The following is a 288,358-nucleotide window of genomic DNA, read 5'->3' on the forward strand; positions in this document are numbered from 1 at the left end:
CAGAATGGCGGAACAGAGTCGTTGGGCGGAATGGCCTCATTCTGCTCCTATGTCTTATGGTCTTATGTCACTTCATCTCAGGAACTTGGCTCTTTGATTGCACCAATGAGATCCAGGAACAAGTAGGAAATAAAACTGCAGTTGCTGGTTTAAATCGAAGGTAGACACAAAATGCTGGAGTTACTCAGCGGGCCAGGCAGCATCTCTGGAGAGAAGGAATGGGTGACGTTTCGGGTCGAGACCCTTCTTCAGTCTGAAACATCACCCATTCCTTCTCTCCAGAGATGCTGCCTAGCCCGCTGATTTACTCCAGCATTTTGTGTCTAACTTCAAGGGACAAGTAAGCTCGGCTGGAAATCCAAATTGTGCATTGCTGAACATGTTATTATTGAGTGTTAGATATATTTGCACCTTCTGACAAAAATCTTGTACAAATTGAATATTGTTACAATGGTGTACACTTCTCCTGATGGCTCCTTGCATTTATCTTACAAATTGCTGAGCCACAAAGACCAGGACGTTCCCAGGTTAATCCATTGGCTTGTGATGGGCTTGGGCACAGTTGGAAAAAATCTGATGTCTACAGCACTAGGGAACAGAATGAATCACTGGGCAGATTCTTGTTCATGACAACCCGTCTCATGATCCATATCATGTTGTGATAACAGCACTCTCCCCTCCCCCTGCTTCACTCATCTCCCCAATTATCCTTCCACCCCACCCCAACACACTTGACCACTCTGCTGACCAAACGACAAGGCTCACATCAAATGAGTAAACACAACCCTATCATAACTGAAAACTAGCAGTAATAATGAATGTGCTGTAGGACAAGGTGTATCTTCAACTAATGATTAGTGCAAAATAAAATATGTTAATTTAACGAAGGTAGTTTTGAGCCATGGCCAATATAGAAATTTATGAGGAGGATCCAAGCCCTGAAAGTGAGATATTTACTGTGGGGATGTCCTCTAACCTCAGTCTGAAGAAGGATCTCGACTCGAAACGTCACCCATTCCTTCTCTCCTGAGATGCTGCCTGACCCATTGAGTTACTCCAGCTTTTTGTGATGCCTCCTTTAACCCAGGAACATGTTTATTTTTGACATAATTTTTTTTGACATTTCCACCATTTTTATCCAATTATTATTTCTGCTTTACACGGCAAGTCATCCTGGAATGGTTCCAGGCTGCAAAATAAACATCTGAATTCATTTCTACAGGGTCTAGATTTGATTCTCGGTTCAGCATATTGATTTACGCTTTATAATTTTTTTTAACGCTATTGACTAAATTATTTCCAGATACGTTGCCCACCACAATCTGGTGAAAGCACGGATGAAGCAATCTGCAACCATCGAAAATAACTTGGTTATTGAACATATCCTTTACATAATAATAAGCCTGAGATAGTTCCCACTGAAACACTATCAAACCCTTCATATGACAGAGAACCTGGAAAGTCTGAAGAAGGGCCTCAACCCGAAATGTCACCTGTTCCTTTTCTCCAGAGATGCTGCCTGACCTGCTGAGTTACTCCAGCTTTTTGTGTCGATCTTCAGTTTAAACCAACATCTGCAGTTCCTTCCTACACAAGTAGAGACCCCTGTGGAGTTGTTCAACACCCATTATGTTTCCGTCTGTAACTTACACATTTGTGTTTTCCTCATCCAAAAATGAACCAGCCTAGGTTCAATAGTGAGTGTTTCTAACAAATCAATGAACTGCAGTACTCAACGTTTCACAAGAAATCATTTCAAATGAGAGCATCTTTTAATGCCGGGATGTGCTGAAAAAGAAAGCACAAGGCCTTCTCTCGCTGCAAGCCTTTGAAATGCTAATTCTTCGTGGTGTGTTTTGTGTTGCACTTTTGTACATTCCCTTGTACATGCGATTGGGCACAAAGGCCTTTGCTCCGTGCTCTCCCACCCTTACCGAAATTGGGGACTGCACAGAGAATGCTGGGCGGCTGCTTGTTGGTGGGTTGGGAGACAACCAGTGCAATGGGAGAGGGGGTGGGGTGGTTGGGGGCTCTTGATTTTGACTATATGAGCTCTTAAAAATCTGAAAATTGAGCATTGTTCGCCGATTCGCAATGCTGCACATTCCTTGCACTCCCCCGCTCTTATTCACCCCAACCATGTGAGAAAACATCCTACACATAGAACATAGGACATAGATTAGTACAGCACAAGAACAGGCCCTTCAGCTGACAATGTCTGTGCCGAGCATGATGCCAAAGTCTCCTGTTATCTGCCAGCACTTAATCCATATCCTTCCATTCCCTGCACATCCATATGCCTATCCGAAAGACTCTTAAATGCACTATCATAACCATCACTTCTGCACCCTTTCCAAAGACCAGAATTGCACGCAGTACCAAAAATGTGGCCTAACTAAAGTCCTATAAATCTGCATCTTGACTTCATAGACACTCAGGGCCCAGCCTGAATTTCCAAAAGTGCGTTATATCTACAAGATGTAACAAGTCATGTTTAGTCACAAATTTAACCTGTATCCATTAAATCAGTGTTAAGTGAAAGAATTTTTGTTAAAAATAACCTTATAAATATTGTCTAATTACTATCTGCTTACTATTGCTGAGAATTACTGGAAAGTTGACAAGGAGTTGGTTTTATGAAATATGTTTCTTTATCTGCCACACTGTCAAATTCGAATAATTCCATTCTCTCCGTCACAGTTTTTATGGCTTTTCAAGGTGGTTAGTTGCTTGTTCTGGGTTGTTGGAGTAATTGAAAGTCTATTGGAACTCTTTTGTTGTGCTGCAACAAGTAAGAATTTCATTGTTCTATCTGGGACATATGACAATAAAACACTCTGGACTCTTGATGACTGTTTTGGGCTGGGATCCTAATTCAGGCTGATGGAGTGGGGGTAGCTGGCAGATCGGAGAAAGAGATCAGGGGAAGGAGTGAGGCAAGAGCTGGCAAGTGTTACATGGATCCAGGTGAGGGATTGCGGAACAGTACAGCACAAGGACAGGCCTTTGGCCCACAATATCTGTGCTGAACATGATGGCAGGACCAACTCTTATCTGTCTGTACGTAAATTATATCCCTCCATTCCCTGCATATCCATATGCCTATCCAAACGTTTAAATACCACTATCATATCTGCATCAACCACCACCTCCGGCAACATGTTTCAGGCAATTGCCACCCTGTGTTTTAAAAGCAAAATGGCCGTGCACATCTCCTTTGAACTTTAGCCCTCTGTCCTTAAGCCTGTGCTTATTTCTGTACCTATTTTTTTCTATCCTGTGAAAAGGTTCATAATTTTTTTACTTCTACTAGGTCTCTCCCACAATCTCCGGCATTCCAGTGAAAACAATCCAAGTCTGTCCAGCCTCTCCCTGAAGCAAATGCCCTCTAATCTAGGTATAATTCTCCTCTGCACCCTTTCTAACCCTCTTGCACCCTTTCCAAAGCCTTCCCATCCTTCATGTGATGAGGTGACCAGAATTGGACTCTGAACTGTCTTGGTTGCACCAGGGACTTTGAGTTTTTGTGTTTGTATTGAACTAAAATAGTGGTGTTTTAAATTTATTGAACTTTTTTTTGTTTGTTTATTATGTTATCTAATGAGTACTGTGTTTGTAGATCTGTTATGCTACTGCAAGTAAAAATTGCATTGTTCTGTTTCAGTACATATGACAATGAAACACTCTTGATTACCAGATCAGGAGCATCAGCAGTTAGATGACAATGGAGGAGGATGTGGTGTCAACCATGTCAAAGACAGCAGATGGAATAGGATAGTATTTTCCATGGTCACAGTCACATAGGAACTTATTTATGAGTTTTGAGAAGGCCCATCTGAGAGCTACAATGAGGCAGAGACTTGTAGATAATCATAGGATTGCAGGACAGATCGGGTAAAGTGGGGAGAGCGTTTTGTGAAGCGAGATCCAATATTTGAACTACAAGAAGGTTATGGGGTATGAGAAGAAGTGGGAGGAGATGTTGAGGCCATTATTGACTGTCAGACCAGTCTCTCTGTTCTTAATTCTTATGTTCTAATAACCCTGTTGTCTTTATTTCACTATGAATTTTGGGGATGAAGGAATTTGGAGATTGGGCACTCGTTTAGGGCCACAAGTGAAACCTCGTAAAAGGTTTTTGAGGATGGGGTTAGTGAAGGGATGGTACCTGGGTAGTGCCAGTGCATGCCACACAGCCTGGTGGGATTTGCACTAGACTGGACTGCCATCAAGTTGTATACATGTAAGAGCATTATACTTATTGTCAATGCATGAATTCTTAAATGTATCTTCATACTGTTGCGGAAATCTGATCAAACCTGGCTGTGATATATTGCACTGAATACATTTTTCAATCTGTACTCAACTCAACCAACCTCATCCAAGCAAGTTCTGTACACTGGTATGATTCAGTTTAATGATTGGTAGCATTGATTTCTATCCAGTACAAAGGATGGTGCATCCCCAGAATATATCCATAATTTTAAAGAGTTTCTTATCAATACCATCCTACAGAACAGTCTGCAGTCGTGATCTTTACATATGTCTTGATGGTTGGTCCTTAATTTTGAAATCACTGTTTTGTTTTTTGTTATTCCTGCTGGGGGCTTATGTATTCAAACAGTTTTCTTTGTATTGCACAGTCATTTAAATGTTATATTAATCACCTTTCTGTGGATTTTGATTGTATTTTGTTTTCTCCCGTTTGCTCAACTGCTTCTATCCTGCCATGTTTTGTTCTGTTTGGCCTTGCATACAAAGGTTTTGTGCCCTTGCTTTTGGGAATTAAATTATTTTGCTGCTCTAATCTGACAGGCGTGAGTGGAGTGTTTTTTGTGGTTGTGTTCCCCTACATACCTGTTTCTCAAATTACAGTACATTTTCTATTTTTCTTATGACATAAAAGGAGGCTGGCAATATCTCTTCCACCACCGCCATCCCCAGAATTCCTGCACTTCCCAAAAATCTCAAACAGGACTTTCCTGGCAAGCCCACTGTTTCTACCTGCTTCTGCCTACCCAAACTCACCTTCAAATACCTCAATTCTATCTTGCTCCTTTTAAAACACTCCACTTGTCAGATGTCATTTTACCCACAAACATCTGCTCTCACTCTACCTTTGCCAGGGCTTCTCTACTAACCTTAGAGTAATTGAGTGATACAGCATGGAATCAGGCTCTTCTGCCCTACTTGCCCACACTGGCCAACATGTCCCAGCTACACTAGTCCCACCTGCCAGCATTTGGTCCATATCCCTTCAAACCTGTCCTATCCATGTACCTGCCTAACTGCTTCTTAAATGTTGGGATCGTCCCAGCCTCAACTACCTCCTCTGGCAGCTTGTTCCATACATCCACCACCACCATGCATTCATACTAACCTAATGCCATTGAAATCAACCTTCCCCCAATCTAGGACCTTAACATGAAACTCCTCACTGTTCCTCCCTTCCAACATCTCAATCTCAATCAATATTAGGAAAATTAAATCCCACAACAACAATACTCCTATTGCTCCTTACACCTTTCTGCTAATTACATACACATCTGTTGCTCTAATTCACATTGAGAGACCTATAGGATAATTCCAGCAAAGTGATTGCTCCTCTGTCATTCCTAAGTTCTATTCATGTGGCCTCATTGCATGATCCGTGTCAGGATATTCTCTTTAATACTGCCTGATCAAAAGTGCAGCTCCCCCTTTTTTTTGCATTTGCCTGGGGTATGCAGTGTAAATGCAGGAATGGTGTTTTCTTTGGCTTAAGTTCACAAGTGATAGGAGCGGAATTAGGCCATTTGGCCCATCATCTACTCCACCATTCTTTCATGGCAGATCTATCTCTCCCTCCTAACCCCACCTTCTCCATTTAACCTCTGACACCCGTACGAATCAAGTGCCCAGAACTGGGGCCACCAGTGAGGAATTGTTTTTTTTAAGTTGTTAAAGTTGTGAGGACAAATTCTGCCAGGTGGTAGAGAGTATTAGTTGAGAGGAACCGATTGGGTCTCTAATCAAAGAAAAAACATCAAGCCATGAATTAGCTACTTGGAGAAGCAAGGAACTGCAGAGGCTGGTTTACACAAAAGAACACAAAAGAAAGTACTGGAGTAACAGTGGGTCAAGCAGCATCTCTGGAGGAGATGGATAGGTGACGTGTCGGGTCAGACTTTTATTAGCGAGTTGGGACTGAAATGAAAAAGAAATTTCATCATCCAAAGATTACTGAATCTTTTGAACTTTCTGTGGAGCTTCAAGTCACAGAGTATATCCCAGGTAGAGATCAATCGATTTTGGATATGAAGGAGATCCTGGGATGTACGGTTAGTGCAGAAAAATGACGCTGAGGTAAAAGATCTTCCAAGACCCTATTGAATGCGGGTGAAGGGCTGAATGGACAACTCTTATTTCTATTTCTCATGAACTCTCAGCTGAGCAACAATGTACCAACATTGTTCTACATGGTACATTCAGTTCTGGAAGATACTCTTACACTCATGCACACTACACTAACCAAACATTCCCATTCCCCTACCCTTTCCTCTTAATTTTGTACATTATGTTCCGGCAAATATTTGTCCAAATCTCTTTCGAAAGTTATTAACTGTGTCCTTCCATCATCACATCAAGAACGTGCTGAGGGTCCCTGCTTCCTCCTCGAGATGAAGCCAAAGCAATGCACATATCCAGCACCATTCTCCCCTGCTTTGCTAAACTTGCTTTTATAAGGAACAACCTGGCCTTTAATTCCCTTCACTTGTTCCAAATAAAAAGAGTTGCTATGGGAACTCTTATGGGTTCCAGATATGCCTAGCATTCCATAGCTTGCGTGCAGCATCCTTTGCTTCAATTCTACTTTCACCCGGCACCCAGGCTGTTCTCCATAATGACTGCGTTATTGTGCTTGCTGTTCTCACTCTTCCCTGGAAATTCAACGTTGTTTTTAATCTCCACCGTTGCTTCAACTTCATAGGGTCTACGTTTGATCTGTTCGTCCCCTTGGACATCTGTCTCCATTTCTAATAGTTATGTGCCTTCATTCCTAGTAGTCATAGAGTTTTTGCAGAACGCAGAAATGGGCCCTTCGGCCCGTCACGTCCAGGCGGATGTTTTGCCCACCTGCACTCATCCCATTTGCTTGCATTAGGTCTCTCTCCTTCTGTGCTTTGCCTCTTAAACACAGCGATCTACTCTGATTCCACCATCTTTTCTGGAAGTGCATTCCAGATATCAACCATTCCGTGGAAAACAAAGTTCCCCTTGGATACTCATTAAAACCCCTTCCTCTCTTCTTCACTCTATGCCCACTTATTCTTTATACCCTACCAAGAGAAATGAATTCTGACTATCTATGCCACTCAGAACCTCATACCCTTCTATATGACCACCCCAATACATGACGCCCATTTTTCTCTCCCCACATTCCCAGTAACTCCTTCTCAGACTTCTTCGATCCAAGGAAAAGAAGTTCACCCTATCCATTCAGACAGCATCCTGGTGAATCTCTTTTGCATGCTCTGCTGTGCAATTATATTAGTTCTGAACTCTGATCCCCTTCAACAGCACCATCACCATCTCCTTCTTGATCTCAAACCACCCTAACATATTAGTATTCCCACATTGATCTCTCTATCCTCCTTGGGCTTCTCCTTGGTCAATACAGATGCAAAGTCCTTATTTAATACCTCAGCTATATCCTCTGCCGCCATGCATAAATTCCCTCCTTTATTGTCTCCCTGATTATCCTCTTGTTTTTAATATATGCATAAAAATCTTTGGGAATATCTTTAATAAAACTTGCTGATAACATTTCATGGTCCCTTTTGGCCCTTCTAATTGCCCTTTGAGATCTTTCCTGCTGGCTTTATATTCTGCAAAGGCCCAACTGATTTTGAAACAAGGAACTGCAGATAGATGCTTATTTTTTTACAAAAGAAGACACAAAGTGCTGGAATAACTCAGTGGGTGAGGCAGCCTTTCTGGAGAACATAGCTATGTGACTTTTTGGGTCGGGACCCTACTTCAGACCCCATCTGATTTCATCTTTCTAAATCCTACATGTCCTTCCTTTTACTTTCTGAGCAAATTTACATCCCATTTGGTCATCCAAGGTTCCATTATCTTGCCATCCTTATCCTTTCTCCTTACTGGAACATGCCAGTCCTGAACTCTAATCAGTTGGTCTTTTAAATTACTCTCATATATCAATGTGGACTTGCCCAATAACAACTGCTCCCATTTTACTCTCCATAGCTCCTGCATAATAATGCTGCAATCGGATTTAACCCAATTTAATACCTTTGCCCAAGGTCCATACTTATCCTAATGCATAACTATCTTAAAGCTTATGGAGTTGTGATCACTGTTCCCAAAACACATGTCCACTGAAACACTGGTCACCTAGCCAGGCTTGTTTCACAGTACAAGGACCAGTATGGTCCCTCCTCGAGTTGGACTATCAACATACTGGTTGAGGAAACCCTCTTGGATACACATAACAAATTCTGCCCTATCCATGTTTCAGCACCTCTTAAGCCTCAGTTCATATTAGGGAAGTTAAACTTGTCCACTATGACAACCCTGTTGTCTTTGCATCTTTCCGTGATCTGTCTACATATCTGTTCCTCTAACTTCCGCTGACTAGTGAGAGGCCTATAGTGCAATCCCATTAGAATGGGATTAATTTTGAGCTGTATCCAGATAGCTTCAGTGGACAGCAAGGCCGTGGAGGCCAGGTCAATGGATATTTTTTAAGACAGAGATAGATAGATCCTTGATTAATGCGCGTGTTAGGGCTTATGGGGAGAAGGCTTATGGGGAGAAGGAAAATAGGTTTAAGAGGGAAAGATAGATCAGCCATGATTGAAAGCCAGATTAGACCTGATGGGCCGAATGGCCAAATTCTATTCCTATCAGTTATGAACTTATGCATCGTTGAGACCGGTCGGGAGCTCCAAAAGCTGCACGAGGTTCGACTGGTCCCGACCCGAGGTAGATCGCCGGCGCGGGGGAGCTGAGATCCCCCCCGATGAAGGAGCTTGATTGCCCCGACAAGGAAGGCTCACCACCGGCTACGGGATTAAGATCATCCCGTCAACGGAAGGTTAGAGCCCCCGACCGCTGGAGGACAATGAAGGGAGGGATTGAACTTTTTTTTCACCTTCTATCACAGTGAGGAATGTTATGACTGTATGGCAAATGAAGTTCCTCGTATGTTGCAAAACATACTTGGCTAATAAAGTTTCATTGTGATCGTGTGATTGCGTGATTGTGAATCCATCCAGAAAGTCCTCTTCGTACTGCCGTGACTTTCTCATATAGATAGATATTTAACAATAGCATGGACGTGGTTGGCTGAAGGGCCTGTTTCTGTGACTCAATGAGGGATGTGGATGTGGGGGAGAGAAATAGGGTGTACACAATAATTGAATGGTTTGTCATAGAGCTGCTCTACACAGATGTTACCCAATTTACCAAGTACTTCCAGCATTCTCACATTTCAAATTTCCAGCAGCTGCTGTGTTCTACGTCTCACGATGTTTTTGTTTTTGTGCCCTCATTCTTCTTTGTTGGCGTTCTGCAGACAGATCCATCTCCGATGACTCCAAAATCAATTGCGTCACCTGGACAACCTTGGTCTTTAACCTATTCACTCACTGCACCTCTCCGATCTCTGCCACTTAAAATATCTTCTCACTTTTCCAGTTCTGATGAAGAATCATTGACCTGGATCTTCAATTGCTGGTATTGATATTGGTTTATTATTGTCATGTGTACCGAGAAACAGTGAAAAACTTTGTTTTGCTTGCTATCCGGGTAAATCATACCATACAGGAGTTCATTCGTACCATACATGAGTTGTGCAAATAGAGCAAGGAAACAGATTGTAGAATACAGTATGTCACAGCTACTGGGATTTTGCTTGAGCTGCTGAGTATCCATAGCATTTTCTATTTTCATTACTACTTCATGTCGGTTAATTAAGTGGATGTGTAAAATGGTGGTTGTCGGAATAATAGTCTTTAGATTCTATTGTTATATGGTCCAGTGGTGGTGATAACTGAATTTGTTTCGTTTTATAGTTTATAGATACAGCGCGGAAACAGGCCCTTCGCCCCACTGAGTCCCCACCGACCAGCGATCCCCACGCACTAACACTAGTCTTACACACACTAGGGACAATTTACATTCATACCAAGCCAAATAACCTATAAACCTGTACGTCTTTGTAGTGTGGAAGGAAACCGAAGATCTCAGAGAAAAACGATCACAGATCACAGGGAGAATGTACAAACTCTGTACAGACAGCAACCCTAGTCAGGATGGAACCTGGGTCTCTGGCATGGTAAGGCAGTAGCTCTACCACTATGCCAGCGTGGTGCCCTCATTGTTGAATGGAAATGAAACTCTGAACATCCTATGCATCAATGCAAATGCACAGCTAACTTTCTTCCCCATTTTCTCTGCATTTGTGGAGCCCCTGTGCTTTGTCTGCAGTGGTTAACTTGACTCTTTGGTTGCATATCACTTTAACCCTCATTCCCACTCCCATACCGACCTGCCTGTCTTTGACCTTCTCCATTGTTATGGTGAGGTCAAAGGCAAATTGGAGAATAACATCTCAAATTCCTCTGGGATATCGAAAAAGCAGACATCTTGAAATGCATTTAAGGCAACTTTTAATACCTACACCAAGCAATCTGAACAAATGGAAAAAGAACAGGAAGGCAAAGGAACAACAGGAAATAAATGTGGAGGCAGCAATTATAATTCCATGAGATTTACCATTATTATCGAGAGGTACAAAGTTGGATAAGGACTAAGAAAATTGGGGTAAGAATGATTTTGCAAAAGTAGACTAGAAACAGTTACTTGATAGTAAAATAATGTCACAATTGGGAAGCATTTAGGCAGTGGATGGTAGAAATCCTATTTGGATATATTCACAATACAAAAAAGAGGGAGAACTAAATATAATTTCCCCATGGATGTCAAGGAATATTCAGAGAATGATGAGGGACAAAAGGGAAACTTATGACAAATACGCATTGCTCAACGTTAAAGAAAGCTCAGTAGATAGAGGCACAGCAGCAAAATTAAAAGAAATCTTAGGAAGGCAAAGGGGTATATGCAAAAATATTGGCCAGGAAAATCATGAAAAACTTCAAGCTTTTTAAAATATAAATACATGAAAGTAAGGAGATAATAGAAGAAAGATTACATCCAATCATAAACTGAAACAGTAGCCTATGTGAAGAGGCAGAAGATAACGCCGAACGAATACTTTGCATTTGTCCATGTTAAAGAAGCAGTGATACAGATGTCAGTATTGGCAAAGAATGTGAATTATTGAAAAATGGAAACCTATAGAACAAGAATATGAAAAATTGTTGATAGACACAGAATGCTGGAGTAACTCAGCGGGAGAGACAGCATCTCTGAAGAGATGGGTAAAGTTTTGGGTCGAGACCCTTCTTCAGACTGTCTATTGTTACAAGTGAGTAAATCACCAGAGCTTTGTAGAATGTATGCCAGGCTCCCACAACAAGCATATAGTGCAAGGTCTATCATTCTCCATTGGTTTTCAGCAGCAGGGGTAGTGCCAAGAGAACTGATGCTCCTTCAACTGAGTCACACTGTTTTAAGAAAAGGAAAAATAGACAGAACAGACAACTCATTGAAGTCAACAGAACATTAGTGGAGGGCAAACAATGGAGACATTTCTGAAATGATGTGAAAACCCAATATATACCGAGACATAGGTTAATCAATGGAAGTTAGTGTGGACTTGTTAAGGGCACAACATGGGCGATTAACTTGAAATAATTTTTTGAGGCAGTAACAAGAATGATTGATGAGAGTAGTGCATTTGATTTACTCCACATGGATCTTAGTAAGATGTTTGACAGCCCCAAGTGGCTGATTGATCAGGATAGTCAAACCCAAGGGATCCAAGGAAAAATGACTATTTGGAATTGGTATGGAATATGAGGAGTGAACTCATGCTGGACTGTGTAAAACACTAGATTCGACCACAGCTAAAGTAACGTGCAGTTCTGATCACCATGCTCTCGGAAGAATGTGATAATGTTGGAGAAAATACAAAGCTTTTTAAGTAAAATCAAAAGATTTGCAGATGCTGGTTTATTAGGATGATGCCACGAAAAAGAGAATTATAATAGTAAGCAGAGATTTATTCATCTGGAGTTATTTTCTTTGGAGATTTACTGGAAGAGTACAAATCTATTTGTGGTCAAGCCAGGGTAAAAAGGATGTATCCATTTTCCTTAGCAGAGAGTTTGGCAGCTTGAGGACAACAATTTAAATTAATTGGTGGAACCATCATAGGGGAATTGAAAGATTTTCTTTTCACCCACTGGAAGGACTTGGGACTCACGGCTTTAAAGTATGTTCGAGGCAGTAACCCTCATCATAGTGGAGAAATTATTGAATAGTTGTAAGTTACAAATGGACTGAGAGGTCCATTTCTGTGCTGCATGAACATCATGGACGCAATGATCTCTTTCTTCCAATTCTACAATTTACTTGTAGCCAACTAGGACATCCTGGGGGATTTCATTGGCTGTGCTTTGAACGAGAGTGGAAACCTAAAAGTTGATGTTTTGTGGTTACGTTCATAGCCACAAGCACATGTACTCGCTAGCTCCAGCTGGTTTGCTTCCAAGATGTCACTCTCATCTGATAAACGCATCCTTTGACAGCACTGCCCTAATCCAGTTGCCTGTACATGCGGCCATTAAATGAGTGGTGCCATCTGCAACTTTGCTTACTATGTGGCATCTCTGCTCAACATTTGCAGGAGATGGGCTCTTCCAAAGTTCACTTCATTTCTTCTTTACGATTGATTCTAAATAGCCATAAGGCCTCCTCTTCTAAGACTGAATTGTCCCAATACATGAAATAAGTCTTGCACTTATGGTCTCCTCCCTTTCTTTAAACAAAAGAAAATACCTATAAGTGAGGATTCATTAATTATTGAGTCATACAGCACGGAAACAAGCACTTCAATTACAGTAGTCCAAATTAATCCCATTTTTTATTGTCCCCACATACTCATGCTCCTACAGATTCTACCACCTACTTACCAGAAATTAACAGTGGCCAATTAACCTACCGACTTCATGTTTTAGGGATGTGGGAGAAAAATGGAGTGCCTGGACGAAGCCCATTTTGTCACAGGGAGACCCGACAACACCCAAGGTCAGTATTGAACTCAGGTCCCTGGTGCTGTGAGAAAGCAGTTCTATGATCAGTGTTATTCTTCTGAATTTTAATGAATCATATGAGCTATATTTTACTTTGGTGTTCATCATGATTGTTTCAAATGTTGACATCACTGTCATTGTCTGTCCTGCTGAGTTACTCCAGCATTTTGTGTCTACCTTAGAAATGTAGAAAATAGGTGCAGGTGTAGGCCATTTGGCCCTTCAAACCAGCACTGCCATTCATATGATCATGGCTGATCATCCAAAATCAGTACTCTTTCCCTGCTTTTCCCCCATATCCCTTGATTCCGTTAGCCCTAAGAGCTAACTCTAACTCTGTTACTGTTTTTGGGGAGGGGGGTCATGCAATGATCAATTAGATTAAGAAAACTCCATTAATTTCAAGTTAAGTTGCATCTTATTTTTGTTTAGAAATACAGCCTTTACGTGTGACAATAAAGTATCATTCATAAAATGTTAGACGGATATCATAAAATGTTACTGATATCATTTGGGACATTCTAAGCATGTAGAGGGCAGGTTCTCCTGACAAAATAATGAAAGTGGGCTTGAAATTTATGCTACTCCTGTCATACATAATTATTTCCCCTTGCAGGTGAATAACCTTGAAATCGAATGGAAGTCACATTCCCAATCTCGTTGTACCCCTGTACAGTGACAATAAAGATGTATTATATTGTATTGTATTGTAATAAGAGGAAAACAGGCGGTGTTCTGCTGTGAGGGGGGGAGAGGGGGGAGGGGGGGAGGGGGAGGGGGTGGAGAGGGGGGAGGGGGGAGAGGGGGAGAGGGGGAGAGGGGGGGCGCAGTGAGTTTCCGGAAATAGCCGAAGATGGTTTTCCGGAAGTTGCCGATGTGCCGGCACCGAACCTTTCCGGAAGTTGCCGATGCGCCGGCACCGAAGTTTTCCGGAAGTTGCCGACGGCTGCCGGGCGTCCGTCTTCTCGGACTGAGAGCGGCTTGGTTCGCCATGTTGGTTTGGGTGTAAAAAATCGCTTGCATCCGTCCTAAAGCCTGACTCTTTCACTCTAAGGACGAGCCCTGCTGCTAGTTCACACTCTGGGCCAGCTACCAATGCTATTATTTTTGTGATTTGCAGGTAAACTCACGTGGGAAACGTCCTTCTGAGGGAGGACACCCTGAGGTACATCTCTCTGTCTCTCTATACAACAAAATCCGCCTGGTTTTTCTTTTTTTTTGTCTTCTTCAGCCTGAAATGAGCTTACCACAGAAAGCCAAACCACAGCCTGTAATAAGAGGACTACAACAGCCTGCTTCGTATCCTTCACTTTTTGGGAAACATTCAATTTATCGCTATATAATCCAAAAAAAAAAAAACTTAACTGAGAGGATTTCTACCTTTTTTAAACTAATGCTGGTATTTTTTTTTTAGGGGCCGGGTAGCGTTGACACAATAGGCTTCAAACTAAAAACCTTAAGGTCTGTTTGGTTTCTGGGCACTTGTTGCAAGTGTCGATGCATTCAAGCTTTTAGATTTTTGTTTAGAAAAAGGAAAAAAAGGTTTGTTGTTAAATGGTTTGGAAAGGGATTGCTTTGTGTTTGGGATGGTTTAAAGGTTGTTGATTGAAGAGAAGGAGTGTGAGAGCAAGGCAAGGGGAAAGAAGCTCTCAACGTCGAACCGGGAGGAATCTTGTTTCGATTTTTCTTTTGGAGCCCCCCTCCCCCATTCACATAAAAACGTAGCCGCACATCTAGAGACATTTTTTTTCAATGTTTGAGATAAAAGTCACAGTCGCTTACATTTTTTGTTGGAAACAGAACTCTGTACGGGAGCCGGTGAAGGCAAGGGTGTCTGGTGAAGATTTTGTATTTCTGGGTGGGCATGTAAGAATTTTCCTCGCTATTTTTTCGCGTTTGATATGTTTGTGTGTGGCATGAAAACAAAATATTTCCTTGTAAATTATTTTTTTGTTGGGAAATTGTTTCTTATAAAAAACCAGTGGTGGGGTTAAGGATCGTGTGTGCATGACACGTCTTCAGAAAATGCCGGTTACAGACAAACCAACTCCACTGCAGTCAGCCTGCAGCTCCGATTTGCAGCTCACTATTAAAACCTGCAGCCGTGTAGCTCATAGTCTAATTTACATTTACAACGTGGTTTATGCAGGTTTTTATATAACAAAAAAATGACAGATGGAGAATTATGGACACAATTACTTGTTCTGTGCAGCGACATTCAGTGAGTTTACCGTGTGGATCATTTTTCATTTTAAGCATTCCTCTCACTGAATTTGGGTTCCGGAGCCTGGCCATATTCATTTATTTTGGGAGAAATTTTCACAATGTAAACGTGTGCCTTTCATATTATTGGACTGGTAACAAAGCCCCGATCAAAAGGGAGATTGTTAAATTACCTGGGTTATTGTAGTGTAGTGATGACTCCAGTTTAATTTGTTTAGGTTTAATTTGTTTTAAAACAAAATGGTATTTGTGGTTTTTATTTTGGTAATTATTATTTGTCGAAGCCGAGGTTTATGTATATAACAGTTGTGTATATGTTTTGACAATCCCTTCCGGAAGGAGAGGGAAACAATGCTATTTTGTAAATTTTCTTAGTAGGAATATATTTGAAATAAAATGATGTATTTTAGTCCAATCACTTTTGAAATTATAGAAATAGAACCATGAAAGAGCTTGATGCGCAGCCAAGTTCGTGGCTATTAGGAAATGATTCAATGATTTGCTGTGATATTCAATAAATTGTTGCACTAATGGGGATAATGAATGGATATGTGACTGTAGTTTGGATTTAGATGCTAGATTCTTGACAGGATGCACGAGACCACAATTATTGTATAGTATAGTGTTTTGAATTAACTTTTCAATATTAAATTGCCATTTCACGTTATTTAATTTTAAATGCTGGATATGTGCAGTACCTCAATTTTCATTTTGGATTGAATTACTGTTCATTGTTGGATAATTTCATACAATTTGCAGGTTTCAAGCTAATCAATTTTAATGGTGGATGTCTTTTTATTTATTAAGTGACATTTTATGAAAAGTTTTGTTGTGTCAGGTTCAAGGCTGTAGTTTTAGGCCTAGGTTAAGGCTGTGCTTTCTCTGCCAGTCAAACTGCTCACCCAGTCTCCACAGCAGAAACTGGGCATGCTCAGACCTCCAGCATTGGTTTCCTACTATATAGCATTTCTCTGAACTGCATAAAGGACTTTTAACTGCTGGATTGTGTGTCACCTTTTAAGTCATATGACACACAGTCACATGGGACATTTGCACACTTCCTGATAAATAATTTACTTGGTGTTGACCATATAGTTATAATTTGATTTGTTAAAATCTTATTAGATATAAAATAATTTGACAAAGGAACATTTGGGTTAACTCAGTAAATAGTCAACTACACTTGTGCATGGTATTGCGGCTGTGGCATGTCTTCTGCTACGAAATCTTGGTTGGCGCTGATGACAAAATAATTTCTCAGTTCTGCAGTGTCATTCAATTGCTGAGCTGTAGATTTTTTTGTGGGCGCAAGTTAACTGTACAGTGCAATATTTTCATTTTTGCTTTGCAACCTAAATTTAAATCCATTTGATTCGTATGAAGGTGAAACCAAATGTTATTATCCACTTTTAGCAGTTTCAAAGGTTAGGGGCAAGGCAGCAAAAGTAAATGAAATTCTGTGAGTGGCAGTGTTCCGTGCTGGTGCACTGTTTAATCATGATGTCACAAGCTGCTTTGTGATTGCAAATAAAATTTGATGAATATGTAGAAGTGGTGACAAGTGGTTTACATCTATTTGAGGGAGCAATGGATCTTGGTTTAATGTCTCACTGAAAAGGTAGTAACTTGAGTGGTAAATTAACCACTCATTGCTGCCTTGGTATGTCAGCCTATATTTTTCTGTTCAAGCGGTCTGGAAAGGGACTTGCACCATAATATGATTTTCTGGCAAGAACCTAACAAAGCAAGTCATAGCTGACTTCAAATATGTCAATTTTATAATAATGAAAGATCTCAGCTAAGTTACTGAAATACCTTTGCCTGAGATACCGTTTGAATAGTTTTAGTTAAACCTTTTTTTAATACAATGAAAGGACATTGTGGATTTAAATGCAAATAAAAAAACGAGATGCTGGAAATATTCAGCAGGTAAAGCTGCATCTATACGAAGAGAAACTATAACTCTTAAATGTTAAATCTGCTACAGATGAAGCCTAAAATGTTGAGTTTTCCCAACATTTTCTGTTTTTCATCTTAGTACTTAAGCTTCCTAATCAAATCACTTGTGGATATCTTAATTTGGTATGGGCATGAGTTGATATTTCCCTAAATACTTGGATTCAGCCTTTTTTTTCCAACACATGTTGTTTAACTTTGACTCTGTCGGCTCTTTAGTAATGGATACAGATACCAAATGATAAGCTTTGACAGTGACCTGTCCTAGTCTATTGAGACATCGCCTGGTGACCTGAGTTTTTGACTTGCTCTAGTTTCTTCAAGGAGGTTCTCTTGTCTTGAAGGCTGAATCTCAGTGTACCAGGCTGAGATTGGAAATGAGCTGTTTGTATAGAAGAACGTTTGAGGCTGAAAACTTTAAAAAAACATCTTTCAATCTTTTAAATTCCTTGCAGGACTTGACTAGGGTATCTACGACTGAACGTCAGTGTCTCAAAGTCGAGGGTTTAATTCAAGGCAAATAATTCAGGAGAAAGCTGTGAAATTATTCAGAGAGTGGTAATCTGGAATTTTCTACCCAAAAGTACTATAGCATTTCAGTCATTGAATGTGTTCTGGATTGAGAGAAATAGAGATTGTAAGCTATTAAGTGAATCAAGAAATATGATGTGGCGATTTAATTTAAAAAAGCCACGATCTTGTTCAATAGTGGAACTGCAAGTCTTATTCCTATTTCTTATGTTTTATCTAAATTAACCTTTTATAAAAAATTAAAATAGATTATTCATAGGGTTTTAAGTGTAAAGTGCATTGCTACTAGCATGTGAAGTTCATGATTTGCATCTGTTAGTCTTTGGTTTTGAACCATTTTTGATAGGTAATGATCAGTGCAATGAAATGCAAACATCTATAGGATGCAGTGAAAGGTTTGCATTTTTGTCCATTTAATTAGCTCAACAGAAATTAAATACCTTATTTGTGACTGAAATAAGCATTGGGGTATATAGCTGAATGTTTCTTTGATAATCGAGAAGGTTGGTAAATGGAAAACAGATCTAAGATGATTGGTATAGAAATTAGAAGATGAGTGAGTATTTTTTATTGTTTCAATGAGTTGTGATCTGAAGTAGTGATAGATGAGGATTCAGTCAGTGCGGATTTGATTTGTATTTTAATATTGACGTGCGGTTCCATTCTTGTTCTATATCTGTGTACAAGCTTAAATTTGGTCATAACATCTAATTTATTTTAAACTGACAGCATGAGAATTGAAAGTATAGTTTATCTTTGCATATGTTGCAAAAATAATTAAAACACCTGAAAAACCAAAGCTAACAGCCAGTGTTTCTTTTTAAAATGTTATATTTATAATAATGGACACAGTATTCCTGTTTGTGTTATTGGCATTGTATTGCTGAAAAGTTAGGAAAGAGATCATGTGACTCATCCTGTCCTTTCTCATTAAAAAAAAAAGAAGCCCCATATCGCAGAACAAAATGTATCCTTGTATTTCATGGGTAGATGTGTGTGCATAGGTATTTTTTTTAAAACAATGAAAGATTCTACCTATGCCATTGTTTTACCACCTGTGTGTTGCAGACACTATGCCGTACTCTGGGGGAAATTATTTTTCTCTTTTCCCCTCAACCTCTTTACCAATTAATTTACATTTGTGAACTTCTCCCTAATGCAAATGGGTCATTTCTGTTTATACTATCTGGGGTTCTCAGGATTTTGTATATCTCAGTTAAGTTACCTTTGAACCTCCTCTTGTTCAGAGATCCTTCCTCATCGCTAAAATGTTCTAGTGTTGACAACATGCTCGTAAATCTCATCACCCTTTCCTTTGCAGTCACTTCTTGTGAACTATGTGCAGGACTATACAACTAACATGTTGTATAGGATAGGACTGCAGATGCTAGTTTAAATCGAAGGTAGATACAAAAAGCTGGAGTAACTCAGCAGGACAGGCAGCATCTCTGGAGAGAAGGAATGGGTGATGTTTCGGGTCGAGACCCTTCTTCAGACCTAACTAATGTATAAGAATCTAGTGTTCCTTCCTACATTCACATTCTATGTCATGGCTGGTGCATTTGGTCTGTGGGACTTAACAGTGAGTTTAGATGTGGAGTTTGGTTGTCCTGGTCCCTTGGCTTTACTCCAGCCACAGCAAATGCTGCCCAGCCCATTTGTTTCAATTGGGTGGGGGAATGATAAAATAAGTATGTTTTTAATTTCTCGATTACATGTGATTTCATCATTTATAAATACATTTCTATTATTTCAATAAATCTACTTGAATTGTTTGTCTCTAATCATGGACATTTAAAAACAGTTGAAAAGGCCTTAACAACATGAGCTGCAGGAAGATCATTGGGGTGAGGGTCCTCTGGTTCAGTGGAAATGTTTGTAAATTAAAGTACTTTCTGATCGTGTATTGTGGAGCTATAGGCATGAAGTTGAGCATCAGACAAGGCTTTTAATGAAGTTATTTTCTTAGCGTAGCCCATTTATTCAGCTAGGCTTTTTAACTATGTAGAATTCCTTTTAATGTAAATAACTATCCTCTCCAGCTGCTTCTGAGCACTGGTGTTACATGTTTTAGCTCTGAGTGAAATGGCATGTCCCAGAGTTAATCAACAGAATCATGTAATGTCTTTGTATATGTTTACTCACAATGTAAATGTTCATTTGAAGTGTTTTATAATATGCAAAATACAGTGCCCTCCATAATGTTTGGGCCAAAGACCCATCATTTATTTATTTGCCTCTGTACTCCACAATTTGAGATTTGTAATTAAAAAATCACATGTGGTTAAAGTGCACATTATCAGATTTTATTAAAGGCCATTTTTATACATTTTAGTTTCACCATGTAGAAATTACAGCTCTGTTTATACATAGTTCCCCCATTTCAGGGCACCATAATATTTGTGACACATGACTTCACAGGTCTTTGTAATTGCTCCTGTGTTTAATTGTCTCCTTAATGCAGGTATAAGAGAGCTCTCAGCACTTAGTCTTTCCTCTAGTCTTTCCATCACCTTTGGAAACTTTTATTGCTGTTTATCAACATGAGGCACAGAGTTGTGCCAATGAAAGTCAAAGAAGCCATTATGAAATTGAGAAACAAGAATAAAACTGTTAGAGACATCAGCCAAACCTTAGGCTTGCCAAAATCAACTGTTTGGAACATCATTAAGAAGAAAGAGAGCACTGGTGAGCTTACTAATTGCAAAGGGTGTGGCAGGCCAAGAAAGACCTCCACAGCTGATGACAGAAGAATTCTCTATAATAAAGAAAAATCCCCAAACACCTGTCTGACAGATCAGAAACATTCTTCAGGAGTCAGGTGTTGATTTGTCAATGACCACTGTCCACAGAAGACTTCATGAACAGAAATACAGAGGCTACATTGCAAGATGCAAACCACTGGTTAGCTGCAAAAATAGGATGGCCAGGTTACAGTTTGCCAAGAAGTACTTAAAAGAGCAACAACAGTTCTGGAAAAAAGCTTGTGGACATTTGAGACAAAGATTAACTTGTATCAGAGTGAAGCCAAGAGCAAAGTATAGAGGAGAGAAGGAACTGCCCAAGATCCAAAGCATCCCACCTCATCTGTGAAACATGGTGGTGGGGGTGTTATGGCCTGCATGGCTGCTGAAGGTACTGGCTCATCTTCATTGATGATACAACTGATGATGGGAGTAGCATAATGAATTCTGAAGTGTATGGACACATCCTATCTGCTCAAGTTCAAACAAATGCCTCAAAACTCATTGGCCGGCGGTTCATTCTACAGCAAGACAATGATCCCAAACATACTGACAAAGCAACAAAGGAGTTTTTCAAAGCTAAAAAATGGTCAATTCTTGAGTGGCCAAGTCAATCACCTGATCTGAACCCAATTGAGCATGACTTTTATATGCTGAATAGAAAACTGAAGGGGACTAGCCTCCGAAACAAGCATAAGCTAAAGATGGCTGCCATACAGGCCTGGCAGAGTGTCACCAGCGAAGACAGCCAGCAACTGGTAATGTCCATGAATCGCAGACTTCAAGCAGTCATTGCATGCAAAGGAATGCAACTAAATATGACTACTTTCATTTACATTACATTGCTGTGTCCCAAACATTATGGTGCCCTGAAATGGGGGAACTATGTATAAACACTGCTGTAATTTCTACATGGTGAACCCAAAATGTATAAAAATGGCCTTTAATAAAATCTGACAATGTGCACTTTAACCATATGTGGGTTTTTTTCTATTACAAATCTCAAATTGTGGAGTACAGAGGCAGATTAAAAAATGATGGGTCTTTGTCCCAAGCATTATGAAGAGCACTGTATCTTTGGTACTGTGGTAGCTTTGAAGGCTGGTGGCATAACACAAATGTGTAATGTTTGAGAAGTTGGCAGTAGTAATTCATTAACCCTACAATCAGTGGTTCAGCTTCAGGTTATTGCCAAGAGATGATGTTACATTACATAAAGCTATTGAGGTGATTTAATTGTATTTTTAAAATCAGTTTCTTCTCACTGTACAAAACGTTTAATTTATACCATAAGGTTTTTTTTTGTTCTATGATACCAGTGCCATTTTCCAGCATGTTAGGAGATTGATGTGCTGTGGTATGCCTTGTGTTATGGACACCATTTATCCTGCAATAACACTAAACATAATTGGCCATGTATTATACGATGTTTATTGGGCCACAGTGTGCAAATTTGCTACTAAGGCTAAAGAGAAAGGTATATCAAGAGAAATAACAAAAGGACAAATATAATCTGAATGCACATAGCATTTGGGCAGAAGAACATATAAAAGGAGCAAGTGATTATAAATAACTGATTGTCACTGCAGAGAAATGGCTGTAGAGTAACATGGAATGAGAGCTGAGTATTGCATATGGGACATTTTGAAAGGATAGGAAGCTAGGCAAAAGGGAAGGAGTGCCCTGCTAATTAATTAATCATAGATTTGAGTCATTCCTCCTGCATTGTTAATACAAATAGTGATATGTAGGCCCTCTAACAATGATCTCTCTAAGTGTAAAGGAAAAAAGTGGTGCTTCTCAGAAAGGACAGTGATGGTTAATTGGGGTCCTGAATCTATGTATAAACTAAAGATCACATGGACATGCTGGCCTAGCTGAGAAATTCATAGATTATTTCAGGACAGTTGCTCTGAATAGCATACCCAGAGAGCAGGTTATACCAGACATGGCATTAAGCAATGAAATGGGATAAATTAATGATTGTATGGTGATCAAAATATGATTGAAATAGGCTAGGAGTTTAGTTTATTGTCACGTGTTACCGAGGGTACAGTGAAAAACTTTTGTATTCCTTAGTGCATAGGAGAATGAGAGGTGAGGGGAAAAGATAGAGTAGATGCAGAGAGTCGTTTACCTAGAGTGGGGGAAATTAAGAACCAGGGGGCATAGGTTTAGGATAAGTGAAAGATTTGATAGGAATATGAAGGGCAATTCTTTCACACAGAGTGGTGGGTATGGGGAATGATCTGCTGGAGGAGGTAGTAGAGGCAGAAACATTTAAAAGACATTTGGACAGGTACATGGAAAGGAAAGGTTTAAAGGGATATGGGGCAAATGCAGGTAGGTGGGACTAGTGTAGATGGGGGAATCTTGGTTGGCATGGGCCTGTTTCCATGTTGTATGACTGACATTTTAGCAGACACCCTCCAAGGTGAGAAGATGATAACATTATTTACACTCTGGTGAACAGGCGAGAGTATTGGTTGACCAGCATGTTGAGCCGTGTGTTTTGTAATGAAACCGTATCAGTCTGATTAACTCCTGAAAAAAAACTAGGAAAATTAGCATGGTTTTGTGAGAAAAAAAAAATGTTGACTAGTTTATAGGGGTTCATTGGGGAAGCTAATGTCCTGTGGATAACAGTGAACGGTTAGATGAGCAAACTTCGATGTGGCGCAGTGGTAAAGTTGCTGCCTTACAGCTAATGCAGTGACAAGACCCTGGTTCGATCCCAGCTATGGCTGCCGTCTGTATGGAGTTTGTACGTTCTCCTCGTGACCTGTGCGTGTTTTCTCCGAGATCTTCGTTTCCTTCCACACTCCAAAGACGTACAGGTTTGTAGGTTAATTGGCTTGGTAAGTGTGAAAATTGTCCCTAGGGTGTGTAGGATAGTGTTAATATGCGGGGATCGCTGGTCGGCGCGGGCCCGGTGGGCCGAAGGGCCTGTTTCCGTGCTGTATCTGTTGTAGTTCGTGATCGATTAACAGAATAGTCAGACAACCAAAATCGTTTAACCTCTTTATTCTACTCACCCAGGTGGGAGAGTGCCTAGATATCGGAGCGTTCAGAAACGCTCAGGCAGCCAGTGTAGCCTCTCTCCCCGAAAGCTTACATTTACACACCTTTTATACCCTAAATACATATGCCAGAATTTTTCCATCGCTGCCTAAAAAGGCAAGTTTACAATGCCCTATAAATCTTTATGTGTCTTTCGGGACCTCCGTGTCCATTGTGACCTCTTCTTTCTTGGGAACAAAGGGCAGTCCATATGGCAAGATGTTCTTCTTAACACTTCAAAGCTTTGAACGCTGGTTGCTGATATCAGAGGATACGATCAGCCATAAACTTCCATGCTGACAACAGGATGCCCCAGGAATAATCCGAGCTGGAGCTTTTACACTCCTGCAATAAAACCCACATAGCTGCATTCGTAATGTTAGTCCGTACATATCTTTAAACAAAACTAAAACCAGATTTTATCTGTTCCGGTGCCACATCAAAGAATATTGTGGAAAATAGAAGCTTATGGTGTAGTAGGTAACATATTGGTGCAGACACAAGGAACTGCAGCTGGAATCTTGAGTAAAAAACAAATCGCAGAAAGAACTCAGGAGGTCAGGCAGCATCTGTAGAGGGAATGGATGGGCGACATTTTGAATCGGGACCATCAAGGGTGGGAGTTGCTGGACGGATATGTGGTGGAAATAACAGTTGGATCAGTTGTGATTTTGTTTGAATCTCAGCAAGCTGGAGGTGCTGAGTATCAGTCTTTTAATTTTTATGTTCATACATTTGGCTATATTACAATGGTGATAACATTTCAATAATGTATTTTTGCTTGGTGGCATCTCAGAATGTGCTTAATATTAAAATTGACTTGTTTGCCAGCGACTCTTCGATGATTAATATGAAAATATAGCCATCTTTCCAAGAATGGGGAAAACAATGCTCACCGGCTAGGTTAATCCAAAAGTTCATGTTTACACTTGAAGTTTGGGAAGTGTATGTAAACTGAAGCAATTATCAAAGGCACAATTAAAGTGCAGACATTTTTGAAACAGTTCTTTGCTCTCGCACTGAATGATTTTGTTGGAAAAAAAAGGGTGCATTGCAGTAGCATGAAGTTTTGGATAAAGGCACATGGTGCTAATGTAACTAAGTGGGTCACTCCAGTACTTACTGCCTTTTTGTTAGTAAACAAGCATCTGCAGTTCCTTGTTCCTTCATGAAATTTCACATGTTATTTCATGTTTAGATTACATGAATGATGTAACTTTTGAAATTTTGGCTAATATAACTAAGCCATTTGTTACCCATGGCCAGCTCCTTTGGCCAGGGAAGCTATGTTGAAATTGCCATTCTTTTGACACAATGTAATTCTGTGTACATGGCTGAATCAATTTTTAAGAAAATTGAGTCAATCGGGGCTACCCTTTTCTCCTTGCATCACTCATAAATAAGTTCGGTCTTCTCGTGTCCTCAAGTGACAATTTTTGTGTAATTTTCTGGTTTATTTGACCTTGGTTTATCCATAGCCTATGCCATAATTTTTGTGTTTCAAGTGGTTCATTTTTTTAATGCATTTTTCATTTGTGCTTAAACCTGTGACTGATCACCTTGATCGATACCAATAATGCATCACAATTTTCAGGAAAAACTAAAGCACCTCATTGAGCAAGTAAAAAAGGACGAAATTAACTTCAAATATTTTTCATTAGCTCAAATCTTAAATCATTCAGTGAATTTTCCCCATACAATATTTATGTAACAGAAAAGGAAATTATTACTTTGCTGTTGCTGTTCTTTTATCATCTACTTAAAAGCAAACATCTTGTGCGAGGAAACTGGACCAAACAAAGTTTATGTACAGGACGTAAAACAAATTGTTTAGAGTGCTATGCTTTGTCAACTGGTTATGACAAGTGAAATCAGCTCTGATTGAATGACTGAATTTCTCAACAGTTATATCTCCTAAGAGCTATAATTACATTGAAGAATATTGTAGAAGTCCATTGAACATTTGATAGTTAGAAGCTTGTTTCCTAACTGGGACACAATGCAGGAACAGTTGAGGTCAAGCTGAGATTGGAAAGGAAGGATGGGGAATTTAAAATACAAACCTGTATATGCCAGTGAGCACAGACTTGGTAGTGAACAAGACTTGGTGCAAGTTTGGACAGACGGACTTTTGGATGAACTTAGTTAGTGAATTACAGATTAAAAGTACGATTGAGGGTGCAATAAAATAGTCAAGTAGTACCAAGAATGATGAGTACATTAGCGGCAGATGAATTGCCAGTTGTGTGTCTAAACGGCCTCAAGATAGTTATCAAGGAGCTAGATTGAATCAGGATCTGTAAAATAGGATAGTGGTGAAGATGGAAGATAGTGGCTTCAGTCTAATATTTAAATGGGGAATGTCTCAACTGATAATGCTCATTGAGTAGCTGATGGCTTTGGTAATGTGTAATAAGTTTTTAATTTATGTGCCAAGTGAAGAAAACTGGAAGCTGTACAATTTCAGCCTGGGCATAAGGTTAAGTCGAGGGTATGCAATGTTAAACTGGTAATCACTTTAGACTTTCTGTATGGTAGCAATGTTTCAGAGTTATCTTTCATTTTATTTATAGGATCTGGGGAAGACAGTTTAGTCCTTCAAGCCTATTCATCCTTTGTTAGCTTATAGCTACTCTACATAACTCATCTACCTATCTGATTCTTTTTTTCAATTTCCTAACTTAATCTATCGATGTGCATTTAACTTTTCAGTAAATCCCTCGGTTTAACAGTTTTTGGTTTTGGGTGTTTAAAAAAATACAATCCTCGTCTTTGCAACCTCTCATTTAATCTTTTTTAACCCTAGTAACGATCTTCTGAGTCTGTACTATCTCCAAAGATGAGATATCCTCTTGCAATTACTGAATGCAATAGTCTGGTTTAGTTGGGCAGCAGAACGTGCTTACATCCCTTTATATTTTCGCCCTCTTTAAATGAAGGCCAATCCATGAGTGAATAAGGGGCCCAAACCTGTCACTCTGCCTATCCATTCCCTCCACTGATGCTGCCTGACCTGAGTTCCACCAGCACTTTGTGTTTTAGTTAAGCATCTGATCACCAATGTTTTATTGCTCTTTTTAAAAATCTACCTGGTTTGCTAACTTTTAGTAGTTCCATACTTGGACCTCTTAATCTCTCTGGTCATCGGTGCTCTTCTGGTTTCCAAGGTGGATGATGATCTTGCACTTAACATTTAGAATGCCACCTGTCAAAGATCTCCCCATTTAATTTATTGCAACCACTTTCAGCCAAATGAGTGAACATGATGCTAAGTCTAGGTTATGTAATGAGTGATCATTTTATTCACTTTGGACATTCAGCATTATCTTTAATTTTATTTATAGGAATTGAGGAAGGCTGTTTAGTCCTTCAAGCCTATTCAACCGTTGTTACATTATGGCAAAAGTAAATAATTCATCAATCTATCTTACTTCTCTTTCAATTCCCTAACTTATCTTTCAATGTGCATTTAACTTTTCACATTTAACATTTGAATTTTCTACCTCATTTACATTATTTAAAACTTCACCAACCTGAGCACAACCAATTAACTGAGATGCCTGACTTTATTCCTCCATCTAGTCATTTGTGAATACAAGTCCACCACTGGTTTTCTGGCACCCTGGTTCCAGAGCCTTGCCGTATTATTCGTTTTGCCAGACAAACAGAGGTCACTGCCTTGGGGAACCGAGATACTGGCTCGCAAAGTCGGCTATGGGAACGGATCTGCCGGCTTGGGCCGGGCCGGAGTTCCAGAGCCCTGCCTGCAGCCAGCAAATTCGATCTGCCAATCTGCAGCGATTGTCCATTATGGGAACGGATCTGCCGGCTCTGGCCGGGCTGGAGTTCAAGAGCCTCGGCCGCAGAAGACAAATTCAACCTGCGGGTCGGTGCAGAAGTCTGGATGCGGTTGAGATCAGCCGGCTCACCCGGCCTAGGTGCCACATTTTCAGGGGGACCTCTGGGGGGGGGGGGGGGGGGGGGGAGGATTTCAAGTGCGCTCTTGTAATTTTGTTCGGATTAAAGGAGGTGCCAGACCACAGGTTGCCGGAAAATCAGTGGTGGACTTGTATTGTGAAAGTCTTGGATCAGATGTGGGAAGAGTAAGTGGAATTAGATTGAGGGCATGATGATCATGGACTAAATCAAAGTGGCAGTTAGAGAAACTGGAGGTGAGGAGGGAAGGAGGGAATTTTCATCATGATTCTTATCCAAGATGAAAATTCCATCCAATTCTCCAGTTTCAGTTCTTGGGCAGAGCATTGTCAAATGCTTTCTGGAAGTTTTAACCTGTGAATATGCATAGAAACATGTTAGTTGCTTGCACCTTCACACCCAATTCTTGATAATTCTTTCAGGTTAACTTGTATTTGTTCATATGATCACCCGTGAAGCTGAAAACAACATTTGTTGAAGTTCTCGCGTGCCTAATTTGACTAGTTGTGCAGGATAGCCAGAGGTTGAGGTTGCTAAAGTGCCATCATCCATATTTATGCATATGTTACAGTTAGGTTGCTATGATATAACGTCAAGAATGTTTTGCTGTCCTCTTCGGTGCATTCTCATGTTCGAAGCGCCTGAGCTATGTTTGTTCTAATTTAGCAAAATTGGCGATTGAATGATTAACCGACCATATGTTGCAAGAAATATTGAGTTATAGATTTATCTGCTGATTTAATATAATTGTCGGTATATTTCCATATCATAAACTATTTGCCTGAGGACTACGGTCCATTAATAGATTTATTTTTGCTTATTGTACAAATTAGTAGTGCATAGTGAAAATGAATGTTCTATCTGGTTCGTATTGCAGGAGTAAAGGTGGAATATTAAACTGGAGGCATGTTATTGCTGATTGTAAGTTGAGTTCTGCCCTTTGCGTTCTCATAAACTAGGAGAAAACCTGGTGACTTGTCAGATTGGAATGAAGAATTTGTTAATTTGTACTGGAATTCCTTTGGAACCAACATGTTTGAATTCCATAGGAGGTACTGTTCAGTACATGTCTGTGGTATCCAGCGAGGCTCTCAAGTTGTTGGATACTTTAGTCTGAATGATCCAGATATTGATGTTGGTCCTGGTGTACCTATTTATTACCAGGTTTTGTTTTGGTTTGGCTTATTGTCAGCTCTTGTGAATTTTTAAAAATCTCTCATTTCCATCTTTCATCAAGTTTTATGTTTAGAGATACAGTGTTGAAACAGGCTCATTGGCCCACCAAGTCCATGGTAACCATTGATCGCCCATACACTAGTTCTATGTACAACACACTCGGGACAATTTACAGAGGTCAATTAATCTATGAACCTGCACGTCTTTGGAAAGTTGAGAAAAATAGAGCACCCAGAGAAAAATCACAGGGAGAACGTACATACCCCGAACTATCTTCAATAGTTCCTCAGAGTTGGAGATGGCTTGCTTCCACTCTGGTTCGCTGGATTCTAAGTTGGAGTCCACTGTGAGATACGTAGACTGCTGCAGGTGTGCCATGTGGTACAAAAATTAATTCTGAATGAACTCAGCCAGTCAAACCACATCTGTAGAGAAACCAGTACACATTTTGGATTTTGTAGGAAGGAACTACAGATGCTGATTTATTCCGAAGATATACACAGAATGGTCGGGTAACTCAGTGTGTCAGGCAGCATCTCTGGAGACAAAAGATTAGGTGATGTTTCGAGTTGGATCCTTTGTTCAGACCTTTTGGGTTATTGGCTCTTCCTCAGAATTACGTGGTGCTCAATGTGATAGGCAAGGAGAGGTTCTTTGTGGGGCACAGTATGGCATCCTCTACTGCTTGACCTTTACCTCTGCATGTGACTATCATAGAACTCTAGATACTCAGTACCTTCCTTGGTACATCTCCATTTTGAATGGACATGGCGCAAGGATTCCCATGATTTGCAAATTGTATTTAAACTTTTCTGGAAAATTTGATGTCCATGAGTCATTTATGGGTCCAGAATTGATTGTAGCCTGCTTGTTTTGGGAATCTGATATCAGGATGGACATGATGTGGCCAGCCCTTCGGCCCCTAATTAGTTAAGTGTGATTAGAACCTTGAAGCTGGAGATGTTGACCTGCGTGAGAATGCTGGCATTGGATTGTCTTTGGATTTTAGAATATTGCAGATACAATGTTGGTGGTGCTTTCTGTCTGTTCCCCAAATCTCTGAAGTATACAAGAGAGTTGGAAATCATTGCTGCTCAGTGGACTGTGAGGATGGTTTGGGGTTATGGTTTTTGTGCACACTTTTTCTCAGTGAGATAAAGGGTGGACAGGAGGTGGCGATGAATTTCATTGATATATTGTGACAGTGAAGATTGAGAGAAGGGTCGGTGAGATGTCATAGCCTTCCTTGAGCTTGATCTATATTGGGATTGGGTTTCTTGTGGATCTTTTGGACAGCACGGTGGCGCAGTGGTAGAGATGCTGCCTTGCAGAGGCGGAGACCCAGGTTCGATTCTGACTATAGGTATTATCTTTACGAGGTTTATACGTTCTCCCCATGACTCTTAATGGATGTGATATTTGTCTTGGAAACAGTTCTTTGGTTTGATGAAAGAGCCAATTCAGGATGAATGTAATGAATTCTCCTGCCATAAGATCATAAGAGATAGGAGCAGAATTAGGCCTTTCGGTCCATCGAGTCTACTCCGCCATTCAATCATGGCTGATCTATGTCTCCCTCCTAACCCCATTCCCCTTCCTTCTCCCCATAACCTCTGACACTCGTACTAATTAATCCTTTTTGTAACGCTTGACACCCTTACTAATCAAGAACCTGTCAATCTCCATTTAAAAAATACCCAATGTACTTGGCCTCCACATCGATCCTTTGCAATGAATTCCACAGATTCGCCACCGTCTGGCTAAAGAAATCCCTCCTCATCTCCTTTCTAAAGGTACATCCTTTTAAAATGAGGCCATGCCCTCTGGGGACCTAGACTCTCCCACTAGTGGAAATATCCTCTCCACATCCACTCTATCCAGGCCTTTCATTATCAATTAAGTTTCATTGAGGTCCCCCCTTCATCCATCTGAACTCCAGCAAGTGCACACCCAGGCCTTCAAATGTTCATAATACATTAACCCAATCATCTCCAGGATCATTCTCATAAATCACCTCTGAACCCTCTCCAAAGCCAGCACATCCCTCCTCAGATATGTGGCCCAAAAGTACTTTCAATACTCTAAATGCCATCTGAGTTGTGCCTTGTAAACCCTCAGCATTACATCCCTGCTTTTATATGCTAGTCCTCTCAAAATGAATGTCAACATTGCATTTGCCTTCCTTACTACCGATTCAACTTGCAAATTAAAAATGGGAATCATGTGTCGGCACACCCAAGTCCATTTACACCTCTGATTTCTGAATCCTCTCCCCATTTAGAAAATAGTCTACACCTTTATTCCTACTACCAAGTGCATGACCGCACACTTTGCTACCCTATATTCCATCTGCCACTTCTTTGTCCACTCTCCGAACCTGTCCAAGTCCTACATAAGTCATAGGAGAAGAAGTCGGCCATTCAGCCATCAATCAATCTATCATGGCTAATCTATCTTTTCCTCTCAAACCCCTTCTCCTGCCTTGAGCTGTATCCTGCAGAGTCCCTTCTTCCTCTACACTACCTGCCCATCCACCTATCTTCATATCATCTGCAAACGTGGCCACAAAGCCATCAATTCCATCATCCAAATCCAATAATATGCAATGTGAAAGGTAGCGGACCCAACACTGACCCGACAGCCGACCAGAAAGGGCCCCCTTTATTCCTACTCTTTACCTTCTGCCATTCAGCCAATTTTCTACCCATACTAGTATCTTCCCTCTAATACTATGCGCTCTCATCTCACTTAGCAGCCTCAGGTTTGACACTTAATCAAAAGCCTCCTGAGAATCCAAGCAAACAACATCCACTGACTCTCCTTTCTCTATCCTGCTATTTACTTCCTCAAAGAATGCCAACAGATTTGTCAGGCAAGATCTCCCCTTCAGAAAACCATGCTGAGTTTGGTCTTTTTTATCATGTTCTTCTAAGTACTCGGAATTCTCATCCTTAATAATGGACTCAAATCTTACCGAAGTAAGGCCAACTGTCCTACACTTCCCCCTCTTTTAGCTCGCTCACTTCTTGCACAGTGGGGTAACATTGGGACCATCCTCCTCTAGTGATTCTTGAAAGATCACTTATAATGCTTCCACAATCTCAAAAGCTACCTCTTTCGGAACCCTGGGCTGTAGTCCATCTGGTCCAAATCTCGTATTCACCTTCAGATCTTTCAGCTTCCCAAGCACCTTCTCCTTAGGAGTAGCAACTCCACTAACTTCTACACCCTAACCCTCGTGAATTTCTGGCACGTTGCTGAAGTCTTCCACTGTGAAAACACAAAAAAAAACATATTCAATTTATCTGCTATTTCTTTATTTCTCATTACTACTTCTCCAGCTTCATTTTCCAGTGGTTCAATGTCCACTCTCACCTCTCTTCTGTATATATCTGAAAAGTTTTTGTATTCTCTTTTGTAATATTGGCTAACTTATCTTCATATTTAATGTTTTTTCCCCATATTGCCTTTTTAGTAGCCTTCTGTTGGTTTTTAAAAGCTTCCCAATCCTCTAGTTTCTCGCTAATCTTTGCAATATTATACACCTACTCTTACTTTTATTCTGTCTGGCTTCCTTTGTCAACCATGGTGGCTTATTCTACACTTAGAATTTTTCTGTCTTTGGGATGAAAAAATCTGTCTTCCGAATTACTCCCTGAAACTCCTGCCACTACTGCTCCACCGTCTTTCCTACCGGGGTCCCTTTTCAATCAACTTTAGCCAACTCCTCCCTCTTGCCCCTGTAATTACCTTTACTCAACCGTCATTTGATTTCATCTTCTCCGTCTCAAATTGCAGGCAGAATTTTATTACTTTATGGTCACTAACTCGCAGGGGTTCCTTTAACTTAAGCCCCTTTGTCAAATCGGTTTGTTGCACATTACCAAATCTAGAATTGCCCTTTCCCTGGTCGGCTCAACCACAAGCTGCTCTAAAACGCCATCTTCAGGGACTCAACAAATTCCTTCTCTTGGGATCCAGTACCAACCTGATTTCCCCAGTCTACCTCATTGTTGAGGTCACACTTAGAGTAAGGTGCTCAGTTTTGATCACCCTGTTGCAGGAAAGATGTTAAGCTGGAAAGGGTGCAGAAAGGATTTGAGGGTTTTGCCACGACTTGAGGGCCTGAGCTATTGGGAGAGGAAGTGCTGGCTAGGATATTATTCCTTGGAGCGCAAGATGATGACTGGTGTTCTTATACAGGTGTACACCACCATGAGAGGAATAGATGGGGTAAATGCCCAGAGACTATTACCCAGAGTAGCAGAATTGAGAACCAAAGGACATGGGTTTCAGGTCAGTGGGGAGGAAAGATTTAAGAGGAACCTGAGGGCCAACCTTTTTACACAAAGGGTGGTAGGTGCATGGGACGAGCTGCCGGAGGAGGTACTTGAGGCAGGCACAATCACAATGTTTAAGAAACATTTAGACAGGTACATAAATAAGATATGTTTAGAGGGATGTGGGCCAATCACAGGCAGGTGGGACATGTGTAGAAGGAGTATTTTAATCGGTGTGGGAAAGTTGGGCTGAAGGGTTTACTTTTGCACTGTATGACTCTGGCTCTACCTGCACATTGAAATTCCCTGTGACCACTGTAGCATTGCCTTTTTTATCTCCTGAAGTAAATTGTACCCTACATTCTGGCTACTGTTTGGAGGCCTGTATATAACACCCTTTGGGGTATTTTTACCCTTGGAGTTTTGTTAATTCTGCCCACAAGGATTCTACATCTTCTGGTCCCATGTCATCCCTTTCTAAGGATTGAATTTCATTCCTTACCAGTAGAGCCCCCCCCCCCCCACCTCCTCTGCCCACATGCCTGTCTTTTTGATAGGATGTGTATCCTTGATGTTCACCTCCCAGCTCTGATCCTCTTTCAACCATGTCCCACTGCTGACCACAACATTGTGCCTACCGATTTCTCACAGCTATAAGCTCATCTACTTTGTTCCGTTCACTGCATGCATTCAAATATAATACCTTTAGTTCAGTATTCACCACCCATCTTCTCAAATTGATCCCCATTTTGTCTGACCTTAGACTCTTATCCTTTCTTAAACTTTTTATCCTATGACTTCTGGAGACTTCAGTAACCTCTACTGTGCTCTCCTTCCCTTTAGCTTCATCCATGCACTTCTAATTTATTGAATCCACCCCCCTCAGAAGCTGCACAAAGTTGTGAATTCCATTTTAAGTGCTTTTGCCCCGTCTTTTAGTACATAGACATAGAAACATAGAAAATAGGTGCAGGAGTAGGCCATTCAGCCCTTCGAGCCTGCACCGCCATTCAATATGATCATGGCTGATCATCCAGCTCAGTAGCCTGTACCTGCCTTCTCTCCATACCCCCTGATCCCTTTAGCAAAAAGGACCACATCTAACTCCCTCTTAAATATAGCCAATGAACTGGCCTCAACTACCTTCTGTGGCAGAGAATTCCACAGACTCACCACTCTCTGTGTGAAGAAATGTTTTCTCATCTCGGTCCTAAAAGTCTTCCCCCTTATCCTTAAGCTGTGACCCCTGGTTCTGGACTCCCCCAACATCGGGAACAATCTTCCCGCATCTAGCCTCTCCAACCCCGTAAGAATTTTATATGTTTCTATAAGATCCCCCCTCAGTCTTCTAAATTCCAGCGAGTACAAGCCCAGTGTATCCAGTCTTTCCTCATATCAAAGTCCCGCCATCCCAGGGATCAATCTGGTGAACCTTCTCTGTACTCCCTCTAAGGCAAGAACGTCTTTCCTCAGGTTAGGAGACGAAAACTGCACACAATACTCCAGGTGCGGTCTCACCAAGGCCCTGTACAACTGCAGCAGAACCTCCCTGCTCCTAAACTCAAATCCTCTTGCTATGAATGCCAACATACCATTCGCTTTCTTCACTGCCTGCTGCACCTGCATGCTTGCTTTCAATGACTGGTGCACCTTGACACCCAGGTCACGTTGCATCTCCCCTTCTCCCAATCGGTCACCATTCAGGTAATACTCTGCTTTCCTGTTCTTGCCGCCAAAGTGGATAACCTCACATTTATCCACATTATGTTGCATCTGCCATGCATTTGCCCACTCGCCTAATCTATCCAAGTCACTCTGCAGCCTCCTAGCATCCTCCTCGCAGCTAACACTGCCACCCAGCTTCGTGTCATCCGCAAACTTAGAGATGTTGCATTCAATTCCCTTGTCCAAATCATTAATATACACTGTAAATAACTGGGGTCCCAGCACTGAGCCTTGCGGTACCCCACTAGTCACTGCCTGCCATTCCGAAAAGGACCCGTTTATTCCTACTCTTTGCTTCCTGTCTGCCAACCAATTTTCTATTCACTACAACACTGAACCCTCAATACCGTGTGCTTTAAGTTTGTACACCAATCTCCTATGTGGGACCTTGTCGAAGGCCTTCTGAAAGTCCAGATATAACACATCGACTGGTTCTCCCTTATCCACTCTACTAGTTACATCCTCGAAAAATTCTATAAGATTCGTCAGACATGATTTGCCTTTGGTAAATCCATGCTGACTTTGTCTGATGATTTCACCACTTTCCAAATGTGATGCTATCACATCTTTAATAACTGAGTAGAGATTTTGTTTTTTTCTGTGGGCCACTTATTTTTCGGCATTTGGATGGCCTTTCGCCAAGCTGTACTAACAGTAAGATTGCAGCAGTTGATTTGTGGCATGGAACCAAAGATACAGCCTTTCTGTCCTTGAGAAGCTCTATGCTTTTGGCTTTCAGCAGGTGTAAGCCTTTGGTGTTTGGACCATAGCTATCTTTCACAATGCTGAAGAATGGATATCGGTGGTGTTCTTTAGGGGTAGATTTTATTGGGCTTCGGTCTTCAGATGTCTGTAGATGTTGTTATTTACTTCCCCTTGAGACATGGTGACCCTTTGAAAGGTACAAAATTCTTACTGCAAGCAGACCCTTGCTTCGATGAACATACAGTCTAGCAGATGCCATTATTTGGATTGAGGATATTGCCATGAGATGTTTAATAAGCTACAAAATGTAAGTTACAAAATACTGGTTGTCCATTTGGTAATTGGTTTGGAGTGTATTGGGATATGGACACACAAATTGGGCACTTAGCTCTTTGGGCCTGTTTCATCATTAATACAATTATGGTTGAACTCTGAACAACTGATATAAAAAAATTATATCAGTGAGTAATGAAACATTGGCATTGCATGTTAATTTGCACATTGCATGTCATAAGAAGATATGTCCTTGTTTATAATCTCTGGTGTAGCAAAGTTGGAACAATAATAGATTTGTAAAAAGCATGTTAAGGCTACAGATATACAGGAATGGTCAAGATGAGAGGTGTGTAATGTGGGAATTTCAAGGAATCCACTTCAGACAGAATTTTTAAAAAATATATTTAAAAGTTGGTGCATGAACGGGCCTGGACATGATGTTGCCCAAAACTGAGAGTTGACATCCAGGTATTGAAAGCAGCAATAATTGCAGCATGTTGACTTGCAAAAGGGTTGGAGTACAAAAGTTTTATTTTCTGGATTAATTCCAGGGTTGCCTCTGAGGGGGAAGTGAGTAGGATGTGTCAAACTCACTGGAGTTGAGAAAAATGAGAGCAGAATGCAGGTATGATGTAAAATCTGGGGGATGTTGATAGACTTGTAACATTAGTATGTGCGCAGAAGAGATTTGCCAGGATATTGTCTGGAAAGGAAGGCTTTACTTCTAATCAGAGCTTGGATAGATTGGGTTTATTCTTGGATAAAATGGAAGAGGTTAAGGGAGGATGTCGTAGAGATTTATAAAATGTGAGGGGTTTCGATAGGAACGAGAGTGTCTTTTCCCTTTTTGTGGGAGAGTTTAAAACTCGAGGCACAGGTGAGAGGGGAGATATGTATGACTCCTATTTGTTTTCTGAGAAATTATAGTACTCTGACCAATAACAAGATCAGAACATTAAAAATCCAATTTCAATTTTAGTCAGTGAGTAGTAGAGTTGTCGGAAGATTTAATACGACCAAGGTTGAAGGATTTTAGGGTAAATAAGGAGGTTCAAGGTGAAGGGGAAAAGATTTAATAGGAATCCGAGGGGTAACTTTTTCACACAAAGGGTGGTGGGTGTATAGAACAAGCTGTCAGAGGAGTTGAGGCTGGGACTATCCCATCGTTTAAGAAACAGTTAGACAGGTACATGGATAGGACAGGTTTGGAGGGATATGGACCAAGTGCAGGCAAGTGGGACTCGTGTAGGGGGGCATTGTTGGCCAGTGAGGGCAAGTTGGACCGAAGGGCCTGTTTCCAAACTGTATCACTCTATGACTCTAAGGTAGTGTAGGAAAATAACTGCAGATGCTGGTACAAATTGAAGGTATTTATTCACAAAATGAATAAACTTCAGTCTGAAGAAGGGTCTCGACCCAAAATGTCACCCATTCCTTCTCTCCTGAGATGCTGCCTGACCTGCTGAGTTACTCCAGCATTTGGTGAATAAATACCTATGACTCTAAGGAGTCACTATTTCCATTGACTGAAGATGCAGTCACCAGAGGATACAGATTTGAGTTAATTGACAAAATAATGTAGAGTTCTGATCTGGAATGTGCTGTCGGAAGTGGTAAACAGATTCAGTAATAACTTTCAGATGGGAATTAAATTAATCCTTAAAGAAGGAAAGCTTTGTAGCACTGATTGGAGTTGAGAATTGGAAAAAACCTTTAGATAGTCAACACAGACATGAGCCTAGTCGCGGCATCTTTCTATTATATTGGACACATTTAAATGTAAGAATAACATTAATTCATTAATCTAAGATTTTTTTTTACCTTCAAGACTGGATTATAAGACTTCACTCTAAACATTTAGAGGTTATTTTCACTAAATAACTAAAATAATACTTGCATTTGTGCTCCACCATTTTTTTTAATGCCTTTTAACCTTTGTAGAATTGCATGAATTGCATTTTAAAAAGGAATGCTAATCTGTGCATGGGAAATCCTGGAAGTTTAAATCCTTTTTTGTCAGTGCTTCATTCTTCTGGTTTGTTCTCCATTATTTGTGTCTCCTACAAAAGCTGATTTGGCGGACGGAGATGCTGAGTTGGAAGATGGGGACGCATGGGGGTGGGGAGGATGGTAGAAAACTGAACATTTTATATAAAGCGTATCTTAGGCAGAGTGTTTTTTTCCTTATTGTAGTAATTGGTCTTTTTCAAACCTCAACATGTGTGACATGCTTTTGCACATACCAGAGCATATTGTATCCTTGTTTTCTATTATGCAAACAGCTGTTACCTGACAATATTTGAGTTGTAAATTTGAAAATGTAAAAAAACTAAACCTATGGGATAGCGTGTTGTAGTGATTGACAATGTTACATTTAATGAGCTACTAGAATGATTTTCTTGAATAGTAACTTTGGGTATACCGAGAGTTAGATTCCTTAACAAATTTATATTGATATGAAGCATTCTACTTAGAAGCTGAAAATGGTTTAGTGTCATTATAATCCAGCTATCCTTCACAACATTAAAAGTAAAAAATGCTACACGCACTTAGCAAGTCAGGCAAAAGTTAACTTTTCAGATAGATGACGTCCCATCAAAAGTAGCAAAGTTAGAAATCGCATATGTTATACATTGCAGCGAAACAGGATTGGAGAGAATGGATGATCTGCGATATGGTGGAGTCCGTGGAAAAAGGATAATGGAAGTGTTGGTGTGTAGGAAGGAACTGCAGATGTTGGTTTAAACCAAAGATAGACACAAAAAGCTGGAGTAACAGCGGGTCAGATAGCATCTCTGAAGAAAAGGAATAGGTGATGTTTCGGGTTGAGACCCTTCAGACCAGGGTCTGATCTGCTGAGTCACTGCAGCTTTTTGTGACTAATGACGTATTGGCGCTGGTTTAGAGAGGATAGTGAAGGTATGTTAATTGCGATTAATCTGACAGGAAAAGTGTAACCGGAAGATGAATGAGAATGGAGAATAAAATAATACTAGAGGCAAGATAGAGGACCTAGCAGTTGTGAGAAATCTACAGTAATAAAGAGTACTAGAGATACCCAGCAGGCCGGGCACCATCTATCAAGAGAGAACATACTGAGGTAATCTCATTGATAATTTTGCATTGTTGCATATGTTGCAAATTGTGGACATTTTGGCAGATGTTCCATTAGTTGTAGAGGATGATGTGGGCGTGAGGAAGTCTTTAATTTCAGTTGTGGAAAGAATTATAGGGAATGGAAAAGGTGCAGTTGGGAGCCATGTCAGCTAATGGTGGTGGTCATACTATTGTGGGAAGAAATCTTGAAAGCAAAGGGTGAAACAGTGTTATCAGAATAGTTGCATTGAAGCCAGTGAAACCTAGAGATTGGAATTTAGAGGATTAGAAGGCCATGTTGTCAAGATAGCTGTGGAAGTCTAGCCTCTTGTGTTGCAGATATCCAACATCTGCAGTATTTTTTTGCTTTTTGATTACTTCATTGCAACATTAGTTTTGTTGCTATAGTCGGGTTTACAGATTATTTGACTCTTTTGTTTGTCGTTATGACTAAAGACATGGGTGAAGTGCCGGAAGACTCCAGTAAATGTGTCTCTATTTAAAAGAACTGCAAAGAAAAACCTAGGAACCATAAGTCAGTGAGCCAAACATCTATGTCTCTGAGGGATGAGATGTACATCCATTTGGAAAGATTGGTTGATGGGGATAGTCAGTAAGTTTTTGTGTGTTGGAGATTGTGTCTCAATTTGAGTAGGTTTTTGGAGAAGTAACCAAAATAGTTGACGAAAGAAGGGCCATAGTCGGCATCTATATGGACCTCAGCAAGACTTTTGATAAGTGTGAAGTGTTGGATTTTGGTTAGTCAAACCAGGGCAGGGACTTCACACTGAATACTCTGGCCCTGGTGAGAGATGGAAAGACTGTTCAAAGGGACTTTGATGTCCACGTACCTGAATTACTGAAATTTGATGTGCCAGCACAGCAAATGATTTGGGAGACAAATTGTATGCTTGTCCTTATTGCTCAATGATTTGAGTACAAAAGTGAATGTCTTACTGCAAATTAAAATTAGATCTGATGAGAATGCAACTAGCATATCTGGCATCCCTACTTAAGGAAAGATTTACTCATGAAGTTGGGAGTGCATTCAAGGTTCACATGATCAGTTGTAGGAATTAGGTTTGTTCAATGAAAGAAATCTTTCAACCAATGGAATGGAGCAAAGCTGAATCTAGTCATGAATGTTTGTAATCAAATAAGCAATTTCAGAGTGCTAATGATGAGGCTTTTCCTGTACTGCACTGGCATTTGCATCTGTCCAGAAACATGTAGATTTATCTTATGTCCTACTCCAAAGATCAGGACAAATTCAGTCTGACTATTTACAGCTCTATTAGCCTATTCCTACAGCAGCAAATTGCTAGAAGGTACCATCACTAGTGCTGTCGTGTGTTACTTGATTCAGTAATGATCAGCAAAGCTCACTGATACTCATTTGAACCATCAAGCAGCTTTTAACGAAGTGTGACAACAAAAGACCTGATAAAACAACTGAGGCTATTTTGAATCAAGGGGTCAGGAAATGGACTCCACTGTTTAGAGGAATATATTGCATAGAGGGATATGGTTGTCTCTTTTGAGTTTTGAGATCATTCATTTCAGACATTGCTGCAGGAATTTTTCAGGGCAGTATTTTGAGCTCAACCATCTTTCGCTGCTTCATAGACATTCCATTCAGTGTGAGATCAGAAATGGGGATGTTTACAGAATATTCTAATGTTCAATTCCATCCACAGCTCATTACAAAATGGAGTAGTTCATTCTTGCATGCAGCATGACTTAAATAACATTCAGGCATGAGTGCAAATAATATTTTATGAAGGGCAGATTGTGTTTGACAAATCTGAAAGTTTGATTGGATGTAACTTGCAGGATAGAAAAGGAGGAGCAAGCAGTATAATTAGATTTTCAAAATGCATTTAAGGTCTCGCCCAAAAGGTCTTCGATTTATAGTGTTATACAGCAAGGAAATGTGCCCCTTGGCCCAACTCGATCATGCGGACCAATATGCCAATCTACACTCTTCCATTTGCCTTCCTGTGGTCCATATTCTTTTGAGGGTTTTCTTAATTCTTGTGCTGGTCCAAATGCCCTTTAAACATTGTCTCTATCGTCTTGTCTGGCAGCTCATTCCATACTGTGTGAAAAAGGTTGCTCCTTGTATTCCATTAAATCTTCCCTCGGCCTCTTTTGGTCAAGAGAAAACATTCCCAGTCTATCCGACATCTCCTTATAAGTTAGCACTCCAGCCTAAACAACATTCATACGAATCTTTTCCCCACCCTCTCAAGATTAATCACATCTTTCTTGGAGCATGGCAACCAGAGCTGCAAATAGTACTCTAAAGGACACAGTGCTGGGGTAACTCAGCTGGTCAGGCAGCATTCCTGTGAAGATGGATAGGTGAACTTTTGGGTTGAGACCCTTCTTCAGACTTATTGTAGGGGGGGGGGGGGGGAAGAAGTAAGCTGGGAAGGGGGAGAGGAAGGACCAAGTGTAGGCAGGTAATAGGTCGACGGGGTGGGGGCTGATGGTGGTTGACAGGCAGATGGCTGGAATAAAGGATGGAGATGAGGAAGGAAGGATGGTACGACACAGTTCTGAAGTGTTTCGGTTTGTGGAACCAAGGGGAGGACATTGGTGAGCCAGTGGGATGGCGAGTGGTGGGGAGAAATAAGTGGGGGCGAAGGTGGGGTGATGGTGATTGACAGGCAGATGGTTTGGGGGGGGGGGGGGGGAGGGGTGTGAGAGGTTACCTAAGATTGGAGAATACAATTGGATTGTAAGCTACCCAAGCAGAATATGAGGTGCTGTTTCTCCAGTTTGCATGTGGCCTCACTCTGGCAATGGAGGAGGCCCAGGACAGACAGATCAGTAAGGGCATGGGAAGGGGAGTTAAAATGGTTCATGGTCCAGTTGACCTTTGTCGACCGAGCGCACCTGTTCAGCGAAGCGGCTGCTGAGTCTACGTTTGGTCTTGCCAATGTATATAATTTTGTTTGGCCTAACCAACGATTTGTTCAACTGTAACATGACATCCCATGTCTTGTTCTCAATATCACAATTGATGATGGCAAGTATACTACATGCCATTTTCACCACTCTGTTTCGACAGAAAACGAAGACCAGAGTAAATGAGTTAATTTCAGTTTGGCAAACCAACATCAGATACCACTGATTTTTCCTAGGGCCAATCACAAATTGTGTGAAAGGCTGGTGTTATTAAATCGTCTTTTCCTCTCAGCTTGCTGATAATACCAAGTTTAGGAAAGTAAGCCGTAGGAGAATGCAGCAAATTTGAAAAAGGGGGAAACACTATATCAGTGGGCATGAAAATGATAACTGAAGCGTAATATGAGAAAATGTGAAGTTACACACTATGGTAGGAGAATATAAAAAGTAATATTTTGTAGAGTGAGAAACTAGATGGTGTCAGTTAAAAGAGAGGGCTTCTGGCTGTGAGGAAATAAGTAGACAGGGTCAGCTTGTGGTTAGGAATTCAAGTTGTCCTTTATTGCTGGGATGATGGCGTTAAATCTAAGAAAGTCTTGCTCTGTGTACATTAGTGAGACCTTGTTTGGAGGACTGCATGTTTTCAGAATGCGAAAGTTGTGCTGTTTTGGCTTTTGTGCCAAAGCGAGGATCAGCTAAAACAAGTTGTAAATTTGGGACATATTTATTTTACAAAGTTGTACAGTGCCCTCCATAATGTTTGGGACAAAGAAGCACATGTGATTAAAGTGGACATTGTCAGATAAAGGCTTTTTTTATGCATTTTGGTTTCACCATGTAGAAATTGCAGCAGTATTTATACATAGTCCCCCATTTCAGGTTACCATAATGTTTGGGACACAGCAATGTCATGTAAATGAAAGTAGTCATGTTTAGTATTTTGTTGCATATCCTTTGCATGCAATGACTGCTTGAAGTCTGCGATTCATGGACATCACCAGTTGTTGGCTGTCTTCTCTGGTGATACTCTGCCAGGCCTGTATTGCAGCCATCTTTAGCTTATGCTTGTTTGGGGGGCTAGTCCCCTTCAGTTTTCTCTTCAGCACATAAAAGTCATGCTCCCTACACTTCAGAATTCATTATGCTTCTACCATCTGCAGTTGTATCATCAATGACAATAAGTAAGCCAGTACCTTCAGCAGCCATACATGCCCAGGCCATAACACCCCCACCACCGTCTTTCACAGATGAGGTGGTATGCTTTGGATCTTGGGCAGTTCCTGCTCTCCTCCATACTTTGCTCTTGTCATCACTCTGATATAAGTTAATCTTCGTCTCATCTGTCCACAAGACCTTTTTCCAGAACTGTGGTTGTTCTTTTAAGTACTTCTTGGCAAACTATCCTGGCCATCTTATTATTGTGACCCATTTCTCAGTCTCATAATGGCTTTTTTGACTTTCATTGGCACAACTTTGGTCCTCATGTTGATAAACAGCAATAAAAGTTTCCAAAGGTGATGGAAAGACTGGAGGAAAGATTAGGTGCTGAGAGCTCTCTTATACCAGCATTAAACAGGCAATTAAACACACTTGAGCAATTACAAAGACCTGTGAAGCCATGTGTCCCAAACATTATGATGCCCTGAAGTGGGGGGACTATATATAAACACAGCTGTAATTTCTACATGGTGAAACCAAAATGTATAAAAATACCCTTTAATAAAATCTGACAATGTGCACTTTAACCACATGTGTTTGTTTCTATTACAAATCTCAAATTGTGGAGTACAGAGGCAAATAAATGAATGATGGGTCTTTGTCCAAAACATTATGGAGGGCACTGTGTATGCCAGTTAGCAGCTTCGGGATGTTGTAAACTCATTTCGGGCATGACTTCTAGTCGACAGCAAAGAACCAATTTATTTGTATGAGTTATTATTTTCTGGACACTTAATGTCACTTTCTTTGTAGAATTTATTTTCTAGTTTATAAGATTTTGGATCGCCAACCTATTGAGATCCAAATTTGTAATTGTTTTTCATAACTTCATTTTCAGTGAGAGTTGGAGCTGTGAAAAACTGACAGTTTCTACAACTGAGAAAGCAGTAGTTTAATTATGAAAATAATTAGATCGAGAAGATGGCTCTCAGTAATTCAGTTTTTAATTTACTTCTCTCCCTTCCCTACCTCAGTCCCAACTCTATCCATGAACTGTTAGACAAATTTAGCCACACTGTAAACTTAGAGACATAACTAAATTGAAAGTTTATTTTCTAATGTTTTCAGATAACGTTGTTTTGCATCCAGCTATTTTGACAAGGAATTCGAGTATCAAAGCTTTTTGTTCACCAAGGTGACATTTTGACTTCCTACTAGCCTGCTGATTAAACTGAAAATATTTCCTGACAAAATGTTTGAGTAATCCTATACACTCAAGTGAAATACTGTTGTATATAAGAACTGAACGTCAATTTAAATAAACCCCTGGGATCACGTTTAATATGAGGTCAGCACAATGGCACTGCAGATTGTGCAGCTGTCTCGCAGCTCCAGTGACCCCAGGTTTGAATATGTTTTTTGGTGCCATCTGTGTGAAGTTTGGACATTCTCCTTCTCTGCATGGGATTCCCCTGGTGCCGTAATATCCTAAAGGCTTACTCGTGACCCACTGAGTTCCTCCACCACTTTGATTTATATTCATGTTAGATTAGTTAGCTGCTTTAGATGGCTGAAGAGAGTAGGGCAGGGAATCAAGATTCTTAATGGGCATGTGTGACGGAATAGGTTTCAGTTAAATAAGTAGGAGAATGGGAATGATGGGATCGCTTAGTGAACCAGCAAAGTCGATGATGCAGCTGGACTCCTTTGTCATATTGAAATATGAGAAGTAATATAAAATGTGAGCAGAAATTGATCTATAAAAGAGTACCAATTTCAAAACTACCTCTCTTTGTAGTACTGCACAACCATTGCAATTGGAGTTAAGAGACCAGAGATTGAAATGGTCCCTCAAGATTGAGCATGGCATCTGTCAGGAGCCCAATTCTAGATGAACATATTCCTAGGCATTTGGGGCACATTGTTGGTCAGGGGAACGGATGCACACATTTGTCCCTTTCACCTGCTGCTATCCGTCTCCGTTGACTTGTTAGGCCTTAAACTGGCATGCGCCTTAATGGATTAGAAGGCACAAAATCAATTTAAATAAACCATTCCTGGGTTCTGGTTTAATGAGGTCAGCACAATGTAGTGCTGACTACATTGTTAGCTTGTCCCTCTGAACCATTGTTGTTGATGGTTTTCTGCTTGTGTTCCTTTTGGCCATGTTCTGACCAGTGTGGAGCTAGTGAGTGAGAAGGTTTTCAGTAATGTGGATAAGGTTACTGAATCCTTAGTATTGCAGTATATTCAGGAAAATAACCTTGTTATTTAAAGAATCAGGAAGATATCATGGTCAGAGTGAAACCTTTACCCGATCCCTTCATCATAGTCTAGAATTGGAGCCTGGGCTGTGATTATGACATATTTATGTTGGATGAGGTGTAGGTGGAATGTGATCCGATAAGGGTACTTCAGGGAGTGCAATAGTGCTCTTGTTCCTGATGTCTGCGGTCACATTTTCTTACTATTGTTTTCAAAGTTTACTTTGAACCCATCTGGGTTTGAGAAAACTAGTTATGGCTCACAGAGAAGCGGAGCTGGGAACTCATAAAGTTGATTAAAATCTGACCAAACTCGATAAATAAAATTATATAAATATTGCAAGTAATATGACAAATGCTGTTGCACAATATTTCTAAATGAATTGGATAAAATATAAATGTTTATACTTGGACAGAATACAGGAAATTCTGCCTGAACCCCTAACTATAATTCCTTCCTTTATATACCTATTCCACACAGCCTCTCCATTGCTCGCTCTTGCTGTCAAATGGTGTGCAATTACCTTGCAAGCTATCTGTTAACTCAAAATATTTCTTAACTCGATGATTTTTAGCTAGAGCTCACCATTGCAATCACTCAGGATGTTTTGTATAATCCAAAATTAGCACCTGTGACAATTTGGTTGAATCAACCTTCCCTTCTGTTTGTGCTATCTCCATCCTGTTTGGCTGATTATAAGGATATATGATGTCCAACTATTAGCACAACAAAAATGCTTTGGAGATAAATTTTAACTTCATCAGCAGACTGAATGAGTACTTTCCCCTGATGATCACATTCGCTAATGTCTGCTGAGGACAGAGTTACATACATCAGTGTTATTTATGCAATGATTTGTTACTTTGTTGACATTCATGTCGCAGGGCTCCAGAAGAAAAACTTGTGTTTGCATGCACAAATACTTCAGGATTTCCTTTGCAGCTTACAGTCTGTTTGAAATTTTCACTGTTTATCCAATTGCTATTGAGGGCGTGCAGCGTAGGTTCACTAGGTTAATTCCCGGAATGGCGGGACTGTCGTATGTTGAAAGGCTGGAGCAATTAGGCTTGTATACACTGGAATTTAGAAGGATGAGGGGGGATCTTATTGAAACATATAAGATAATTAGGGGATTGGACACAGTAGAGGCAGGAAACATGTTCCCAATGTTGGGGGAGTCCAGAACAAGGGGCCACAGTTTAAGAATAAGGGGTAGGCCATTTAGAACGGAGATGAGGAAGAATCTTTTCAGTCAGAGAGTGGTGAAGGTGTGGAATTCTCTGCCTCAGAAGGCAGTGGAGGCCAGTTCGTTGGATGCTTTCAAGAGAGAGCTGGATAGAGCTCTTAAGGATAGCGGAGTGAGGGGGTATGGGGAGAAGGCAGGAACGGGGTACTGATTGAGAGTGATCAGCCATGATCGCATTGAATGGCGGTGCTGGCTCGAAGGGCTGAATGGCCTACTCCTGCACCTATTGTCTATTGTCTAATACATGGGAATAGGAATTGCACACAATTTTATTGAGCAGTTTTTTAGCTCACTGAGTTGCATTCTTGCTGAATGCACCTGACTGTACAGTTTAGCAAACTTGTTGTGTGAAAAATTCTCTGTTTGATTTCCCTTTCTCGAAGAAAGTGTGTGTCTCTGCTGACCTCCCTTCAGTGACCCTCCTTAGCGAGATCATCATTTGTGGCAAAGATCTGCAACCGTTTTGAAGTATTTATGTTGTGACAACCCTGCATCAAATGACTGCAGAAAAGAGAATAATTAGAAAAGAGAGTTTCAGCAATTTATTTTTGTGTTCAACAATGATAGCTTTAATTTAATTTTGTGTGTTTTCTTGGATTTCTCTCTTTTGTGTTACGAGTTGAATTGGTTTAAACAAGGAATGCACAACATACAGCCTGTGGACTACAATCGGTTGGATGGATATTTTCCTATGTCTAACCCAAACGTCTGACAGGGCAAATATAGCAGTGTGTGCATTGATTCAAAGCTGCAATTTTACGTTATCTATCTGGTAATTGGGATTAAAAAGTGGACTTGACCTTATTTTGGTTTGGACTGTTGCATGCTGTTCTGGTCTCCCAAATACAGGAAAGATGTGAAGGCTTTGGAAAGGTTGTAGAGGAGGTTTACCAGAATGATGCCTGGATTAGGGGACATTAGCTACAAGGTGAGGTTGGACAGACTTGGAATGTTTTCTCAGTTCTCCCTGTGACTACACATGTTCTCCCTGTGACTGCCTGGGTTTCCTCCAGGTGCTCTGGTGTCCTTCCACATTCCAAAGATTTGTAGGTAAATTGATCTCTATAAATTGCCCCTAGTGTGTGGAGAATGGATGTGAAAAGTGCAATAGGATAGAACTAGTGTGAACAGATGATTTTGGGTTGGCGTGGACTCAGTGGGCTGAAGGGTCGATTTCCATGCTGTATTCCAAAAATTAAAACAAACTAACCTATTGTCCCGCACTTGGGTTTGATTCTCCAACCACCCACTTACATTAGGAGTAATTTACTGTAGCCATGAACAAGCGCAATTGAAGGAAATCCCAGCAGTCACAGGGTGAATGAGCAGTCTGCACAGAGACAGCACTATAGGTCAAGATTGAACTTGAGTCACTGGAGATGTGAGCCAATGGGTCAAATAATTATTTCAAAAATGAAGCCCATTTTGAAACTCCATAAGATGGCCATCAAAATGAATGAATTTGAATTGTGTTCATTTAATTTTGCAAACCAGTGAATATCTACAAAATCATTTGTGGTTCTAGTTCGGTCAATCATATCGGCTTTTTAATAATATCTCCAAGAATGATGGGGGATGTTAAGATGATTTTAAAGAAATTATGCGGCATCTTAAATAACGAGACCATTATTGACCTGTTTTACAGAAATCTTTTCAGGGACTAAATTATTAACAAACTTTGATTTTGTCTTGACTTACTAAAAATATTAATTATTTGGTTGCATTTGTCCCTGAGAAGTTAGTTGGATTATAAATCTGGCTTAGTTTTGGAAATGTGTTGGTTTAAAAAACATTAACCCAAAAGTGATACATTGTTTGCACCACCAAATAAGTATGAGTATCTGCTGGAAAACATAGCATGATTATATTCTATAACTACTTAACCAGATGGCCAGATATCTGACTTTTTGGCACTAATCCAGTAAGACTGCATTCAGTTGCACTGTGGTCAGGTTACCAGAGTGAGTGCAATATTTACACAAAGTTGAACGTTCAACTTCTATGACCATGGAGACTTGGTTTACCGTCATCAGAGAGCAGGACCGATTTAGCAGAGTCATATGATTACAGCTGGAATGAGCAGCGCTGTAATGAGCAGTCCTAGAACTGAAAAAGATCTCCTTGAACAAACAATTTTCCTTAACACCCCATTTTACTACAGAATTGCCAGAGGACCTGTACAGCAGACAATTGAAGAACGTATCTACCCTCCTCAAGCAGCAGTAGCCACGGTCCAGTATACAGTGAGTATGCTTTTAAACAGGATTTTGTTTGTGAAAGTGTCCTGATAACCTCGGGCTAGATATGTGTTCTGTATGCCAAGACCATGCTGGGTGCAAATACAAACTTATTTTAAAAACAAAGTTGATGCAGTATGTAATGTATTAATAGTACTTTCTGTTTGATGTTGATCTGTTGATTAATTGTTTTGAATCAATATTCAGTCTTGACATGGCTTTGGTGTATTCTTGGACATTAAATTTTGTTTTTTTTTGTGCACGCAACTTGATATTATCCACAGTAATGGATTATTACAACCACTATATGTTTTATTTAGAAATGACATTTGCATTGTACTGAATGTTCTTTGGAAAAGGTAGCATTTAGTAAAGTTCAATTGAGGAATCACAGAATTAGAAACATAGAAACATAGAAAATAGGTGCAGGAGTAGGCCATTCAGCCCTTCGAGCCTGCACCGCCATTCAATATGATCATGGCTGATCATTCAGCTCAGTAGCCTGTACCTGCCTTCTCTCCATACCCCCTGATCCCTTTAGCAAAAAGGGCCACATCTAACTCCCTCTTAAATATAGCCAATGAACTGGCCTCAACTACCTTCTGTGGCAGAGAATTCCACAGACTCACCACTCTCTGTGTGAAGAAATGTTTTCTCATCTCGGCCCTAAAAGACTTCCCCCTTATCCTTAAGCTGTGACCCCTGGTTCTGGACTCCCCCAACATCGGGAACAATCTTCCCGCATCTAGCCTCTCCAACCCCTTAAGAATTTTATATGTTTCTATAAGATCCCCCCTCAGTCTTCTAAATTCCAGCGAGTACAAGCCCAGTCTATCCAGTCTTTCCTCATATGTAAGTCCCGCCATCCCAGGGATCAATCTGGTGAACCTTCTCTGTACTCCCTCTAAGGCAAGAACGTCTTTCCTCAGGTTAGGAGACCAAAACTGCACACAATACTCCAGGTGCGGTCTCACCAAGGCCCTGTACAACTGCAGCAGAACCTCCCTGCTCCTAAACTCAAATCCTCTTGCTATGAATGCCAACATACCATTCGCTTTCTTCACTGCCTGCTGCACCTGCATGCTTGCTTTCAATGACTGGTGCACCATGACACCCAGGTCCCGTTGCATCTCCCCTTCTCCCAATCGGTCACCATTCAGGTAATACTCTGCTTTCCTGTTCTTGCCGCCAAAGTGGATAACCTCACATTTATCCACATTATATTGCATCTGCCATGCATTTGCCCACTCGCCTAATCTATCCAAGTCACTGCAGCCTCCTAGCATCCTCCTCGCAGCTAACACTGCCACCCAGCTTCGTGTCATCCGCAAACTTAGAAATGTTGCATTCAATTCCCCTGTCCAAATCATTAATATACACTGTAAATAACTGGGGTCCCAGCACTGAGCCTTGCGGTACCCCACTAGTCACTGCCTGCCATTCCGAAAAGGACCCGTTTATTCCTACTCTTTGCTTCCTGTCCGCCAACCAATTTTCTATCCACCTCAACACTGAACCCTCAATACCGTGTGCTTTAAGTTTGTACACCAATCTCCTATGTGGGACCTTGTCGAAGGCCTTCTGAAAGTCCAGATATAACACATCGACTGGTTCTCCCTTATCCACTCTACTAGTTACATCCTCGAAAAATTCTATAAGATTCGTCAGACATGATTTGCCTTTGGTAAATCCATGCTGACTTTGTCCGATGATATCACCACTTTCCAAATGTAATGCTATCACATCTTTAATAACTGACTCTAGCATTTTCCCCACTACCGATGTTAGGCTAACTGGTCTATAATTCCCCGTTTTCTCTCTCCCTCCCTTTTTAAAAAGTGGGGTTACATTAGCTACCCTCCAGTCCTCAGGAACTACTCCAGAATCTAAAGAGTTTTGAAAAATTATCACTAATGCATCCACTATTTCTGAGGCTACTTCCTTAAGCACTCTGGGATGCAGCCTATCTGGCCCTGGGGATTTATCTGCCTTTAATCCATTTAATTTACCTAACACCACTTCCCGACTAACCTGGATTTCCCTCAGTTCCTCCATCTCATTAGACCCCCGGTCCCCAGCTATTTCCGGCAGACGGTTTATGTCTTCCTTAATGAAGACAGAACCAAAGTATTTGTTCAATTGGTCTGCCATCTCCTTGTTCCCTATGATCAATTCACCTGTTTCTGACTGCAAGGGACCTACATTTGCCTTAACTAATCTTTTCCTCTTGACATATCTATAAAAACTTTTGCAGTCTGTTTTTATGTTCCTTGCCAGTTTTCCCTCATAATCTATTTTCCCTTTCCTAATTAAGCCCTTTGTCCTCCTCTGCTGGACTCTGAATTTCTCCCAGTCCTCTGGTATTCTACTTTTTCTGGCTAATCTGTATGCTTCATCTTTTGTTTTAATACTATCCTTTGGTAGACTGTGTATTGTTGCCATTGTTTTAAGGCACTCAACAAGATTTTTTTTAATGGTCTTTTGCAAATTTTCTTCCCCCACACAGTTAATTGTCAAGTGAGGCTTTCGGTATTTGAGCAGTATTTTCCCACCCACACCAAAACTGATCATGGATGATAAAATTAAGGAATTGTATCGTATATCAGAATTCTTGCTGCAACAGAGTTTTACGTGATATTGTGTTTAATATTAATCCAGAGAATGTTGTGTTTTTCCCTGGATCACATGCTATCATCATGTGAGCGTTGTTTGGGTGCTGCCTTCAGTCTCATTCATTATTTTCAGAAATTTGTATTTAACTTGGCAGTCATTTCAAAAACGATTCGAGTAGGACTAAGCTCATGTAACCTATTTAATTGGTATTGGACCTTGTCCTACAATCTGAAAAATAGCAATTAACCATTGATCTCATCTCATCTTGTTCCTTATCCAGTTTACATTCTTGCTCTCCCTATATCTTTAACCCCATTGGTTTTAATTTTGATAACATTTATTATGTAAATTTCTTATCAAATATATTACCATCAAAAATCCTCTTCTTTGATCATAATTTGCTCAAGTTGTCAGACGCGATTCGTCATTGACTTCCATTTATAACCTCATAGTTCTGATTTTGCCTCATTCATGTGGGTTATTGGCCCTACACCCATATTCAGGAAAGATTGAATGTTTTGGCCAGAACCTATGCAGGTTCCATTCTTCTCTGATGTATTCCAACTTGATTACTGAAAAACAAGTGAAATCCTCACTTAGTACCTTTTTGTTTGTACCCTATCTTTGTCTACCCTTTTACCACTTGTCTATAGAAAAAAAACACGCTTTACCTTGTTTTATTTAACTGATCCTTTTTTTAACATTACAAAATTAACTGACTCCTTTCTATTTAAATACTTTCACACAAGTTTTCTGAGCCTGGTGATATTGCCCACTGTGGCTAAATCCTTTGAACTGAAACATGGTCCACATGTCTCAATTTCCTTCTCCAGAACCAAATCAAGATCTGATTCCTTCTTCTTTGGGTTGGAAAGAAGATTCTTATGCACATTTCATATTCCATTCCTCTTTTCCCTTTACACTGTTACCATCCTTGTTTGCACTGGGATAATTTAAGCCTGCCATGATCATTCTCTTGATTCCTACATCTTTGTTTAATATGCTCCCTTAAATTGGCTCCCTTATATAAGTGGAATAGTTGATGAACATAAAACTTATTTTACAAATGTTTTACTCAATTACATCACCACTTTCCATTTTTGAATAATGTTAACAGTTCTGCTAGCCTCCTGCATCTATTTCCCCCTTTTCTTGTTTTTCTTGAGTCCCTTGTGGTAAAAAAATCCCAATCCTCCTTTGATTCGAGCTTCTGTTATTGTAACTGAACCACAGTCCCTTGTGACATTTTATGCTAGCAGCTCACTATCTTATTTTCCATGCTTTTGTAATTTGATTACTTTGTGCCTGCTCATTGTCCACTTCTGAACTTTTCCTTTCGCATTCTTTTACGTAGAAGGTCTCTACTCTTTCTCTTTTCTGTAATGTTCCAAACTGTCAAATTTATTTAAATTCTTCCTCAAAGCACTTGTTACCCTTCCCACAAAACATAAATCCCACACTTCAGGTATACACTGTCTAATGAACAGGCCTCCTTGCCTTCAGAATTAAAACCATTGTCTTTATTCTTCTGACCCAATCTTCCAAATGTATTAATTGACACCATAATTTTTTTATGCTAAATTGGTCATTGGTAAATTGCTACCATAGCTGGATTTTTTAAACTATTATCACTTAACATCTCCATCAGAAACGTGATCTTTTTTTCCTATATCATTAAATATACCATGTGAACCATAAAAGCTGGTTATTCTTTGATACTTCCGTCTCATGGGTAAAACCAATCAATGACAAATTTTGCTCATTCAGTCTTGCTTTGGATAATTTTCAAATTATGTCTGCGTGTTGATTTTTAAAAATCTGACAATGGCAGATTTCCTATGTGATCTTAAAACCTAGGCTTCTGTGGAATATCTTATTAAAACAATTTTAAAATTAAAACAGCTATTTTATAAAGTTTGATCAATGTTATCAACTTAGGCACATAGCTAATTGGGAATTGTGACTTATTGTTGTGATAAGATGCGTGTGAAAGTATTTTCAAATGATCTTTTTGAATGATTTGTTGACATAATCTGTACATTGTTTCCTGTGTAATTTCCTTTTTTAATGAATATGCAATTTAATACTACTGTGTCCATGTACCAAGATCTTTTTTGAGTGTAGAAAGGTATGACAACTTGCCAGGTTTATCACTTTCTTGTGATAAGCCTTGCTCGCGGATCTGAGGGTAACTTGCATTCTGTACTGTTTTGCAAAAACTGGAGATGTTTAACATGGATTACACAATGTCATTTTTGAAGAAGTCAAGGTCTCCCTTTTTGGCCACAACATTTAGTTGTTGAGCACTGTTATAAAGATTTGTGACCTGGCTAGCTTAAAATGAAATTGATAAAATTGACAGTAGGAGTAGTCTAGTCTTGTTTTGTGATTTCTTGGCGGAACATTAAATGTTCAAACTGATTGTTTTTTATAAATTGAAATGTGAAATTAAGTTTGATAGATGAAGTGCATGTGGCTTTACTACTGTTTTTATTCCGAATCGTTTGTTCTAATGTTTAAAGTTGGCTGATGTGGACTCTCATAGAGTTCAAAAATATATATATAGCGGTGTTATGTTTTGTGAAGAATTGTCAGTAATCTCTTTGTGAAAAATTAGATGGTATTTTTTTGTCTCCAAGTCCATAATGCCAAACATAACATAATCTGTAACAATTTTAAAGAAAAATCATTACATTTGAATTGGTGCAAGAAATCTTTGGAAATTTGCTGTCCATCTTCACTGATCTGTTTCCAGTCCAACTCGTTGAGGTTGTAGTAGGACCTTAGTGTAGTTTAACTGAGATCAAGAAATGTAACCAATGACTAAATTTCTAATGGAACGGACTAATATATATTTGAAAAGACAGGGATGGTCAGTATTTCTGTGTTGAGGCAATCCAGTCTCAATGATTTTTTTTTGTCGAGGTAACTAAGAAGATTGAAGGTAGGGTAGTGAACGTAGTTTACATTGAGGCAATTGACAAGAATTGACAAGGCAATTAAAAAAAGTTAATGAATTTAAAACAAAGTTAGATAGAGCTCTAGGGGCTAGTGAAATCAAGGGATATGGAGAGAAAGCAGGCACAGGTTACTGATTGTAGACGATCAGCCATGATCACAATGAATGGCGGTGCTGGCTCGAAGGGCCAAATGGCCTTCTCCTGCACCTATATTCTATGTTTCTATAAGATTCCACATCGTGGGTTGGTCCGAAGGATTAAAGCCAAATGGAATCTAAGGCGAGATGGTGGGTGGTGGATTGGAAGTCTGTCACCAGTTATGTACTTCAAGGATTGTTGCTGGGACCGTTGAAATACACCAACAACTTGGATGTGAATGTAGGAGGAGGTAGAATTAGGAAATTTGTGAATTATACAAAAATTGACAGAGTTGTGGATTGTGAGGAAGATGGTCTTCGCAAAGCTCAGTCGGAAAGTTGCGCAGAGAATTGGCAGGTGGTATTTAATTCCAACAAATGAATGATCCAATTTGAGAAGTCACTTAGGAAAAGAACTAAGGAATGTTGTTGAAAGGAAATTCTTTGGATTTCAAGTCTATAGTTCTCTGAAAGTGGCTGTATGGGTAGAAACAAATAGCGAAGAAGGTATGATGACATTCATAGGTTGGAGCATAGAATATAAGAGGTAGTGCAAAGAGAAAAATACCAGAATGCAGAATATAGTTATGCTCTTGCAGCGTTAGAGCTGCAGAGAAAGACGGATGCGGAAACACTGGGCAGGATTTGGAATATTGTGTGCTGTTCTGGTTGGTTAGTTGGTTGCTCTATAGGCTTGATGTGAGTTCACAACAGGATGGATGTATTTTGCTGGAGACTACGGAGGGGGTCAACCATGAATTTGCTGGTTTGGAGGACTGTATTCGTGGTCGCGTTCTCAAAACCTGCAAGGACCAACTGGCTGGAGTTTTTGTGGACATCATGATCTTCCCATTATTGATGTAAGAAGTTCTTCTGCTTTAAAAATACGGCCACAGTAGATCAATGGGGAATGCAATCTCGCTGGTTCTCTACTCTGCACTAGACCACTTAACAGGCTCCTTGTACATCGACTGCAGCTCGGCGTTCAAAACCATCAAACTCTTCAAATTTGTTAGCAAGCTCAGGGAACTAGGTCTCTGCACATCACTTTGCAACTGGATCCTCAACCTCTTTCATCAATAGAATGCAATTGGTAGAAATTGACAACAGCACCTTCTCCTCTATATCCATCAGCCACAATGGCACCACAAGACCGTGCTCAAACCCCTGCTTTGCTCGCTTTATACCCATGACCATGTAAATTTGCCGACGACACCACCGTTGTTGGATGAATTATAGATAATGATAAGTCAGAGTATCGAAAGATCAATCATCTGATTGAATGGTTTTAGAACAGCAGCCATGCTCGCAACGTCAGTAAAACTAAGGAGCTGATTGTTGAAGAGGAAGACTGAGGATCCACAAACGTATCTTTGTTGGTGGGAGAGAGAGTCAAGATCTGTCCTGGACACAGCACATTGATGCAATCATAAAGAAAGCCCATCAACACTTCTACTTCCTTAGAAGATTAAGGAGATTCAGTCTGTTGAGGAATACTTTCTTGAACTTCTACAGGTGTATGGTAGAGAGCATATTGACTGGTTGCATTGAGGCCTAGTTCGGCCATTCAAATGCCCTGGAGCAAAAAGTGGACCTGCACGGTCGATGATGGATCTAACCTCCCCCCCCCCCCATCTATTGAGGTAGTGTCTCCATAGGAAACACTACCTCAAAAAGGTAGCCAGCATGACTGACCCACGCCATCCTGATTATGATTCTGCCATCGGAAAGAAGGTAGAGGAGTCTGAAAACCATTCAGTCAAGGTTCTTCCCAACAACCATCAGACTATTGAACATTACAAACACTGCAAAACTTCAAACTACGAACTGCCTTGGTTGCACTAGGGACTTTGGGCTTTTGTTTTGCATGATATTGTTTTTTTAATTTATTGAATGTTTTTGTTTATTATGTTATCTTTTGGGTATTATGTTTACAAACCTGTTGTGTTGCTGCAAGTAAGAATTTAATTATTCTGTTTTGCTACATATGACAATTAAACACTCTTGACTCTTTAATAATGGGATGAGATTGCATAGGCTGTGTTTATTTTCTGTGGAACAAAGATTGAGAGGTGACCCGAAAGATGTGTATAAATTTAGAACAGCATAGATGGGGGAGATAATCTGAATCTTGTTTTAATAATGGATTCAAGGAGAGAGTGTTTGTCCACACAGAGTGGTTGATAACCTGGAATGTGCTGTCAGCGGAAGTAGTGGAATTAGATCCAATCACTCCTATTTAAGTGCCTGTCTAAATGCCTCTTAAATGTAAAGGCTTAGAAGGATATGGACATAATGCAAGTGGATTGGATTACTATAAACGGGCAAAATGTTTGGCATTGGATATGGTGGGCTGAAAAGTCAATTTCTATTCTTTCACTTTGATTCTAAGCCTAGGTTTGGTAATCACTTGGGGATCTCCCAGCTATCTGCCACAGGGAAAGTTAATGATTGGGTGTTCATAAACCATTTCCCAGTAGCTGAAGGTAGATACAAAATGCTGGGGTAACTCAGAGGGTCAGGCAGCGTGTCTGGAGAGAAGGAATGGGTGATGATTCGTGTCGAGACCCTTCTTCAGACCCAGTAGCTGAAGATCTATTTCCTGAATGTGATGTGATCTTGATTATACAACAATTTTGAGAGATGCTGCAAGTTGCATTAACCACCACACTTGGTCTTATTTGACATGACTATTACTTTATTAACTTTGGAGATATTTTGGAGGACCCTACTCGTATTTGGTAACCAACAGAAATTTATTGCCACGTTGCATTTGCCTCATGGTGACATGCGTGCAAGCCACACTTGTAACAAATAGGTCCACAACAGCTAATGTTAATGAAAACCAGTGTCAAACTGGACTGCATCTTTATTCTGATACTTTTTTCAGTATTTTTCACTCTGCTGTGTCTTGCTTAAACAATTTTCTATAAGATTGGAGCTAATCTTCAGAACCAATAGAAAACTGTTCAGTGTACTGCAGCTGCTTTCCAGGATCATGATTACCCCAATCTCTGTTGTCGAACAGTATTGATGAATCTGAAGTCTTGCTTAACTCATTCAATAAAACATAATGAGATGATGGGCCTAACGCTCAGCATCTGAGTAAACTGTTGCCATGTTACAACACCATCCTCTGACAGGAAAGGATCCCGGTGGTACTTTGGAAAAAATGGACGACTTCGGTTTGAATGTCACCTCTCAGCAAAGGCCAATGAAAATGATGAAATTGACCATTTGCTTCAATATGGCCAAAGCAGGGGTTTTAAAGGTCAAGATTTTAGACCTGGCATAAAACTAATGGTCTATTGAGCAGCAGTGATGCCTCCGTTCCAATATGCCTCGTCACCTGAACTATCTACAGGAAGCACTTTACGGTAATGTAAAGACACAAATAGTACTGACGTCTCAAAATCTTCCAAATCCACTGCATGGATAATTGAACATAAGTCAACATTTTCTTCCGGCCAAACATCCAAGCATGGGGACCCTAATTGTACTCAATTGCCATTGTTGCGCATGACCAAGATCAAGCTATTGCAATAGACTCTTTTGAGTGCTGTTATGGGAGGAGATTACCAGGTGAACCGAGGAAGAGTTCAAAGGATGTTTTGAAAGTACCAATGAAAAACAGAACAACCTCAGAGACTCATTGAAATAGCTAATGTAGTGAAAAAACAATATTATTTAGAACAGAGTCGATGTATTGAAAGTTAATGAATCACAATGGAATGAACATACTATCCCAGAAACTACCCACTTGTCTGGCATCGCCTGACCCATCAGTGGCAGACTCTACAGTTTGAAGGCCTCTTTTGCCTATGGACCTGGAGTGGAAGCAAGTTACCTTCAATCCCAAGGGACAGCCTAAATAAAAGGAAACAATGTAAAATAGTATGTCCTCTAATTAGTTCCTTTATATACTGATTCAGCAATTCATCTTGAATTCACTTCATGAACTCGATGCAAATTACAATTTCATTCATCCAGACTGAAAATTAACCCCTCCATCCTCATGATTACTGTATTGCGTTTGAAACATGGACATCTATTTCAAAAAAGTTTTTATTATATGGGATAATGGTGGAGAGCCAGAACTACATTCTAAATACTCCCTACATGATTCTTGTGAACTGTAACAATCATAACCATCACCTCAAACTCCCAAGTTCATTTCATGATTGTCCATAACTATGCAACCAACCAAACAGTTCAATCTTTTGAACTTCCAGTCATAGCTGCAGAGAAAATTTATATTCCAACCATTTTGTCCTCTACTGCTACCTGATTCCTTTTCACTCCCTCCACTTGAATGTCATTTTGTGCAGTGCTGTAGTCTGGTTTCTTCATCTTTGCCTTGTAGACATTATCCACAACTAGCCAGATGGCTAGAGGCTTGATCCTGCTGAATATCAAGAAATGCCTCTAGGTCTGCTTGCCACATGAAATCCAATTTTAGCCTCTTATTCATGATGGTGAAATCAATTCCAAATAACTAGATTGGCTTGGTGTTGAAATGAGGCAAGGAGCAATGGTTGAGTAATTTGCTTCTGTTTGATTACATTGTATTAAGTTTGAAAGTTGACTTGTGTGCTTTTACTCATTGTTGCAACTTGTATTTTAAATGCTAGTTTTAATATATTTCAATTTTCTACATACTCATTGCAAAATAATGCTTGGAACATTGCAATTGCAATGCAGTTATAAGTACTTGGCAAAATATAGTAAGAGCTGCCAATGTCCATCCCTTCCCTCTAGAAAACAACTTCAAGTTGCTTTGTTAATATGCAGAACTGCTTGTGGAATTAGTTTTGCCTTTAGGTTGTCATGATAATGAAATTAATTACATTCTTGTGATTCCGATTCACATATTTAGAAAATGTCCACGTTATCTGGAGATAATGCTTGATTTAGTCTTTGTCTCTGGCGATGGGATTGTAATATTGATTCTCGGCTAAGCTTTTAACCCAAGCAAAGGAGCATGTAGAGGTATAACGACCAGTGTTTGATGGTGGCTAAACAACTGTCTGTTATTAGGTTCAACTGTAAATGATTTGAAGGAATGCACAGTAAAAATGTGTTTTTGACTGCAATGCATTCAGGTGTTTGTAAATGCTATTAGTATCATAATGTTTATACCAGATTCATTGGGCACATGAGAAGACAAAATGCTGTTCCATGCATCACGAGATTGTGCATGATGTTTTTCTAGGTTAGGCAAGACACGTTTCCAAGCAAATGTGTAAACAAGCAGCATGTTACATTTGGTGTTGCAACAGGGCGGCACGGTGGCGCAACGGTAGAGTTGCTGCCTTACAGCGAATGCAGCGCCGGAGACTCAGGTTCGATCCTGACTACGGGTGCTGTACTGTAAGGAATTTGTACGTTCTCCCCGTGACCTGCGTGGGTTTTCTCCGAGATCTTCGGTTTCCTCCCACACTCCAAAGACGTACAGGTATGTAGGTTAGTTGACTGGGTAAATGTAAAAATTGTCCCTAGTGTGTGTAGGATAGTGTTAATGTGCGGGGATCGCTGGGCGGCGCGGACTTGGTGGGCCGAAAAGGCCTGTTTCCGCGCTGTATCTGAAATAATAATAAAAATAACTTCAATAGCTGTTGATCTTCATGTCATCGCATTAACCTGATGGATTTCAATGATAAATATCTGACATTGGATTGTATTACTATCTTGAAACACACTATCATGTCATTGTATCATGTAATATTGTAAATTTCTTTAGATTTTTCTTTTCTATAACATAATAAGATGGAAACACAAAAATTCTGTATTTGGTAACATTTTAGGCTGGCGATTTGCCCATAAGTTCAATTTGTTATTTTAATATGTTTACTGAACAGAATTTGAGTACAGGCTGAGCTTGGAAGGATCTAGATTCGTTTCAAATTAAGCCTTTGAATTGATGCCAATAACTGGGTAACTCAGGTGATAGACGCAAAAGCATCTTCAGCGATTCCCTTTGTCCACGATGGGACACCTTATTACTAGTTGGTAATTGATAATCAATTATCAGAAGTTTATATTACAATCTTTTAACTGCAAATATATATATATACTGAAGAACTTATGTTTGTTTACTATCTGTAGTTCCTGAATGGCAAAACAGAACCAATTTATGTTCACAATTTTCATATGACCATAAACAGACTTGTTTTTTTCTTTTGTCAATTTATGATACTTCTGGAGTCAATAAAGTCTATGGGACCAGACAATACCCTAGATATAAGAGTCTCGACCTGAAACGTCACCCATTCCTTCTCTTCACAGATGCTGCCTGTCCAACTGACTCCAACATCTCAACCCTGGATATAATGCTGAAGTCCTCCACTTCATAACAAACTACACCTGTAGCCATTTTTTTTTCCAATACAGTTGCAGTAGTGGCATCTATCTGACAATATGGAAAAATAGACCATTGTCAGCATGGACGATTGAGCTGAATGAGTTGTTTCTGTGGTGTATGAGTCTGACATTCTTTGCATTGCTCAGAAGCTAGGTCTGCATTGACAACCAAAACCGAGAACAGGTGAAGAACAATGTCCAGGAAACAACCCTCATCTACCATGGCTCTTTGCTGCTCTCACCCAGCTTGTTTCTTTCCATGTCCCCTTCTACCCTCACGTTTACATCATATAGTGTCTTCTCCTGAAAACTGCTCTTGGTGTGTAAGCTTAGTCATAAATCTATAACCATGCTTTTTAATAAGAAAATCTAGAGGAGATTGCAGTTGGAGGAACAAGGAAATTTTGAGGGTTGTAGACTGGAGAAGGATTTGAAGATAAAGAAGAGCAATGTTTTAGAGGTATTTAAGAATTTCAGATTATGTCAGTAGATATAAAGGAAAGCATTTCCCATTGTCCTATTGAATTTTCCAACTTGTCTTGTTCAGGTATATTACTAATGTATTGTTTAACAATGTGATTTTTAAAAACTGCAATCAGTTCATTTTTTTAATTTCCCTGACAGCCGTATAATAAATGCTTGAAGGAGAAATAACTGCTTGGAATAATTGCTCTTAGACCCAGGACAGATGGCCAAATAACTGCCTCCAATGGCATTCTGTTATGTGCTGAATCTTTCTCGGCATTATCTGTGGCATAAGTAGTTGCAGTCCTTAACCCTTGCATACTTCTGTCCCTAGTTGTGTTGAGATTTTAACACCATTATATCATTAGAATAAATAATTTAACATGTTTAATGTATTAAATCAAGAGTAGGCTTACTTATCTGCTTTGCGTATCCATAGATTTAAAATAAAAGGCAGGCAAGTGGCAGCTGTAGAGTGCAAAATGAAATGCAGAAAGGGGAACACCATTAGCTCTGTTCTGGAACAAAGGAATCTGAGTGAATAACTACATAAATCCTTGAACAGGTGCTATGTGCATGGTGGTTATAGCGTACCGAATCCTTGGCATTATGAATAACCGCATGGTCCTCGTAATCAGAAAGGTATATTAAATCTGTTTAAAACATCTATTAGGCCATACAGGAATGCTGTGTCCAATTTTGGTCACCATTCTTTAGCTAGGATGTGGTGAAAGAGGACAGATTCAGATTTACCTGAATGGTTCTCTTGTTCAGAAATTTGATTTACAAGGTTAGACTGGAGAAGCTGTGATTGTTTTTCTTGGAGCAAAGAAGGTTGAGATGAGATCTGATAGAGATGTACAAGATCATTACTGGTTTAGAAAATCAAATAGAAGCCCCATTTGAAACAGCTGGTATAGATTTAATTATTTAGGCAAATGATATTCAGGAAATCAAAATAGAAAATCTAAGTTTTTGTCTATCACACAATTCCAATTTAGGTTGGAAGCACCCTTAGTTAAAAAATGTTGTAATGATGGCCATGAAGACTACTAGATTGTAATAAAACAAAATATGAAGTCAACCAGTGTCTTTCACGGGAAGATATTTACCATCCTTGACCAGTCCAGATTTACCCCACGTAGTTGACTTCAAAATGGCCAAGCAAGCCACTCCGTTGTACCAACACCACTGTTTAAATAATAAAATTGGACAGACAACCTAGCATTAACTCGCAGAAACATCAAGGAACGTGTCTGAATTGTGACAGCTGCCTCTCAGAAGTCAGACTGACCTAGTTGTAGGTACAGAACTGTCCCTTCTAGACAATGTGCCAGACATCTCCAACACAATGCTTGTGTATATCTTGACCTGAAAGACACAGCTGCCAGGCTGGGTCTGTGGCAGGTCATAAGTGAACGAATACAAGGGATAAACTTGCTTGACTGTCCTTGACACTCTATCTGTGGTTAATGCATTTGTTCAAGGTAGCAATAATGACAAATTTGATAAAAGGAATAGTCTTCGAATGTAACTGGCAGCTCTGAACTGGGCATTCATAAAACACCTTGGACCATCAACAGCAGCAGAAATGTACACTCCCATAATCTGTAACCTTGTGGCTTAATGTCTCCCTCATTTTACCATTACTGTCAAGTCAAGGCATTAACCCTGATTGAATGAGTGAGAAAAGGTTTGCCAAGAATAACAAGGCATACCTAAAAATACTGAGCAGCCATACTGTACAGGATACTGGCATAGACATAACATGCATAGACTCTGGGGCCCAATGGCCACCTGCCTTAGTGCAACCGTTCTATTATTTAGTTATTTTCTGTAAGGGAGTCCCTTCAAGTTTGCTTTGCTTGTGTTTCTGTCTGCATCATTCCTGTCATGAGAGAGATTAATTCAACTGAATTTTCATTATTATAAAAAAATAGTTACGTTTAAAATAAAAAATCATAACGTGGTGAAGAAATTCAGCATCATTTGGTTGTCACCCAGTGCTATCTCAATTCAAATTATTTTGGGTTCTTGTGCACAAGGAATATAGAAACATAGTAAAATAGGTATGGGGTAGGCCATTCGGCCCTTCGAGCCATTGAGCCAACACCGCCATTTAATATGATCATGGCTTATCTAAGATGGGTATCCCGTTCCTGCTTTTTCCCCATATCTCTTGATCCCTTTAGCTCTGAGCTAAATCTAACTCTTGAAAACATCCAGTGAATTGGCCTCCACTGCCTTCTGTGGCAGAGAATTCCACAAATTCACAACTCTCTGGGTGAAGAAATGTTTCATCATCTCAGTCCTAAATGGCCTACCCCTTATTCTTAAACTGTTACCCCTGATTCTGGACACCCCCAACATCAGGAACATTTTTCCTGTATCTAGACGTATCCAATCCTTTAAGAATTTTATGTTTCTATAAGATCCCCTCTCATCCTTCTAAATTCTAGTGAGTACAAGCCCAGTCGACCCATTCTTTCATCATATGTCAGTCGCGCCATCCCGAGAATTAACCTGGTGAACCTACGCTGCACTCCAATAGCAATAATGTTCTTCCTCAAATTAGGAGACCAAAATTGCTCACCAGGGCCTTGTACAACTGCAGTAGGATCTCCTTGCTCTAAAACTCAAATCCACTCGCAATGGTGGCCAACATGCCATTAGCTTTCTTCACTGCCTGCTGTACTTGCATGCTTACTTTCAGTGACTGATGTACAAGCACACCCAGGTCTCGTTGCACCTCCACTTTTCCTAATCTTGACACCACTCAGATAATGATCTGCCTTGTTCTTGCCACCAAAGTGGATAGCCTCACATTTATCCACATTATACTGCATCTGCCATGCATCTGCCCACTCACCCAATCTATCCAAGTCACCTTGCAGCCTCATAGTATCCTCATCACAGCTCACTTTGCCACCCAGCTTTGTGTCATCCGCAAACTTGGAGATGTTACTTTTAATTCCCTCATCTAAATCGTTCATATATATTTAAATAACGGGTCCCAGCACAGACCCTTGTGGCAGCACACTAGTCACTGCCTGCCATTCTGAAAAGGACAGATATGATGTTGGGATGTTCAGTGTGTGTGTGTGTATTTCACCCCCACCCCCTCCTCCCATTTTTAAATTGTTTTGCTTGATTTCAATGCATTTCTGTGCGATGGGCTTGAATGCAAGATATGTTCTAGTTTCCTGTACATGTTGAATAGAACATATTTTTGATGGTTGTGATACTATCAAAGTAATTACAGTGAAAAAAATAATCACTGGGCTAGAATTTTGACTTGGGCTTTAGTTTAATGACAAAGCATTTGGTGTTGGTGCAGCCATCTTGTTCTAAAAAATGATGGATTAGCAATTGATTCCTCTGTACTTGAAAATGGTTCTGGCTCATTTAGGGAAATGGATACAATAACAATGAAGAGTTTAGTCTCTTGGCAGGATAGACTTGCAGATTACTTGGTTCCATTCAGCCTTTTAAATGAATGATGCAATCTTAGTTTGATAGGTGGAAACAGATAAGGGAGGAATGTTGGGCAAATGGAACCAGATGAGAGAGGTGGTGGGGAAGGTGAAACAAGTGAGAAGAAGCAGGTAGTTGGGGATATGGTTGTGGGGCAGATGGAATCAGGTAGGCGAGGGTGATAAGTCGCGTTAATGAAGGATGGAAAGGGTGAAAGGGAGAGAGACCCTCGGTAGACCGGTAAGGGAGGAACAAGGGGGATTAAGTTATTATAAGAAAATAACTGCAGATGCTGGTACAAATTGATTTATTCACAAAATGCTGGAGTAACTCAGCAGGTCAGGCAGCATCTCGGGAGAGAAGGAATGGGTGACGTTTCGGGTCGAGACCCTTCTTCAGACTGATGTCGGGGGTGGGACAAAGGAAGGATATAGGTGGAGACAGGAAGAAGGAGGGAGATCTGGGAAGGAGGAGGGGAAGGGAGGGACAGAGGAGCTATCTGAAGTTGGAGAAGTCGACGTTCATACCACCGGGCCGCAAACTGCCCAGGCGAAATATGAGGTGCTGCTCCTCCAATTTCCGGCGGGCCTCACTATGGCACTGGAGGAGGCCCATGACAGAGAGGTCAGACTGGGAATGGGAGGGGGAGTTAAAGTGCTGGGCCACCGTGAGATCAGTTGCGTTAATGCGGACCGAGCGCAGGTGTTCAGCGAAGCGATCGCCGAGCCTGCGCTTGGTTTCGCCGATATAGATAAGTTGACATCTAGAGCAGCGGATGCAATAGATGAGGTTGGACCTCACCATCTCCATCACAGGAGAAAAACTAGTGACGGACATTTATTACAAGCCCACCGACTCGCACAGCTATCTGGACTACACTTCTTCCCACCCGGTCCCCTGCAAAAAGTCTATCCCCTACTCCCAATTCCTCCGTCTACGCCGCATCTGCGCCCGGGATGAGGTGTTTCACACTAGGGCTTCCGAGATGTCCTCGTTTTTCAGAAAACGGGGCTTCCCCTCCTCCATTATAGATGAGGCTCTCACTAGGGTCTCTTCTACATCCCGCAGCTCCGCTCTTGCTCCCCATCCCCACACTCGCAACAAGGACAGGATCCCTTCGTTCTCACCTTCCACCCCACCAGCCAGCGGATCCAACATATTATCCACCAACATTTCCGTCACCTACAACAGGACCCCACCACTGGCCATATCTTCCCATCCCCTCCCCTCTCTGCGTTCCGCAGAGACCGTTCCCTCCGCAACTCCCTGGTCCACTCGTCCCTTCCTACCCAAACCACCCTAACTCCGGGCACTTTCCCTTGCAACCGCACGAGATGCAACACCTGTCCCTTTACCTCCCCCCTCAACTCCATCAAAGGACCCAAACATTCTTTCCAGGTGAGACAGAGGTTCACCTGCACCTCCTCCAACCTCATCTATTGCATCCGCTGCTCTAGATGTCAACTTATCTATATCGGCGAAACCAAGCGCAGGCTCGGCGATCGCTTCGCTGAACACCTGCGCTCGGTCCGGATTAACGCAACTGATCTCCCGGTGGCCCAGCACTTTAACTCCCCCTCCCATTCCCAGTCTGACCTCTCTGTCATGGGCCTCCTCCAGTGCCATAGTGAGGCCTGCCGGAAATTGGAGGAGCAGCACCTCATATTTCGCCTGGGCAGTTTGCGGCCCGGTGGTATGAACGTCGACTTCTCCAACTTCAGATAGCTCCTCTGTCCCTCCCTTCCCCTCCTCCTTCCCAGATCTCCCTCCTTCTTCCTGTCTCCACCTATATCCTTCCTTTGTCCCACCCCCGACATCAGTCTGAAGAAGGGTCTCGACCCGAAACGTCACCCATTCCTTCTCTCCCGAGATGCTGCCTGACCTGCTGAGTTACTCCAGCATTTTGTGAATAAAGGGGGATTAAGTTACCTGAAATTGGAAAATTTGATGTTCATTCCATTGAGCTTTAGGCAGCTCCAGTGGAATATAAGTTGTTGTACTTGTGGTTTACGTTTGTCATCGTCATAGACTCTTACAGTGTGGAAACAGGCCCTTCAGCCCAACTTGCCCACACCAGCCAACATGTCCCATTACACTAGTCCCACCTGCCTGTATTTGTCCCATATCCCTTTAAACCTGTCCTATTCATGTACCTGTCTTAATATTTCTTAAACGTTGCGATAGTACTTGCCTCAACTACCTCCTCCGGCAACTCGTTCCATACACCTACCTCCCTTTAAGTGGAAAAAGATACCGCTCGGGTTCCTATTAAACCTTTACCCCCTCACCATAAACCTATGCCCTCTGGTTTTCAATTCCCCTACTCTGGGCAAGAGACTCTGTGCGTCTACCTGGTCTATTCCTCTCATGATTTTGTACACCTCTATAAGATCACCCTCATCTCTATGTCAGCTCTTGTCCCATCTCTTTATGTTAGTCTGTTCTGAGTTCTAGCTGCTCCTCAGAAGAAGATCATCTTGATTACCCTTGTAAGTTATTAGCTATCTTTTGTATGGTCATCATTTCACATTCATACTGGGTTACATCATATAGCTTTTCATCTTGGGGAAAAGTCCTGTGGCTATACAATCTTTCCTGATGGGTATAATGTCCTGATTGGTATGTCTGTTGCTTGCTTTTCCCATATGTTTCAGCAGTAATGCTTCACAGATGGGAACTGTTAACTTGTTTTGTTAAACAATCAAGCACATCCTCACATCGAAGCAGGCACAATAGTTTGCAATCAGATTTTTCAAGTTATATGAATATTGTGTGCTTACTGTATACTGATTGAAAGACTAAATTACAAATACAAGGTTTAACTGTTTGTTTGTTTCATTTTCTCTCAACCCCCCCCCCCCCCCAAATACCAATATTGTATTTTTGTATCCACTCCCGACCATATCTTTCCAATAAGTGGAGAACCAGTTATGGAAGATTATCCAAGACCATTACAAATCAGTAATTCTTGCATGTTACCAAGGGATAGATATTTTAGAATCATGATGTCATACAACACAGAATCAGGCTATTCAGCCCACTCTGTCCATGCTGACCATGATGTTCCATCTATGCTAGTCTCATGTGCCCGAGTTTGGCCCGTATCCCTCTAAATCTTTCCTATCCATGTACCTTCCCAAATGTCTTTTAAATGTTGTTATCGTATCTGCCTCAACTACCTCCTCTGGCAGTTCATTCCATATATTCACCACACTCTGCGAAAATGTTGATCCTTAGGGTCCTATTAAATCTTTCCCCTCTTACCTTAAACCGATGGTTCTTGATTCCCTTTCTCTGGACAAAAGACACTGTGCATTCACCCTCTCCCCCTCATGATCTTGTACACCTCCATTAGATCAACCTCCAGCGCTCAAGGAATAACGTTTTAGCCTGCCCAACCTCTTATAGCTCAGGCCTTCAGGTCCTGGCAACATTTTGAAAAGTTAATAATGAAACATGTATATTACAATTGTGACAGTTTCCATGTAAGACTGACTAGATTTTGCCATAATTGTTTGAGCATTTGTGGTGGCTTTGGTGCATTCTTTAACCATTCGGTTGTAATGTGGAACTTGTTGGCTCCATACCATCATATCACTAACATTATGCAAGACTTATTTGCTGCTCCTGATGAGGACATGAGCTTGTTTGTGGTGGAGCTTACTATGATTAATTGTACATTTTTACTCTGATTTATATATTTTTTCGTAATCTATTCACAATATCCTCAGCTCGCAACATTTTTTTCCCAATTGAGGGGTTGGGCATTTCCATAAGATTTATACCATTGTTGGAATGGCATCTTATCTCGTCATAGCATTATGCTGCACGAATTTAAAAAAATTATATTAATCTTGAAACGTATAATGTGCTATATCCTAGGTATTTATTCACAAAATGCTGGAGTAACTCAGCAGGTCAGGCAGCATCTCAGGAGAGAAGGAATGGGTGGCGTTTCGTGTCGAGACCCTTCTTCAGACTGATGTCAGGGGGGCGGGACAAAGGAAGGATATAGGTGGAGACAGGAAGACAGTGGGAGATCTGGGGAGGGGAAGAGAGGGACAGAGGAACTGTTATATCCTAGCTATGTAACGCATAAAAATGCAAATAATAAGTGATGCTTAAGTTCTTGTAAGTACATTTCCTGAACCACTACAAAAGGTGTAATGTGTGTGGTCTGGTGATAATCTTGGAAGGGAAAGAACATAATATCAATAAAATAAACTAAATGGGAAAAAAGGTTATTTTGTAGGGTTGCATCAATATTGTAATGAATTTTAAATTAATAAATGTTCATATTTAGAGTATTTTGGCATTGAAGGAAATTAAAACATATGTTTTCTACACTCTGGCTTTTTAATCACTGATTTGATCTATTTAAATTCGTTTTATTAATTGCAAATAAACATGGATGGTTAATTCTTTTATATTCATTTAATACTATTAAATGAAAATATAGCAAAGCATCAGGAACACAACCTTTCTCTGAAATTATGAATAGTTGAATTTCAAATTGCCATTTCTACTTTCCTGTATTTTAATACACAAGATTTCTTAGAAGCAGCACCACCTGTCATTTCTGATCCCCATCAAACATCATAGTCCAATGATCATGATCAAACTCAAATAATTTTCTTCTCTAACAAATAATGTATGTGACTATGTTTTGAGAGTACCACTTTGTCCTAACATTTAGTATCTCTGTCAGGTCCCACAGGTGCCCAGACAGGCAGGACCTGCTGTTTACACAACACACGAAATAAACAAAGGTCATCCAAATCTCTCTGCAACGCCGCCAGGCCATGTCTCTTCACCAGGCCTCTCACAGGTAACAGTGGAGAGATATTTATATTTTGGGAGGGATTGAGAGTCAGGATAGAGAACAATAAAACACCTCATTGCTCAGTGATGATCAGTCCTGTTATTTTCATCCTCGATTTTCAGTGCTCATGAAAAATGAGGATGGAACTTCAATGTAGGCAAAATCAGTGATAAAGCAAATTGTTGATTTGGAGGTAGTGCAGTGTATTATTTGACCATATTAAAGCAGCCTGGAAATACACGTGATTGAGATGAAGTTACTTTGAATCTGTAATTCATACTACAAAACGTAAATCCCAGTTCCAAAGCACATCGATCCTTAAGTCATCTTGACATGTCAAATTCCAGGATTATCCAGTGTAAATTGAGGCAAATATTCACACACCTGAATTGAAGCTGTTCTTTTGTAATGATATGAGTGAGCAAGGAACTGAGGCCTGCATCTTTGCCCTATTAAGCTTGTGCTATATTTGGAAAACCATACACTTGATATTTGCAATCTGCTTGGTGGGTTACACCCAGCTTCTGACTACTGGAATTAATTTGATTAATGTAGCTTCCATTATTTTGTACTTTATGACAAAACTGCCAAGCAATGGATGATTTGCTAACAATATTTTGCGTTGAGACAATATTTTGCTTTGAGACAATAGGCAGAAGGACATTGATTCAATCACTTTTTTATCTTCCCTCACTTAAGAAATTCAGTTTCCAAGTTTAGTATTTCCTCCTGATTATTAAGGTTCATAACATTGGGATGTCTCTGAACAGACACCTTTGCGAAAGAATTGTACATACTGAAAATACATACTGTATTTCACCTTGTATATAAAGAAACAGTGCTGGAGCAACTCAGCAGGTCAGGCAGCATCCCTGGAGAACATAGATAGGTGACATTTTGGGTCAGGGCAATGGGCATCAACGGGAAAGTACTCCAACGGTTGGGAATTATATCTTGCACAGGGGAAAATGATTGCTGGTTGCGGTGTTGGAAGTCACAAAAGAGAATGGAGGCAGCTCCATGGGAATACCAACATTTGCTGATGCACCCTCGAATTCTACACCATCTTCAGCAAGTTCAAAGTCTAAAGATGGGTCCCGACCCAAAATGTCACCTATCTATGTTCTCCGGGAATGCTTTCTGAGTCACTCAGTTATTCCACCACTTTGTCTTTTTTTGTAAACAGCATCTGCAGTTCCTTGTTTCTGTATTTTCTCCTTATCTCATTTATAATGATATTATGATCGAGGAATGCAGTAAACTATGCATCTGTTTTAGCAATGTTTTAGGGGGTAGAGAACATAACAGAGCATCAGATGAAAGGTAATTGAGAATAAATCAATATGTTTATTTTACTTAATTATATCTTTTTATCCGTGCTCATTTTCCCAACGTGAGCATCACTAGGAAACCATTCACTGTTGCATAGATTGTAGTGACCCATTGCTTTGACCAGTTACAGTTCTTCTGATGAAAGTGGAATATATATCTTTGTTGGTAGAGAGTTCCAGGATTTAATCCCAGCAAAGGATAGGTGGTACTTGTCTTGCTGAGGATGGTGTAGAACTCGAGGGTGAATCAGCAAATGTTGGTATTCCCATGTACCTGCCTCCATTCTCTTTTGTGACTTCCAATACCGTAACTAGCAATCATTTTCCTCTGCAAGATATAACTCCCAACCATTGGAGTAATTTCCTGTTGATGCCTATTGACTTTCCTGTTGAGGCCACCTCGATGCCACACTCGGTCAAATGCTACTTTAATATCAAGGGCTGTTACTCTCACCTTGCCTCTGGAATTCAACTCTTGGATTTGGTTGGATCAAAATTTGACATAGTCTGAAGCTGTGTGATCCTGGCAAAACAACTCTGGGCACCTGTGCGTAGGTTATTAGTGAGTAAGTGACTTGATTGCAATATGAATGACACTTGGCATCATTTTACTGATGATTAGATGGTAATTAGCTGGACTGGGTTTGTTCTGTTTTCTTGTGAACTGGAGCAATTTTCCATATTCCAGGTTCATAGAAGTGATGTAATTGTACTTGAACAGTCTGTTGACAAACGCATGTCTTTGTTATTGTAGATGGATGTTGTGCTTGAGTAGCCTTTAGGGTTTCTAGTATTCTCAGGGTCAGTGAACAATCCTGGAAATGGAATACCAGAGTGTTGGGAGGTTTTCTCTTGAGTTTCTGAAGAGGCACGCAAATGCAGTGAGGAGTCATAAAGAAGTGCTCATGGAAACTTTGGCCCACTTATATCCATGCTGATCATTATTGTGCACTCATTTATACTAATCTCATTTACCAGCAGTTTATCAGCAGCCTTCTGTTCCTTGGCAATTCAATTGACATTTGAATGCTAAAATGTTTTGAGGGTTTCTGTGCTCCCTCCTCCCCTCCTCCTTCCCCTGCCACCCTCCCTGCCATCTCTGCACCAAAGAAAACAAACTCAACCTATCCAGTCATAGCTAAAACATGTCATCACAGATAGCATACTGGGGTTTCTCACATGGGCCCTCCCAGTGTAATCACATCCTTCCTATTGGGTGGTGATTAGAACTGCACAGTTATAACCAAATTAAACTGCAATAACGATGTACGATACCAGGAAGAATATGGTTGCGATACATGGAAAGCAGAGGAGGTTCACCAGCACGTTAAAAGCTGCAGTTGAAAGGAGAAATTGTATAGACTGAGTTTATTTGCACTAGAACATATGATGCGAAAAGTGATCGTGCAGAGTCTTGTAAAATTGAGGGCCATAGAAAAGATAGTCGGGGCGTCTAGAGCCAGAGGCACTTACTCAAGGTGAGTGGAGAAATTTAAAGGAGTTCTGAGTAGTACATTTTCCTCCACCAATGCCCAATAGCAGCAACTTGTAACACCCATAGGATGCACTGCAGTGCATTACCGTCTCCTTGGACAGTATCTTCCAAACATAAAACTTCTACCAGCTAGAAGGAAAAGGACAATAAAAACATGGGCACATCAGGGCGGAACGGTGGCGCAGCAGTAGAGTTGCTGCCTTACAGCGCCAGAGACAGATTCGATCCTAACTACAGATGCTGTCTGCAAAGAGTTTGTACGTTCTCCCTGTGCCCTGCGTGGGTTTTCACAGTATCCTCCCATACTCCAAAGACGTAGAGTTTTGTAGGTTAATTAGCTTGGTATAAATTTAATTGTCCCTAGTGTGTGTAGGATAGTGTTAATGATTGGGAAGGTGCAAAGGCATACGGGCCTATTGCGGGGAAATGGAATTAGGATAGATGGACATCACAGTCAGCATAGGCAAGCTGGGCTGAATGGGCTTGTTTCTCTGGTGCATGTTTCGTTGAAGCAGCTCCTTGCTCTTATATTCATGGGTTAATGAAAGTAAATAATCCTGTATGCCCATATCAATTTATCTACCAGTCCGCTGCTTTCGGGGATCCATAGATGTTTACTCAAATTTTCTATGGTTTTACCATTATGTATCATACGGTGAAAACCTGTGATAATCTACACTGAAGTTGACATGTTTTAAATAAAGTTTAAAGCCATTTCTATTCCATTAGTGTTTACCACTCTTCGAAAATCTTTTTGTTTCACCATTTTTATCACTCCAAGGTATCGGGGAAATTACATGGAGTTTGGGGAGGATTGGAGCATGTCGTTTTGTGTTTAGGTAACTTATTGGTTAGCTCAGTGTAGGAAAATAACTGCAGATGCTGGTACAAATCGAAGGTATTTATTCACAAAATGCTGGAGTAACTCAGTAGGTCAGGCAGCATCTCAGGAGAGAAGGAATAGGTGACGTTTTGGGTCGAGACCCTTCTTCAGACTGATGTCAGGGGGCGGGACAAAGGAAGGATATAGGTGGAGACAGGAAGATAGAGGGAGAACTGGGAAGGGGGAGGGGACGAGGGACAGAGGAACTATCTAAAGTTAGAGAAGTCAATGTTTATACCGCTGGGCTGCAAATATGAGGTGCTGTTCCTCCAATTTCTGGTGGACCTTACTATGGAACTGGACAAGGCCCCTGACAGAAAGGTCAGAGTGGGAGGGGGAGTTGAAGTGCTCAGCCACCGGGAGATCAGGTTGGTTAAGGCGGACTGAGCGAAGGTGTTGAGCGAAACGATCGCCGAGTCGGCGTTTGGTTTCGCCGATGTAAAGAAGTTGACATCTAGAGCAGCGGGTACAATAGATGAGGTTGGAGGACGTGCAGGTGAACCTCTGTCTTACCTGGAAAGACTGTTTGGGTCCTTGGATGGAGTTGAGGGGGGAGGTAAAGGGACAGGTATTGCATCTCCTGCGGTTGCAGGGGAAAGTGCCCGGGGATGGGGTGGTTTGGGTAGGAAGGGCCAAGTGGACCAGGGAGTTACGAAGGGAACTGTCTCTGCGGAACGCAGAAAGGGGAGGGGATGGGAAGATGTGGCCAGTAGTGGGGTCCCGTTGGAGGTGACGGAAATGTCGGAGGATGATTTGTTGGATATGCTGGCTGATGGGGTGGAAGGTGAGAACGAGGGGGATTCTGTCCTTGTTACGACTGGGGGGAGGGGGAGCAAGAGCAGAGCTGTGGGATTATAGAAGAGGTCCTAGTGAGAGTCTCATCTATAATGGAAGAGGGGAAGCCCTGTTTCCTGAAGAATGAGGACATCTCTGATGCCCTAGTGTGAAACACCTCATCCCGGGCGCAGATGCGGCGTAGACGGAGGAATTGTGAGTAGTTTAGCTCTATCACAACTATATTGTGGGACATGGAATTGCTAGTTCTGTCTTCGATTTGCCATTCTAGCAGTTCTCAAGGGTTTCAAGCAGAAGCAAATTTGTAAAGCAGTATTCTTTTTACTCAGTATGAATGCTCATTGCCCTCTCATCACCCTAGCTCCACAGCAAGTGCAAGAAGCTGATGGATTTATTTAATAGGATTAAGGACACGCATTATACTGTTTCTGCTTCCCCAGCAAGGCAAACCTCCCACAAGCTCTTTATGTCTCAGTTGTGATCTTTGTACAGTTTCTCCTACATCATTCAGTGTGTCAATAAGATGCACCTCCAATTGACATTATCCTATTCCCATTAAATTTGCTAACTACACAACATCAAAATCTGATTTGTGTATCACCTGATGCTATTGCATTGCTCCCTACCTGCAAAGATTGTTTATGTTCCTTTTAAAAATAAAACTGTCATGAGCAACTTCACTTCAGTTCAGTCACACCCCTAAAAAAAATCTAATTGTGGCTGGATATTTTTCACCCAGAGGGAATCTGAACATTAATCTTGCACTCTGGAATCCCAATAACATGACTAACAAATGTGTACTACCATGTTATGCCATACAAGGTAGTTAGTGATCTTTGCTTGGGATTTGCCACATTCCTTGTCAAACAGCAGGAAAAGTTTGGGTCACACAAGAGGAACAAAGGATAAGATCTCATTATACATTCACATGTGCGAGAGTGATATTATCCAAGACTAGGGAGTAGATCAGTTGTCATAATTTCATGGTTTCTGTGACTAGATGTATAAGGGGATAAAATATATCTAACAAAAACAAAATGCTATCCCACAAGATTGGTTGAAGAAAAAGAGTTTCATTTTGAAATGTTCTCTTGTTTCCATTTTCTTTTCAGTTTTGATTTGTATGTTATCTATCAGTTTCAAACAGCTCGTAGTTTACGCCTCTTCTTCCATTCTCCCCACCTCCAACTCATAAATCTTTTTTCAACATATATTCCATCAGTATGTTTTATCCCACTCTGATTGCTTTTTGTCTTTAGGGTAGGGGCATTTAGTTGAAAGAGACCTGTTTGGGAAGAGCTTGGATGAACAATGGTAGTTGAATTAGAAGCTTGATTTTAGAGATGGAGCATGGCAACAACCCCTTTGGCCCACCGAACATGCCAAGCAGTGATCACCCGTACACCAATTCTATCCTAAACACTAGGAACAATTTACAGAAGCCGATTAACCTACAAACCTGCATATCTTTGGAATCTGGGAGGAAACTGGAGCACCCAGAGAAAAACCATGTGGTCATAGGCAACCCGGGACAGACATCACCCATAGTCGTGATCAAACCTGGGTCTCTGGCGCTGTAAGGCAGCAACTCTACTGCAAACCCTGTGTTTAGGTTAAAGTTATATTATTGTCATGTGTACTGGGGTGCAGTACAGTGAAAAGCTTTGTGTTGCCTACTATCCAAACAGATCAGATATAGCATACATAAATGTAATCAAGCCAAACTCAAATACAATAAGATACAGAGTGCAGAATATTGTTCTTAGCATTGAAGTTCAACAGTTGCATAGACAAAATCCAATGTCTTCAGTGGGAGAGGTGAATTGGACAGTACCGTAGCTTACGGAAGGATCATTCAGAAACCTGATAATAGATGGGATGAAGCTGTTCCTGAGTTTGGTAGTGCATACTTTCAAGCTTCTGTACCTTCTAATGGACGGGAGCAGGGAGACGAAGGAATGACTGGGGTGGAGCGTATCTTTGGTTATGTTGGCTGCTTTTCCAAGGCAGCGTGCAATGTAAATGTAGTCAATGGTGGGAAGTCTGGTCTGTGTGATGGTCTGGGCTACATCTACAACTCTGTAATTTCTTGCGGTCTTGGGTAGAGCTGTTCCCAAACCAAGTTGTAATGTAAGCTGACAGATGCTTTCTATGGTGCATCTGTAGAGGTTTATGAGAGTCCCTGGAAACATGACAGATTTCCTCCGTCTCCTCAGGAATTTGAGGTGATGGTATGCCTTGGCTGTCATATCAATGTAGTTGGTCCACAACAGATCATGGGTAATATTAACGCCAATGAACTTGAAGCTCTCAACTATTTCCACTTCTGCACCATTGATGCTTATTGGGCCATGTACTCTACATGCTTCCTGAAGTCAATAACCAGCAGCTTCATTTTGCTGACATTGAGGGAGAGGTTATTGTCTTGACACACAAGTTACTAAGTTCTCTGTCTCCTTTCTGTACTTCATCTTGTCATTGTTTGTGATTCAGCCCACCACAGTGGTGTCATCTACAAACTTGCAGATGTAATTAAAGCCAAATGTGGCAGCACAGTTGTGAGTGTATAGGGTGTATAGTCGGGGACTGAGAACGCATCCTTGCGGAGCACTTTATTGTGGAGGTGTTATTATCTATTCTCGCTGAGGTCTGTGGATTAGAACGTTCAGGATCCAATGGCATAGGGGGAACTTGATTCCTTGGTCCAGGAGTTTGGATGGTATTATGGTGTTGAAAGCAGAGCTATAGTTGATAAATAGGAGCCTACATATGCATCCTTGTTGTCTAGGTGTTCCAGAGATGATTTTAATGTTAGGGAGATGTTGCCAAGGTGAACAAAACTGGGATCAAAATGAGTGTTTTATCGGTAGATGAGTTAGAGATATATTAGGCCTGACATTAACAATCTATATCTGCCAATGATCAACTAAATTGTGTGACTAGATCCTTGACAAAGTCTAACTATTATCTGGATTAAGTGATATAAGAATTGGGTGATAAACCAATAAGTAGAGAGCATCTGTTAAGTATGGAATTGAGAGGATATGGATATGGATATGTAACTTATCAAATTGATGAATGGGTCTACTAGCTAGTTTTTCTTAATATTTTATCATTTGTATGAGCATTCTGGTTTAAAGAGAAGAAAAAATCAGCTTGGTTTCTTCCTCCTGGATATCTTGACAAGTGCTGTTGTGGACATTTTTGAGCTATCCAATTATACCACTTATCAGATGTCTGAGGCAGCATGTTTCACTGCTGAAGCAACTAACCAAGACCTTAAAGCAGCAGTCACCATTGAAAAGTGTGGAACATAGTAAAGAGCAAAAAAAATAATTTCAACATTGTGCCATGCATCATTTTGCTTCAAGATACTCTGAATCTATTGGTAATTAATCATAGCACTTAAGGATCATTAAGTAAATTAGATTATTAATTTGTAATAAAACTGAAATAATGCAATACACTGCATTATCAGCATGCCAGTAGGTGCTACATAGTAATCTTGTATTCTGTGATGTCTCATGGCACTGAATTTGTAATTGAAGTTGAAGTGTTCTGGAAAAAGCTACGTGAAGTACCTGAGCATTTCGTCACAGGGAAAGTAAGCGAGGAGACAATTAATGCTCCAATGTTTAACACTTTGTGGCTGCCTTCACAGTTTTAATGCTGCAGTCAGAAAACCTCTTATTTAATCTGCCCTTTTAAGCATGGATGTGCTGGGCAGGGAAGGAACCAATTATGTAAGTGCATCAGTTTGAGGCAATTTTATGTATTTGACCATCCCCTTTAAATCTCCGATCGTTTCGATTGGACAAAATATAGTCACCATACCATGAGATGGGTTTTTACTGGCTCAGTCAGATTTGTGCATAATACTGTAGCTGTGGCTCAACGAATTTCAATAGCAAGCCTCATTTTTAATTAAAAAGTGCTCATTGCCACCTTAAAAGAAACAAAGCTTTTCTATATATAGCCTGTGGTTAGCAAAGTTCCATAGCGTTAACATATTTAAAATCAGCGTGCATTCATCAGTATGAATTGGACGTGGATGACAAGTGCTTCTGAGCAACCTTATTTTAACACTGTTTTTTACTTGACATCCGATGCTTTATTTCAATTTATTTTCATGTAGTAAAGAAGTGAAAGAGGTAGGTGGTGACTGGGTGGGTTTGAGCTGTAATACTTGTTTGTCCTATTTAGTTACAGGGAGCAGAAACTTCCTGAATGACTCAGCTGTTTTCAGCATGTGGCGTATGATTAATGGGTGTTGGTCTTTGCATGCAGTGCCTTCCACATTAGAACATTAGTACGTTGATTTCCTGCCCATGTTGTACTCCAGTCATTGCTGAAAATTCCTAAAATAATGTTCCAAATCATCTGTGCCCTTGCTTTACACACCAGATAAATGTGATAGAACGACCAAAATAGCCTGTGTTGCAATTTTTAGTAACAATACTTTTAGCGTGTCTGCAGTTCAACTAACCATGTTGTTTGGTCCTTTTTGTAGCAGCATATCCTTTCCTAAGCTATGCGTTTATAGATAAAGGGGAACGGTTTTATCCGTTTTTTTAATCCTGAAGACACTCACTCCTCGCATGGGTGGAGGAGTTCCACATATCCTTGCTGCATTACTCTTCATGCTGGCGGTCATCTAACAAGGGCGCAGTAAAAATGAGGCTGACGCTAAAAAATCAACTGACCTTTGTGAATTACACTTCCAGAATGTTTCATTGGTTGGCAAGAACTTTAGTTTATCCCTATTTCTTCACCTGTCACCTCTCAGCGCTTTCTATTTCAATTACTATTGCAGTTGAGAATAGCTCACAAAACGCATATTGGGAATGAAGTCGAGACCTTCCTAATTTGTTGGTAGTAGTGAATTTGGGATAGAATACATAAGCTGTTTTCAGTCCTCTGACAGAACTGTAAATATCAGATTGTATGACCATTATGTTTGGCGCTGGTTTTGACATAAATCACATGTCTAATAAATTATGTGGTTGGATTGAATAGTTAGTTTTACATGCAGTACTTTTCAATTAATTAAATATCTTGATTTTCTCCACTTAAATATTGCTCGTAGCGTATTTAAGAGCCATAACCAAAATAGCCAAACACTGGCAATCTGCAATTAGAAAATACTGGAAAGGACATGTCAGGCAACATCCCAGGGAGAGAGATAAAAATCTGGATTTTTATGAGTCTGGACTGCTGCTGACATCCACCATTTGTGCTCGTCAAAGTCTTGAGCTTTACTTTTGTGATCTGAAAGATCAATCTTGCTGGTTCAGATGGTCCCAGAACCAAGCAAAGGGACCACAGTGATATAACATGGGGGTAGATAGAATGAACACTTTTGACAAACCACCTCTAGAAGTCTAACATCTGCTGAAGGCCTGTCCCAGCTTTACCATCGGTCACACCCTATTGTTCAATACATGACATTTGAAACATTCAGAAATATACTCGTTTTACTTTATTCATAAATATAGAAGCTAAAATATATTTTTAATTAAAAACAATAAAGATAAAAACTTAATCAAGATGCATTAATCAAAACATAACTGTGTAGTAGTCCTTTTAAAATCCTTATTAAAATCCTTGCTAGTGGAGCATGGCCAATAAATATAGGTCTTCCAATTTAGCATGGGGTACCTAAAACCTGGCAGTACATGTACAGTTGAATGTTCCATGCTGAACTGTAAAAATCTACACTTTATGCTTATTAGCTTTGATCATTGAACTTCCATTGGAACAAATCTTAATGGAGCTCTTGTCTAAGCTAAGCTTTCTTTAAAAAAGAAATTCTGGACTCAAAATGACTTGTATGATTGAACTATCTGAGGAACAAACATTGCAAATTTACGGGCGATATCTAGGGTTTGGTTTATTATTGTATTCAATTAAGCCACTCAAGTACAATAAATAGAACAAAGTGGAAGATACAGAATGCAGAATATAATTCTCAGTATTGTTGCACATCAATTCCACAGATAAAGTTCAATGTTCACAATTGAGAAGTAGTGAATTGGATGTTACCTTAACTAATGGAAGGACTGTTTAGAAGCCTGATAACAGGGGAAGACATCTGATATGACAGGCACAAGCACTGCTTATGCAATCTGTATTGCAGTTTCTTGTGCTCCATTTTGGTTTGTGATTCAGCCATATAAACTGGTAACGAAGAACTGGCTTTGTATTTCATGGAGTTGGTGGTGTTCATCGGCACCTGCTGTCTACATGTGGTACATGTGAATTTAGTAAAGTTGAAGGACTCTTGATTAGTGGCTGCAGTGCATTTTGTAGATCGTGAAAACAACTGCTACATTCTATGCTGGTGGTGACTTTGCCCTGAATACTGGTCTTGGGCAAGTAGCATGGGAGCTACAGTAAATGCTTTCCACCAACAGGTAGGAACTGCTAGTTGTGAATTGAGGCACTTGGCACAGAATGCCCTGTGTCAGGCCTGCTTTCACACGTTTATGTGACTTGTTCAGTTAACTTTCCTGCCGTCAGTAATCTTGGTATATTCGTTGAGAATTTGACAAAAGTATTATCATTGAATGTCCGAGATATGTGATTGGAATCTCTCTTGGTTATTCTTGTTATTTGCTGTTTAGTGCTCTAAACCTGAATTTTCTGCATGTAGCTATGCATGCTGAGTGAAACTGAACACTGATTATTACATATCATCCATCGACATTGATTGATGGTAAGAAGGGTCTCGACCCGAAACGTCACCCATTCCTTCTCTCCCGAGATGCTGCCTGACTCGCTGAGTTACTCCTGCATTTTCTGTCTACCTTTGATTGAGGGTAAGGTCAGTTATGAATCAGCAAATCGATTGAGCATCTAACATTGAGGAACTCCAGCATTATCTGGGGCCTGAAATGACTGGCTTCCAAAAACCACAATCACTTTATCTTCTGCTAGTTGCAATGAAGCCACTGATGTGTTTACCATTGATTCATATTAATTGCAATATTGCCAGGGCTTCTTTTGGATAAACTTTGTCAAATGCCTTCTTGGTGTCAAGGACAGCCACTCAGGCTTCATTTCTGTTCCATGTTTGTGTCAAGACTGTAATGAGGTCTGGAGGCTAGTGATTCTGGCAAATCCAAGCAGCGTTGGTGAGTTTGACTATGATAGAAAATTGACAATTGCAATTAATGGTTAGATTAAATTTGACCTGCAGTGCCTGCATCTTTCAGACCTTAGCCAGCAGTCTATGGTGATACTGCAAAGTTGTTCTTGGGGCATGAATATTGAATTTCCTATTCTGGTCATTCTGATCAATTCTTTCCAAACATATTAGTTCACCCAGGGAGACTAAAATACTTTAATGGTTAAAGGTGGCATTTCTGTATATAGCTCATTAAAATATAATTGAAACAGAACATAATTAGAGGATAATGGAAAATACCTTTGATATCTTGAATAGATCCCTAATAAACTGATCCCGGGGGACATGCATTGTATATGTGGCAGAATAATAATGCACCCTGTGAGTTTAATTGCAGGACATTTTTATGCCAACTTTTGTACTCCCTTGTATTTCTGAGGCAATTTGATTGAACTTTCTGAGATATTCAGAGGAATTGACAGGGAGATAAAATTATTTATGCTGGTTTGGTGTCTTTGAGGCACCAATTATTCAGCTGCTTGAAGATGATAAGAAATAGAAGCGTAGGAATTATAGCAAATTTACAACATAGGAGAAGGCAATCAGTCCAGTGTGTCTGTACTAGTGTTGGAACTACCCAACATAATCCCACCTTCCAGTGCTAGGTCCCTATTTCTGGAAGTAATGCACTTCTTGTACATATCCAAGTTCTTTCTAAATTAGATAGGAGTTTGGTCACCCATTCAAGTAACGAGTTGCAGATTACCAGCCTCTGGTTGAAGAAAAAATTCTCATCTGCCCTCTTGCCTCCACCAATTACTTTAAATGTATCCCTCCTGGTTTAGTCACCATGAATAAAGGGAATAGATCTTTCCACATTGTCTAGGCTCTTGAAGCTCCTCTTCCAAAACTGGAGTAGGAGCTGGGACAACCGTATTTGAATTGGGACAACTACACGAGCTGGGAAAACTTCACTTGAGCTGGCTATGCCATTTAAAAAAGGTTACAATTGTTCTGTACCTCTTAATTTTCCTGGTCACTCAGCTTTGAATGTACTCAGTGTCTGAGTATTTAGAACCACAGATGGTGCAGAATTCTAAATAATAGCTCATCTGTTCAAAAAAACATGTTTCCCTTCAGTTCTAAATGTTCCTGTTTCATCCTGAGATATCACCCCTAATTTTAGATTTTACTAGACCAAGTGGACCCATTGGGCCCAAACTTCTCCTGCATTGGTGCAGCACCCTGTCCTCCCCACCCCCCCTCTCTCCTCAACCCCCCTCCCCTCTCCCTTCTCCCCCACTCTTCCCTCCCCCCTCTCTCCCTCCTCCCCTCCCCCTCCCCTCATTTTAAACTTTAAAATGTGAATAACGTTAAAAATATAACACCGATTTCAATAAAACTACTTGCATTATCAGTAAAGTGACAATGGTGAGTAAGGTGGGCCTAAAATTGTCGCACTATCGTGTACCGTTTTGGCTGAAGTTCATTCACAAACAAGATAACAAACGAGAGTTTTAGTATATAGATAACATGAGGAAAGTATCTTTCACATCTCAGAATAATCCCTTCCAGATATTATACCCAGACTGCAAGAAATTGCAGAGAGTTGTGAATGCAGCTCAGTCCACCCCCCTCATTGACTTAATCTACACTTTATGCTGCCTCGGGAATGTAAACAACGTAATTAAAGGCCAAATATACCCCGGTCATTTCCTCTTCTCTCCTCTCCGGTTGGTCAGATGACACAAAAACCTGAAACACAAATCATCGGATTCAGGATAGACACAAAAAGCTGGAGTAACTCAGCGGGACAGGCAGCATCTCTGGAGAGAGGGAGTGGGTGACGTTTCGGGTCGAGACCCTTCCTCAACCCAACCTTAACTCATCAGATTCAGTAACAGCTTCTTGCCCGCAGTAATCAGACAGTTGAACGGACCTCCCATTAGCTAAAGATGTAGTCCCAATCATGCCACCAATCTGGTTGTGGACTTTGCTCTTTCTTTATCTGCACTTTCTCTGTAGCTGTAACAATATAATTCTGCACTCGGTTTCAAGACTCAAATGTTTTATTGTCATGTGTTCCGAAATGGAACAATGATTGATGCCCTTTTAGACCAGCCATGAACCTCAGACCTCAGTAATGCGAGATTGATGATGTCTGCAAAAACTCCAGTCATTTGGTCCATACGGGTTTTGTGAATGCGACCAGTAAACTATCAGGTCCAGATGCTTTCCGAGGGTTCACTCTCCTGAAGATCTTCTGATGTTGGCATCCTTGACTGAGATTGTAATACCATCGGGGGGGCTATGTGAGTGCAGGAAGGCACATCAGTGTTCTCCCTATCAAAGCGTGCATAGAATGCAATGAGCTCTTCTGGTAGTGATGCCTCCCTGTCACTTGCACTGTCCCTTGGTTTCACCTTGTAGGAAGTGATGGTGTGCAAGCTCTGGCACAGGTGCTGAACTTCTGCCTGATCCTCTAGTTTACAGGCGAAAGTCTCCGGTGCCCTGCCATTCATTGAAGGCCCTGCCTTGATTAGACTTCCCAAAATGCAACACCTCTCCTCATCCCAAGAAGTTTAGTTTCAAAAATTTGAGTCTGAGAGACTGTTTTTAATTATCCAGCTTATTAAGAATAATGGAAAATAAATAAAACAGAATGTGCTGGAAATACTCACCAAATTAAACAGCACCCATCGGAGAAAACATGGGTTAATATTTCAGATACCACTGAAGTATTAACTGTTTTTCTCTCTCACAGATGCTGCTTGACCTGCTGAGTATTTGCCGCATTTGTTTTTATTTCAGATTTCCAGCATCTGCAATACTTTGCCTTTCGATGAGAGAAAAAGACCGAGTTAGGTCTTGGATCAGTTAAGATCTCATTGAATAGTGAAATAGGCTTGAGGACTGAATGTCCTATTTGTGTTCCACTGCTCTCGTTTAATTTTGGATGAGAATGCTTCCTTGTCGATTTGAGGTTTTCCTCAATCATTAAGGTTGGTAAAAATGGTAAGTTAGATTACAATTTTCAATGTACAAAATTATCAAATAATGTTATGGACTATAGTTTTGCTGCGTCAGTCAAGGTGGTGGTGAGCAAGCTTGTAAATTTCGAGATGAGCAAGTATTGAATCTTCAATGAAATTACTAATAAACAAAATGTGTGAATTGATGCTGATTATTATACAGGGAATGGAAATTTATATTTAGGCCTTAATTTTGAAGTGAGAATAACAGGTTAAATGGTACTCGCTGTCATCATGAAGTAAATTGGCCACCCACTTCCAGTGTATGCATTTCTGCAGTTATTTTTTGAAATAAAAAATATGTATAGTCTGCAAAGAGAAGCCTTAACTGTACCTTCATGAAAGTCTGGGCCTTGAAATCAATTCTTGTCGAAAACATGCCTTGCAATTTCCACCATCCCCTCGCCTTTATCACAATCATACTTTATTAGCCAAATATGCTTTGCAACATACGAGGAATTTCATTTGCCATACAGTCATCATTACAATAAAAAGCAACAGGACATGCAAAATGAACATGAACATCCACCACAGTCACTCCTCCACATTCCTCACTGTGATGGAAGGCAAAAGTTCAATCTCTCCCTTCTTTGTCCTCCAGTAGTCGGGGGCCTCTAACCTTCCGTTGACGGGACGATCTTGACTCCCGTAGCCGGCGGTGGGCTTTCCTCGCTGGGGCGATCAAGCTCCTGCATTGGGGGGGGGGGGGGGGGGGAGGGAGGAATCTCAGCTCCCCCGCACCGGGCGATCTACCCCAGGTCGGGGCTTGTCGAACTTCATGCAGCTTGGAGTTCCCGACTTCGGTCTCAACCCGAGATTGCGAGCTCCTTAATGTTAAAGTCCGCAGGCCACGGTTGGAGCGTCGATCCACGCTCAGATGGTAAGTCCACGCCCTGCGGGGCTCAAAGTCATTCCCAGGCAAGGCCTCCAGCTCCATGATGTTAGGCCGCTGAGCGACCGGAGATACGATCCGGAAAACAATCACATCTCCGGCAAGGTAAGAGATTGAAAAAACGTTTCCCCCAACCCCTTCCCCCACCCCCTACATAAGACAAACCAGAGAACATTAACACAGACTTTTAAAACTCCCCAAAAATAACAAAAAAAGGACGAAAAGGAAAGACTGACTGTAAGCGAGGCTGCCATCGCAGTGCCACCCAGTGGAATTATGTGGTTTATTTCCAATTCTTTTATTTTTCCACCTCCTATTGTGGGGGATTGTTTTCACATAATATGTAATAAAACTTCTTGACTTCGAAAACAGTTTTTTTGAAGAAGGAACCAAAAAGGTTGATGAGGACAAAGTTGGAGATGTTTCTATATGGATTTCAGCAAGGCATTTGATAAGGTTCCACATGGTTGCCTGTAAGGTCAGATCACATGGGAACAAGGGAGAGCTAGCTGACTGGATGAAGAATTGGCTTCATGGAATAAAGCAGAGGGTAATGATGGAAGATTGTTTTTCGGACTGGAGGGCTGTGATTAGTGTTGTGCTTCAGGGATCGGTGCTGGGTCCATTGCTATTTTTTGATTATATCAGCAATTTGCATGAGAATGTTGAAGGTGTGATCAGTAAGTTTGCAGGTAACAAAGATGATCATCAAAAATTATAGTAGTAATTTGATCAGTTGGGCAAGTGGGCTGAGGAATGGTTCATGGAGTTTAATGCAGGTTAATGGTGTGTTGCATTATGGGATGTCAAATTTTTCAGTGAGTGGCAGGGTGCTGCGAAGTGTAGAGCAGAGGGATCTAGGAATGCAGGCACATAGTTCTTTGAAAGTGGCATCAAAGGTAGATAGGGTGGTCAAGAAGCCTTTTGGTACATTGGCCTTCATCGGTCAGGGTATTGAGTATAGAATTTGGGATGTTATGTTACAGCTGTAAAAGACGTTGGTGAGGAGGCATTTGGAGTATCATGTTCAGTTTTGGTCGCCCTGCTAGAGGAAGGATATTATTAAAGTGGACAAAGTGCAGAGAAGGTTTACAAGGACGTTACCAGGATTTGAGGGCCTGAGTTTTGGGAGAGATAGGACAGGCTAGGACAATGATCCCTAGAGTGCAGGAGGACGAGGGGTGATCTTGTAGAGGTGTATAAGATCATGAGGGAAATAGATAGGGTGATTGGACACTTTTTAACCCAGAGTAGGGGAATCAAGAATCAGAGAGCATAGGTATGTGAAAGGGGAACATTTCATAGGAACCTGAGGGGTAGCTTTATCACACAGAGGGTGGTAAGTATATGAAACGAGCTGCCAGATGATATATTTGAAGCAGATATCACAATATTTAAAAGACATTTGGACAGGTACATAAATAGGAAAGATTTAGAGGGATATGGGCCAAAATAGGATAGGTTTAGAGGAATATGGGCCAAACGCAGGCAGGTGGGACTAGTGCAGATGGGGCATCTTGGTCTGCATGGGCAACTTGAGCTAAGGGCCTGTTACCTTGGTCTATGACTGACTCTAGTTTTGTCAATTGTGCTTAGCATGGTGACAATGACTTCTCCCTGAGATTATTTGGGTTCCTCCCGGGTGCTTTAGTGCCTTCCCCAGACATCCCAATACAGCAAGTAGGTTAACTGGTTATTTTCAATTGCCCTAGAATCGGGGTAGAGTTAACAGTCATGAGTGAGAATAATTCTTGTGAGCTTTAATTGTTTCTTTTGATCAGCACAAATATAACGAACCAAATAGTCATGAGCTTTGTAAATGTTCTGATTCTTTCAATGTCTTAATTGCACAGGTTACTCTTGCTTGGGTGGTTCTTTATAACATTAATTTATGTGGAAACATATTAATATCTGGGTAGAGATTGGTAGCACAGTGGGGTCCAAGGGCACAGAAACCACCTCTGCATTCCATCATATTTGCTTTTTTGCTTTGATATAGGATTTTGGTATTTTTCATAGTAAGTATAAGAGGGGATTAGAGGGTTATGGTCTGAGTGCAGGTAGATGAGACTAGGTCAGGGAGAGTGGTCGGCATGGACTGGTAGGGCCGAACGGGCCTGTTTCCGTGCTGTAGTTGTTATATGGTTATATGGTAAGTACAGACCTAGTTTTTAAAAAACGCGTTTTTATCAAAGAATAGATCTGCTAATTGGCAACTGTATAGCCTCACTGGATTAAAAACAGTGTTCTATGCAGCAGGTTAGCTATTATTTATTCAAAAGTGGGTCCTTTTTGAATATGCTATGGATCAAGTTGAGCTTATCATTTTCATGCTTGTTCTAATGATAGACGCCGATTCTGTTGACTATGCAGTGTCGCTGCAAGGTTGCAATGCTAGCCAGCAGTGATTATCACATGTCAAAGAGAAGACCATACATGATTACAATCAAGCCGTCCACAAGTATACAGATGAAGTATACAACATTTACTGCAAGATGAAGTCCAATAAAGTCTAATTAAAGATAATTAAGTCTTTGTACCTTTAATTTGGTTTCACTTTTTTTGTCAATTTCCTGGTTCTCATTTGCTGAAATTTGAAATTTTTCCAGTCTTCATGTTTACAATAGACAATAGACAATAGGTGCAGGAGTAGGCCATTCAGCCCTTCGAGCCAGCACCGCCATTCAATGCGATCATGGCTGATCACTCTCAATCAGTACCCCGTTCCTGCCTTCTCCCCATACCCCCTCACTCCGCTATCCTTAAGAGCTCTATCCAGCTCTCTCTTGAAAGCATCCAACGAACTGGCCTCCACTGCCTTCTGAGGCAGAGAATTCCACACCTTCACCACTCTCTGACTGAAAAAGTTCTTCCTCATCTCCGTTCTAAATGGCCTACCCCTTATTCTTAAACTGTGGCCCCTTGTTCTGGACTCCCCCAACATTGGGAACATGTTTCCTGCCTCTAATGTGTCCAATCCCCTAATTATTAGCTTTTACTCTTTAATGTGATACTGTAACTTTCATGCATTTGCCTCTGCTATGGTGAAGCAACACCTTCAGTCTGCAAGGATGCCCCTCGGCCTCTATTTCTCCCTTCAAGCTCATAATTCCATTCTGATCTCTCTCTAGCATCCTTTGTTGCTCAAAGATCAGCTACAATTATTTTGATGAATTTTAACTTCTCTAATTAGCCAGAGATAGTTTTTCTGTTGACTTTGTGCTTAAAAGGAGTAGAAATTTTGTTATGAACCATGTATTTATCCTTCAAACATTATGAATTTGCTTGTCTACTGTTATTCCTTTTAATGTAACTACCCAAACTATCATTGTCAATTCAAACCTAGTATCCTTGAAGTGTGCTTTTAGGTTTGAGACCCGGTTTTTGACCAAGCAAAGTTAGTGTACATCTTGATATGTTGTTTCATGAATTACTCTCTAGGTCTGTTTGCAATTACATTTCATTGCACAATTCTAGATCTAAAATAGCCTGTTTCCTTCTCAGTTTTTCAAAATTTGGCATACCATTTTATATTTATTCTGAATTTGTCCTCCATACATTTAACTGCTAATTTGGGTATATATGTACATTCCCTGTAATAACTGTTTATCCTTTGTTCTGTATCCATTTTGCTGATTTGTACTGTGCTCTACATTACCAGGCCTGTGAACAGCTATTACCAATGTTTTATTTGATCCCACTTACTGGCTCCACAAAAGCTAATTCTACTTTTGATTTACCAAATTAGTATTTTCTCTCTCTACTGTCTTTATCCTATCCTTTTTCATCATGGCAATCCATCTCCTCTTACCTTTTAAAATTTCATTAGTTTGCAACCACGTATCTTTAGTGACCGTTAGATAATACCCAATTATTTATTTTATCTGAATGTTACAGATATTTCAAGTATTCAGATCAAATACTTCCTGTTTTGTATTTGGACCATCTTTGTCTACTCTATCTTTAATTAGAGTTGTTAAATAAACAAGGAGCTGCGTGTGCTGGTTTACAAAAAAGACACAATGCTAGAGTAACTCAATGGGTCACACAGCATCTCTGGGGAAAAGGGACATGACTTTTCAGGTCGGGACCCTTCAAACTGGTTGTGGGGGGGGTGGGGGTGGAGGAGAAAGTTGGGAAGGAGAAAAGCTGGCAAGCAATAGGTAGATACAGGTGAGTATTTTTTTAATGTATAAGAAATAGCTGTACAAAGTCAAGAGATAATAAGACAAAAGGTGTGAGGTAAGGATAGAAGTGCGAATTGTGAAGCCGGGGAAGGAGTGTGGGTGGAGGGCAGGGGAGAAATGCGTACATGTCCAAGTGGGGCACAGGGAAAGGGGGACATAGCGAGTTGGGGTTAGTTGCCTAAAGTTGAAGAATTTGACGTTCACATGGTTAGGTTGAAATCTACCCATGCGGAATGTGAGATATTGTTTTTCTAGTTTGCATGTGGTTCATGCTGTTAGGTTGTACACACACAAACTGCAGGAACAGCACCTCGTATTCCGATTGGGAAGCTTACTATCTAACCTCAAACTACCCCGCACCCCATCCCTTCCCCGAGTCCCAACAGGACACGCACCTATTTCTCCCCCACCCCTGTCCTTCCACCTACGTTCTAACCCTCTGGCTTCAAAATTAGCACTTCTATCCTCATCTCGCACCTTTTATATTTTCTACTCTGGACTTTGCCCAACCATCAGCCTATTTTAAAAACAAACCTTCACCAGTAACCACCATTAACTCACCAGGCATTGTCCTGCTTCCAGTTCACTTTAAACCCCCCAGCCCCCCACCCCCCCACCCCCCCCCCCCCCCCAAACATTCAGTCTGAAAAAAAAAGAACCCGAACTTAAACATTACCTATCCGTGTTCTGACATGCTGATCCGTCCGCTGAGTTATTCCAATATTTTGTGTCTTTTTCTAATTAGAGTTCTACGGTTAAATTTGTGTACTGCGTTCCTTCCTGGTCGGCTCTGGTTATTCTTTCCCTGCACTATTGCTCTTTGTCTCCTCTTTATCGTGGTTACTTTTAGTGGAAAGCCCTATGGCACAGCTCTTATTATTTGATTTGTTAGAATGCTGGTTCCAGTTCAATTCAAGTGAAGCCCATCTCAGCAGAACAGTTTCCTCTTTCCATAGGAAATGTGGCAATGTCCCTTGAATTGAAATCCATTTCCCTCAACATCTACCTTTGAACCAAATATTCAATTCTTATCCAGATTACTACCTTAATGCTTTTGATTTTGGACCCTGAGAGCTAATACTACCATAGGAAAATCTCCTATCTTTGTTGTTAATTCCAACATTTCTGAGGCATGGGTACAGGATGGTCAGAGGAAGGACCTAAATATACCAAGTTTTGAGGCCTACGGGAAGAGCAAGGAAAATGGTCGAGGTGAGAAGTGATAAATTATGTCAACAATATAATGAAAGAAGTGGGTAGAAATTTGACGAGTTAAATGAAGAAGTAAAGGCTTAATCTATTAAGAGTTGTAAGTTAGCTGCTTGGTTCCTCCTGTGAAGTGGTTAAATATATAAATACAGGTATCAAACAAGATGGTGCAAAGGTAGGATGCTTTTATTGTATTATTTTAACTTTCAAACAGATTAAGATGATCAGAACAGTTGTTTGCATCAGTGTGTCCTGTGCAAACAAGGTAGCTTGTCTTATTACTTTGAATAATGTATAATAAACTTGTTTGATACTCCATAAGGCAGAATAATAATCTTTGCCGGGGCTCGTTATTCAAACAATGATTCTGTCAATACTTGGGCCAAAAAGGGAAAGATATCTGTGAATGGAATGAGTAATGTACAAATAAGTCAGTAATTAATAATCACCGAGTATATATTCTAGTTTTATGATGGGAAGGTATTGAAGGGCAAGTGGTACAGGCCTAATCAAGGAATAACACATGCAATAGTGTAGACAAGAAGTGAGTAATGGAATGAGTAATGTTTGTTTTAATTTCAAGAAATTAGGTAGTTGATTATCAAGCAAGATGCATTGTGATGTATATTTCAAGATGGTTGAATTGTGGCTAAGCCATGCCGATTAATTGTAAACACTGGCTATGCAAATAGTGTTAAATGGAAAGTAAGCTGGATAAACTCAGCAAGGCTGTCAGCAAAAGAAAAGGATAAAATTAGAATTTTAAATGCAGGCCCTTAACAATATTCATCTAAATTCTTGACCTGTTTTAAGATGATAACACATTGTATATTTACAGTATTTCATCGGATTCATTGTATGTTTCTGGTTACAATTGATGTCTGTCTCTCTTTATAATGCAGGTGATGAAACCATAATAGTGATAGAACAACTAACTGCTTGGTGTAGTCATGATGCGTTTACTGCAAATACATATTCAATTTATTCATTAATTTGATCGTGATTTGTTTTTGTGTTTGGGATTATGTATCTCAAAAGTTATCGATGGTCAAGAGTAACATAATGGCCATTAATGTAGGTTATTATCGTTTATGAGCAACTGAGAATGTAATTGACTGATTAGATAGGATGCAGCTAAGTGAAATAGGTTGTCAATGTGGTTGTTTGGATAATGCACCGTAAAAACCAACAGTCCCTGGAGCATGCTAGTACTGACATGCAAACATGATGAATTTTCTTTCCCTGGATATTTTACCGAATCTCACTTATTTTAAGTAATGATACAGCTTTGTTTGGAAAATGATTTCAAAGTCGCTAAGGGTGCACGAATGATCAGAAAATCAGTGAGAAATGGGCTGTGGAAGTTGTGCTTCCTTAGAATAAACACCAGAGAATTGCCTTTCATCCCTTCTCATCTCCAAGTCACTAAATCCCTTCAATTGCTCTTCTCCCCTATTAAAATTAGTTTAATTTAAAATTGTTTCCTTGTACTCCTACTCTCCTTTTGTTCATCAGTTAGCTTACTTCAACAATCAGATGAACTATCCCTGTGAAAGTTTGCAGCAGGGGTAGTTAGAAGCTATTGTGTTTCCATTTAGCTTAAGGGATTTCACCACTGTAAGTACAAGTTTTGATATTGAAATAACAATTAAGATGGGAAGGTACTAACTTAATGTCCACGATATTGTTTTTACTGTTTCTGGATTCTCTGAAATTTAATAAGTTTTGGCTTGTCTCCATACCTTGATAATATTGAACCAAATAACGTTTGTACTTAAATTAGGATTAGATTAACAAGTAACTTCTTACAAGGAAAATGCTGGAAAAGGATTGATGCTGACTTTCCGCAGAAATCGAATTAATTTTTTTGTTGCATCTGTGACATAGAAACAATATCCATGTGCAGTTGGTGAAAAATTAATTTTTTTCTATATTCCATGTTCTCTCTGCTGAGCAAACAATCAGGCCCTGAAGGGCAGGGCAGGGTATGCCTGCAGTTGAATAATCACTTGAACAAACAGCACAGGTAAACTGATTGCTCAACCTATAGGTAACTAGAAAGGATGACATTGCTGCCCCGAGGAGCAATATGTAACGACCCATGTGAGGGATGCATGTGGATTTGTAGATATGTAAACGGCTTGAACAAGTTAGTCTGAAGTCTTTAGTCTGATGAAGGGTTCCAATCCGAAACGTCGCCTAATCTTTTTCTCTAGAGATGCTGCCTGACCCGCTGAGTTACTCCAGTGTTTTGTGTCTATCTTTGGTATAAACCAGCATCTGCAGTTCCTTCCTACACATGAATAAGTTACTTGACGTGAAGATAGTTATGACTTTTTAAAGCCATTGTGATGGAGAGTAAGATATTATGTTGTTCTGGTAGATTCTGTGGTGTTTAAAATATTTATTTCTGATTGCTGTGCTGTAGTTTCAATTTTCCAAGGAATGGAATGCTATTAAAACAGTGGTCATGTAGCATATCACTTTCAGAAGAAGCTTTTAGCAATGAGTTCTGCATTTGGATTATTTGCTAAAACTTTGGGCAATCATCCATACTCAATCCTTTCAAGTTGTGAACATTTTCTGAATGGAGGACTGAGATCCGATTGATCGGTTTAATGTGTGTAGAGGATTTGAATGTTTTATTAAATTGCAGGCCCTTTCACATTTTTAATGTAGCTATGGATTTCTTTTTATTCAGGCATCTTTCCAGTCTGGCCAGAATGCAGCTCCACTTCCTCTTGTGTACTCCCAAAACCCACAGACAATGACTACGCAACCACAGGCAAGACAGGTAAGCTATCTCTGGGAAATTGCCAATGCAGCATCTTGATTTCATTCACAATTATTATTCTAGTGTTAAAAGGCATGCTTTTGGTGTAATGCATTTTATTTTCAGTGCTTTCCACAACAGAATAATTGCTACCCAATCATTGATAACTACAACACAAAATAAAAGCAGAAAATGCTGCAGATACTGCGCAGATCAGGCTGCCTATGTGGGAAGAGAGTGTGTTATCGTCAGTGTTGCATTGCTATTTTTTTAGGTGCCAGAGCTGTCACTGGTGCCAGAGCAGCCGCTGTTAATTTCCCCGCTAGTTAAAATTCCCCGCTGTTTTGGCTTTTTTTTACAGAGGTGCCGGAGCGGCGCTCCGGTGAGGTGCTCCGGTGAGCTCCGGCAGCACTGCACCACTGGTTATCGTTTTAGGTCCAGTGTCTTTCATCAAAACTGGAAAGGAGAGAGAGAGAGAGAGAAGCTTGTTAAGCTGTACGGAGGGTCGGGATGTCGGTGGGAGGGGGAGACGCAGGGTTGTAGATGAGATGGGTGTCTTTGGTAAATATGATCACAGGGACAAACTGTATCCAAGATTATTTGTCAATGAGTGCATGGAAGAAGTTATAGAGTGAGAACATGGTTAAAACAACATCAATAAAATAATGTAGGTTGCAAAATGCAAAGCTGGAAGACATGCCCCCCAAGTCCAGAACAGAACAAGCAATGAGTTCTCAGGAGGAGCTCTCGTAGACATCAGTCTGAAGAAGGGTCTCGATTTGAAACGTCACCCATTCCTTCTCTCCTGAGATGCTGCCTGACCCGCTGAGTTACTCCAGCATTTTGTGTCTACCTTCAATTTGAACCAGCATCTGCAGTTATTTTCCTACACATCTTGCCGCTCCACTGCGAATTCTCCTCAAGGTACGTCTAAAAGCAGTTCGACAAGAGTTTAGTAACATGCTCTCTCACTGCGCCCCTTCTGTGATTCCTTCTGCCCTCACATCAGTCTGAAGAAGGGTCTTGACCCGAAACGTCACCCATTCCTTCTCTCCTGAGATGCTGCCTGACCCGCTGAGTTACTCCAACATTTTGTGTCTACCTACCCCTTGACCATGACCCCACAGATGAACACCAGGCTATATCAAGTCCCAGACCATTTCTGATTTCATTGTCTGACAATCTCCCCTCCATAACTTCCAATCATATCGTTCCCCAGCCCCGCATTGCGAGTTTCTATCTCCTCCCCAAAAGCCACAAACAAGACTGCCCTGGCAGACCCATCATCTCTGCAACCTCCTGATGCACTGAACATCTCCACATACCCTGATTCCATTTTATCCCCTCTGGTTCAGTCCTTCCCACCTACATCCAAGACACTCTCATGCCCATTCAATAACTTTAAATTTCTAGACTTCTAAACCCCCACCCTGCCCTCAAATTTACCTGGATTATCACTGACCGCTCTCCCCTTTGTTGATCTCTTTGTCTCCATCACAGGGGACAGACAATTGACTAATGTCTACTACAAAGACTGTGTTCCCTACTCTCAATTAATCCTTCTTCTCGGCATCTTCTCTCAATATGATTCTATGCGAGGACATTGGAGATGTCCTCTTTCTTCAGTAAATGTGGTTTCCCCCCATATGTCATAGATGGATCCCTCAACCGCATCTCCTTTTGTCCAGTGGTTCTGCTCTCACTCCCCCAACCCCCCTTGTATCTCCTTCCCAGTTCTAACAAAGAGCCTTTGACCTGAAAGGTTAATTCTTGTTTCTCTTCCTAAAAATACTGCTTGACTTGATCTGTGTTTCTAGCATTTTCTTTTTGGATTTAGATTTATAACATTACCAGATTTTTTCATTTCTATTTATATGTTAACACAGTTTTGTTTAATAGAACTAGCTATAGACTATTTGTATGGAATATCAGCCAAGATCTGTCAGTGTCGATGTATCATAACTTTCATTTTCATGAACGATATACCAATCTGTTACACAACTTAAGAATTGCCATCTTGGGAGTATTTTCTCCTGAATATTTATATTATTCACAAATGATTATAATTCAAAATATACTTTAAAAATTTAATTAATGCCGAAACTCTTTTTTATTTGAGTAAGCTCAAAACAACTATTGGGCATTTTAATGAGCAGAACTGCCTGCAAGATTGATTTATTGCGTGTCCACCTAATTTACAAAGACTATCATTATTCTTTTTAATATTTGTTGTAAACATGAGAATCATTAGTTTTCATAGATTCTTCATTACCTCTTCACCTTGCAGAATCCTGCAAAAAGTGTCTTGAAAAAAGCCTTTCCTTATTTTCCCCAAAGAAATCTGGCTTCTTGGTGGCAATCTCTTTCTGTATCAAAATGATCCAACAACACTTTTTGCCATGTTCCATGCGAAAGCTGCAGCAGGAATGATCAAGTTTGTCTCCCTCGGAATCTATTTTTGGTTAAGACCCTTCCTCTGGACTGAAAGAGTAGAGGAGAGATAGTACTCTTTTAGTCCTTTTGAAGGATCTCTACCTAAAACGTCTACTGTCCATTTCCCTGCTCAGAGGCTGCCCGGCCCTCTGAGTTCCTTCAGCACCTCTATTTTATTGGATTCCAACATCTGCAGTCTCTTGTGCTTCAATATCCCTTTTAACTGACTCCCTCTTGTGGAGCTATAATGATATTTATATCTGTGTATAACACCCACTTAAGTTTGATACATAGGGGAAAAAAACCCAAAAGATGCTGGTTTAAATCGAAGGTAGACACAAAATGCTGGAGTAACTCAGCGGGTCAGGCAGCATCTCGGGAGAGAAGGAATGGGTGATGTTTCGGGTTGAGACCCTTCTTCAGACTGATGCTGCCTGACCCGCTGAGTTACTCCAGCATTTTGTGTCCACCTTAAGTTTGACACTTATTTTGCTAAGTCTCTTGCGAACAGACTCTTGAGAGGCTTTGCTCACTTGTGAGAGATTTATTTTCTCTTTTTAATGAACTGTGCCAATTGTACTCGACAAAGTATTATTGGGATTCATTTGTCTGTAGTATTGAGATCATGTTTGTCGACTACCTCCATCGATTAATATTTTTTCCTGTCTCCCTGTCAACTCTTTGCTTACAGCTGATAACCCAGGTCCTGTACAGTATTTTTATGGCATAATCCTCATGGGCGGCAGGTGTTCTTTTTCTCCATCTGTTCCTTCCTCAACTGCCCCATCAAAAGTAATCATCCCTTTTGCTTAAATAATCTGTTTTTACTCCATCCACCATTACCTTTTTTCTTAAGCTTGAAAAACATGTAAACATCTCTCTTGAATTAAAAAATATATATTTGCAATAAGCTTCAAGCAGGGTGGACAGGGTCAGTAGAAAGTGAATTAAGTCACGGTATATTTTCCTTGTCATCCATGCCTTAATGTAATTGTTTGCTGATTCTTTTCCTTTGGTTCTTATTTTCAGACCTCATTCTTGATCACCCCTTTCATATCTTACCGAACTAAACTTACCACTTGCAATTGACCTTTTTTTCTATCTGGTCACCAAGACTCTCGGCTTTGATATGATCTCATGTGAGTGCTTTAGAGCATTCAAAATGTGCATACCTGAGTTAATTTGACATCTCTATCTCTATTTTGTAAAGTACAATTCTATTGAACTGACGACTTGTTAGCAAGTCAGAACTGCTGTTCTTATCCAATACGCACTACTGCTGCTATGGCTATCGTTCACTTGGCCATTCCTATGCAGTCATTTGGTATCGAGATGCTTGTTATTTTCTACTAATATCTCAGGCTATACATGCCATATTTTTGCAGTGTTTCACCAATGTATTAGCAAAAACCATCTTAGACCTGGACTGTTGTGTCTTGGGATTGTGCTAAGTAAGTGCAAGCAGTTGAAATGACATTATACTTTATTAAATTTAACAATGTTTCTGTTTAACCCATGTCTAGTGTATGTTTCTTAATTAACTAAGTAAATCAGTTTGTGCATTATCATCAGAACTAGCATTAATAAGGATGGGTCATTTATCCAAAGTTTTAGACTTTCAGCATTTCAATGTTAAGGTTGAGGTGACTCCTCTAAATTATTACCTTACAGATAGCTGGTTGACGAGATGTATGCCATTATTGCCATTTCAAAGTTTACTACAACGATGTGGGCAAGAATGTTTTTGCCTTGTGCTCTATTTGAGACATGCATTCAGAAACATTGTTAAAATAAGCCAGTGATTTATATTTAAGAATGACACTTTGATAGTGATAATGTATGTTTTAATCTCATGCCCCTCTACAATTGCTACATTTTTGATCCTGTCAATTCCCTCAATTGATATTGTCCAGCTGGGTTGGACATTCCTTGTCTGAATTCTGGCGTGCCCTATCTAATTGCAGCACAGTGCATCTTTGGTAGTGCTTCCTCCTCTGCAATTTGAAGAACCAATCTTTGTTATCCTTTTCCTCATGTACGTATCAATGTATATTACTCATCTCAAATGGATTCGTTATCATTTATCGCCTCAATGTTCAACAGTTTTTTCTCTTTAAATGTAGTTTGCATAAATTTGGATTTTTAATTGATATTCATTTTGATTCTTTGAAAATTGCAATTTGTACATGTTTATCACCAAGCATTGTCCTTAAGTACAAGGTAAATATTGCCTTTTTAAGGCATCAAGATAGTGATCTCATATAATTTCAGTTTAGCAGAAAAATTAATTTGTGTATGATGGAATGCTGCCTTGTAATTCTGATTTGTGGAAAGCTTTAATTTTCTTTTAAACCTAATGTGTGTTTAGTGACATCAAGTGCTGGTATATTAGAACTGTGGTTTAATGCTTGTGCTTTTGAGTTTTCTAGTCTGTCCTTGCGTTCTTGCTGACTCTGTGTGCCTTTCCCATGTGTATTTCTTACTTCTCTTCAGTTCGCAGCAGGGCCCCGGGCTGCCCACCACCAGGTATTTACCCCATTCACTTCATACATCTCAATTTTTGCCAAAAGAAATATTAGCCTTAATGAGTAGTTCTCACTTTACTGATCGAACAATGCACTTATTAAATGGGGAAAGGTCAGATTGCATTCAGTTTCCCAAAAAATGTTGACATTTGGTTTGAGCAACTGACCTTAAACATAAAAAAAGTAATATGTTCAAAATGGTCTTCAAGCAAAACTCCTTTTGGCCACCAAATAACTGTTTGGCCTGTTGGCTGCTAACAGTTGAAAATTTCTAACTTCGTAATTTTCACCATTTCTATTGCAATGAATTGCTGGGTGAGGAGCCGATCTGAATTTTTTAAGCCATGCTTGATTAAAAATTATGTAGTTGAGACATCAATAGTTTAAATGCTTGATAATATGAATACATCCTCTGGTTTTAGATTGTTAAGGGAAGTTAGTAAGAAAATTGTTGTGGCTTTATCTATAATCGTACAAACATCTGTAGATTCAGGATTGGTGCCTGAAAATTAGAAATAGTAAGCATTATACCATTGTACAGAAATGAATGAAGCCCGTAACTGGACAAGCCTTTTTGACTTCAGTAGTGGGGAAAATTTCTAGATGGAATTAGTGATAGAATTGGTGGACACTTGGACAAGTATAGATTGATTAGACAAAGCTTCTTTAGTTCTGCTAAATAAATCATGTCTAACTAATTTGACATTTTTTTGTGAAGTATTGGAGTAGAATTTCCATATAACCATATAACCATATAACAACTACAGCACGGAAACAGGCCCGTTCGGCCCTTCCAGTCCATGCCGACCACTCTCCCTGACCTAGTCTCATCTACCTGCACTCAGACCATAACCCTCTAATCCCCTCTTATCCATATACCTATCCAATTTACTTTTAAATAATAAAATCGAGCCAGCCTCCACCACTTCCACCGGAAGCCCATTCCATACAGCCACCACCCTCTGAGTAAAGAAGTTACCCCTCATGTTACCCCTAAACTTTTGTCCCTCAATTCTGAAGCTATGTCCCCTTGTTGGAATCTTCCCCACTCTCAAAGGGAAAAGCCTACCCACGTCAACTCTGTCCGTCCCTCTCAAAATTTTAAAAACCTCTATCAAGTCCCCCCTCAACCTTCTACGCTCCAAAGAATAAAGACCCAACCTGTTCAACCTCTCTCTGTAGCTTAAGTGCTGAAACCCAGGCAACATTCTAGTAAATCTCCTCTGCTATCTTATCAACTATCTTAAATTGGTTGCTCATAGTCACTTCTCTACTCAGTAAAATCCAATTCCTTCATTCATCCACATCTTTCAGTATTAGATCTCAATTAAATCTGTCATTGGCTTTTTTTGTAGATCTCATTTGTGCCTTTTTAGGTGCTACTTATTTCCAACAAGGTAGTAACCAGAACTGCTGTAACCAGTACTCCAGCTGTGGTATAACTAATTATCTGGCAGGTATAGCTTGCAGAACTCAAGTTTTTCTTGGACACTCTCCTTTCAATACTCGCTATCATAAGCCACCAATAGTAATCTTCCAGTTACTACCTTTGTTTGCCTGCAGTGACATCTCCTTCCTATCTTCCTGTATAGTAATTGCAGGACCACATCTCTCTTTACATCATCAACCTTGGTATGGATCACGATTGCTGATATTTCATCATCCCTAGCAGAATATTCTATAGCCATTGGTGATGATTTTCACTCTAGCACTCGAGTCTAACTGCAATCATCACACAAACGGATCTCCCTTCCATTAACACTTCAAGCTGCCTCGGCAAGGCCACCGGCATAATCAAGGACGTGTCTCGCCCTAGTACTCCCTCTTCTCCTCTCTCCTATCAGGCAAGAGGTACAGAAGTGTAAAAACCTATATTTCCAGATTCAGGGACTGTTTCATCTCAGCTGTTATCAGGCAACTGAACCGTCCTATCGACAACTAGAGAATGGTCCGAGCTACTATGTACCTCATTAGAGCCCCTCGGACTATCTTTAATCAGACTTTACTGGACTTTATCTTGTCACTGTGGTCGTCTCAATTGTAATCATGTTTTGTCCTTCCACTGACTGGTTAGCACGCTACAAAAAGATTTTTACTGTACCTTGGTACATGTGACGATAAACAAAACTAAACCAAAGTACTTTTGCCAAAATCAAAACAAAATGCTTATTTTTTTAGAATCCCTTCCAGATCTGCTGTTTAATTTCTTGCCGTTAGACTGAGCTTGTCCTCAAAACTTCCCAACCGTTCACTTAATCCCTTTTTGAACTGCTGACCATCCAAATTTCTCCCCTCATCCCAATGCTGACCGTGACTAACTTATCTCAATCCTTTAACGTTACTACTTCCTATCTGAAAAAATGTTCCGCTCTTTCAAGTGTCCACTCTGTAAATGGTCCGAGGACAAAAGTCTGAGAAAAAGTTAAAGCATGGTGGAAGATGAACATTTATCTCCATGTTATGACTGAAAAATATTGTGACTATGCAGAAGACACATCAGTGAGTCAACAGAGTACAGTTGTGAAGTAAATAAATGCTCCAGGTTTTTGAAAAGGCTAAACCTGAAGACAGTAGATTAGTTTTTTAAACATTTGATTCAACAAATATTTTGAAGAAGTAACTGGATTTAAGGATCTTCGCAAAAGCTGATACAGAAGGGAAATATAGAAGGAAGATCCAGAGCTTAGTGTCTTGGGAATTGAAAGCATAGCTGCTGATTATGAAGTTATTAAATTCAGTCATGATCAGAAGACTGGAATTATCTAATATGCCAAAAGATAAACACAAAAAGCTGGAGTAACTCAGCAGGTCAGACAGCATCTCTGGAGAAAAGGAATAGGTGACATTTCAGATCGAGAACCTTCTTCAGAAAAATAAATCTCTAGTAATAGGACTGGAGCAGATGAGAGAGAAAGAGAGGGACAAGATGGATGGATTGATCTGCAAATAAAGATGAACATTTTCAAATCAACATGTAATTTGAAGATGAACACATATAGAGCTGATGATGAACAATACTTAAAATTAGACGAGGTCTTCCAGATCACAACAACGCAAGTATACAGAGAGTAAATAAGGAAAACCTGAAATGAATGCATCAGAATAGTAAATGCTGGGTGTTACAAAGGCATAACTAAGGGTTTCAGAAGCAGAGGAAGCAACAGGTAATGCTATGAAGGTGGTAATAATGATGATTCTGAAAAGTGATATAGTGATGTGGCACACAACCCATCTCGGGCAGTCTGGTTCAGTTTCAGATAGGGAAACGGATAATGTTTGTGTCAAGACTTTGTTTTGGGAATTAAAGTTGACATCTATTCTTAATATGAAACGTATACCGTACTCAAAAGTTAATGGACAAATGTTTACACAGTTTAAAGATAATAAAAGAGGTAAATCCATGCCTGGACATGGTTGTTGAGGAAATTGACTCTTTTATCATATTTAAAGGTACCCACCATTAATACTTAAAAAATAAACTGAGGCTAATGAGGAGCCACAAAATATTACTGACAGACTAGAATAAGGAAAATCCCAAAGCGCATTGCGTATATTAAGGGCGTGGAATATTTCCTTTATGAGGAGAGACTGATGGACTGGTTATGTTTTACTGGTATGGAGGATGCTGAGCGTGAACCCGATCAGGTACATAATATTATGAGGGGCGCAGGTAGTAAGCAACTTCTTCCTCCATAGCAGAAGCATCTAAGACTAGTGGGCATAGATTTAGGGTGGGGCAGATACTCTTGCAAGATTTAATTATTGACACATACTTAATAAATGCATAGAATGTTATGGACCCGGAATGGCGGGACTGTCGTATGTTGAAAGATTGGAGCGACTAGGCTTGTATACACTGGAATTTAGAAGGATGAGAGGGGATCTTATTGAAACATATAAGATTATTAAGGGGTTGGACACGTTAGAGGCAGGAAACATGTTCCCAATGTTGTGGGAGTCCAGGACCAGGGGCCACAGTTTAAGAATAAGGGGTAGACCATTTAGAACGGAGATGAGGAAAAACTTTTTCAGTCAGAGTTGTAAATCTGTGGAATTCCTTGCCTCAGAAGGCAGTGGAGGCCAATTCTCTGAATGCATTCAAGAGAGAGCTAGATAGAGCTCTTAAGGATAGCGGAGTCAGTGGGTATGGGGAGGTGGCAGGAATGGGGTACTGATTGAGAATGATCAGCCATGATCACATTGAATGGTGGTGCTGGCTCAAAGGGCCGAATGGCCTACTCCTGCACCTATTGTCTATTGTTTATTGACTTTGTGCTGGTAAATGGGATTAATATGGTCAGCATGGATGTGCTATATGTCCCAATGGCAATAATATGCCTTTTTATATTCCTGCCAAAATGGGCAATTTCATTTTTTTTCACATTGTATTTTCTAGATTTTGACTCACTCATAAAGCCTTTGTCTCTTTGTAGGCTCTGTCCTCTTTACAACTTACTTCCTAAGTAGTCTTTGTATAATCTGCAGATCTCGCAATCATGCCTTCTGCCTTCATCCTTGAAGGTACCAAAGGTATTGATGTTAAATATATATAAATTGTGAAAAGGTAAAGCCCCAGCACTGATACTTGAGGTAGACCATTTGTTGCATTTTGTCAACCAGAAAAAATCCCATTTAATCTCGCTGTATTCCTGGGAGCCAGCCAATGTCTATCCATGCGAATATGTTGGTTCCTAAACTGTGAGCTACTTTTTGCCTATAGTAGCATTTGATGTGGGCCATTTGAAATGTTGTCCTGAAATCTAAGTATAGTGCATCCTTCTCTCCCTTTATTCACGGTACATTACCTTTCAGAGAATCTCAATAGGATTAATGCTCTTTCTTTTTCACAAAAGCTTGTTGGCTTTGCCTGGACAAAACCAAGCAAATGCAGCTTACCTAGTTGATCGATAGTGGAGAGCAGGTGAAAGATGATATAATTCAGTATGGAAAAATAGTACAATGTTTGTGAAAGGCAAGGAGGAAGGATTACCTTTGGCATATTTGCCTTGGATGTCATAAGAAACTTTGTGTACAATTTTGGGTTGAAAGCCTGTTTGGAGATGCTTGCATGAGGTCTGAGTAAGCCATCCATATGCTCAAGAAGTTTAGAGGAAAGGAAAATGGAAGATTGGGTAGTGATCTGGAAGAATGGAAAAATGTGGATTTTTCAGAAGATTGATGATCGCTAATTTGAAGGCGGGGGGGGGGGGGGGGGAGGAGGAGGGAAACAATGCCTGAAGAAGAAAAAAATGTTAACATAATCATCTAACCTTGTGGTGCCAGGGTACATGTTGGGTGGTCGAAGGAGGAGGAAGGCCTTGTTGAAAGAATAACTTAATAGAGTGAGGATACAAGTAATTGCATGGCAGGCAGCAGCTGGAAAGGTGGAAGAAAAGCTGAAATGTTATTTTGGGGATAAAGTTTGGAGGGAGGTGATGGGAAGAGAAAGTCGTTGCAGGCAATAAAAATTTGACACCACTCATTAGAAAGATTTTAGTGAAGGTTACAGTGTCCATCCAGTCAATGGTGAAAGACCTTTCCTTTCCAGCAAATGAGCATTTTGTCGGTGAATTGGGAGGCAGTCTTGACTGTGACATTGGCAATGTCCATGAAGTTGGCTCTAGATGATGTGAGGTAGACACAAGGGGGATTGTAGACAATCAATGAAACATTTGCCTGAAGAGTAGGGTGACTGTAGGGGGGAAAAAACAAGGCGCATGAGGAACTCAGTGCTTCAAACAGCATCTGTGGAGGGAGTAGACAGATGACGTTTCAGGTAGGATCCTTCTCAATCCAAACCGATCTAAAGATCACCTGTCTACTTCCTCCACAAATTCTGCTTGACCCAATAAGTTCTCATAGAACTTCGCTTTTTTGCTCAGTATTCCGGCACCTGCAGTTTCTTGTGTCTCCATAGCTCAGTCGGAGTTACTTCTTGTAACGAAACTCATCGATAGATGCCAAAGGAGGAATTGTGGATTGCTGCATTATGCCATTGAGCCATGTGCACGAGTGAAAAATTCCTCTGCTCATTAAGCCCATTTTCTGCATTTATTTCACCCATTTTGTAGTGTAGGAAAATAACTGCAGATGCTGGTACAAATCGAAGGTATCACAAAATGCTGGAGTAACTCAGCGGGTCAGGCAACATCTCAGGAGAGAAGCAATGGGTGACGTTTCGGTTTGAGGCCCTTCTTCAGATTGAATCTGGTTTGAAGAAGGGTCTCGACCCGAAACGTCACCCATTCTTCTCCTGAGATGCTGCCTGACCCGCATTTTGTGATCACCCATTTTGTATGCTTCTGAGATGGAAACTACCCACCACAGCATTGGAAAAATGCATCAAATTTGTCTCTGCAAAATCCTCCAGATCCAGTGGCAGGATAGGTCAGCATCATCTCCAAGGCTGGCATCTCTAAAACAGGTTCTCAGCACACGTAACTAGCACCAATGGAGGGGCCGAGTTATTCTCCACCCCAATGTTAGAATTCTGGTGCAGACACTCCACTCTGACCTCAATCGCAGCAGGAGTGTTTTCTTAAACCTTCCTTGGGAATAATGTAACATCCTTAACAATTGTGAACATTACTGTATTGGGGCTGCTTAAGTTAATGAATCAGACAGAAGGCTTTGAGAAACTCGTGTCTCTTCATTGGATGAACCATAGACAAGTTAAAACAGAAAGAATGTTCCACCTCCCTCACCCACTACTTTTACCTGTGGTAAAGTTTGTAGACCTTATTTTGATTGTATCAGCTATCTCAGCTTCCACAGAACTGCAACAGAAGCAAATCCTCCAATGCTTTCTCTTTGAATTTCTACTTTAAACTTTTAAAAAATGTACTTCTATTGGATGTGCAATATGTATATATTATTTTTGCTTCTTTTCAATTGTGATTATGGAAGTGGTGACATTTCCACTTTGACCATTTCTTTACTTAAAAAGCAACAAGATATTTGAGTTTGAGCTTCTGTTTTCCTGTTAAGTTGGTGTCAATTGTAATATTACAGTTGTACCTTTGTAATTTTCAACTTCAATCTTTGAATTTGAAGTTTAGTATCTCCTATTCAAACAGCATTACTGTAAACGAACTGGGAGAATATTGCAAAAAAAATTAATGTTCAGCCAAATGGGGTTTTTAGCAGAAAAAATGACCAGAAAATACTGGAAATACTCAGCAGGCCCGGCAGCATCCTTTCAGCACTTGAGAAACAGTTCACTTTACAGTACAATGGTCTTCAATGCAATTTTCAAGCAGTTTTGATAGTTGTCAAACATGACACCATAGAAAGTTGCCTCGCAAGGTTTTGGTTTGAGATACTGTTTAATGTTTAAATCTATCAGCAACAACAGGAAAACATTCTTGGCATAATGAAATCGGGCAGATTTAGTTTTAATTTGATTCACGATGGTGTCTACCATGTTTTCTGATTCCTTCAGTAAAATGGTCAGTAATATTTTTAGATTTCATGTCATTGTTTCAAGATTCCTGTGATAATTGCAAATTTCTCACAGTAGTACTTGGCTTAGTTAGATTGCTGCCATTCTCAAATGTAGAGTTACTATTTTGAGGCAAATAAGTTAATTTGTTTGATCAGTTTTTGGAACTACATTTTAAGGCTAATAAAAAGGCAATGGTGATCTTCTGTATTTTTACCTTTTTCAACTGTCAGCTTTTTTTGCCATTTTCAATTGTGTAATGTAAATCCTATTTTAAATTGTGTCGGACAATTGGGATTGGTTATGTGATCAAGGGATCCATCATTTTCTCTGAATCTTCACACGTATAAAAATAAATTTTAGAGGCGTTTTTAAAAGTTGTCAAGGATAAATGGACAAAGGATAAATATCTCCATTAATAAGATGCCTGTCATTGTGCCTTGATGCCAATCATGATCTGTTTTCTTGTGGTTTGGCTGAGTAGGCAGTATGTGTGCAGGGGTGTTAATAAATTGTAAAATAAGTGACCAACTAAGTAAACAAGCAAAACTTCAAACATGCTATGAAAACCATTAACAAGAAGTTTTATCAAAGGATTTGTTTTTTTGCAGAAGCAGAATAATTTATATCAATCTGAATGGGAGATACCTTGGTAATGTTGGAAATACCAGTGTTACTTTATGTCCTTTATCTCTCTTCTTAACTGAAAAATATTTTCACCAATGGCATTTAAAAAAATACTTGTTTTGGAATATAGTTTAACAGTTGCTTACTTGTACTTGATATGAAACAACATAACTAACCCACAGAAGCCAGGAGGTTCCATGATTACAGGAATGCTATATATTGGGTGTAGATTGTGCATGCTAGTTCACCTTCACTATATATATATAGTCCGGATCTTCACTCCCACCTTGACTATATTCGCTGCCTTCCAGGCAGACCGAGACCAGACTGCGAAGACGATAGCTATGAAGCCAATTCTGTATCCAGTTAGCAAGATTTCACTGGATCCCATGCAATCTACCTTTCCAGAGTACAGTACCTTGCAAAACTTTCTCATAGGCCTTGCTGAAGTCTACAGTTTATAGACTATGTATATGATCCTGCCCTCATCATATTAATGAGACTGACTCCCACATACAAAACCCTGTTAATTATCCATAATGAACCCCTGTCTTTTCCAAATGCATGTATCTTGTGTCCTTCAGAATTCTTTCCAGTAGCTTTCCTACCACTGATGTTATGCTTGCTGGTCTATAGTTCCCAGGTTTTTTATTTCCAGCCCTTAAATTAAGGCACATTCTTAACCAATCTTTTGGCACCATACCCGTGTCTAATGCTGATTCATATAGTTCAGCCAGGGCTCCTGCTGTTTCTTCTCGAGCTTCCCATTGACTCTGATATATTTGATCAGGCCCGGGAGATTTATCTACCTTCATATGCCCTAGTTATCCTTTTCTTAATATACATACTCATTGGATTGTCCATAATATTTTATACCACAGCTATCTGATGCTCCCTTCTTAGTTAAGAAGGAGATCGGGAGACTATGCTCCTCATTTCATTATACTCCCCCAGGTATACACTGGATTCCCGTTGCCTACATTTGACCTATGCCACTTCCTTTTGCCTCACTAGAACCTCACTTTTTTGCATCCTCCAGGGTTCTTTACTCTTGCCCTCTCCCTCGATATAATTCCACTCATCAAAGCCCTTGGCATTCTGGCTTGAGAAATGAATTAATATTTTGTCTATGGATTTTGCCAGATTTTATTTGAGGCTTCCAGCATTTGTTATAGCTTACCTTTAGCATTGGTGCTCAACTTTAGCCTTATTCAGAAACACAGATGTGGAATTGATAGATGAGGATAATATTTTATATTTATAGCATAGCTTTTAAATATACAAACAAAGTCTGCAAGTGTTGATTTATTACAAATGAATGCCTACTTGGGCAAGGTACAGAAGAGGATTCATGTACTGGGATTCCAGATATAGGAGGGGAAAAAGATTGTAATGAATTCTTTTGAAATATGGCATATTGATATACATATATTTGCCTAAATTTGATCATGGTTCCTCCACTCACTTGTTTCATTTTTTCATTGGGTTTTGATGATGATCAACACAGTTAATAGCAGACAGGTAGACACAAAATGCTGGAGTAACTCAGCGGGACAGGCAGTATCCCTGGAGAGAAGGAATGCGCGATGTTTCGGGTCGAGACCCTTCTTCAGTTAATAGCAGACACCCGGAGTTCACATTATTACCTAAGTTTGATATCAACTTTAAATAACCACGCATCATATTTGATGACATTACCATTGTGGCAGCCCAAAATCTTTCCACCATTTAAGAGTCACATTAGGAGTGTGCTTGAATCATTTCCACTGTCTGAATGAATGCAGCTCCAACACTTAGGTGACAGCATTCCTCCCCATCCATTCCAGACCCCTGCTTCCCACCCGTTTCGGCTAGCTGCCATTTTAATTCCGATTCCCAGACTGATCTGTTTGCCACTGGCCTCCTCCCCTGCAATTGATGCCAAATGCAAAGTAGAGGAACAGCCTCATATTCCACCTGGTTAGCTCCATCCCAGTGACATGAACATTGAAACTTCCAAATTTAAGTAACCCACACCCCTTTTGTGCTTTTCTTTCCTCCTAGCAATCCCAGGCCTCTCTTGCAACCCTTTCTTCCCACCTTAACCCCCAGATCCCTCTTACCACATTTCTTTTCACCCCTCCCACTGGATGCCCTAACTCACTACAGCATACCTCTCCCCTACTCCTGTTGTTCCCTGTTCTTCACCTTCCTTAATTGTCAGATTTCAGCAACTGTAGCCTTTCTTCTGTCCACCTTTCCCTCCCCCATCAGACTTTATTTGCCAATCAATCCCTCCTCACATGTATTCACCTATCATTTATCAGCTCTTGCTCCACTCCCCTCTCCAACTCTCTAAACTGGCCACTTCCCCAACTCTTTTAGTCCAACTGGGATCTTGACCCCAAATGTCAACTGTCCATTTCCCTTCACAGATGCTGCCTCACCTTTTGAGTTCCTCCAGTAGCTCTCTTTTGCTAGCATTCAAGGTAATGTAACCTTGTTGTTGGTGCCCCATCCACCATTCAATACATTCACTCCCTCCACATACTGCATGCTCTTATTTAGCAGTCTCTCAAGTTTTGATCTTAACTGCAATAAACCATAAGTTCATGATTTTGCCACCATTTCCAAGAACTCTTCCAAGTATCAGGCTTTGGAAATTGCTGAAATAACAAAACAGCAATATATGTCCTAGGTTTCTTGTCCAACAGGACTTTTGATGTACCATTATCAGGAGGAGAACAATAGCTTAAGGCAGCTCCTTATAATACCTTTGAGAGCAGGTGGAGAAGAGCAATAAATGCAGGCTTTGTCAGTGATACGGACATCCTGCAAATAAAAAAAAAGTTATATCCCACCTACAGAGTGGTGGGAAGGAGAGGAAAGTAAATATTTTAGCATATCGATAGCTGGAATATTATGCAGGCAAGTTCAAGATATCACTGTCTAAATGAGTGAAATAGGCTCAATGATTGCTGCTGTTAGGACATCACCCCAGTGTTGGGTGCGTAGACCAACTTCCAGATTAAATTTCAGATGTTAATGTTTTCATAGTACTGGTTCTGTAGCTATCCTAGTGTACTGACATTTTTCAACAGGTACATTCGGTTTTCAAAAATTGGCTAAGCCCAAAAGCTGCTCCACAGGAACTTAATAGACATTCATAGCACAGAACAGTTGAAAAATATATGGAAGGTCAGTATTGTCTTTTTCAAATGGAATGTTGCCTAAAGAATGGAAATAAGCATGCATATCATTATATTTTGTTTTGAATATAATTTCAATCCTGTTTCAGCTGTCATTCTCATCTGGTGTGAGAATTTTTCTAAATTTGTGTCACAAGATGAGGTGTTGTCATTATCTCCCAGTACATGTCGTCTTGCTGGATTTTACTGCAATGTTCGACTAGGCATTTATTAGAAGTAGGAAGCGACTATTGTCAGGCATTACAACTATGAAACAAGAAAAACTCAGCTGTCCCATAATTTGTTTACCTTTGCTCAAATGTGGTGACTGTTACGTTTTCAGATGTGATGCTTTCTTTCTGATTTACCGCCTCACATGGAATAATGTAATATGACGAGTAAGACCTGTAAAAATGTTAGCATCCAGTCTTCATCTTTCTCTTTAATATTAATCAAGTGAGGAGGAGTGAGCTTTGAAGCTATTGCAGTGTAGGTGTAGTGAGCTCTGAAGCTTTTGCAGTGGTAATGATCACTGGCTGTTCGTAAACCTGTTAATTCCTCACATTACTATCTGGCTCATCTGAAAATACAAAATGGATTTAACAGTTAATGTCCCCCTTGTATTCTTAAGACATTAATGGCAGCACATTATCTGAAACTAAATCTGCGCACTTTATCTTCCCTGTGAACCTCTTTTGCAATGGCTCAATTGATACCACACTTTGTCAAGTCATAAGGTTCAGCTTTCACTTTCTACTCCAGAGACTTGGGCACAAAGCCTCTGGCACTGCAGTGCTGTACTAAACGTTGAACAATCAAATCTGTTGTCTTTCAGTTGAGGTGTAGAGCTGGGTGGCTGTCAGCTTTCTCAGGTGCAAGTAAAAGGCAAGGCATTATTTTGAAAAAAAGCAGCATGGTTCTTAACTACTGTTCTAACCTGGTCCACATTTATGTCTCAAACCAATCTTTCTAAAACAGATTATCTAGTTATTAACACATTACTATTTGTAGAATACAAGTTGTTAACTCCAATGGAGCAGTGAATAATACAGCATAGGAACCAGCTCTTCGGCCCACGATGTCTATGCCGAACATGATGCCACGTTAAACTAATCTCCTCTGTCTGCACGTAATTCATATCCCCCCATTCCTTGCATATACTTGCACCTATTTAAAGCCTTTTAAATGCCACTATTATATCTGCCTCCACCACCACCTCTGATAACATGTACCAGGCATCCACCGTTCTCTATAAAAGTTCACCTATGCTTGCCCATGTTACAGGAGTGACTGCACTTCAAAGTACTTTATTGGCAGTAAGATGATTAAGGACGTTCTGAAGGAAACATGAGAGGTATATAAATGCAAAGAAGGGTCTCGACCCGAAATGTCACCCATTCCTTCTCTCCAGAGATGCTGAGTTACTCCAGCTTTTTGTGTCTATTATTGATTTCACTTTTGTTCAACAAGAGGTTGCAATTGAGACCTGTTCCAAATCCAAATTGACAGTTGTCAGTGTCATTATTATTAGGTAGATCTGCCAGTTTGTTCATTGTTCTATCATAACAAATTAACAGAAACAACAATGTATAGAAATAAACATCTTTTGCTGCTCACAAAAGCAAAACACAGTCTCGACGTGTTTATTGAAACTTGTGGGTGCCTAGTGGCGCAGCTTGTAGAGCTGATGTCTCACAGATCAAGGTGACAGGTGATCTCTGATGCTGTCTGTGTGGAGTTTCCACTTTCTCCACGTTACTGTGTTTCCTCCAGGTGCAGTAGTCTCCTCCCATCTCCCAAAGAGATGTAGGCCAGTTGGCCGTTTTAAATTGCCCCCTAGTGTGTAGTTACTGTTGAGTCAAAACATTGTGTGTGATGGGGTTGTGAGTTATCTTTAGTCAACCTATTTGATTTGTCTCATAGTGCTGTCAAACTATTATTCGTCGCAACTCTAAAATAATGAATGGAATAATAGATTTGGATTGATATTTACAAATTCCCAACAAAGTGAAAATTTCATTTAAATACAAGTTCAATATTTAAGAATGGGCTCAAGAAATTTCATGGCATGTATGCTGCCTCTGATCTTGTACCATGAAGTACCCACTAATAAAGTGTCATTTGGCTCAATAAGCTAGTTCAAGGTGGAAAGCATTACACTTCAGTGCTTTCTTTGGACTAGAATTAAAATATTATAATTCTGCTAATAATGGTGTCAAGCTATAATCAAGACCAATTCACTGAACTCTCTAAAAGCTCAACGTGCTGTTTCTAGTTACTGCTTATGAGAGGAGGTCAAAATCTATACTTGTTGACTGGGAAAATCCGGTTGGAAATGGACCCCAGGAAAGAGAGTTTGTAGAGTGCCTTCGAGATGGATTCTTAGAACAGCTTGTACTGCAGCCTACCAGGGAGAAGGCAATTCTGGATTTAGTGTTGTGTAATGATCCTGATCTGATAAGGGGACTAGAGGTAAAAGAGCCATTAGGAGGCAGTGATCACAACATGATAAGTTTTATTCTGCAAATGGAAAGGCAGAAGGGAAAATCGGAAGTGTCGGTATTACAGTATAGCAAAGGGGATTACAGAAGCATGAGGCAGGAGCTGGCCAAAATTGACTGGAAAGAGGCCCTAGCAGGAAAGACGGTAGAACAGCAATGGCAGGTATTCCTGGGAATAATGCAGAGGTTGCAGGATCAATTTATCCCAAAGAGGCGGAAAGACTCTAAGGGGAGTAAGAGACACCTGTGGCTGACGAGGGAAGTCAAGGACAGCATAAAAATTAAGGAGAGGAAGTATAACATAGCAAAGAAGAGTGGGAAGACAGAGGATTGGGACTCTTTTAAAGAGCAACAAAAGTTAACTAAAAAGGCAATACCGGGAGAAAAGATGAGGTACGAGGGTAAACTAGCCAATAATATAAAGGAGGATAGCAAAAGTTTTTTTAGGTACGTGAAGAGGAAAAAAATAGTCAAGGCAAATGTGGGTCCCTTGAAGACAGAAGCAGGGGAATTTATTATGGGGAGCAAAGAAATGGCAGACGAGTTAAACCGTTACTTTGGATCTGTCTTCACTGAGGAAGATACACACAATCTCCCAAATGTTCTAGGGGCCGGAGAACCTAGGGTGATGGAGGAACTGAAGGAAATCCACATTAGGCAGGAAATGGTTTTGGGTAGACTGATGGGACTGAAGGCTGATAAATCCCCAGGGCCTGATGGTCTGCATCCCAGGGTGCTTAAGGAGGTGGCTCTAGAAATAGTGGAAGCATTGGAGATCATTTTTCAATGTTCTATAGATTCAGGATCAGTTCCTGTGGAGGATAGCAAATGTTATCCCACTTTTTAAGAAAGGAGGGAGAGAGAAAACGGGTAATTATAGACCAGTTAGTCTGACATCAGTGGTGGGGAAGATGCTGGAGTCAATTATAAAAGACGAAATTGTTGAGCATTTGGATAGCAGTAACAGGATCATTCCGAGTCAGCATGGATTTACGAAGGGGAAATCATGCTTGACAAATCTACTGGATTTTTTTGAGGATGTAACTAGGAAAATTGACAGGGGAGAGTCGGTGGATGTGGTGTACCTCGACTTTCAGAAAGCCTTCGACAAGGTCCCACATAGGAGATTAGTGGGCAAAATTAGAGCACATGGTATTGGGGGTGGGGTACTGACATGGATAGAAAATTGGTTGACAGACAGAAAGCAAAGAGTGGGGATAAATAGGTCCCTTTCGGAATGGCAGGCAGTGACCAGTGGGGTACCGCAAGGTTCGGTGCTGGGACCCCAGCTATTTACGATATACATTAATGACTTAGATGAAGGGATTAAAAGTACCATTAGCAAATTTGCAGATGATACTAAGCTGGGGGGTAGTGTGAATTGTGAGGAAGATGCAATAAGGCTGCAAGGTGACTTGGACAGGTTGTGTGAGTGGGCGGATACATGGCAGATGCAGTTTAATGTAGATAAGTGTGAGGTTATTCACTTTGGAAGTAAGAATAGAAAGGCAGATTATTATCTGAATGGTGTCAAGTTAGGAAGAGGGGATGTTCAACGAGATCTGGGTGTCCTAGTGCATCAGTCACTGAAAGGAAGCATGCAGGTACAGCAGGCAGTGAAGAAAGCCAATGGAATGTTGGCCTTCGTAACAAGAGGAGTTGAGTATAGGAGCAAAGAGGTCCTTCTACAGTTGTACCGGGCCCTGGTGAGACCGCACCTGGAGTACTGTGTGCAGTTTTGGTCTCGAAATTTGAGGATGGATATTCTTGCTATTGAGGGCGTGCAGCGTAGGTTCACTAAGTTAATTCCCGGAATGGCGGGACTGTCGTATGTTGAAAGGCTGGAGCGATTGGGCTTGTATACACTGGAATTTAGAAGGATGAGGGGGGATCTTATTGAAACATATAAGATAATTAGGGGATTGGGCACATTAGAGGCAGGAAACATGTTCCCAATGTTGGGGGAGTCCAGAACAAGGGGCCACAGTTTAAGAATAAGGGGTAGGCCATTTAGAACGGAGATGAGGAAGAACTTTTTCAGTCAGAGAGTGGTGAAGGTGTGGAATTCTCTGCCTCAGAAGGCAGTGGAGGCCAGTTCGTTGGATGCTTTCAGGAGAGAGCTGGATAGAGCTCTTAAGGATAGCGGAGTGAGGGGGTATGGGGAGAAGGCAGGAACGGGGTACTGATTGAGAGTGATCAGCTATGATCGCATGATCGCATTGAATGGCGGTGCTGGCTCGAAGGGCTGAATGGCCTACTCCTGCACCTATTGTCTATTGTCTATTGAAAGAGGAAAAGAGTTATCTTTTCAACTTAAATTCTTCAACTTTCTCACTTGTTTTCTCATTTCTAGCAGAGCGTCCTTGACCTCAATGTTAACCCTTTGTCTCTCCACAGATGCTGCTTGACCTGAATGTTACGAGCATTTTGTGTTCAGATTTTCAGCACCTGTCATTTTTGAATTTCAAAATTTCCATATTTCTTTTGCTTTTGATTCTAAATCTATATTCAGAAAAATGTACTATATTTAATATGGTTGCTTGTATCAGATTTTTAAAAAAAACTTTAAAAGATTTAAAACCAATGTTTTAACCCAACTTAAACTAGATTCACTGAACACCAATTTAAATGCCAAATTGAATGTGGTGCCATTGAGAGCATTTTGCCTTTTGGGTTTCTCCACCTTATGAATTTGCATGATCCACACTATTCACTTCATAGCCTGACTAAGAAAGGTATCAGTCTACTGAAGGTGTCAACATACCTTTACAGTAAAAAGGCATTTCCTTTCAAACAGCATTTAAAATTGAAGTGCCGGTGAATGTTGGGAAACACACCTTCACTTTAAGGTGTGCGTTGCGCAGTTGGAGATGATTACAGAATAGTAGAGCAAAGTTGTTGGAACAAAGCAGGAAACCATGTCATATACTTCAGGTAAATAGAAATACTAAGGAAAGCCAGCGAGCATTGACAAACGGCAAGCTGCCATTTGCTTTATTATTCGGTTATTGTAACCAACTTACTGATTGGATCCCAGTCCGGAGTTGTGCAATTGCACAAGGTCATGTAGTATTTCTGCTGTTTAAAAAAAAAAAGGACAAGCTGATTTCAATGTAAACTCATTCATGAGCTGACATTGTACATTCTGGATCGAGAAGAAGGGATGACTGAAGTAGGAGATAAGTATTTAATGCAAAACAGCTCCAGCTATTTTCAGTATCCTATCCTTCTGTTGGAACATATTTTTCTACAAAGAGCGTCTGATTTATTTTGTCTCAACAAACGCTTATCTTAGAAATGTTTAAATCATTCCACAGTTAATATCTTGATCTATTATTAAATATTTTTACTGCCTAAAGGCACCTTGTGATTCATTTGTTCCAGTCAAACTGTAATACTGTTTTTTATCTCAATGTTCTGATACTTTCCTGGACATCTAGTTCATTTAATCTCCTCGTAAGGAATATGAATGTGGATTGTTAGAAGTAAACATCATCTTCAGAATAATAAAACTGTAATTCAAGCCGATGATTTTCAACCTACTATGGGAAATCAGTGCAAATCCTAGAATAACATTTTTGAAAAGTGCAGTAATATTTCATAATTTCTATTGGAAAATGTTGATTATTCCATAGCTATGAACTGATTATGCAACCAATTTGGAACAGCTACTTTGTCTGCTGAATGGTTAGCTGTTCCTTTCTAAGTATTCTGTATGGTTAAGAAATAAATCTGTCTAGTCGGTATTTGTACTGGAGGAGAAGAGAAATTTTAAGTTCTCTTAAATGTGGAAAATCATTGGCTGTTACAATGAATGCGTGCGTGTACATCATAACCTTAAGTTCTATAAGTTCGATAAGTTCTATTGGCTTTCTCTCTTTTCTGCTACTTTGATTGCTTCATTGTTGAAGGGAGGATTCAGACCTATCCAGGTAATATCAACTAATTAGTAACTTACCCTCTCAATCGGCTTTGCTAAATGCTGAAAATTGGACAAAGGGTTATAAGGCAGCATTATTAGAATTGTTTTCACATTTTATAAATATATATTTCAACCACCCAGCTTACAGATCGGTTTGAATTCAGTTTTCTTATGTATTTAAAATTGAAGTCTTTGACTTCACAGATCTGCAAACGTTGGAAAATTGAAAGTTGCTTATTATTAACTTGATGTGCTTAAAAATGTCCAGAGAAATTCATGAAAATAAAGTGAAAAGTCAAATGATAAACTACTTAGAATTATTGAGCAATTAATTAAATGGCAAGGATTGTCCCTTAGTTGGTTTATCTAGAGATCCTTCTAGAGGGCATGATGCACGTAGGCTAATGTTCATCTAATGTAACTGAGAAGATGTGTGCTTTTGTTGGCCATGGCAGTTGAAAGGCTGGAGTTCACCAGTGGTGAGCTTCTGCTACCAGATTACTGCTGTCCTTGAGGCGGAGACCTATTACTGGAGGAAGTGGCCAGCCCAAGTGCAGTGCCCCCGGCATATATTCATGAGTTGAATGCTTACTTTTTAAATTGGAGTGTAGTATTTGAATGAATCGTTTTCTGTAATTTTTTTAAGACCATTAAAAAGATGGTGATTGCAATGCTTTTTATGAATTATTTGTAAGTGTATTAATTTTGTTTTACATTTATCATTTTTTTCCCTGCAGTTTTTTCAAAGACCGCCAATGCAACCTACTAGACCTAACATACAGAATAATAATCCCTCCATGCGTCCAGGGACACAGACTGCAACAGCTGCAGTCTATCCGCCCAGCCAGGGGCCTATAATAATGATGAATCCACCTGTGCCATATCCCCAAGCCCCTCAGGCTCCATATTACATTGCGAACCCGGTAAGAGAAGCAACTACTACATTAAATATCAATCATTTGAACTAGTAGTGTTGTTTTTCTTTATAAATGAACCAACATACGTTTGTAGAGTGAGAGTGACAAATACTTGTAATCAGTTGTGTCTCTGCACACCTGGGGATATTGTATTTTACAATCTGCTCATAATTCAGTTATATTTTACTTTTTTTAAAACGTTTCAAAACTTTGGATAATTCAAATTGGAATTTAGATGATACTTTATCAATGAGCTAACGTTCATAAATGGAAGTGTATTAATGTTGGTTTCATGTATTTCTATATGTTTAGTTTATTATAACATGTAAACCTAGTTCAAAAGGTAATATGTGAGGATGTTGAGTGAAAAGCTTGCCATTTCTGCTAGAAATTTCCTATTTATGGAATTAGAACAGGTTGTTACACAAACATTCAACCTTGGATGAGACATTATCATTGGCCTAACTACACCACTATAGTATTTAAATCCATGTACCAATTAGGACGATTAAAGATGTGATAAGCAGAGGTGATAGTGATTTCATCACTATCTAATCAAGCGATTGAATGTAGGTACAATTGTGAAAGCTTTTCCTGCCAAATGATATGACTGATTCTTAAAGATGCCAGAGGGGTTAATAATGATTAATGCAGGCCTTGTGTGAACACAGCAAGCTCTTAATCCAAACTATTGACTACAATTTCAAGTGCTCTTCATTGGTCACAGTGGAATGGATACCCAACCAAATAAAATATTAGTATAATCTGTCCTATTAAATCTATTTCTGTGCTCTTCATTTTTCTCTTTCGGCATAGTGCAGATGACATGGTCATGCTATGCACGGATTTATTTTGTTTCCTGTCCCATGCCACAGCCAGTCCTTCTTTCAGTCAGAATGCTCACTCTGCAACCTATGCATGTTTTCATTTCTTTAGATTTTTTAAAATCTGTATTTTTCCAATGATTTAACTTGACTACAATCACTTGATGTTGGGTATCAACAATCAAGAGACTGCAGTTGATTAAAGTAAACTAAGACCAGGTTCCCTGTTGTTATACACACATCCATGTACTTTTAAGTTCAGCTATAGGCATGTGGCAAACATCACTTGTTCCCCTGCAGCCTTTATTTGTCGTGTTTGGTGAACCCTATTTGCCATGAGATGAATTGCAATTGATGATGTGCCAGCAAGTAATGAAATATCTATAGTCTGGGCATCTGGAGTCAGGTTGAAGAGCCTGGTCTGGGTGCTTTTCTTTATTTACCATGCTTATTCTCTGTAAATATGTAAAATTATATCTATCTTTCATGTTATATCTTTGTGACTTCCAAATCCTGTTATCACCAGTGATTAAGCAATAGGCAAGTTAAAGTAACAATTACATGTATATAGGGCTAGTTTTGTGTGTAATGCTGGGATCCAGTGTGTGCAACTAAGGTTGGGATGATCAGGAGGGTCAAGAATGTGTGTAGGTTTTTTGCAGTGCCGGAATGAGGACTGGGTGCACAGCCAGAGCGGGCATCAGGAAATGGGTAGTTGTGTTAACAGCTCTGGTGCTGCCAAAGAAAGACCGACTACCTGCCAACTGTCACGAGTGATGATAGTATGAAGTTGGTCGATGTCCTCCCTGTATGGCTGTACCTGATCAAAAGTAAATTTAACTAAGGAATCCATTGATTCACGACAGAAAGGGGAGGAGTTGTACAGTTTGATAGCCACAGGGAAAAAGGATCTCCTGTGGTGTTCTGTGCTGCAGCGTGGTCGAAACAGTCTGTTGCTGAAGGTGCTCCTCAGGTTGACCAGTGTGTCATGGAGGGGGTGAGCTGTGATCTTAGTGGCCTCATTGTTGGAGGCGGCCTTGAAAGGATCCGCATGTTTTATCTGCCGAAAGTCTGTGTCTCAATACCGTGCGTTTACCAAAGGTTTATTGTAACGTGAAATGTTGAGCCAAGTTTGAACCACTCATCATTGATATATTCCATTTTTGCACCATATGTATGTGAGTAAACCATTTAAAACCTCAGCTTAATTATGTAGGATGCATTTAATTTTATTGAACTTGATTTTTTTGTAAGTATTCTGCAATAAGCCAATGAATGTTGTCTCCAGATGATTTATGAGTGGTTCTTATTTTAATCCCCCAATCGTTACTGATCTTTAATGACTTGGATGAAGGGATTAAAAGTACCATTAGCAAATTTGCAGATGACACAAAGCTGGGTGGTAGTGTGAACTGTGAGGAAGATGCTATGAGGTTGCAGGGTGACTTGGACAGGTTGTGTGTGTGGGCGGATGCATGGCAGATGCAGTTTAATGTGGATAAGTGTGAGGTTATCTACTTTGGTGGTAAGAATAGGAAGGCAGAGTATTATCTGAATGGTGTCAAGTTAGGAACAGGGGACGTACAACGAGATCTGGGTGTCCTAGTGCTGGGTGTTCAGTCACTGAAAGGAAGCATGCAGGTACAGCAGGCAGTGAAGAAAGCCAATGGAATGTTGGCCTTCATAACAAGAGGAGTTGAGTATAGGAGCAAAGAGGTCCTTCTGCAGTTGTACAGGGCCCTAGTGAGACCGCACCTGGAGTACTGTGTGCAGTTTTGGTCTCCAAATTTGAGGAAGGATATTCTTGCTATTGAGGGCGTGCAGCGTAGGTTTACTAGGTTAATTCCCGGAATAGCGGGACTATCATATGTTGAAAGACTGGAGCGACTAGGCTTGTATAAACTGGAATTTAGAAGGATGAGAGGAGATCTTATCGAAACGTATAAGATTATTAAGGGGTTGGACACGTTAGAGGCAGGAAACATGTTCCCAATGTTGGGGAAATCCAGAACAAGGGGCCACAGTTTAAGAATAAGGGGTAGGCCATTTAGAACTGAGAAGAGGAAAAACTTTTTCAGTCAGAGAGTTGTGAATCTGTGGAATTCTCTTCCTCAGAAGGCAGTGGAGGCCAAGTCTCTGACCCATAGTTCCCCAATTGAGCACAGCCCACTTTCCTCTTCTAAATATCCGCAATCAGGAATATCCCAATTGACCCATTGTTTCAATCTTTTCCCATAGAACTTATTTCTTCCTAAACTAGTCATTCTTTTCCCATTGCATCTTTGACACCTCTAACCCTGTTTTCCACATTCATATTTTCCAATGTTCTGGTTCTAGCTGGTTCATTTTTACCATGGTTGTCCAGTTGTTCGATAACTCCATTGCATGAAGATGACTTGGAAGTCTTTTGTTTCTTCCTTGAATAGAATCCCAAATGAGTCTGCCTTCACCTCCATCCACCTCTATCTTGCTGAATTAATACATTGAACAACTTGACCTTTAGGTATCACAAAATGCTGGAGTAACTCAGCGGGTCAGGCAGCATCTCTGGAGAGAAAGAATGGGTGATGTTTCGGGTCGAGACCCTTCAGACTGATGTCAGGTGGGGATGGACAAATAAAGGATATAGGTGGAGACAGGAAGACAGTGGGAGAACTGGGGAGGGGCAGGTAGGGACAGAGGAGCTATCTAAAGTTAGAGAAGTCAATGTTCATACCGCTGGGCTGTAAGCTGCCCAAGCGAAATATGAGGTGCTGTTCCTCCAATTTGCGGTGGGCCTCACTATGACACTGGAGGATGCCCATGACAGAAAGGTCAGACTGGGAGTGGGAGGGGGAGTTGAAGTGCTCAGCCACCGGGAGATCAGGTTGGTTCAGGCAGACTGAGCGAAGGACCATCCAAGGACCCAAACAGTCTTTCCAGGTGAGGCAGAGGTTCACCTGCACCTCCTCCAACCTCATCTATTGTATCCGCTGTTCCAGATGTCAACTTCTCTACATCGGCGAGACCAAACGCAGGCTCGGTGATCATTTCGCTCAACACCTTCGCTCAGTCCGCCCTATGTCAACTCATAAGGTGACATTCCACAATGACTCCCAAGCAGTGTCACTAACGTCTGTGGTGAAGTACATTGGGTTAGATATAGCACCTATTGACTTCTACCTTCGCAAGAACCTGGATTCACTACAATTTGCCTTCGCCACAATAGATCAACGGGGGAGGTGGTCTTGCTGGCTCTCCACATTGCACTGGACCACATGGACATAAAAACACGCAGGTCAGGCTGTCGTTCATTGACTACATAGCGTTCAAGACCATCATCCCCTCCAAGCTTGTTATGAAGCTTACAAAACTAGTTCTTTGTGCTTCTGTATGAAACTTAATCCCTGACTTCTTCATCAACAGATCACAATTGGTACAAATTGACAACAAAACCTCCTCCTTTATAACCATTAGCACAGGAGCACCTCAAGGCTGAGTGCTCAGTCCACTGCTGAAATTCTTCTTTTACACACAGTTCAGTAACAATCTAAAGGGCCTGTCCTACTTGGGTGATTTTTTAGGCGACTACAGGCAACTAGGCTGTCGGCACACGGTCTGCGGGGTGTCACCTGTATGGTCGTGAGTAGTCTCCAAAGAGTCGTGGTGTTTTTCTGGTCACCACTGGATTTTGAGATGTTTAAAAAATTTTGGCGACTGTTAATTTGATGCCAATGATTATAGCTTGACGTCTGCTGACGTAGGTACTGCCGTAGGTTGTCACCAGGTGATGTTGGTTGTCGCCGGTGCTGACTTTGGTGAATTCCATTGGCGACTACCCATGTCAACTGGCAACAGATACCAGCGTCAAAACCGGAGGCCAAAATGACGTGAATTGTCTTCAGTTGTCACCGACAGGGTCGTAGCTTGTCGCGTGCAGACGTAGGTTGACTTCAGTTATCGTAGAGTGTTGCCTGTGTGGTCGTAAGTGGACATCCTAAGTCACGACGAATGGGTTGTCGGTAGCTTGCCGTAGCTTTACGTCGACTAGGTTGTTGTAGCTTGTCGTAGACATTGTCATGGAGGGGGGTCCAGTCGCCAGTTTTTCAGAGACCTGCTACGACTATGACAGTCGCCGGCAGTCGCCTAGAAAATCGCCTAAGTGGGTCAGGCCCTTTGCACTCTTGTACTTAAGTATGATTGTGTCAAATTATTGTAAGATAGTAGATCACACGTTGACAGTGTACAAGAGTTGCCACATTTTTAGCTCCATCTTGTACCCTTACTTCTGAGTTATTTAAAATGTTAGATTCTTAACTAGGCCATAAATGACTTTACCCTGATGGCGGCACAGGGTTGGAGTTGCAGGAATTGGCCTGGCCAGGCGATGTGTCTATGCCCTCTGCCACTGCAGACTGCAACTGAGTTCAGCCACTTGGAGCGGCACTTGATCTAATCAAGCCCTAGGTTGCTGCAGGACCTTTGTAGTCCACTTCACCGATACCTCATTGACCTGCGACCACGTCGTCCCTCGCCAAACACATTCTCCATTCACTGCCATCCAACTCCATCTGAAGACACCACCTTTGTTTGATGAATTAAGGGGAGTGAGGAGTCAGACTCTGAGGAAGATTGATTGTCTGATTAAATGGTATCAGAACAATAACCTTGCTCTCAATGTCAGAAAGACCAATGAGCAGATTGTTGACTATAAAAGAGGGAGACTGAGGATAGACAAAACTGTCTTTATCGATGGGTCGGTGGTGGAGAGTCAATAACTTCTTCCTGGGCATGCATATCTCTGAAGATTTGATGTGAACCATGCATATTGATACAATCATAAAGAAAGCCCATCTACTTTCTTAGACTGAGGAGCTTCAGTATGTCGACATATACTTTCTGGAATTTCTGCAGGTGTAGAGATGAGAGCATATTGATTGGTTGCATCATGGCCTGGTTAGCAAACGCCTTGGAACGAAGGCGATAACTAAAAATCATGGACAACACCCGATCCATCATGGGTACTGACCTCCGCAATATCTAAAGGATCAATAGGATCATTGTCTCAGAAAGGGAATCCGCATTATTAAGGACCTTGGCCACCCTCTCATTTCACTCCTGCCCTCAGGAAGACTGTATAGGTGTCTGAAAACGGTGACCTCCAGGTTCAAGAACAGGATCTTCCCAACAGCTGTCAGGCTCTCGAACACTACAAACACCAACTAAACTATGAACTACGAACGGTCTTGTTTGCACGAAGGACTTCGGCCAATTCTGCACGAATAGCGAGGCTTTTAATTTATTGAATTTGTTTACATCACCCATGAGTACTGTGTTTACAGACCTATTGTGCTGCTGCAAATAAGAATCTCATTGTTCTGTTTTCGGTGCATATGACAATTAAACACTCTTGACTTGACTCTTGTCTACAACTATGCACTTGTCAATTGTCTTGATCAGGTCTTCATAAAACCATAATTAAATTAATGAAATACGGTTTTCCATGCACTCAGCCAAGCCCATTATGCTGTCTGAAGAAGGGTCTTGACCCGAAACATCACCAATCCATGTTCTTCAGAGATGCAGCCTGATCTGTTGAGTTACTCCAGTACTTTGAGTCCTTTTGGCTATCCCCAATCGTTCCGTGGCTTTCAGAATGCAAATAAATCCTGCCTCTCAAAATCCCCGATAATAACTTGCCTGTCATTGATGTTAGTTAGGGTCAGTAGTTAGCCTATAGTTCCTTGACTTGTCCTTGCAGTGATTTTTAAATCTCTCCTCTAAGGTGGAAAGAGAAGAGATAAAAAGACAGGCTTTCATTTTCTGTGGTTGCATGTGAAGGTGCTGTAATAAGAGGAGTTTTACTCTATAAGTTGAGAGGGAGAAGGGAAAATCGGAAGTGTCGTTATTACAGTATAGCAAAGGGGATTACAGAGGCATGAGGCAGGAGTTGGCCAGATTTGACTGGAAGGAGGCCCTAGCAGGGAAGACGGTGGAACTGCCAAAGGCAGGTATTCCTGAGAACAATGCAGAAGTTGCAGGATCAATTTATCCCAAAGAGGAGGAAAGATTCTAAGGGGAGAAGGAGGCAACCGTGGCTAACAAGGGCAGTCAAGGACAGCATAAAAATAAAAGAGAAGAAGTATATCATAGCAAAGAAGAGTGGGAAGCCAGAGGATTGGGAATCTTTTAAAGAGCAACAGAAGATAACTAAAAAGGCAATACCAAATACGGAGCATTTGGATAGCAGTAACAGAATCGTTCCGAGCCAGCATGGATTTACGAAGGGGAAATCATGCTTGACTAATCTACTGGAATTTTTTGAGGATGTAACTAGGAAAATTGACAGGGAGAGTCGGTGGATGTGGTGTACCTCGACTTTCAGAAAGCCTTCGACAAGGTCCCACATAGGAGATTAGTGGGCAAAATTAGAGCACATGGTATTGGGGGTAGGGTACTGACATGGATAGAAAATTGGTTGACAGACAGAAAGCAAAGAGTGGGGATAAATAGGTCCCTTTCAGAATGGCAGGCAGTGACTAGTGGGGTACCGCAAGGCTCGGTGCTGGGACCGCAGCTATTTACAATATACATTAATGACTTGGATGAAGGGATTAAAAGTAACAATAGCAAATTTGCAGATGATACAAAGCTGGGTGGTAGTGTGAGCTGTGAGGAAGATGCTATGAGGTTGCAGGGTGACTTGGACAGGTTGTGTGAGTGGGCGGATGCATGGCCGATGCAGTTTAATGTGGATAAGTGTGAGGTTATCCACTATGGTGGTAAGAATAAGAAGGCAGATTATTATCTGAATGGTGTCAAGTTAGAAAAAGGGGACGTACAACGAGATCTTGGTGTCCTTGTGCATCAGTCACTGAAAGGAAGCATGCAGGTACAGCAGGCAGTGAAGAAAGCCATTGAAATGTTGGCCTTCATAACAAGAGGATTTGAGTATAGTAGCAAAGAGGTCCTTCTGCAATTGTACAGGGCCCTAGTGAGACCGCACCTGGAGTACTAAGTGCAGTTTTGGTCTCCAAATTTGAGGAAGGATATTCTTGCTATTGAGGGCGTGCAGAGTAGGTTTACTAGGTTAATTCCCGGAATGGCGGGAGTGTCGTATGTTGAAAGATTGGAACGGCTAGGCTTGTATACATTGGAATTTAGAAGGATGAGAGGGGATCTTATCGAAACATATAAGATTATTAAGGGGTTGGACACGTTAGAGGCAGGAAACATGTTCCCAATGTTGGGGGTCCAGTACCAGGGGCCACAGTTTAAGAATAAGGGGTAGGCCATTTAGAACGGAGATGAGGAAAACCTTTTTCAGTCAGAGTTGTAAATGTGTGGAATTCACTGCCTCAGAAGGCAGTGGAGGCCAAGTCTCTGAATGCATTCAAGAGAGAACTAGATAGAGCTCTTAAGGATAGCGAAGTCAGGGGGTCTGGGGAGAAGGCAGGAACGGGGTACTGATTGAGAATGATCAGCCATGATCACATTGAATGGTGGTGCTGGCTCGAAGGTCTGAATGGCCTACTCCTGCACCTATTGTTTATTGTCTATTGAGTGAATGTTGGGATTGAGTGTACCGTGGAACGCATATTCCCTGTAGTCCTTTTGGTCCCTTCAGCATTCTGAAGGAACCAGTCTCTTCAGGAATCCTTGGTTCAATTTTGTATCTCCAAATTAGTTCTCCTTAAAGCATCTTCCATTTTACCTTGGCCTAACATCCAAGGTCCCAACCAGGTGAAGCTACAGTTCAGAAGATAGACACAAATTGGTGGAGTAACTCAGTGGGATAGGCAGCAAAGAAGGAATGGGTGGCGTTTCAGGTAGAGACCCTTCTTCCGTTCAGTTGCATTTTTCCCAATTATCACTCACAGTGTGGTCTCTGCATCGGAGAAGCCAAATGCAGGTCAGGTAAACCTTTCACAAAGCATCCTGCTTTTCATATGCAAGAGTAACGTTGAAATGTCATTTCAATTCATTATTGCACTCACTGACTTTGGCTCTTACTTAGATCCAAGAATGCTCAATGTAAGCTTAAGGAATAGCATCTCATCTTTGAGCCAAACATGTTACTGCCCTCGGGTCTTGAAATTGAATTCAGACAATGAGCCTATCCCATTCCTTTCGGTAGATCAGCTGTGTTTAACCAAACTTCCCATCCCCACTGTCGGTGCCACTTCCACTTGTATCATTCAATAAATCTCCGTTTCCACCTAATCACAAATATTTGTCTGTTCTCACTGCCCCACCCCCTGCTATTTTAAAATGTGTTTAATTTCCAAGATTTTGTAGTTTTGTTGAAAAGTCATTCACCTGAAACATTTTCTCTCTACAAATGCTATCTGATCTGAGTGTTTCCACCGTCTGTATTTTGCTCTGTTGAATCTGGGATAAGACTGCAATCCAAAAGTTATATAATGTCACTTTATTATGATAATTATTTTCAACAAAAACAATTGAAGTTTTTTTTTAGAACTAGTGTGTTTGAAGTGTTGTTCGTAAGAAATGACATGTGCAGAAACTAATTTTGGGTTGTGCTTTTATAATAGTTCCGCCCCAGTGCGACTCCATATATGGGGCCTCCACAGCAGTATCCTGTTCAGCCACCTCCTGGTCCATTCTATTCTGGACCAGGTCCTGGTGATTTCACTACTTATGGTAAGTATTAAGTCACTAACAAAATTTGAGGATTTAAAATAAAGAATAGATTGAATGGCATTTATTCTGAGCTCATAAACTTGATTGCACTTAATCATCTTTTAGTTTCTCAGTTCATCTTAGCTGTTGTTTTAAACAGAAGTTTGCTGTGAGCTAAGTTGGTTGTTGTTGATACAATGTTGTGCAAGCCTTGAGCAAGGCTTTCTAATGGCAAAATGATGTACTCACTGCTTGCCTATTTATTTCTCTTCTGAAATTAGATATTTATGTGAGTATAATTGGACATTGGTGGTAAGGCTTTGTTTATGACTATTCCAATTTATGCTTATATGATGGTCTTCCTTCCACATTTGTTGTTCATGCTCTCTTAAAAGGACCTTGAGTGTCAACCATGTAACTCCAATCCTACAATCATCGGCAGCAGCAGTATTCACAGGGCATTTTCCTTATATTAGCCCACAAATTACCAGATGTATTGATTTCAGTTTCATTATGTTTTTAAGATGGAATTTGAGTTAATCTAGAGTGCTCATTTAGATAACCAGTGGCAAATATTTTTGCGTTGTATATCTGTGGTGAAGTACTTGTGCTTGCATGCCTGGCATCAATATTCCTAATAAGAGCAACAAAACCATTGCACAAGCAGCATATTGGTGTATCATCAAACCATTTTGGTTCAAATGCTGTTGCACAGCATTTTACCAATGGTGTACATCTTGTAGATTATTCTTGCAATCTAAACATAGTTTTTGGCACTAGAGTGCATGTTCAATTAAAATTTAGTATACAATTTATGGTATCCTGCAGATTTTTATCTATGGTGTTGCCACATTTAATAGCAAAAATACTGATGTAAAGGTATGTAATCAACAAACTAGATTTGAAATTGCATATTGCCCAGCCTTCTGAGGTAATTTATTTAGTCTCCAAATGTTTAAAGAATACGGTGCCACTTGTTATGGTTCAGTAAGTGTAATGATCAACTTGTATTTTGCTGTAAAATTCTGGTTGCCCCAAATCAAAAGGTACAAATGTGTGAGTGTCATTGCTGCAATTGACAAGTAAATTGTTGATTGATATTTAATTTTCAGTAGCTAATTGAGACTAATCTGGTAAGCCAAAAGTTCATTGTGTTAACATTTTAGAAAGTTATGAATACCTGTGAATGGTGACTAGGAACACAAGTCATTTAGAGTTCCTAGAAATATGTAAACATATATATGGTGAATATATTTATCCCAATTGTGTCCACATTGGTCAAAAAAATCAAGCTATTCAATTCACCAGCTCACCAAGGTACCTCCATTACTACTGCTGTAGATATATTTTGTCTCTGCCCGCACTATTTCCATCAGTGACTTTCACTCCTCTGCAACTGAATTACTCTGTGTCTATTTCCAGTCCACATTTACTAAACTATGTCACCCTGATAAGATTGACTTTACCTTAATTTATAGCTTTCACTCCTAGTTATGTCTATCTTTCTCTGTAAACAAAAAATTATGATTGTTGCTTTTATAATTCTTCTGCAGTGCCATCCTTCCTGTTGCCCTGAGCTCATTATCTAAAGTTGTCCAGTCCCCACCTCTCCTTGGATTTGTTGAGTATGATTTTATGACAACATCTCAAATGTCATTAATGTTGGCCTTTTCCCAGTTAATGTAGTGTGTAGTCAAATCCCCATTTTATAATTTTGTTGTTATTTGTGCGTTTCTCATAAACCTTTCTGCTAGGTTCCATCCTGTTTGGAGCCTTGGGCACGATCTTAGCAATGTGATTATAACTTTATTTTTCAGATTAACTTTGACTTTTCTAGTATATGATCTTTCCTCACCTGTGCAGTAATTTCTAAAGTGAATATTGCTATATACCTTCTCTTTCTTCTCTAGCCATGTGACCCAGGAATCTTGAGCTACTTTTTCTCCCCATCTTAAGCCATGTTTTGGTAAAAGTCATATGATCATACTCTCAGATGCATCTTTGCCTTTGGTTGACAATCCATTTTTCCGAGATTCCTTGCATTATACAATTACACACTGCCAAGTTACAAGTAGATCCTTTATTTTAAGCAATCGCAGTCTTTCAACTCACTTGAAGATGTTTATTTTCTTCAAGATATTTTTGCAGTCTAATATTCTTGAATCTCTTTACGTGCTCTACTGCCTGGTAGCCCAGTCTGTGATTTCAAAATTGGTTGTGGCTTAATTATCTCAAAGTATTGTGATGGTTTGGTGAGAATAATTTCAAAAAACTCTAGAGGTGCCTAGTAACTTAAAGAGCAGTAATACCAGAAAAATTTAGGTGACAGATGAAGGATTTGAACAGATTCTCAGCTGAAATCAAAATCCAGGTTTGTGTTCAGCTAATTTACTTTGTTTAATTAAGAGGTAAATGCAACAGGTAGTTCATTCTCTATTAATATCTATGTAAATTTAAGGTGAAATGTAGAATGTAAAATGCCTTGCTTTTAATCAGTTCTCAAAGTTTTAATGTAGCTTTAGTTTCTCTTCCTCTTCCCCCACCCTCCCCCCCCCAAAAATCCCCATATAGATGTGGTACTTGAAGCTAATTTAAGCCATATCCTAGTCAGTTCCAATTTTCATCAGTATTCAGAGGGAGACCCAACTTGCCCTTCAAAGCAGGTAAAGTCTCTGTCTCCCTTGGCTCACTGGTGGTTCATGTATTGTGATATCAGGAATTTAAAATTAATTCTCAAATCAAAATCCTAAATTGATGCATCTAATCTTATTGAGTCCTGTATATGCTCAACCATGTTGGGCAATTTCCTTTCCTTTGGTGACAATTCATCTGCGTGCACAAACGCTGACACACACAAATACGAGCATGCTCACATTGCAAGAGAGGGATTTTTTGACAATCAAAAGGCCATAACAGAAAACTAACATTGATGCATCTCCTGATGCAAGTTAAAATTCAAATAGACTCTGCTGACTGTGTGCAGGTGAGGTGGTAAAGAAAATTTAGTTGGAAATCTTGATATACCCTGCAAGACTTTCTGTTTGGTCCATTTTATCAGGATTATCTTATTCACAGTAATTATACAGGTTTCGTTGGGTATGTCTGCTCATTTAAGCCAAAGGTCAACGGGCAAGCTGGTCTTGTATTGTGCAACGGGTTAAACTATTTTGGTTAATAAAATCTCCATACCGGTTAGATTGTTGGCTCATTTGAGAGGGTTTTAATTTTTTATTCCCTGTTAAGCAGATTTCTACTGGAGATTTGGAATCTTTCTCTCACTGTCTTGTATTTGCTACATTAGGAAAATTGTTCAAATTAAGGGGCAATTGAAGACCAAGCTGCAGCTCGTGAAGACCAGAGAAATGGAGTGCTTTACTGCTGTTAGGTGTGCTGCCAGTGTTTTTGGCAAAAATGGCAGGTCTACATCCAACTGTGCCATAATTTCCTCTGTTCACTTTTTGCATATGATTCAAATCTGTAGGTGGTTGTTCAGGTGCAGTGAAATATATTCAGCCAGTGAACTTTCACTTAGGTGTTTGACAGCAATTCCTACAGTGAAGATGCCCCACCAGTAAAGTTTACCATAAGTTTGACAAGTTCCTGTCAAGTGGCATAGGTGCAAACAATAATAAAATCCTGTGGTCATTTTTTATCCGCATGTTATCATTAATCCCCAGAAAAGAGCACATTTTATCTCAAACTCAATTGATGACAATATCTGCCTGCATTTCCCATCAAGATAATCTTGATGTTTAAAAATTATTTAAAGGATGCGAATGACATTAATGTCTGAGTAAAATTTTAAGTAGTCTTATTTGGTCTCTTATGCAAAGCAATGCAATGACTATTAGGATAATTACAAGCCCATTTATGGCAAGATCTTTTAATGGATTTATATAATATTATTCATTTTAAAATCAAACTGGGTGTTTGATTTATTTGTTTGCTCCCCATTTTTACTATCTGTTTTTGTTAACCATCCATTCCCTGGATTCTATATTTCTGGAATGGACCCCAGAACAATGCCATTACTATGTGAAAAATCTAACGGAAGAAAGCAGGAAAATAATTCTGACCATTGTATAAATTTTTGAAAACGTAACACCTTTTTAAGAGATTGATTATTTTCAAAACAGTTTCACCCAATAGTTGCTAGAATTGTCACTTCACTCCTGCCACATTTCCAAGGCCTGGCACTGAAATGGGATCTTTCCATGCTTAGCCTTGGATAAGCAGTGAGCAACAGTGAATATTGGGATCTGAGGCTAAACAAATTTATGTTCTGTTTCATGCCTAGCCTCAGAAACAAGGCGCAGAGGGTGGCCCCAATCAGGAGTTCAGCCACTGTGTGGTGAGTTTTTTTTAATAGAAAAAGTTGTTTTTTTAAAACTATCTAGGCATGTATACCGTAAGAAGATTCACGAGGGAAAACATTAGAGGCTTTTATATAGATATATATATATATTAAACAGTTACAGTATTTTTTTTCTTTTCTAATTTCAATAGTAATGCACAGGCAGGTGACCTATTTCATGCTTCTGCCAACAGTCTTTATTGCCTGCAGGAAGTGAGAAAGGATGGGCTCTCTGGTAAGGTGTCCAGCCAAGTCCTGGCCCAATCTTGCAATATCCTAACTGGGTAGAAAGGTGGAGTTTAAGTCATAAGATTCTCAGGGCATGTCACTGTACGCCTGTTTTTTTAAAAATAAATGCTTCATCATGCAGCAAAATAGTCAGATCGCTGTAGATTCTTAGCACATCATTTAAGTAATTGTTGTGATTTCTTTATTGAAATGTTTTCCTTGCATGTTTGGATCAATTTTTGCTCAGTTTTAGTTTATTTTCATAAAATGAGCAAGTTGTGCTTTGCAAGATTTAAATAATTTCCAGGTATTTTAGTTTCTTTAGTAGATTCCTACATAAGAACATTTATGTAGATTTGATATTTTCAAGGCTAAAGGAAGATGTGCAGAAATATGTATCTGGAGGTGTGGATCTAAAAATGTTTTTTTTGTAAGCCTCAAATGTGATTGTTCCATCCTTTCAACAAATAATCACCTAGATAACTCATGGATACCAAAGAATACTTTCTCCACTTCCTGCTTCATGCTTCCTGTCTGTTTTCCCTGCTTCAGGTTTTTTGTCAACGTTCCTTTACTCCATTTTGATTTATTTTTGTGTTCCCATCATTGATTACTTTCCTTTTAACTATCTGGGGTCTCAGACTAACCAGTGGCAAATTTCCAGTTGTGCAGAGGGGACTGGTTTGATGCTGAAGTTATAGGCAAGCCGTTCAGCTCGTTTTAATCTTGGTCATCTTTGTAGTGACTTGATACAGCTGAGGCACTTGCTTGGCCACTCGGGATAGCAGTTAAGATTCAATCACTTTTGTGTGAGACTGAAAGTACTTATGGTTAGATACATAGAGACAGCATATTTCCCTCTCTGAAGCAAATGGGTCACCAAATTTGATTTTCACACGATCAGATAGGTTGAAATCACTTTTACTGATGCTACCTTTTTTTCATGCAATATATTTGGAAGCTAAATTTAAATTGTTTGCCATGGCACAATTTGAATTTAAACTTGCAATCTCTGGGTGACTATCCTGTAAAGTACTATCCTGGAACTATTACATTTTTACATAGGAGTGTGGCTTAAATTCTGTTTTGAAATATATCTTCAACGTGCACTGGTTTTTGAGAGAAGCTGTCATGGAAATGTAATGTAGTTGGCTGTTTTCATGGAATAAACCAATCTGCAAGTGAGAGGTCTCTGAACTTTAATTAGTTAAAATTAGACTTTTTCTAATATGGTGATTTAATTAGTTGACTTCAACGTGGCAGCTACACATGTACATATATACAAAGCACGCAGTTCAGACGCACAATTACTTACATTGTAGTCAGAGAGCTGAATACTGTTTATAATCTTTCAAGAATGGTAATTGCTGAGGTAGGAATCATGTAACATAATTATTCTTCCACTTCCCTTCCCAGTACTTATCAGCAAATTATCAACAAAACCTATGATGTAGCATTATTTTGTTCTTGCAGAACTGTGGAATCACATAGTTGTTGATCCATTAATGTTACCTGTTGGATGTCATGAGTAATTCCAGTTGATCTAATTTGATCATGAATAGAAATCAGTTGACGTTCAAATAAGCTCATTAAACAACCACATCTAATTAGCTTGAATAGTTCATGCTAGAGACGTTATGATTGTGATTATTGAGATATTGGCATCTAAATATAGAAAATATTTTAATATACAGCAGTTTGGTGATAGTCCTACATCTGTTTATAGTTCAGGTCCTTTTTATTGAGAATTACACATTGAAACAATTATCTTTCAGTCGGGAAGGGAATAGGGAAATTGCTGATTTTTTAGGTTACTGTTTGCCAAAATTATCGTGCTGAATCAGTCATCTTAGTATGAAATGGCGGTCGCTGAGAAAAATGCTAACTGATTTGAAAACTGTAGGTGGAATCTCATTTTCCCCACATGCTGCTATCCAAATTTGTGTTTTAATAAATCCACAAGTGCTGGCATCTCTTTTGTCCCAGATTAGCTATTTCTGATAAAGGAAGAAACTGTTGGTGGCGTAAAACTTAAAAACAGGATTATTTCCCTTCTCTGTCACTGCTACTTCACCGTTCTATTGTTGCTTTAATATTGAGATGAAAAGCCCAAAAGACCCATCAGTCTTCATTTGATCAGAAAAACAAAATGCTGGAGGATCTCAGCGAGTCAGGAAGCATTTGTGGAGTGAAATAGGGCAGTCGATATTTTGGGTGGGGGCTCCTCTTCAATCTGAAATTCCTGCAGCAGTCTGCTTTTCACTGAAGCTTCCAGCAGATGAAGTCTGTTATGTTTTAAATAAGGTTGGCCTGCTTAACAAATTGCACCAATCAAATCAAACATAGTTTTCCAGGCCCCCACTCCCTCATCTTTACTATGGATGTCCAGTCACTCTGCACCTCCTTCCCCCACAGGGAAGGTCTTAAAGCCCTCCGTTTTCCCTCGTCCGCAGAACCATCCAATTTCTACTAATACTCTCCTCTGCCGAGCAGAGCTGGTCCTTACCCTTAACAACTTCTCCTTTGACTCCTCGCACTTCCTCCAAATCCAAGAATCCTGGGGCACTCACATGGGCCCCAGGTAGGCCTGCCTCTTTGTAGGGTACGTCGAAGAATTACGTTTCCAGGTGTACACTGGCCCTTTCCCCGAACTCTAACTCTGTTACATTGACGACTGCATCCATGCAGAACTCACTGACTTCCATCAACTTCACGACTAATTTCCATCCTGCACTCCAATTCACTTGGATTCACCCCGACATCTCCCTACCGTTTATAGATCTCACCGTCTCCATCACAGGAGACAGAATATTAACTGACATCTATTATAAACCCACTAAATCCCATAGCTATCTGCACTACACTTCTTCCTGCACTGTTTACTGTAAAGACTGTCCCTATTCCCAGTTCCTCCATCTGCGCTCAGGATGAGGTTTTTCATATCAGGTCATCGGAGATGTCCTCGTTCTTTAGGGAACGGTAGTTCCGCTCTTCCATTACAGATGAGGCTCTCATAAGTCTCCTTGATATCCAGCAGCTCCGCTCTTGCTCCCCCTCCCCCCATTCGTAACAAGGGTAAAGTCCCCCATGTCCTCGCCTTCCACCCCATCAGCCGTGGCAGAGAGCATATATTCTTCCAACATTTTCGCCACCTCCAACGGGATCCCACTATTGGTCTCATCTTCCCATCACCACCCCTTTCTGCTTTCCGCAGAGACCGTTCCCTCTGCAACTCCCTGGTCAACTTGCCCCTTCCCTCCCAAAATACCCCCTTTCCCCTGCAACCACAGGAGATGCAACACCTGTCCCTTTATCCCCCCCCCCCTCCTCGACTCCATCCAAGGACCCCGACAGACCTTTCAGGTGAAACTGGTTCACTTGCACCTCCTCCAACCTCATCTGCTGTTCCAGGTGTCAACTCCTGTATATCGGTGAGACTAAGCGCAGGCTGAAAACCTCCGTTCAGTCTGCCTTAATCTACTTGATCTCCTGGTTGCTCAGCACTTCAAACCCCCCCCGCCCATTGCCAATCTGCCCTTTCTGTCCTGGGCCTCCTCCATTGTCAGAATGAGGCCCAGCACAAATTGGAGGAACAGCGCCTCATATTTCGCTTGGGTAGCTTACACCCCAGCAGTATGAACATTGACATTCTCTAGCCAATGTATGAACATTGACTTCAAATAGCCCTTGCTTTCCCTTTCTCTCCATCCCCTTCCCCTTCCCAGTTCTCCCACCAGTCTCACTGTCTCCAACTACATTCTATCTCTGTCCCACCCACTCCCCTGACATCAGTCTGAAGAAGGCTCTTGACTCGAAACGTCACCCATTCCTTCTCTCCAGACATACTGCCTGTCCCGCTGAGTTACTCCAGCATTTTGTGTCTACCTGCAATCAAATATAGTGTTTTACAATGGCATGAATCCAACAGCATGAGCATTAATTTCAGGGAACTCACCCCATGTCCCAAGTGCTTCCACGCTCTCCCATTACCGATTTATTTTTTATTCCCCCTCACCCTCCACTCCCTTCTGCGCTTCATCCATCCCTACCTCTGCAGTTTGTTTTTTGCCAAAGATTCCAGTGACTGCAGTCTCTTGTGTCTCCATGGTGTTTTCCTAGTTCATTTAGCAATTTGCAGAGCCCTTTAGATAATCTGAGAATTCTATTTTCACAAAGGTCATTTTTGAATATCAATAAAATTCCTACTATGAATTCAAAACATTACATAAGAATGAATCTTACTCGCTATAGGTTTTAGGTGCTGTACACTAAGCATGGATAAAGGTTCTATCTGGCAGAGAGAAAGTGCTGAATTAGCATAGAAAGGATTGTCCCAAGCTGTAGTGCTGTAATTTTAGAGCAGTGCCTGACTTTCGGCTGATAAATCTGAAAATACATTGCTGTGCATTAGTCGGTCCTGGAGTTTGAGAGATGAGACATGCAACAAAAAAAATGCTGATTATGGCTTGGTGCTAGTATTTAGAAAATTCTTTAAGTTAATCATGGCATAGTTGTGATCAGTTATTTAGCCACTGATGAAGCCATTCATCTTTTTGTGCAGGTGCTGTGGAAATCCCAGCATTGACTTGGCAGGCATACCAATAGTGTCATACACAGCAGCTTTTGGTTTTATGTGCAGTCATATCCTTGTAGGTATAGCACTCTTGTAAAAAATATAGTATTTGTAGTTTTATATAAAATTTAACAACTGATGAATTGTAAAGGCTGACTTTCTCACTGGAGGAGAAAAGATTGTGGAAAAATTGAGTGATGTGTTAAAAGATGCAAGTACTTGAAGTTAATGTGAGTAATTAAAAACCAATGGATTATCCAAGGGTGGACCCTCCTTGTTGTGATTAATGAATGCTTTTCCTGCAGTGTGGTTGTTGAGGATTTTTTCGTGGAATGTAATTATCGTGAAAATTTTGTTAAATCCACAGACTAAATAACTTATTTCAAAGGAATGTGCTGAGATAGGGTTCAGTATTTTCCTAGAAACTTTTGTATTAGTGTTTTTCTCCTAAAGCTGTCAAATCAAGTAGATTTATCCTGTACATTGCAGTAGATTTTTCTCAACATTGTTTTACTAAACCATCATAAACTATTAAGCCAATAGACCCTGAACTAGGGACTTTAAAGAATCATTACTTCATTCATTGTTATGACTTTTGTCACAAAAATAGTTTTGTAATCTTGCATTTTGTCATTACATTCATGGTTTCAAAAGCAATTTCTGTGATGGTCCCACTAAATTAAGCAAAGAGATATTCTACGATTCATGAGCAAGTGGTCTGCATCGTTTTCTTTCTCAACACAAATGTCACAATAACAATTTTTACTTAAAAAATAATACAATTTCAGTGCCATCCATGTGCAGATTTGCAGGGCTCACAATGGAGGGAACAAGAGCTGATACAGAGACCATCACAATGGCCAAACCATGTGCCTGCTTTCTAGGATAATTCAACATCGATAACCAGCCAATTTTTAGCCTTATAATCAGTCAACCAAATGGACGTATCTGTCAGCGGACAGATTTTTTTAAGCTTAAATGGGACAATTTTGCAATTTTATTATTTTCATTCGTTGGGGATACACTGTTCGAAGATTACTGCCCTTTATACGTGCATTCTTTTGTATACATCCCATACAGAATCCTCTGTTTTGAAACCACTCCATCTTTGTTTGCATCCCACCCCCCACCTACCCTGCTGCATGTACAACAAGCCTTGGGCTTGTGATTGAATACTTAAAGCAAAGACAACCATAAAGACCCCAAAACAGCAATACTTTCTTGCAAGAGTGAAAGGAACATTGCAGTGTGTCATTTGGGTGTTTGATTTCTAAGTTGTCTTGATAAGAACAGACTCCCAAGCTCTAGTGGGAATACTGACTTAAATTCAAGTGTTCATAACAACTAATAAGCCAAAATATACCATATTTTATCACCTGTGCTGTGCATGAAATTTAGAAAACTCCATAAAGTTACCTGTTATTGAATGTGCAGAGCTTGTTTGGATAAATTGTGATGTGCATTTTCTTTCACCAGCACCATCCTATTACAGTCAACCTGTGTATTCGCCGTCTGCACCTTTGATAGTGCCTACACAACAACAACCACCTCCAACAAAGAGGGAAAAGAAAACGGTATGGCATCCATGTGGCTGGTTTCTCTTTGCTTCTGTTTGAGTGTAATTGAGTTGATGTGATGTTTAACTTGCAAATAGCCCTGCAGTCCTGTTATTTGATTCTATACTAGAATGTTTTTTTTATGTGGCTTGTAGGTCATTGGTATTGCTGAGTCTGTTTCTCTAAGTTATGAATGTTAGAAAGAAGTATAATCGTCTCAAGAAGACACCCAATTTCATGTGGCTCATATCTGAAGAGCACTAACCTGGCTTAGTTTTCAAGGTGAGGTCTGGTATTCTACCGATCTACTAGGTATTTCCAGCCCAGTCAAGCATCTTCTAGAATTATCTTTTTTGAGTGACCCCACCATCTCTGTTTCGGTGCAGGTAATGCATAGCCTCAAAGTAGTGCCTTGTAGTAAATCAGCATTTAGTTTGATTTGTACCAGATTGCTTTCTTGATGCATTCTTAATTTAGTCATGGTTGCCTAAATGCTATGAAGAAGGGAGACTATTTTCCCTTAAAATAAAGATAGCACTGGAACAAAGGTGTGGTGCATCAGAGCGCCAGTAGCAGTAAGCCGAATGAGAGGAAAATGTACAACTATACAATTGTTCGTTGAAGATTGGGTGAATGTCAAAGTCGCTCAATGCCGCATCACTATTTCAGAGTAATTATGGAACTGCGCAGTTGGTGGCGTGATAGTATCATTCAAATTAAAACCATCATATAAAAAATGAAAAGTACTGTATGATGCAGTGTGTGAATCCCAAGGAATTACAAATTGCATGCTTACTACCTTAATGATGTAGTAATAGTTTGAGCCCATTCAGGTTGAGGATGTGTAGGATCAAAACAGAAGTTAAGTGGAAAATGGATTTTGATCATTTAGTATGCTTACATTTCGTATGTTTAGTACTTTGTTGCATAAGCACTTATCAGGACTGTAACAGGCTTGATTCTGAAATAATTTTGAACTGTGCTGTGCTACAAGTATGGAATTCAGCCTGTTCCGGATTATTTATAAATTCTGTGAATTTTTATCCCATTAGTTTATGTGGTTGCTGCTGAAATTGGGCTCGCTGAGGTTCACATTGGGATGACTGAGAAATGTTTCACTTCCCATGTACAATGCAGGAGAAATTAAGAACATATTAATTTTGCTGAATGTTTGATTTCAGTTTCAAAACATTTGAAAACAGGAATTCAAATTGGAAGAACTAATCCAGATGAATGAATGAATGAATAATGAATAAGTTTATTGGCCAAGTATGCATATACAAGGAATGCCCTGGTGCTCCGCTCACAAATGACAACACGAACATACAGTTAACAATTAAGAATAAAGCATAACCACATCAAAACAATAAAGATACAACATTACGGTCTAAACGTGCGGGTGAAAATAAACCAGAGCAAAAAAGAGACCACAGACTTTGGTTATTGAGTAAAACTATCACTCGTGGAAAAAAAAAGCTGTTTTTATGTCTGGCTGTGGCTGCTTTGACAGTCACCTTCCAGAGGGAAGTGCTTCGAAGAGTTTGTGGCCAGGGTGAGAGGGGTCAGAGATGATCTTGCCCGCTCACTTCCTGGCCCTTGCAGTGTACAGTTTGTCAATGGGGGGAAGGTTGCAGCCAACAACCTTCTCAGCTGTGCGAACGATCTATTGCAGCCTCCGGATGTCGTGCTTGGTGGCTGAGCCAAACCAGACCATGATGGAGAAGGTGAGGACAGACTCAATGATAGCAGTATAGAATTGGACCATCATTGCCTGTGGCAGATTGTGTTTCTTCAGTTGCCGCAGGAAGTACATCCTCTGTTGGGCCTTTTTGACTGTGAAGTCGATGGTGGCCCCCCATTTAAGGTCCCTGGAGATGATGGTTCCAAGGAACTTAAATGACTCCACAGATGTGACTATGGTGTTGTTGATGGTGAGTGGGGGGAGGGGAGGGGGATCTCTTCGAAAGTCCACAATTAGTTCCACTGTCTTGAGAGCATTGAGTTCCAGGTTGTTGCGATGGCACCAGGACACCAGCTGTGTCACTTCCCCTCTGTAGGCAGATTCCTCCCCATCCTGGATCAGTCTAATCAAGTTAGTGTCATCCGCAAACTTGAGGAGCTTGACAGAGCAGTCTGTGGAGGTGCAGTCGTTGGTGTAGAGAGAGTAAAGGAGAGGGGAGAGTCGGCAGCCTTGCGGAGCTCCTATGCTGAGGGTCTGCGGGTCCGAGATGTGCTTTCCCAGACTCACATGCTGCTTCCTGTCCGTCAGGAAGTTGATGATCCACTGACAGAGGGGTTCAGGCACAGTCAACTGGGAGAGTTTGTAGTGTAGTAGCTCTGGCACAATGGTGTTAAAAGCAGAGCTAAAGTCCACAAACAGAATCCTGGCATAGCTCCCCTTGCAGTCTAGGGGCTGGTGGATGAAGTGCAGGCCTAGATTGACTACGTCGTCCACCGATCTATTGGCCCTGTATGCAAACTGCAGTGGGTTTGTGATGTTTTTCAGCTGGTCCAGCACAAGTCTTACGGGCAGTTTGCAGCCCGGTGGTATGAACGTCGGGCAGTTTGCAGCCCGGTGGTATGAACGTCGGGCAGTTTGCAGCCCGGTGGTATGAACGTCAGGGCAGTTTGCAGCCCGGTGGTATGAACGTCGGGCAGTTTGCAGCCCGGTGGTATGAACGTCGACTTCTCCAACTTTAGATAGCTCCTCTGTCCCTCCCTTCCCCTCCTCCTTCCCAGATCTCCCTCTATCTTCCTGTCTCCACCTATATCCTTCCTTTGTCCCGCCCCCCTGACATCAGTCTGAAGAAGGGTCTCGACCCGAAACGTCACCCATTCCTTCTCTCCCGAGATGCTGCCCGACCTGCTGAGTTACTCCAGCATTTTGTGAACAAGTCTTTCAAAGGTCTTCATGACTACAGAGGTAAGTGCGACAGGCCTGTAGTCATTAAGACCAGTGATCCTTGTCTTTTTGGGTACAGGGACAATAGTGACGACCTTGAAGCAGGCAGGGACAGTACAGGTTTGCAGGGACTGGTTGAAAATGTCTGTGTAGATCGGTGCCAGTTGTTCGGCACAGAGCTTGAGGGTAGAGGGGGAAACATTGTTCGGTCCTGGAGATTTCCGGCTTTTCTGTTTTCTGAATAGCCTCTCCACCTCCGCAATTTCTATTGTTAAACTGGAGTCAATCTGTGAGGATGTGTAAATTGGTGATTGCAGAGGGGTGGGGGAAAGGGCCAGTCTTTGCAAACTCCAGCCAGCCTCTGAGTAAGTGTGAATTGCTGCTTGGGGAGGAGTGGATGGGGACGGATCCAGTCTTTGCAAACTGGAGTCAGTCTTTGAGTACGTGTAAAGTGGTGATTGGGGGTGGGGGGAGGGGGTCCCAGGGTTATGTTTCTGTTTCTCGAACCTGCAGTAAAACTCGTTCAGGTCGTTGGTCAGCTGATGATTGTCCAAGGAGCGTGGGGTTTTCGTCTTGTACCTGGTGATTTCTTGCAAGCCCTTCCAAACTGGAGGAGTCATTAGCTGAGAACTAGCTTCTCAGAGTGCCTTTCCTTGGCAGCTCTGATTCCTCTTCTCAGCTTGTACTTGGCTTGCCTGTAGAGGTCTGTATCCCCGCTCCTGCAGGCCTCATCTTTTGACTGGCGGAGCTGTCTGAGTTCTGCTGTGAACCAGGGCTTGTTGTTGTTGAACCAGATCCGGGTCTCCGTGGGAATGCAACTGCCCTCGCAAAAGCTGACATAGGATGTCACAGTGTCTGTGTACTCATCGAGGCTTGTGGTTGCTTCCCTGAACACATTCCAATCAGTGCAGTCAAAGCAGGACTGTAGTTTTTCAATGCCCTCGCTTGTCCACTTTTTCGTTGTTCTGACCACAGGTTGAGCAGATTTTAGTTTCTGCCTGTAGGTCGGAATAAGGTGAACTAATCAATGATCGGAGAGACCCAGAGCCGTCCGAGGAACAGAGCGATATGCGTTCTTGATTAAAGAGTTGCAGTGATCAAGTGTCCTCTCCCCTCTGGTGGGGCAGGTAACATGAAGTCTGTACTTTTGGAGCTCCCGACTGAGGTTGGCCTTGTTAAAGTCCCTCCAAACAATGACCATGGAGTCCGTCCGGGAAGTCACTATCTACCCTCAATACCTGGTCTGCGAGTTGCGTTTGCACTTCACGTACGCAGGCTTGGGGAGGGGGGATATAAACTCCAGCAAGAATAAAAGAGGTAAATTCTCTCGGAGCGTAAAAGGGTTTGCAGTTTATAAAGAACGATTCTAGATTGGGGGAACAGAAGTTACACAGATCAGATTGTAACTGATTTCACCAGGATACAAGGAACACAATTATGCAGCTCCCAAGACGTTAAAGAACGCACAGAATTGTTTTGGGCTGCTCTGGAAGCGATGGCTTCACCGTCCGGCACGGCCTAGAATAGGCCGCGGGACTTTCTCTGCCCGGCGGGGGCTTCAATGTCGGGAGCCACGACCCCCCCGACGTGGCAAGTTCAACAGCCTGACCGCGGGAGAAGACGGCAGGGGAAGAGAAAAGACATTCTGGCCTTCCATCACAGTGAGGAGGTGACTGGAGGAGACTCACTGTGATGGATGTTTCTTTTTGTTTGGTGTTGGTTTATGATTGTGTGTGTTATTGCTTATTTTTATTGGTCTTATTGTTGGACTGTGGGTAATCTTTCATTTCACTGCTCATTTATGTGTATGTGACAAATAAATTGACTATTGACTATTGATCTTCTTGAAGCCATTTCTTGTATTGTCCAGAGCACCAGCATAGCTTACTGTCACATCGTGGTCTTTACATCCTTAAAGACTTTCAATCCAAGATTTCTAGTTCTGGTTACATTTTATTTCCGTCGAGCAATTCTAATGTGAAGCATTTCTGGCAGATTGCAACAGGTCTAGGATTAGTTTCATAATTGCATTTATTCTAAAAAGAAAAACTAGTAAGATATATCAAAACAGCAATGTATAGTGTCATAAATCATTAGTCAGATATTTTAAACGTTATCTGCTGCACAATGCACACGTCTTTTATAGGTTTTTGACTGCTGTTTCACGTATATTTGTGGTTTCTTTTTTTGCATGCTGAGCATTTTCTCTTTATTTAGATATCTTGTTCCAGTTTGCTATTGCTTTGTCTTTTGCATGTGCGCAGTCTTAGTTTAGTTTAATTTAGTTTAGTTCAGAGTTACAGCATGGAAACAGGCCCACCGAGTCTGCATTGACAAGCAATCACCCATACACTGGTTTATCCTACACAATAGGAACAATTAACAGAAGCCAATTAACTTACAAACCTGCACGTCTTTGGGAGGAAACTGGAGCACACAGGGAAAACCAACTGGAGCACCACAGTGAAAAGGTACAAACTCCATACAGACAACAGGCAGAGTCAGGATCGAACCCAGGTCTATGGTACTGTAAGGCAGCAACTCTGCTGCTGCACCACTGTGCTACCCTTGTTACATTTTGCATACCTAGAATTGATTTGAAACTGCATTGGAAAGGGGTAATTTAATAATTCTGCAAGCACTAGCTAGCTATTCATGTTTCCATCAGTGCATTATGTTGATTATTTTACATTCTGAGCGATTAATCTAATACTTTTGCTGGTAAATGCAGCATATGGATTGAGGATTACTCCAAATGATAGCTTGATGGTTGACGCAGACTTGGTGGGCCAAATAACCTGTTTCCATGTTGTATCTCTGATGTTCTCATGTTTATCACACTATTTACATGGGAGGTATTTGCAGCATATATTTAAATAATAAAGTACTTTGGAAAACATGTCTCCCATAAAGCTTGAGAAACGATTTTATTTCTACTCCACCATTCGCATGACATCTGTACATATTCCATGGCACGGAAGGCTTAGTTTAAGAACCAAAGAGTTAAAAAAATTGTTGTACGTCAAAGTTTAATTATTCGATTCTTTTCTGCAGATTAGAATCCGTGATCCAAATCAAGGAGGCAAAGACATCACTGAAGAAATAATGTTGGGTGGAGGTGGAAGCAGAAACCCTACACCACCTGTTGGGAGGCCGAATACCACCCCCACTCCACCCCAGGTAGTTATCAAATAGCTGACACTTTGACATAGTGAAAAATAATTCAAAGTAAATTGTTAAAAGTTAGCAATTGTATTGAAATTTTAGTTTTATCTATTTTGGGTCCTTTTGTCGTACATAACAGGATCTTAACCAAACTGCATTTGAAAAGCCCGTCTTGGAGCTCTGCTTGGCACAATCTGAACAGGCGTAAAACTCCTCCTTTCATAGGATGATTAACGGTTGGGATCATTTGTCGTGGAAAGTGATTACAGCTAAAATATTGGCTTCCTTTAAATAATAGTTAGATGTGATAATGACAAGGTGAGACCTTGTCTTCCTGATATGATACAGGGTCAAAATGTGTAGGAAAGAACTGCAGGTGCCAGTTTAAATCAAAGATAGACACAAAATGCTGGAGGAACTCAGCGGGCAGGCAGCATCTCTGGAGAGAAGGAATGGATGACGTTTCGGGTAGCGACCCTTCAGACTGATTCTGAATACAGGGTCATATTCACATCAATTTATTTTATAATTTACAATCTTTCTAATTGGTAAGCACAACACTGCTATTGTAGAAGATTGATTGGCAGGCTGGAACCAGAACAGGCGTAAATGAGCCTGTTTTTTGTATCCATGATAATAAACAGGGATATGCCATCAGGATTAGTACCCAAGCCTCAATTTATTTTACAAAGTACATAAATAACATGGATAAAGATACTAAAGGTATGGTTGTTGTATTTTTTGATGGCATTAGATAGGAAGAAAAATAGGTTTTGCAGAGAAAAGACTACTACAAAGGAATATAGATATAGGTAAATTAGTGGACAAGGATGTAAGCAAGCAGATATGGGAAATTGTAAATTTTGGGAACAAATAATGAGGAAAACGAACTATCTTTTTGTTTAATTGCAAGGGGAAATGAATATAAAGGTAGGGAACCTATGTTTCCATTATGTCAGGCATTCGTGAAACTACCTCTGGAATATTGTGGCAGTATTGGACACCTTATTTAGAAAATGGAATGGTATAGAAGTAATAGAAAGGAATGCATAAGAGGAGGGAAGACACTACTGATTAGGGAGAACATAGAGTACTTAGGATTTCCCAGAGGGATTGTTCATTGAGGTAGAAGTTAAGGAGAGAGAGGCAATCACTTTGAAGGAGCTTCTTGGAACTGAAATTTTTAAAATATAGGTGCTGGAAACCTAAATTACAAAGAGAAAATGCTCAACAATTCAGCTTGTATCTCTCGGAAGAAAAACACAGTTAAAGTTTCAGATCAGAACCCTTTTCGAGAGTGAATGGTTACAGTAGGTACTTGGAATACAAAATTGAGATTATGTTTGTGTTGGTCGTGATCTTTAGAAATGCAGAACAAATTGTGGGTTGAGTGACCAGCTCTTAATTCATATATTCAGGAATCTCGGCCAGCTCTCATTATTCATCTATAGCTAAATCTAACTCTTCAAATGGCACAATCGTTTTCTGTTCACATTTAATTGAAATGATTCTCTACCAAATGGCAGTCACACTCCCTTCCAGCTCTGCATGCATTGCTTTTGGTGACCAGCCAAGTGTTGATATAATAATCAGACCATTAAATTAGCTGGTAGCTCCCTCATGCTCACAATGCCCATGAGTCGTCTAGTAAACCCAAGGCAGCCTGCCGAACACCCGGCCATAGCTACAGTCATGAACGTCCAGTGCAGCATGTATTATCTTGTAGTGCTTTGTTGTTGTATTAATAAATTTGATGAAGATGCCCAAATATGATTTGGCTGGTTTTCTATAGCCTGAGGTGTGTGGAGCAGCCACTGAGGTACCAGCTGTCCTAGCTGATAGAATGAGTATTCTTGCCAAGCCTTTAGCCCAAGCATTTTTAGGGGGGGAAATCATGCAGATAATCCAACATACAAAATGCAAAGCAGGTAGTTGAGCTACCACTTTATTTTAATACCATGAAAGAAATACTGAGAATTAACAAAGACCATTTGGTCTGTCAGGCCGGAATGGAAAAGTTGAAATAAGGAGATATTGTTCAAAGTGCAAAGAGTTCAGTATGGGAGAGAAAGGGCAAAACACTCCATTGACCACAAAGCTATTTTACCTATGAAGCTAATTGTTAAGCTCCTAGAACTGAATTACAACGGTTGCATTCTGTATAATTACGACACAATACAATCACTGAGATTTAAAGTGAAATATGAAGATTTGCTGAAACAAAGCTTATTGAAACGTATGCTTATACATCTTGTTGAAAGTGTTTTGTGTTTCACGTTGTATTGAACTTTAAATATTTGTTTGTCTTCAATGTTATGATGTATCGTGTTCCCACTAAATAAAATTATGGTTAGAAATCCTCTTTCAAAATAAGCATATCCTTAGCAGGTGAACTTTAGTGCCATTATTTTAACTTTTTTTAGTTTTTGGTTATGTACATGAAATGTACCCACCCAGATGGCAGTGAAGGTAATATATAAATGGGTAGATCTCCTTATCTAACCTGCTTTAAATCTCAGAAGCATGCCACCATTTTTTTTAAACTTCGCGTTAATTTGTCCATAATTGCCACCAAATTTAAGTACGTCATCCCAGTTATTTGCTGATTTATTTTGTAATGGATTGGGTATTTTGACTTCAGGGTGAGTCACATCTGTTTTTCTCTTTTGGAATGAAAATTTTTGATTTGACTTTTTGTTTTAAACTTCCAAGACACTCCAATAACTTTAAATTTCTAGTCCCTTGTTGCCTCATTGTTAGCCTGACTGCCCAGTCCCTTTACACCTCCAGCCTGCACCAGGAAGGTCTCAAGGCCTTTGGTTCTTCCTTTAACAGAGACCTAATCAATTTCCTTTCACTAACACTGCTCTGATTGGCGAACGTTGTCATCATTCTCAGCAACTTCTCGTATGACTTTTCTCACTTTCTTCAAGTTAAAGGTGTCTCCAAGGGTACTTGTATGGACCCCAGCTATGTCAACCTTTTTGTTGGTTATGTGGAACAGTCCTTGTTCCAAATGTACACTGGCACCTTCCCATAACCCTTTTTCCGCTATATTGTTGACTGCATTGGAGCTGCCTCCTGCACCTGTGCAGAACTCATTGATTTAATTAACTTTAACACTAACTTCCATCTTGCCCTCAAATTGACTTGCACTCTCTCTGACACCCCTCTTCCCTTTCCTGATCTCTCTGTCACTATCACGGGGGGGGATTATCAACTGACAACAACTACAAACCCTCCGACTCCCACAGTTATGAACTACACCTACCTCTTGTAAAGACGCTATCCCGTCTCAATTTCTCTGCGTCTGCTGCATCAGCTCCCAAGATGAAACTTTCATTCTGGGATATCCGAGATGTCCTCTTTCTTTAGTAAACGGGGGTTTCCTACCTGCACATAACCTATATCACTCCAGTCCCTGCATATCCACATGCCTATCCAAAAATATTTTAAATGTCACTAAAGTACCAGGCACTCACCACCCTCTGTTTAAAAAATACCTGCACATCTCCTTTAAACTTTGCCCCTCTTACCTTAAAGCTATGCCTTCTAGTATTTGATTTTTCCAGCTTGGGAAAAAGATTCTGACTGTCTACTCATAATTTTATGTACACCAACATCTGCAGTTCCTTGTGTCTCAGAAATAGCCAAATTTATTTTTTGGTACATTGCATTATTTATATTACATAATTTCTCACTAACCAATATATCCTGGAAAGATCAGCTACACATTAATGTTGTAATTAAGGGGTTAATGGAAGAGAAAATAAATACATTAGACTATTTTATTGCAAATAATTGGCCAGTCCTTAATCAAAAAGGACTCTTAGAGGGAACACTGAGAATGTATTAGCAGTGTACTGTCTGTTGTCTTTCCTTGCTGTTGTTAACAGTAATCCTGTTTTCTTTTTCTTCCCATTCCTGCTTACTCCATCTCTTTTTGATTTTCTTTCTTTTGATTTATTGTGGAATTTCATGGGAAACTGTTTCACATATTTTCCTCTCTGTTATGTGTTCCATGTGCTAGTTTTTGTGTCCGCACCCTCATTATCCTCACCTGTTGTACCTCAAATCCCAGCAGCTGCCCAGTCAGGTTGCAGATCACGCTCCAGTTTTTGGGACTGTGGAAAATGCTCACATGGCACCAAACGTGAACTTCAAGCAAGGTTTGTTCAATTCTACTCTGCTATATTTCTTGTGATATTTTATTTGGTAACTGTTGATAATCTGATGGGAAATGAATGGCAGGGGACTATATATTGTTTTCCGTATTATCTTCCAGTCAGGTAAATGCCAAAAGATATCTGGGCGAATCTTCATGTTTAGTGATTTGTTAAAAGTCTAATTTTCAGGTAGTTTAATGTTTTAATTTATTTTACCTCTGGCAGAAACTTTCTATCACTTTGAAGAATCTGCATTGACTATTTTTTGCAATGCCAAATCTATAAATATCTATTGCCCATATGTTTGTGTTATCAGTTAGTTTCTCTGCCTGGTAACAGTTATTCTTCTGAAAAATTATCAGTAGGCATCATGCAAGAGTATTTCAGAATAATAATAATTGTATTATTCAAGGTATAAACACTTCATTCATTCGTTTGGCAGCTCCTAGTGAACTAGCATCAACAATTAGTTTTCATTATTTTCAAATGCGCAGATTTAACATAGAAGGGATTGTGTCACCAATAAGTTATATCCTGTTGTCATGTTAGTTTATACGATCTTCAATGGCAGTTTTTTTCAGAATATGACAACCTGCACATTTTGGCCTATTAATGAAAGCGGCATTTGCAGTTCTTTAGAAAGAACTGTAGAGGTAATATGACAAAATTAATCACATATATTTTTATAAACTTTAACAAAAAGAACACTTGAACAGAGTGGAACCTCTGTTAACGCATTTAAGATCATTACTGTGGTGAAATAAGAGCTGATTTGTCACAGGACAAGGCTTTCGCACTAGAACGTCATGAAATTCTCCTGATCAAGAAATTAGCAGTGCAGGGTTATTATTTTGTTTGGAACATGATTATTATTCCTTTCCTATTGAAGTTTTGCATTTCTCTTATTTAACAAAGATTATTTTGAGGTGATTGGTACCTCAGTGCTCCAAATCTGCCCATATTTGAAAGTATTAGAGTGAAGTGTGGTGGCTTCAGCAGGGCTGCCAATTAAACACGAAACAAGAAGTGTATATCACCAGTGGCCACCAAAATTGAGCAAACCCTGAGACTGACCCCACCAAAAGTGCTTAAATTGACTTGAATGAAATGATTATAATTTGTGACCAATTCTTGTTTGATCTAGATGCTTGAATTTAGCTGATTATTTTACATATTTAAATGGTGTTATTAATTTAAAATTGTATTAGCCATTAATTTGAATTAACCAATAAAAATTATAGAACTCAAAGATAAAAAAATAAATCAATAATTTTAGTAGAGCATTATGATTTCAAAATAGTAAAGTGAATGATGCAAGGATTGTTCATAGAGTAAGGAAACATTACACTAGTGTTTTAAAAATAGCTGCTTACAACCAGTGAAAGGTAATCTTAGATTTCTGGGAAAAATAATGGACATTTTGATTTGCTTTCAACACACAAACATAACAAGTAGTTTTCTTTGAAAATTTGGTATAATTGAAGTACTTTTAATTTACTGTTTTAAATATCTGCACTTGTATATGCAATGTTTTCTCAGAAAGGACCAATAAACTTAAATACAAAGTAGAATCCCTATAATTACAAGTTCAGGCGTAGGTACATGCCATAAAATGTTTCTATTTATTTCAGTGGAGCGAACTGAAGCTGCTATTACAAAACTGAAACCAGGTATGGAACTAAATTAAGAATTTACTGCAAAATAAAACAAAATAATATGTTTAACCTCAATACTTCTGACTGCACTTATGAAGAAGGGATATTTCAGTGATTATGTGAAGAGAAGTAGCAGTTTCATCTGCCTATTGAATAATGAAATTAGAAATATATCATCATTCATAAAATTTAGTGTTGCATTACTGAAAGCACAGGTTTGGTTTCAGCCATTATATTGTGCTTCTTTTTGGAAATGTGTCCAGAAGTCCTTCATACTTTGGTTTAAATTTTGCTGCGTGATATATTCATGGAACATAGAACAGCCTAGGAACAGTCTATTGTGTTTGTGCCGTCCTTCTTTACTCTCTGAATGTTTGTGCCTCTGTCTAACAAGTATTGGTAGTATATCTGCTTCTACTACCTCCTCTGGCAGCTTGTTCCAGGCATGTACCATTCTACTCATTTAAAAAAAAAAAAAACATGCCTTGCATGTTTCTAGATCTTCCTTCATGACTTCTATGGCTTTTTCATCCTCCTATTTATTTTTTCCCTCTGGTTTTGGACTGCTCCATCTCCTCCTAGTATCTTTCTGTTCCTGCATGTGCTCGCCTTTGTTGTTATGAAGTTAGGTAAGGGAAGTGAATTTTGAAGGAATAGAATCTGCAAACAAACAAGATAGACACAAAAAGCTGGAGTAACTTAGCGGGTCAGGCAGCATCTCTGGAAAAAAGGAATGGCTGATGTTTCGGGTCGAGACCCTTCTTCAGACTTCAACCTTGATCTTGGCCTTCACCTAAGTAACACCAAAGCTTTCTGAACACATCTTGTCCTGTTTCACCTCTCTTTTTAGAGCCCTGCATAAAACCTATCTGTTTCTCTGAGCTTTTAATCACCCCACCTAATATGCCATATTTGGATTTTGAGTCAATTTAGTTTATTACACTGCAGTACAGCATCAAAAGATGATTTATTATGTGAAAAGCACCATTGACACCAATCAGTGGGTATAGTGGAACAAGTTGTGCCTGTTCGATCATTAACAAAATGTTGGATTTATCTAGTGTTCCGAGGAAATGTTTACACTACAACTTAAAAATCATTTGCTGTGTTCCCAATTTAATGATTTGCAGTGCCTGGTCATTTTTAAGTAACATCACATTTTATTTAAGTTGCATGACTTGTAACAGGCAAGATCACGGTGGCATATAGCAGGAGAATCGGGAACTATTAATAACATTTTCCAATCCAATAAAAATGAAAACCTCATGTTTAAAATTAGTAAATTGTGCTTTGGATACAACCTGTAGTATAAGATTGCAGTACTTTCTCACTTCTACATGAGGCTGTGCAATTAATAATCATTTTACTTGGCTTAAGCCAGAGCCATTTACCTAATGCCTCATTTTATAGAGTACCTTTGAAGATAAATCACGAGCCAGTTATGAAGAATTGATAATAATCTTTATTGCAACTCAAGTCATGACTTGTCCAGTTTGCTTTCAAAAAGGATTTTCATAGATGACCGAACAATTAATTTCCTTTTCAAACTTTTGTATCTTGAACACATATATATGCAGGCATGTGAATTTTCCGTTTTCCGTGGATTTCCGCATTTTTTAAATCCATTTTCCGCGCTTTTTGCATGATTTCCGTGTTTTTCACTTTGCTGGACAAACAGAGAAATCGGATCAAAGAAAAAAAAAAGAAAAGAAACGATGTATAGACTTGTAATGAACACTAGGGTCCGCGAGAAATCCCCCGCGCCCTGGAAGTCTCCCCGAAAATGTGGTACCTAGGCTGGGCAAGGCAGCCAATCTCGACCTCATCGGGACTTCCACAGCCGGTCAGTGGGTTGAATTTGCAACCTGTGGCCAGGGCCCTGGAACTCCAGCCCAGCTGGAGCCAACACATCTATCCCCATAGATTTCCTTGGCCGGCTAGATAAACCAGCAAAGCTCTGGAACCAAGAGTGCCAGAAAATCAGTGGTGGAACTGTGATGAGTAAATATTAAATTTAAGTGCAAGATTATATAACTAAATAAAAATAATAAAAATGTTATTAGTGTACAGTGACATATTCACATTATTCTGTAATGTCCGTTTTTACTTTGAAATGCACTAAAAGAGGCTTGAAACTGGTAATTTTGTGTGTAAATTTTCCAACATTTTCCAATTGTTTGACCCCTGCCGTACACCTCGTGCAAGCGCTCAGCTCTTTTCCTCTTTTTTTTTTTACCTCGCCCACATGCCTGTTATATGGATGTAAGTTGACATCATAATTAAAAATTCAGTTCAGGCTACATTAAGAATGGTGTTATTACATGACAAACCTTTTAAGAAAATTCAAACTATTTCCTCTTCCCAAATATGGTTTGATCCGGGTTAACAAATGACAATTAAGTTTTGACCATGCACAGCCATGGATAGTTAGGTTTTCGAAAGAATGCTAATAGGTGACTTGTAATTGTTCTGTTTTTATTCATTTTTTTATGATACGAACTCTGTGTAAAACAAAAATGGTATGTTCACTGAAATAGAATCCCTTTCTTTTGCTCACACAGAAGAAAAACCAATGCCGGAACCACCAGTGAAAAGTTCTACCACAGATGTTAGAACAGAAATAGTTGAAGAAAAGAAGGAGATTGATGGAGAACCACCTGATCCAGTTCCTTTACAGGCAGCGGAAGAGGAGGAGGAGGTAGAGGTGGAAGAGGAGGTGGAGGAGGAAGAAGAGGTGGAGGAGGAGGAGGAGGAAGAGGAAGAAGTGGCCGAAGGGGAGGAGCCGGAAGAAGAGGGAGCTTTGGTGGAAAATGTTTCCAGTAATGCTATTTTCCCAACGATGGATTGTGCTGACGAATCTGAAACATCCATTTCCAATGAGGAGAAGAATCTTGCATTGACTGTACATTTGCACACCGAAGTAGAAGATGATAAACAAAAAGAGCAGGATATCAAAGATCTCCCTGAAGAAACAATTGTTGCTCCATTTGATGAAACCACGGTACCTTGTGCTGTTATCACGACTACAGAAGTGAATGGCATTGCAGGACAGGAAATAACACCAAGCACCCTAGAAAGTGTTTCACCAGATTTTTCATTGCCAACTAATGTAGAGATTGAAGATAATCTTAGGACAGAAACGGAGGCAGAGATTACACTTTCTCCCGTTGTTTTATCAACCAATCTGGAGGCTGCAGCAGAGGAAGGGGACAGTGAGGAAGCTCCTATTAATGATGACAAAGATGGAGATGTGGAAAGCAAGGAATCTGTGGAAGTTGAGGAGAAAGAGGTAGAGGAAAATGAATCACAACAATTAAACTCCAAAAAAAGCCCCGAGATTGTGCAAGGTAGGTTTTCATTGAAAAAAACTGCATTATTTCAGTTCTTTATGTTAAAAATTGTTGTAGTGTAACATCGTGAAAAAATTAAGTTTCTCTTGGATATGAAAATGTTTTTTGTATTTTCTATTTGTGCATTCCAGTTAAGAATGTTTTTGAAGGCTTTACTGCTTGTAGACCATGTCACTGCTGTGGCAGATTTCAAATTGTTTTAGTTTTGCTTTCATTGCATTCAGACTCCCATTCCTTTATTGCCATGGTGATCCCGTTACAATGTTTGTATTATTCTGTTCATTATTCCAATAGTGGTTTTGTCTCCCATCCCAACAGAAAACCAAAACTGATACAAAGATGGCTATATACTGAGTGCCAATGAAAACTGATATTTTGAACACCAGGCAGGGAAGGAATTGCTTTCATCAACTTTCAACTGCAAAATCGGTTTGTCTAATAAGTAAAGGGGACATGTAGATCACAAAAGTTCCTGGTTCAGTCTTTGATCTGTTCTGATTTAGCTGAATGTTCCTAAGATGTTAGGAATCAAAGTTGGACTCAAACTGCCTGTCCTGTAGGGAAGGGAATTAGTAATGATTCTTTAATGATTGCACAGTACATTTTTCCAAAGATATGAGAGTAGAATCGGGCAGAGCTATGTTATTCCTTATCTGAAATAACAGCTGATGATTTAAATTCAATTGTAAATGTAAATAATGATTTTAATTACTAATGGCAATTGACGCTGAGGTGTCAGTATCTTGAGAGTTGGAAGGTGACAAGATCTTTGAAGAGGTGTGTTTTCATTTCATATCCAGTCTTTAATCTCAAGAAGGTTTTGGCTATTTTCTGAATTAACTTTGTTCATCTTGAATTTAGAACAAATTCACAATGTAATTGGTTACAGTGCTCAGACAAGATAAATATCACCATAGTGGTTTCTCAGCTCTCACTGTCGATCACAGTGATTTGAGTATACATGGTTATGTGATGGTATGTGAACCATGCTTGTCTTCTCAGTAGATTATAGTCCTGAGGTTTCACTTTAAAAAGTGTACCCTACGTGGAAGTAAAAAATTACAGTTGTTCATAAACCCGTACTTTTGTATGAGAAGATTTTCAGTTGGATCTAAAATAATGTATTACTGGTTATATCTGACATCACGGCCATACTTGATCAAATTGCAAAAACTAGGCTAATTCTCAAATGCTTAATTAATCAGCGTTTTAAAATGTATGAAAACTGATGCACGTTGGCAGGAAAAAAGATCAAAAGGATACTGCTGGAAGATATGGAGGAAGAGAGCTGGGATAAAAATAAGTGGTATCTTGTAATGGCAGGTGGCAAAATAGGAAAATGGTGTTTTGGATTTTATAAGAAACCAGAATGCAACAAATAGCAAAAATAAAGAGGTGACGTTCTGGAAGACTGGAGCATCATTAATGTTGTACCTTTATTTAAGAAGGGCTGTGAACATTGTCTACATGGACTTTAGCAAGGTCGGCTTGACCAGAATGTTAGATCGCATGGAATCCATGGTGAGCTAGCCAATTGGATTCAAAATTGGCATGGGGGAAGGAGTCAAAGGGTAGTTGTGGAGCGTTGCTTTTTTGAGTGGAAGCTTGTGACCAGTGACGTGACTCAATGATCATTGCTGAGTCCATTGCTGTTTATAATATACATTTGGATGACAAAGTAGTCATCATATCATATCATATCATATATCTACAGCCGGAAACAGGCCTTTTCGGCCCTCCAAGTCCGTGCCGCCCAGTGATCCCCGTACATTAACACTATCCTACACCCACTAGGGACAATTTTTACATTTACCCAGCCAATTAACCTACATACCTGCACGTCTTTGGAGTGTGGGAGGAAACCGAAGATCTCGGAGAAAACCCACGCAGGTCATTTGTAAATTTGCAGATGACAGCACGATGGGTAGTATTGTGGACAGTGACTAAGGATATCTAAGTTTATAAGAAGATCAAGATCAGTTGGGAAAGTGGGCCACGGAATGGCAAACGGAATTTAACTCTGACAAGTATAAGGGTTACATTTTCATATGTCAAACCAGGCGGGACTTAAAACAGTAAGTGAGATTGGACAGGGAGAAATTGGATAGGTTGGGATTTTTTTCTTTTTTTGTGTTGGAGGCTGAGGGGTGGCCTTATTTGGGTTTAGGTTTATTATTGTCCCATTTTACCAAGGGACAGTGAAAGAAACACTTTGTTTTTCATGCTATTCAATCCGATCAGATAATACATAATACAATCAAGTCAAACTCTAGTATAATCGGTAGAGCAAAAGGAAAGGTACAGAGTGCGGAATATCATTTTCAGCATTGTGGAGCATCAGTTCCATAGACAAAGTTCAATATCTGCAATGCAATTGAGGTGAATAGGACATTACCTGAGCTTATGCAAGGACTGTATAGAAGCCTGATAACAGAGGGGAAGAAGCTATTCCTGGGTCCGGAGATACATGGTTTCAAGCTTCTGTGTCTACTGCCTGATGGAAGCAGGGAGATGAAGGAATGAGTAGAGTGGGACAAGTCTTTGATTACAGCGACTGTTTTTTTGAGGCAGTGTGACGTGTAGTTGGAGTCGATGGTGGAGAGTCTGGTCTGTGTGAAGACTGGCCTTCATCCACAAGTCTGGTGGCATTAGGTAGAGCTGTTCCCAAACCAAGCTGTGATGCAACCTGACATTATGCTATCTATTGGACGTCTTTAGAAGCTTATTAAAGTTATTGGAGAATTTTGTAAATCTCCTAACGAAGCAAAGACATTGGTGTGCCGCCTTGGCTGTCGCCACAATGTGGTTGATCCAGAACAGATCAGTGATAGTATTAACGCCAAGGTACTTGAAGTTCTCGAACATTTCTACTTGGACACCATTGATGCTGATTGGGACAGGTACTCCACCACGCTTCCTGAAGTCAATAACTAGCTCTTTTGTATTGCTGACATTGCGAGAGAGGTTGTTATCCTGATGGCATGCTAGTAAATTCTCTTTCTCCTGTATGTATTCCATCTTGTCCTTGTTCGTGATCTGACCCACCACAGTGATGTCATCTGCAAACTTGTAGATGGAGTGAGCCACATGTCAAACCATTGGAATTTTTGAGAAGTCAGATGGTGGATTATCTGAGTTTTACTGCAGTAAATAATGAGAGTTATTAGAGATTACAGTAGATAGGAGTATATAGATCCAGCATTCAATTAACTGAAAATGAAAGATTTCATCATGGGGATGAAAAAATAGGCAGAATAGTACTTGTGTAAGTATGATTTGTCTGGATAGCACACAAAACAATTTTTTGTTGTATCTCTCTTGCCTGTGACAACAAGAAACCTATAATTGGGATGAGATTTTGTCCTTTTGCAAAATACTTGGAAGTAAAAGAATGGGTGTGGAAGGGAAGGAATCCATATTTCAGACAATGCTTTGCAGCCATACTCTTAATCATTCTTTGAAATGAGGTGTTTCAGGGCATTCCCCAACCTGGACTTGATTTCCCAGTTATAAGAAGATGATAACAAGTAAATTGGAGAAAAAATTATAGAACTGGCAACTGGCAGTGAAATAAAATCTGTGGGATATATCTGGATATATTTTAATTGGTTACAAATTTGTTTCACGGTGTGGTTTTCCAATTAATAGTTTTCTTGTTAGTTGCGGTGTCCCAAATAGCATAGCTGCAGAGGCAAAGTGCATGAATATTGAATTTATAACACACAAGGAGGTGTGATTCAAGCCTAAGAGTTAACCGATGTTGGTGGTCGAACTGCTTTGCATGGTTAATTGAAATAGTGATTTACAAATACACTCATTTGGAGAGTTATGACTACTGGAAGATATCCATTCAGACAAGCAAACTGCACCATAGATAAAATTTTATGCAAGAGGGTTGGCACAGTGGCACAGCGGTAGAGTTGTTGCCCCACAACGTCAGAGACCCAGGTTCGATCCTGACTGTGGGTGCTGTCTCTATGGAATTTGTACGTTCTCCCTGTGTCTGCAGGTTTGTAGGTTAATTGGCTTAAGTACAGATTATAAATTGTCCCTCATGTATAGTGCACAGGGTGATTGCTGGTCGGCGCAGGCTTGGTAGGCCGAAGGGCCTGTTTCTACGCTGTATCTTAAGTCTAAAATTCTAAATTTGGCTGAAGAGAAGCACTAAGTAGATTATCCCAGTTGTGTTGTATTCGTTTTTTGAAATTGTTTATTGTATTCTTTTCATTCCAGATGTAGCAACATGCAATTAGGATAAATGTTTTTCCCCTTCAGCAGGGTCTTAGTTGAATGGAATTATCACCAGCCCAACAAAATTTATGTTTTTCTTTGGCAAACATAATACCTTCATCTCCAAAGCTGCATGCCATTGTGCTAATGCACTTAGCTGTTTTGTTGAAGCAAGGGAGATCCTGTTATGTAGCACCTAGTTAAAAATTGATCGATACTTCGTAATTGTTTTCTATGACATAATGGAGCTTGCAGCCAGTTTCAGCAATTGTGTAATAAATAATTGTTTTATTTCATGTGTAAGAGATTTGTGATTGGGTGCAGCTTTTGAATCTGATTTTATACAGATATCATATTGTCAAAATTGCATTGCTTTTTTCAAATAGCTGAATGTACTTAATGGCCATCAGATATCTTGAGATTTAGTTTTATTTGATATGCATGTGCAGGTTAGTAGATTTACTGTATTGAATCAGTGTTAAATGTTTGATTCGAGATGCATCTGCAAGTATGATGTGGCTTGATATTATCTTATATAAATTTAAAACGTGGCAACATTGTATTGTAATATACTTAAGACACATTTGAAAAGAACTATTAATGGAGTTTTTTGTATGAATTCAATCTATTCTTTGCTCTCCAATTTCATACATTCTTGAGTATTAGTTGATGGCAAAATATGCTTCAAAACTGGTTGATTTAATTGCTCTTGTGGATGTTGAGGACTGCTTTTCAAATGTGAAAGTGATTTGATGCTCTCAAAGTAGCATCATTAAAAGATGAAGGTATCACAAAATGCTGGAGTAACTCAGGGGGTCAGGCAGCATCTCAGGAGAGAAGGAATGGGTGTCGTTTCGGGTCAAGACCCTTCTTCATTAAAAGATGAAATACCAATGGTGTTGAATTGGATGTTTAGTTCTGGGTGGTATTCATGTCAATGCACTGCTGTCATAGTGCCCAGTCATTTTAACCTCTTTCCCTCAATTTATAGTGGTTAGTTTATCAATGTTTAGAACTTTAGAAATGGTGACATTACTAGATTAGTATGTTGTGTCAGTTGTGGCATAGTTGGTTGCACTTTGGCCTCATCAGAGTTGTGGGTTCAGATTTCAGTCCAATGGCATTTTGAACCAAAGTTCCATTCTTTTTTTGGTTGCCAGAAATGATCCCATGACACTACAATATTTCAAAGCACTTAATGTGGTCATTCCCATAAGTTGATCAATATTTATTGTTTAACCAACATCACTGAAAGACACATTATGCTTATGCTATCACATTGCATGTGGTTAAAGCTTGCCTTGCATAAATTGGCTACCATTTCTTTTTATTACAGTGATTACATTTGAGAAGTATTACCACTTATAAAACACTGCCAGGTGTAAAAGCTGTGGAGGATTTTTAATAATTGAAATGTTTGAAACAAAATAAAGAGTTAAAGTAAATTTAACATAATTGAAAATGTTAAATTAAATCAAATAACGAAAAGTAAACAAATTTGCCTTTGCTTTATATCTAGTCTCCATTGAAATTAATGTAGTTTTGTATCTTGAATCAGACAATTTCTTGACACAAATGCCAGGGAGTTAGCAAGGTGCAGCTCCATTGCTGGATTCTACATGGAATCGCCAAGATTGCTGGGGTCGCAGACTAAGAAAGACTCTCATGGTGTACAATGGAATTAAGATCAGCTACAGAAATGGGCAAAGTAATGACCAATGGAGTTTAATCACAGCATGTACAAGGTGTTGCACATTGGGAGTGTAAATGTAAAGACAAAACATACTGTTATTGACATGACCCTCAACTGCATTGACGTACAGAGGAATCTTAGGGTCCAAGTCCATATCTCCCTGAAAGTGGCAACACAAGTAGATGAGTGGTAAAATAGGCATATGGTATGCTTGCCTTCATGGGTAGAGACATTGAGCATGAGAGTCAGGATGTCATGATGCAGCTTGAAAGGAGTTTGGTTAGTCTACATTTGTAGTATTGCGTGTAGTTCTGGTCACTTCATTACAGGAACGATGTGGAGGCTTCGGAAAGGTTTGCAGAGGAGTTTTACCAGAATGTTGCCTGGATTAGTGGGTATAAACTATAGGGAGAGGTTGGATAGATTTGGATTGTTTTCCCTGGAGGTTGCAGGGTGACCTGAGAGAAGTATGTAAAATTATGAGGGGCATAGATAGGGTAAACAGTCCGCACCTTTTTCACAGGAAGGAAACATCAAATACGATAGGGCATGGGTTTAAGGTGAGAGGGGCAAAGTTTAAAGGAGATGTGCGATGAAACCTTTTTATACCGAGGTAATGAGTGCTTGGAACATGCTGCCAGGGTTGGTGGTTGAGGCAGATATAGTAGTGGCATTTAAGAGGCTTTTGGATAGATGTCAAGATATGCAAGGAATGAAAGGATTATGGATTATGCTTGGGTAGATAAGAGATGGTCTTGGACTCAGTTTGGCGCAGACATTGTGGGCCAAAGGGCTTGTTCTTGTGCTGTACAATTCTATGTTCTACAAGTCCACTGGTGAAGTGAACTGACAAATTTGTCATTCTGAATATCACCAGAAATTTGATAGCACTGGCAGAAGTCTCAGACTTCTGAATCCACTAGAAGTTTTACCAGGCCAAGAAAATAGTTTCCCAATACCTTTTTTTCTTTTGTGCCTCATAAATAAGACAGAATATCAAACCAGTTAAGGAATATTGAACTAAAGGGTGATGTTTTACCGCTCACTTAACAGTTATAATATTTGATGAAGCTGTTACATGCTGCACTATCCGATATCAATGTGTTTGGATACATTATCTAAATTCTGCTGCTGGAATATTTAACGTCAATCTGCCTGAATAGATTTCCGCTTCACCTGGTGTGAAAGGAAGGAAATTCCAGCTGGGACTAATTGTGATTTGATTTCCATTTTGCCAAAAATATATTCTGAGATACCGATTCTTGTAACTCTCATTCCAACATACATAGCAGAAAGGATGTAAGAAATAGAAGCAGATATCTTCAGCCCTTTGAGCATGCTCTGCGCTTTGGTGAGATTATAGCTAATGGTTAACTTAAGGGCCACTTTTCTACACTAACCCCATAACCCACAATTCTATTAATAGCCAAAAATCTATCGGTTTCTGTTTTGAATATATTCAGTAATAAACCTCTGAAGATACCCTCCATAAATAATTGAACTCCTGTTGGGTGACAAATATTCTTAACTCCCTGATAATTGGGTGACCCCTGATTGTAAGACCAAAATCTAGGTTCTAGACACCCTGGGCAGGGAAACATCATCCCTGCAACCCAGCAAAATATTAATGGCAACCAGTGAAGCCTTTAATATTTTGCTATGAGATGGCTTTGAGTTACTAAAGAATGTATGGTTTAATATGCATATGAAAGTTAAGATATTTTGCTATAAAAACAGAAAATCATAGAAACACTCAGCTAAGGGGGTTCCAAACCTGAAATGTTGTTTCCTTCCACAGATGCTGATGGACATGCTGAGTTTCCAGCATTTTCTGTTTTTATTTCAGATTTCTAATATCCGCCGTGTTATTTTCACTTACAGTATTTTGCTACTTTATATGATTTTTATTTTCTGCTTTATATGATATTTTTTATAATGTACGAAGGTTAAAATTGGATATAAATTTAGATCCCCAATACCTTTGTGGCAGTTTTTTGTTTTAAATAAGTGTTTTTTCCAGAAGTGGTGCACTTGTTGACATGCATTCTTTAACTATTTTATAAGACCATAAGACATAGGACTAGAATTAGGCTATTCTGCCCATCGAATCTACTCAATTATGGCTCATATTATTTTTCCCACTCAACCCCATTATCCTCCCTTCTCCCTGTAACCTTTGACATCCTTACTAATCAAGAACCTATCAATCCCTGCTTTAAAAATACTCAGTGACTTAGCCTCCACAGCCATCTGTGGCAAAGAATTCCACAGATTCACCACCATCTGGTTAAAGAAATTCCTCCTCATCTCCATTCTGAAATAACATTTTATTCTGAGGCTGTGCACTCTGGTTTTAGACTCTCCAATTATTGGAAACGACCTTTCCATGTCCACTCTATCTAGGCGTTTCATTATCCGGTAGGTTTCAATGAGATTCTCCCTCATCAATCTAAACTCCAACTAGTACAAGCCCAGAGCCATCAAATGGTCATCATACATTAATACAATTATCCCTGGGATCATTCTCGTAAACTGCTCACAATACTCCAAATGTGGTGTGACCAGAGCCTTACAAAACGTCAACATTTCATCCTTGCTTTTTTTTTTCTAGTCCCCTTGAAATGATAGCTAGCATTGCATTTGACTTCCTTACTGCCGACTCAACCTCAAATTAACCTTTTGGGAATCTTGCACCAGCATTTCCAAATCCCTTTGCGCCTCCAATTTCTGAATCCTCTCCCCATGTATAAAGTAGTGTACGCCTTTATTCATTCGAACAAAATGCATGACCGTATACTTCACTGTGCTGTATTCCATTTGCCCACCTCTTTGCCCACTTTTCCAACCTGTCCAAGTCCTTCTGAAGCTTCCCTGCTTCCCCAGCACCACTTGCCCCATCATCTATCTTTGTATCATCTACAAACTTGGCCACAGAGCCATCAATTCCCTCATCCTGATCATTAATATATAAAGTGAAAAGAAGTGGACCCATACATCACCGGTTTGTAAGTGAAGCATCCACATAATGTGGCTCAGATTCAAAGAGGCGTTTTATACCATACAGTCTAAGAATCTCTAGCTAGTGGTGTTCCACACCATAACAATGAACTTAATCTAGAAAATGAACTATTATCTGCTTTTTTTCTGTACGGGGTGTTGCAATTTTTCTAACTACATTTAATCAGATTGTATTCTTTTAAAGAGATCGTCAGTTAAATTAAATATATATTCAACTATTTTATTGCTTGTGCTCAAACCGTTGGTTTAATTGTTGTAAATGTGACCACCTAATCCATTGAAAAAATCCAGATAATTTTGATTATAACAGGGAGACGATGTAGTAGATCATGCAATAAGCCTCTCAACCCAAGGTTAGTTTTTAGTATTTTTTAGAATCTATATATAGCAATATTAATTTGTTATTTTTTCACATTTTAGCTTCTGTGTGTTTTAACATAATTTAATTTACTGGCTGGAACAGGAGGATCTGTTCGTTTTTGTTTAAACAAATAAGGTGATGTGGTCTAAGTCCAGAAAGTTTGGGACTGTTGGAGGATATGTTGTCTGTCGCTTTGAAAACAAAGCAGAGGCATTGCTACTGCACTTTGTTAATGATTTCATCAAATAGTTTTTGCTTTTTTGTCTGTTACGTATAAATATCTTGATTAATCTTAATTGTATAATTACCCATCACAGGTAACATGGTTGCCACTTTCAATATAGGATTGCAGTGACTATTTTTTTTTTAATGCTAATGGCTTCAATTTCCTTTGCTTTAGTTTCACATTTTTTGTACATTTTGCCAATCATTCTTCAGATGCCCTGCAAAGTTGTGTTCAATTGTGCAAAATTTTGATTTTCCTCTTAACAGTGGATAATACGCATGCTTCACTCATAATTTACTTTCCTTGGTACATTGGGATCAGGAAACTATCATGTAGACGCATCCTATCATTCTGTTCAGACATTTCAAGCTATCCTTAGTACAATTTCAATAATGTTTTCATTTATCTAAACAAATTTGATGTCATTTAGCTTGGTTCACAAATTTGATATTAAGCATTTGTCATGTGCTTTATTGAAAAATATGAATTGTATATGATACACATCTAGCTGCTGATGGAAATCAAACCCTCAAAACTGCACCATCACTCAACAAGATCTATGACTCTGAGATCATGGTTGATATGATCTTAAATCTTAATTTTGCACTTTTGCTTAATTCCGGTGCTTTTTTTTCATTTCATTGCAAATTAGAATTCTAAGGAAGCCTTCAAAATATTCAAATATTCTGTTACTGAACAAGTTCCAGTCAGCCAGATTAATAACATTTCACAGACTTTACAACAGAGACAAACTAGGTTAACTGCCTTTAATGCACATATTATTTCACTCTATCAAACAAATTCTCTCTGTCCATCCATTGCTTCTATTATTATTGCTGCTGATAACATGCATTGAACTTAGTAGATCAGATTCTATCAGAAAATCCTTTTGTGTAAACATACATACAAATTACCTCCTTCCTTTTGCACTCTTATTCAATAAGATCGTGTTTGATTTGATTGTAAGCATAACTTCATATTTTTGTTTAACTCCTGTGATCTTTCACCACCGTTGCATATCATAACTCCATCTAACTGTGTCGTATAATATTTAAGACTCTGCTTCCACTGTCCTTCAATGGAAAGTTCAAACGCTTACACCTTTGAGGAAAAATATTGCCTCGCCTATCTTAAATATTAATTTGCACCAAGAGTCCTCTTCCAGATTCTCCATCAAGGGAAACGTCTTAGTTTAGTTTAGAGAAATAGCATGGAAACAGGCCTTTTTGCCTGCTGAGTCCACACTGACCACCTATCACTCGTTCACGCTAGTTCTATGTTATCGCACGTCTTTGGGATGTGGGAGAAAACCGGAGCACCAGGAGGAAATACACAGAGTCTCAGGAAGAGCATGCAAACTCCATACAAGATAGCACACAAAGTCAGCATCGATCGCTGGTCTCTGGCGCTGGTGGGCAGAGGTTCTACCAGCTATGCAACTGTGTATTTTCCACATCCAACATGCCATGACCCCTCAAGAGCTTGTGTGCTTAAATCAGTTTCTGTTTCATTCTTCTAAGCTCTACCAGATTCAAGCATAGTCTGTCCAATCTTTTCTCATGACAATCCATGCTTTCAGCTTGTCATTCCTAATTTCCTTTTACCGAAGTTCAACTACCGTATTCAATTGAATGGGCCACTGTAGATGTATCATCTATGGCTCCAATAGAGTTGAAGGACCATCTGTTCATTAAGTAACTGAATAACCCTGGAACCCATGCTAAATCCCAGAGGGGAGCTGGAGCAAGAGATCAGATTCCCTACATCTGATCTGCAGAACATTCTGTATGTAGTTACGGAAACCTGGAATATGTGGAAACATGGAGCTAAACAGTTGTTATCCTGGGAAACATTGGTTTCTAATCATCCCATTATTTGTCAAGGAACTTGGCAAGCATATTTTTACAATTTCCAATACAGAATCTTTCTTTTCTGTCCACTTGAAAGGGCTAGGATTTGGAAGTATAAAATTATTTTTACTCGGAGGGTCAAAAAACTTTCTGGTACATTTGTTGACTAAGTAGCTTTTTATTCATATTTAACATGCATTTAAAGACATAAATACTCTCCAGTCAAATCAACGTAAAGAAACATTGAAAAAAATATTGGTGTTAGATGCATTAAAATTTAGACATCCAATTTTATACAATGATACCATCTTTTTGGTCTTGGGAGCATTTTGTTTAATATTCTAATGTATGTTAATTAATAATTAGGTTTTTCTCAAATGCAATTAGCTGAACATTTAAAACCTTAGACATCCAGGGATTTTGAATAATCCTACATTTGAATACAGATTTATGTAGATTTTTGCTTTGAATACAAAATAACAGTAGAGTAATTAATTCCAATGATTTAAGCTGTTGAAGCTGAACCAAGCAAGTAATGGACCTCAACCTGTATTACAGTCCAGATGCCTATTACTGCACCAAAGATGCAGAAGAATCCAAAAGAGTGGAACAAACCTGATGAGGATTTGTTAGAGATCAGTGAAGAGGTAAGGGTTACTTTATCCACTTAATCATTTGTTGTATTGCGATGGTTTACTTTGCTATGCATTTTTGTGTTGGGATCAACTCTTACGAATGAAAAATGCATTCACCCATTTTGTTAACTAATAATGTGAACTATTTCCTAAGCAAAGGTTGACATGAAATCTGTTCCTATTTATTTTCCACTGATGTCAGTGGGTACTGGAAGTGTAGGAAAAGAGTATTAATACCCACGGTGCTGGAATCGTAGATATTCCCTTCTAGGTAGCCTTGATGATTGAACAGCCACAGTGCTTGGTGATCTCAAAAAGCCTTATGCCATCTTTCATTGTACTCCAGTGTCAATGTATTTTACCACGACATTACCAAAACTGCATCAGGTACATATTAAGACAATGTTTAAAATTGTGTTTTCGTATTTTGAAATTTAGCAACCAAAATAGACCTCTCATTCTTCAAGCCAATCTACCCTCTTTTAGATACTGACCGATTATTTCATCTCCATTAACCCACCTTTATTGGTACTCCTTTAATTACTCTGACCAAAATAACCTCAGCCTTGAAAATTTAAATCGACATTACTTCCATAATCTTTGGAAGAATGAGTTTGGGATTTCCTCCACTTTATAATGGAAAAATCGAAATGATTTATACTAATCTAAGAGATTGCGTTCTCATGTTCGACATTTCTTCACCGGACATAAATATCTATCCAAACTCATTTGGTTAACATTTCAATTACCTTAATTGTGTTACCCTTCTAGAAACATAGAAAATAGGTGCAGGAGGAGGCCATTCGGCCCTTCGAGCCAGCACCGGCATTCATTGTGATCATGACTGATCGTCCCCAATCAATACCCCGTGCCTGCCTTCTCCCCATATCCCTTGATTCCACTAGCCCCTAGAGCTCTATCTAACTCTCTCTTAAATCCATCCAGTGATTTGGCTTCCACCGCCCTCTGTGGCAGAGAATTCCACAAATTCACAACTCTCTGGGTGAAAAAGTTTTTTCTCACCTCAGTTTTAAATGGCCTCCCCTTTATTCTAAGACTGTGGCCCCTGGTTCTGGACTCGCCCAACATTGGGAACATTTTTCCTGCATCTAGCTTGTCCAGTCCTTTTATAATTTTATATGTTTCTATAAGATCCCTTCTCATCCTTCTAAACTCCAGTGAATACAAGCCTTCTGCTATCTTAAATGAAGAGACAAACATAAGACCACAAGTGATCGGAGCAAGATAAGATCAACTGCTCTCTTCAGCCCCACTGTTAAGTAAGTTTATAGCTAATTTGATTATAACCTAAATCCCAATATTACTGTCAGTTTTCCACATAACACTTGATTCACCTGTTATCCAGAAATTTGTGTTGCCCTAACTGTAGCCTCCACAGCTTTTGGAGAATTCTGAAGTTTCATAATCTTCTCGGAAGTAATCCCTCATCTCTCTCAGGTTAGTTACCCCTTCTGCAACACTGTCTCCTAATTTTAGATTTCTTCCATCGCAGAAAACATTCTGTCTGCATCTATCCTGTAATGTCAGAATCTTAGAATAATGTAATGTCAGAATCTTAGAATAAAATCACATGGCATTCTTCCAAACGCTTATGCATATAGGCCCAACTTACTTGACCATTTCAGAGGAATTAACTTGGTAAAGCTTCTCCAAATAGCTCCCTCAAATAAGAGGATCAATCTTTTGGTGTGGTCTTACCTTCTTTTGTGCTTCAACCCTTTTGCAATCGGGATCAATAACCACTCTATTGTTTGCTGTATCTATATTAAAGCAATATCATTCAATCCCTCACTACAGCATTCTGCAGCCTCTCACCATTTTAACAATATTCTGCCTTCTGTTGTTAACAAAGCAAATAACCTCACACATCCCCATTCTGTCAAATTTTTGCTCACTCATTTAATCTATCCATATCACTTTGAAGGCAGTTTGGGTCCTCGCAGCTTGCTTTTGCATTAATCTTTGTACTGTCAGCAAATGTGACTACAGAATATTCTGCCTCTTAAAGTTATTAATAATATAATGCGCCATCATTATCCCTGTGCCACATCTCTGAGTTTGCAGAGTTAAAAATGTGTCCAACTCAGTTTTCTGCCAGTTACCTAATCCACTCTTAATGCCAAGTTGTTACTGTCAAAGCCATTATTTTTCTGCAGTAATGTCTAATATGGGTCTCCCTGGTTAGTGACCATTCACTTTAATAAACCTTTGTTTCAGAAAATAATTTTATTTAATCTGATTTGTGGCTTAACAATCATTTTTCTCACTAAAATAATGTACGGGGAATACATTTCATTTGCTAGAATTTCAGTTCAAGTGACACTGGTTACCAGCACCATTAAGGCATCTTTACTCGTTTCACTAATTGACTGACTGAATCCGAGAGAGCATACTGCACTGCCATCCGGGACAAATTGCCATCTTGTGAATAATATCCGATATGAAGTGCCCACTTGTCGAATTGCCGCTTGGGCAAAGTCTTTAGAGCATGGAGAGCACCCCCAGCTAAGAGGACAATGAGTTTTTACCATAACAAACGTGCTCTGAAAGTGATTGGCACCTGTGGGTCAGTGAAATGCCTTGAGCTTCTTCTGATATGTTACCACCTCGAACATAAATCGTCTGTCCACATTTTGCATCACCATCTTCTTCGCGCTATGTAGCAAACTGAAAAATTTCCATAGAGAATATTGGGAAGCTATCACCTACTTAATTTTTTTTTCATTATGAAGGTCCTTTATTAACTGAGGGAGATCTGTATGATTATAGACTAATGTGCACAAATGTCTTGTCTTTTATTTGGAGACATATGGCCAAGAATAATGCTCTTAATGATTTACATAATATATTGAGACCACTGGTTTTGTTCAGCAGATTTTTGTGTATGATTTCATGTGGTGACTTTTGTGCTGATTGAATTTTCTTTGTCCAGTGGAATATAATCTGTAGAGATTGTTCAATATTTCTGAAAAAATCCAAAATTCAGCAGACATTATTAGATCAGATATTTTCTAATTTAGAAAAAAGCCATTTAAGTTTACCATTGGTGCCATTAGCTGCCAAGCATCTGTGGAATCTTAAAATGTAAAATGCTATTTTTTATTTAGTTGCCGTGATTTGAGTGTCACGTTTAGTGCAGAGAAAATCTTTTAAAGGAAATAAAGCAAAGCTGGTTAATGCTTAGAAAGGATGTTTAATATGTGTGCAGAAAATAACTGAAAAAGATCTATTCACCGGCTGGTTGACTGAAGCAGAAATTTCATTTGTACAAGACAGTCCTAATTATCAATCACAATCACAATAATACTTTATTAGCCAAGTATGTTTTGCAACATATGAGGAACTTCATTTATTAAAAATAATTTTTAAAAAAACAATGTCATCTTTCTGTCAATATGATTAGTTAGTTGGAAATAGTTCAATCGGTCCCAGTGAACTAGATTATAAAGTGGCAAACCACGCAATAAAGAACATTGCCTTCTGATATTTATAAAGGAACCTCTGCTGAAAATAAGGGCTTGGCTCTTGAAATGCGAATCCGTCGCTGCTGTGAATATCCTAAAACATGTTTTGCATAAACATAAAAGGTTGATAGGTTGCAAAGAGGGCTCAATGAAGGTGAATGATTTCCTCCAAAAGTGTTAGTTGTGTTTAAGAAGAGGTGATCGTTGTATATTTGTTCAATATTCTGCAGTTTTAGTGTGAGGTTTTGATTCATTTACCTTTTAGAACGTGTACAGGTTTTGAAGTCCGTACAGTCAGCTTCCAGCTTGTGGCTAAACCACAATTACTTCCAAGTATTATTTGCATATAGACAAATTTGAAATCCATTTTAAAACGTGCTGAAAATGTTCTTAAATGTAACGTGGGGCTGCAATGCCATTTTATTTGTTTCCTTAGTTTTCACCCATATTCACAAACGGATTGAAATTAACTTTGTTATCATATTTGAGTGTCCAATGTACTTCATTGTAACACTGATGTTAGCGGAAAGTAGAAATGCAGTTATATATTTTTCTTTATTGATTAGTGGAATATAGTTGCTCCTCAACTTACATTGGGGGTTACGATCTGATAAACCCATCGTAAATCAAAAATATCGTACGTCAAAAATGCATGTAATACACCTAACGTACCAAACATTATAGCCTTGGCAGCTCCCAATCGTGGTTGACTGGGAGCTGCGGCTCGCTGCCATTGCCCAACATCATGAGAGAGTGTTGTACCGCATAAGACACTGTCAGTCTGAGCAGCGGACAAGTCTGTGAGCCCGGGAAAAGATCAAAATTCAAAATTCGAATTACGGTTTCCACTGAATGTGTATCGCTTTTGCACCATTGTAAAGTCAAAATATCGTAAGTCGAAGCATCTGTATTAATTTATAGTTCACATTTCATCATGTTCGTTGGATTTTTTTGTGGGGTAGTAACTATTTGAGGTAACGTGTCCATTTATACTTCAGCCTAAACTTGAAGAACTTACAGTTGAAACTTTGCCAGAAGCTGAACAAGATAAGACAGTTCCAGATGCAAATCTAGACAAAGACTTGAACGTTAAAAGTCATGCAGATGTGGAAGAAAATGGGAACCAGGAGATAGAACCTGAACAGAATGGTTCAGAGACTGTTTCTGAAAGTGAGAGCACAGAGACCAGCACCAAAGAGAGCCCCGATGAGAGCTTGGTGAGCGGCTTAAAAGAAGGTAAGTTTTGTTTTCAGTTCCACATTGTTGCTTCATACTAAGCCAATTTGCAATGGGTCGTGAGAAGATTTCATTTTAGGTAATTAATCCTGGAACTGTTAAGTTGCAGCAGCACATGATTTTGTGAGGTATTCTGGCAGAAAAATGGATTGTTAAATAAAATTAATTGTCTTTCCAATTCTGAAATAATTGAACTACACGATGTAAGTATTGACAGGTGTTAAGTAGAAATCAGCACTACCTGAATTGTTTTTGATTTGAGCAATGATGTATGATGGCAGTGATTTATGCATGTAACCATTTGTGACATACTTTACAAATTATAGTATCAAGTATCATCGGGTAAAGAGAGTGTGAGGAATCATGATTTTGCCCCTTTGTTGTTCAGTTGGAAAAGTAGAAGGGGGTAGGCGGAGAATATAAGGGTCTGTCACCTCTCAGAGTTTAGAACTACAAGAAAAGTCCCAGGATAAAGGATCCTGAGATCCTCATGATGAGATTTACGAGAATGTTGCCAGGATGTGAGGGCCTGAGCTATTGGACAGGTTGGAATTGTATTCCTTGGATCGTAGGAGAATGAGAGGTGATATTATAGAGGTGTAGAAAATCATTGTTTAAATTAAAAACAGTTCAGGTAGTGCTGATTTCTACTTAGCATCTGTCTATTACATTTAAACACAATGATAGAGCATCTAGAAATAGACAATTCTAAAGCTTTGCAATGTTGTACATTAAGAAATTTCTCATCCTCTAGTCCTAAACGACCAACCTCATATCCAAAACAATGTTCCCAGTTTGGAGTTCTTCACTGTGAGCAAATTAGGTCTCTCGCCATTTTCTTCATCAACTTGCCTCAGAATCTTGCACTTTTGAAAGGGATCATTTCGCTCTCTTCTAAGTTCCAGCCAGACGTGGCCAAAAATCCCCAATCTCTCCAATTGAGACAACCCCCTCATTAAAGAAGAAACATATACTGGACTGGTGTCAGTGCAATAGAAATTTTGATTCCTGAACTGTTCTGTCAGCAGGACCTGCAACTTGAAAAGATTTTTGGATGTTATTCTGTTCTAAGATTGGAAAAAAGTTATCTTACTGATTCTGATGATTATTGTTGCTAGGATTTGTTATATCTGCATCAAGTATCACTGTAATTCATACTGAGAGATTAGGATCGGTTTTGTGGTACTGAATACATTTAGCATCATTATAGATCCATAGAAAACATCAGTGTACGTTCTAGTATGTGGATTGGAAACTTTTACCATCTCATGCATCTGCCACGTGTAGGTTAGTGAGGATGAAGTCAGTTACATCCGTCATTAGTTTTGGTTCACACTCTACTTGCTTATGGTTCTGAAATGCTACAATTTATTGCATGATTCTCTGACATGAATAGATCACTGATATTCAGTACAGATCTGTACAGATGTGTTTGAATACAACAAAGCTCAATCAGATGCAATTTCTTTTTAAAAATTTGTACTTTCCTTTGGGGGAAAAAAGCCTGATAGATATAATCTCTTTTTGAAGATTTTCTATTTATGTTCATGTCTGAATAATATAATTTATATGGCTCAAAGTTGTTTGGCCACAAAGTTTTTAATTAGGAAAGAAATGGAGTTTTTTTGTTTGTATATTTTGTTTTGCATCATTCCAGAGCAGTGGAAATTGATCAATCCAGAAGGAAAGAAGCGATATGACCGTGAATTTCTCCTTGGTTTCCAGTTCATAGCGGCTAGTACACAGAAGCCAGATGGACTGCCAGCGATCAGCGATGTTGTTCTTGATAAGGTGGGTTTACTGCTATAGCTAAAGTATTTATGCAAAGTTATGTTTTTAAAAAAAGCTAGTGTATAGTTTTGCCCTCCAGAATTGAGGAACACATTTTTAAAGTAAATTTCTAAACTAAAATGCACTTGGTTTCTATTGAGATCTGAACATTTGTGTTCCCACTAATAAATTAAGTTTAGTTTATTCTTGTCTCTTGTACCAAGATATAGTGAAATTCCTTGTTTTGTGTGCTAATCCTCTTCATCCATGTGTGAATGTATAAATGCCAACCTGCCATATTAGAGTCAATGTAGTGGGAAATATTCTAGAAATCACATAACTTGTGATGCAAAGGAATTGTATCAAAAATCACCAATGTGGTTTCAATGTCAGTTTTTATTTATTGAGGGCTTTAAAATTTTGCGAAACAAAGTGTTAAGTGAGCATTTAGATGAAATATGCCCAGAAATTGTTTACCACATGTTTAATTGCTGGTATTTAAAATGTGGGATGCTTTGTAGATAGTAATGGTCCTGTGCTGAGATGAAAAGGAATTTCTTCACTATGGTTGTGAATCCTTTCGAATTGTCTGCACTAGAGAGTTGTGGATGCTGAAATGTTGAATAGATTCAAGACCAAGAGGGACTCTTGGATGCAAAGAGAATTAAGGGATTTGGAGATACTCCAGGATGTTGTGGTTGTTGTGATTGGTCACTCTACCATGATCTGAGCAAAGCAGGTTTGATGGACTGCATGGCCTACCTTTACATCTATTGCTTATATTCTTATCATGCACTGACCTATTCTGGTGTATTAACGAAATATCTTTATTTACAGATTACCCAGACGAAACAAATACCAAGGCCTATAGACCCCGCAAGAATACTGGCCCGGGGCCCGGATTTCACACCATCGTATGCAGATTTTGGAAGGCAGCCACAAAGTGGACGAGTAGGAGCAGTAAGTTTTATTTATCCTAAAGCAGATTCTGATGATTATTGTTGCTAGGATTTGTTATATCTGCATCAAGTATCACTGTAATTTTGGAACAGTGCAGCACAGGAACAGGCCCTGTGGCCCCTGATGTTGTTGTCAAGCATTATGTTTACTTAAGCTAATCCCTTTTGCCTGCATGTGTTCCACATCCATCCTTTTATCACATATTCATCTATCTACCGAAAAACCTCTTGAAGTTGAATGGTAGATTAATAACATTGAAGTTCAAATTGATCTGTTTTCGTTTTTACCAAAATAAGCTTACTTAAATCTGCAACTATAAATATCTCCAAAAAAAAATCAGTGTTTTGGAAGCTGTGCCAACTTTGAACAATCAGAGTTCTCCTTGGGATGTTCAGTGGCAAGTATAAAAGTTGATTAAATTCCTGAAGAAAGCCATTTGTCTCTGAACCAATATGATAATGGGCACAAAGAAAATAAAAAATTACTTTAGTTTTAAGATATTTGGAGTTATAATCATTCTAAGCATTTCTGTATTTCAACTGTGTTGTTGATAATCTGAGAATCTTATATGTGGGCCCCAAGCAATCAAAAGATTTTAGCAAAAATCTACAGGACATCTACACAGGCTTGAACTTCAGTGTAAGAAAATAACTGCAGATGCTGGTACAAATCGAAGGTATTTATTCACAAAATGCTGGAGTAACTCAGCAGGTCAGGTCAGGTCAGGAGAGAAGGAATGGGTGACGTTTCGGGTCGAGACCCTTCTTCAGACTGATGTCGGGGGCGGGACAAAGGAAGGATATAGGTGGAGACAGGAAGTTCAAGGGAGAACTGGGGGGGGGGGGGAAGAGAGGGACAGAGGAACTATCTAAAGTTGGAGATGTCAATGTTCATACCGCTGGGCTGTCTAAAGTTGGAGAAGCCCAGCGATATGAACATTGACTTCTCCAACTTTAGATAGTTCCTCTGTCCCTCTCTTCCCCCCCACCCTCCCCCTTCCCAGTTCTCCCTCTAACTTCCTGTCTCCACCTATATCCTTCCTTTGTCCTGCCCCCCTGACATCAGTCTGAAGAAGGGTCTCGACCCGAAATGTCACCCATTCCTTCTCTCCTGAGATGCTGCCTGACCTGCTGAGTTACTCCAGCATTTTGTGAATAAACAGGCTTGAACTTCAAGTAATGCAGCAAACCCTGGTAATCTGTCGGGTGGAGAGCTGACTCGCCGACATCTTCCGTAAGGTGCACCAGCGAGCCCTTCTTCATCAGCTGTCGCACTGTCGCAGTTGTGGCTCGTGTTGTAGCCAGTGGTCGACAATGCTTTCTCCGGGCCGCTGCCACTGACAGGACGCTTGGTCACCGTGCGCCTCCCTCCTCTCTCACCAGCTGCTGCTCCTTCCTGTCAGCCGTTTCTTTGTCTGCTCCCCCTCCACTGCCATCTCCTCTTCCTCTCCCCTCACAGTCGCAGATATCACCCACCTTAGAATATGTTGCCGACTCCGGAGGAGGGGGTGGGGGGGTCAATGGAGGGGGTAGTGGCGGAGTGGACAAGCGATGTCTGACAGGAAGAAGCAACAGTTGGTGAGAGGGGAATGAGCCCCACGGTTAACGAGCACGTCCTGTTGATGGCGGTGGCATGAAGAAAGCATTGTCGGCCAGGGGCTACTACGTGAGCCGCAACAACAACTGCGGATGTTGGTTTAAACCGAAGATACAAAAAGCTGGAGTAACCTAGCGGGTCAGACAGCATCTCTGGAGAAAAGGAATAGGTGACGTTTCGGGTCGAGACCCTTCAGGTGTCATCTAGATGGTAGCTGGTAAGAAGGGCTCGCTGGTGCAGACCAGTGGTTTCAGTGCCTGGTTTTTAAATGTATCAACACAAAGTGCTGGAGTAACTGAGCAGACTGAATCAATCTAATGACGGTTCCCAGCCCAAAATGTCACCTGTCCATGAACTCCACAGATGCTGCCTAACCCGTTGAATTGCTCCAGCAGTTTGTGTCGTTTGTATATTAAACCAGCATCAGCAGTTCTTGTTTCTACCAAGTAAAATTCGACTAACGTAAGGGATTACTGAACATAACCCTTATTTAAGTTGGGGAGTGTCTGTACCTGTACCTCACTACAGCTGTACAAATGGCAATAAACCCAACTTGACTGGTATATCACCTGTGAGCTGCTGTGACAAATTCACCTAGGATGGAACTTACACCAAATAATGTGGCCAAGCACAAGTGGTTTTAAGGCCAAGGCTATCCGTTTTTCTGGTGACTAAATTCCAATGTCTCTTTTTGAAGAAGTCTGAAGAAGCGTCCCAACCCGAAACATCACCCGTCTTTTTTCTCCAGAGATGCTGCTTGACTCACTGAGTTACTCCAGCACTTTGTGTCTATCTTTGGTATACACCAACATCTGCAGTTACTTTATAAAGTGTGTTCTGAGAGTTCATTTCCTACTCGCAGTATTATTATGTGATTAATTTTGTACCAGAGCTCTTAAAGATGCTACTATATGTTACTTGTTTAGGTGCTAAATGTTGGTCCAAGAAGATCACAACATGGGCAACGAAGAGAACCAAGGAAAATCATTGCACAAATATCTACAAATCATGACATCGAGTTGAAGAAGTCAGAGAATGCATGGAAGCCCACATTAAAACGAGAAGAAGTTTCTGATGAAACTGACTTGCAAAAAACACAGGTTGGGTTAAAGCAAATACTTATTTGTTGCATGTTTAAGCCTAAAATGAGAAATAGTAATAATTAATTATGAACGATTTCCAGAAAACATTGTATCTTATTCACTCAATTGAATGTATAAGAATTACTTGAAGTCAAAAAGGCCCTTTTAAATGTAATTTTTTCATTAATTGTGTGTTCATACTGTGCTTCTCTAAGTGTGAGAGTGAGTAGAGTGCCCTGTAATCAGTACCGTTTAAAAGAAAGGGGTTGATAAAGCAGCCCAGATTTTTAGGTCACTTGATAGTGTATGCTAAGAAACTGTCTTGTCTTTCTGGAATGTCCAGAACATGTGGCTCTTGTGTTAGGGTGAGGCTTACATCATTTAGGTTAATGAGAGTTTTCTCCACAAAGGTTTGTAATTCTTTGGCTGCTCAGTCAAGTATACTCAAAACCGATATTGATACCTTTTGAACCTTGCAAAAGAAGGAAACAAGATAGAAGATCGGCCTGTTTCAATGGCAAAACAAACTTGAGGGACAATATAGCACATTCTACACTTTTTATTTTATTACCAGATTCCTACTTAAATTCCCATGCTCAGTGAAAGGTAGTCTGATCTATTTAAAATCTTCTTGGACATTTTTTAGATTGTGTCGTGTCCTTCCTGTTGTGAATGCACATTTTGAATTCTGATTGGTAAACTGGAATTCAATTTTCTGTCAATTTCTTAATTAAAAACATCAGTGAAGTGCATTTTAGAGGGAGTTTTTTCAAAATGTTTTCCAATTTTTAAAGTTTGAGTCTCAAGGAAATAAGCCGGCTAGGCAGATGCAGAAGGGGGTGGTTCAAGGACGCCAGAATGCACTGCTGAGCCTACTGGAGACGTCGTGGGTCCAATCAGCAAAACGTCGATGAAAGTAGGTGCCCACTTGATAACCCCAATGACGTGTCTGCCTAGCCTTTCTCAACATTGGAGGAGCATAGGTGAGTGCATAAGCCTCCCATCACCACCGGGAGCAAGTTGACATTTGGCACTTTGGATTTCTAACATATTGTCCAGTGTATTTGGAAACAAGCATAGGTTAAATAATGGTGGAAGGGTATCTGCCAAAATTTGCTCACCTACCCATTTTACCAACACCCCACCACTGGATTTTCACGTGATGCACCACCTGAGAAGAATCTGACCTTGGTTCCCTAAGCCTGCCAGTGAATTTAAAGAAATTGGGCACAGTATGGTTGGACCTTTCCTGTGCATGGGTCTACAGTAAAGTAGCATACTGAAGCATACAGGAAGCAGGCCTCTTAGCTGTATAACAACAGTGATCCATCCAGAAAGAAGTCCAAATGGAAGGTTTTGACCTTGGAACACATTTCCCCGGATTGCCAAATGTGCATGCTATTATTTGTTGAATTAATGTACAACTTAAGTTGCTCTCAATTTATTATTGCTATTGACATTAATTTTTTTGTACCAATTCCAGGAACTGTTCCGCCGAGTAAGAAGCATCCTAAACAAGCTTACACCACAAATGTTTCAACAGTTGATGAAACAAGTTCAGGAACTGACAATAGATACAGAGGAGAGGCTGAAAGGGGTTATTGACCTAGTATTTGAGAAAGCAATTGATGAGCCTAATTTCTCTGTAGCATATGCCAACATGTGTCGCTGCCTCACAATGGTAGGTCACCAAACATCAATATCTACATTTTACATCTGTGTACTGAAATCTTTATAACTCTAATTCTAAATTTGGTTTTGATTATTGCAGACATCCAAACAACACCATGCGCATTTTCAAAATTTATTTTTTCATGTGTGTAAAATGCACTTTTGTTCTTTTGCTTAAATAACAACTAGCTAGTGTAAAAGGTAGTTAACTGATGAATCTGTAACAGGAATAAGAATTAAGCTTCAATGTTGATCTGTAACAAAGCAAAGACCTATAAAGCTACATATCATGTTATGTTATAGAAATAAGAACAAGACTTGTTCAAAGTCTGTATTTTCCAACTGATGAATTATTCACAAAATTGTTGTGGAATGAAAGAAATAAAGAATAATTACCAAGAGTTTGAAAATAAAAGTGCTGAAGTTTTCTACTAATTAAATATTCGTTATTCAAAATTTTTGTGCTCCAGTCCGATTTTTTAAAACAAATGCGGATTTCTGGATCGTTAGTAATTTTACTGAGGAATCGCAAGCTATTTATGTTAATTGACGTCACTGTGTTTCCTCTAAAATTTATCTGTATAAAATAACTGGAACGACCTTACATTTTAATATTATGATCTCTGCACTGAATGGTGTGATCATATTTCTATTTGCAGCTGAAGGTTCCAATGTCCGATAAACCAGGTGCCTCAGTGAATTTTCGCAAGCTACTCTTAAATCGCTGTCAGAAAGAATTTGAAAAGGACAAAGCAGATGATGTTGTCAATGAGAAGAGACAGAAAGAGATTGATGCTACTGCTAAAGTAAGAAGCTTTGATCTGTTTATATGGTGTGCTTGATGAAGACAATTTTTATTTTTACTGCTTGTAAATGGCTTGGGTGCCATTATAACTCATTGATAGCTGTCTTTTCTGCAAGCTAACCAAAATAATGCATTCTAGAGCTGTTAAAGCAAATTGTGGACAAACCTAAACTGGAGGTTCTTTTGGTGCTTTTCTTTAAAATAAAGCTATTTTATAATTTATTTAAAAGATAAAAATCTAGACTGACACTCTCATGCTCAGGGAGTGTTACACAGATGAAGATGCTGACTTCTGGTAAGACACTGTACGGAAGCCCTGTCTGATCTCTTGGAGCTCCCATGGCATCATTTCAGGGATGAGGAGACAGTTCTCCCATGTATTCTGGCCAATTATCATCCTCGCATTACTACATATTTGGATCATATTGCTGTTTGTGAGAGTATGCTGTCTGCGGAAAGGCAGCTTTGTTTAATGTATGACAGCCAGTTGGTTAGACACATTTCCGAACAGCTTGAAAGGCTCATGAACGGTGCCTTCCTAAATCTTCATTTTAGTTCATTCCCGTTCTCTTTGTCGTATTTTGTTAATTTACCAAGTTGTTCAACATAATACAGGTGGAAGATGTTTCTACAGTTTTACATTAGGCCTCATTAGAACTAGGAGTGGAATGGAATGAGATATTAAAATGATAGGTAACTGGAAGTTCAGGATCACCCTTATGTAAAACAGTCACCCAATCTATATGCTTGGTTTCTCTATTGTAATAGAGACACCTAATGAATATGAAAAACAATGTACAGGATTGGAAGAAGTGCAAGTGAGTTGTTGCTTCACTGGAAAAGACTGCTCTACAGATGGTGGAAAGGGAGGAGGTAAAAGAACAGCACCTGCAGGATAGTGCTGTGAGCAAGGATGTGATTGATGAAGATGGAAAAGCATACCAGAGAGTCGCCAGCAGAATGGTTCTTTTGAAATGCAGAGAAGGGGAAGGGGAAGATATTTCTTGTAACAGAATGAAATTGAAGATTGTAAAAGTTACAAAAGATGGTTTAGTTTAGTGATACAGCGCGGAACCAGGTCCTTCGGCCCACCAAGACTGTACCGGTCAGCGATCCCCACACACTTATACTAGGGACAATTTACACTAATACCAAGCCAATTAACCTACAAACCTGTACGTCTTGAACTTAGAAGATAGTGGGGTGGAGAGTGAGGACCAGGACAATTCTTGGGCCTACGAACATTCTTATAATGGAATCGGGTAGCACAATGGCTGGTGGAGATGCTGCCTCACAATGCCAAAGACCTGGGTTTGATTCTGACCTTGGGTGCTGTCTGTGTGGAGTTTGCATGTTCTCCCTGGGACCACATGGGTTTCCTCCGGGTACTCCAGTTTCCTCCCATGTCCCAAAGATGTGCAGGTTTGAAGGTTAATTGGCTGCTGTAAATTGCACTGAGTGTGCAGCAAGTAGATGTGAAAGTTGGATAATATAAAATTAGTGTGGTCTCGGTGGGCCAAAGGGCTTGTTTCCACCTGTATCCCTAAATACATCATTATATTTTAATATGGAGAAAGTGAATAGAGCGTAAGGATCAATGCGAGAAGAGAACAACCCAGCAAATGATGTGTTTTGATAAAGGGATTGGTGAGGTCTGTGAATAAGGAAGAATCGGAGTTCCCTCAGACCATTCAGTTTGTGATGAAGATTCAGAGATTGTACTTGGAGTTGTACCATGGAGTCATAAAACTGATAGAGCATGGAAGCAGGTCTTTCGGCCCAACTTGACTGTGCTGATCTCAGTGGTGAAGTTGAGCTAATTATGAGCAGGAAGATGAATCCTCTGGAGACGGTAATTTTGCACGAGTGCCCTGGCTTCATCCTACAGCACCTTATTCATTTCAGCCTTGACACCTCTCCCATCGACCAAGAAGTTGAAAAACCCATATGCCAATTGAAAACGGCTTCAGGAGTAAAAGACAGTCAGCCTCAAAAAGGGAGTCAGCATCACCCTGGCCACACTCATTTCACTCCTGCCAATGTTCAGGTTCTAAAGTAGCTTCTTCCCTACAATCATCAGGGTATTAAACACTGCAACTTCCAAATAAGCTCCAAACTACATGGACTTGAGGGCATTGTTTTTGGCTTTGCACTATTATTGTTTGTTTGTGTGTGTATATATATATATATTTGTTTGTATTATATGAAAAACTTTATGTATGGTGTTTACAGAGCACCATATTTACATATCTGTTAGACATAGACATAGAAAATAGGTGCAGGAGGCGGCCATTCGAGCCAGCACCGCCATTCACTGTGATCATGGCTGATCGTCCCCAATCAATAACCCCGTGCCTGCCTTCTCCCCATATCCCTTGATTCCACTAGCCCCTAGAGCTCTATCTAACTCTCTTAAATCAATCCAGTGATTTGGCTTCCACTGCCCTCAGTGGCAGAGAATTCTACAAATTCACAACTCTGGGTGAAAAAGTTTTTTCTCACCTCAGTTTTAAATGGCCTCCCTTTTATTCTAAGACTGTGGCCCCATGGTTCTGGACTCGCCCAACATGGGGAACATTTTTCCTGCATCTAGCTTGTCCAGTCCTTTTATAATTTTATATGTTTCTATGAGATCCCCTCTCATCCTTCTAAACTCCAGTGAATACAAGCCTGTTGTGCTGCTGCAAATAAGAATTTTCTTCTGTTCCGGGACATATGACAATAAAACACTCTTCACTCGGGACATACAGTAAATCTGCTGATCTTATAAATCATGGCAGTGAAATGCTTCAGTCATGAACCCACAACCTCGCTAGTGGGGGATTAGAATGTTGGAGATTTCCTTGAAACTGATGGGAAGAGTAAATGAAAAATTAAAGATGTCGGCAAAGTCTGTCGCCAGTTAATTGGCGCACAATTTCTGAAACTATCTAACAAATCCATCCAGACCACCTGCTTTCTGAGAGTTTACCCTTGTGAAAGCAGATCTGACTTCTGCCACCACAGTGTATTGAATAGAGCCAGTCGGGGATGGGGGAACACGTCAGGATGGATCTTTGTTTGCCCGTTCAAAACTGGCATAAAAGACATTGAGCTCAGTTAGTAGAGATGTGTGGTTGCTAGAGATTGGTCGCGTTTTTGGCATTTAGCCCATGACCATATTCAGACCCGGCCACAATCACCTGCCATCCGCTCATTCGAATTGAGCCTGTGGCTTGTTATGGAATTCTCTGTTGGCCTCCCTGATAGCCTTGCGGAGATCATATTTAACCATCTATACAGTGTAGGATCATCCTAGTTGAAAGCCTCGGATCTGGACTTTTCGTCTGTGGTCTGTTGTTGCAACTTACAAACTAACATTTTTGTGCATTTGTGAGAAGTTTTTAAATACATTTGGCCAGACTATCCTTCCTGTGCAATAAATATTTGGAATTTTCCTTATTAATTAGTAGGAAGACATATTGGATTTAATTTTAAATTTAATTTAATTAAATATTAGACTTTGGCAACCATTATTGGAGTCACTCACCACACATAATGTGTGTATAAGTAATTGCCCCTCATTAATGTTAATTTTTCTTTGCCACTGATTGTTTTTAGTTGTTGCTTGTTATTTTGCAGGGAAAGACATAAAATTAGTACATTTCCACGTTGCTAGATTCTGTGATGATTGCTTTGTTAAATGCCACATTTGAGTGTAACATTGTTCAAATTCCAAGAAGCATTTAGAAGTAGTTTTAAACTTGCCGGCAATAGCAATATTTAGAATAATTCATAAATGTAACCAGAAAATTAAAGCAACATATCTTGAATTATGAATTTTCTATATTTGATTTTTGTTAAAACAACACTATTTGCTCTTTAGCTCACCATTCACTGTCCATTAGAAGACATTGCATCAAAATACTGACAATGCCTCACACCCAACCTTTTGATTTCACTTTTCCAGGAACCTGATCCTTTCATGAATCAAGGACTAATTATACAATTGAAATACAAGGAACTGCAGATGCTGAAATCGAGCAAACAAAAAACACAATGCTGGAGGAACTCTGGGCCGGCAGCATCTGTGAAGCGAAATGAACAGACAATGTTTTGGGTTGGGACCTTTCCCACAGATGCTGCCTGACCTGCTGAGTTTCTCCAGCACATTGTATTTTAATCAAGGCTACTTATGCAGAATTGGTAAACAGTAGTTCATATTAGCAAAAAAAATTGAGAGTACCATATTATCAGCTCAAAATTATTTATTAACTTTCTTTATAATATGTGAAAATTCCTGGATAAAACCATATTTCTATCTCATTTTCTGCAGACAGAAGAGAAGTCCAGGCTTCAGGATGAGCTGAAAGAATCCAAGGACAAGTCTCGTAGAAGGTCCATTGGAAACATTAAATTTATTGGTGAACTGTTCAAACTAAAAATGTTAACAGAAGCCATCATGCACGACTGTGTTGTGAAACTACTAAAAAACCACGACGGAGAGTCATTAGAATGTTTATGTAGGTTATTAACCACAATTGGCAAGGACCTCGACTTTGAGAAGGCAAAAGTAAGTGAACAAGGAATTTTTTTTAAAGGTGTTTTGTTGTTTCATGAAATAATGGATTTGAGTACAAGTCTCATTAACCTTAGCTAATAACCTACAGTTTGCTCCTTAAAATACAGGTAACGTTCAAATGCCAGGCAATATTTAGCCCGAAGCATAAGGCTAAAAGTCTAGGAGTCTTTGCTTGAACATTTATTGATAGACTAAGGTTCCAGTGTCACACTGACTTGAGAATTCATGTTCCCAATGTCATCTCCTTTATGGAAGAGACTAGATGCAGAGATGACTACTGTGCAAATCACCATTGCTCAGTCCAAAAAGATTAGCCTGAACATCCAATTGCCTGTCACATTAATTCTCCAGCTCCTGCTTATGCTGACTTCTGCCTTGGCCCTTATGCTGTTTGAACAAAGTCAAGCCTAAGTATGAGGAGCAACTGCTAAATGTTGAAGTCAAACAATTTCTGGTAACCAATGTGTATCTGAACAAAGCGGTTCTAATCAAAGTTTGTCGATCTATCGCATTAGCCCATTTTGTTCTCTCCTGATGGTGGACAATCTCAGGATTTTCCAACATTCTTGTATTTCAGCTCTCCAACAACTAAAATGTTTTGCACTTCATCATTCCAAACTTTTTATCTCTTATTCACTGTCTTTCAGGCATTTGCATCGGTCATTCTGGGTACCCACCCTTTCACAGCCATTTTCTAAGTTTTCATCATTTTGATCTGAAAGATTAACTTTTTTCTCTCTACGGATGTCACCTGATCTGTTGTGAATTTCCCCCATTTTCTGTTTTGTAAAGGAATAGCAATAGATAGTGAGATGTATCCAAAGACAGGGGTCTTGCATGCGGTGTTCATATGTGCTTTGTAGCACTGATCTTGTAATAGGGGTGACTTGTTTGAGAGTTGCTGTTGAAGAACATGGACTGTTTTGTGCTGAATATTTTTAAGTTCTCAGTTGCTGGAGTAGCAGAGAATATTACATTGCTCTTTCAACTTATACCTTGGCTTTTATAATTAGGAGTGTTGTTTGCTGCAGGATATCTTGCTTCTGAACTCTGAGATAGAATCTATGTTACTGCTCCAGTTGAATTTCTAGTCAATAATAACGACATGGTTTATCGATGAACATGCCCTTAACCTCCCCGAGCTCTAGCAGGATGTTGATAGAAGAAGTCCGATAACATCAACACCCTTGAATGTTTTGAGGGTAAACTCTGTTTTGTCATGCACAGCTTTTCCTGGCCATTTGAATGGCATGAATGTTCCTCATCCCTTACCAACCTGTGCCTGAATGCTATCCAAGCCGTCCTGCATAGAAAGACCGACTGATGTGAATGGAGCTAAGCCCTCTGCAGTCAAACCTACTATGCCATTCATTAAGATAATGGTTCACCCAATCGTGGCTTCGATCCACATTTGTGACCATGCTCAGTGATGACTTTGTTCATTGAAGCTAGTGGAATTGTGAAAGATGATCCACTGAATGGAGGGTGGGGACCAGGGGGTACAGTGGAAGCAGAGGTGCAGGAGGTGAAATCTGGTCAAGTGCTCTGTTAACTATAGTAGAGGGGAAACCCATGCTTCAGGATTTCACAGATCATCTTTCACAATTTCCGTTGGCCTCAACAAGACTCCACCATCAGGCAGCTTCCCCTCTCCTTTCAGCTAAGGGATTGTTTCCTTCATGACTTTTTGATTAGCTCTTCCATTCCCAATAATAATGTCACTTTTCCATGCAACCACAGAAGATGCAATAACTTTAATTTGATTCTTCATTTCGCACCATACAGGATGCCTTCCAGCAATCATTTGCTTTGTTTCTTTTCAGTCGAATGTATTGCGTTCTGTGTTCACAATATGTTTTTCTCAACATTTGGAAAACAAACACAGATTGGGTAAACATTTTGCAGAGTATCTGTAAGGTCATAGGGGTAATCATGAGCTTCCTGTTGTTTACCAATTTTAATTCATCATATTTCCAATTTGACCCATCTACCTAGGGTTTCATGTAATATTACAATGAAGCACAATGCATTTTTTTTTAAAATTCACATTTCTTGATTTTACATGGTTGAATTAAATTGATTGAGACCAATGTATCAGATGAGGCATCGACTGGGCATTAATTTCTGAGCTCATTCTGTTTTTTTCTTTGTTTCCAAATGTTGAAGTGCACCATCATTAATGGGCATATTGATGGATCCTGGCCACTTTTCATAATGGGGTCCTCTGCCTTGATCTGTTGGTTGGCAGATTTTTAACTCTGCCTACAGCATATTGCTCCCACTGCTTATTACATAGCTTTCCTAGGCTGTCATTTTATAATGCATCATTTGCTGTTCTTGGAAAACTCTGGGATTCAACAGGCAGTTTCATGCAAGTGTTAAACCTAATGCTATGAGACTTGATGGGGTTGGGTCTGGGCTTCCTAGACCATGTCCTCCCAGCACCATCAATGCACAGGCACTTCTGGATTCTTAGAGTATTGGACAGGCTAGATGCAGGAAAAATGTTCCCAATGTTGGGGGAGTCCAGAACTAGGTGTCACAGTTTAAGAATAAGGGGTAGGCCACTTAGGACTGAGATGAGGAAAAACTTTTTTACCCAGAGAGTTGTGAATCTGTGGAATTCTCTGCCACAGAAGGCAGTGGAGGCCAATTCACTGGATGTTTTCAAAAGATAGTTAGATTTAGCTCTTGGGGCTAAGGGAATCAAGGGATATGGGGAAAAAGCCAGAACAGGGTACTGATTTTGCATGATCAGCCATGATCATCTTGAATGGCGGTGCTGGCTCGAAGGGCCGAATGGCCTTCTCCTGCACCTATTTTCTATGTTTCTATATTAAGTACAGTTCAGGTCACCACACTGCAGGAATGATGTAGTAACATTAGAAAGATTGGAAGAGATTCACCAAAATGTTGCCTGTAGTTATAAGGAGAGATTGGATAGGCTGGGATATTCTCACTGGAATTTAGAAAGCTGAAGGGTAACTTTGTAGATGTTGAAGAAGTTGAGGGGCAAAGATAGGATGGATACTCAATCTTTTTCCCAGGTCAGGAGCGTTGAGAACTAGAGGGCATAGGATTAAGGTGAAAAGATCTGCGGATAAGCTTTTTCACATAGAGGATGGTGAATATCTGGAACGAGTTCTCAGGACGTGGTGGAGACAGATACAATTACAATGTTTAAAATGCATTTGGACAGATACTGATATGAAGAGCAGAGGGATACAGGATTAGTAAATGAGATTAGCGTAGGTAGGCATCTTGTTGGCGTGGGCCGAGAGGGCACATTTGTTTGTGCCTACGTTTCATTGTTTCTCCGGAATACTATTGTGCTCTTTACTTTTCTTGTGATTAGGGAAAAAGATTGAACTAGCACTGATTAGAAGCATTTTTAAGATACTAAAAGAACATTAAAGGATCCAGTTGTTACAATTGTTATCTCAGATTTTTGGAATTAATTTTTAATTTATAATTTAGAAATGGCTTTTTGTTGTCCATCAAGCCATGGTGTTGTGTTGCAATGTATTTTTTAACAGCCACTCAAAATTCCAATCCATTGCTTTGTGATATCCAATTGCAAACCAATCAAAACAAGTACTGCGTGAATTTAAATCAGCTGACATTAATCCCTTTATTTGTGAGTTGACATGGCCAAAAATAGTAGGTCATATAGTTAGTAAGTTTGTGAATGACATGAAAGGTTGTGGTATTATGGATAGCAAGGAACACTTTGTTCCGCTGGAAGGTTTTCAAAGGCTACTGCAGGATATAGATCAGATGAAAGGTTAGGTGGAGTATTGGCAGATGAAATTTAATCCTGACAAGTGTAAGGTGTATTTTGGGAAGTCAAATAGGGATAGAACATATTCAGTGTATGATAGATTTTTAGATTTAGAGATACAGCGCGGAAACAGGCCCTACGGCCCACCGGGTCCGCGCCGCCCAGTGATCCCCGCACATTAACACTATCCTACACACACTAGGGACAATTTTTACATTTACCCAGTCAATTAACCTACATACCTGTACGTCTTTGGAGTGTGGGAGGAAACTGAAGATCTCGGAGAAAACCCACGCCGATCACGGGGAGAATGTACAAGCTCCGTACAGACGGTGCCCGTAGTCAGGATCGAACCCGAGTCCCCGGCGCTGCATTCGCTGTAAGGTAGCAACTCTACCGCTGCGCCGCAGGGTGCGGAAGAATGTTAATGAACACAGATCTTCAGGTCAAATTCCATAATCCCCTGAAAGAGGCAACTCAAGGAGCTTGGGTGGTGAAAAAGGCATATGTCGGAACAAAGAACATAAAATTTGGGACCATATATTGAAACTGTACAAAATACTGATTGTACTCTACACTTGGAGTATTATCAGCATTTCTGGTAAACTTACGAAAGGAAGAATGTGTAGAAACAAGAAACTGCAGATGCTGGTTTACACAAAAAGGGACCCAGTGCTGGAGTAACTCAGCAAGTCAGACATGATTAGCTGACGTATCGGTTCGGGGCCCTTCTTCAGTCGGAAGAGAGTGCAGAGGGTATATTCACCAGCATTTTGGCTGAATTGGAAGCCTTTAACTAAACAGAAAGACTGGATAGGCTACAATTATTGTTCTTGTAGCTGAGGAGGTGACCTGACAAAGGTGTATAAAGTTACTAAAAGACATAGGTTTAAGGTGGAAGGAAGAAGTTTTAAAGGAGTTCTCTGGAGAAAGTTGTTTTACTCGGTGGTTCTCTGGTACTTTATTCTCACATGATCCTACAGTAAGCATTTTATAGCAATGCATATGCATCTTCAATCTGCACGTCTTCCTGTAGTGGATCCCTTCAGAATATTCCCGCGTAGAATGTTTAATTAAAATCTTTCTTGAATTGTGTAAGCCAGAAATTGGATATTTGCAGATAAATAACATTTTAATTTGAACTCCCATGAAGAAATGAATCCCTTTCATCTGATATTGGCCTCAATTCCCAAGTTGACTGTTGAAACCTTTAGTACTTGGAAATGCATTAATTGTTAATTGCATTTTACTTAACAGTTAATGTATTTTACTGTTTTTTGAGCAATCAATAACTTGTGAACTTGTTCATCTTTGGACTTGCAGTTAACTTTTAAAAAGGTACAACACTTGAGTTGCTGCTGGTAAATTTGAAACCGATTTCCTCTTGCCATGGTTCAGTCTGGTTAAACTTTTAAATAATGCGTTATCTATATACTAAAATTCTAATTTGTTTGTTTGTTCCTGAACTACAGCCAAAACGGTGCATGATAGTGCAACAATTCTAGGCCCACCTTACTCACCGTCGTCCCTTTGGTGCTAATGGAAGAAGTTTCATTGAAATCAGCATTATATATTTAAAACATTTTAAAGTTTAAATCTATCTCGGAGGGAGGGGGGGAGTGTAAGGGGGGTTGAGGGGGATGGAGTGGGAGGAGGGGAGAAGGTGGGAGTGGGGGAGGAGAGGGTGCTGCACCAATGCTGGAGAGGTTTGGGCCCAACTGGTCCACTTGGTCTAGTTCTAAATAAAATGGCCCTTCAAAGGAATTGGAGGTGAGACAAAACTCTATTGTAAGTCATAATGAGCTGTTTCCTCACTCTAGTTCTGGTATACGGTCATTGATTTGAAACAGTTTCTCTTTTCATAGGATGCTTCCTTGCTTACTGACCATTCCAGAATTTTGTTTCTATTTCAGATTTCTGGCATCTGCAGTTTTTTATCATGCACTAAAAGAAGCTTGCCACATTCCTAAAGTTTACAAAAATCTTGCAAAAATATGTTATCATATCATATCATATATATATACAGCCGGAAACAGGCCTTTTCGGCCCACCAAGTCCGTGCCGCCCAGCGATCCCCGCACATTAACACTATCCTACACCCACTAGGGACAATTTTTACATTTACCCAGCCAATTAACCTACATACCTGTACGTCTTTGGAGTGTGGGAGGAAACCGAAGATCTCGGAGAAAACCCACGCAGGTCACGGGGAGAACGTACAAACTCCTTACAGTGCAGCACCCGTAGTCAGGATCGAACCTGAGTCTCCGGCGCTGCATTCGCTGTAAAGCAGCAACTCTACCGCTGCGCTACCGTGCCGCCCATATGCTTCCATATGCTTCCATATTCTTCCATATGCTCATCTTCCACCCTTCCTATTCCTGAGTCCCCTATGTCCCCTTCATCACCCTTCTTTCCATTCTCCCCTCCCCACACCTATCCCATCCATATCCCTCCCTCAAGCTTTACATTTCACTCCTCTCGTGATCTGGCACCCTGTTATCTCCTTTTCACCTCTAATCTTTGTTACTTACTCCACCCATCTAAGTTGGTCAGTATTTTAGCAGACAGTTTTTCAGGAACTTATGTACTTGAGTCAAAAGGAGAGGTTAGGACCTTGAGCAGTGATGGATATATAGCAAATTTGTGAACCCTGTACTTTCTAGAAATTGGCAGAGTAATTAATATGTTCAGTTTTAAGTGAGACATCTGTGAGGTTGCTTCAGAAAATGTAATCCTGTGGTGAGGCATGGCACTGGCATGCTAGTTGCAGTAACATAGTAAATATCAGAAGCCATGCTACATCTCTGCTGCTGGTGTTTCAGTGGGGCTTTTTTAGGAATGCCCCTCATTTTCTTAATTATCCTCAATTCAGGAAAAGGCACCAAACAGCATAGTTCCAAACCTTTAGCATTGTTAATTATATCCGTCCATATTTGGAAAACATATAGGGAGCATAGTGCTGCCTTCATTCCCGTATCATGGAATTGTACACGCAGTTGAGATTTACTGGGATTAATGTATTTTATACTTGATATCAGATGGTTTAAATTTGCGAATCTTTGCTTAATTACCATGGACAATTTCATCCCTTGTCTCTTTGTAAATATTCCAAATCCTAATATTTTCTAGTTTTCAGACTGCCATTGATTCTGCAATTAAAAATATGTAAAATTTGAAATAATAGCAGTAGAATGCTTCTTCAGATAACTACAGGTCGACCATCGATTTTTCTGGCAACTGGTGACCCGGGCCCTCTTTCAATCAGCGCAAAATTACGAGAGCACACTTAAAATCCCCCTCCCCGGAAATCCCCACAAAAATATTTCACTCGGAGGGTGGTGGGTATATGGAATGTGTTTATGATGCAACCAGTTAGATAATTAACCAGTTAGATAAGAAGCTATTGTTTTATTGAGAAATGAAAACGTATGCTTGACCTGAAATTAAGAGATATAATACAGAAGTTACTTTTTCATTGGGTGTTTTAAAAGCTTGGTAGGCACTGAAAAATATCAATATTTTTCTATTTAAAATCTCAAAAATATCTAAAATGTTTCCATGGAAAGAAGTTATTTAATCGAATGGAAAGCCAGATGATTATTCAATAAAAAATGAATAGGTACAATGCGATTCCGAGAGCTGGTAAACACATAAAACTAAAGGGATTTTTGGGGGGTAAAAACAATGCCAGGTTTACAAATTAAATCTATGCAAAATACTTGAGTAGATTTTAAAATCTGAAAGAAAATGCTAGTTGAACCACAAACCAATCAATTGATAAGGGCATTAAAAATGTAAATTAGTTAATGCTAACAAACCTCAGAAATGATTCAAATTATCAATGTGGCCCTCCACAGAAAATAATTACGTACCATTGCTTTACATCCATTTGAGACACAGTGTCACTTTTAAAACACTGCATTGAAATGTTATCTACAAATGTCGATCTAAGTGTCTCAGATGTTTCGCTGAAGTGGGGCTTGAGTGTGTAAAACGTCATAGCAGTAATAGTCATCGAAACAATAATTGCTCTCAACAAGGAAAATTTTATACTGGTGAAGTGGCCTCTTTCTCCATTGTGAAACACTGTGCCCTGGGTGAGATGTAATGAAAATTGCACTGAGTAGCCGTAATTCAACAATTCCCCGGGGGAAATTTTGTGTTTGTTTCAATCAAGGGCACATACCACACGGAGATTGTGATTGTGTAATTTCTGCTGGAAGAGCTGCAGATAACATGTGTATGTATTTTGCAGCTCATCCTCTATCCCAAAAAAAGGAACATTTATCCCAAGTACAACTAACAAGTTGGGTCTCCCTGACCTTTAATATTTCTTCCATATACAATGCTCGATTTAGCATATCAGTACAGTATTCTTAAAATTACATAATCTGCCTCTGTTTTCTTCCAAATTAATTATTTCTCACCTACACCCCACTAAAAATAGTGACTAGTTCTTGGTGTTTTTGCTATCTGTGGTGTTAAAGATCAAGACCTCAAACTCAGAACGAAACTGGTTGGTTAGTAGAGATTTCTGCCCTTCATGTGTCATGAGACTTACAATACATCCAACAGGCACCGCGAAGCTTTGTAGAGGTACCAAAAAAGCTGATTCCACAAAACCTTCTAAATCCATCAGTAGGAAAAGCAAAGCAGCTTCAGCATCTTCTCCCTCGCCATTATCCTCAGCAGCTGCATTGTGCCATTGTTCACATGCCTGACACCATATTCCCTGAGTATTTTCTTTCAAATGGGAACTTCAATTGAGCATTTGGATTGATACAAGGTGCAGTGACTACTGTAACATAGAGAAAATATTTGCTGGTACTCCTGAAGAACTTTATTCAATTTTCTGTAACAGTAAAGCAGATTATCTTATCATATATCAGATTACTTGTAGCAAACCTTACTATGTACATTTTAAATTCCACATTTCACAAATTCTACATTCCACATCTATATTTGAAGATAGTTTCACATGTTTCTCCTTTATTTTCATTTCAATTCATTTCTTTCCATTGAATATACTTTTGGCAGTCAATTGTACATTATTGAATCAAGTGTGCAGTTTTGTTGAAAGCACGTCTGAGTTTCTGAGTTTTGTTTATTGTCACGTGTAGAATGCAGGTAAACCTATGGTAGGTTTTGCAGGATGCATGTAAACCTTTCGTAATCACAAAGCAGTTCATTTCCAATCCATTTTCTTGCTGTGGATATATGGCCATTCTTTATCAGATGATAGACCAAATTTGATTACAAAATGCTTAGGCTTTTCATAAGGTGTTCAGGAATTCTGAATAAAGGCATTGTCAAGCCAAAAAAATCAAATGTGGTTTGACACTTTATGGGTCAAGTTGATTATTTTAAAGTTGGAGTTGATGTGGGCTAAGAGTACAGAAGTATGTATTAAACTGATTATTCTTTCTAAATGATCTGGTACTCTTCACCTCCTTTAGCTATGAATGCTCAGAGCAGGATAGTCCCTTTTAGTTAGGACTAGACCAAGTGGACACGTTGGGCCCAAACCTCTCCTGCATTGGTGCAGCACCCTCTCTTCTCCTCCTCCCCCCTCCTCTCCCCTCTCCCCTCCCTCCCCCCTCCTCTCCCCTCCCTCCCCCCTCCTCTCCCCTCCCTCCCCCTCCACCCTCTCTCCCCTCCACCCTCTCTCCCCTCCACCCTCTCTCCCCTCACCCCCTCCCCCACACCCCCTCCCCCACACTCCCTCCCCCACATCCCCTCCCCCACACCCCCTCCCCCACACCCCCTCTTCCCCTCCCCCACACCCCCTCTTCCCCTCCCCTCCCCCCTCTTCCCCTCCCCCCTCTTCCCCTCCCCCCTCTTCCCCTCCCCTCTTCCCCTCCCCTCTTCCCCTTCCTCCTCCCCCCTCCTCCCTCCCTCCCTAGGAGATAGATTTAAACTTTAAAATGTGACTAACTTAAAAAATGTACACTGATTTCAATGAAACTTCTCCCATTAGCACCAAAGAGACGACGGTGAGTAAGGTGGGCTATCGTGCACCGTTTTGGCTGTAGTTCAGGAACAAACAAACGAGGGTTTTAGTATAAAACCTTTTCCAGGCTCTATTGAATATAGGTGGATTAGGCAGCATCTCTGTTTCTGTTTTCATAAACTGCAGAAATGTGCACTCTCTGAAATATGCCAACAGCATGCCAATGTCTAATTCATTCATCCACATTTCATGAAAATGATATTCTATCCTTGGTCGCAATAGTTAAAAGCACATAAAGCTTTCATGCTTAAATAGATTTAAAAGCTGACTCTTGTTGTGCTTGCAATTACTCCGTACGCCTGAAAGCGCTTTATTCAGTGCGACAATATCTCTTTTACTAAAGGCAAAAAGGAAAGGAACTTGAACATTTTGAAATTGGTAATACTTAAGGATCAATGATTTGGAAAGTAGCATTTAAAATTGCAAATTGATCGTTCTAAAAGCCTTTGGATTGAAGAATGCTGTAGTAGCGCCACATAGTGGTTAACATAGGAACTGCTTCATGGCATGCTTTTAAAAGTGGCAATAATACCTAGTGGAAACAGAACCCATTGTACTAAATTTCTGTCCAAAAATTGAATGATGATATTGAGCAAACAAATCAATCTCTAATTCTGCAAAAATGTTATTATATTCTTGCTACCATACACTTTGCCAGAATTCCTCAAGGAATTTCTCTGGAATGGCACCCTCGCCATTGTGAAGCTGAGTGAAAACTTGCCTTCTTTTAACCTATATATATATATATATATATATCAGTTTTTTCTATCATGGTATTTTTGAAGTCCAAAACATTTAAAAGATCCAAATTATAACTGCATAATCTTTTGGTGTTATCGTAGCAATAGAAGAATGCAGAATAGATGAATGAGGATATTGCTTGGAATGGAGGGGTGTAGTTAGGAGGAGAGATTAGGTAGGCTGGATTGATTCTCACTAGCACAAAGACGGCTGGCTAAAGAGTGACCTTATAAAATTGAGGTGCACAGATAGGATAGTCGGAAGCCAGGGCGGCACAGTGGCGCACCAGTACAGATGCTGTCTTACAGCGTCAGAGATCCGGGTTCAATCCTGACTACGGGTACTGTCTGTACTGAGTTTGTATGCTCTCCCTGTGACCAAGTGGATTTTCTGCGAATGCTCGGTTTTCTCCCACATTCCAAAGACATGCAGGTTGGTTGGTTAATTTGCTTCTGTAAATTGTCTCCAGTGTGCTTTGTACGAGTGATCATTGGTCGGCGAAGACTCCGTAGGCCGAAGGGCCTGTTTCCATGCTGTATCTCTAAACTAAACTAAAACTAAAAGGCAGAGGTTTAAGGAGAGAGGAAGAAATTTAAGAGATCTGAGGCAGGATTTTCATAGAGTGTGATGACTATCTGGAATGAGCTGCAAGAGGAGGTGGTGGAGGCAATACACCCATCACTTTTAAAAGGCATTCGGACAGTTACTTGCACAGGAATCGTGTAGAGGGATAAGGATCAAATGAGGTCAAATTAGATTCGCATAGATTCACAGTTGGTATGGATAAAGTGATCTGAATGGGCCCATTTCTGTGCTGTTCATTTCCATGATTCTCGAATAAAAATACGTTTTTTTGCTGTCATTTTAGCCTCGCATGGACCAATATTTCAACCAAATGGAAAAGATAGTGAAAGAAAGGAAAACGTCTTCCAGGATACGTTTCATGCTCCTAGATATAATAGATGTTCGAACGGTACGTAATCTAGGTATTTTAAAATCCCCTTTTGAAGGGGTAAATTTTGCCTATATTGTTACCTTGTTCTGATCAAGCACACATTTCTGTAGTGCCTTGTGATAAACCAGTTTAGAGTCAGGGTATCTCTCATCTGAGGAATGGCTGTTGCAAATAATATCAATCTTTATTGCTCACATTGAAAATTCTCTCTTTTGTTATGAATGCCAAAAATAATAGATGATTCAAAAACTGTTTCGTATCTGCTAAGTGTGTGCAATTATGATTGAAATAATGTGATGAGAGAATTGGGTAATTATGCAGTAGATTGTTATTCCTGTATTCCTTTTTTCTCCACCAAAATGCCCACCATTTGCCAGAGGTCTATTCAAGAGCAGAACACTTTCATTATACCAACCAACTGCTTACAAATATGAGATTTTTTCAAATGCTGTAGCTGTGCCCAGAAGTTGTGTTCTGAAGTTATGCCTCAAATTAGATTCTGCCTTTCAGACGAAAAATCACTATCCCGAACCCTGAATATAAACGTTAGTTCCAATTTCATGGTATACTTATCAAGGGTACATTGCATATTTTATTTCTCCTTTTCAGATATTGCCACCTTGGGTGCAAAAACAAAAATAAAAATAGAGACTGCTTTTTTTTAAATGAAAAAAATTGATTATATTGGTGATGGGTTAGCTCACAATTGATGCCTGCAGTTGGAGATTAGTTGGGTGGAGTAGTTTGAAATCTCCTGAAAAGAATCTGTCATTGAAGTCGATGTACAATATCATAATATGGAAATGTCTAAATATATAGTCATATAACAGTCATCCCTGCTTTACATGTGAAATGTTTTGCAATCAACCACAGAAAAACTGGGTGTCACGTAGGGTCGAACAGGGGCCAAAGACCATTGAACAGATTCACAAAGACGCTCAAATTGAAGAACAGCAGCAGCAACTGAAGGTTCATCAACAGTTATTGTCCAAACAAGATAAGAGACGACCAGGTAGGAGCTTTGATTCTGTAGCTATTTCAAACATTGCAATTTTAAATGCTAACTTTAACTTGTAATACTCCTCATTAGTTTAGTTTATTGACTTTTTCTTCATATCCATAATTTGTGCAAGTCTTGTCAATCTTTTATACGCACTTGGGTAAATGAGTGCCTGTTTAAGCAGTAGGAAAGAGCAGGCCCACAAAATCACAGTTGCTATTTTCAAACTTTTTTTGCTGTAGCTTGTGGTGGTACTTGCAGTATGAAAGGAACAATAATTTGTGCTCTTGATAAGAAATGTGCTTGTGCTTATTGAAGTTTTGCTGAATGTTTTTTGACAGAGGTGTCCCTGTCCCCTTACCCATTAGAGTAGCATTTTAATCAAATGTGATTACCATAACTCAAATATTGAGTATCTTAATATTTTCAGGTGGTGGTCGACCTTCAGAAGAAGCTTGGAACACTGTTCCAGTAACGAAGAGCAGCAGAACAATAGATCCCAGCAAATTCCCCAAGATCACAAAAGTACGGTGCTAGTACCTGAAATCTTATATAATATTTCACAAACAAAAAAGAGCAAGTAGTGAATCAAGTGTAGGCTAGTTACTTATGTTGATAATCATACATTTACTGTTACCATTGAACAGTAAGTGATCGTTGTACAATACATAAGGTTTCAAGGCAAATTGATTCCTCAGATTAAAGCAAATATCCAATTATTTTCAGAAAATGCTGGAAGATATTCAAAAATATTAACTAGTTTGACTCATGTTTGACTAATCTTCTTGAATTTTTTGAAGAGGTTACCAGGGAAATTGATAAGGGCAAGGCTGTGGATGTTGTCTATATGGACTTCAGTAAGGCATTTGACAAGGTTCCACATGGAAGGTTTATTAAGAAGGTTAAATTGTTGGGTATTAATAGTGAGGTTGCAAGATGGATTCAACAATGGCTGAATGGGAGATACCAGAGGGTAATGGTTGACAATTGTATGTCAGGTTGGAGGCCAGTGTCTAGTGGAGTACCCCAAGGATCTGTGTTGGGTCCACTGTTGTTTGTCATTTACATTAATGATCTGGATGATGGTGTGGCAAATTGGATTAGTAAATATGCAGATGATACTAAGATAGGTGGTGTAGTTAATAATGAAGTAGAGTTTCAAAGTCTACAGAGAGACTTGGGCCTTTTGGAAGGGTGGGCTGAAAGATGGCAGATGGAGTTTAATGCTGATAAGTGTGAGGTGCTGCATTTTGGTAGGACAAATCAAAATAGGACGTACAGGGTAAATGGTAGGGAATTGAGGATTGCAGTGGAACAGAGGGATCTGGGAATAACTGTGCATTGTTCCCTGAAGGTGGAATCTCATGTGGATAGGGTGGTGAAGAAGGCGTTTGGTATGCTTGCCTTTATAAATCAGAGCATCGAATATAGAAGTTGGGATGTAATGTTAAAATTGTACAGGGCATTGGTGAGGCCGAATCTGGAGTATGGTGTGCAGTTCTGGTCGCCAAATTATAGGAAGGATGTCGACAAAATGGAGAGGGTACAGAGGAGATTTACTAGAATGTTGCCAGGGTTTCAGCACTTAAGCTACAGAGAGAGGTTGAACAGGTTGGGTCTTTATTCTTTGGAGCGTAGAAGGTTGAGGGGGGACTTGATAGAGGTTTTTTAAATGTTAAGAGGGACGGACAGAGTTGACGTGGGTAGGCTTTTCCCTTTGAGAGTGGGGAAGATTCCAACAAGGGGACATAGCTTCAGAATTGAGGGACAAAAGTTTAGGAGTAACATCAGGGGTAACTTCTTTACTCAGAGGGTGGTGGCTGTATGGAATGGGCTTCCGGTGGAAGTGGTGGAGGCAGGCTCGATTTTATTATTTAAGAGTAAATTGGATAGGTATATGGATAAGAGGGGATTAGAGGGTTATGGTCTGAGAGCAGGAAGATGAGACTAGGTCAGAGAGAGTGGTCGGCGTGGACTGGTAGGGCCGAACGGGCCTGTTTCCGTGCTGTAGTTGTTACATGGTTATATGGTTATAGTTTAGAAAAGTGTACTGACTGAATGCAATTCCTGAAGAAAACATCTCTCCTGTGAAAGGAAACCTGAAAAATTATCTTCACTGCAGAACAAGGATGTATTTTTTTACTATCGTGTTTTGAGACAAACTATATCCCAAATAGAGAATTCAATGTCTATTTAATAAAAAGGCAAAGCTAATTGTAAAACGACAGGAAAGTTGGAAGTGTAAATATGCATGCATGCACATAAGAAGTAGGAGGATTTTGCTTTACTTCTCAAAGTTCATTATCTTGTAAAATCATGGCTGATCTGGTTTTAACCTCTGCTCTGCATTTCCATTCACCTGTGGTTACTCCCTAATTTGTCAAGAATCTATACCACAGCCTTAAAAATATTCCAAGCGCCTGCTCCCTTTTTGATGAAGAGTTGCACAGACTCACAATCCTCGGAGAGCAAATGTTAACCTCATCTCCATTTTAATTGGGCAGCCTCTATTTTTTAACAGTGATGCCCCCCCATTCCCCTCCGATTCTAGATTATCTCACACCAAGAAATATCCTCTTCACATCTGTCCATTAATTCCTTCAGGATTTTGTGTATTTACACTAGCAGATGACAAATCTTGTTTCTGTGTACTTTGCTAACAAGGCAATCTGTTAATCTAGTAACGTTTCCCCAAACTGCTTTTAAACCATTATCTTTTATCAAATAATATCAAATAATAATTTTATCAAATAATATCAATATTTTTTATCAAATAAGGGGACTAACACATTACACGTGTCTCTTAAAAGTCCGTTACAACTGAAGCCTGCAGTCAGTTCTCTCCTCAACAAATGATAACATTCTGCCAGCCTTTCCAATTGCTGCACAATAGAACATCCTTTTGCAAATTGTGCACTGAGCTACTCAGATCCCTCTGGAGCTCAGAGCACTGGAACCTCCCAACCTTGGGATAATCAGTGTTATTTTCATTTGCCAAAATGGACAATTGTATATTTTCCCACTCCTTTACAGAATACTGTGAATAAATCCTGTTGGACGCTGGCCTGATACAAGTACAAGGAGCTAAATGGCATCCTTCAGGACTGTTATTATAATTGCAGGGGCTTTAAAATTATTTAATTTAACTAGTCATTTCACAATTGTGTTGTATTCATATACTCAGCTGAATGCTTCCCTTTATTTGAAAAACTTGGCTAAATTTGATGTGATTGTTGAATAAGGAATAGCTAGCTATTCAGTGCCTTGGTGTATTTCATCAATTTGCGAGGAAAAGCATCATGTGGGCAAATACACATTTTGAGCTGGTTCATGTAGGAATGTTTCGCAATAAAGGATTGTTTAGATATGTTTGACTCCCATTTTGATATAGTCAATGATAATTACCACAACAGTGCTTGAGTTATTGTTTAATTATTGTGCACTGTACAGATGAGGAATCCAGATCTCGTGAATTAACATTTTAAAGTGAATATTATTTTGTGGTAGCATGAACTGGGTGTGGATGAAATACCTCTTCATTGTAATTGAACAATGTTTCAAATCTTATTTTGAAACAATGTAAGTTTTCCCAATTCTAGCCAGTGTCAAATCTTACCTTTTGCATGGAAATTACAACACCAATTTTAAGTTGTATTCTTTCAATCAACAAGAAAATGTTGATCCATTGCCCTAAGAGGGACTCTAGCCCTGGTACTGACAGCAAGAAAATCACATTTGTTGCAACAGTTGAGATTAACCATTTGATTGTGGTGTAGGTCCAAGATCTAGTTCATACAGTACAATGAAGCAAGCGTACACGGCGAATTGGCCCATTCTATCTTCTTTTATTCTTGTAGGCAAGGGATTCCTGTTCTGGGATTTGACGAGTGATACAGCATTCATGTTGGATATGTTAATTGACAGGAGTTTCTCACCATGGGATCTGTTAATTAATGGTGCTTTCCATTCATAGGATTTGTTAATTAGTGGGGCATTCCTATCGTCAAATCTGTTAAATGAGAAGTTCCGCTTTTGGATTTGTTAATTGATGGAAATATACTGTTATGTTACCTGATAATTAATGAGTTTGCCCTGTTCTGTGAATTCAGTGTGATTTTTTTTTCCCCCCTCCCCTCTCCATGTTCCCTTGGAAGCACATTGATAAACTGTGGACATTACAGCTAAGCTTTAATCTACCCCAATCTGTGTTCTTTAGTGCAGAGATCACAGCCAAGAACCACTTTTAACAATTTTAGGTAATAATTTCCCATTTCAGATCGCACGTCCCACTACATCATAATTTAAATGAATTATTGATACTATTGAGACTTGTATCAAGTCTGTTCACTGAGCAGCTGAATTCAGATAATCCTCTTATTACATTGCAAAACTCCTTTTCTGGAAGTAAGTTTTCCCTGGTTTATAAAATCATGTTGAGAGCTTGCAGCACAGTGATAAAGATTGATTTAAATAGACGATTCACAGGTTTGACAGGTCAAATTGATAAACATTCATGGATGGAAAAACTTGTATTTTAGCCTGATCAGTGTAATTAAGAGTAGGGTATTTCTCAAATGTTGTAAATTTCCTTTTGCTTCATTCTGTCCCACAGCCTGCCACAGATGATAAAATACAGTTGGGTCCAGGGTGCCGATTAGGCAGCTGGGGTAAAGGCAGCAGTGGAGGAGTGAAAACTATTGAAACTGGTAAGAGAAATTGTATTCAATTGTTCATCTTCTCGTGAAAGTTTTTCATATTTTTTTCTGTAAATATGACAGAAAACAAACATTCAGTGGCTGTGATTTATTGATCAAAGTTTTTTGGGAAATACAATTTACAAATTCAGCATTGATCACTGAAGAGCTAAATTATCTCAACAAATAACATGGGATTTTATTATCATAAGCTTTTACCAGTGTTACCTCGCCGGGAATATACTACCATTTTAATAGAATCATAGAATGATACCCGCCCACACCGTAAACAATGTCCCACTTACCTGTGCTTCGGCCATATCCCTCCAAACCTGTCCTATCCATGTACCTGTCTAACTGTTTCTTGAACGATGGGATAGTCCCAGCCTCAACTACCTCCTCTGGCAGCTTGTTCCATACACCCACCACCCTTTGTGTGAAAAGGTTACCCCACGGATTCCTATTAAATCTTTTCCCCTTCACCTTGAACCTATGCCGCTATCATTTAAAAAAATAATGAAATGGTTAATTGCAAATCACCGTTGTCTTCACTGTTTTGAGAATCTCTCAGTTAGACAAATTACATCAAGTTTGCATGTTGACCTAAAGTCAAATTTGAAGGTAGAAAGACGATCCACATTAAATTCAAGTGATTTTTTTTTTTTTGTAAATTATTTCTGGGAAATTCTTAGTTGCAATTGCCTGGTAGAAAAGGGTTTAATAAAACTAACAATTATTGGAATTTGAATTGTTAGGCATCTATCCCATTTAGTTTCTTACCTTCCAAGAGCTGAGTTTCTTTGTTTTTTTCCCACCAAAATGAATCACCTCTCCTTTTTTCGGACTTTCATTTGCTGCTTATCTGATTATTACAAGATATATTCTTGTATTTTGATGTGACATCAACATCATTTACTATATCCTTAATAACCCTCAAAATCAGATTTATTCATTTCTAAAATTACTCCCAATTTCTCCCCTCCATCCCTTCTCTTGTTTGGGTAGTCCTATCCAATAATCTTTGCCAGCCTTACCCTAAAATATGACTCCAGATCTGTACCAATATAATTGTCTCTTAACTGAAAGGTGTCCACCCGAAACATTGTCTGTCCATTCCCTCTACAGATGCTGCCCAGTGAATTTAAAAAGATCATCTATTTCCATCTCTGCAACATCAGCAACACTACCAATGCCTTTGTTACAGATTCAATCCTGGCTGACTTCCAATGTGCTTCCCCACGTAACCGTAAAGTCTTTCAAAACTCGCCAAATCACATTCACCCATCATCTCTGTGCTTATTGACTCTGGGTCAAGCTTTGCTTCAAATTTAATTGATATCCCTTTGTTGTTAAATCCCACCCTTGCCTCAACCCTCCCAGTTTCTTTAAATTCCTCTTGTAATGCCTCCAGGTACCTGCTCTTCCAATTCTTGTCTCCTGAGTACCTTCAATTTTACTCGTTTCATTTTTGGCAGGCATGTCTTCAACTGCTTTTCCCTCGAGTCTCCCGTCCTATTCCTTTAACACTCCAGGTTTTTTGTGTGTCCACTTTTCCTTTAAGATGTTTCGCAAATCTTTGAAGAAGCAATAGGCTAGCTTTCCTAATAGGTCCTTATGTAATTTGGTATCAGATTTTGATTGATAATACTTTTATTAAATATATGAAATATATTTTATTACATTAAAGGTAGTAAAGGTAGACAGTAAATATTATTGAGAACACATTCCAGGCCGATGTGAATGCAGCATTTAAATAGGTGCAGTCTTTCAAAGTATAATGTAAGTTTGTTCAAGTAAACACAAAAAATCCAAAGTCTCCACAAGGAGTTAGAACTTTCAGCAAGTATTTTCTGCTCTGCCAACCAAAATTATTAGTTTATCTCATTTATTTAATTGTGTTTTTTATAGATTGATTGCCATGCTTATGATTGCACTGAATCAGCAATTTTGTATACTTTATTTGTTCTTGAAAACTTTTATTACTTTTACTTCTGTGTTCCAATATTTTACTTCAGATTCGCCGCGAACAACAAGTTTAAATAGATTTTCTGTGCTACAGCAGTCAACCCCGTCTTCTGAATCGGATGTACGCAGGATAGTACCCAGGTGAGTGCTGTTGTAACTAAAGATATCATAGCGTATTTATTTCACTGCTTATTGTTTTGAGTTGATGTTTTAGAATTGTGGAAATTTAGAGAGGAATCCAGTTTTAAGTTGCAAACTAAAGTGGGAGAGGAAAACGTAAAGGAAGGTTGAGAAAAGTCAACGTCTGTGGTGATTAAATAATGAAAGGTGTATTCGCACAGGTTAAAAACAATGTTAGCGAGAGTAGTTCTTCACTCCTTATCAAACACTCTTTTGGTCTCCTTTTCACCATCAACACTTCACGCTGCCTTTGAAAAGCAGCCAATGTAATCAGACTTGTTCCCCTCTGGTCATTCCTCTTCCTCCTTGCTCCCATCTGGCAGAAGGTGCCGAAGCCTGAAAGCATGCATCACCAGACTCGGGAACAGGTTCTTCCCCTCAGTTATCGGGCTTCTGAACAGTCTTTCCATAAGCTTGCGTTCTGTCCGATTCACTTCTTCCCCATTGTGGACAGTGGGCTTTGTCAATGGAACTGAAGCACTACAATGCTGAGAACTATATTCTGTACGCGGTATCTTGCCCTTTGCTCTATCTATTGTATTTGAGTATGGCTTGATTGTATTTATGTACAGTATTATCTGATCTGATTGGATAACATGCATATCAAAGCTTTTTACTGTACCTCAACTCAGTGCACGTGACAATAAACTTAAACCTCTAGCCTGTGTTATTCACTCCATCCATCAGCCAATCAACCCACCACTCCCTCACCTGTATCCACCTATCACTTGCCAGGCTTCATCCTGCCCCCACTTCTCTTTTAGAATCTTCTCCGATTCTAGACTTGTGATTCTTTTTATTTAAATTTTGTTTTAGATTATTTCTCACTTTAGATGAGGTCATGTTTCTACATTTTAATTCTACATTAAAAGGCAGCAAATCCAAATCAATGCATTTCATTTAAAATATATAACTTTTCTATATATGTATATATGTTTATATATATTTATGTGTGTGTGTGTGTGCTTAATGCATAATCTGTAATTATACAGCATAAAGATTAAATTACAGTAAACCCTTGTTATAACAGAGCAAAGGAGGATGAATGGTGTCCATTATTGTTGATTGTCCACTATATCCTAGTATGGTATTATCATATGTAGTTGAACCAAAAATTTCTGATGATGGTTAATGCACAAAAGGACACAAAGTGTTGGAGTAACTCAATGGGTGAGGCAGCATTTCTGGAGAACATGGATAGGGGACGTCAGGGCCCTTCAGACTGATTCAGCCTACTGAGTTACTCCAGAACTTTGTAGCTTCTCACCTTAAAACTAAATGCCGATGCAAGTCTGTTCTGCACCAACGAGCCTTTCACCCTTGATGCGGCTGTTGTTGCGGCTCACGTTGTAGCCACCAAGAGGGCGTGCTTTCTTCGGGCCGCCGCTATCAATAGGACGCGCTAGGTCACCTTGGGGCTCCCTCTGCTCTTGCCTGTCGCTTTGTCTGCTCCACTGTCTCCTCCTCCTCCCCCGAAGTGGACAAAGTGGCGGGAGGAGGAGGTAGCAGTGGAGGGCGGGGGGGGGGAAGTGGTGAGGAGGAAAGAGGCAGAGTGGATAAAGCGATGGCCAACAGAAAGAAGCTGTTGCTGGTGAGAGGGAAGGGAGCCCCAGGGTGACCAGGTTGGTGGCAGGGGACAGAAGAAATCCCAGGTGATACAACGTGTGCCACAACAACAGCCTTGTGAACTGGACCCTTGCGGTAGGTGAAGAAGGGCTCGTTGGTGCGCCTTGCGAGCTGGGGGTGGAGTCAGAAGCCAGCGCTGGCAGTGCGAGTCAGGGAGGTGAGTTGGCAGGTTTTTCCACTATCACTGAAATCGATTACAATGGGATCTGTTAAAATGAGGGTTCAATGTACCTTTTTCTTCTCTTCCACCCCCTTCTTCCCCCCCCCCCCAAAACTCACTTCCATGTCCGTGTAGTCGAAGCAGTACGGGAAGAGAGAAGAATGATAAACCAAGTCGGCCAGCCATTACACGGGGGAGCAGTAATAAGGAGCTCCTTGATGATCGGACGCGAGAAGAAGAGAGAAGGGAAGTCCTTGAAATTGTGCAGCAAGCCACAAATACTTCTGAGGAGAAGAGTGTAGAGGGAGATAAGAATCGTCCCAAGGAAAATGGTACTTTGCAATTCCTGTAACATACATATACATTGGCTGGTTGAAACTTGTAGCCATCATGAGGCTAGACCTTTATATTTGGTCTATTAAGTTCGAAATTGGTGGTATAATTACAGAGACATGTAAAACTAGCTTAACCTCGCTCCACTCTGCATTATTAATGTTTACAACCGTGTACATCCAGATTCGCACTTCCTTATACACAAGACAAGATTTTATCACAGTGGAATTCAGCATATTTAGCCACCCTTGTGACATAAACAATATTAACTAATCTGCAGCAAATACAATTTGCTGTGTTCAATGGTATTTCCTTTATTTTCTACCAAAATACTTTGAGTTTTTGTTATTGATCAATAAGCAGCCATATAAATAGTCATCATGACCAATCTTCTTTACTGATAGCATTTGAAAAGATTGATTATTGCAGCAGATGCAGTGTTAATGGGTTAAAGAATCGGAGACATGATAATCAGCCGATTTATTCACAAAATGCTGGAGTAACTCAGCAGGTCAGGCAGCATCTCGGGAGAGAAGGAATGGGTGACGTTTCGGGTCGAGACCCTTCTTCAGACTGATGTCAGGGGGGCGGGACAAAGGAAGGATATAGGTGGAGACAGGAAGATAGAGGGAGATCTGGGAAGGAGGAGGGGAAGGGAGGGACAGAGGAGCTATCTGAAGTTGGAGAAGTCGACGTTCATACCACCGGGCTGCAAACTGCCCAGGCGAAATATGAGGTGCTGCTCCTCCAATTTCCGGCGGGCCTCACTATGGCACTGGAGGAGGACTTGTGCTGGGCAGAGGAGTGTATATGTTTGTAAGTATTTTAGTACATGAAGTCGGAAAAGCCTCTGCCATGTTTCTCTGTGACTGGCTATTGATGTCATAAAGGTGTGATCACTATGGCAAACTGGCAATTTCTTGAGGGCATTTGTGTTTTGCAATATTTGTGACAAGAATATCATTAGATATTTTAAATTCAAAACGTCTTGAAGCAGTGGTAAGAATTTATGATTGTACTCCATTAAAAATAATTGGAAAACATTGGAGATGTATTAAAATAATGTTAGTTTAATGGTAGCTAACTGGTTGATGTCATTGAATAACTTCGCATAAACAACCTCTCTGTTGAAGAAAATCTCCTTAAATTTGCTATTTATCCCCCATAGTGAAATCTGAAGTTCCTCCTGCTGAGGCTTCCCTCAAAACTGTTGAGGCTGAGGAGACGATGGAGAAAAAATCGAAATCCATTATTGATGAGTTTTTACACATTAATGATTATAAGGTGAATACTTGATTGTCGCATAGCTGCATGGTTTCTATGAAAAGTGTTTCTATTAATTTGTTGCAAACAAGATGTCCGGAGATCCTCATTCTGGAACAGATTCCTTTGAAAATCCAGCATAAAATGTCATCCAACAATTGTCCATGTTTCATCCAGTATACAATTAGGAAAGAATGAACAGAACGGGTATCAATTTTCTTTCTAATAATAAGTATTAAAAAATCATGGAATGTTTCAATGGATGAGGAGGGTAAGATGTTCCATGTGTGGAAGAAGCTATTGTTGCAAATAATTCAAAAGTACTATCTAAGAATTTGAAACTCCATCATAAGAATTATTTGAAATTACTAGTATAGATGCTTTAAAAATGCTGCTGAATAAACATTGGAGGAAGGAGAAGGTATTGGAAAATGTTGCTGTTATTTAAATTAGGAAGGACTGAAGGAGGTCTGTCTTCTATCTTGCTGATAGTGCTGAAGGTATATTCAGAATGTGCTAGTTGCTAAAGGCTAAATAATTAATTAGAAAGGAAAGGAAAGTATCTTAAATTCCTCTCGCAGATTGTGAAACATTGGGTGCTTTTTGACCTTCTGATTCCATTGAATATTTTTCTGCTGAAAGAACATTTATTGCAGATATTTGGTTTATTTCCAGTCCATTCACTAATTCGTAGCTTGCACTTGTTTTTTTTCAAAACAATATTCTTGCCTTTGTTCACTACATTCTTTAGTCAACTAGACCAAATGGACCCGTTGGGCCCAAACCTCTCCTGCATTGGTGCAGCACCCACTCCTCACCCCCTCCCCTCTCCCCCCCTCCACCCTCACCTCTCCCCTTCCCCCTCCCCCCACTCCATCCCCCTCAACCCCCCTTATCCTCCCTCCTTCCCCCCTTATCCTCCCTCCTTCCCCCCTTATCCTCCCTCCTTCCCCCCTTATCCTCCCTCCTTCCCCCTCTCTCTCCCTCCCTCCCTCCCTCCCTAGGAGATAGATTTAAACTTTAAAATGTGGATAACTTAAAAAAATATAACTCCGATTTCAATGAAACTTCTTCCATTAGCACCAAATGATGAGTAAGATGGGCCTAAAATTGGCACGCTATAGTGTACCGTTTTGACTGTAGTTTGGGAACAAACAAACAAACGAGAGTTTTAGTATATAGAATAAAATAAAACTCCCTCCACCAGTTTCATAATAGCTCTGTGTTTTGAAAACTGCTGTTCTTCAGTAATGTCGGAGCAGGAAAACAGGAAATGAGAGAAGAAAAGAAATAGATAATTAAAACACAATTGATTAAATTATTAAGGTTATTTGTTAATAGGGTGCATGTGCTTCTGGGAAAAGTACTATCTGTGTAGAAAAGAAATGTGATTGATGAGCCGTTTAACTATAATATTTTTTTCACTTCTAGGAAGCGCTCCAGTGTGTGGATGAATTGAATTCACTGAGCCTACTCCATGTCTTTGTAAGAGTAGGTGTAGAATCAACATTAGAGAGAAGTCAAATAACAAGGGAACACATGGGTCAGCTTTTCTATCAACTGATACAGTCTGAAAAACTACCCAAGGATGAATTCTTCAAGGGGTATGTAATATTTGATGAAGAAAAGTAATTTGCAATGAAATGTTGCATAGTCAGTTAATGTGTACATTTGTAGAATGCCTTTCACATTAAAATACCACAAAGCACTGTATACAGCTTCATGCATCAAAGTTCTGTATACACCATTTGGAGGTGTAATGACCATGACATCAGTATATATGACTACCATGTTACACCTGCATAATGGTACATAAAAATGATCAGGACATCAATAACTCAGCAATCATCTTCAGTCAGAGTTGTTTTTCCTTTGTAATAACCCTAACCACCCTTTCAGACAGAATCCCCGTCACATTTGATCATTTACCTACATTGCTTGTCAAATCCTGCCAGAACTAAACAAATTGGTTAGTGAGATCATTATTGTAGTTGGACAAATAAAAAGTAAGGAAAAACAATGATTAGAATTTAATTAACAAATTGCTGTTACTTTCTTTCCTTCTTCCCTGCTATCTAGACCTCAAATTTTCTGGGCATAAATTTTAATAAATTACCAAAAATTCTGTGTTATCTTAGAAATTTAACTAAATACTCCTGCTAAGCTAATTCCACAATATGTTATAATTTGTGTTCAATCTTCAGTCCTCAAATTGAAACTATCAGACCGCGATGAGAGAAGGGTTGCATTTAATGATGAGTGGATTTTAGTGGTAGAGAAGGAAAGCTATCAATTCCAGCACGGTATTTTATAATTTTATTTTGCCATTTCATTAGTATGGTTGGGTATAAAATCATGTTTTGGTTTCTTGCAAATAGATAAGATATCTTTGACATGGAATGAAGGTTATTTGCTCTTATTATTTTCCTGCAGGCTTTTAGAACTCTTGGAATTGGCAGAGGATATGGCCATTGATATACCACATATATGGCTGTACCTGGGTGAACTTGTGACTCCCATGTTACAAGAAGGAGGAATCTCTATGAGAGAATTATTTACGTAAGAAACATTTTATTTTTACAGCAACATATTTGAAATATTAAGGAAACCCCAACATTTTATCCAATAATGGGTTAGCATTTTAAGCATATTCCTTTTAAACACACTTTAAATTTGAGAAGCGATCTTCATAATCTACAAGCTTATGTTTCAGTTGAGTTCTTGGAATGTAAAAACAAAATAGAGATGCTGTGCATCTACTTTGCACCTGGTTCTTACCAGAAAAACCCATGCCGTTCCTCGTTGAATTAGGAATTGATCCAGGCTTCAACAGGATATATATTTACAGAGTGAGATAATGCCATGTTTTGTAACTCCCAATAATCCTGAACTGAGTACTCCTTGTGGTTTTCTTCATTGGTAACTTTTTAACGTGATTATCAATTTAAAGTAACTAACTTATGTACAATTTTAGCTTGTCAACTTACAGATTTATGTCAGAAAGACCAAGCATTGACAAAACGATCGTTTCACCAATCATTTCCGCTCAGTCTTTTCTAATCTTAGTTTAGTTTAGTTGCGAGATACAGAAACGGGTCCTTCGGCCCACCAAGCCCACGCCGGCCATCAATCACCCGTACACCCGGTAGCACAGCGGTAGAGTTGCTGCTTTACAGCGAATGCAGTGCCGGAGACTCGGGTTCGATCCTGACTACGGGTGCTGTACTGTAAGGAGTTTGTACGTTCTCCCCGTGACCTGCGTGGGTTTTCTCCGAGATCTTCGGTTTCCTCCCACACTCCAAAGACGTACAGGTATGTAGGTTAATTGACTGGGTAAATGTAAAAATTGTCCCTAGTGTGTGTAGGATTGTGTTAATAGTGTTAGTGTGCGGGGATCGCTGGGCGGCGCGGACTTGGTGGGCTGAAAAGGCCTGTTTCCGTGCTGTATCTGAAATATTAATCCCAGTTTCACATCCTACACAATTGGGGCAATTTTCAGAGGCCAAATAAACTACTAACCTGAACATCTTTGGAATGTGGGAGGAAACCGGAGCACCCAGAGAAAGCCAACATGGTCACAGGGAGAAAATGTATATCCACTTCAATTGCATGAATAATACCTTCATAATATGGTTACTAGAACAAAATTTAAAATTGGCAATTATCCTTTGATATAATTTCTCAGTTTTCCTCTGCTCCAGGATATCTGCATTTAATTGTTGTTTTCTCCAGCTGCAAGTATTTTGATTCTCAAGCTGTTTTTTGGGATACTGAATGATAAATGTGTTTCCCCTCTCTTGCAGAGAACTTAGTAAATCTTTACTTCCTGTAGGGAGAGCAGGGGTTCTGCTTGCAGAAATTTTGCACCTTCTATGCAAACAAATGGTGAGTGTAAAGGAGAACTCGGTACAGAATTCACAAACTGATGTCTTACATAAATATAAACAGCAACATTGAATCTTTTTTGCTCTCTTGTATGAAGAACCCAGAGTAAATATTTCACTTTTATTGTTAACAGAGCCATAAGAAAGTCGGGGCCCTATGGAAAGAGGCTGGCCTAAATTGGAAAGATTTTCTAACTGAAGGAGATGATGTTCAAAACTTCATTAGTGATAAAGTGAGTCTATTCCTTTTAAGTCTCAATCAGTACACATGCTAAAATATCTGATTTGGCTGCGACCAGCACCATGGTTGTCTTAATTATTACTAACATCTGGTCTGATGCCTTCAGCACCTGCCGTGTGATGTACTCTGAAATGTGACATGAACATAAGTTAACCTATGGCCAATTCCTGTCACATTGAGAGTGAGCAACAGAATGTCCTTTTTTTTAAAGCTCCAGAATGAATAATGGCTGTTGAAGGATAGAAACTGCTCTGACTGCCTCAACTCAATTATTTAAAAGTTCAGTTCAGATAAAGAAACATGACAGATAAGAGATCAAACTTGCAATTTTTTTAAAAATATGAAAACATTTAGGTACATCTATTTTAGCACTGTAAATGTTTTGTTGCCATTGAAATTAATCGGGTGAGAAGGTGTTGTCAAGGCTGAGCAAATTATAACTTTCTGAATAGTGCTGGTTGTATGATATTCCCTTGGATCCCAGTATAGTTGAAGCCATAGGAGAGCAGAATCTGAAAATAGCTTTGTTTATCTTGATGGGGAGGTGTGGAAGTGCTTTGGAATAGTTAATAAGCCTCATAATAGCAGCAACACAGTTGTGAGATCATCATCGGCGATCACTCCAAAACGAGGATGATTGGCCTCATGTTTCAGGTGAATGCCTGTGCAATACATCTTTTAACATGGGGAGACTGGTACACGATCAGCCACTACACAGTCCTTGACGGAGACAGTCTCCATGAGACTCCATGGAGACTACATGGCTGTTGGATATCTCTCCCTGCTGCAGTTGTCTGTAATAGTTTTTAAAAATGCCTGCACTTTGACTATTTGCAAAAACAGGAACCGAGTTATAAAGCCTGGGGAATAAGCAAGGAGTTAAAGGTTTAAAGGGGATCAGAGGAACTTTTGTTTTTACCCAGAGGGTGGTTACTGTCTGGAACACACTGGCTGGAAAGCTGACAGAGGCAGGTAATCTTACAACATCTTGAAAAGGACCTGGGACAAGCACTTGAATTTCAAATGCATAGAAGGCTCTGGCCCAACGCTTACAAATGGAATTAGTGTGGGTGGTGACCTGGTGGTCAATAGACAATAGACAATAGGTGCAGGAGTAGGCCATTCAGCCCTTCGAGCCAGCACCGCCATTCAATGCGATCATGGCTGATCACTCTCAATCAGTACCCCGTTCCTGCCTTCTCCCCATACCCCCTCACTCCGCTATCCTTAAGAGCTCTATCCAGCTCTCTCTTGAAAGCATCCAACGAACTGGCCTCCACTGCCTTCTGAGGCAGAGAATTCCACACCTTCACCACTCTCTGACTGAAAAAGTTCTTCCTCATCTCCGTTCTAAATGGCCTACCCCTTATTCTTAAACTGTGGCCCCTTGTTCTGGACTCCCCCAACATTGGGAACATGTTTCCTGCCTCTAATGTGTCCAATCCCCTAATTATGTTATATGTTTCAATAAGATCCCCCCTCATCCTTCTAAATTCCAGTGTATACAAGCCCAATCGCTCCAGCCTTTCAACATACGACAGTCCCGCCATTCCGGGAATTAACCTAGTGAACCTACGCTGCACGCCCTCCATAGCAAGAATATCCTTCCTCATGGACGTGTTGAGTTAATGGTCCTGTCTTCTCTGATGTTTGATTCTATAACTCTGTAAAAGTCTCTAGTTACCTGAAATTTATAATTGTAATCAGAATAGTTGTAAATGTGAAGAATGAAATGAAATTATTTTACAGTTGTCATGCGTTTTAATATATCATTCTTTGCTATATATTTTGCAACAACTAAAATTTCATAATTCAGATTACCCACGTTTGTGACAAGGACTAGAATGATAGTACTGGATCATAAAACTGTTATTGACCTTGTTTTACCTCCATGGTATCCTATTCTGCTTTAATAACATTGTATTGGTTTAAATCGTATGGTTCTAGAACCAGGCTCTGTCTGTTCAGCGTTTTTTTTTAACTCCTTTGTTGAATTATCAACAGTCACAGATGTATTACTGTGGCAATAAGATTAGAGCATTGCGGTTTTCAATCATTGTTTATGTCTTGCGTCTAGCTATTGTAAAGGTGACACACCTGACAAATAAAATCATTGGTAATTATGTTGAATTCCAACCTTAAACCAAGTAGGCAGGATAGGTGGAGATATCACTGCAGTGAAAAGTTGTTTTAATTGTGTTGACAGGGAATATTAATATTAGTTTTACAATTCCTTTGCAGAAATTGGAGTTTACCATATCAGATGTTTCTGGTCCTGAAGCACTTTCAAAAATGGAGCTCTCTGCTGAAGAACTGAACAAGTGGCTAGAAAAACTTATAATCGAAGACAAAGCCAGCAATGAGCAAATCTTTGATTGGGTAGAAGTAGGTTGAATTTTTAAAAACCAAAATATTGCAGATACAGGAAATCGTCAGCAAGCTAGGCAGCATCTATGGAGAAAGAAATATAGTTGACAGTTCAGGTTGATGACCTTTCCCTAAACTGATTAAAATGTGTTGACCTAAAACAGACACAGCAGCCAATTGATTGGAATGTTTTAAACATTTTCTATTTTTGTTTTAAGTTTGTTTTAATTTATAACCAATAAGATTAAACAATTGTGTGGTAATTTCTTACATTGACTATAATGTTAAATTTATAATAAGGGTAACTTATTATTGATCATTAAACTAGTTGACTATCACTCAGACAAATATTGTACTTGTGTTTGGTTACCTCTTTTGTAGTTGCAACAATGTAAAATACATATCTTTCCTGCATAATGGCTAAATATATAAATCCATCAACTAACAGGATGCATGCTTGCATTTGTAAATGAAAGTCATTGCTGATACTCAAATATGCAAACTAAAGCATTTTTTACTCGTGATTTTTCAGTGACCTTCCCTGCACTAGTTTGTAACCTATAATTCTGTTGATGCTGTTGACTCTTTCATTTAATAATATCGGTATGTTAATTTCAATTTTGTTAATCTAATGTAATTAAGGGCAGAAAGACCATTTTGCTTCAGGTAAGCAGAGATTCCTTGTGTATAGATTTTTCTGTACTTGGTTCAGAGATTGGTAAACATAGCGTCAGGCTTTCATGCTTGTCAAATACCAAACCAAAAAAAGAAGCACAATCACCTTCGAAGACTTCAGTCAATTGAAGCTGAGTCTGAATCTCATTTAACAAGATGTGTTGAAAAAGTAGCAACTATTTTTCATTGTTTCCATATGTAGTTTATTGTGATCTTGATCACTAAGGATTAAGCACACACGGAATACAGTTTCTGTAATGTTAAACTGAACCAAAGTAAAACTATATTGTCATAAAATTATTCAAAGGTGTTTTGATTATAATTTCTAAAAATCAGAATACATTTCTTTATCTGATGTTTTATGGCATTTGATCAATGAGAAACTTCAAATTCAGATTTTAGCTTTATGATTTTCCGGTAAAAAAGGTTGCTTGCCCTACCAATTCTAACTTGGCATTTGGTTATTTTAATGATTACGGGTGTGATCATTGTTTGCAATGTTGGCATTCTCGCCTATGAGTCTGAAGATTCTAATTTCAAATCCCACTGAACACAAAATCTTAACAATGCCCCAGTGCATTACTGAGGAAGATCACCTAACTGCATTAAAATTGAGGGATCTGCTTTCCTTATCAAAGTCCAAAAATATAATTGGGAGGAGAACAGGGAGATTTTTCCTTGTGCCCTAGCCAATAATTATCCCTCAACTAAGGCAACTCAAATTGATTATCTGGTCATTATCGGGTCTTTACAATATTAAGAAATGACAGTTCAAGTTGCCACATTACAAGGGTTCAAAAATCTATCATTTTGTGCAGAATACTTTGGGGTGTCTTGTCCCATGAGACACAATTATAAGTATGTCTTGGAGAAAGAAAGAAAATCACAGGAAGAGGTTTTTGTTTTTGGTTTTTTTTCTTCATGAGCAACCTGTCTCCAGATCCTATTTCTTTTTAAAGCAGTCGCCCAATTTTCCTTTTGAAGTATTTTTGGAACCTGCTTTGGTACTTTGGTATGTATCTACATGGTTTCTAACAGAGAATTTCAGGTGTTAACCATCTTTTGGGTACAGTAAACTCTCTCACTTGCCCCATTGTTATTTACGCTTTCTCTTTATCACGTTAAAGACCAAAAGATATTATCTATCACTAATATTTTGTATATACTGCTTCCTTATTTTCCTTCCATATAACAAAAAGGTCACACTAAATGCTGCACAGCAACCCACATGATCAAAAAGAATCTTTAAAATGGGTTGTTTTTCCAGTTCTGTAGTTTGTCCTTTGGAGCTACATTCTGGATTGGCTTATTAATGCCACTTTTGTATGAATGAAATGTGGTTGGTTTAATTCAGATGTACTTTTACTTTAAATTTGAGAGTGCTGAGTGAATTCTCAAACCAAGAGGTAAGAACAACACTTGGTTGAAAACTTGGTAGATGCCCTTCATTATTGTTCAATTCTTAAATTATTTCTCTATCTCCCTACAGGCTAATTTAGATGAATCACAGATTGGTTCATCGACATTCCTTAGAGCTTTGATGACAACTGTATGTAGATCATCTATTACAGGTAATTAAATCAGCTTTATGATGTTTTCCTAATGTACTTCATGTACTTCATTTAAATTTAATGCAAAAAAGGGTGACTTATAGAATCAGTCAGATCGTAAGTAGACATCCATCCACGACCTGCCGATGGTTTGTGAAGACAATGTGCCCAGTTTTAATTCCATTGAGCCTGCTGAACTCCTGACTAAATGCAGCAGGTCAACTCTGCACCATTTGTTTTATTGGCACAAGAAAGGAGGAGGGCAGGGGAGACAGAGAGACACAGGTTGGTCAAATTACCAGCCCTCTGATTCACATTCCATCCATTTTTGGGGGATTTGTTATCAGTCTCTGTTGTCTTTCCCTTCCCCTGGAAATAAAGCAGTTGAAAAATGTCACCAGGGTATCCATGTCAATTATCTGGTAGAAATCGAGCTAATTTTTTGAAATAGTTTGTCTAAATTTACAAAATAATAGGGCTAGTCACTGTCCTCATTTAATTGGTTATCCAAAATAGCTCATCCTTGTTGGTCGCATTTTTTTTGCAAACAATTATAAGGGCAGTGTTTGCCATATTCACATTTCACTTTCAAAATACCCGGCTAAACTGGAGCCCCAGGGAAAAATGTTGGGCTTCTCAGTAAGCTCTTGCCAGTTTCTTGCCATTTGGCTGTGCCACAAAATGACAGCAGAGATGGATTGCAGGTTAAACTAGTGCCAAAATCCCCCATATTATTGCACTCCCACCAGCATATCAGTGAATGGGTAGTCTACTGGAGAACGAAGCTTGGCGAATAACAAACCGCTCTGCCAATGTGGCCACCATCTGTCTAGGAGCAAGTGCTGGTCCATGAGTCAGACCACCCAGCCTCAAATCCCTGGATTTATTTCAAACTCTTAGAAATAGTGGATTTTTTAAAAACTCCTTGGGTCCCAATAATAACCCTAACCCTAAAATTAAAAAGCAAAATTCTTTGATCTTAAATATGGTTTAATTACTGGTGAGCACTGAGACTGTTGAGAACATAAAACAAACAGTACAGCACAGGAACAGACTCTTTGGCCTATGATGTCGGTGCTGAACATAATGCTAATTTAAACTAATTCCATCTTGCATGCATGTGGTCCTCGATCCCATGCCTATCTAAATGTGTCTGAAGCATTGCTATCGTATCTACTTCCACCATCTCCAGGCACCTACCACTCGCTGTACTTAAAAAAAAATTTTTTTTTAATCCCTCACAAATTTCCTTGAAACTTTCCCCCTCTCAACCATAAATTTAATATTACACATTTCCATCCTCAGAAAAGATTCTGACTATATATCCTGTTTCTCATAATTTTATATACTTCTATCAGGTCGCCCCTCAGCCTCCAGTGCTCTAGAGAAACTAATCCAAGTTTGTCCAACTGCTCCTTATCCCTAATAATCTCTAATGCAGTTGTCATTCTGGTGAACCTTTTCTTCGACTTCTTCAAAGTCTGCACAACCTTCCTCACTATCCACAGGTCCACCAATGTTTGTGTCATCTGCAAACAAACTGCAATCAGCCCACCTACATTTCAGTCCGAATCATTTTTATAAGAACACAATCAACAGAGGTTCCAGCACCGATCCCTGCAGAACACATTGACAATTTTATAGTCCTCTTGGACCTTGTTTGTAGCTAAAGAGTTTACAAAGATCTCTGTCAAGGCCCCAGCAATCTCTTTTGAATTTCTCAAAAAGGCCGTGGGAACTTATCTACCTTAATGTTCTGCAAGCGACCCAATACCACTACCACCACCTTGATAGCAACATGCCCCCTCCTTGATCTTGCTATTCCCAATGTCCTTCTCCTTGGTGAATACTTGTTGTGTATTCGTGCTGTAATTGGACTATGAATAAATCTCGGACACACACAAGTATTCAAACGTGCCTGTATTCATGTTAGCGCCATCTTAAGTCTCCTCTGTGCATGCGTACAATCGCGCAAGTCATTTCATATTAAAACTCATTTCATATTAAATCAGGTTCCCATACCCAACATTCCTCCCCCTTTTACCTGGAGGTAGGTAACACAATTTCATTTCTAACGTCACATAATATCAACCAACAGACCTGCATATCGTACGAACATGTGTCAAACAAAATACACAATACATTGTTAGTATATACGTTGGTTGGTTCACTTATACAGAACATAATCCTCCAATCTTTTAGGTGTTCTTGTAATTCTGTTAGACCTGCGTCTATCTGTCTGTCCTTCTTGGTGGCTCTCTTCAGTTCCTGTGCATCAACAGGGCATGTGTCCAGATCGGTGAGCATGTTGATGTGTGTCTCTGGTGCTTCATCAAGCTCGGCGAGCTCCGGATGATTCCATGAAGAGTCCTCTTCGTGGATCGGCAAGCGCGACAACGCATCTGCATTCTGGCGTTTCTTGCCTTCTCGATGGACTATCTGGTAACTGTAGGCAGACAGGATCATATGCCATCTTGCTACGTGGGCAGAGGCCATCGGGCTGGCCGGCTTGTGGTCTCCAAACAGTCCCATCAGTGGCTTGTGATCAGTCACAATGGTGAAAGACCTTCCATGTAACTGCTTGTGGAACATCTTCAGTCCGAAGATTATCGATAAACCCTCCTTTTCATATTGTGCGTGGTTCATTTTGCTGGGCTTGAGAGTGCGTGAAGCGAAAGCTATCGGGCGTTCTTGTCCATCTGATTCAACATTGCTTATCACGGCACCTACGCCATAGGGGCTTGCATCCGTTTGGAGCATGATAGGTTTGGCTGGATCGTAAGGCGTCAGCACACTGTCACTCTGAAGAAGACGCTTGGATCTCTGGAATGCCTGCTCTTGTTCCTTTCCCCATTTGAACTTGGGATCAGACTTGCTGCTTCTCCTCCCACTCTTTGAATCTGCTGATCTGTACTCTGCCTTCAACATCTGAATCAATGGTGCAATCTCCTGTGACAGGTTGGGTATAAACTTCCTGTAATACCCCAGTAAGCCGAGGTATGCCTGGAGTTGGCTTTGGTTCACAGGGCGCTTTGCTTCCCGCACCGCATCAACTTTGTCTTGAAGAGGACGAAGACCATTCTTGTTCAGTCGATGTCCGAGATAGTCGACTGACTCTTGCATCAGTGCACACTTCTCCTTCTTCAGACATAACCCATTGGTCTCTAGTCATGACAGGACCGCTTCCAGGTTCCTGAGGTGCTCTTCGTCAGTCTTTCCACTGATGATGATATCATCAAGGTATGGCTTGCACATGGGAATATCGGTTAACAGACTCTCCATTGTTCTCTGGAACATGGCTGGTGTGCTGGATATCCCAAAGGGCAGTCTGGTATATTCGAAGAGACCTTTATGTGTGTTAATCGTGGTGAACTTTCGAGCTCCAGGGTCTAACTCTATCTGATGATAGGCATGGGAAAGGTGTAGTTTAGAGAACTTTTCTCCTCCTTCTAGTTCCTGCAGTAGATCCTCCAAAGTTGGAAGGGGATACTGTTCGACTTTCAGCACCTTATTTGCTGTGAGCTTGTAGTTGCCGCAGACTCTCATTCTCCCATCTGGTTTTGGTACAGCTATGATCGGGCATGCGAAATCTGCTGTCTTCACAGGCTTGATAATGCCAGCCAGCAGCAAGTCATCCAATGCGGCATCAATCTGCTTTCTAGCAGCATATGAAACAGGAGCTGCCATGTAAATCTTTGCTCCCCTGTTTTCGTCTTGTGGATATACCTTGGCTTGGTATCTCTTCATTACTCCATGGCCGCTGTTATCAAACAGTTTGGCATGTCTGTTGAGTACGGTGTCTATGGCATCTTGCAAATCTTGAATCTGGCGTGTTCTGGCTGACTAGCTTTGACAACAATCCAGGGTGCTTCCTTAACCAGTCTCTTCCCATTAGGCTTGCCCCTTTCTTTACTACCACTATGGTCAGCGTTTCGGGCTTACGGTGAGGTTCGAGCTGTACCTGTACCGCTGCTTGTCCGTAGATGTCCACCTTCTCTCCAGTGTAGGATTTCAGCTTGATGCTACTGGGATCTAGCCTAGGGTCTTTACCGAGTTTGCTGAAGACTTCTTCTGGTACGATAGTCCATGGACTTCCCGTATCAACTTCTCGTTGTACCTCCCTGCCGTTCACTATCAAAGTGGCTTTATACGGTTCAGAGTTCGACAACTTGTTGATTGATTCATCGTCCAAGTGGCTCATGGTTTCCTCTGATGATGAATTCGAAGCTGCCTCCTCCAAGTGGTTTGCTTTTTTCTGCGATTGTCCTCTCCTCCACTGACTCTTAGTGTGACCCATTCCAGAGCACCTGAAGCACCTGCCATCTCGAAATTTTCACCTCGCCGGCTCGTGGCTGCCACCACATCTCCAGCATTTCTTAGTGTAGTGACCTTCGTCTTTGGGTGTCCTTGGTTGACTCCTTGTCTTCTGTAGTTCAAACGCCTTCCTTTGAAGCTGATTGACGGAGGTAGTATTCTCTAGCCTTCCGATCTTCTGGATCTGCTCCACATCTTGTTTGGCGACCTCCATCGCTGTCGCCATACTGACTGCGTTCTCAAAGATTAATTTTTGTGTACCCAACAGTTTCTGTTGGATGTTCTCATCTGCACCCTACCACCAATCTGTCTCTCAGCATATTCTCCAGTGCCATGAAATTACACCTCGGGGTTTCCAGCTCCGGTTCCAGACCTCCCAATTCGGACCCAACCCGGACTACAGGCTCCAACAGTCTATCTGCAGTCTGAAGGGTCTCGACCCGAAACGTCACCCATTCCTTCTCTCCTGAGGTGCTGCCTGACCTGCTGAGTTACTCCAGCATTTGTGAATAAATACCATGAAATTACACCCCTCACTTAACTGTCGAAGCTTTGCTATGAACTGAGGGATTGTTTCATTTGCTTGGGTGCACGTATAGAATCGATACCTTTGCACTATTTCTGTTGGTTTTGGCGAGAAATGAACAATTAAAGCATCCTTACATTCCAGATACGTTTTGCTTGCAGGCTTAGCTGGCTGCAGCAATGCTCGTAGGATGTGGTAACCCTTGCTTCCTAAACCTGTAAGGAACACTGCGCTTTTCTTCTCTTGTGATGTGATATCGTTTGAAATGAACCATGCCTCCAAGACTTCAGTCCATTCCTCAAAAGTATAACCCGATTCTAACTGGGGCACATTCCCAACAATTGGATTAGCCATGGTTACACTATTAATACTTAGTTCACAACAACACTGTTTAACCGTTATCACCGTCGCTGCTCTGCTCTCGGGTACTGGCCGTCGGTGGCGGTTGCTAGGGACAAAATGGCGGCGGCTGAACTTGGGCCTTGGGCTGCCCGGCACCTACGTAGGGTGGCTTAGCTATTACTGGCAAACGAACACGATTGATGTTCTGCTGGCTATGGCTGCCTCTATGTGCTGCTCTGCATGGCTACAGCACTGTTTGTACGGTCGGTTGCATCGATGGGCTGACTTGCACTCGCGAACGTGCGTTCCATATTTTCCAATTACATACTGCGTCATTTACTTCATGTTCGGTCGTGCGCAAACTTCACAATGACCGCAATCTGTTCCTGTTAGTGGAATCCCATCCTCGTCGCCAAATTGTTGTGTGTTCGTGCTGTAATTGGACTATGAATAAATCTCGGACACACACAAGTATTCAAATGTGCCTGTATTCATGTTAGCGTCATCTTAAGTCTCCTCTACGCATGCATACAATCACGCAAGTCATTTCATATTAAAAGTCATTTCATATTCAATCAGGTTCCTATACCCAACAATACTGATACAAGTACTTGTGTTATATCTTCCCCTACATATCTCTGGCTTCAGGTATAAGTTCCTTCCCTTGTTCCTGAGTAGTCCTATCCTCTCCCAAGCTCCCTTCTCGTGTTTAATATATATGTATAAAATGCCTCGGCACTCTCCTTAATCCTACTTGCCAAGGACATTTCATGGCCTCTTTTAACCCCCCTCATTGCCTGTTTATATATTTTTTCCGCTTCCTGTATATTCCTTGTTTTAGCTTCCGAAACCTTGCAAATGCTTCCTGTTTTTAAAAAAATAATAAATTTACAGCATCTCGTGTCACCCAGTGCTCCTGAACATTGCCATCCTGTCTTCCTCACAGGAGCAGGTCAGGATGCTGCCATTTTGGTATATTTGAAAAGTGTTGTGCATTTTGAAGGAGCTACTTTGCGCCAAGATGTTAAAGAATACCATTGTTTCAAAAAAATATTCCTTGCTTCTCTGTGTGAGTTCCTTGCCATTGTTTTTTAATGTCTAGAAGAAGGACCTCCAAGTCGTGTAGATGCAAACATTATACAGCAAAGATTGCGATTATTACTCAAATACCTTAATTCAGATCCTGAGAGAGAATTACAAGCACTTTATGCACTACAAGCATTAATAGTAAAACTTGATCCACCTCCTAGTAAGTATTGTTCAAGCTTCTTTACAATTAGTTTTATCTGAAGTTTATTTGAATGTAAGCTAGCTCTCGCTCTCTGTCTCTCTCTCTGTCTCTCTCTCTGTCTCTCTCTGTCTCTCTCTCTCTCTGTCTCTCTCTCTCTCTGTCTCTCTCTCTCTCTGTCTCTGTCTCTCTCTCTGTCCCTCTCTGTCTCTCTCTATCTCCCTGTCGCTCTCCCTGTCGCTCTGTCTCTCTTGCTCCCTGTCTCTCTCGCTCCCTGTCTCTCTCGCTCCCTGTCTCTCTCGCTCCCTGTCTCTGTCTCTCCCTGTCTCTCCCTCTCCCTCTCCTCTCTCTCTCTCTCTCTCTCTCTCTCTCTCTCTCTCTCTCTCTCTCTCTGCCTCTGCCTCTGCATCTGCCTCTCTTGAAATACTTAGCTTTAAAATGTTGACAGAAGGCTATTTAATTTTATCATGCTTTTATTCTAGTTCACATGGCAACCTTTAGATTGTTACTTTTCAATATAAAAATCTCTGGACCAATTCCGTATATAGTGGTTATAAAATATTTAATTGCTGTCATAGTATTGAATTAAATTAGTCATGTATTTTAAGTGTTCCACAGTACTGTCAGTTGAACAGATTCAGCTAGATCCCCAATAGAGTCCACAAGCACAGCCCAAAATTTCAGTGGTGTTTCCTCTTGGATCATTTATCAGAGACTGGATCTGGCAAGGAATCCAAGAATCCATTGATTACATTGAGAATTTTAATACTTTGGTTTAGGAAGCTAAGGGAAAGGCAAATTATTTTTAAAATTATTTTGAATTTAGTTTTATTAGTAGTTGATTTTTATTTGAAATGAATTATTTTCATTTATTTCAATTGTAATCATTTTAAACATTTCCAAATATTACAAACGTAAAAACTATTAAAAGTAAGCTTGCAGCTTTTTGCAGTCACAGTGGTATTAGCTGCCCAGGTTTTCAGCGTGATTTGAGGCTATGACTGAAGGCTCTGTGGCTACTGACATCCTGCCAATGCCCAGAATGTTTTTGGACCAGTGAAATCAGCAAGACCTGGTCATTCTATAGAATAAAAGCAAGGAGCTGCAGATGCTGGTTATTACACAAAAAGACGCACTGTCTTTCTATACCTTGTCGTATTGAACTCTGTTAACTAAGAGTCACACAGAGAGCTCACCAACGCCCCAGCTTCCACAAAAGTTTGAGGAGATTCTGAGTGTCATCAAATACTCTATCGAACCTCTAGAAGTGTACAATGGAAAGCATAGTGACTGGTTCCATCATGGCCCGGTTCGGCAATTTAAACACTCGGGAACGTAGGAGAGTGCATAAAGTGATGGACATTGCCTGGTCTATCATGTGTACTGATGTCCCCACCATCGAAGGGAGCTACAGGAAACACTGCCTCAAGAAAGCAACTAATATCAAAGATCTACATCACCCTGCCCATACTTTCTTCTCGCTGCTACTATCGGGAAGAAGGTACTGTTAGCTCCAGGTTCAAGAACAGCTTCCTTCCATCAACTGCCAGGTTCTTGAATCACCCAGCACAACCAAACTCCTGCGGACTTTGCACTACCATGGTTGCTTTCCGTACTTTGGTTTTTGTGCTATTGTGGTCTAGTTTACTGAGAATAACTGATGATTTATTGTTTTTATTATGGGTCTAATGTGTCTGTAAAGCTGCAGCAAGAATCTCATTGTTCTATCATGTGCATATGACAAATAATCATGTATCTCTTGTACATTATAAGAGTCCCTACTAAGCAAGTCTGTCTCAGTTTAAGAGTGTGTAATCATGTTGGCTTTGATCCACGTGTTCTTGAGTGATTGAGAGGACATTGATCACATTTCTTTATTCTTGACTATTGTGTTATAACATCTAAATGGAATGGTTGTAGATGATAGTATTTAATATCCTCAATGGTTAAAATGTTTTTTATTGAATTGCAATTGTATGAATGGTACTCCCAATTCCATGTGTCCACTCTAAAATTATGGACCTTTACTCGCATTTCTTTCAGCCGTTTTTCCAAACTTAAAACTTGCATGTCTATATTTAAACATAACTGGAGTGGTGTATGCAATCATTAGCTTTTCGAGAGAGAAAAAAGTTGTGATTTCATCAAATTTCCCCATTATATAGACAAATTGCTTTTCTCAGTGCTATTATATACTAACATGCTGTATTCCTTTTCCATTTTTACTATTCCAAACAGCTTTGTTAAGGATGTTCTTTGACACTTTGTACGATGAGGATGTTATATCTGAAGATGCATTCTACAAATGGGAATGTAGCAAAGACCCAGCAGAACAGAGTGGCAAAGGGGTAGCGCTAAAATCTGTCACGGCTTTTTTTACATGGCTAAGAGAAGCAGAGGAGGAATCGGAAGATAATTAAAACATAAAAGTCTTCGCCAATCAAAGTGCACAAAGGCCAATCATCGCAACAAATATGCACGGATATACAGTCAGCGATCATGATGAAAATTATGGTACACGCACGTAAAGAAAAGCCGCGGTGATGTTAAAGAACCATGGGTGGGAGCACTAAAAGAAATGTATTATTTATAGAAAATATTTTTGTTTTAAATTTTACGCTTTTTTGTTATTTTTAAAAGGACATATGGTTCCATTTTTTCTGTGCAGCAAAAAAAATAAAAAAATTGAACACTTTAATTTATTTTTAGAACTGCAACAGTGATGTAATTTGAGTTTGCAGTTACTGTAAACAATGTAACATAGTGAAAACGAAACCCAAACTCTTGGTCATTTCAAACAAATATAGGGTATCAAAATTTAGTATACAGTTAGGGTGGGGGTGGTAATAATGGCTGAAAGTAGTAATATGTACCAGTAATCCTTCCTGCCTGCTTCAGCTTGCTCTAGAAATGTACATAACATTCAACTGGAAGATGATGCTCCCCGAATTTCCAAGCCCATTCATTATGAACTGCAGAATATGGAGAACTTGTACAAAACAAAAATTCAACCGAGGAAGTGCTTGTAATACTTTCAAACTAGAGACCTACTCAAAAGCTTGTAAATACATAAAGAGAAATATTTAAAAAAAGACTCATTACTATCTTTTCACTTTCAAAACTAAATAAAAACAAACCGTGCAAGTTTAAAAAAAAACTTTTAAAAACTGCTGTTTATCTGAAAATTAATTATCACAAGACCTGTTGTACATCAGTTTGTACTCTGTTACCTCATTGTAATATATAGTGCAGTGAATGCAATGCTGATAATTGTGGCAGAAGTCATGTCGAATGGCTGGCTGACACGGGTCAGTCATTGGATTATGACAAGTTTTTTTTTAAACATGCTGCACGAATGAGGATCCCTTCTCCTTACAAACTTTCTACCTGTGATCTGAGACGGCTGTTGGATCTTATGAAAGAATTGAAAAACCTAGGAGGTCAGAGTCTCTGAAATAAAGGATTACAATTCCCATGCAGAAATGCAAACTTTCTCAGAAGCTGCTGCCTTGATTTTTACATACAGCAAATCGAGGATATTACCATGTGAAACAGCACTTTCCTTAAACTTTTCTGGTTAATCTCATGAGTTACTAGTTTGATTTGAAACAGCGACTCGTAGATTAATGCTAGATTTTACTTGTACCAGTTTGTGCATTTATTTGAAAATTGGTTTTGAAAAGCCAAGCTTAACATGGATCAGTTATGATTTTGAAACTTGCTTCAATGCAAGTGGCTATTGGAATGCTTAAGAAGATAATGTTCCAGACTTGAGATGCCATTAAATAACTGTATAACTTGAATTAAAAACTGTTCTAGGCTGGTAATAAATGCTGGGTGGATTTTTTTTCCCTGCTTTCGGATTTATGCATGATCAATGGTTCCACTCTGAATGAAGCTGCTGCACTTAACTGCCAAATTGTGTATTGGCAATGGTTCATTAGTACAAAGGCAAGATGTAACGGTCATATTGATTCATCAATGGTATAAGTTATTCATGGTGACGAATGAACTGTTAGTCACTTTTTTCAATATGTAACGTGCCTTGTTGAGTATCGGCCTACAGGGAATATTATTTATGCACGATGGATTGAAATATGTCCAAATCAAAATAGTTAAAAATAGACTCTTAACTAATGCATTCTACTTCCCCTATGACTTCTTCCGGAAGTTGTAACCCAAGGAAATAACAAATTAACGTAAGACTTTATACTATTTCTTTTGTCTACAAAATAGAGGCTCATATGCCCACCAGACACTTTGCCTACACAGATGAAATGGTAAAACAGCTAATGTGAGAATTGAAAACTACTCATTTAGTTCTTTGAGCATCAAGAATGAAAACTTTAGTTCTACAGGATCATTGTAAAATGACAACAAACTGGATTGTATGGGTTCTGTACTAATGGAGTCTTTGGTGGGTCCAGATTGCTCATTAGTAAAACTTAACTGGTGCATTGTCAAACCTTTGATCCTTACAAACGTTGAGGTATGCTTTGTGCAATAAATACTTGAGGGAATTAGCCTGGCTCTCTATTCGTAACAACTCATGTGGTGTGAAAATTCTGTGGTTAACTTTTTTTTAAACAGAAAGTCAATGAAGTGGTTCATTTCTCATGCTTGTGCATGAGGTACGTCATTATGGATCAAGAAAATGTGAGTATTTGTGCATTTTGTGATTTACCATATTAAATAATTAAAAGTGAAGAATAATTAACCTCATCATCAATCTTTTTAATTCGAAAGAGCCAAACAAAAATGCTAAATGCATGAATGGTGCTTCATGAATGTTCCAACTGTATAAAGCAGTATTGTATCCTATTTTCATTATCTTTTCACTCGGTTGTAATCCTTTGTCAGATAAAGTTGTAATTTAGTAACACGTAGTGTGATGTACTTGTGTTCTCTAATTTATTTGCCATCTTCTAGGTTGAGAACTATTAGTTCAGACAACACAGCTTTATCCTATAGGTTTATAATTATAATGCTATGACAAAGATGTAGTCAGTCGTAGAACCGTTCGGTGTTCTTCGAGGGCACAAGAACTAGAAATTCAGTTATTGTGAGCTAAAAATGAGATGATGCATGTTCAGTCTAACAACAGAGAACTCAAAGCAGTACCTGCCACAGCTTATGAGGCAGAAGAATGCTTCATATGTCATAGATTTAAGGAAACTGCTTCAATTTTATGAAGAATTTACAGCAGCTGTTGTTAAAACCAGATTTAATTGGCAGTTCTGAAATGCCGCTTTTTATGAACATGACAATATAATTAAACACTGGAAACATTTAAAATGGAATCCTACTGGACCATGCACCTCACTTATAATTATTAAGTGAAACTCAGTTTTCATACAATGTGCAATAGAATTTGATTTTATTTCCTTTAATTGCAATGAATATGAAAACAGTTAATTACTGAATTATCTGCATGCAAGATCAGCTATGTAAAATAGTGATTCCATTGTCTGCCTTACGGAATTTGGTAACAATCTTTAAGTATTAAATGAAGTATCTTATTCCATCTAATATTTGACACTACTCAAAATAATATTTGCAAACTTACTAGAATTGCTTTCACCCAATGGGTGCATCAAAATTGAACTTAAATTAGTGTAAGTTGTGAAGACACTCCAATAGACAATTTAAAAAAATGTAAATTATAAATGTACCATGTTCATGATTTATTTAAGGGGCATTTACCTTGATGGTATGATTCCTTTTATTTAGTTTCCTTCCCCTTTTTATTGGCATTCTGCATCTGGACTAGTATGTGGTTCTAAGGCCTGTTGGCCTCTGAAATTTATATTCCTCTTGTTTTTCATGACCTAGAGAGAACAAGGTTTGAGTGGTTACAGAAATGTACTTCTGAAACTGATGTGGGGCTGATTATACATAAACTGCAAACATAATGGAGATGGATTGGGTAGTAAATTTGCAGATGGCACCAAAGTTGGTGGAGTTGCAGACGGTGAGGAAGGCTGTCAAAAGATAGAACAGGAATTAGATCAGTGACAGACCTGGGCGAATAAATGTTCAGATGGAGTTTAATCCGAGCAAGTATGATGGGTTCCACTTTGGGAGATCAAATGTAAGGGGAAAGTGTACAGATAATGCCAAGTCCCTTAGCATCATTGATGCCGAGATCTTGGGGTCCAAATCCATAGCTCCCTGAAAATGACAACATCAGTAGAAAGTGGTAAATATAGCATATGGTTGAGCATTGAGTATAAGGGTCAGAGAATCATGTGGCAACTTTATAAAACTTTGGTTAAGCTGCATTTGTAGCAGTGTGTGCAGTTATGATTGCCTGTTACAGGAAGGACATGAAGGTTTTGTGGAATGTGCAGAAGAGGCTTCCCAGAATGCTGCCTGAATTGGAGGATGTTGGCAAAAAGGAGAGGTTGGACAAATTGATGGAAGTATTTAAAATTATGGGAGGCATAGTTAGGGTGGACGATCAAGTTGTTCTCACAGAGAATGAGTGGTGTCTAGAAGATGCTGTTATTTAGTTTATCGTCATATGGACCGAGGTACAGTGAAATTTTTTTTGCTGAGTGCTAACTAGTCAGTGGAAAGGCAATACATGATTTAAATCAAGCCATCCACGGTTGTGCAGATACATAATAAAGGGAATAACATTTAGTGCAAGATAAAGTCCGATTAATGATAGTCCGAGGGTCTATCCCCGAGGGTCCGAGGCTGTTGATGGTGCTGGTAGCGGATACAATGGCTGCACTTAAGTAGCGCATGGATTTGCAGGGAATGGAGTGATATGGATCACGTGGAGACGGAAGAGATTAGTTTAACTTAGAATCATGTTCAGGCCCAGGTATTCCACTACGACAGTAAATGCAAAGTATAAATCTTCTGACAATTTACCAAATTATAATTATTTGCACCTCTTAAACATGTTCATTTATTGTGCATTAGAAAGTTTTGCATGCAGTGAAGCAAGAAACTATCAACGGCATTTTGATAGTGCTTTAATATTGCACCTGCAATAAAAATTGCTCCACATTCTCCCTCCTGATGTATTAGACTACGAATTGGCCATTTTAGGGACATCTGAACAACACTTATTGGTGCACTAGATCAACAGGGTAGTTTAAAATGAGGAAAGGAAACTTGAGTAAATTGCTCAAATTTTGAGTATAATGTTAATTTTGTGAATAAAGCATCTCTCCTGGCTGTGATTTTTATGATAATTCTGTGCCCATAAAACTGATCAGTTACAGGGTATGTGCCTGTTTAACAATGATTTATTTGTTAACATCATCCTTATTAGTCAGGATATGGATGGTTATAAGCATGGGATCTCATTCCATCTAGTTATGAATTGTTAGGTATTGATTTTTTAATATCTATTTTATCATTTTATTTATTCTTTACTTTATTCCTTCTCCTGCACCTGCTATGACAATTAATTCTCCCTCTTTTGTACTTTGCTTAAAGACATAGTATGTTTCCTGTCACAGAAATTTTAGACACAATGTCAACACAAGTATCAAAATTATTGAAACCTAAACACACTCAGAAAATAATAACCGATGGATTTTAAGGCTGAAAAAAATCAGTAATTCCTCTTGCTCGATAATTGAGTATACTGCAATTCCTGCAGTAGTCACCGGGTGGCAAACAGGTTCATAACTTCATCTGATTTGATTTTGGATGTGTTTTGCAAGACAGAGGAAATTTCTAAAATCTAAGCATTGGATCTCTACGTTGTGTTTTGACAATCAGATTTTGTACATTATATTGCTCTGGGATTCTTGTAATCTTGAGAGTGTGAAAATATGTTTGAAAATTACGTAATCATAAAAATGTATTTTATCCATCAAAATTTACAATATATTTGCTACATAGAAAAATTAGATTAACCAAAGAAGGCCAGAACGAGTTTATAAAAGACAAATTTTATCTGGCGATTTAAAAATAATTCTTTGAGGTTATAAGAGTGTATTTTTAAAGTAAACTAATAAATGAATGAATGTGCAGATTTTCAAACTCTTTAGAAGTGAATTTGAATTAATTTAGTACCTTTAGTGTCCTTGCGACATTTCAAAATCAGTAAAGCACATGAGCTTCTTTGTTTATGGGATGTGAGGAGATGGTTCGGAAGTCACCACATGGAAAGCACTGCAGCCCACAGCAACCCAGCTGTTGGTACTCTTTGGGAGGGAGTTACTGGTTTAAAGCCCAGTGGCGATGAAAGAATGACAGTACAATGGTATACAACTTGGATGGAAATCAACTAGTGCTGCCATTAGATTGCCCTGAATGAGTGATCAGTGCAGTACAGCTTGCCATCATACTGTCTTAATGATGGTGCCCAATCCAAGGGACTGATTTGTCCAGGATAGCACTACATTTCCCAAATGCTATTGGGACTGTGGTCATTCAGGCATGTGAAGAGTTCTCTCATCCTAACTTGAGTCTTATAGATGGTAGAAAAGATTTGGGTGTTGGAAGGTTATGGGGCAACAGAATTTTGAATGAACTCAAATTGGTGATGCTCCACATTCCAGCCAGTAGGGTCTTTGTGCTTCTAATAGGAACAGGCATGGATGTTGATGAGCTGAGGCATGGGTAAGTCTGGTTGTCAACACAGTTAAGATCTGAGCAGTCTTAATAACCCTATGGTTAGGTAATAATCAGAAATTAACTGCTTGTCTGAGTCCAAGATTGTTCGCAAATTTACAAATTATTTGGTAAGACGACTTATTCAAATGATACTGTACTTCACAGGATACAATACCACCACTGGCTAAGGTCTTATGATTAATATACCTATGAATAAAATTAGACATGTTTCAGTCTGATGTGTCATTTATTGTTTTTAAAGCCCAGAATATGAAACTTGTTTCTCTGGACTAACATAAATTTGAACCCTTCAAGGAGTATTTGATGGCACTGGGCCTACACCTGATGGAGTTTAGAAGAATGAGGGGGGACCTCATTGAAACTTACCAAATAGTGAAAGGCTTGGAAAGTGTCCATGTGGAGAGGATGTTTCCACTAGTGGGAAAGTCTAGGACTAGATGTCATCGCCACAGAATTAAAAGACATTCCTTTAGGAAGGAGATGAGGAGGAATTTCTTTCATCAAAGGGTGGTGAATCTGTGAACTTCTTTGTTGCAGAAGACTGTGGAGGCCAAGTCAATGGATATTTTTACGGCAGAGATAGATAGATTCTTGATTAGTACGGGTGTCGGGGGTTACGGGGACAAGGCAGAAGAATTGGGTTGGGAGGGAGGGATAGATCAGCCATAGATGAATGGTGGAGTAGACTTAATGGGCCGAATGGCCTAATTCTGCTCCTATCACTTATGACCTTTCTTTCAATAGTTGTAACTTTCAGAAAGCATATACATTAGGCTTTCAATGAAGACATTGGAAAACTTACACGATGAATGAAAGAAGCCAAGTCTTTGAGGAGGATTTGGAAAGCAGGTGAATTGAAAGAGAGGGATTCTGGAGTTGGTGTTTAAATGTGGTGATAGTGAGGTAATGAATTGACCACAAATTTACAAACCAGGGTGTGCTTTTAATTGCATATCCTTTGTATATGATGAAATTATTTTGAATTTTGTAAATGGAAGAATATAGATTTGGTTGGTCTGGATCTGATTATAAATCCTTGAATACAATACTGGTAAATTTACACATTCTTACTCTTTTTGGGCCACAGGAATGGTGCTAAAAGATTGGAGAACTGATGCTGCCAAATAATGAAGTAATTACATGCCAGTTGTTAAGAATTAAGTAAATAACTAGAATTAATTCTGACAGACAAATTAAAGTTCAGTTTAGAATGGCATAGATTAACCAGTGGCAGGACAGATTTGATAGGAAAGGTCTTGTAAATAACTTGATAGCATTTTCTAAGGAGGTAAGTGTCGATTAGGGTGGTGTGCTTGGAAATAAATCAACATGGATTTTGGCAAAGGTTTTAACAAGGTTCTGCTTAATGAGCCAATGAAAGGGATAAGTGCTCAGAATGTCCAAGGGGGAGTGACAAATTGGAACAGATAATAGCACTGTGGAAGGAAATAGTAGGTGGTGGGTGTCTTTGTGGCAGGGAAGGGGTATGACAGGGCTCACTCAATTGGTTCTTTTTAATAATGTATTAATGTTCTAAACAAAGTAAAGCTTTCAAATGCCACAAATTGGCAAAGTGGTTGACAGGAGGAAAGCTTTTAAATCCCGGAAAATATATTTGGGCTGATCCCAAGAAGTGTGAGATACAACAAATCAATGCATAATAAATGCATTTGATACACTGATAGGTGTGCAGATCCGCATCCATTTAGAGGTAGCAGGAAAGGTCAATAAAATGGTTGCACAAAGTGTGGTGCAGATTTGCCAGAACTATTTCAGCTTTGAGGAAACATTGGAAAGGCAGAGGTTTTCTTTGGAAGAGAGAAGGCTGAGGACAAATTTAATTGACTTTTGTAAAATCGCAAGGGGATCCAGCTATCGTAAGGAGGGCCTATTTCCCTTTGCAGAAGGATCAAAATCCAGAGAGCAAAATTATAAGTACACTATATAAGGATTAGTGAGATGATTTGGGGAAGAGATTTAATCCAGCCAATAGTGAGAGTTTACAGTTTACTCCTTCAAACGGTGGTAGTGAAACTGTTTATCACATTTAAGAAGCACTTGGGTTTGGGTACTTGAAGAAAAATGATCTATGCGGCAAATGATTCAGTATCTGATTATGGTGGGCTGAGAAATTATTTCTCTACAGATGTGGACACAATGGCCTCCTCCAGTGTTGTGACATTAGTGTACTCTAATGATAAATTATGTATATTTTCAAATTTATAACTAGTTTTAAACGTATTTTAGAAATAAAAATAGATGGAAGACATTCAGTTTTTCAATCCTGTTTTTTGTGGATAGAGATACATTATTGGGCCAAATTGCTTCTCGACCCAGCCCGTGCTTTGTCCTGTTGCTTTCAATATTACCTTCTGCAGCTGACAATGACCTTGAGGTTTCAAGAAATGATGAGGTCTCTGGAAGACCAGCCTTCTTTCTGACAGCCAGAGTAGTTTTAAAGAGTGGAAGTATAATTCAATACTTTGAAAACGGTGTGCAATTAAATGATGTATCTTAAAACAAATTCAGCTTGTATAAATTAATTAACACCATAAATGGTAAATGTAGAAAATTTATTCATTGACAATTACCTCCAGCACCCTTTTGGGCATTGCATTATAGATAGTAATTTACTGCACTTAAAAATCCCAACTGACTCTGTTGTAATTTATATTAAACCTATGTACTCTGCTTACTAAACCCCAACCAATGTCAATGATTTACTCAACCATTTACTTAACCATTTACTCAGCAAACGTTACTCTGGATTAAGCCTCCAGTGTTTTTTCGAGGCACAATGCATAAATAAAGTCCTTCATTCCAAGTGGACAGGATTAGAAAAAATAACATTATTAATTATATTACTTAATTAAGAACCTCAATCATTAATCATTTTTTATTCTAACTAGTTAATGAGGTAGAAAGTTTGAGCAAAACATCTAGTACTACAGGAGCTCAATGGGTCAGACAGCATGAAGAAGGGTTCCCACCCCCCATGAAACATTGCCTGTCCATTCTTCGAAGGATGCTGCCTGACCTGTCAGCACTTCATATCTTCCAGCACTTCATGTTTTCAAGATTCCAGCATCTGCAGTTTCTTGTATCTCCTTGGTAAAATGTTTCTTCCTTACCCCGCCACCCCATTAATATTGGACTGAACTGGTCAGCGATTATCTCATTTACCTCAATTTTACAGGAACCAAATATTTTCAACACCCCATTTTCCAGACATCTGTATGAATTTTCTTGGTATACTTTTTTCCGTCAAGGTTCTCCATTTTCATGTCATTAGTTCAAAATGAAAAGATTAACCAGGTAACTTAGTCATAAAATAATACACCTTTTGGCCCAACTCATCCATGCTGACCAACGAGTCATATGGAGCTTGTCATATTTGCGCCTCCATTTGGCCCATGTCCCTTAAAACTTTCCTATTCATTCACCTGTTCAGATGTTTTTTGAACATTGTAATTGTACTCGCCTCCAACACTTCTAACAGCTCATTCTATACACCCACTACCATTTATATTGGGAAAAACCTGCCTCTGAGATCCCCCTTAAATATTCCCCTCTCATCTTACATCTACTAAGTAGTAACTAGCTGAACAGCTTGGTTTTAGACACGCCTGACAGGAAAAGACTGATAATCCTTTTTATACCCCTCATGTCTTTATAAACCTCTCTAGGGTCACCACAGCCATTTTCGCTCCGGGGGGGGGGGGGGGGGGAAGAATCCCAGACTATCCAGCACCTCGTAACTTCAGCCCTCCAGTCCCGAACTTTCTGTAGACAATTGGTTCAACATCATAACCTTGAAGGCAGCTTGGTTAACGTTTTGTCATAATGCAGCTTTCCCACATGGCTATATCTTCCACTACTTGCCCCATCCAGGTAACCTTAATGACAGTATAGCCAGCATCCCACCTGTGACAATCCCTTTTACTCTACTGCATATGTACTTTGGTTATATTGGCTTATTCCATTCCCCTACCCACCTCATTCTTTTGTTTCACACACACATTTTTCATCTGATATCTTCACTCTTCATCATCCTTCATTTATCAGCTTTTGAACCAACCAACTTTTCACACTTGGTTATAATGACCTATATAATCTTAAACCATCTTCCCCACTTACATCAGACACTGATCTATCCTCTATAACTTTTCCCTTATTTGCCCAATTATGTATATTCATGGACACCCCCCGCCCCACCACAAATTTACCATATTGTTTGACTAGGCTGCCCTTTGTGTGTCAATCACAGATGAGAACATCAGTGGCCCCTTTATTTTATTGCATTCAAATTTACTTCTTTCGCAATATATTTTTTTGTATTCATCCTAGAAATCCCTTCTCTAAAGTAATTAACAGTTTTCTGGGCAATGTACGTCCCTCCATTCATAGAACTACCCTAACCAGAGAATTAAATCTTTGGATGGGAATCTCTGGAATTCACTTTTGCAGACAGTTGTGGAGGCTGCATCATGGGAATTATTTAAAGAGAGGGGAGATTTTTTTTTGGAAGATTGGAGAATTGAGGGCTTTAAGGAAATGGCATGAAAGATGAGATGTGAAGTCTTTGTTTCTTGATGAGGAATTTCTCTCAGATCAGTAAGCAATTTAATTCTGAAGAAGGGTCCCGATGTGTCCATTCCCTTCACAGATGCTGCCTGACCTGCTGAGTTCCTCTTATCATATCATATCATATATATACAGCGCGGAAACAGGCCTTTTCGCGCCGCCCAGCGATCCCCGTACACATTAACACTATCCTACACCCACTAGGGACAATTTTTACATTTGCCCAGCCAATTAACCTACATACCTGTACGTCTTTGGAGTGTGGGAGGAAACCGAAGATCTCGCAGAAAACTCACGCAGGTCACGGGGAGAACGTACAAACTCCGTACAGTACAGCACCCGTAGTCAGGATCGAACCTGAGTCTCCGGCGCTGCATTCGCTGTAAAGCAGCAACTCTACCGCTGCGCTACCGTGCCGCCCTCTTTGTGTCTCCATCCACAACATGTTTTTTGAGAAAAGTCTTGAGACATGTTTTTATGCTAAAGGTCCAAATAAGATACACACTTAATTATTTCTGTACCTTATTTTGGGATTGATTGATTGGACATGCTGCAGTTGTGGCCAACTCTAGTGTTGATACCTGAGAGCTTTGGTTCGTTCACTCGAAGACCACCAATGTAAATGAAAGATGATAGTCGTGAGAAATATCTTGCCCATGGATAGAAGCACTGAAACATATACTTCATGATGAAGAGATGAAGGCCTTGTGGTTCCAGATTGAGAAGAAAAAAAAAATGATAGCTCATTTTGCCATCTGGTTATTTTGATGGTCGCAGATGAGATTCCTGAAAAATAGTAGGAGCAGCCAATGTCCTCTTGATCCTTCCCCAATCTATAATATCATGCTGATCTTAACCCCACTTTCCTGTCCAATATTCAAATCCTTTGATTCTCTTACTCTTCCCCTTCAATGAACTTGATAATTTAATATCAATGAGAAAGCATCCTAAAAATTCATTGTAGAAATTGCTTCTCCCTCGTTATGTTTGGAGCCCACTTGTGTTTTTTTTTTTCCGTTCCTTGGTTATGGATGATAGTGACTTTGCTTTAAGTGAAATTCCCCTATCTCCATGCAATTTGAAGACAAATACTTTGAGAAATACATATTTCACTCACAATGCATTTTAATGTCTTAAATATTCTATGGTACAACAACAAGATCATCACACAACAGAATTTGACTAAAAGCTAGAAAGGTGATATTTGGACTAACAAAGTGACAAGTTTTAACAAAGTCAATGAATTAGACGGGTTCTGGAAGAGAATTTAGTTTAGAAATACCCTCGGCCCGTCTGATCATCCATTATCCCTTCACACTGGTTCTATTTTATCCCACTTTCACATCCACTCCCCACACACTGGGGTCAATTTTACAGAAGCCAATTCACTGCAAACCTGCATGTATTGGATGTGGGTGGAAACCGGAGCACCCAGAGGAAACCCACGGAGAATGTGCAAACTCCATACAGTACCCACGGTCAGGGTCGAACTCCGGTCTCTGACTCTTTGAAGCAGCAGCTCTACGAGCTGGGCCACTGTGCTGCCCTAAATTCATCTGCTATTAGAACGGTCACCAGTGGTGGATTTCCTTTCACAATTTACAAACATTTCAGTGAAAAGTTGTCTTAAAGATGCTGTAATTGAAAGTTGTTGAGTGAAGAAAACCTGAATTAATGGCTTGTTTTAGAGCAGCTGCTTCAGGGCACTGTTTTTCAAATAGTCCATTTAGGTAAAGCTTTCCTGGTGTATACCGCAATTGCATTTTTAATTGACAATAATTTTGGTGATCCTAATGAAAATGCAATTGATCAGCTATTTGGTGATCTTCCAGGTTATCCTATCAAATATTCTGGTGGTCTGTGAAGTAATTATAAAATACCAAGCAGCTGTGGTTCTCTTGAGGTATGTTTGTCATTTATCAGTTTATACAAAATCATGGAACAATTTTAAGGCCATGTGTTCAACTATTATTGTTGGGCTTTGACTAAATTTTTTTCCAGTAACCTTCAAGAAAAATCAAAAAGTTAATACAATTACCAAGTCCTGTGTGTGACTGGAGTCTGAAGAAAGGTCTCGACCCAAAACATCTGTCCATTTCTCTCCACAGATGCTGCCTGATCCACTGAGTTCCTCCAGCAGTTTATTTTTTGCTCAGTGTTACGATCTGATAGCCATTGTGGAAACATGATTGCAAAGAGATCGAAGATGGGAACTTAATATTCAGAAATATTTGAAAATTCAGATGGGAAGAAAGAGGTGGTGGGTTGGCAATTAATAAGAAAATAAATAAGTAGGCTAGGCTTAGATAATGTTAAATCCAGTAAACTGTTTTGATGTCCAAACAGTAGCCACGCTGCTAGATAGTTTATCAACAAATAATGGGAATGTGTAAAAGGAGCTGCACAATAATTATGGGAAACTTGGATCATCTTTAGATTGGGTTAATCAAAGTGGAAGGGTAGCTATGAAAACAAATTCAGAGAATGCATCTGGGGTAATTTCCTGGAGTAATCTATTATGGAGCCAACGAAGGAACAGGCAATTCTGAATCGGTAATGGGCAATGTGGCAATTTCATAATGTACCTCAAAATAAAAGATCTCAAAGATTGCTGAGATCATACCAAGATAGAATATTATACTCTATTGAGAATGCAAAAAACCTGAATGCAAAATAACCAATTTGCAAATGGGAAATTACAATGAAATAAGAATAGAGTTGGCAAAAGTGAGCAAAGCCGAGAGATAAACAAGGATAGCAGGCAAGCAGTGGCAGACATGTAATGGCGGTAACTTAAGATACTCAGCAGAAATATATTCCAGTAACAGAAAAATTCCAATGGAGAGAGAAACTATCCAAGGAAATGAAGAAGGATATTAAGTTGAAAGACAATGTATAAGGAGGCAAAGGTTGGGGGAAGACATGAAGACTGGGATGATTTGCATTCGGCCAAGGAGGACAATGAAAAATAGAAAGTAAACTGAGGTTAAGCTAACAAGGAACACAAACCGCCCACAATCTGTTAAGATCGACCCCCACAGCTCCTCCACCATTACGCTTAGCATTGACTCTCCGCAGGGCTGTGTGCTGAGCCCCCTCCTCTATGCTTTGTACACACACGACTGCACTCCTACCCACCCCTCCAATTCAATCATCAAATTTGCAGACGACACAACTGTGGTCGGTCTGATCACTGGAGGGGATGAGTCTGCGTACAGAGACGAGGTCCGTGCTCTGTCCGGATGGTGCGAGGCAAATAATCTAGCACTAAACACTAGCAAGACAAAAGAAATAGTGCTGGACTTCAGGAAACAAAGAGCGGCTTCCACCCCACTTCATATAAATGGGGAGGAAGTGGAGAGGGTCTCCACCTTCAAGTTCCTAGGGACCACCATCTCCCAGGACCTCACCTGGACTGCAAATACCAAGGCGGTAGTGAAAAAGTCGCAGCAGACTGCACTTCCTAAGATTACTTCGGAAAAACAGACTGAAGGAAAATCTGCTGGTGACCTTCTCCACCATCGAGAGCATACTGGCATACTGCACCACTGTGTGGTATGCTGGCTGCTCGGCTGCAGACCAGAAGGCCCTCCAAAAGGTCATCAGGACAGCAGAGAAAATCATCGGCTGTCCACTACCTTCTCTGAAGAACATCACCAGCTCGCGCTGTCTGAACAGGGCCAGAGTCATAATCAAGGACAGCACTCATCCAGGACACGAATTGTTTGTTCTCCTGCCCTCTGGGAGGCGCTATAGGAGCCTAAGGGCCAGGACAAATCGACTCAAAAACAGTTTCTTTCCCTGGGCAATAAGAACAGTGAACGGAAACACATGATTCGGCTACTATTATTTTTTTTTTAAAGAAACTTTCTTTTAAGAATTTTAAGTGTTTAACCCACTCATTATTTATTAGGTTTTTAAATCGTTTTTTATATGATACTGGCATTTGTTGTGTTGGTTCGTATGTCTGTGCAATTGTCTCTGCACTGTCGCACTGTTATCAGTTGTAGCATTTCTAATTTCGTTGTACCTTGTGTACAATGACAATAAAGGCATATTATTATTATTATTATTAAAAATGGTGAAAGCAGGCAATCATGCCTTGCATATTGGGGTAAGAAAATGTTGCAAAAATCAATTCTTCCTCTTTTTCTCCTGTTATCCTCCACTTCCTCCTCTTTTTCTGCTTCTTTTCCTTCCGCATAGTTATTCTGCATTAAGAATAACCACCTCCATTTTCAAGTTCTGAGGTGGCTAATGAAGCCAATGTCCAAACCGCAAATTTTTCCACACATGAGACCGGAAGTGAGACTGGCAATTCAGTAATTCACACAAGTCTTTACTGTGCTCCAAGTGCATTGGCCACAGGTGTTCATGGTCCATAGATTCCCACAAATTGGTGGAGATGTTACCTTTCTTCATAATCGGGTTATTAGGAAAATAACTGGTCCATTTGGAAAATCATAATTCAGCCCACAATGTTTGTGCAAAACATGATGGCATGATACAAAATCATAAAATCAAGCAGAATCTGTATAACTTCATGAATGAAAGATGTTGTTTGTCTGTTATTTTGAGGAAGTCTCCACCGGAGTGTCAGGTATATTTAGATTTCCAAAACATGTTTGATGAGTTCCCTCAGGCGCAGGAAGCAGCAAGTAGGAATAATAGCATAATTTTCAGGTTGGCAACCATTGACTGGGAGAGTACCACGGGGATCAGTGCTGGGACTGCAGCTGGTTATTATATATATTGATGACTTGGAGGATAACGTGAATGCATGATAGCCAGAATGATATTTTTTAAAAGATGGGAAGACAAGTTGCATGGAGTCAGTAACAGCTTACAGAAAGTTAATGTTAGGTGAACGGGAAAAAAGTTCTCAAATAGAGTATAATGAAATAAAATGGTTATTTCATTTTGGAAGAAAGAACAGTATTTAAATAGAACAGCACAGGAACAGGCCTTTTTGCCCACAATGTCTGTGCCAAACATGATGCCAAGATAACATCTACCTGCACAAGATCCACATAGAAAACTTTTCAGAAAGCTCAAAGATATTTAGGGATCCTTGTGCATGAAAGACAAAACAGGTACAGAAATGCATCTGATCATGGAGACATCTACTAGAACATTAGGCCCTTATTTCAGATAGGCTGGAGTGTAAAAGTCGGTATGTCTCAGTGCAACTGTACAATGCATATACAAGCTCGTATCTAAAGTTCCGCATATGGTATTGGTCCTCCTCTTTAAGTAAAGGTAATATTTTATTGGAGGAGGTTGTATTGTCCCGTGAGGAAATGTTAAACAGGTTGGAACACTTTTCCTTGGGGTTCAGAAAAATTGAAGCCAATCTTATTGAAAAGTATAAGATTCTTCAGGGACTAATCACGGTAAATGGTGAGAAGATATTTCCTCTCATGAGAGAATCTAAAGCCAGAGAGCATGATCCCAGAATTAAGATTGGGATGAGGAATATCTTGAGGATTAGGAATTCTTGGCACAGAGTGCTGTTGAGTTGAGGATTATACATATAGATTTATAATCGGTAAAGGAATCAATGACAGGTCTGGAAAGTAATATTGGATCACCCATGATCCTATTGAAACTACAGAAGAGCCTACTCCTGTTCCTCCTTCTAATGAGCAGTTACTGTGGCAGACATAAGACCGGGTTCCCTGAGAGTGAATCTGCAGGAAGGAACTGACCACATCCACCTGTGTAGATTAGCTGGCAGACATCTTTAACCTCTCACTACTCGATGCTGATGTCCTCGTCCACTTCAATAAGATCACTATCATCCCAGTGCCAAAGAAAGGTACGATAATGTGCACTAATGGCTACCGTCCAGTGACTCAGACATCCACCATCATAAAGTGCTTCAAGAGACTGGTGAGAGCTCCAGCCAACTTTGATCCACTGCAGTTCTCTTATCGTTGCAACTGGTCCACAGCCGACACCATCTTCCTAGCCGTAAATTAATCACCGGACCACCTAAATGACACAAACTTTTAAGTTCATCTATTTATCAACACCACAATCCCATCCAAACTCGTCTCCAAACTCCAGGACCTAGGAAACAGCTCCTCCCTCTGTCACTGGATCCTTGACTTTCTGCCCCACACACCTCAATCAGTGAGGATAGGTGGCAACACTTCATTCACAATATTTCTAAATATTGGTATTTTGCAAGGATGCATGTTAGTCCCCTAAGCTACGCCCTGTGCACTCATGACTGTACAGCTCTAACTTCATCTACAATTCATCTACAATTCTGCAGATGACACCACTGCGATGGGCCGGATCATGAACAATGACGATACAGAATTTGATTAGAGTCTGAAGAAGGGTCTGGACCCGAAAAGTCACCCATTCCTCCTCTCCAGAGATGCTGCCTATCCAGCTTTTTGTATCTATCTTTGATTAGGATTATTTGATTGGATAGCATGCAATACACCACTTTTCACTGTACCTTTGTACGGGTGACAATAGTAAACCTAATTCTGAAGAAACTAGATAGAGATCATAGTAACACGGTTCAGGACAATAACCTCCCCTTCAATGTCAGTAAAACAAATGAGCTAGTTTATCAACTTCAGGACTCTTGACATTGATGCGACAGCCAATTAGGCACACCAATGTCTCTACTTCCTGAGGAACTTTGGTATGCTTGCAAAACTCAAATTTCTATAGATGCACCATAGAAAACACTGCTTGGTTTGGGAACAGCACTGCACAATACTGCTTGAAATTGCACAGAGTTGTAGATGTAGCCCAGTCCATCATACAGACCAGACTTCCCACCATTGACTCAATTTACACTTCGCTGCCTCAGAAAAGCAACCGACATAATCAAATACGTGTCCTGCCCCAATCATTTCTTTCTCCCTGCTCCCATCGAGTAAAAGCTTGTAAGCGCATACCACTAGACTCAGGAACAGCGGTGGTACAGCTGGTAGAGCTACTGCCTCACTGCATGAAAGACCCGGGTTCTATCGGGTGACCTCGGGTGCTGTCTGAGCAGAGTTTGCAAGTTCTCTCCATGACTATCTGGGTTTCCTCCAGATGCTCGGGTTTCCTTCCACATCCCAAAGACGTGTGGGTTTGTAGGTTAATTGGCCTCTGCAAATTTGCCTTTAGTGTGTATGGAGTGGGAAAGTGGGATAACATTGAAATAATATGAAAGGCTGATTGATGGTCGGCATGAACCCAGTGGGCCGAAGGGCCTGTTTCCTTGCTGTATCTCTAAACAGCTTCTTCCCCTCTTATCAGCCTTTCATCAGCTTGGACATTGTCTGATTTGTCTCTATGTCATTGTGGACATTGGCTAATGGAACTGATGAGCTATAATACTGAGAATGATATGTTGCACTGTATCTTTCCCTTTGCGCCATAGGGAAAGGTGTAGTTGGAAGGAGAATCCAATGCCTGAGATAATTTGCTTTAGTTTTGAGCACAGTTGGCATATGCTATATGCTAGTTCCATTGTGGCATCTACCCATCCTATTTTATTCTCTAACTCTGTCATTTAAAAATAACTTAATTTACAGGTGTAGGCATCAATGCAAAGGGTCAGCATTTCATGCCCATCGCTAATTGCCCTTAGAAAAATGGTGGTGGACAATTGCATTCCACTAGTTGAAAGTACATCCCACAATATTGTCAGGTAAGATGTTCCAGGATTTACAACAGAGAATTGCATTAAATTTCCAGTTCAGGATGGTATTTGGTTTGTAGGGGACCATGAGCAGTGGTCCCATGCATCTGCTATCATTGTACTTGGTGTGGGAGATCACAAGTTTAGGAAGTATTCTCTGGTTGAAACTGGAACTCTGCAGTTCTACACCAAGTGGAAAGTATTACATCAGGCTCCCAAGTTGTACCTTGTAAATTGTAGAAGGTTTAGAGAAGTCAGGTGAGTCACGTTATATGATATGCAAGCATTTGTGTTTAAAGCATTTATGACTAGTCATTTACGTTTCTGATCAATTGTACCCCCCCCACCCTGAATGAGGAACTCATTAACAGTATTGACTTTTAACATCACGATGCAGTGGCACAGCTCATGGAACTGTTGCTACCATGTGCAAGAGAGCCAGGTTCAATCCTGACCTTGGGTGCTATCCACATTGAGGTAGCATGTTCTCTCCGTAATCATATGTGTTTCCCCTGGGTACTTTTCTCCAGCATTCCAAAGATGTGCAAGAAGTTGATGGAAGCAAAGACAAAATGGGATTAGTGTAAATGGGTGATGGATTGATGGTGGGCTGAAGAGCATGGAGAGTCCCAATTTCTCTACGATTCTATGATTAATTCTGTCTTGTTGGAGATGGTTGGTGATTTCTTGGCAATTTTATTGAATAATTGCTGTTGGTCATTTGTTAGCCCATGCTGTACAAACCTGCAACTTGCAGGCATGGACTGCTTTGTTTTGTAACTGGCTTTCCCGTCTCTGACTTTGTGATGGAATGAAGGTCATTGAAGAAGCAGTTGAAGCAGTTCTACAGTAGTGACCTGGAGACGAAAAAGTGACAAACTCTAAGCATCTTTTTTGATGCAAGGTATGGCTCCAGAGAGTGCAGTTTTGCCCCGTAATGCTCATTAGCTTTATTCTGCAAACAGGGAGGCAACGCTCATCGCTATCAACATAAAATCCTTAATTTATTCTGCAGAATCCATCCTGATTTCACTTTTCATTGTTATTGGTAGAGCTTGATTAATCAAGAGAATGATGAGAATGTTGAGGGGAAAAAAGTGTTTAGAGAGATCAGTATTTAGTAAACCATAGACTTAAACATTTTGGAACATTTGTTTTTGTCCCAGACCTTAAAGTTGACCGTAAAGCAATATCCACAGACATTGCTTGACCAGCAGAGTGTTTCTAACACTTTGTTTATATTTTAGTTTTGTTTTTTACTCTCTTTGTGGTATATAATGTATTCCAAACATGGAAAGCTTCCCATCAAATATTTTCCTGTCAGGACATACAGTGCTGGAGTAACTCAATGGATCAGGCGGCATCTCTGTACTGATTGCATCTACTGGATCCAGTGTTCCTCATGTGACTTCCTGCACATCAGCAAGACAAGCATCGACTCAACAACTGTTGCACCAAACATTCGTGCTCAGTCTGCCAAGGTTCACCGGTTCTCGCAGTTACTAACCAATTTAACTCCCACTCCCATACCCAACTAACCTCTCTGTCCTGAGCCGTCTCCATCGCCAGAGTGAGGCCACATGCTAACTGGATGAACAGCAACTCATATTCTGCTTGGATAGATCACAACCCTGGTATGAACATTGAATCATAGAGTCATAGAGTCCTACAGCACAGAAAGAGGCCCTTCGGCCCATCGTGTCCGCGCCGCCCGTTACCAAACACAGTCTAATTTTAATCCCATTTTCCCGCATTTGGACCGTAGCCCTGAATGTTGTAGCATTTCAAGTGCCCATCCAAATGCCTCTTAAACGTTGTGAGTGTTCCCGCCTCCACCACCACCCCAGGCAGTGAGTTCCAGACTCCAACCACCCTCTGGGTGAAAAAGTTCTTTCTCACCCTGTATCTATGTCCCCTCGTTGTTGAACCTTCCACCAGTGGAAGAAGTTCCCCGCCATCTACCTTATCTATGCCCCTCATGATCTTGTACACCTCGATCATGTCCCCTCTCAGCCTTCTCTGCTCCAGGGAAAACAACCCCGGTATGCTCAGTCTCTCCTCATAGACAAGGCCCTTCATCCCTGGCAGCATCCTGGTGAATCTCCTCTGCACCCTCTCGAAAGCTATCACATCCTTTCTATAATGTGGTGACCAGAACTGTACACAATACTCCAGCTGTGGCCTCACCAGTGTTCTGTACAATTCCATCATTACCCCCCTACTTTTATATTCGATGCCCCGGCTAATGAAGGCCAGTACCCCATATGCCTTTTTGACCACCCTGTCCACCTGTCCTGCTGCCTTCAAGGACTTGTGTACCTGCACTCCAAGGTCCCTCTGTACCCCTGTCTTCCCTAGGATCCTTCCATTCATGGTGTACTCCCTCTCCAAGTTATTCCTGCCAAAGTGCATCACCTCGCACTTTTCAGGATTAAATTCCATCTGCCACTGCTCCGCCCATCTGACCATCTCATCTATATCTTCTTGCAGCTTGCAGATCCCTTCCTCGCTATTCACCACCCCCCCTAACTTTGTGTCATCTGCAAACTTGCTGATCATGCCCTGTATGTTGACATCCAGATCATTAATGTAGATTACAAACAGTAAGGGACCCAACACCGATCCCTGCGGCACCCCACTGGACACCGGCCTCCAGTCACAGAAGCAACCTTCTACCATCACCCTCTGCCTTCTATCACTAAGCCAGTTTTTTATCCATTTTGCCAAGGTGCCCTGGATCCCATGGGCTCTTACCTTCTTGACTAGTCTCCTGTGTGGGACCTTGTCAAAAGCCTTACTGAAATCCATGTATACCACATCCACTGCACTACCCCCATCTACCTCCTTGGTCACCCCTTCAAAAAGTTCAATCAAGTTAGTCAGACACGACCTTCCAGTAACAAAGCCATGTTGACTATCCTTAATTAACCCTCGATCCTCCAAGTGAAGACTGATTCTGTCCCTCAGAATCTTTTCTAGCAGCTTCCCCACCACCGATGTCAGACTCACCGGCCTGTAGTTCCCAGGTTTATCCCTACTGCCCTTTTAAATAGTGACACCACATTAGCTATCCTCCAGTCCTCCGGTACATCCCCTGTTGCAAGAGAGGCTCTGAAAATTTGTGCCAGAGCCCCCGCAATCGCCTCCCTTGCCTCTCTCAGCATCCTGGGATACATCTCGTCAGGGCCCGGAGACTTATCCACTTTTAAGCCTGCCAGAGCCTCCAGCACCACCTCCCTGTCAATAGCAATATGCTCAAGAACATCACAACCCTCCTGCTCCATTTCTAAGTCCGCATCGCCCTCCTCCCTCGAAAAAACAGATGCAAAAAATTCATTTAAAACATCTCCTACATCCTCTGGCTCCACACACAGCTTTCCACTATGGTCCCTGATGGGCCCCACTCTTTCCCTCGTTATCCTCTTACCCTTGATATACTTATAGAACACTTTGGGATTTTCTTTTATTTTGCCCGCTAGTGCTATCTCATGGCCCCTTTTTGCTCTCCTAATTTCTTTTTTAAGAACCGCCCTACACCTTCTGTATTCCTCTAATGATGTCTGTGCCTTAAGTTCTTTATGCCTTCCAAAAGCCCCCCTTTTTTTTCGAATCAATCCTACTATATCGTTTGACATCCAACGTTCTTTGGACTTGTTTGTCCCACCCTTAAACTTTAGGGGAACATGCTTCCTCTGTACTTTTTCAATTATACCTTTGAATGACTCCCACTGTTCTGATGCGGTCCTCCCCACGAGAAGCTGATCCCAGTCCACCAGGGCCAACTTCTGCCTTATCAGATTAAAATCGGCCTTGCCCTAATTTAGAAATTTTCCTCTTTCCTCTGGTCCCTCTTTATCCTTTTCCATTACCACCTTAAATATCACTGAATTGTGATCACTGTCACCAAAATGCTCTGCCACTGACACTTCAGCCACCTGTCCGGCCTCATTTCCCAAGATTAAGTCCAATACCGCCCCCTCCCTTGTTGGACTTTCAACATATTGGCTCAAAAAGCCCTCCTGGATGACCCTTAGGAACTCTGCACCCTCAGGGCCCTTGACACTTTGGCTATCCCAATCAATATTTGGGAAGTTGAAATCCCCTACTATTACTACCCTGTTGTTTTCACACACCCCCGAGATTTGCCTACAAATATGTTCTTCTATTTCCCTCTGACTGTTTGGGGGTCTGTAGTATACACCCAGTAAGGTGCATGCCCCTTTTCTATTTCTCAATTCCACCCAAATAGCCTCATTTGAGGAACCCGCTAATATGTCATCCCTTCTTACAGCAGAAATAGATTCTTTGATTAATACTGCAACACCCCCTCCCCTTTTTCTCTGTCGCTCCTGAAGATTCTATATCCTGGAATTTTGAGCTGCCAGTCCTGCTACCATGTTTCAACCATGTTTCCGTAATGGCAACAATGTCGTACTCCAATGTGTTCAGTAACACCTTCAATTCATCCCCCTTGCTTCCAATACTCCTTGCATTAAAATAAATGCCGTTCAGTCTTGCCCTACCCCATTGTGCTGGGGCATTCTTGTTCTGCCTCCCAATCTGACCAGTTTTTTCCTCTATATTTTCCTTCTCCTCACCCCCTATACTAGCTCCATGCTGTATCCCAACCCCCTGCCAATCCTCCAATTTTAGGTAACCTCTAACTAACCCCCCCCCCCACCCGTGCCCCTCCTGAACTCTCAGATATTTGGCCCCTTCCCCACCACCTATGTTCCTTCCTCTAACTTCACAATTTGCAACTCTTCCATCCTTCTGACTCACCTTCAACTTTAATCTCTAGCCTTTGTTTCAACTTTCTAGCTTTCAAACCTTACCTGTGTCCACCTATTACCTGCCACACTTTGTCCTGCCTCTCCTCCCAGTTTTCTTCCACCCCTCCTCCCAATGGGTCTAAAGATGGGTCCCGACACAAGACATCACCTATCCATGTTCTCCAGACATGCCCTCTGAATTACTCCAGCACTTTGTGTCCTTTTGTGTAAATCTTCATCTCATGGAGTCATACAGTGTGGAATCAGGTAGCTTCAGCCCAACTTGCCCACACCGTACATGCTCCATCTACATTAGTCCAATTTGCCCCCACTTGGCCCATAACCCTCTAAACTTATCTTATCCATGTATCTGGGAAGGTAGGATCTGCAGATGCTGGTTTACACCGAAGATACACAAAAAAATGCTGGAGTAACTCGGCAGGACGGGCAGCATCTCTGGAGAGAAAGAATGGGTGACTTTTTGTGTCAAGACCCCTCTTTAGAGATGTTGCCTGTCCGGGAGTTACTCCAGCATTTTGTGTCCTATCCTTGTATCTGTCCAATTGTCTCTTAAATATTATGCAATTCCTTTCTACTTTCCTGTTATTGGCGATGAAGCCATATTATCATATCATATATATACAGCCGGAAACAGGCCTTTTCGGCCCTCCAAGTCCGTGCCGCCCAGTGATCCCCGTACATTAACACTATCCTACACCCACTAGGGACAATTTTTACATTTACCCAGCCAATTAACCTACATACCTGTACGTCTTTGGAGTGTGGGAGGAAACCGAAGATCTCGGAGAAAACCCACGCAGGTCACGGGGAGAACGTACAAACTCCTTACAGTGCAGCACCCGTAGTCAGGATCGAACCTGAGTCTCCGGCGCTGCATTCGCTGGAAAAAAAAGGAGGAATTCACCATTTCTCCTTTTAAGGATCATTTCTATAGTCTCTCGGCCTTTTGGCTAAGATCAAGTGTAGTATCTGTTCTGGCACAATCTAATGTTCTTATAAGAACAGCATAAGAGCAGTATTTGCATTGGATCATCGACGAGGAGCGGAGGTCAGGAGCACGTGTCTGGTTTAGGGGTGGATCCATGCTGGTTGGGTAACCAACCTAACACCCTTATCCAGGTGGGATGGCAGCAGCAAGTGGAGCTGGAGGACAGGGTATCCGGAATACCCTGCGAGTATCGGTGAAGGACCTCAGGGAGGGGAACCCTTTCTCAAGGGATCTCTTCACCAAGAAGGTGCTGCTGGAGGCCTGTGGATTCAAGGCCGGGGACATCTTCTGCCTCCAGGACTTCCCAGGTAACGGATATTTCGACGTTACCTTCCAGAACCCGACGGGATGGCAGAAGTTGCTGCAGGACTTCCGTGAGAAGGGGGATGAAGCCCCGCTGTCGCTCCTGAAGGTGCAGCCGCTCTTCACCCTCCCCACCCAGAGGGAACGAATGATCACGGTGCACATGTTTAACCCACATGTGCCCGTCGTGGATGTCCTCACCTTCCTTGCGCGCTACGTCGAAGGGGCCGGGAACTGCGTGGACATAAAGGACTTGTTCGGGATCTGGACGAGCAAGAGGCAAGTAAAGGTGAAGCTGAGGGTGGACGGGAAGGGATTCATCATCCACCCTCCCTCGGTGTTCGCTATCGGAGGGAACCGGGGTTACATGACTTACGCGGGGCAGCCCAGGGTGTGCAGGAAATGCAACAAACCTGGGCACGTGGCGGCAGAATGCAGGACAGTCGTCTGCAGAAACTGCAAGTTAGAAGGCCACGAGACAAGGGATTGTAAAGAGAGTAAGAGCTGCAACCTGTGTGGGGAGGGAGGCCACCTTTACAGGGCCTGCCCTAAAAGAGCTAGCACTTATGCACAGGCGATAAGAGGGGCCGCTGCCAGCACCCCCAGGGTGGACGAGACGCCTCCTACCACGGCAAAAGCCCAAAAAGGAAAGGAGAGCAGGGGCGATGACAACGCGACCACCAGGAGCCCCCAACCGCAGGACAGAGCCCCCCAGGCCCCCGCCCACGAGGGTGAGTCGATGGAAGAGGGCGAACAGGAAGAGGAGGAATGGCAGTTGGTAAAATCGAGGAAAACATTGAAGGCTGTGCGCACGGAGAAAAAGGCGGAGGGGGCAAGCAAGTCCCAAAAAAGAGCCCTCTCCCAGGATGAGGCCAGCAGCCTCTCCGCATCGGAGGATGAGACGACCAGGAAGAGCCGACAACGGAGGCAGAGGCAGAGGAAGAAAACGGGGGAGGAGGAAGGTAAGAGAAAGAACGTGTCTGTTGCCCCCCAGCCCCAGGAGACTGGGAGCAGTGCCAATGGGCCCCAGCCCCAGGAGACCGTGTGCGGCACAACGGCCAATGGGCCCCTGCTCCGGGAGACCGGGAGCGGCACAATGGCCAATGGGCCCCAGCTCCGGGAGACCGGGAGCAGTGCAGTGGCCAATGGGCCCCAGCTCCGGGAGACCGGGAGCAGTGCAGTGGCCAATGGGCCCCAGCTCCAGGACACTGGGAGCAGCGCAGTGGCCTCGCCAGAAAATACACCCTGTGCTGAGGAAGCCACCAACCTGTACCACTACCTGTGCGACAAAAATGTGCAGGAACTCAGCCAGATGATTGGCATGCGGGAGGATCGCCTGGGACACTAAAGGACAATGGAGCTGAAACTGGCATCCTTAAACGTGCGCAGTGTGAAGAGCACTGCGCGATGTGTATCCGCCTTGCAGTACCTGGCCAAGGTAAAGGCGGATGTGACTTTTTTACAGGAGTGCGGGCTGCCACACCTTCGCTGCTATCGGAGGTGGTCGCGATGGTGGCCCCACGGACTGTCGGTATGGTCGGGGGGAAATGATTGTCGTGCGTCCGGTCTGGGGATCTTGCTGCGGGGAGGGGGCTTCACCATCACTGAGGTAAGGGAGGTGGTGGGGGGGCGTCTCTTGGTGGTGGATGTAATGTACTGTGGTTCTCCGCTCTGGCTGATTAATGTGTATGCCTCACCCAGGTGGAGCGAGCGGGTGGCCGTCCTCCAGCAGCTCCCACCGCTGCTGGCCACGTCTAGACCGCTCGTTCTGGCCGGTGACTTCAACTGCATCATCGATGCGGCTGGACGATCCGGCAGTGCCAACCACAGACTGGACGGCACCTCCAAACTCCTGGTGGAAACGGTCAAAGATGCAAAGCTGCACGACGCCTTCAGCGACCCTGCAGGCGGAGTCCAGCCACGGTTCACCTGGTCAGGACCGAACGGTTCAGCCCAGTCCCGGATAGACTTCCTCTTCACATCGAGGGCCGTCACGGTCAGACACACCGACCTCGCGCCGGTGTTCTTCTCTGACCACTGCCTCCTTCAGGCCACCTGTCAATCACAGGAGGACCGGAAGGCGGGCAGAGGGACGTGGAAGCTAAACGTGGAGCTGTTGACCCCGGAGAACGTTAAGGAGCTAAAGAGGGACTACGCATGTTGGAGAACTGTGAGGCCCCTCTTTGACTCCCCGACACTCTGGTGGGAGGCAACAAAGGAGAACATCAAGAAGTTCTTCGTCTCCAAAGGTGTTCAGAGAGCAAGACAGGGTAAGAGGGAACTGTGTCAACTCCAGACAGATTTGCAGCAACTGCTCCTTCTGCAGAGGAGAGGGGTGGATGTGAGGGAGGAACTGAGAGAGTTGAAGGGCCGGCAAGCTCGGCTCTTTACCTCTGAATCCTCCAAGATCATCTTCCGGTCCAGGGTCCGCCATGTTGAGCAGGATGAGACGTGCTCACGTTACTTCTTCCATAAGGTTCACAGGGGGAGCTCTGTGATCAAAAGCCTTAGGGAGGAGGACGGCTCGGTAACATCCTCGCAGACAGACATGCTCAAGATCTGCAGATCCTTTTATAAGGATCTGTACGATGTAAAGACCACAGACAGCACCGCCTCCCAGAACTTCCTGTCCTCCATCACGGAAGTCTTGGACGACAGCAAGTGGGAGAGTCTGGACCAACCACTGACCCTGGAGGAGCTGACTGGCTCCATCCGTTCCTTTGACTCGAGTAAAACTCCCGGAGGCGATGGCTTACCGGCAGAGTTGTACTCTGCTCTGTGGGACTGGGTGGGCCCGGACCTGTAATGTACTGTGGTTCTCCGCTCCGGCTGATTAATGTGTATGCCTCTAGCCGGTATACTTCTAGCCGGCAGCATGTCAGACTCTATGAGGAAGGGCAACATCACCCTGATCTACAAGCAGAAGGGGGAGATGAATGACTTAAGGAATTGGAGACCCATCACATTGTTGAATGTAGACTACAAGATCCTGTCTAAGGCCATCGCCAACGGGTCAAGTCTGCTCTGGGACAGGTGATCCACCCGGACCAAACCTGTGCTGTACCTGGCAGGAAAATCTCAGACAGCCTGGTGCTGCTGAGAGATACCATTGCCTACGTGCAGGACAGACGGGTGGATGCCTGCCTGGTCAGCTTGGACCAGGAGAAGGCCTTCGACAGGATATCGCACACATACATGAGGGACGTGCTCTCCAAAATGGGCTTTGGGGAGGAAATCAGGAAGTGGATACAACTGCTCTACTCCGATATCTGTAGTGCAGTCCAAATTAATGGGTGGGAATCAGACAGCTTCCCCGTCAGGTCTGGAGTCAGGCAGGGTTGCCCTCTTTCCCCTGTCTTGTTCGTCTGTTGCATTGAACCCTTTGCCGAATCCATCAGGAAGGATGCGAGCATAAGAGGAGTGACATTGCCAGGCAGTGGGGGCACTCAGGTCAAGGCCTCCCTGTACATGGACGATGTCGCCGTCTTCTGCTCGGATCCAGGGTCGGTCCGCAGACTGATCAGCGTCTGCGACCAGTTTGAGTTGGCCACGGGGGCCAGGGTAAACCGCAGGAAGAGCGAGGCCATGCTCTTTGGCAACTGGCCCGACCGATCTTCCATCCCCTTCACCATCAAGCCTGACTTCCTGAAGGTGCTGGGGATCTGGTTCGGGAAGGCTGAGGCATGTAACAAAAATTGGCTGGAGCGGATAGCCAAGGTGGGGAAGAAGCTGGAGCTGTGGAAGCAGCGCTCCCTCTCCATCACGGGGAAAAACCTGGTCATCAGGTGTGAGGTGCTCTCGGGGCTGCTGTACTTGGCGCAAGTGTGGCCCGTCCCTCCCTCCTACGCCACGGGGATCACCCGGGCCGTCTTCCGTTTCATCTGGGGGTCGGCGATGGACCGGGTGCGACGAGCCACAATGCACAAGTCGGCAGACAACGGGGGTAAAGACGTGCCCAACGTCGCCCTCATTCTGATGGCCACTTTCGTGTGTGGCTGCATCAGGCGGAGCATAGAGCCAAGGCATGTGGGCACCAAATGCCACTACCTGCTGAGGTTCTACCTGTCCCCGGTGTTGCGAAGGATGGGCCTGGCGCAGATGCCACGCAATGTGCCAGTCAGCTGGACATTGCCGAACCATCTGTCGTTTGTGGACAGGTTCTTCCGGACCAACACCTTTGACCACAAGTCCATCGGGCAGTGGTCAGCACGGAACGTCCTGCAGGCACTGCAGGGGAATGACTCCATGGATCCTGTGGCGTGGTTCCCAGAGCAGACTGCCCAGCTTGTCTGGCAAAATGCCTCATCGCCAGTACTCACCAACAAGCACCAAGACCTGGCTTGGCTGGCGGTGAGGGGAGCCCTCCCAGTCAGATCCTTCCTACACCGCCGGAACCTCACTACCAGCGCACGCTGCCCTCGGGACGGCTGCTACGGAGAGGAGACGGTGGCCCACCTCTTCAAAGAGTGTGGATTTGCCAAGAGAGTCTGGAGAGGTCTGCAGGGGTCCCTGTCACGATTCATTCCCAGCAGCTCCGTCACAGAGGACTCTGTGCTCTACAGACTGTTCCCAGGGACGCATTCCGAGACTGACATCGAGTGCTGCTGGAAGGTCATCAACTCGGTGAAAGACGCTCTTTGGTCTGCCCGATCCTTGTTGACCTCCCAGCGGAGCGAGCTGTCCGTCAAGGAATGTTGCCGACTGGCCCACTGCAGACTGCAGGAGTACGTGCTGAGGGACGCTCTGAAGCTTGGTGCAGCCAAGCCAAGGCCCTGTGGGGGAGGACCACAGTCTAGGGTCCTTCCGCTGCTGGACATGGGGGGGGTGGCAGGGTGTGGTGGAGAGAGACGCCCCTCCAAATAAGGGATATGTATGTAAATGTATGTAAATGTCTAAGTAAATGCCTGTATTGAATATGTAACCTCCGGAAATGTCGGATGGGTTTGTTTAAAAAAGATGTTTTGTAAATGATATTTATTACTTGAATAAAGTATTTTTTGATATAAAAAAAAAAAAAAATTTAAAAAACTCTACCGCTGCGCTACCGTGCCGCCTTTATTATTATTGTTTTAAACATTGTTCTTGACAAGAACATGGGCATTTGTATTTTAATATCCCCAACTCATCCAAAGCCAACCCATAGCTGTTCGTTTCATTCCTAGTGAAATTCCTGGGGTTTACAATAAACTGGGTATGAAGGTATCAAAATCTGCCTGAGTGGTGAATCCGCTTGGCTGCGCTCCAGGCTGGGCCGAGCAGGCCGGGGGCTGGTCCGCCATGTAATTGGCTCGTTCAAATGTAAGCAATGGTCAGTGAGAGGCGGGGATGTGCTGCTGGGACCACCCGGCGCCTGCAAATGTCGCCCCTCATTTAAAATGCGTAAACGTTACCTCTGCCTCAAGATGTCTCCCGAAGGCTTGGCTTGTTTCGGTTGAAGAAATCTGCACGAAATTCAACCGCCTCCCCCCCCCTCCCCGGGGGTCCCTTCAATTAAAAAATGTGATGCAATCTGCTCCGAATAATTTCTGCTTTAAAATAACATCTCGACATTTCCACTATTTGGATTTTTTTAGACACACTTCATTTTGTTTAGCTCCAGAAAAACACATAGATCAAAATAAAGCAGGTTGTGAGACTCGGTGCGCCATCTTTGTGAGGGGCAAATGCCAGCGGACACCATTTTGTGAGGGGCAAATGCCCATGGTCAGCATTCTGTGAGGGGCAAACGTTGTGATCGCCATTTTATGAGGGGCAGAATGTCCCCTGGTCGCCATGTTTGTGAGGGAAAACAAGGGTGGGGGGGGGGGGGAGAGAATAAAAGGTTCAAAAGAAAAAAAAACACCCAACTTCATATATTAAAATAATACTGAGACAAGGACATTCTCACTGGTTTGGCACAAGGGTGGTGGTTTGTAATTTGGAGGTGTGTGTTTTTTGTTTTTGTTTGAATGTGTCTCGCGCAGAGCCGGTTGGGTGACGGCGTTTCCGGCGGGAGGCAGGTGGGGGGGGGAGAGGCGCCAGAGCCTGAGCTGGAGGCGCAGCGGGAGGAGGTGGAGGGCAAGGCGGCCGCCAAGGTAAGCGGTCAACCTCCACAAATATCGCAGGGTGCACCGCTGCAGCATGCGGCCGTTTGAATGGGCGTTTCGGCAACACCTGTGGGCGGCGGAGTCCGGAGGCTTGCAATGTTTTTTTTCGCGAATACGCCATTTTGATGTTGGGGCTTTGATGTGGAGGAGGGTTGGATGCCACCCCGCCCGCTGCTCGCTCTCTCTCTCTCTCTCTTGTACCTGTGCGGGGCCCGGCGCCGTGTGCGGCAGCAGCCAGTTCAGGGGACCCGTAGTTGCTTATTTTTGCTGAGTTTGAATGGAGAACGTTTGTTTGCTTTTGTCGAGGGGCCGCTGGAATCCAGCCTGGATAGGAGGGTGCGTCCCTTCGCAGCAACCAGGGATTCGCTCCATCTCCTGGATTCACCTGCTCCCCTCCCCTCTAAAAGCCCAGCCACATCTAAGACTATTCCCGTTACTTTGCGTAAAACTGGACAACCAACACTACACACTGCAAGCTTTTACAAGCTTTATTTTTGTAAATGTATGCATATATCCACTGGCTCCAAACAATATTCTTTATGTCTCAAGTGATCATCTTGTTCACTTACAATGTGCCATTATGTTTTTGAAGTATTTGGTACACTGAAATTTTGTTTCTCTGTCAAAAAGTAAAGGTTTAAACAAGGTTAAACTGCTCTTAACAAAATATACATCCCTTCCCATTTTCTATGGGTAATTTGTTATTGTTTTTTTTTACCATTCATAGTTGGGGTTGTAAATTCACTTACTCGCATTCAGAAAACTGCAAACCATGAAAAGTAATTAAATGTTTCTGGATGTGGGTATTCCAAACCATTTGACATTTATGGAGAAACGAGAAACTGCGGATGTTGGTTTACACAAAATAAACTGTCGATTCCTTGTTGCCATTATCCAGTACTGTTACTGGACTAATCCAGGATAATGATGGACCAAATATATTTGAAATTAGTAGCAAAATTAGTCTGAAGAATGGTCCTCACCTGAAATATTACCTATCCATGTTCTCCTAACTCACGGAGTTCTTCCAGCACTTTGTGTCTTTTTGTAAACCAGCATCTGATGCAGGTGCAGAAATGCTGCGAATGTTTTCTCTTTATTAGCCTAAAAAATATGTGTGGTTTACCAGTACCATTTTCACGATACTGATTGTTATATAACCAAACACCATTGAGAACACTGGGACGCAACATTGAGCTAGTAAACCATATTTCACATGTTGACAATATTTAAGTGTTGCTAATGTTCCCTATCAATCAGAGAAAATGTTTCATATTGACCATGTCTGCCAACTTAAGTTTTCTAATTATGCAAAAATCGCTATTGCGCATAATGCTAACCTTCCTCCAGTTGTGTATATTTCTTTAATAAAAATAGTAAATTTCGCAGGGAGCAGGCACAGTACCAAACAGTTTAAAGTAGTTCCTAAATTAATTTATTTGAATGGTTTAAATTGCACAAGTCTACCTGGGATAGAATTTTTAATTTCAATTCCTGGCCAGCAAATGTGAAGTTGCAACAAACCAATTATGTTGTTTAATTAATTGCTGTTTGGTGCCTAAATACAATTTGTTGAAATAGCAACTTTATATTGGGTGTTAGTGCTTTTTATTGCTAAACTTGCATTATTGCTAAACACTGCACTTCGAACGGAGTCTTTAATGTTCATTCTTGGGATACGGACCTAACTGGCAAATTTGGCTTATAAAGGTAGTGGTGAGCCTTATAAAAGTTTTAGAACCCCAGTTTGTAACAATTGATGCATTGGATTAACTTGCTGGACCGCTTTGGTACATAGTTAAGATTTATCCAGGTGGACAGGGAACTGGAGCTGCATGTAGTTTTGGTAAGCATGGTGGTGTTCTGATCTTAAAGGACATTAGTTGTGTACTCTTGCTGATAACCAGATTTTTAAAACCTGCTCCCATTATCATATCATATCATATATATACAGCCGGAAACAGGCCTTTCCGGCCCACCAAGTCCGTGCCGCCCAGCGATCCCCGCACATTAACACTATCCTACACCCACTAGGGACAATTTTTACATTTACCCAGCCAATTAACCTACATACCTGTACGTCTTTGGAGTGTGGGAGGAAACCGAAGATCTCGGAGAAAACCCACGCAGGTCACGGGGAGAACGTACAAACTCCTTACAGTGCAGCACCCGTAGTCAGGATCGAACCTGAGTCTCCGGCGCTGCATTCGCTGTAAAGCAGCAACTCTACCGCTGCGCTACCGTGCCGCCCTATTTTAATATTGCCATTAAAAATAATACTCAAGGTTAACTTTTTGATAAATATTCTTTTTGTTTTTGACATGGCTATACTATCCAACATTTTATCTCTCCCGCAAGGTGGACTTCCTTTACATAATATCCTGCTATCAGAACCCAATATTTTCCACCAAAAAAAATTGTCAAAATCTTAACCATCCAGCCAGAGAAGCAGTAAAATTTGTACTTCAGTGCCCATGTAAATGTTATTAGCTCCACAATCTCATCGATATACCTACCTTGGATAATGTCGTTACAAATGATATACACTGAATCCTGGATCTACCCCACCATCACATGTAATGGTAGATCCAGTATTCAGTGTATATCAATTATAGATTTGTAACGATATTTCCCACTCTCCAAATTACTGCTTGTTTAATTTCCACTACTAGGTTGCAAGGGACAATTTGATCACTGTGGACATGACATGATGGTTCAAAGGCCATGCTCAATGCTGTATAAAGACAAAGTACTCGTAGAGCTATACAGCTTGGAAAGAGGCCCTTCGGCCCAACTTGCTCACACCGGCCAACATGTCCCAGCTACACTAGTCCCACCTGCCCACGTTTGGTCCATATGCCACCAAACCTGTCCTATCCATGTACCAGTTTCTTAAACTTTGGGATAGTCCTGCCTCAACTACCTCCTCTGGCAGTTTGTTCCATGCACCCACTACCCTTTGTGTGAAAGGTTACTCCTCAGATTCCTATTAAATCTTTTCTTCTTCATCTATGTCCTCTGGTCCTCGATTCACCTACTCTGGATATCTAGCCGATCTATTCCTCTCATGATTTTATAAATCTCTATAAGATTACCCCTCATCCTCCAGCACTCCAAGGAATAGAGTCCTAGACTACTCAACATCTCCTTATAGCTCAGAACCGCTAGGCCTAGCAACATCCTCGTAAATCTTCCCGGAACCCTTTCCAGCTTGACAACATCTTTCCTATAACATGGTGCCCAGAACTGGACACAATACTCTAAATGCGGCCTCACCAACTCTTCCACAACTGCAACATGATCTCCTGACTTCTATTCTCAATACTCTGATGAAGGCCAATGTGCCAAAAGCCTTTTTGATCACCCTATCTACCAGCGACTATCTTCAAGGAACTATGACCCTGCACTCCTAAATCCCTTTGCTCTAAAACACTCCCCAGAGCCCTACCATTCACTGTGTAGGGCCTGCCCATGTCAGACTTCCCAAAATGCAACACCACACATTTCTCTGTACTCGGAACACAGCAGGTCAAGTTGCATTCTGTGGAGGGAATGGGCATCTGAATCGTTGCCTGTCCATTCCCTCCACAGATGCTGCCTTACCCACTGAGTTACTCTAGTACTTTGTTTTTTTCGCTCAAGATTCCAGCATCTGCAGTCACTTGTGTTTCCATGCTGCGTAACTCTGACTCTAATTGAATTAAAGTCTCTCACCTTTGTAACTATCTGAAGCTCGGCTAAATTGACAGCTATATTTCTGACTTCCACAACACAGACTATTTTTGCATCTGTGTTGTCTCATGCCTTCTTTCCCTTTTCCCTCCATAATTCTTTTCACAAGGTATAAGTGCTATAATCTGAATGCTGTAAATGAAATTAAACCTTGTGCACAGACACTCAACTGTATAATGAGAAATGTGCCCCTGTTATCCCATTGTCATCTGACGCAATAAAAATTTTCATTCATTTCAAGATATTGTGAGATTTTAGAAGATTACCCACATCTATTAAATAGGCAATTCTGTCTAATTATCATTACAAAGCACATGACTAACGATTGAGAAGCATTTCCCAATTTAAAGTTTGGTCCATTCTTTGACAATTCAACACAGTTCATTTGATATTAGATTTTTTTAAATGTTATCTAAAAATTTTGCTCAATTACAAACTCAATTACAAAGTTAGACATCTAAATGGTGTGCATAATGTGAAAATGCAGGGTTTACTACTTTAGAATAGTTGATGGCAATTCAATCACAACATTGCGCATAAGTGTCCAAGCCCTTCTGTTCCCTGTCCATCTCTGTTATGAAGTACTGTTAAACTACCATTTTGATTGAACATATATTGTTACTTCATTAACAGGTTGTTCATTCTATCAGTGTAAACATGCCTATTCGGCGGAATGCTAGTCCCTCAGCACAGGAGAGTCCAGTAAGAAACAAGACCACGACAGGTGAAAGTCATGTTTGACTCTTGTTTTCAAAATTATTGTTCTTGGTGTTCGTAACTGTACCACATTGCCAAATCTTGGCACTAATGTAGGCGGTCCACTTGAGGGTCTAAAAATAGTGCACTGGGCACTTACATTCCAGATTTCTACTTCTCCCCGCAGTCCTCTAAACCCCAAAGTGTTAATAGTGGATTTGATGGTGTTGCCTATAATTAGGTGTACATGTCTGTGCTTGAAATTCCATAATCTTGTCAGGCAAATCCAGAGCAAATTGGGCTACTGCTCATGTTTTGGCAGCTGGGTTAGCTCATTAATGTAATTCACAAATGTTCATCTATTTATTTTCATGGAATCCTTAACATATATCAGCAAATGACCCAATAAAGGTTGACTGCATCGCTCCCAACCCTTCCGAATTTGGCGGAAAGTTTCCGCTTTCCTATTTCATTTCCGCCATTCCGATTTTGCCTCGTGTTTTTCCGCAGTCGGTAATTGCAATTTGTCAATTCGGCTGCTAGAGGTCGCTAAGGGTTCCGCGAGAAATTCCCCGCCCTGGAAGTCTCCCCGAAAATGTGGCACCTATGCTGGGCAAGGCAGCCAATCTCGACCTCATCGGGACTTCCATGGCTATTTTGTCAATTCAGTCGCTAGGGATACTGCGAGAAATCCCCCCGCCCAGGAAGTCTCCCCGAAAATGTGGCACCTAGGCTGGGCAAGGCAGCCAATCTCGACCTCATCGGGACTTCCATGGCCGATCGGTGGGTTGAATTTGCAACCTGCGGGCGGGGCTCTGGAACTCCAGCCCAGCTGGGGCCAGCACATCTATCCCCATAGCCGACTTCCTTGGCCAGCTGAATAAACCAGCAAAGCTCTGGAACCAAGAGTGCCAGACAATCAGTGGTGAAACTGTAATGAGTAAATATTAAATTTAAGTGCAAGATTATATAACTATATTAATTAATTAAGACGGGGTTAAAATGTAAAACACAGCAGAAATGCCTATTACCACCTTTTTGGGCTGATTATCAATTAATGTGCAAATTTACTTCAACAAGTACTGCCGTGTGCTTAGTCAAGTCACATATATCAACTCTTTCTTCATAACTTAGTCATACATTTTATGACCATTGTTCTTTTATTCAATACCAAGAGAATTGGGATGTGTAAGGAAAAAGCAAAATAGAAAAGACAAAACAAAACATTTTTTTCTTTGTGTTGCAAAAGGTATCTCTATTCAATAAGCTTTCTATAAATAGCAGAATATACTCATGATATGCCTGTAGTCCAAGAACTACAGACTGTTGGAAATAATAGTCATTTTTGATGTAAAATTCTGAATTTTGGATATCAAAATTATGAATTTGTAAAATCAAATGTTGGGAGGTCTGTGACTGTCTGTGTCTGTGATAAGTTTATCAGATAAACTGAACAATGGGGTTGGTTAAAGTTGAGTGTGCCCATCTTTAATGAGCAGAGGCCCAGGGGATTGTGCTCCTTTGTATTGTTGGGACCAAGGAAACAACAACACGCTGCATCAGAATTCTAACGATTGACATTTATATTTGAAACATAGTTGACCATTGATGATTTGCTGAGATTATAAGTTCAGTAATAATAATTATTTTCCATACATTAAGAAGCAGATGTGACTTCTGAAGAATCTATCTCAGCGGAGGAAGAACCAGAAAATGACACTTCAGTCAAAGAGGAGGAAAAGAAAGAAACAGAAAAAAGTGGTGATGAAGAGAAAGAAACCAAACCTTTAGAGGAACCCAAAAAAGAGTATGTATACTCAAATGTATATTTAACTATTGGCGCGAAAGTAGAAAAGTTTCATCATTAGGTTTTTTTTGCAGTGCCATCGTATGGGGACTATGGCATAATCCAGAGTATCTTTTAGTTGCTTTCACATGCTTTCAGTTTGTTATCTCTCTAAATCTTGTTTTCCACAGTTAACAATTACCATCTTATCTCCTAGACAGACAGTGAAAGAAGAGATTCCAGAATGCAACATTAAAATATTGCACACTGAACAGAAGTATTATTTGTCCTGAAAATAATAAAATGTTTGGAGTAGATATCCATTGGACATCATGGACAGAATATCTGCATTGTTGCTCTGCTGCTTCTTGATTTCATCTTCTGAGTCACCGGCAACAATGTATGAAACTGTTTAATGTACACCAATTGAATGAGAATACATGGTGTTAGCATGAACATTTATTTTCATCCTTAGTTCACATGCATTTGAGAATTCTAGTTTGTACAATCAAGAACCCTTATCACTCGGCACATTCCCATCATTAATATAGTATGCCTTGTGGAAAAAAAAAAAGTTAAATGCATGTCAGCAGTCATTCTGCTGTTACAGTGAAGCTTGCATCCACCAAGCCTGGACAGTAGCTCAGCATATCATTGGAAGTGTTGGTGTAGTCTGGAGGATTTCTGTATAGTTGTTCAATTAAGACCCAATTTGCTTGTGCCCTTGTTTCTCTAGAAGATGGAGGATCCAATCGCTGAACCTGAAGAAAAGTGATGAGCTCTCCACAATTATTCTGGCAAACTTCACTCAACTAATCTCACTTACAACTAGATGATGTTATTTTCAATCTGATTCATAATTTGAATATGAAATGCAAGGTGTTTGGTATGTGTGATTGGGTATTAGTTACAATGTAAGGGAAAGAATAGTAAATATTGAACAAGGCTAAAGTTCTGTAATTTGTGACCTTTAACAGAGAAAAGGAACCAACCAAGGATAAGAAGATCAAAAAGACCATTCCATCATGGGCTACCTTATCTGCTAGTCAACTAGCTCGAGTACAGAAAAATTCTCAGATGACTACTACTGCACGACCAAAAATGGATGCAATTGTCATGGAAGCTATTAAGGTAGAGAATGAAAAACCTCATGGTGATGTCACAGAAGTGTGCCTCTCTTTCTCTTCACCTTTGTACCTGAATATCAAAGGTTTAATGACAACCTCCTATTTTTAAAATAGTCATTTTGATCCTTTGCAACCTCTTTGGAGTGGTATTCCAACACTTCTGCTGACAACTCCTGTGCTACATTGATACCTGAATGCGACACCAAAAGTGGCACTCAAGTACTAAATGTCAAGAGTGTTTAATTGTTGTGTGCACTGAGGCTGGAACAATGAATTATTACTTGCTGCAGCTTTACAGGCACATTAAACACAACACAAAAAAAAGACAATAAATTATCAGTTATTCTAGGTAAACCAAACCATGATGGTGCAAGTCTAAGTAAGTAGTGCAAACTCCGTACAAAATAATTCAGTGCTGAGGTAGGGTTGTGCTGAGTGGTTCAAGAGCTTGATGGTTGATAGGAAGAAGTGTTCTTAAATCTAACAGTAAAAGTTATTGGTCTTCGGTGCCACCTTCCCGATGGTATGAGGGCATGAGTGAGATGAGGGCATGGCCGGGATGGTAGGGGTCTTTGATATTAGCTGCCCTCTTATGAAGTGTCCTCATTGCAATGTTTACCTATAAATTTTCATTTTGGCTCAGTGGTTGTTCTGCCCTTCACATTGGAAGGTTATGAATTCAGACCCTGAATATTTAAGCATACAATCTAATGTAGGGGTGCAAATGATCTAAGATAAAAAAATCCCACCGCTGGAAACCTGGGTAGCTGAATGTGCCACCAACAGTTGTGGATGGGGGCAACTTAAGAAATGACATTGCACAGGTAGGTTAGGGTAATGCCATTATGGAATTGAAATAAGATTGACGATTTCACATTTAAGATATTGAGAAACAGGGTGATGGATAAGCAGGACATGGGACTGGATAGGATATGGTCAGACCCGCTGAAAGAAAGATTTGCACATGCACAGCACTCATCACAATCCGCAATGCTTTATAGTTAATGAACTTGTAATCAGAAATTATGCTGCTGATAAAGTGATATGCTTTTTCAGTTCTCAAATGGTATTGCGCTGCTTGTTTTCCTTTGCTGTTTCTGTTATTTAAGATAATTAGCAATATTTGTACCTGTTGTTGTTCAGATTATTTTGGTTAAAACAAAATATCCTCTTTGTAGGATGACCATAATAGTGAGAGTCGTTTCAAACTTGCAAATGCACGCTGAAAATGGGACATTTTAAAAATACTCAGACACTTTTCAGGCTTGTTTCCAGAAGTCTGGTGCTTCGGCTGTCGCCATAAGAAAATACATAATTAACAAGTATCCATCACTGGAACTCGAGCGCAGGGGATATATACTGAAGCAAGCCTTGAAACGAGAGCTGGAACGTGGTGCTATCAAACAGGTAACTCTTAGTTTATTATCAAACTGCCTATCAAAAACCTGTCTATACATATCAATGAAAATAAAGTGAAATTTAATGATTACAGGATAAGTAGGAGTGCATTGCAATCTGATAATATTGTTGATGTACAGGGACATTTCCACACTCTGGAAAGATGGTACTGCTTTTTTCCTTCTGACCTTTTAAGTTGCTCCTCTCTACCCACAGGATATTGAGAGCCTATTTACACTTAATCGGTCATTGTTGCATCTGTACCTTGAACATAGCTTGTAGTTCTGGTTGCCAGAATACAAAAATAATATTTTACTTTCTGAATGGAGTGATTGGAATCTGAAGAGCAGTAATGTAAACTGGGCATGTTTGCAAAGCAAGGACTATTGGAAAATGATTTCTGTATGTGCTATGATGTGAGTTCTGATCAGCGTGGTTGTTGTGCAAGCGTGACGAACAATGGAATCATTTGAACAGGGGGCAGGAATCCAGGGTAAGATCCAGTGAAAACATATATTGTTTTAGGGTGGGGGTTATATTTGTGGATTGATATACTGTGGATCTGCTGTTTGTCTCTGGATAATCTGGACCAATTGAATAGTAGACACAGTGGACGTTCTATAGAGCCAATATTGGTGTGTTTCATTTTGAATTCAACATATTCTGAATTTCAATGTAACTTTATGCCCCTGTACAAAAAGTGTGCATGTAATGGGTTATTTTGTATAGTCGCTAACATTGTAAAATGTTTTTAACTTTTTACTTGATTTAAGGTACCAGGATAAATGTTTTCCTCAGAAATACATAATATTGCTTTGAATTCTAAACTGTTGCACAATGTACAGTCCATTACATGAAAGGATTAATCTTGAATTCATCCTGTTCTTCAGGTGAAGGGAAAAGGTGCCTCTGGAAGTTTTGTGGTTGTGTCAAATGCAGGGAAACAATCGCATAAATCGAAACAGGACAAAAAGGTATTCATGGTGAATCATTTGTTCAATGCCCATGGGTATTTTCGTGTCAGGGTTTGCCATTGCCTGAACATCCCAAATTTGCCTCAGAAAATGTGATTTTTTTAATGGGAGCAGAAACAATCTGTGGAGATACAGTCATGCTCAGAGTCAAAACCTTATTAACTGAAGATTTCAACAAGCAGCAAATTGAATGTTATTTATTGTGATGCACCCGATTGTAAAGTGATCATTGTTTTTTTTAATAGTCTTTTTGGACCAGCATTGTTGGTATATAGTCCTGTTGTTTATAGTTCGCTATGCAAGAGTCTGCTTGGTTGTAAAACTCTTAATTGATCTGATCAAGGCCAGTCCAAACCTGAACACTAGCACATATATTTTTTTGCCATAGCTGATCACAAGCATGCAAATCTCAAACATGCTCTTAATATGATCAAGGATAAAGCATCAAATATTGATTAATAACGTTCAACCATATCATGCTCTGAAAAAAATATTGAGTTTGGTTTGCATGATACAGTCCAACTGCAAATACTGTCATTGGCTCTCATCTGATTCTGTCCGGTAACCAGACTCTATTCTGCACTAATAAATAGACCAAGGCATTAGCAGAAATAACCTATTTTTTTCCCCAGCATTTCTTGGCAGCACTCCTCTGCTACCTTAGCTGATAGTTATATTGACACCTTTTTCAGTGTATCGGTATGCTTTTCGCCTAAATCTTGCATATTGTACCTCTGCACAGACAACCTCAATGGATTGTACAGCTGTTAAGTGCTTTTCCAAATATTTTTTTTTAATAAAACCCAGTATTCTTATTTTAATAGAAAACCACTTCATCAGGACCAACGGAACAGCCAGTAAAACTGGAGGATGCTCTACCATTGGCATTCACAAAGCTGTGTGAACCTAAGGAGGCATCATACGGTCTTATCAAGAAGTATCTTCTTCAATATTACCCCAAACTGAATGCTGAAAGCAGGTATGGAAAATTTATGTTACCATCTTTGCCCAAGACTAAAACCATTGTAAAACACACTAAACCCTACTTTGAAATTCAGCCCGTAATCCTATGGATTTTTTTGCATGTTCTACTTTTCATTCTTGAAGATTTGTTACCAGATGTACTAAAGTTGCCAGTTGCTCTGGTAATTTGTCCAGATAAAAATTATGAGAGTAATCCTAACTAGTTGGATAAGTTCTCCCAAGTAAATTGAATTCTAGGAAGGTGAGCAGAGGCAAAGAAAGAAGAATAGATTTCTACGTTAACTATGAAGTCACTGGATGTTAATCAGACTAGGAGAGATACACCAGAAAGTTGCATGCACACAGAAGGGATGCTCAAAGCAGCAATGTTATTTCAGTAATATCAATATATTAAAAATAAAAAACATTTTGTGGCTCTGCAGATTTTGTTTCCTTTGAGTGATTTATCTTTTTCTCTTGTTGTATTGCTCTGCTTTCCTTTACCTCTTCAATCCATCTGTCCTTTTCCCCGGTGAGCAAGAGAAAAGTTGGGAAGAGTGAATATAGAAATCAAATGACTCACGGCGAAAGACAGTCAAATGAGTATGCTGCTTAACAGTTTAGCTACTTTTCAGCAGAATTCTGCCATCTTCAAAACATGAAGTGGGATATTCATTTATATAAAATATTAATTCTTCAAGGTTGTGATGTTTCTTTTTTCATTTTTTGATGACTTGATTGTTCTTGCATATCTACCATTGAAAATTACTTTGTGCTTAAATTGCAGGCCCTATTTACTTAAACAGGCTTTGCAAAGAGCTGTAGATAAGGGTCAGGTGGAGCAGATCACTGGCAAGGGAGCATCGGGCACGTTTCAGGTAAGTACTACAGATACTAGCTATGTTAAGAATAGAGGGGTGGGATCATTTTCAATTTAGGGTATGTGCATTCTACTGCATTAAAGTGAATTTTACGTCTCATTATCCTTTGGAAGTTATCCAAGAGTTTTGAACCCAGGAGAATCTTTTAAAATGTAAATCTCATCTGTCACTTTAATTTTGAGAGAGGGAATCTCATCTCAAAAATTCACTTGTGAGTAAAGGAAATTGACAAATGGCCAGTAAAGTGCACAAAACATTGAAGTGCATCTTTTTGGGGGGTTGGGCTACAATGAACACCAAATTGCATCTGACAATCACGGGGGTATGCACAGCAGTCGTAAAGATCCATTGAGGTTCTCACTGATGCTATTCCCATTGTGTCCATATTTGGACTCTGGTCTGGTGATGAAATGGAAACATCTGCATTGCATTTGTGAATATGGGAGCTGAATGTGGTTCCGGTTGTACTTGTGTAGATTTGGGGATTCCATTTCAAATGGGGAGCAGCTCTGAGGAAAATGGGAAGATTTTAGATAATGTTGTTCAATATAATTACCTGCTTATTTTTTTAATCTTGAAATAATAGTATGACTTCATTTTACAATATTTCTGATATTCATTGACAAGCATACTTTTATCAGCTGGTTCAGCGAGTACTATGGCCCCAAAGGTTGTCAGAATGTTTGTGGGCGAGTCTTGCATTTTGTAATGCACACAGTACCTGTTTCAACTACCTAATACATAGATTTGTGTCAATTATTTGAAGACAAAAGAACAAATTACATTTTTTTTAAACTGGTTGGCTTGAATTGCTTAACCATGAACAATTATTCCTACTCCCTGAGGGAACAGAAACAAGAGAAATCCTTGCCCCAGAAATATCTGGTAGAAAATGTGTGCACATGGGCCTTAACAGCCTGCCATTCGAGGCAGGCTGTGTAGAACCATCCTGTTGACCTGATATTGGTAGTGGTAACACAATATGCATAACAAACATTTACACCATAGCTCCACTTGTGATATAACTTTGAAACTTGGTGTTGAGAATTTTTTTAACTTACTGCTTGCATCTCCTGTTGCAGCTTAAAAAGGCTGGAGACAAGCCATTGTTGAGTGGGGGTCCATTTGAGGATGCAATTCTAAGTGCTATAACTGCCATGAATGAACCAAAAACCTGTTCAACCACAGCTCTTAAAAAATATGTTTCGGAGAAAGTTCCTGCAACAAATTTGAATTTCCAGAGTAAGTCGGACACTGTCTTTATTGTCTTTAGTTTATATTTACTTCATTAAAAAGCTAATCATCATTTAATTGTCTGAGATTCAATGTTTGCACACTCTTCTGGAAACTGCTAATTTAATCGTGAAAGCAGCGTGCTTTGAGTTGCAGACTGAATCATTTCCTCAACATCAAAATGAATATTGACATGGGAGTATTAAAAGGTGCACAATATTCCAAATTATATCTCACCTGGTTTTTGAATGGGCATGGTGTATTTAACCTGTGCCCATGAGAGAAAAAAGAATTGAAAATGATTTAAATAATCTTCATATTTTCTACAAAAACAAACATCATCGGTGCCTTCATCCAACCAAAACACATATGATTGTCAATGATACTGTTTTGATTGTATTGTATTATTTGTTCCAGTGCATATGTTGAAGAGAACACTGCAGAAATGTGAAAAAAATGGATGGATTGAACAGATATCTGGCAAAGGATTCAGTGGCTCCTTCCAGCTTTGTTTTCCATTTTACCCCAGGCAAGAACAATTTTAATTGGAAAAATAATTATTTTTAAACATGCACGATGGCATATAACATGCCGATTTGGTAGTGGGCTTGCATTGATTGTCGATCACCGTAGGCTATTTGTTTGGCCTTTTTCTATAGACATTCTCTTTACAGTGAAATGGGTGTGACTTCTGTGTTTGTTTCCATTTACAGGATCACCATGTTCTCATTTGTTGATGCTCTGCTTGCGAGCAGCTACAGCCATTAATAATGGCGCAGCTAAAGAGTTTGCATGGGGACTTTGGAATGAAGTTTGTTATTTTGACACATCGAACATTAGTTTTCAATTTTCAACATAGGCTTGATTGTTGAAATCCAAAGATGGAAATTCCAATGCTTGAGTGTTACACTGAAAGTACTTTGCATATTATGTATGTTTTAGTTGTGTAAATGTTGTGGTTTGATTTGACAACTTTGGTCTTCAATCCCCCCTTCCCCCTCTGTCGCCTTCTTGCTCAGGAATTGAGCTGTGGCAATTTAGTTTGCTTTAGTGTAATTTAGTTTACACTTTATATATATATTTTTTTAGTGGATTCACAACAGTAACTAAGGCAAGGTTTTTTTCTAATTTTTTTACACAATCTTCCGTAGCAAAGATTTTGACCATTTGCTTGTTCTCTTGATGCACCCAGAGTCAGAGTTAACGGTGACCAACAGCTGACATTGGTGCTGTTTAATTCTTAGTTGCAACTGTCCAACCCAAGCCTGGATCATTTCTGTCTAGCTTCACCTATGGAACAGCTGATTTTCTTGAAGCTGCTGATAGTTTGGCAAGTTTGTGATATCTCATGTAGCACGATGCATCAGAGGAGATTAGATCAGTCTGTTAATAACCACTTTATGGCAACAGAGAGAGTTGAGTACTGGCAAGGTAGTTTTAAGATAATTGCATGTTTTCAGCGTATAGCATTGCTTTGGTTGAACATTAAGATTTTTTCATTATCTTTTTAGCACCACTATTTACTTTGGTATGCTTCTATTTATGGAGGTTGGACAATAAGGATATGTAACATTAGGTATGAGTTTTTTGTTGAGCACCATGATATTCCTCCTTATTGCACTTGGTTAGTACTCCTAATATATTCATTGGAGCTCTTCGTTTTGAAATATATTCTGTTTGTCTGGATGTTCATCAACATAGTCATACAGTACAGAAACAGGCTCATTGGCTGAACTTGTCCATGCCACCGAAGATGCCCAATTTTAGCTTGTCACGTTTGGCCCATTTCAACCTTTCCAATCCAGGTACCTGTCCAAATATCTTTAAAATGTTGTTATTGTGCCTGCCTCAAATATTTCCTCTGGCAGCTCGTCCCATATACCCATCACTCTGTGGGAAAAGTTCCCCATGGGTTCCCATTAAATTATTTTACCTTAAGCAAATGCCCTCCGGTTATTGATTCCCCTACCGTGTAAAAGAGACTGCATTCACCCTATTTATTCCCCTCATGATAGCAATAAAGTCCAAGCCTGCCCAACCTTTCCCTATCGCTCAGGCCCTTAAGTCCTGGCAACATCCTCGTAAATCATCTTTGTACTCTTAATGGCATATTTCCTATAGCAAAGTGGCCAAAACTGAACATGCTACTTCAAGTGTGACATAACCAACATCTTGTACAATGTAACATAACATACCAACCTCTAAACTCACTTCCCTGCAGGTGATGGCCACTGTGTCAAAAGCTGCCTTCACAACCCTATCTACACCACTGTTTTTGCCATTTTCATGGAACTGTGTACGTACTCCAAGACCCCCCTGTTCGACAGCACTCCCCAGAGCCCCAATATTCACTGGTCCTGTTCTGTTTGACTTTCCAAAATGCAACACCTCACACATCTGAATTAAACTCCATGAGCCATTCCTCTGTCCACCTGCCTAGCTAATTAACATTATGCTGAATTCTTGATAACCAGCTTCACAATGCAATCCCACCTATTTTTATGTCACCTGCAAATTTACTAATTATGCCTTGTACGTTCTCATCCAAGTCATTGAAATAGACGACAAACAGCAATGGGCTCAGCACCGGTTCCTGATGCACCCCACTAGGCACAGGCCTCCAGTGTGAAAAACAACCTCTCACCACCACCCTCTGCTTCCTACCTCAAAGCCAATTCTGTATCCAGTTAACTATCCAGGATCTCCCTTGATCCCATGCAATTTAGCCTTCCAGAGCAACCGGGCGGATCCTTATCAAAGGCTTGCTGAAGTTCACATAGACTGTGTCAGCAGCCCTGCCCTCATCAACCTTTTAGTTTACTTCTTCAAAATACTCAATCAAATTGAAAGCATCCAGAGAATTGGCCTCCGCTGCCTTCTGAGGCATAGAATTACACAGATTTACAACTCAGACTGGAAAAGTTTTTCCTCATCTCCATTCTAAATGGCCTACCCCTTATTCTTAAACTGTGGCCCCTGGTTCTGAACTCTCCCAACATTGGGAACATGTTTCTTGCCTCTAACCTGTCCAATCCCTTCATAATCTTGTATGTTTCAATAAGATCCCCTCTCATCCTTCTCAAGCCTAGTCGCTCCAGTCTTTCAACATACGACAGTCCCGCCATTCCGGGAATTAACCAAGTGAACCTACGCTGCACGCCCTCAATAGCAAGAATGTCCTTCCTCAAATTTGGAGACCAAAACTGCACACAGTACTCCAGGTGCGGTCTCACTAGGGCCCTGTACAACTGCAGAAGGGCCTCTTTGCTCCTATACTCAACTCATCTTGTCATAAAGGCCAACATGCCATCTGCTTTCTTCACTGCCTGCTGTACCTGCATGCTAACTTTAAGTGACTGATGAACAAGGACACCCAGATCTCTTTGTACTTCCCGATTTCCTAACTTGACACCATTCAGATAATAATCTGTCTTCCTGTTCTTACCACCAAAGTGAATAACCTCATATTTATCCACATTAAACTGCATCTGCCATGCATCTGCCCACTCACACAACCTGTCCATGTCACCCTGCATCCTCATAGCATCCTCCTCACAATTTACACTACCACCCAGCTTTGTGTCATCTGCAAATTTGCTAATGTAACTTTTAATCCCTTCATCTAAGTCATTAATGTATATTGTAAATAGCTGCGGTCCCAGCACCGAGCCTTGCGGTACCCCACTAGTCACTGCCTGCCATTCTGAAAGGGACCCGTTAATCCCTACTCTTTGTTTCCTGTCTGCCAACCAATTTTCTATCCATGTCAGCACCCTACCTCCAATACCATGTGCTCTAATTTTGCCCACTAATCTCCTATGTGGGACCTTCTCAAAGGCTTTCTGAAAGTCCAGGTTCACTACATCCACTGGCTCTCCCTTGTCCATTTTCCTAGTTACATCCAAAAAAATTCCAGAAGATTATTCAAGCATGATTTCCCCTTCGTAAATCCATGCTGACTCGGAACGATCCTGTTAGTGCTATCCAAATGTTCCGCAATTTCTTCTTTTATAATTGACTCCAGCATCTTCCCCACCACTGATGTCAGGCTAACGGGTCTATAAATTCCCGTTTTCTCTCTCCCTCCTTTCTTAAAATGTGGGATAATATTAGCTACTCTCCAATCCACAGGAACTGATCCTGAATCTATAGAACATTGGAAAATTATCACCAATGCGTCCACGATTTCTAGAGCCACTTCTTTAAGTACCCTGGTATGCAGACCATCAGGCCCTGGGGATTTATCAGCCTTTGGTCCCATCAGTCTACCCAACACCATTTCCTGCCTAATGTGAATTCCCTTCAGTTCCTCTGTCACCCTAGGACCTCTGTCCACTAGTACATTTGGGAGATTGTTGGTGTCTTCCTTAGTGAGGACAGATCCAAAGTACCTGTTCAACTCGTCTGCCATTTCCTTGTTCCCCATTATAAATTCACCTGGTTCTGTCTTCAAGGAACCCACATTTCTTACATTACAATTAACTACAATTCAAATTAACTGTAATTCATAGAACTTTAAGTGCTTGGACATGCTGAGACATCAAGGCTTCATGTGGGTCTTTTACTGTCTCTTGGATCTTTACTGTTTTAATTTTTTTTCCAATGTCTATACTTCGAATAGTTTTCTGTCTAAACTGTGCAATAACAGGATTACCTATGCCTCAACAGTATTCTTCCATTTAGATCATGGGGGCAGAATGTTGGGACCAAGCTTTCTTGGCATTGTGCAATGTCCAATGTATCTGTAACTTAATATTTTGATTTTCCTTTAGTCCTAGTATCCTTTTCCCTGAAAAGCAGCATCAGAAAGAAGTCGACTCTGAGGTAGAAGATGAAGAAGAAGAGGACAATGATCTGTCGGAGTCAGAAGAAGAATCTGATGAAGATGAGCCTCCTAAGAAAAGGTGTGTGTTCACCAAATAATAATATTTAATTTGATGATGTAGATTTTCTGCATTTTTAATGTATTGACAAGACTGCTTAACTAGTCAGTTGGGATTTTTAAAAAAAGCTATAGAGAGCATCAGCACTTAAAATTACGCCTCAGGTAAGAAAAAACCCAAAATGAAATAAAAATGGAAAACTACAAATAATCAATGGGCTCCATGGGTGTTTGGGAAGGGCAACAATATAGGACATTTTTCAGATAATTGTGACAAAGGACATTAGTTGAAACTTCGATCACTTTCTTTCCCTAATGGAACCCAAAAGCTTGAAGTTGTATAATAACCCTGGGCAGTCAACAGAGCCATTTAACTCTAGTCTACAATAATAAATCTATCCCATTTATTACCTGAAACAGGCACAAGCCAGTTCCACGAGCCAAGGCCAAGTTGCAGAAACGAAAAGTTGCCAAGCCGAAGAGAGCAGTCACTGCTAAGAAGAGCCTGCAAAAAGTACCTGCAAAAAAAACAGCTAAAAAGTCACGGTCCTCACCTGCAAAGTTGGCAAAAAAGCCAGCAGCACCTCAAAAGCCTCGGCGTGGGTCTCCTAAAAAGTCTCCTGCAATCCCAAAGAAGGTGAAAGCACCTGCCAAGGCCACCACGCGGCATTCACCAAGGCAGAGAAAGTAACAACAACAAAGGTGGAATACTCTTTGGTGGTGCATGTGTTTGTCATTTGAAACACGCCAAGTGACACGATACTTTTCTGCAGCTAACCTAGAAAAAAGTAGAAACTTATTTTTAGATAATTCCGTAGAATGCTATTTTAGATAAGCTGTTGGACATCAACTTGTTTCAAGAATGTTTTTTAGTTTAATGGGGTTTAACACTTTATATTTAAGTGTGTGACCTTTTTAAAAAAAAATGTAGGCAACACACTCAATTTTTACCTTTTAAGTGGGGAGCAAACCAAAATGCTAGTTGAATTAAATTAAAATCACGATTATGGAGATTTAATTGGTACCCATTTTCTTTTAAATGAGGTTATTGAAATGTACATTTGATACATGCATTTTTGAGGGTAGGGAGAACCTTCCTGAGCTAATGCAGGTTTATCTATGCCATTGTATAATGAGCTTTGACATTACTGCCGAGCAATATGTCATGAAAACGAAATGAGAGAACAGAGTTAAAATGGAAGCATTTTGGTGTGTCTTTGCCTTTGAAGTCAGATATTATAAGTTCATTAACTTTGTTCAAAACCTTGTATGATTTGTATTGGAGATTAGTCTTTTAAAAAAAAGCCCTGTACACACAGTCTGTGTATTACTGAATGTTGCTATTCTTTCTTTTGATAATTGCATTAGTGTCAGATTTGTAAGTACAGTACTTGCATGCAGCACCATTTTGTTAAGCTTTTTTTCTGTAACTTTGTCTCACTTAGTAAAAATCCAGTACATTGTATATTGTTGTCAACAATCTTTTGTCCAAGTTTGCATGAATTATTTCAGAAAAGTCACTTTTGGTTCTCCATCACTTTTAATGCTTCAGCCTAAATTAAACATCCTTTATGTGACAACGAAGGAAGTAATATTGGTAAGAGGTTTTGCATCCGTTGTCTACTATCACCCACCTTAAATACAGCTCAGCAGATTTACTGGAAATGACTTTTATCCTTAAGCCACCCTCCAAAATTGCAAACCAAAAAAAGTGAGCTTTTGGTTGGGATATTACTGAAGTAATAGAGCATCTGTGATGAAAAAACAAGGTATTAGAAACACTCAGCAAGCCATGCAGCATCTGAGCAGAGAGAAGCAGAGCCTCAGGTTGATTGGTCTAGTATGAGAACACAGTGCTGTTGATCTGAAACAGTAATCCTGTTTTCGCTAATATCTGATTTTCTTTCTTCATTTCCTGTGTGTAAATTGGATTTCCAGCATCTGCAGTGTTTTCCAATCCGTTGCCCATCTAGACTGGGTTTTCCCCATCCTCACTGTTGAACAGAACTATAAACGCTAATTTAATTTGTCCTTTCAACATATCATCTGTTGCAGCAAACAGCACCTAAGGGACATGTTTGGTGTTTGTCTTTCGAACAGTTGTGTCTTTTGATCGGGTAAACGTAAATTAATATTTGATAATCAAGGTGGAAGGGGTGCCCTTGAGCACCTGCACTCTTCCATCTGCCAACAATTTGATATGGATTTGGGTTTCAGCGCATCAAAATAAGTGCTTTGCTTTTGATTTACTGCATACTTAAGGGGAGGAGATTGATGGCTTGTTATCATTTCTATCAACAGGTATTCTTCCCACAGTGTATAAATATTTGCGTTAGTGTTCTCTGTGAGCATAATCCCTTTGTGAACCAGGGAATCCTCTGTAGAGTTTGCATAACGGATATAAGCTTTCAATCCATTTAAAACATACAGATAAGTACAAGGTGTGCATTTTAGGAAGTCAAATCAGAGTAGGACCTTTAATTGTGAATGTTAGGGCTCTGGGGAGTGTTGTAGAGCAGAGTGGTTTCGGAGTGCAAGTACATAGTTCCCTGAAAGTGGCTCTTGATATATTGGCCTTCATCAATCGGGGTATTGAGTAGACATTGGGACGTCATGTTACAGTTGTACAAGAGATTGGTGAGGCCACACTTGGAATATTGTATCCCATTTTGGTCACCCTGCTATAGCTGGAAAGAGTGCAGAGAAGTTTTGTAAGTATGTCACCAGGACTTGAGGATCTAAGGTATAGGGCGAGGTGGGACAGGCAACGACGTTATTCCTGGGAGTGCAGGTAACAGGGGTGATCTTATTGATATGAATAAAATCATGAGGGGGAATAGATCGGGGTGAATGCACAGAGTTGTTTATCCAGAGTAGAAGAATCAAAAACCAGAGGACATATGTTTAAGGAGAGAGGGACAAACTCGAAACAACCTTTTAACCCGGAAGGTGATGGGTATATGGAACAAGCTACCAGAGTAAGTAGTTGAAGCAGATACTATAATAGCATTTAAAAGGTACATGGATAGGAAAGGTTTTGAGGGATGTGGGCCAAACACAGGCAAAGGGGTTTAGCTTAGATGGGGTATCTTGGATGGACAATTTGAGTCAAAGGGCTTGATTTAGTGTTGTAAGACTCCCATTATGTGATAAAATATTTTGTTGTCAACCACCTTTTGGAAAATAGAAGCGCCAGTTGGAATCAAACTGGGGAGCGAATGGTATGTTAGCATTCATTGCAAGAGGATTTGAGTATAGGAGCAGGGAGGTTCTGCTGCAGTTGTACAGGGCCTTGGTGAGACCGCACCTGGAGTATTGTGTACAGTTTTGGTCTCGGTACCTGAGGAAAGACATTCTAGCCTTAGAGGGAGTACAGAGAAGGTTCACCAGATTGATCCCTGGGATGGCAGGACTTTCATATGAAGAAAGACTGGATAGACTAGGCTTATACTCGCTGGAATTTAGAAGACTGAGGGGGGATCTTATTGAAACATAAAATTCTTAAGGGGTTGGAGAGGCTAGATGCGGGAAGATTGTTCCCGATGTTGGGGAAGTCCAGAACCAGGGGTCACAGCTTAAGGATAAGGGGGAAGTCTTTTAGGACCGAGATGAGAAAACATTTCTTCACACAGAGAGTGGTGAGTCTGTGGAATTCTCTGCCACAGAAGGTAGTTGAGGCCAGTTCATTGGCTATATTTAAGAGGGAGTTAGATGTGGCCCTTGTGGCTAAAGGGATCAGGGGGTATGGAGAGAAGGCAGGTACAGGTTACCAAGCTGGATGATCAGCCAATATCATATTGAATGGCGGGGCAGGCTCGAAGGGCCGAATGGCCTACTCCTGCACCTATTTTCTATGTTTCTAAGAGAGGCAATGATAAGGACAATAGTATCATTCTTTATTGAAATGTCCACCCGAGCTGGGCTTAGTTATAAAAGAATACAATAATTTACAATTAACAGTTAAAAAAAATTGTCTACATTTGGTTTGATCAATTTGATAAAGAATCAGTTTCTTGCAATTAATTCATTGGCCTTATTGCACTCTATTCATTTATTGTATGTTATAGATGCTCTTTGTTATACTAACTGCCATCTTGCACTCTGCGATGGAGGAATGTAGGTTTGGTTTTAATTCCATTATTACTTGGTAGGTTCCAATAATCTTCCAGTGAGAGAAGCTTGGAGTTCTAGTGCTCCCAAAATGGTTCAGCAAATCTTAAGAAAACTTCACCCTGTATTTTTCTCATTTGATACAAGGGAGCATAGCTGGACTTTTGATAAACTAGGATTCTCCCCTCACCTCTTTCAGCCCCAGATGCTGCATAATAGAGTCAAAATCAGTGTTTGCATATATAGCAAAAAGACCCTGACAGCCTTTTATGAGGACTTGTCACCTATCAATTATCATCCTTTCATTTACAGGTAGACCAGAACAAATCTCTCAACTATCTGAGACTTAAACGATCCTCAGATTTTGAAATTACTGTTCACTTTCATACCTGATGTTGCATTATTTTAAATATTGTCATGGGAATTACTGATCCAATGTATTCTGAAAAGTCATTGGGCAAGGTTTATATTTTAGCTAAACTACATGAATGCTAGTGTTTCATTTCTCAATTGACGATTGTGAAGAACAAGAAATAGTGTGGAGAGAGGAACATGGCCAGTTTTTCAGCTCAATGCCTGTACTTCAGAACTCGGAAAGTTAGAAATAAAACACACTAGTTGCAGGGCAATGGGTGAAGAGAAAAGGAAAGCTTTGTGATGGGGTGGGGACTGAAAGTGATTGAATGATGCAAGTGGTGATGATGATGCCGGCTGAGATGGTAGTGGGGGTATGGAGGAAGTCGAAGTAAGTGAATAAAATTTGAAATACTGGAGGAGGGGAGAAAGAAACTAATGTGTTAGAAGTCAGATACAAAGCTGTAATTGTTGATTATAACTTAAATTTGATGTTACGTTCAGAAAACTTAAATGTGCCAAGTTGAGTATTATGTATCTTGCGTTTATGTGGAGCTTCCTCAGATCAATGTAATGTAGGACACCAAAGACACAGAGGTCAGGGTGGTTTTCTCATGGAGAATTAAAGTGACAGGCAATTGGAAACTCGGGGTTACCAGCTGAACTGATGGTGACCACTGACAAGTCTAATAAGTGTTCTGAAAATTGGATAATGGCAATGCTATGTGAATGACGAAGTAAAATCCACAAGGCAATTTTTATTGATGGCAGCGGGTTCCAGGCGCAACCTAATTTGCAGGATGAACATTTTTTTTAAGCTGATGTTAGATCAGACAAAAGCTCAGAATACTTATTTGTTCTTAGTCATTGTAAATCATTTATTTTAAACGGGCGTTAATATTTTAGTCGCATGAAAACAAATTCTGAAAAATTATTAGCAGCCTACTTTAGTTTTGGATTGCTACCAAACAACAATCAGAGCTGTGAGCTATATTTATTCATTGTTTATTTGAGGTATTTTTAAAATCTTATTTCAAAACAATGAGAGTTTAAAAACATCTCATTCATTTTAAAGCATCCACTGTTTTTATAATTATCTTAATAGGCTGACATCATTTATAAGTTCCACCTGTGTTCTTCTTCTTGGCAAATTAAATGGAAGTAGCTGCTTATATATGTTCTTCCCTTATTAGATAATTACAAATCTTATCATTTGAAATGGGTTTACTTTCCTTCCCTACAAAAATATTGTATATAATCGTGATTATAAAATGGGCAATATTTTAATGTTTTCCAATGTCTAAAGAACCTGCCAAGGAAACAATTTTTATTTCTTAACATCAGAACCTTTAATTGTAGCGAGTAAATTTACAGGTAAAGCTGTCATCGTTTATGAAAAAAATTCAGAATGTGAATGTAAATTATTTTTCACGTTTTGTTTAATATTTCAAAAAAACCTGAGAGAAAATGCTGCATAAAAGATGTTCACATTGGCCAGCCAAGTGATTAAATGTAAAGAAACCACCATCCTCTTCAAGACTTTACAAATCAAGCCATTGAAAATATTTGCATTTCTGTGGACCTTATATTCTCTACTTGTAGTCCCCGTCTCTCCCCCCCCCCCCCCCTCCCCGCAAACCTTGGTTTTCTCTACTTACAGGCACATTTATATATACAGAACACTGCAGATGTTGTAATCCTTAAACGCTGACTTTGTTGTTGCCCCTCGATTGATCCTGCCTGATGTGCTGATTATTTGCAGATTTTTCTGAACATAATCTAATGATTTGACATGGGTTAATAATTGAATGGGAGACGGCTAGGGATAAACAGGGCAGCTACTGGAGATCAACTAATAAAAGCAATACTGTTTACCACAGTAGAAAAGGAATAATCTCCAATTTAGGGCCACTTATCTTCCTGCATCTTCCAGCCGGGTTGGAGACTCCAGTTAGGGCAGGGAAGAAACACCTAGCCAGCATAGTCAGTTGGAGCCATATGTTTTGTCATTTGTTTTATTGCTATGAGTCGATAAAATTTCTATTTCTCTCTAGGCTAAGCCAAGGGTTCTTCCTCAGTTCATTGACTTTTCCACTAAATTGTTTAACAATGAATTTGTAGTTGGAAAATGGAGGTGATGGGCGAGAGAGGGAAATATGTCAATGGTATCACATCCACAAGGGCTGTAATATTTAAGCTTCCACTTTTTATCTTTCAAGATCTCTTGCTTGTTTCCGTGAGTTTGTAAGACAATTCTAAGCTAAAAATGATGCTAATTTCTTCTGAATTTTTAATTCCCATGTTTTTAAATTGGTAATATCTTTTAATAATCATAAAGCCAGTGATGTATTTAATTTAAAAACAGTCGCATCAGCCATCTGCATTATTTCTATATGGATAAAATTATGAGATCAATTACATTAAAATTAAGTATGATTAGCAATTCTTTATATTGTTTAATCAGTTTGAAATGTACTGTGTGCAATTATCCACACCACAATAATTTTAAATAATATTTGATTAGGAAAGAGAGCTATGTTTGTTTAATATTTAAAATATTGGAACAGAAAACCAAGATGGAAGATTGTGAGCTTGCAGACAAGTTTTTCTCAAATGTTGTACAGTCAGAAAATAGCTTAGTGCTATAGGATGTAGCCTAGATGGCTTTTATTTTCAAATCAGGCAGAATGCATAAAATGCATCGCAGGGTTCATCAGATTATCGCCCAACAAGGCGACATCAAGACCAGTTGTGAGCCAGTTTGTCAAGTGATTTCTGTTCGACTGTAAAATAAGTATATTGACCATTTTGAATTTGAGGTCTGTGGGTCTGGCTATTGGTTATTTTCATCAGTTTGATATTGGTTTATGCCAGGTCACACTGAGCTCAGTGCAATGACCAAGATTGTGTTTCACTCCTTCGTGAGAATAGTCAAATTGGATATTTTGGTGTTTCTTTGTCTGCATGGGGAAGTCTGCAAGAAGTTAAAATGTCTTCTGCAAAATAGTAAAATCCTTTGACACTTGTCAACTCCCAACTGCTTTCTTTTCCTTTTGTGTAACTTTGACTCAAACAAATAAATAATTTTTTAACCTAAAGGAAACGGACTGATGGAGTGGTGATTTTCCACTGACCAGGGCCTTATTTATGCTCATTTTCATGCTGTGTTCACAACTAGAATGTTCAGATTATTATTAATGTTGATCCTGGAAAACACATTCTGTGAGTACAGAGTTGGAGAAAGTCAAATTGCAAAACTACAACAGGAGAGCTGGCTGATAAATCTTTATCAAGTAGTTTATTACATGTACAGTATTTGGATTATGATCTAGTGCTACTGACTACTTCCTCAGGGATTATGCAAGCAAATTGAAGTGCAGAATTTCCTGTGGAAGATTAGCCGTTAGCTGCAGGAGGCATGTAGGTCCTGGCAAGTTGAGCAATACTATGCCACTGCAAATGGGGAATATCTCCGGCAGCAGGAAATTGCCTGTTGTTGAACTGCAAATTTCCTGAAATGTAAGTACAGTATTTGTTTCCACTGATTTGGCAGGAGATGCCTAATGTTTTTAATTTTCATGATTTATCTTAAAGGCTGAGCTAGAAAGGCAGATACAAATAAAGGAGGATGTCACCCTCTTTCTCCAGAGATGCTGCCTGACCTTCTGAGTTACTCCAGCTCTTTGTGTCTATCTTTGGGAGTACTGGTGCAGGATTCCCAAAAGGTTAATTTGCATGTTGAGTTGGTAGTAAGGAAAGCAGATGCAATGTTAGCATTCATTTCAAGAGGACGAGAATATAAAAGCAAGGATGTGATGCTGAGGTTTTATAAGGTGTTAGTCAGGCCATATTTACAATATTTGGAGCAGTTTTAAGCCTCGTATCTGAGGAAGAATGCTGCCATTCGAGAGGGTTTAGAGAAGGTTTACGAAAATGATCCTGGGGGTGATTGGGTTAACGTATGAGGAGCCTTTGATGGCTCTGGGCCTGTACTCGTGGGGGAATCGTGTTGAAACCTACCTAATAATGAAAGTCCTGGATAAAGTGGATGTGAAGAGAATGTTTCCAGCATTGGGAAAGTCTAGGACCAGAGGGCACAGCTTCAGAATGGGACGTGATTTTAAAATGGAGATGAGGAGGAGTTTCTTTAGCCAGAGGGCGGTGAACCTGGAGAATTCATTGCCACGGACGGCTGTGGAGGCCAACTCATTGAGTGTTTTTAAGCGGAGATTGATAGGTTCTTGGTTAGTAAGTGTGTCAATCGTTACGGGGAGATGGTCAATTAGATCTGTTATTTTCATATAGCATTCATTTTCTCTGCATATCTTGAGTATATATTTCAGTCTGACTTGTGGCTTCCAGAAAGTGGGTGCTGGAAGTGGATTCTGATGTCAAAGTTCAAACTGATTTGTTACCAATGGTGTCAAATTGGTCCTTGATCAAACTTGTGCATGTTCATGATGACTGGAACTCAACAAGGAGAAATCCCATCCACAATATGTGCTGTTTGATTACACTTGCAGGATGAATGCCTTTCCCTCACTTTCACATGGCTCATCCATGGTTTGTGGCTATCCAGTTTACATCTCAGATCAAGTGTGTGGATACTCTATGTTAAGCTGGACACAATACATACTTATTGAAACCATTATCATTCATCATTTATTTTACCAGCTAACCAAGCTTAATATCCAACCATACAAGTGTGGTGTTATTGCAATGTGCCTTTAAGACTACACAGGTCTATTGGTAGGGGGTCATCAGAGGGCGACAGGGAGGAGCCCGGCGGAGCAGATGTGCGGTTGAATAAACACTCACGTAAAAACACAGTCGGACTCACTGTATCTTTTTAAAGAACACAACATGGTGTCAGAAGTCCTGTAGGGTGCGTGAAATGTACTTTGAGTCGAACAACTATCGTTTGGAGATCGTTGGCGGCAAAAGAGAAAGAAGAGTGCGACATGCAAGACGACAACGCACAGAGAGCCCCCCGGTAGGACTAAATGCTACATTTAACATCCAGCCTCCGGAGTCCTTCGACCTTTCAAAGCCGCAAGAGTGGGCCAAATGGATACGGAGGTTCGAAAGGTTCCTTCTGGCAAGTAACTTGAATGCCAGCTCCGAAGATAATCAAGTTAACACGCTGATTTATTGCATGGGAGATGAGGCGGACGATGTTCTGCGCGGGTTAAACCTGACAGCACAAAGCGGAACGTACATAGGGGTGCGCGATGGCTTCCAATGATTTTTCACAGTAAAGAAAAATATAATCTATGAGCGTGCCAAGTTCAACATGCGCAGGCAGGGGCAACAGGAAACAGTGGATGCCTTTGTCACTGCGTTATATGCGCTGGCAGAGCACTGTAACTACGGGGTGCTACACGACGAGCTGACAGGCTTGTTGTCGGACTGATGGATAAGCGGCTGTCCGAACGTATGCAGCTTGACGCAGAATTGACGCTCGAAAAGGCCGTCAATATGGCGAGGAGGTGAGGAGGTTAAACGGCAACAATCTTCTCTGCGAGGTGACACCAGGACAGAGACAAGTGAAGCTAAATCTGCGGACAGAGTGTATACGGGCGGCACGGTAGTGCAGCGGTAGAGTTGCTGCTTTACAGCGAATGCAGCGCCGGAGACTCAGGTTCGATCCTGACTACGGGTGCTGCACTGTAAGGAGTTTGTACGTTCTCCCCGTGACCTGCGTGGGTTTTCTCCGAGATCTTCGGTTTCCTCCCACACTCCAAAGACGTACAGGTATGTAGGTTAATTGGCTGGGTAAAATGTAAAAATTGTCCCTAGTGGGTGTAGGATAGTGTTAATGTACGGGGATCGCCGGGCGGCACGGACTTGGTGGGCCGAAAAGGCCTGTTTCCGGCTGTATATATTTGATATATGATATAAGAGCAGTAGTAAAGGTGCCAAAAACAAACCTCACCAGGCTTATGGCCACCAACTCAAAACACACAGCGCCCAACACAGCAGGGGGAAAAGTGTACAGTGCCATAAATGTGGCAGCTCTCCGTCCCATCCAAGGCAGGATTGCCCGGCAAAGGATGCGAAATGCCATTTATGTGGGAGAAAGGGACACTACAAGCGTGTGTGTAGATCACCCAAAACCGTGCAGGAAGTTGAAGAGGACGAGGATGTTATGTTCCTAGGCAGCGTTACAGCCGATGGAGTGCCATGGATGGTAAACATCGACATAAATGATAAAAACGTGTCATTCAAAATTGACACCGGCGCCGATGTTACAGTCCTACCCCACACCGTGTTTAAAGAGATCTATAGAGACAGCGATCCACCTACCCTCCGTAAAGCAACCAAGCCACTGCTGGGACCCGGGAGGAGTCCACCAGAAGTTGTGGGCGTCGCTGGGCTGTTCCTGGTGAAAGGAGAGAAAAGGGTGATGGAGGATGTGTACGTCACACGACACCTGCACACTGCATTGCTGGGGAGGCCTGCTATCGGCAAGCTGGAGCTTGTGGTTCGGCTAGACAGCATCACCATAGAGACACTTAAGACTAGCTACCCGAAGCTATGCAACGGTCTCGGGGAGGTACGACAGCAGTATGCCATCAAGCTGAAACCAGGGGCCCAACCGTTCTCATTGAAGACACCCAGAAGGATTCCGTTGCCGCTGATGGGTAAAGTCGAGCGAGAACTGTCCCGCATGGAAGGCCTGGGGGTGATCACCAGGGTTGAAGAGCCTACTGACTGGTGTTCAGGCATGGTGGTGGTGCCGGAAAAGACAGGAGCCGTACGCATATGCGTCGATCTCACTAACCTCAACGAGTCGGTGTGTCGAGAAAAGTACATTCTGCCATCGGTGGAGGAAACACTGGGGATGCTGGCTGGAGCCAGAATATTCAGCAAGTTGGATGCCAACACGGGGTTTTGGCAAATACCCCTGACCGAAGACTCAGCAAAATACACAACATTCATCACACCCTTCGGTCGTTACTACTTCAAGCGGCTGCCCTTCGGCATTGCCTCTGCCCCCGAACACTTTCAAAATAGGATGGTGTCAGAGGTCACGGAGGGACTCGAGGGAATCGTCTGCCACATGGATGATGTACTGGTCTGGGGGCAAACACGAGAGGAGCACGACGCTCGTCTGCATACTGTGCTGGCGAGGATCCAAAAGGCGGGCATTACGCTTAACATTGACAAATGTGACCTGTCGAAGGAAGAGGTGACCTTTCTTGGTCATGTCCTCTCCTCCAGTGGCATTAGTCCTGACCCGAGCAAGACTGAGGCTGTAAGGAATATGGAGGAGCCGACCAATGTGAGTGAGCTGAGGAGCTTTCTCGGAATGGTTAACCAGCTGGGGAAGTTCATCCCGCAACTAGCAGAGAGAGACAAGGCTCTGAGTCCTCCTGTCAAAGAGGAACTGCTGGCTGTGGGTCATCGACCAGGCAAGAGCGTTTCAAGATTTGAAAAATGCACTGGTATCCCCACCTGTACTAGCCATGTACGACATGAACCGTGAATGCAAAGTCTCAGCAGACGCGTCATCTTACGGCCTGGGAAGTGTACTTCTCCAAAAATGGGATGAGGAGTGGAGACCGCCTACGTGTCGCGATCTCTCACACAGACGGAGCAGAGATACGCGCAGGTGGAGAAAGAGGCCTTGGGCCTGACCTGGGCTTGTGAAAGGTTCCGCAACTTTCTCATCGGTAAACACTTCCAGATGGAGACGGATCATAAGCCTCTCCTGAGTCTGCTGGGGTCACAGGCACTGGATGCTCTCCCTCCACGGATTCAGCGTTTCCGGATGCGCCTCATGCGCTATTCTTACTCCATTTCTCATGTGCCAGGAAAGTGTCTGTGGACAGCTGATACGCTGTCGCGTGCTCCTGTGAAAATGGGGGAAACGCCTGACGAAAAGGAGTTGTTTGAGAATACAAACATCTATGTGGACATGATAATAGAGAACCTGCCGGCAAGCACTGCCTACCTGGATGAGTTGAGAGCGGAGCTAAAAAGGGACAGTGTGTGCGCACGCGTAATGCAGCTGGGTCAGGAAGGATGGCCAACGAATAGGAACAGTGAACCGGCACTCAGGTTGTACTGGGCAGAACAAGCATTGCTCACGGTAAATGACGGACTGTTACTCAAAGGGGACAGATTAGTCATACCCTCAACTATGAGGAACGACGTGCTGACCAGACTACATGAAGGTCACCAGGGAGTGGTGAAGTGTAGAGAGCGTGCACGACGGTCAGTGTGGTGGCCTGGACTAAGTCAGCAGCTGAACGAATTGGTCCTCAACTGCCGGACATGCAGCAAAGAGAGACAGAACCACACAGAGCCGCTGATGCCATCACAATACCCAGGCCGACCATGGCAAAAGCTGGGAGCTGACTTGTTCATGCTGGGAAGCAAGAACTACCTGTTGGTAGTGGATTATGCATCGAGATACGTGGAAATCGCTCCACTCAGCCCCACCAAGTCGACAGATGTAATCCACCACCTCAAATCAATGTTTGCACATCACGGCATTCCGGAGACATTGGTCACAGACAATGGGCCTCAGTTTGCCGGAACCGCCTTTGCTGCGTTTGCAAAGTCGTATGGTTTCCGCCATGTCACAAGCAGCCCGAGATATCATCAGAGTAACGGGGAGGCCGAACGTGCAGTCAAGACAGTGAAGGGTCTCCTGAAGAAAGCGGCGGATCCCTACCTCGCTTTACTTGCTTATAGAGCGACCCCACTGCAAAACGGGTACAGCCCAGCCCAACTCCTTATGGGGAGAAGGCTTCGCACTACGGCACCAACACTTCCAGCCCTGCTGAAATCCTGCTCTTCCCGTCAATGAAGTGGTTGCGTGGAAGGAAAAGGAGAAGAGAATCAGAGATGCACAACGGTACAACCTGCGGCATCGTGCACGGAGTCTCGACAGGCTCTTTCCCGGACAAGAAGTGTGGGTCACGGATCAAGGCGAAGCTGGAGCTGTGATCGGCAGCCACACCGCCCCCCGCTCTTACATCGTGGAGGGACCTCACGGGACGGTCAGGCGAAACCGTCGCCATCTAATTCCCATGAAACCCTTGCCGGACCAGAGTGGGGGTGGTATGAAAGAGCAACTCCCGGGTTGCATTCCAGAGCAGAGCTCAGCAGAACCACCAAAAGAGAACATTCCAGAGCAGAGCTCAGCAGAGCCACCAAAAGAGAACATTCCAGAACTGCCATCCACTCCCAGAACCAGGTTTGGGAGAAGAGTGGTGAGACCAGATAGGTTGAACTATAAGTGAAAAAAAAAGAGTTTCTAAAGAAAAATGTTTTTCTAATTTAGTGAAAAGGGTAAAATCCTTTTCACTAAGACAATGTGTTTACATGTACTTATGTTGAATTAATTTAGTTCAGATAGGAACAGACCTTCCAGCTAAAGAGGCAGAATAATCCTCTACGGTCTGGTGAATCAACCGCAGTCTACCGATTGATTCTAGAAAGGGGAGATGTGGTGTTATTGCAATGTGCCTTTAAGACTACACAGGTCTATTGGTAGGGGGTCATCAGAGGGCGACAGGGAGGAGCCCGGCGGAGCAGATGTGCGGTTGAATAAACACTCGCGTAAAAACACAGTCGGACTCACTATCTTTTTAAAGAACACAACAACAAGAGCTGTAATTAGTTTGTAGAAGATTAGGTTCCTATCTCAACGATGTACTATTCATGAATCTACTGGTAACAGGAACCAATAACATCGGGGACAACGGTGAGAATAGCAATATCTTTCAACTCTCCCAGTGAGACACCATATCCAACATCTGGCACTCTTGTGTTGAATCAATGTTTCAATTGTACCTCCCTGGGTATTGAGTTTCAAATAAATAAAACTTGGGCACTTGATGGAATATACTATTTCAACTAAAATGCAGTTGGTGCAGTGTTTAAGTTAGTACAAATAATTGGAGGCTGGGGCAACATCTTGATGTGAATTCAACTTGCGCTGTGGAACGAAATTCAATTAATGATCTAGAATTTTAAAAGAAAGTACTCTATGCTAAAAATAACCAAACAATCCCATGTAGATTGACCAATGTTCTTCTTTGTGGCCTATATGCATCTCCAGACCTTCAGCAACATGGCTTACTCTTGCATGCTTTCTGAGGTTTCCTAGCAAGTCACTCAGTTATACGATAATGTCTATATTGAAATGGAAAAATTATGAAACTGGACAGACCATCCAGCATTGACCTTGGCACTGAGTTCAGATGTGGGTAGGTCATTCCAGGCCCTTCAACTTTGCAAATTCCTCCACATTGATTTCTGGGTCCTGGTGTCTAAATTGGGAGATATGTCCCACAGGCCCGCCTGACATCGTCGCATTCACAGAATCAAGCCTCTCAGATGACATGCCATACTCCCCCAGCACAGTCCCTGTGATCCAGAGGTGATAGTGTAGTGATATAATGAAAGACCTCATCATTGACTCCAAGAAGTCTCATATGTGCACTGGGCGAGGATATGTCCTGTCATTAAACATGGCTCAATAGCGCCACCACTGATCGAACGGTTAAGTCCTGGAGGACGAGTGCCGGACAGGATTTGAGTAGGTAGTGAACCAATAACATAAACACCTATTTAATTTTGTCCTCGGCAATCCGCCTATTGCAGATATAAAATACTTGGTGGAAAAGAGATCCTGCTGCACAGTTCTAAGGAAATCAAGTTTCATCTTCATTCAAAAGATATCTGCCATTGTACTGTGTACCATTGCCATCGTGCTAATTGGGATAGACACATTTGACAACGCTGGGCATTCCTAAGGAGATCCTGACCATCAGCAGCACCACAATGTGTAACCTTGTATGATAGGATAAACCTTATTCATCCCCGGAGGGAAATTGGTCTGCCAACAGTCACAACACACAACAAGGTACACAAAAACGTTAAATTAAAAGTGAAAAAAAGAAGAAAAAGACAAACGACTGTTTGCTGGCTGCCGTGTGCACAACACCTTAACCAGAAAGAACGAACAATCCAACACAGGCTTATCCCCTGGGCAGAGGATTCTAATACTAGTATTCTAATACTCCCCCACAACGGGTCCCCCTTTGTTCTCCCTCACGGCGGGCCCTCCATTGTTCTTCACGGCGGTCCCCCCACGCTGGGTCCCCATTGTCTTCCCCTCCCCCCCTCATGCTCATTGACCACAGATCGCGAGGTTCCCGTTGCCGCTGCGGCCCCAACGTCACCGCCACTGAGGTTCCCTCGGCCCAGGCATGCCTTGCCGCCCAGCTTCTCCGCAGTCCCCTGGGAGGCGTATGGGGTGGGTCTGGGCTAGCGGGGCGTGGTTGTTTGGCGGGTGGATTGGGCCCGCATGGCTCCCCAGGGCACTCCTGCCGCACCTCATTCTGCCATTATTACCAAGCCAGGATCTCAGTGCAAAGTGGGATTTGTGGAGCAATACCAGGTGTATCTGAAAATGGTGAGATGCCAGTCTAAAGATGTGGCATCATTGAACTATATGTATGCCAAACGGCAAAGGCATGTGTATTGTACAAAGACCGCAACCAATTGGTGGTACATCCAGTTGTGAATGTTGAGGGATAATGGCCGAGCCAACCCTATTGGGGAAAGGAGGATCTGTGAGCATCATAATTCTCAAACGAGTCACCAGGATGTGATTGTTCATGACAAGCCAAACATTCTCAAACATGTTTACTTAGAAGTGCCATGGATTATCCAACTCGATGTCATCCAGAGGTCTCGCCAAAACAGAAGCCAGTCTTTAACTATTCGATTCATTCCATATGATAGAAATGCCAGAAACACTCAGCAGGTCAGGCTGCATTCGTGGACAGAGAAAAATAATTAATGTTTCAGATAGAAGATCCTTAGGCAGAATCAGATATTTTTCCAGTAGTGTGAGTACAGCAAATGATTCCTGGGGATTGGGAGAATGTTCTCTGAGGAGAAGTTAGGTGACCTCTTCGAAACAAACTTTACAGGACGTGACATTGTACATTCAGGGTAGTCTGCCCTGTGTGGGTGTGTGGAACCAAGGGTCACAACCTCAAAATAAAGGGGTTTATTGACAGATGAGAAGTAATTTCTGCACCCAGGGAACAGTGAATCTTTGTAATCCTCTACTTCAAGGGCTGTGTCGACTCCATCAGTGAAGGCATAGATTTGATTATTAGGGGAATCAAAGGTTACCAAAAACCTGTAGTTTCAACTGCCAAAGCTAATTTTCTTTAGTTATCACATGCTTTAGAAGGCAGATTTTTTATTGTACGAGGTAAATTTAAAAATGCTGGACTGGCAGAAATGGGCCCAATGCTTCAGGTCTGCCATGTTTGTTTCATCAGAGACGCTGAGTTCTGACGAAGAACCATGGCCTGAAACACTGGCTTTCTTTCCCTCTCCACAGATGCTGCATGACTTGCAGAGTGTTTCCAGCATTCTCTGTTTTTATTTCAGATTTCCAGCATCGACAGTTTAAAAAATATATATATATTCCATGAGAGTTTGTATTGCAATAAGAATCAGGTCTATTTATTTTAAAGTCACTGGATTGGAAATTAACTATGGTGGCACTTGTATTCCCTTGGGAATAAGCATTTAATAGCAGCTTAACAGCTGGGCATTGATGCATTATTTATATTTTCTTGGATATTTTCTTGGAGATGGTGTCTCCTGGACTGGCAAGCTCCAAATTTTTGAATGTTTTTTAAAATGGTGACAATATAAAACAAGCTTCATCAATGCAGACAGAACTAAAAGTAAGCAGCATCCTTAAATTCTGCAGTGCTGTACCCTGTGTTGCAGGGCTTAATACTCTGACCAATCCCCTCCCATCTTTGAAGAATCCTTTCATTTTCCCCATTCACTGGATTTAGCCCTGGTCAATGCCCCAATCTCCAAGGTCTGACGAAGGGTCTCAACCCGAAACGTCACCCATTCCTTCTCTCCAGAGATGCTGCCTGTCCCGCTGAGTTATTCCAGCATTTTGTCTATCTTTGGTTTAATCCAGCATCTGCAGTTCCTTCTGACACACCCAAATCTCCAACCTGCCCTTCCTACATCTGCACATAACCTTGCAGTTATGTGGGTTCAATCTTTACATCCCAGAATTGGGTGGTAACTTGGCCTCACTGGCTTTGTCTGAGAAGCCAATCCAGGATACAGTGGCAGTTGCAGGTCTTGTGGCCAGAGCTCTGGACTATTGATCTAGAAACCCGAGTTCAATTTCCCCCAGGTTAGTGGGGAGTTTAATTTCAAGTCATTTCTTGAAAGATGTTAGTCCCGGTAACGGTAACTATGAAACCCTCAAAACCATCTGGTTTGTTGATATTTTTCAGGAAAAAAATAGATGGGGTTCTACCTTGCTAAACTTTGGGCGACTCCAAATCAACTAGCTTGGTTGACTCTCAATTGCCTCCTGTCTTGACCCGAAACGTCACCCATTCCTTCTCTCCAGAGATGCTGCCTGTCCCGCTGAGTTTCCCCAGCTTTTTGTGTCTATCCTCTTCAGGGCAAATGGGTATGTTCAAAACATGCTCTTGACAGTGCCATGAAATAAATATTTAAACTAAACATTTAAAACTCATTCAAATTGTTTTAAATAATTCGACATATTAATTGTACTTTCTAAATAAAAAAATGTACAAAGTAGAATTAAACAGTTGTAATTAAAATATTGAAAGTAAATGAATAACCTATCTTTTCTCTTCCAATCTCCAATTAATGGGATTCCGATACTCTGCCAAGTCTGGCTGGCACATGATCAGGGAGGCAGATTCCTCACTGTGGTGAGGAATCCCAGCTGTCAGTAGTCACTCAACTCCTGGGAATTATGGCAGGAGTCACTAAAATGTGAGATGCTTCTGGCTATTTATGGCTGAATACTGGCTGTTTCCTCCCTAATCACACCACAGCCATCCTAATCATATTGTACGTGCTGAATTAGCCTAATAATACAGTAACCTTATGTCCCAAAAGTCCAATTA

The 288,358-nt window shown here is 40.5% G+C and overlaps 2 protein-coding genes and 1 pseudogene across 27 annotated transcripts; all 3 read left to right on the forward strand.

Moving 5' to 3' along the window:
- The first annotated feature begins 14,179 nt into the window (after window positions 1–14,179).
- Window positions 14,180–223,971, forward strand: eif4g3b (eukaryotic translation initiation factor 4 gamma, 3b). Of its 24 annotated transcripts, none has more exons than XM_078425386.1 (38): window positions 14,180–14,343; window positions 14,455–14,522; window positions 48,675–48,756; window positions 69,468–69,587; window positions 93,233–93,325; window positions 98,231–98,263; window positions 115,910–115,930; window positions 116,658–116,843; window positions 126,196–126,304; window positions 130,581–130,634; window positions 136,915–137,012; window positions 142,951–143,076; window positions 147,092–147,230; window positions 148,859–148,897; window positions 151,444–152,229; window positions 164,169–164,257; window positions 168,729–168,966; window positions 170,624–170,757; window positions 171,574–171,696; window positions 174,219–174,392; window positions 175,858–176,055; window positions 176,705–176,851; window positions 181,166–181,402; window positions 192,815–192,919; window positions 193,775–193,913; window positions 194,332–194,426; window positions 198,514–198,607; window positions 200,611–200,701; window positions 202,662–202,858; window positions 204,028–204,143; window positions 205,554–205,726; window positions 206,556–206,681; window positions 207,926–208,007; window positions 208,141–208,239; window positions 210,489–210,632; window positions 212,779–212,860; window positions 219,124–219,270; window positions 221,470–223,971. In XM_078425386.1, the coding sequence occupies exons 2-38, from the start codon at window positions 14,461–14,463 to the stop codon at window positions 221,667–221,669; spliced, it is 5,178 nt and encodes a 1,725-aa protein (XP_078281512.1). In that variant the 5' UTR covers window positions 14,180–14,343; window positions 14,455–14,460; the 3' UTR covers window positions 221,670–223,971. The 24 variants fall into 24 exon arrangements, with proteins under 24 accessions (XP_078281512.1, XP_078281514.1, XP_078281517.1 ...); XM_078425388.1 differs by having other exon boundaries at window positions 221,488–223,971; XM_078425391.1 differs by having other exon boundaries at window positions 147,143–147,230.
- A 21,846-nt stretch (window positions 223,972–245,817) lies between these two features.
- On the forward strand, window positions 245,818–245,908 carry LOC144608205 (U2 spliceosomal RNA; annotated as a pseudogene).
- Window positions 245,909–252,165: 6,257 nt separating this feature from the next.
- hp1bp3 (heterochromatin protein 1, binding protein 3) lies at window positions 252,166–271,401 on the forward strand. Of its 3 annotated transcripts, none has more exons than XM_078425554.1 (12): window positions 252,166–252,252; window positions 256,630–256,720; window positions 258,355–258,499; window positions 259,456–259,609; window positions 260,869–261,012; window positions 261,894–261,977; window positions 262,802–262,956; window positions 263,728–263,818; window positions 264,904–265,063; window positions 265,472–265,583; window positions 269,827–269,958; window positions 270,357–271,401. In XM_078425554.1, the coding sequence occupies exons 2-12, from the start codon at window positions 256,654–256,656 to the stop codon at window positions 270,625–270,627; spliced, it is 1,515 nt and encodes a 504-aa protein (XP_078281680.1). In that variant the 5' UTR covers window positions 252,166–252,252; window positions 256,630–256,653; the 3' UTR covers window positions 270,628–271,401. The 3 variants fall into 3 exon arrangements, with proteins under 3 accessions (XP_078281680.1, XP_078281681.1, XP_078281682.1); XM_078425555.1 differs by having other exon boundaries at window positions 258,358–258,499; XM_078425556.1 differs by having other exon boundaries at window positions 258,361–258,499.
- The last annotated feature ends 16,957 nt before the right edge of the window (window positions 271,402–288,358 follow it).

Source organism: Rhinoraja longicauda, chromosome 30 (assembly GCF_053455715.1).
Source record: "Rhinoraja longicauda isolate Sanriku21f chromosome 30, sRhiLon1.1, whole genome shotgun sequence".
Lineage (NCBI taxonomy): Eukaryota > Metazoa > Chordata > Chondrichthyes > Rajiformes > Arhynchobatidae > Rhinoraja > Rhinoraja longicauda.

Coding starts and splice junctions, on each gene's coding strand:
- hp1bp3 (XM_078425554.1), top strand. CDS start 256,654: ATGCCTATTCGGCGGAATGCTAGTCCCTCAGCACAGGAGAGTCCAGTA. Junction 261,978..262,801: donor AATCGAAACAGGACAAAAAG/GTATTCATGGTG, acceptor TTATTTTAATAG/AAAACCACTTCATCAGGACC. Junction 263,819..264,903: donor GAGCATCGGGCACGTTTCAG/GTAAGTACTACA, acceptor CTCCTGTTGCAG/CTTAAAAAGGCTGGAGACAA.
- eif4g3b (XM_078425386.1), top strand. CDS start 14,461: ATGAGCTTACCACAGAAAGCCAAACCACAGCCTGTAATAAGAGGACTA. Junction 130,635..136,914: donor AGGAGTTCAGCCACTGTGTG/GTGAGTTTTTTT, acceptor TTCTTTCACCAG/CACCATCCTATTACAGTCAA. Junction 174,393..175,857: donor CTGACTTGCAAAAAACACAG/GTTGGGTTAAAG, acceptor TACCAATTCCAG/GAACTGTTCCGCCGAGTAAG.